Below are 288358 nucleotides of genomic sequence, written 5' to 3'. Positions count from 1 at the left end.
GCGTTGCTTTCCAATCCAAGTCAGTACTTGGTTATATAACAGTGCAGTTATCCATTAGTATTGAAAAGATAGAATATAAAGCTATTTTTTGCAGTGTGCTGAAAAAGATTTTGCAGGCACTTAATTTAATCATGTTAATGAGACTCGCTCATTATTTTATCAAAAGCAGGATGTTCTATGTGTATTTCATCAAGAAATCTGTATACTACGTAAAACTAAAACAATTTTTGTCTTTTTTAAAGAAAAATAGAGAAATGCTAACCTGACCATTTTTTAGGGGAAAAAACAAAAAAGCCAAAAGAACAGAAAAGTGAAGTAAAACTTTTTTTTCCCTCAACCTAACTCATCTGGCTATGTAATTACATAGTCTGGATTTTAAACCGTTATCTTTGCATTTCTAAATCAGGTGACTCTGTACCTACTAGCATGAGTGGGAAGACTGTGCTTATTTTTCCATGGCCAGGCTATTCATTTGTTTGCACATCTTTTCAGAGCAAAGACATCCTGCTTAAAAGCCATGGCTAGACTGAAATTAGGACTTGGTGGCAGGAGGTTGCACTTAAGTTCCTCTTTTTGCTCCATTATTGCACAGATGTCTGAAACTTGATTTTTCTCACAATCTTGGAAACTTAGGACAATTTGCAGCCAGGCAAACTCTGCATGTATTTGAACACTTTAGTAATGCATGTTTACAGATAGCCATGTGTTTATATGTGTTTGTTTATATGTGCAAATTAGGTAAGTAAAAAATGGTACCGGAGTCAGTAAGTAGGCATGCTGGCTTTTGTGTTTTTTGTAACTCTAAAATGACTGGATAGAAATAGATGGGGTAGGAAAAAAGCCAAACAAGATTTATATGATCGAGCTCCTAATTGCAGTGGTATGGAGAAGGCATGAAGTTGCTGGAATTGGCCGGTGATGAATCCTCTTGTGTTGGCTAAGGACAGTGGAGATAACATATCTGCTTCCTGCAGCCTCTGCTCACAGCCCCAGCAGCTTTCCTCCGATAGATCGATAGGCAAGCGATGCCTTTTTACCATATCTAGGCAGCATGATATCTGCCAACCTCTAGCTCCCTGTTCCTCCATTATAGCTCACTGGATAAGTAAGTCTTTCAAGTACCCTCATATCCTTCCGCTGAAGGATGAAAATGTAGTGTTCAATCGAGTCAAATAGAAGACAGTGGAGAAAGCTCTATTTGTGTGATTTAAAATGTTCTGTCTAATAAAAATTTCTGGAAATTATCTGGACGTGCATAACGAATGATGGGATGTGCTTAACGATTTGATCTTGCACTGCATGTGCACCTCTTGTATTGAGTTCATCTTGTTCTGTACATTGTCATATCCATTAGCCCACCAACCCCATGTTTGCAACCATCTCCAATTCTGTGAAAGCTTAAGGAAATATTTTGGAAGTTCATTTTATACCTGGTATGTTCCAATTTCTGGATATCACTGTTTTCACAGAACCACAGAATGGCCAGGGTTGGAAGGGACCTCAAGGATGATGAATCTCCAACCCCCTGCCACAGGCAGGGCCACCAACCTCCACATTTCATACCAGCCCAGGCTGCCAAGGGCCCCATCCAACCTGGCCTTGAACACCTCCAGGGATGGACGGGGCATCCACAGCCTCTCTGGGCAGCTGTTCCAGCATCTCACCACTCTCTCTCTGTAAAGAATTTTGATCCTTTAAATTGTGCTGGCAAATGAATATGAAGGGAGCGTTATGATTTATATTCTCCTCTGAGTGCTTACAAAATAATTGTACAAAAATGATTTCATATGAAGGGTCATCTACTCTTGCACTTACTACTGGCAGGACAGAGTCTCAGAAGCAGTAAGTAAAGTAACAGTCGACATAAACATCCTCTTTGTAACTTGCTCTGAATTCCAGAGCAGTCTGCAGTTAATGCTATAGCAGTCTTGTACTGTGATGGACTGTTACCTCAAAAGGAAGTAACACAAGCATTTTCCTCGGCTGAAGGCTTAAAAGCTTTCTTCCCCATACTCCAAAATCCATCTATGGTGTTTTAATGCAAGCATACAATATTTGTCTTTATGCAGTTTGGGACAGCCTATCAGTTCGTGCTTTCTTGCTCTCTGCTAAGCCTAACAGAGGGAACCGCAAGTGTTGAAGTCAGTGAAGCCAAAACAGAAACAGCACCCAATTATTTTCTGCCTGTGCCTCCTTGTTTTGCATGTGGTCTGTTGGAGCACTTTCTGTGCTCAAACTTAGCAGCCATTAGCAATGTGACTGAAAAAGCAGGGCTCCAGCTTGGTGCCAGTTTTTACTGTGCTGCTGCATCTCAGCTGGCTGCCTGCACTCTTCTGTCTGAGAAAATCATAAATAATTTATACAAAAGTAAATAGATGATGATGTTTTGACATACAGTTTCTACAGTAAATTTGATTTTCAAGGTGCTTTCTGGAAAAATCTGTTTAAATTGATTTCAATTCACTGATAAAATTACGTGCAGTGAGATTTTTAGAGTGGTTCCTTTTGAAAACAGTACTGAGTAAGCCAAAATGGGAAATGGTAGAAAGGTGCTTCAGAGCTTTTTGGTGAGAAAATTTTCAGTTCTGCTATGAGGAATAGCTGTATGGAGCTGATGAAATTCTTTTTTCCTCTTTGAGAACAACATTATTTTAATGTTAAATCCTTTGAAGGTGGTACCTCAGTCTTCTGTCTCTGGGATGGGTGTCCCTGGTTAAGAATACGAAATATTTATTGCTCTGATACCAGTTTGGTTAGAATCAGCCTTCAACTATGTCACTGTTTTTTGGCAGTATTGTGAGCAGCTGTTTTCCAAGTAGAAGTACAGGAGGAGTACAATTTTATCACAAATCTCTGGTGAACACCTTGAGAAGTAAAGGTTTGCAGCCACTTGTGTTGAAGCAGGCCCAGCAATAGTTTTACAAGAACAAGGTCAAACATCCTGCTAGTTTTTTGTTTCTGTAGCTCTCTTTTTTACGTTCTAATTAAAACGTTTAAAAATGAAATAAGTTTAGTTACTTATATATCGATTCTCCTTCTCAGGAGATATTCAAGACTCACTTGGATGTCTACTTGTGTGATCTGCTTTGGCAGGGGGTTTGGACTGGATGATCTCTAGAGATCCCTTCCAACACCTACAACTCTGTGATTTTGTGATGTACCTTGACTATAATACATACATTGTATGTGGCTCTCCACTCAGTGTGGCCCAGGCAAGCCAAGATGTTGGACACTCATGCTCTAGGGCAAAGCTCATTAACAGTGTCTACATGACTCAAGTCACTCTGAGATGTCCGTATGCATCTCTTCTTGTCGTTTTGGCATTTGCACTAGCGCTGTATGCCATATGCAGTACTTGTGATTACAAATAGCCAAACCAGAGTTGGTTGGGAGGGTAAAACCTGGTATTAGCTGAGCACTGACACGTGGCAATCAGCTGGAAGGGTGGCACATATTCAAGTAGCCTTTAGTCTGCAGTACATAATTTCCACTTTCATTTAGTTTAAATGTCAGGCAGTGGATACTTGGTTTTGCAGTTGTCTGTTGTCTGTTAGAGTTGGTTTTTTTTTCCCCTTGGGTTTAACCTTTGAAAGCAGAAAGTAAGAAATACTGGAAAAAATGTTCATTTGGGAACATTGAATTTCTTAATGCCCGCAGACCTTGTTGCATTTGTTTTTCTTGATCTTTACTTAGGGAATGAAATTAACATGGACAGACATGGTGTTTTCTTTTCTATATGGAAAGGTCAAAGTCATTCTGAAAGGCACATTAAGAGGAGATTTGAATGAAAAAAAATAGTTGTTGAAGAGCTCTAGCCATACTTAAGCACTCGGGAATTTTTCCAAACAAAAATGTTGTTTATAATACTTCATAAATTCAATTTGGTGTATCTTAAGAACATTATGGACAGCAGGTTCTCTTACTTCCTGACCACCTGGATTTTTAGTAGGTTTAGTATTATTCTCATAGATGTCTTATTAAAGGGAAAATACTAAAAATGTGTACGTTAACAGTCATGTCCTTGCATGTGTTTTCCTTCCCAACTTCCAGAGTTAATGTCTTGGTAATAGAACAAGTGCAAAGATCCTCAGCTTCTTATACAGTAAGCAAAACCCCTTCAATGCCTTTGGCTAACTTCTTAATAAAGCATCTGTACTCAGAGAGCAGCCATCCAGCCTGTGTTTAAGAGGGATTCCACATTCAGTACGTTATCACGAGGGGGAGCTATTGTCAATGCCGTAATCCGACGCTCTGTGTGTGGTTTTACAGAGCTACTTCAGGAATGCCAAGTTCTGTGCGCCCAGAGAAAGTTACTGGGGAGGTAGTTCTGGAAGCCTTAGTGAATAGGTGATGGGGGTGAGGACATAACCCTCACCCAGTAATAACCAAGAATAAAACTTCGAGCAAACTTGAAAAGTTTCCCAGCATCATCAGAACTACAGGAGTACTGTAGAGAGAAGATGCTCAGGGATGAAAGATGCTAACTCTTACATTCTAACTGTCTTACAGTGATAGATTTTTATGCTCTATAAAATTACATGTGTTTTATACTGCTTGCATACTTCTTCAAATATAGAATTTTGATAATCACAGACAGAAGTGGTCCCAGTAGGAAATGAAATAAAGAATGTTTCTTTCTCTGGGTGTACGTATAAGAATATTGTATTGATTTCCTGGTGTAATCACAATATTTCTATGTATATTGCCATTAATATAAATATATATTTATGATACTTCTCAGTATTTACAGATTGCTTAAGCTAATGATAATCTTTGGGGAACTCTTCCTTTTTATTATATGGGATAATAATTTAAATCTTATCTATTTGATTCCAAGTTAAAAGTACTTTTCTCAGTAGCATTTGCTATTGGATAAAATCAAAATAACCATAGTAACCTGTTTTTTTTCCATGTTGTTTCACACGTGCTGCTGTAACAAATGAATATAATGATTTTATATTTACGGACAGTATCCTGATTATTTAGCTCTACCCATTCCTAAGAGAGAACGGAATATGCAATTTCATCACTTGGTTTAATAAGCTGTGTCTTTACATAATATTTGACAGTAAAAGGGATGAACCACTGTCACTTCAGAGCTATTACTTGTCTTCCCTTATGATCCCATGCAGCATTAGCCTCGTTGCTTTTAAAACTTCTTGCTCTGTCTCCTGCAAAGTTGTGTTTTTGGGTCCGTCTTCTCCCCATCCACTTTGCTTCTTTATTCTCCACCTCCTGTTATTTTTAGCCCCTTTTTGGGACTTTCCAGAGGTTTGCTGTGATTAGGCAGAAGGACTTCCACTTCTGCTCTTTTCAAGTGACCCACTGTTTTGCTTCTGCTACTTCATTTTTGAAGGAAGAGTTTCTAAGTATGGTTTGAAGCTTGTTTCAAACTTTGTAGTTTAAAATGTAGTTTGAATGTTGGTAGCCAAGTACTTTTGTTTTGTGAAGGAGATTGTTGGAAAAAACAAACAAACAAAAAACAAAGTATACTATGTCAGTGCTCTTAAAGAAAACCAAGTTTTCTTCCAAATATTTTGGCTTGTGCAATGCTGTAAAGAATGTTTCACAGCCGATGTTTACGTTAAACCGTTCTCTATTAGCTTTTCTAAACAACACAAGTGTTTCTGAGTTAGGAGGCAGGAAAATAGGCCAATTTAATGTGGGTGATGGGAAGAGCTCAAGATATGTGCCAGACCTATAGAGAGGCTGCTATTCAAGGAGTCTGTAAGGTCTACTGCCCTTGATAACTTACCTGGAGGGTGTTTAGGACCGGATGTCTTTCCTAAGCTTTCTAAACCAGTCTGTTGACTTCAGAATCCCACCTCTTGAAAATAACGTCAGTTCTAAGCAGACTGGTCGACAGAATTTATGTCCCCTGAAAACCTGAAGAAAACAGTAATTCAAGTGGTGGGAGGGACAGCATCTCTTCTGTGTGAAAGATTATCGTAGATAGCATCTCAGCAATTACATGTAGACTTCAAAATGTAAGCGTTAGGATCTATCTATTTACAACCTAAGAGTCTTCATTTCTCCTTTTGTCTCCTTGCCTAGAATTTGACCGTCTTAGCAAAGTAATTGTGTTCATAAGAGAAATCAAATTTAGCCATCTCCACAGTTTTTCTTATGATGTCTACTTTAGACCACGTGGCCAGAAATTTTTAAGACAACAGTTTCCGTGGTGACTCAGGAGAACTCAGCTTTCTGGGCAAGAAATTGTAGCTGGCATATTGTTAGGAAAACACCATCGTTCTCTTGTGCTACTTGTGGAAATGAAATGTAAGATGTGTCCATTGACTCAAGAATGTACAGCGTAAATATGCCTATATTTATGCCTAGCTATGCCTAACTTCTGCTACATATTGCAGCAGATTTTTATGTTTGCTGTTAAAGGTCCATCTAGCAAGGTCACTCATCTTCCATTCAGATGCACTTCTCCTCCAGCCCACTTTAATGTAAAATCCCTTTTCAAGCATTCCATATAATTCAGAGAAGATAACTTTCAAACTAGAAGAGTATCCTCTGAGACAGGTTATGTGTGAACGGACTTTTCATGTCGGACAAAGCCTGAGAAGCATGGTTGAGCATTTTAAGTAGGTTTGAATCGAGCTCCTTAGATTATTTCGTTTTCTAGTAGTTACTCTTATTTTCCTGTTGTTAAGGAGATTTACTAGGAGTGCCAGCAAAGCCTTTGTACTGGAAAATCATAGTGAAAGCCTTCATAAGAGATGAAGAGCTTTCATTGTATGGTGATTACCTTTATGTCAGTAGGTAGTTAGTGATTTTTATTTTTAAAACTAAAATAAGGTCAGACATCTGTGCTGCATGGGAGCAAGCTGAAAAAGGAGATATAGTATCAAGCAGATCAGCTCATTGGCTTGCATAAACTAACTCTTCTTCATCCTGTTTATGTCTTTTATTCTTTCTGTGTACAAAATTTTAGGTAACTTCTGGATTCTACTCAGAAATCTATGTGGGGAAAGAGAATATAGTTGTGGAAGAGCCATAGGAATACCACATTGCTCCATTAATATTCTGCATTTTCTCACAACTTCTGGGAAATATGAGCCCCAGAAAACATTAAAATATGCATGTCTTCCATAATTTCTCAATGTTTAATAATTTCTTCCAGTTCTTAAAAGTGTCTCATTTATACTTGAAACTGTCAGTCCTGAGCACTGGTTTGAGAGCTGGGATTATGACCTGTGACGCTTTAGGCTTGTCCACAAGGGTCCATCTTACATCTGAAATTTACTAACTTGTAGGAGTGATACATCAAAGGGAAGAGAAGGGTAGTGTTTTACTTATTAAGCCTGTTTCGAGTTTGTATCTCACTCAAGCTCAATAAATATTCTTTGGAATCATTTTCTGTAGATCCCGTACTGGGATGCAATAAAACTCTGACAGTTGAGCTGTTTGTGAGCTAGTAAATCAAACCAGGCCTAAGCTGATAAAAGTTGAACATATGCAATTAACCCATTATGGGATGATATGTTTGAGGTTCAAAGCACGTTGTCCGGATCTTTCATCAGCAACTGTATTTTATAAATGACTTTGAAAAAAGAATCACTTACTGAGGAACAGAATTTGTACCTGGAGGGATATAAAAAAAACAACTGTATGAGCCAATTTTCTTGGTTATTTCTCAGTCCTGATAATAGAATCAGGATGAAAACCTCTCTTTTGTTTTTAATTCTCAGAAAATAGATGTATTTTGTGGCTGAAAGTACTTTCAGGTGTTTTTCTGTGTGCCAAAAGAAGATGTGCTTGACCTCAACTGAATTAGAGATTTATGAAAGATTATTTTGAAATTCTTTATGATGTTGACTGGAGAATGATCTGTAAATGCAGGCAATGAAAAAGTTGTTGTGAACTGCAGCACTGTGAAATCTTTATCACTTGGCAGTGCATCTTCGATAACACAGAATCATAGAATCCATAGAGTTGGAAAGGACCTCTGAGGGCCTCCTAGACCAACTCCCTTGCAACAAACAGGAACACCACAGCTAGAAAGCCATCATTGACCTAACCTTGTTTCTATCTCAGAGGAGGAACAAGAGTCCTAGGAATTGAGAAGCATTGTAGGTATGATGTAGAGAAGGAAGTAGACACAAGTCAGCTAGCAGTGCTGCTGGAAACACAGCAGACAGGGAGGGTTAGAAGTAAGAGGGAAGAACTGTTGCTGGGAGGCAACGGTGTTCTGCAACATCAAATTTTTCATCAGTTGTGGAAGAAAGCATTGGAGAGCTAACTTTCATCAATACTACACACAGAATCGCTCAATCTTGGTGTTGTGTTCTTTACTGGAAGAAAAAAGTAAAGTATTATGATGCCTTTTATTTCTCTTGAATTTCAATACATCATCTAGTTTTCAAATGAAGTAGAAGAGAAGATAGTATCTAGTTGTGAGATGCTTGGATATTTCACTCCATTAAAAAAAAAATAACACAACTTTTGGTCTGGAGTGAGAGTTCATGTGAGAAATCTGAAGTATGATGTACCACACAACATGTGCTGGGAAATACAGAAGAATCACAAAACCATCTGGGTTGCAGAAGACCTTCAAGATCACCAGGTTCAATGATGGTTGGACCTGCATCACCTTGTCCCTTAGTGCCACATCCACACGCTTCTTTAAATACCTCCAGAGATGAGGACTTCACCGCTTTCCTGGTCAGCCAGTTGCAATACTTTACCACACTCAACCTAAAGAAATTCTTGCTAATACAGAACCTAATCTTTCTCTAGCACAGCTTGAGACCATTTACTCCCTTTTGATCATTTGTCACCTGAGATAAGACGGACATCCTCCTCACTACAGCCTCCTTTCAGGCACTTACAGAGAGCAATAAGGTCTCTCCCTCAGCCTTCTCTTCTCCAGAGTTCAGTCACCTTTTATGTGAATGATGTAAAAATGGTGCTTTTGATTTTGAATGCTTTACTGTGATGTCAGGTTAAAAATGAACACGAGAAAGAAAAAAGTGTTCCACTAAAAAAAAATATATTTTCTTATGTCTCACATAAGGTATCTGAGGAAATGTTCTCACCTAGATGTATGTAAACATTACCCTGACACTTCTGAATTGATGGAATTGGTGCAAAAATCATCAGTAGTGGAGCATGCTTGCAGCTGATCCATCACTGATGCTACCGAGGAGACACTGTAAGGCCTTTTATTTCTATGTGAAGAAAATGGTAGGATGTTAATATGAGTAAAATTGACAATATAAAATGAAATAAATAACGCTTTTCTTTCTATATACAACAGATAATCTAGTTTTAAAATATTAATAACAAATCAGCTTCAGTTTTCTTTTCACGCTTTCACTTAACAACAAACTGAGAGCATTGGCTTCATTGTTAAATATTCTATCAAAGGCAAAGAAATTTACTGATACGATTTTTGTTACTACTTGAGGGAAGTGATGCAGTTAGCCTCTGTTCGGGTGTTATGATGAATTTACCTTTGTATTTCCAAAATTATCCTGTTTAGTAAAGAAAGGCTTAAGACTTGAATTAGTTGAATTTAGAATAGCAATGCTTTCATTCAGAGGTAAAATCCATTTGGTGGAAAAAAAAAGAAAGCTTGACATTCTCAAGGTGATACTGAAAACAAGTAAATATTATATGCCACTTTAGCTAGACTTCTTGGGATATGACTTTACGCTTCCTACTTCTTTTCTACAAAATATATACCACCTCCCTACTAGTTTTCATAAGGTAGGACTATTTGGATGTAAAATGTGATTTTTTTTTTGTGTGGAAACTTGAGATAGAACTGCAAATTAACATGCAGGTAATTTTTCAGGCAGCTTTGTGATTTGTCCCCCTACCAAATTTTATGCAATTGTCTAGAGCACAGACAGATGTGGAATAGGCAACTATGGTTAAATGGTTAACTATGGTTAAATCCGCTGTTCCTTTGACTTCTCCCCAAGTGTTTTAACCTGTAGAACTATTGCACTGAGGGTTTACATGTTTGGAACAAAAACATTTCCTAGGGGTTTATGTTCAGGAGAGCACATGCTGACTTTGAGTGGTGTTTCAACTCTCCTTACGTGGGAGGACCTGAGTGCCATAACCATTAAGCTTGCTCTTCAGTGCTGTGACTCTGAAAAAGGGACAGAGCCAAGCTGTGGCTGGAGTTCTCCATCACAAAGTGGCTCTCAGTTTTCCTAAGAAAGTTTATCTCCTGCTTGAAACCAAGACTGGGATAAGGCTTTCTCCACTTGTCCCAGGAAGGTTGAGATTCAGGAATTAAGAACTAGAAGGAAGAAAGATGAAGGAAGCAACCCTTCAGCCTCAAGATGAACTTAATATATCAGTATTTGGTCTGTGTCCTAACCTGTGTTATGAAGGTGGAGAGCTGCTTGCCTCCTAGCTCTTTGAACTTTGATCTGAAGCAAACAGGAGATGCCTGTTGCACTGGTCCCTAAGTGCAGAGCAGTGCTCTTGGGCAGAGCTTGCTATGGCTTTCTTTTGGCCGTGTCTTTCAGATTCCTTCCAGAGCATGGAGTTAGCCATTTACTCTGAAGTTTTTCTTTGTGAATGAATCAGGTACTGACACCTGATCTTTGGAGGTATGAAGAGGTGGAGATAAGCAAATGAGACTTTGAAGCTGCTTCTGCTGCTGTAGCTTTGTTTATGTTCGGTGCTTCAAATCGCCACTCTCAATAGAATCTGTAGCAAAAGGGAAAACAAAAGCCTTAAACTAAGAATTATCAATATACTTACTTGTGTCTGTTTAGCATTTTTTTATGACCTGTCCAGCCTTCTTTTTGAATGAATGCCTTTTATATTGACTTAGCACTGAAGTACACGAGAAGAGCTCACGCCATCCGTTCCATTGACTCGGCTCTGCTGGAGAAATGCACACTAAGAAATGTAATGAGTAGGTTGAGCTGATAACTGCTAAGTTTCCTAAGCTATGATTATCAGCTTAGATAGAATCTGACTTCTTAGATTCACATAATGTGACAGCATTTGCCAGAATGGAGGTATATATTGTGTATTTGGAAAGTGTCAATATTTTTCAGGAAGGATGCAGTCGTGCCATTTGTTGGGAATAACGAAGCCATAGTGTGTTATCCCACACACACAAAAAAGAAAGAATAATGGTCAAGCTACTAATAGAAATATTTTATATCTAGGCCTTTGTGGAGGAGTTTTGAGTGTGTGGGAGATGATAGAAACATAATACAGATGTTCAGCTGAAGGGCAATGACCGAAAGAAAGGAAGATCACAGAAATATAATACAAAGATTAATAGTAGCGTAAAGATGGAAAGGTCTAACTATTGTTATTATAGTCAAACATAAAGCATCTTTCTTTCAGGCTTCTCCTTTTCTGAAAGCAGAGAAAGTAAGTCATTTCCTCGCCACTGCCACACTGGATAAAAAATTCCTTTTATCAACTTCAGATCCAACTGATATATCCCTTGCAAACTTACTGCTTGTTTGTGTTCTCAGATGACAACACTGCAGAGCACAAAATTATTTTCCAAGACAATGACTTCTGGAGAGATCAAGTGGGAGATGCCTTTTGCAAGCTGAGATCAGTTCAGCTTTCTGTAAGCTCGGTCAAAATCAAGGGGTGTTTTTGTTTGACTAAAACAAAAGAGAAATATCATTGTGAAAAGGTCTCCTATTGAAAATTTATTGTTTTTCCAGTTATGAATTATTTAAAATTTAAATGTATTGGCTTGATCAAATTTAAATAGGGCTTGTCAGGAAAAAGAAGAAAACATTTTGATTTTGAACCAGATCTCCTGTTTGATTTGTTTTGGGAGGTCTGTTTATTTACCTGAAGTGAGGGGGTAAATTGGGTTTGCCCCAAAAGCTATAGATCATAACTCTTCAAAATATGTTCACGTGTCTGGACCTTGTAGGTTATGTTTTTCACATTCACTTGGAAAACGTTCTTTGAATACATATAAAAACCTTGTACATAAGGACCCAGTAAAAAAGCCTGAAAAGCATTTCAATGTTCTAGTGTAAATCAGATAGTCATGGTACAGGAACTTAAATGTTGAATTACATTTTTACTTTTTTTTTTTTTTTTTTAATAATTTCCTCTTGTTTTTGCTGATAGGTATTTTAAGTTACCTACCTCTTTCCATTACACAGAGTCAGGAGAGTTCTCCTCTGATGACGATGAATATAAGTGAAGGATTAGACATAGATAATGTAAGATTTTAATCTCTTAAGCTGTTTAGAAGACCAGTCATATTTGGTTTTATGTCTGTACTTCTGCAGTTCTATATCAATCGCATATTACTGTAATTCCACTGATCTGAATAACAGACAAAAGGGGGGTTTAATTGCAGCTGAGTCTCTGAACTTTCTGACTAGGGAACTAAAGTAAAAATTCTTAGCACCACTGTATTGAGTTGTATTTTCATTTTAGATTCCAAGAGGACAGTTTTCATCGGAGTAATGCCTGGAGATGCCTGGAGCATCTCCCCTATGAGGAAAGGCTGAGTGAACTGGGTCTGTTCAGCCTTGAGAAAAGGAGACTGAGAGGGGACCTGATCCAGGTCTATAAATATCTAAGGTGTGGGGGGCAGAATGGCGAGGCCGGACTCTTCAGTGGTGAGTGGAGACAGGACAAGGGGAAACGGCCGGAAACTGCAGCATAGGAAGTTCCGCACAAACATGCGCAAGAACTTCTTTACAGTGAGGTGACGGAGCACTGGAACAGGCTGCCCAGGGAGGTGGTGGAGTCTCCTTCTCTGGAGATGTTCAAGACCTGCCTGGATGGCGACCTGTGCAACCTGCTGTAGGGAACCTGCTTTGGCAGGGGGTTGGACTCAATGATCTCTGGAGGTCCCTTCCAACCCCTACGATTCTGTGATTCTGTAAAGAGAATGGCTGCTGATCCAGGCCAGTATGTGGTAAGATCATAAAAAGTCCTTTTAAGCTATCTGTTGGGGAAAAAAAAAAAAGTATTTATTATATAATGTTTATTTTTGTTATGTAATATATTCAGAGATTCCCAGGAGATTAGAATTTTATGAAGTAGTACCTAAGGTGCTACACTAATTCCCAGAGACAGATACGTACTGCACTGAGCTTAGGTATCAGGGGTAAGACCAGCTGAATCTTACACCCCAGAGCAAGTGGGTCTTTAAGAGATGTTTTTAATTGTCTCCTCTGGCTTCAACATACTAGAGTCAAAACTGTATATTCTTTTGTTATCAACAAAAATCCTCCGATCAATAACAAAAAAAAATGACTTGAACATGTTACTGTGCTCACCAGTTGCAAGTGCAGTATGAGATCTGCTCCAAAACTCACGCCTCCTGTTTTATTTTGTTGGCTCATGATGTCAGAAGCAGATATTAGTGGTATGGCAGTGCCAATAGCACCCACCAGTGCTCCGTTACTTTTTGTTATTGTGGGACAGATGGCAGCAGAGGGGCGGTCTGACAAAACAGCATCTGACATAGAAGCCTGTTTGAAGCAGAAATGTAGAATTGAGTTCCTCCATGTGGAAACAGTTGCATCCATTGACATTCATTGACACTTGCTGAATGTTGATGGAGACCAAACAGTGAATATGGGCACAGTGAGGCAGTGGATGATGCAAGCAGTGTAAGTTGTGTAAGCAGTGCAAATAGTGACAGTGGGTCACTAGTGCAGATTTTGAGGATGGCTTACAGGTTCTTGCTCATCATTGGAGAAAATGCATAGGTAATGGTGGTGACTGCATTGAAAAGAAGTGTTTTGTAGCTGAGATCTTGGTCTATCAAATGGTGTTATCATGCTCCTTGTACCTATTGTCATTTCCATTGAAATAAAGAAGCAGCATTGCTTTTGGAGCAACCTGCATAGTATCTTTGAAGGCATCCAAATGGAGTCATGGGGTCATTTCAGCTCCCATTTATTAAAATAAATTTATACAATCACAGCATTTCTTTCATTTGATTCTCCCAAAATCACGACTAACTGCAAAAGTCCGAACACTGGCTTTTGTTTCCTATGAGCATGCTCAAATGCTTTCAGTTTCTAAGGCGTTGTTTTGAAAACAAATGATGAAAAAAAGGAATGAAGATCTACTTTTTAAGAGAGTAAGTAAGAGAGGCTGAGATTCCTGTTTATTAAGTCCTTGTAACTTGATCAGCCTAGATCTTCAATCCGGCAGCTTTTCAATGGCTTTACAAGCTGCACAGGTCCTTTCACAGCTCTCTTTAGGTCCTACAAAAGTCTCCTTTTCCCTAAGACCAACTCCTGAGTCTTCTCCACATTGTTCTGAGGGTCTTTTTACTTCCAGGACTATCCTAGGCTCTACTTCTGTTGCAGATGTCCATTCTTTTTTACTCCACTTAACAAAAGTGTCTCCAAGTTGCATGTAATTGTTGGTTGATCTTATTGTACTGTAATCCTATTAACATACGGAGTACAACACGGAAATAAATTCCTTTGTTGTATATCATGATTTATTCTGGAGATACTAATATAAGATTTGGAGAAGATATTTAGACTTCAATTTTTCCCTGTGCTTTAATTACCTGGAAGGGAAAGTAAGCAAATGGGGCTGGTTACATTCAAATGAATGATGAAAGTACTACATCCCGTATCTGAGACAATCTCTTAGCCATAGTCTTAGGTGTGCATGGAAGGACTGACGAGTATATTTCTTTACACAGTTGACAGTGAGTTGAAAAACTCTTCATAAAGGAAGAATGCTTTTCTGATAACTGACAAAAAGCTTTTGACAGTCAAATATAGAACATAGCCCTAACTCCTTCCAACCATTTGAGGAAGAGCAAATAACAGAGTCTGTGTAAGAAAGAAACTTTTGGTGTTATGCTGCTTTTCTGCTTACTGTAAGAAGGGAGGGCTTAATTTTCTTCTCAGATCTGCCTCTGAAGTGTTTAGATAATGACTCTGGCATGAAATAGGTCAACTTTGGGGATATTTCTAACTCAAATACATACGGATGCTTACTGTTACCATGGAAGCAGACAGAACCACTGGTTGAGAATATCAACAGTTGCCAATGCATCTATTGGCACCACAACAATATGTTATTATGCAGCTGAACAACAATACTAGAAGATTCACAGTAGATAGCATCAGATTTACTCTCTCAGTTATGGCTGCTGTTACAGGTTTACAAGCAGTTCCATTACGGAACAGATAATCTCAGGAGCTATCATGGGTCATTTAAAGGTCAACCAGGGGATCAGGCCCAGTCAGCATGGGTTCATGAATGGTAGATCTTGTCTGACAAACCTCATTTCATTCTATGATAAGGTGACCCACTTAGTGGATGAAGGTAAGGCTGTTGATGCAGTCTACCTGGACTTGAGTAAAGTCTTTGACACTGTCCCCAACATTCTTGTGGCTGCCCACGGTTTGGATGGGCGTACGCTCCGCTGGGTGAAACACTGGCTGGATGGCCAGGCCCAAAAAGTTGTGGTCAGTGGAGGTAAATCCAGTTGCTGGCCGGTCACGAGTGGTGTCGCCCAGGGGTTGGTGCTGGGGCCACCTTAACATCTTAATTAATGGTCTTGATGTGGGGATTGAGTGCACCATCAGTAAGTTCATGGACAACACCAAGTTAGGGGGTAGTGTTGATCTGCCTGAGGGGAGAAAGGCACTGCAGAGGGACCTGGATAGACTGGATCGATGGGCCAAGTGTCAGGTCCTGCATTTTGATCACAACAACCCCAGGCAATCCTATGGGCTTGGGGAGGAGTGTCTGCAAAGCTGCCTGATGGAAAGGGACCTTGGTGTGCTGATGGACAGTGGGCTGAGTATGAGCCAGCAGTGTGACCAGGTGGCCAAGAAGGCCAATGGCATCCTGGCTTGGATCAGGAATGGAGTGGTGAGCAGGACCAGGGAAGTCATCCTGCCTTGTACTCGGCACTGGTGAGGCCTCACCTCGAGTGCTGTGTTCAGTTTTGGGCACCTGTGTACAGAAAGGACACGGAGGTGCTGGAGCAGGTCCAGAGAAGGGCAACAGGGCTGGTGAACAACTTGGAGAATATGGCCTGTGAGGAGAGAGTGAAGGAACTGGGGCTGTTCAGTCTGGGGAAGAGGAGGCTGAGGGGAGACATTATTGCTCTCTTCCAATACCTGAAAGGTGCCTCCAGCGAGAGCGGGGTTGGTCTCTTCTCAAAAGTGACAGAATGGGGGGAATGGCCTCAAATTGTGCCAGGGGAGGTTTAGGTTGGATATCAGGAAACACTTTTCTTACAGGAAGGGTTGTTAAGCACTGGAATAGGCTCCCCAGGGAGGTGGTTGAATCACCATCCCTGGATGTGTTAAAGAACTGTTTGGATGTGGTGTTCAGGGACATGATTTAGTGGAGGGTTGTTAGGGTAGGATGGCTAGGTTGTGGTTGTACTTGATCTTAAAGGTTCTTTCCAACCTGAGCAGTTCTATGGTTATGGTTCTATGATTCCAAAATTCAGATTTTCTTTTGTAAAGTATGTTATGGTCACTTGCTTGAAAGGAAATAAACTTTTGTCCTCCACAGTAACTCCTAAATTCCTACTGGGATCTTGTTGAATACAATCTGAAGTCAGAATAAAGGAACAGTGGATCTGTTTCTATTGATCCATTTAAATACCACCTCTATTTCTCTTGGGCTACAGAAAAAAAAACACAGCTTGCACTTTTGTCAGGATTGAGGTGCTAGACAAAACATATGTGTAAGATCTCAAGTTTGGGATGTGATGATAGGTGTGTGTGTGCCTATGTATTTCTATATACATCATAACAAAACAGTTTTAGGGTATATTGCATGTATGTACTGGCAAAAAGGAGGCAAGCCAAACAGACATCAGGTTAAGACAGTGCTTAGATGAGGATATTTAGTTAGGATTAGTGATGGTTTTCAGGACCACTTGCTGTTCTGACGTGGTACAGCAGTGTTTTGATAGGAATACACACATAGGCTGGGAGCACAGCTAGATTCAAGGAAGGCACATCTGGATTTCTGTGGAAGTCCTGTGTGAAGATAGTGACAGGACATCATTACAGTGTGCCATACTTTAGGTTTTAGTAATGCTTTTCTGTCTCGAGTGTTTAATTCAAAAATATCATTTGTCAAATCTCCACAAAAAAAAAAAAAAAAAAAAAAACAATGGGAAGAGGAAACTGAACAAAACAAGAGAAAGGAAGTTTGAGATGAAGAAAGAGCCTTATTCTTAGTTACCTTCTGAATTCTTGTTTGTAAGAGAATGAACTTAGATAATGAACTAAGATAAAGAACTTTTGCTCAAAGACTTCATGTTCTTTTTTTTTTTTTTTCTTTTGAAGATTTGAAATATCAAGAAAAATCAGAAACAGGTAAGATACTATAAGATTCACAAAATTCCTTCTGACATATTGTTATGGAGAAGAATTGTTAATTTAAGATATTTATTTCGGCTCCGACAGCACAATTTTTACTCCACATGTTATATATAGTTATTTTTGGACGGTTCCTCACACAACATCAAATAATGTTCATAGAACCTTTTATCACTGGCAGCCTTTGAAACAGGAATTCAGTGCTTGGAGAGCTTGCTATGCCAGGGCAGGTTACACAACAACAGAGCAGAGTCAAATGAGATTTCACCCCTAGCTGCAGAACAAGTCTGTAACTTATTCTCTGACAGATATGAATCCGTTGCTGTTAAACTAGCCAGTGTATACTTCCTTAACTCTTATGTTTCTCATTAGGCTAGCTTTTATTAACGGTGTCTTAGTGTGTGAGGGAGAGTCTTCTATCTGAGATTGCTTTTACTTGCTGTTAATTATGTATGGAGTGTAAATGGCACATCAGTGACATCCAGTGGCAGCATGTATTTTTCACAGACATGCTACTCTGATACACCTTGAGGGGTGAATCTCATCCATTTCCCTCCATTTTCTTACGAAAGAATCTGGGGAAAGCAGTACACGCACACTGGGTTCCTTGTCCACATGCCTACAAAAACCCTTGGGAGTGTGGTACAGCAGGGAGGGGGATCTCACGTTTCTCTGTCAGAAATGGAGAGAAAGCCTCATGAGAGCTTTGCAACTCTGACAGCATCATGGGTGGAACTGAAAGACCAGTGTCAGTCAGCTGCTGTGCAGGAAGAGGCACTGAACATTTTTTTTACACGGTTCCAATGGGTGTTGTGAAGTCATGCTGTCTTTGCCTACTGAATAGAACCAAGATGACTTTTAAGTTCTTCATGAGAAGGACTGAGAGATCGTACATACTGTATTTCATTGCACTTTGTATGTTTCGATATAAAAATTCTATCTTTGTGCGTGTAACAATTGCATCATGAAAAATATCAATGCAAGCAGTATAGGAATATTTTCTCCTTTTTTCTCCAGAATGAAATTTCAGTGGAAGAAGTACAATCTAGCCACTTCCACAGTGTCTGCTGGCTTTAACAGTAGGTGGACAACCAGTCATTACAGGATCATTTGGCAAAAAGTAAACAATGAGCAAGATTTAATCTCAATAATCTGCAACTACTAGCTCAAAGAATAAGCCACCTCTATGTATACAGTTATCTTGTGTCCTCCTATATGATATTTTCAAAATTATTTGACCAGAAGAATTTACCAGAGCATTACTGTCAAGCAAAAGAGCGACACACATTTTACAGGAGCAAGAGAAGTATGAACTATACTAGTGCTAAGAAGTTATTTAACAATATCTGTGGCAGAATTTTTTTTTTCCTTAACAGAAGCATTTCTTAAATTGACGATCTAGACTTGAATGTAGAGTCTAATAGTTCATTATTTCAACATGTGCTATTATTTTTAATATGTGACATTTTAATAGTTTCATTTGTCAGTCAGCGAGGGCTATTGTAAATGCTTGATATGGCTGTATTTCTATCAGATTTCCTTCATTGTGATACAGCAAGATTTTTATTGTAGGCTCTTCTGAGTTTGTGATTTCTTCTTGAGGGGAAATGAAGAGGAGAACAAACTAAGTTATCATACTTGAAACAGTCATTCATTTTAAATTGGCACTAATTGAAAGCAGTGGCAGGAAATATATTTAATGCAAAATATGCATTTGAATGTTTTATTGGAAAAGTTTTCTCTTGTATCACGTTCTTGTTCCACGTCGAGTTCATTCCAATCTTAGAAAGTAAACTGTGTGAAAAAATATTTAAGTGTAGTAAATTTCTGATGCAAAGCGTTGCATTGGAATGTTGACAAGTCAGCATATTTCAAGAAAGCATAGATTTTGACAAAATTTTAAAGGGGATTAAACTAAAAGAAGTTATTGTGTAGTGGAAATGCTAAGTCACTGTTTGAAGCAGTGATTGAGCACCTGGAGAGAAGGCAGAGCCAACCCAGGGGAGCTCAGCTGTGTGCAGTGTGCCTGAGCGATTGGAAGATTGGAGCCAGGATCAACTCCTGTCCAGAACTCCTCTAAGGGCTGGCAGTGGAGGTGGGGGGATCTTGCTGGAGATCTTTGCCTTCTTGAGGCCTTCCAAGGGTCAGCAGTTATTCTTCCTTTGTTTCTGTGTCCGTGGCTGCTGCACTGGGGCTTCTTTTCATTTACTGTGGCCCAGGATTGTGCTACTCCGCTACTGTCACTGTGCTTTCGGTCAAACTATAGCATTACATCTTGTAATTTAGTGTTATTCAAGTTCAAATGTGGATTTTCATTAATATATTTTCATTTGAGTAGAATTGTTTGATTTCTTTTAAATAAATTTGAACGATTTTGCTATTTAAAAACCCAACGGTTTTAGAATTCCTAGGATTTTTTTCTTCAGAAACTTGTTTTGGGGAAAAAAGTGTAGTTCATAGCTGGGGGGGGTCGGGGGGGGGAATAAAGACTGTTAACTTGTCAAGCAAATCCTTTAAATTTCAACAGCTCTCTTATGCGATTAAAATGCAGACTCCTTGTTTTCACTGTTGTAAAAGGATGCTGAAGGCTCATCTATGGGCCAAGCCCTACTTCACTACATAGGTTCAATGTAATTCAAAGGATAGCTGCAATGTGGAAGAGAAGTTGAAAGAATGAGAACAGAGAAAAGGATAGGATATTTTTACCGTATTTTATCTGTTATCCCAGTTGATACAAGGAAGGAAACAAGCTCATGAAAGTTAAGCAAACTTTCTGATTTCTCAAGGGAATTCGTGGTCAGGTTTGTTCCGTTCTTGTACTATGAAGATGGATTCTCCTGTTCTTCTGTGACACATGACTATTTCTGCCTATTTATAGGCAGGAAATATAGGAAAGCAGGTGCAGTCAGAAGAAAAATTCCATGTCGTAGCTGCATTTGACAGGTGTTTTGTTTTGCACAGATTTGTGTGGAGCAGCAAGGAAATAGAACCTGATACATCTATATGGGCAGGAAGTCATGAGAGGATCCAGGAGGAAAGAGAAAAGTAGGAAAAACCCCAAACAACAGTCAATTGTGGCAGATCCCTTTTTGTGGAAGCTTTTTTCAGGGAGTGGGAAACTCAATTAAAATATCTGTGAATGTTTATATCTATCTGCACTTATCTCCCCAGTGCAAGGCACTACTTTTGTCTGGGTCTGAGGAGATTCTTCCAATGACTGACTCACAGGTCTTACTGCAAATGCTTAGCATCTGACATTTTTACTTCTCACAGACTGTCACTAGGGTTTCTCTGCTTTTCTCCCTATACTCTTCTGAATCAATCTATATCTCAAAAAAAGTAATTAATTTTAAAGGGCTCATTAGTACAATAATTTAGTTGCGAATGCGCAAAATATAAAAATTGAACTTCAATTTGCCTCACTTCTTTTTTTATTTCCCTTTTTTCCAGATCCTGATTTAACTTTTTAAGGTGTGCTCTTTCTACTTATGCATACTTGTGAGGCTTTCTGGCCTCAAAGATAAGAGCTATTGGTCATTTCTTATTAAGAAGCAATGAACACTTTCACTCATGCAGCTGAATTCTAACATGAAAACAAGCTAACTCTTTTCAGCTGCCCCCAATAGGGGTGTTTGGCTACATTGCTTCCAGGGCAAGTTGGAACCACTTTTAACTCCTCCTTGCCATTTTTTTGAATGCTTTTTTTTCCTGTTCAGTACACTCCAACGTATTCTCTGACCATAGCCATATGGTGATCCTGTCCTTTGTCACAGAAGCTGGAATAGCATAGACATTTTTGCTTGAAGTTTGGTTTAAGCTGGATCTGCAATCCTGTAAGACTTTTAGAGACGACTTAAGTGGCTAAATGATGATGTTTTGCCTCATTGAATGCACCTGTCATGGGATTAGCTAGAAGCAGGAAAAATCATAAAACTGCTTTTGGATTTACCTATTCTGTTTCTTCAGAAAACATGTGGTACTTGGAGTGAGAGAAGGCTATTTTGCTTTCTGAAGGAATTCCTTTGGTAGGTTACTTGATACTTAATAGTACAGTGTCATACGGTTTGGTTTTTGCATTGTCTAGATTTTCTTATGATTTTTAGACATAGGCTGTGAAAGTTAAGTACTTTCTAAACTTAAGCTATAACACAAACGTGTGCTCTGACGAAATGATGACAGAAATATATTATCATGAGAATAGGTAGATCATTTATTAAAAAAATATAAAAGTCTTGATTGCAGGGAGAGTGGACTGTTTCTGTTCATTTTGAATGATGCTAGATAAAGTCCCCCTGTTGGTGAAAGGGAACATTTCTATATAAATGATGAAATGCGTCTGAAAAATAGAGGTCACAGAGAAGTGGAAGTCAAACCTACGCTATTTAAGAATCTCCTCATTTCTATTTATTTATGGCTCGTTTCTTTCCAAGTCTTAAGTAAAGAATGGATTTGAGAACTAATTTGCATTTTCCTCCATCTAATTTTCATTTGTCTGTCCATGGTTGTGGTGAAAGGTCACTTCTTTGCCTGAATTTCTAAAACAGATGTTCCACTGTACTTCATAAGCCTGAAGTTTAACAGATTATTCTGCCATTTACTTCCTCTCTTGTTCAAGTTTTTGGAAATAAATTCTTAGTCTAAAAACGATCATTTTTACATATGCTTTAGACGGATGTTTAAAATTACCTGAATCTTCATTGGTGGTGAACAGGCTTGTTCAAAAACGTAGGTGCTGAGAAGGATCTAAGATGAGTTCTGAATTCTGTAGCACACCATGCTGTTTGGCACCAGTGTAGAGAATGGGCGGATGTCTTTGCTTCTGAACCATTCCTTAAGATATGCTGGAGAGAACACCTTGTTGTTGTTGCCCCCAAAGGGGGGGGAGAGAAACAGAAATAGGGAAAACACAAATGCAGGAGGGAAGGGAAGGCTCTCGAGCTCACTAAAGTAAAAAAAGAAAATCCAGTACTTAAATGGGTTAGTATAAAACAAAATCTATCAGTAAGCATTGCTAGGAAGGGAAGAACTGTTCTCCAGAATGGAGTATTTAGCTTAGAAGGCAGAAATAGGAATAGAGCTAAATTCAATGATTTAAGAGATGAGAACAGTAGGATAAGAAATCAGCAGAAGGAAATTATGTTCAGAAAGACCAAAGTTGGGGTTAGAAGTGTCAGAAATACAGATTGTTTCATTCAGTATTCACATGGAGCATTTGAAAGTAAGATGAATTTCTAGGCTCATCCTTCTTCTGTTTGAAAAGAGTGCTATATGGAAAAGTAGTTTCTCACAGAATCACAGAATGGCCAGGGTTGGAAGGGACCTCAATGATGATTAATCTCCAACCCCCTGCCACATGCAGGGCCACAAACCTCCACATTTAATAGCAGGGCCCCATCCAACCTGGCCTTGAACACCTCCAGGGATGGACGGGGCATCCACAGCCTCTCTGGGCAGCTGTTCCAGCACCTCACCACTCTCATAGTAAAGAACTTCCCCCTGACATCCAGACTAAATCTTCCCTCCCTCAACTTCAAACCATTTCCCCTTGTCCTGCAGTTACCTAGACTTTCAAAGAGTTGATTCCTCTCCTGTTTGTTGTACTAATAATCTGAAGACAGTAAGAGTGGGAGGAAAAAGGTTTCTGATGCGGCAAGCCATATTCTTCCTTTTTTGGGACAGGCAATATTCCCAAGGTAGTGCTTAAGTCACTAATATTTATAGCAATGTCCTAAATAGTTTGCTCTCTAGTAGTAGAATTAGATTGAAGATGTAGATCTAAAATGTCTTGAGATGGCAATTTTGGTGAACCTAAGTTAGGTATCTTAAGAATAAGTCTCTGGGTAAAAAACCAAGTAGATGCTTTGAGACTTAACAACCTTGACTTGCTGACCTTGACCTATATGTTATCTGAGTGCCTTTCCTTATCTGCCTTACCTTTGGTAAAGCAGGCTTTGTAAAGGCAGATCTGTGAGTTTCGTGTTTCAAGGTATGATGTGTGTAGGCTTCCTTGTAGTTAAGATGGTTCTTTGACATGACATACTAGAATTTCAATTTAAAATAACTGTTAAACATTTAAAATCATTTTCTTCCTTGCTCACTGGGATACCCCTTCTAGTCCCACCAAAGCATGGCAAAATCCCGTTGACTTCAATGGTATCAAGAGGAAGCCCTGTGTGTGTTATAAAAAAACATTAGTAATATCTTACATTTATATGGCTTCTTTCATTCCACAATTCCCACAGAGCTTTTCTGAACGAAACGGTTCTTTTAAAAAGGCATGAACAGGGCAACGTGATGATATGTAACCTGCAGAGCTGAAAAGAATTAAACTCTGTGTGGCCATGGCAGTATAATAGTGCTCACAGCTGGTAATGTGCAATAGATTCTGCTACTGCTACCTTAATAAAAAATGATGGTCATCTCCTCAAGGACTGCAGCGTATTTGAAGGCATGTGAGCTTATGGTGAAGTGTATTTAAAAGGGGTGAAAGTTGTTAATGCTCAACAGAATTACAAGGAATATCAGTGCAGTAACACTCATTGAGAGAGAGGTTTAATATCTTGTGTAAAAAATACATTGAAAATGGTGAAAAATAACGGAAATATCTCCTAGAGAATAAACTTCTGGAAGATTTTTTGATTGCAGTAGAGAAATGAACATTTCTTAAAACTACTGGTAATTGTCATTTGTTCTTTGTTTTTATGTACATCATCACACGCAAGCATGAAATAGAGCAAGAAAACAGTCCCTTCTGAGTATTATCTTCATGCAGAAAGTTAATTAATGATTGCTTGATTACTAATATTGCTATCAGATCCATTGATAGACATTAAGTCTATCAGTGTCAAGTGTTTCTCAGACAGTGTATTAAGTTGAAGTTAGTGTGTGTGCATCAATTAAGAAGCAAAACAGAATGTAATTAGGCAAAGTGTTCATCTAGTAACTTCAGTTGTTTGTATTACTCAGAAACGTTATGCAAGGATAACATTCCTACAGCAAAATTGGGAGTTCTCTGTCTGTCCTTTCTGTTATGTAGCATCCTTACCAAATCTATCAGAAGAAGGTCTCTCTAGGCAGACCTCCTTGCTGCCTTCCATACTTAAAGGGAGCTTATAAACAGTAGGGAGACTGACTTTTTACATGTGCAGATAGTGACAGGACAAGGGAAAATAGGTTTAAACTAGAAGAGGGATGCTTTAAATTAAGCTTTAAGGGGAAAGTTTTTATTCAGCAAGTGATGTGGGCCAGGAGCAGGCTGCCCAGAGATGCTGTGGATGCCCTATCCCTGGAGGTGTTCAAGGCCACGTTGGATGGGCAGCCTAATCTTATGTGTGGCAACCTGTCCGTGGCAGGGATAAGAACTGGATGGGTTTTAAGGTCCCTTCCAACTCAATCCATTCTATGAAAACAGACACGGATGACTTTCTATATTCATCTCTTGGACTGATCCTTCTGTGAGTCACTGTAATCCCATGTGTAATTATATCAGAACATAAAACTTGTTTTATTCCCCCATTATGGACTTCATTCAGGGGCTTGAAATTACTGTGAAATATCAGATATTCTGGACAGTCTTGCCTAAACAAAGGATCAGCTATTGATCTTTAAGAACATAAGCAGCATAGTGTCATAGAATATTCCTAGTTGGAAGGACCCTATAAGGATCACTGAGTCCAGATCGTAGCTTCACGTAAGACTATCTGAAAGTTGAACTGTATAGAGCTTTAAAAAAAGTAATGTATTCATTGCCATATATAAGATTATCAATACTCCATCTCTTCTCCATCTCCATCAGTACTTGATTTCTTCAAGATCAAACCCCTGAATCTGTTTTTTGACAACTTGGATACCAAGCAGCTTAAACAGTTCGTTGCAGGGATTTCAAATAGTCTGACTATTAAGTTACAGTTCTGGAGTGTAACCTTTGGATTCATAGATCTAGCTGAATAACGAAAGTGTTTTGAATTTGAATCATATGACAGAAAAATGATGACAGTTACTCAGAGTTCTTACTGTGTTCCTCCCTGGCCCAAGTGAAATACCACCCTGCAAAAAAAAAATCTGTAGTATTGACACATGGCCAACACTTCTGTCTTTCCATCCTCCAGTCTTACAATTCCTGCTTTAGTCCTCTGCAAGCCCTGCTCCAATCTAACTGTGGCCACTGAGAACAGATCCTAACATGCTTTGACAGATAAGGGGCAGCATTATATCAAAGAGCACCTATGTTACTCTTGAGCTGTTGTGAGCAATGCTCACCATTATCTTCTGTGAGATTACCTGAAGGAAGGAGCATTGACAGCTGTGCTTATGCTGGAGGTGCTTGCTGTAAACTGCTTTCCAGGCATGTAAAGCAGTTAAAAGGAGTTCTTGCCATTATTGGTGCCATCTTTTTTCTTCGCGGCAGAAAAACTGTTGTGTTCTAAGGTTGAGAGGCCTTCAGTGGACAACCTCTAGGGAAGATGTGCTTGTGTTAGTGCTTCAGTGGATGCTTCAGGATCGGCTAAAACAAGCCATTTTCATGGCACCTGATTGACTGATGGCACTGTGGTCTAGCTTTGCAAACTGCTTCCTTTCTTTAGGAAGCTGGTTCCAGCATATGTAGTAGCATATTTCTGATCCCGAAAACAAGAGATGCACCATCTGTAAGGTAGCATTAGGGACAAATTATGTATCTTTTCTCACTGTTATTAAGTATCAGTGACTGAAGTGAGACATACTGTCCATAACTTGCCTTAAGGTCGTTTAGATAATGCAAATAATAAAGTGCATTTCTAGATGCGTTGTTTCTTGTGCGATAATCCCTGCCGTGCAGAAGCCAGAACTACTAATAGTATAGGAAAACATCTGTTATATTTTTCCTTATAAAAAGCTGCCAGAAACTTACCCCAAACCCAAATGTTGCTCTTGGCTCAAAATTGTCTCAGAGGGGCTTGATTAAAATAGCAGAACTCTTAAATTATTCTAAAATTGATTTATACACAAATCTATGCAGCTGGGAACTTTGCAGGTCTCTACACCATGACAAGAGTTGATTTGTGTGTAATTACTTTTCTAACTAGCTTTCTGAATGAATTGGGCTAATTTTTCCTCAGTCTGAAGTGGATGTTCGTGAAAATACGTTCAACATAGGAGAAAAAAATCCTGTTTTTAAAATAAAGAGTAGGAAAACAAATGATCTTCAAAATTCACATGGTAGAAGTCTCTTTTTCTGAGCAGCCTGTTGATTTCTTGTAAAAATGCTAATTTGTCATTGCAGTAGATGTTAAGCATACACTTCATTTACACACTATAAATAAAGTTTTCTGTTACATTGATGTGTAGCTTAGGAAAGGTCATAATAAGAGAGAATACCTGGAAGGACTCCATACCTGTCTGAAGTTTGTACTTTGACTTGTATTTTTTTAAAGCCTGAAGTCAAAATAGAGCTCAACATGTCATCTCCCAAGAGACGAAGCTGAATGTGTGTGATTGTCACTCAGGAAGTGTTCTTCAGAATGGTTCATATAACAATCTGTGATGCTGACATGTAGAGTGACTCTTCAGACAGGCTGGCATTTGCTGATGCAATCCAAATATCCTGAATGTTTCTAATATTCATTTCCCAGTCTTGTCTGCTGATTCATGCTGTGTGAGCAAGAGGGCTAGGAGAAACAAGCTCTTCACCAGCTACCACAAATGAAACAGCATGCTCCGTTAACGTAAGTAAGATTGTGTCCAGGCTCATCATGCTCTCTAAGTGTTGAGAATGGCCCTATGTTTTCATTGAATTGAAGCCTTTTTAAAAAATTTGACATTTGAAGAATGCAAGCTAGGGTTATGTTGACAAATTTATTTCTGGCTTATCCTCACTAGTTTCTTTTGATGTTATTTTGTCATGTATCTGTGTGGCCTTTGTATAAACATTGATTGAAACCAAATCAAAGTAGACTGGCTGTCCAGTGCTTTTACTGTATTATTATATCAAACTGAGTCTTAAGCCCTGAAGTTAAATCAGCAATATGCTTTCACCCTATTAAGAATAAACCAGGATGTTTTGACATCATGTGTAACGCAACAAAGAAAGACAAGGAGGGCACCCTGACTGTGCAGTTTTTATGACAGCGTGTAGTTCATTTTCACATTCAACTTGCTAGTGAATGGACAGCAAGAGCCCACTGACAAACTATTGCAATGTTTGTAACCAACTAAACCACGCTGAAAGCCTCATAGTTTTGCATCTTAAAACGTAAACTGCAATGACAGAGCAATTAGATAATGTATAACCACTCCAGGCACATCTTAGAACACAGATCAAAAGAGATGAGTTATTACAAATCCCATCAGCAACACCATGCTAAGTCGATTGCAGGGGGAAAATTTTAATCGAAAGTGAGGGCAATACATAGGCTGTGTTGAAAAATGAATGAACTTATGTTTTGATCTGTCTAGTTGTAATCCTTTGTTTTAACATCTCATCATTCTTCCACAGGGGACATAGAGTGTTTTTATGCTGTCATCACTTCTAATAGATAAAGCTGTGGTCATTCATTTGGAAGGGTTTTATTCCTTTGTTTTGATTGTTGCTTTCCCCAGTAGCTTCCAAATCTGACATAGGCTTCGAATATGCAGCTTTTTCATGGTGAATTCTTGTTATGTGAAAGTTACAAAATGTGAATTCTATTTAGACGATATGTCTGGCTAACCTCAGAAAGTATTAACAGAGCATTAAATGGGAAGTGTGATTTGGTGACCACAGTAGAATCTATCTTGACTCTTTTTTTTCCTTTGAAATGTAGTGAACAGCCTGTTCTCGCTAGAGCTGAAATGCCTAAATCTTGGCACGCTGCTAGAGAGAAAGAAATCAGTGTGCATTTACTAACAGCCCTTCTGTCAACTGCCATGTGAAGTACCTTATGTCCACTCTGATACAAGTACATTGGTCAAGCTACATATGCAATAGCTCGACTAGGAAAAGGAGAATGAGCAAACAGTGAGTTTAAAGAAAAGCAGCAGGAAGGTGCACACAAAATAGCAAAGTATTAAATCAAGTTTAAGATGACCCAGACTACTGTTACCATTGCCTTTTTAGTAGTCCTCTTCACATTCATTTCCTTTTCTTTTTTTTAAACTTCTTCCCTACTAAGGGTGTTCTACCCTTCTGCAGTCTTAGTATATCTAGGCTCCCCATCTTAGTTCTTGCTTCTCCTCACTTAATAATGATGGCCTGCTTGCCCTTCAAGTTCTTCTTAATCCTTCTTGTTTCTTTTTTGCCCTAATTGTTTCGTGCCTTTTTCCACTATCATTTTTCAATTGTTCCTCCATGTTTCCTCTCATTCTTCTCATTTCCCTTTCTCTGGACTCTTCACCCTCTTCCTCACTGGTTTTTCTTTCTCCAGTCTTTTATATTGGGTCTTATTTCTTTTCTGGCTACTTTGCCAAGCTTCTGCATCTTTCCCCGTCTTCTACTTAGCTGCTTTGTTCCTTTACCAGCCCATATAGATTGTTATTTCCTGGGCTTTTCTGCCATGAGAGCTGTTTGTTCTCCTCCTCTTTGCTGTATCCCCTTTCTTCAGCAGAAAATGCCACTGAAATATGGGACAGTCTTTATCAGCTCAGCAGTGGTGCAGATGCGGTCTCTGTTTAAGCAGTCATTTCCATTTCAGCGCATGCAGCTTTTTACTACTAATTCCTTTCAAGTGTGAAATCTATTGCTCTTGTAAAATGCTTGAGCATTGCATTGCAGGGGAGAAGGACTGTCTGTAGAGGAATTTCAACTTGCTAAATCACAATCACAATGTCAGACATACATAAATAATTATTTATACTAATTGTCACTCTATGTTATCCGGGAAATAATTCTTAAACAATGGTGCCTGGCATCCTTCTTGATATGTGATAACTGTAAAACATGGTAAATGTCAGGAACTGTACATGCTTGTGTCATTTTTTTATTTTAATGGAGCTGGAAGTGCTGGGAACAAAGGTCTACAGCTGATGCACATCTTCATCTGATTAACACCAAGTTGGAAGTATGTTGTGCGTGAGAGAAAATGTACAGCCTTGTTTCACACAACTCATAAGCAAACATGGAGAAATTTGTAGTTAAAAGAGTGAAAAGAAAAAAACCTGTATCTCTAATGTTTTGGAATTGACTAGGCTTGTATCCAATGGATTGCAAACATTCTTTGTATGCATTAGAACTGAGCATTCATAGAATTTTAAGTGCATTGCAGCAGTTTGCTAAATATTTGTTGTAGCAACATTTTCTTCCCTTCTATTTAAAAAAGAACTACCAGCAACCATAATCTAGGCGTTCTGACTCATCTTATATGTTTGCAGAGACTAAAAGGTTGCAGCATTCTAGGAACATATGCTGAGAATTTTATAATCTGCTCCTAGTTTTCCTCGTTCCTACGTCCATTTACTTCTAAGTGTCCTTTTATCCATATGAAGCTATGGCAAACCTCTGTTAAACAGGCTGTGGAAAATGGTAATATCCACTTTCCAACTGGTTGGAAGTGGTTACTGCCAAATGCGTACATGGGAACAGATCCTTGTGTCTGCCTGCAGAAGGAGTAGGGGGCATCTTGGCTCATCACATCTTTGCACGTGAGATGCACTGATCAGGAAAGCAATCTGTGCTGAGGAGGAACATGCCTGGATGAGTTCCATGTCCAATAGCTGCAGCGAGCAGCAGAGCTGCTTCTTATTTCCCCACTAGGCAGTGTGTTAGGGCTTTTCTTGTTTTAATGGCACCAGCAGTATCTGGGTAGGACATGAAAAGGTAAAGGGACAGGAAGAAACCTGCTAGTTTCTGTTAAATTTAATGGAAATGTGAATTCTGAGTGCAGTGACGGGAGAAGGAGAGTGCTCCTTTCCCTAGTGCCCACTTTGTCTTCAGAAATGTCCAGATGTCATATGGTAAACTCAGTGTCTCACGAATATCATGCGTTCCAGGGGATTGAGATGGAGATGTATCAATTCCAATAGTCCAAAGCAATTTTGCAAATATATATATATATATTTATAGATAGCCTACATAAGTAATTCAGTTCCTTCTCAGTATGTTTTCCAAAAGTTCTGCTCATGAAGCGAAATTAAAATGTCACAAAATGTTCCTCTGCCTTCTCTGCTGATATTTTGTGCTCTGAGATGGAGGACTACATGCCTTTTTCCTTTCATCTGTTGCAAAGATGCAGAACACCCTGAAGTTCAGGTTGTTTCCACAGATTCTCATAGGAATGAAGACTTAAAACTCCACCGAGGTCTTCTGAGAGCTCAGAAAGGGCTCTGTTTGTGAATGTATGTGTGCATGTATCTGTATCCTGTGAGAAAGGAATTCAAAGAAAATATTGAAATGGGGTTATTTGTGTTTGCACTAGGTAGAAAAGTTCTCTAAGTTCACACTACACAGTGTGTATTTGAGAGTTCCAGTGATTTCTAAGGATCAAGGTCTTGACTTTGGTCAGTTCATGTCATTAAAAACTCAGTACCTTTTGGGCATCACTTCAACTTTTATCCTCCTTTTGAAATACCTTCCATGTATTTTTCAGGTGTCTTCTGCTGTATGCTAGATAACACACAGCATTTTGAACTTAATGACTTCATCCGACCTTTTTGCCCTGCTGGAGATAGGAGACAGAATTGTTTACTTATTTTCTGACTTACGGTTGACGTATCATTTTGAGGAGGTTGCAGTTATTATAGGAAACTCAGTAAATGTGGGGAAAAAAAAGTGTTGCTACATTCTCCTTGAACTTAGCAAGTACTATAACCTAGATATGCCGAGAGCTCTGCTTTTCTTTCTAGCTTATATTTAGAATGGTGAAGAATTGGGATGATTGGTTTAAAAACCACTAGAAAATGTATGCAAAGTTCTAGCTGAAAATTGAAGTATATATATTTTTTTTCCATCTGTGCGGAATGGACTCTCTCTTCTGCTTTCCATAATGAATCATTACATTGCTTTGCATTTTTTTTCCTTATTTCACAAGATCCCACGCAAGCTTTGAAAAGTAACCATGAAGGGGGAAAAAAAAAAAAAAGAAAAAAGGCAATTTAAATGACATGCCCAGGGTATATTTTCCAATTCCATTTGCTGTGAAATCCCGGCGAGAAAAATGTGTATGAGCAGTTGTCTCTAAATCTTATGCTAAATAGCTGTTAAACAGGAGAAGGAAAATCCTAGGCAAGAGAACATACAAATATCCCAAAGAAAACGCTCGTCTCTGAGGGGCAGGCAGTCAGAATTTTTACAAGGCTCAAGGAATCTTTCTGAAGTTACGAGGTATCTACAGACAGAAGTACCTTCTCAGAGCATCCAGACGGCTGCTAGGCAGCAGATAATAAATTAAAGAATGCATTGATTTTCACTCCTCACACCATTTTTATGTCTGGCAGAACTCTATCTGTTATATCTACTTGCTACCCGTGGAGATTTATTAAGGTGAAAAGCACTGTATCTTTATTGACAGTATAGCAGAGTACACTTACTATATATATGGCCTATCTATAGCAGTTTATAGTTGCGCAGGAGGCTTACACAGTGTATTTTATCTTGACTTCTGTGATAAATTTTTGAAGTCTTCAAGAATAATGATCTGGAAAATGTGTTTTCCCCACAGGCTCTAATATTTTTTAGCTAGTGGCTTCAGTATCCCATAAATGGTACACGTTTTTAGTGGGCATAAAGCATTTTTTTTGAAACTGACTGCTAATGGCGAGTTAATTCATGATTAGATTGATCCATCCTGCATGCTTTTTTCTTGAAGTTTTAGGAATTGATTGTGATATTTTACCAGTGGCTCTGAAAATGGAACACAGCAGAATCGCAATCAATTGAATGAGTCATTAAGGGGGCAGCACCTAAATTGAAGATGCTATTCTGCAAAAAACAAGGCTGTTTTCTAGGAAAGAATTGATTATTCCTCTTGTGCTTTGTTATATGTTGTGCATAAAATCATTGGCCACAGCTGTACTCATTCTTTCCCTTTTTGTGTCTTGGTAACGACTACTGAAATAATGAATTTTGAAAGGGAATGATGCTTAGGACTGCTGTTGAAAACAGTGTAAAACATTACCAGTACAGCTTGTATGGTTGTTAATATGAGGTGGTTATTATGGTTAAAGGACAGGAATAAGATGTGATTTTTGGATATGAAGTACTTTATCTGATAAGGAGAGCAAACTTCCCCACCTTCTACAACTTTTCTTGTTGCCTTTTCATAGAGAATATATTTTGCTTGCTTAGGAGCTGATCCTATTTTGTAGCAATTATTTAGCATGAAATAAAGAAAATCAGAGAGGTGATTGAGCAGGGGGAAAAAAAAAAGAACGAATGAGAAGAAAAACGAACCAAAACATTCATTTCTCACACAGCCATTTTAACTACTAATGTAGTTAAATTCGTAGTTGATTCAAGCAAACCTTTGTGTGTTTGTCCTCTGTACACACTCCAAATATAACTCTTCTTGGGTACCACTTATTGATATTTTGTCATTTAAAGCACGGTTGTCCTGGGGGACAAAAAAATAAAATACCAACAATATCTTGAAGGAATGTAAGTTTTGCAACTAGACAAATGTGCTTCCTGTGTTTTTCCACGTACTTCTCTTATGAGAAAACGGGAACGTTAAACACTAATAACAAAAAGGCCTTATGGAACAGTTATTTCTGGAATGATGCTTGAATCCTTTAGTGAATACTAGTGAAGTATTGCAATAATATGTCTGCAAAAAGCAGCTTCTCTGAGATAATTGCTACCTGCCAAATACTGCAATCTTGGAGATCATCTTTGCTTGTTGTTTTCACCTGAGTGGTTTTAGGGATGGAATGAGAGCAGCAGACCACAGAACTCTCCAAAGTTCTTACTTACAAATTCAGTTGGTAAGAGAAGAAACTGAGTTCCAGACATATTCCAAGGTTGTTTTTTTTTTGTACCTTAACTAAGCTACACTTCACACACACTTCTCCAGCATATGTTACAGCGAGAGTAAGTCAAAGATAGATCTTTACATGGATGTTTTATTTTCAAAAGTGTTTTGGTGTGAATTTTATTTCTAGAAGTACCAGACCTGGTCTTTCCAACATTTTATTTTCAAAACATACGTTCTTATCCTTTATTATTTTGCATTCATTAATTTCCGCCTGCTATGCAACTGCACTTTTGCCTTTTCTGCAAGTTCAAACAGCGCTGATGGTCACACCAGCCTACTTCAGCCATAAACACTTTGAAACTCATGCTATTTTAGAGAATGGTTACTCTTCCATTTCTTTAACCAGACTTAATCTTGAGTGAGAATGCTCATCCTTATGGAGTTCCTACCACTCTTTAACAGTATGTCAGCAGACCAAAGCTGCAGCAAAACCCAGATAGCAAGAGAATTTCAGCAAGACACTCCAGCCCACTGACAGCTGCAACTGATTCATAACCAGTGTATACTGATTTTTTTTTTTCCCCTGTGATAACTGGCCTCATAAGGAACTGGCTTTTATGCCAGTTATATTAATAGAGACTAAATCATATTTTCTTTCAATTTTATACTTGATGAACTAAAGAAGTCCAAATTCTGCATTTTTTAGCAAGAAAGGATTTGTGCTTCTTTGATCATGCTTGCTTGCTATGCTGTCTCAGGTCTGCACTGACCTTTCCTGATCACTGATGATGGGTTTGTGGAAATGTTCCAAAATGGCATTAGAATCTTACAAAAGCCAAGGTTGCAAAAGACTTCCAAGATCATCTAGTCCAATTATCCAGCTACCACCAGTATTTCCCCAATAGCTTTGTCCCCTAATAAAACATCTAAACGCTCCTTGAACACCTCCAGGATGAGTGTACTTGTGCTATAAAGAGCCTGCAGGGGAAGGTGAGAATGAAATGAGAGCTGTAATGCAGCTAGCAGAGTCAGTGCTGCATGTAGGGGCCAAGTCTAACAGGATGCAGCTGAGGCAAGCAGGTGAGGGCAACGAGGATTATGCACAGCCCATTGATTGCTGGGTTGCCTACAGTCTCTAAAAGAAAGTAGATAGACCTTGGTGTACTGTAAACTGGCCCTGGGTCCAGGTAGCTGGACCTTCTAGGGGTCAGGTGTTCTTAGGGCCCTTACACCAAGATCAGTCTGCATTAAATTCCACTCCATGTAAAACTAATGTTGGGAGAAGCTTGCCATCTCTGTCATCCTCCATTTCCAACAGTCCTGCCTTCCCAAGGGCAGATAAGATTTCCCACGTTATCATACCAAGTACTTAATTCAGGATCAATTAGAATAGATGTTTACTCTCTTTGTTTAGCAGATGAGTTTGTCAAAGAAAGATGGCAGATCAATGTGTTTTAATACAGCAATGGAAAAAAAAACAAGGTAAAAATCTTTTTAGTTTACTTCTATACTTGTAATTAGTGTTTCTGCACGAAATGTATGTAAGACTTGTCTTTTACTAATGGCAGATTATGAGATACACAGCTGCCTTGATCACATTCCCTATTTTTTTAGCTACTTCTGCTATGTTTGCTATCCATTAATTCTGTGCCTAGCTCCTGACTTGGTGGATTTATTAGTATCCTTTACATGCAGTTTTAAATTATTTTCAGTCCTTCCAGTGTCCTGGGATGGGGATTGTGTGCTGTGGTCAGGAGATCTGAGTTTTGATCTTACAGTTGATGCCATTTCAGTTTATTTGTCCCTTTGACACCACGCTGGACACCATAATCCTTATGAAGCGCAAAGCATTCATTTAAACTCAAGTCATAAGCCTCAATTAGCTTCAAGCTCCAGGCTGTCTTTACCAAAAAAGATGTTGCAGTCTCTTTTTACAAAATTGACTAAATACTTTAACTTCTTCCATGCAGTCTAATTGAGCTTGTTTTGTAGTTACTCTTTTTCCTCACACTGATGCAACCTTTTTTCCCCCCCACAGCTTTCAGTTTGAGGTTTTTCCACCTCCATTTAACTATTTCTTGATTTTTCCATTATGCACTTCTCAAACCTAAAAGTTTGCTTAATTACACAGCTATTTTTCTTTTTCTTTTTACTAGTTTTCACAATCACATACATCTTTGGAGTACCAAAGCAAAATGCTCTTTGAATATTTGTTATCCACAATGAATTTTTTGTCTCCTCCCACATATACATCTGTTCATTTAACAAAATGCCAAGATGTTGGTAGAAGGGTAATAAAACTATAGAAACGTTTGTGTACTTTCAAATGTAGTAGAAACATAAAACAAAGCCACATAACTAAAAACTGTGCATTTTCCAGGAGCATAAGTGGACTGTCAATATTAAAAAGTACTTAGGAAATCAGTGGGTGGTCACGTGGAAAAGGTAATGATCTAGGTAAGATACCAGCTTTAGAGATGAGTGGCCTCTTTCTGAGTTCATTTTGCCCACTCGCCTCTCTTTAACCTCAGTGAGGGAAGAATTAATATTTTGCATTGCTTACAAATGTCATTTTTATTATTCTACTTCATCCTGAAAAAATTGAAAATATGTCCTTGAGGATTTAATATACCTTGACAGTGAGAATACATAATCTTGTTGGTATTTAAACCATAGCATTATCCTAGTCAATGAAACCATTTTTTTTTTAAATACCAAAATGTATTTCCTTATACTCCTTCTTAATCGATGGAAATAACAGGTTTCTGGAGAGTCACATGATGAGTATCACTAATTTTGTATGTGAAAGACAGATACCTACATGACAGAACATGTATTTTTCCTTTTTGGAAGAGTAATCTGAATCTTCCAGGTAAATTTCATTTTTTTTAATTATAATTTCCCTAATGGTGACTGTGTCAAATAAATAAAATAAAAATAAAAATAAAAATCTGGGTTTTCACCCCAGGAGTCTGAATACATATTGTTTCACATCCCTTACCTTCAGATCAACCTCTTGAATGAGTAAAACCAGTTATTTTTTGTGATGTGTTGTGGCCTGTTTGTCCAGGGTAGTCTGAGAAAATAAGGAGATATTTATAGGTTTTTTTCCTACTGCTTCACCTGGAAAGTGGTGGAGTCTCCACCCCTGGAGGTATTTCAGAGAGGTGTGAATGTGGCACTTAGGGATGGGGTTTAGTGAAGAGACTCCGTAGGTCAGGTTGATGGTAGGAGTTGATGTTCTTGGCAGCCTTTTCCAACCTAGATGATTCTGCGATTCCTATCAACTATTGCTATCGTGGTCCTCACACATTACAGCTACACCTCATTGATATCCCACGGGATGATTTTTAAATGAGTATCATGGCCATATGCAAACGGTGTTTAAAAGTTATTTTGAGTTGTTTTACAAAGGGTTATTTGTCAAAGTTCTTTTCAAGTTGTTCACATTTCTCGTGTCTAAGAAACTTGCCTACAGATCTACATGTTGAAGTTGGAATCTTTTTTTTAAAGGAAACGAAGGTCTTAGATGAACAAATGGAACATGAGCAATGTGTGCAGACCTGTGATCTGTTCTTAGATCTGATTCTAAACTTTTGTATACCGGTAATTAACAGCAGAGGCCTCTCTGAGGTCATGATTGCTTCTTGGAAGTACAAATTTATCATTTGAAACTATGGAAGTAGAACAATGGAATTAGTGAAACTCAAGGAATCTTTGCTGGCATCCAGTGCATGGTGGTATGATTATGAACGTATGCAGACTTGAACCGATCGCTCTGCAAAGTGCACGAAGCCTCAGCACAGATGAACATCCAGTTCTTTGTAGCATTGTATTAGCTGAGGTGTGAAACAAGTATAAACAAACAGGAAAATAAAAAAATAAAAATGAACAGACAGCAAGAAAACACACACACAGACATAACAGGAGCAAAAAAGTACTTTTGAGATTAGCAAGTTATTTTTTTCCATTGAAGGGCTGGTAGCTGCAGTATGTCATCTTAACATAAAAGAACACACAGGTTCTTTCACAGTCCAGTTTTACAAGCATGGTTGTTTTGCTATTTCACGTACCCCACCTACCTACATATGTATCAGTGGCATATATATGCCAAGAGATACAGAAAAAACAAGTTATCAGACCTCTTCACAGACCGGAGTTGCAACCAAAGCCAAGGAGGAGATCATATTTACTGGGTATAGATTGTTTTCTGGACATTAGTGTTTTGGAAAACGCTATTTCTTGAATTCTTGACTGACATTCTGTAGGACTACTGGGAAATGTGCTGCAAGCTCAAAACTATTTTATATAATTTATACTAATTTCTAATTTCTTCAATTTTCAGTTACACTTTTCCTTCTTTCACACATTTCGTAAGTATTAAGGTTAAAGTTTACTAGTGGCTGTTTCAAAAAAATAGGGAGAAAACCTTTAAAAGGTTGAGTAATTATTTTACAACACATTCAGTTACTTAGTTCTAGCACTTAAGGTATTATTTGCTATTTCTGTTGTTCCTCCGAATGATCGATGGTCTTATTTTCTGACTGCCATTTATCACTTCTTCATTCTGTGCTTCAAAGACTTGTAGCTAACAAAAACCCTTTTTAAGGCTTCCCAACAGAAGCGTGGACATGAATTTGCACCAAGGGGATGCAGCAGAGTGCTGTAGTGGGATGCTCAGCCCATCTGACCTGACCTGACTATCTTGAGAGGTCTGTTACTAGATAAGGCCTTGTGCCTGCAACTCTGCAGGACTTGTGTGACTCTCAGGTGGTTAATTCTCCTTCTTGCCCATGTGGACACCCATGATGTTGCCAGGAGAGAACTTGTGCTTATAATGAGGGACTGTAAACCCCTGGAGAGGGAGGAGAGGTGGAGAGAATCCATTTTGTTCAGGTGGAGAAGACCGAGGGGAAATGGGGAATGTTTAGTTGCAGCTGCTCAGTGTGTACAAGGTTAGCAAGATGGAGCCAGGCTCTTCTCAGTGGTGGACATATGTCAAAAAAGGGGTGATGCAGCCTCTGTTCTGGGAGGTTTTCAAGACCTGTGTGCATGAAGGCCTGAGCCACCTCACCTGAACCTATAGCTCACACTTTTTTGAGTGGGAGCTTGTGCTAGAGAGGTTCTTCTTACAACTTGCAGTGCTACAATTCAACTGTGATCCTATGGACCGTGTAGGAGTAAAAACTGAAATAAGATCTGTGGAATGCAGTAGGATAGAGATGATCTGGCATGTCAAGTTCTGTTAGCTTCATTTGTCTCGTGTTGTCATATCACAATGAGCCATAACAAGATACGACTAAAGCAAACCAATGCAGTAGCTACAATTCACCTCCCAATGTGACACATTTGATGAAAAACACAAAATCTGACTGGTTTGCTGAGAAGTGAGAAGCATGTTTATAACAGCTTCTATGCAAACTCCTTCGTAAAGGATTTAATGTAATAAATTGAAAGTAAGCCAAGCCTTTGTATTTGTTGCAGAATTAATGTTGCAGCCATCCCAGTGTAACAGATTTTCAATCCTAGTTTTGCTGCCATTAAACTTCTGTCAAAATTTCCACTGAACTATTAAGAATATTATAATTCATACATTGCATTCTGGCAAGAAAAAGAGACACTTCTCAACTAGTAAAAGATTCCTGTTAAATCTGTAATCAAAGAGCTAAGTAGGCTAACATTTGGGCTCCTGTAGGGAAAAAAATTACAACCAACTTCAGTTTCACAGAAATAAAGTTTGCATGTGATGTTGGACCTACTGAATCAATGTTGCTCTTGTTGCCAGAGTTGTGAATGTAGGACGCAGTACAGTTCCTAAAAGTGACCATAAAAATGTAGTGTTGAAAAATTTTAATTTGCTTTACTTAATAAAATTGCGAAGAAAACAAGAGTTGATGTTTCACATTAAATGTAAACTTGCTTTGTTTAAGGGAATTAAAATCCTAACCAATATAGTAAAGCCTTTGCTTCTTATCCGTGGGGAGAAGGAAGCACGGGATTTCAGTTCATGGCTGATTTAAGCAGATGTAATGACTTGATGCACGTAACTTTCTGCATGATAAGCTGACCAGTTGATATTTGTACACCACCTGGCTAGGCGTGCTGTGCTACCCACAGCATGAACACACTCTTCTTTGTGGCAGTAAGTGGCTGAGAGACTTTGGCATGTACAAGAGATGATGGTTCCATGTTCCTTTCTCCTTTTTGGAATCAAAATTGAATTTTTGTGCAAACTTGAAAGACTAAAAGGCTCATCTAAATACTGATAGGTGAATCTCACGCGTTTCCACTTTGACAGAATGAAATATCTGATTGTTAGGAGCTATGATAACATGGAATTTCCCTAGTAAATTTTTACTTTGCTGTGTGATAATGTATAGGCATATATAGAGGGGTGTGGTATTGAAATATAATAGATGTAATATTGGAACTATTCAGACAGGATTATGAATATAATAGTCAGAATTTTCTGTAGCTCCAAGAAGTAGTTCTGATGATTCAAAGAAACACTGCATCCTATATAAGCCTTTACATTATGACCTATGTGCATAAAGAAATTTTATATGCAGTAATTTCAGCCTTCTATGACACCTGAGTTTATAGGGAGTATGTTATCTAGAAATTCTGACTGGATTCTTACCAAAATCAAAGCATAGCATGTCATGCTTTGTGTAGGAATGATGACTGTGTGGGAAATGTGTGTTTTTCTTATTCATTACAGTTCCACCAGCCTCAAACAATTCTTTGACAATCTCAGTGCACCCACTCACACTTTCACAATACCACGTTGATACATAACATGATTAATTAGTATATGCCTAGTGTAATCACCAGAAATGCTAATGCTCACTTCTTTCCTAGGAGGGACCCTGTAATACACTAGGAAGACCATCATGTCTTGAGTGATAATATAGCTGGCTGAATCTTGGGAAGGGTTAGGACAAGGGGGAATGGTTTTAAGCTCGAGGAGGGCAGGTTTAAATTGGATGTCAGGAGGAAGTTCTTTACAGAGAGAGTAGTGAGGTGCTGGAACAGCTGCCCAGAGAGGCTGTGGATGCCCCGTCCATGCCTGGAGGTGTTCAAGGCCAGGCTGGATGGGGCCCTGGGCAGCGTGGTCTAGCACCAAATTTGGAAGCTGGTGGCCCTGCATGTGGCAGGGGTCTGGGACTTGATGATCCCTGGGATGCCTTCCAACTCAAGCCAGTCTATGATTCTATGAATCATTAATGAAATATCATGTGACTGTAGAGTGAGCTTTCATGTTGCACTTTCATTTGGACCCTTGTTGGAAAATCAAAATGTGGTGCAATTTTGGACTTATGAGTAAGCCTGGTGAAAGGAAAAGTCCACATTTCTGTAATTTACACTGAAGTGCCCCAGTCATTTACAGAAACAGCAGCAAAATGACACTTCCTGTGACAGCTGGTAAGCAGTTCTTGATGGTCTCTGGAAGCTGAAAGCCTTGTTTGCTGTCAGTGGCCAACCTGTTCCAGCAACCCAAGGCAAGAGCAGCCATCCTACGGTTGTGTCTCCCATTTTAAAGCAGAGAAAAATCAAGAAGGTGTAAAACTGCAGGGATATGGAGCAGTGAAACGCCCACAAGATAAGCAATGAAAATTTGTTAAAATCCCTATTCTCTCCTTCACTGTTTCTCAGAATGGAATACTTTTAAGCCACTGTTAATCCTGGCAAATACTGGAGTTGATCTGCTGGTGTTAATTAGCATGGAGTGGATAAGCATTTGATGCAGGTTAGCTTTTTTGTGATTAGATAATTATGAAAGATTTTTCTAGATCAGTGCATTCACACTGGAGAGCCTAAAGTGTCAACAACAAGGCTGGTGATAATTCAAGCCATCGTTCATGAAACTGAATCATACTTGTCCTCGTTCAAGGCAACTCCCCTTCCCCCCCATATTTTTCTGATTAGAGCCAGTTTAGAACAACACTGGAAAAATGTTTTTAGGAAATCTCAGGAAAGGTGAGTAATAAATGAAAACATTTCAGATATGCCGTTGTTAACGACAGTGGAAGGGAAAATACAAGTCTCCCAAATCCTTTTTTGCTCATCTAACTTTCTGAATACATGCAAAGCTTAATTCAGAACTGAAATTGCTAACAAGTCTTAAGGTCACTGTTAAAGTTGATATTTGGAAAGCGTATGGGGAGGAGACTTCTGTATACAGTCAGCTCTAGGTATGGAGTTTTTTTAGTAAATGCTGGTATATTTATTCAGAAAGACTGAGATCTTAATCACGGGGATTGCTGGACAATATAATTGAAAGCTGTGATGGGGATGGTTGGTAAGGAAAGCAAGTGTACCGTGGACATTTGTAGGATGTCATCGTTTGAAATATTTGCTGTACCCCTTCAACACTAAAAATATGTCAATTCTCATCTGTTCTACTCCTTCTGCACTTGGTTCACCACAGCTCTGTACTGACTTCAAGTTAATGAAATGCTTTTCTTTCTTGCTTGCTCATTATCTCCTTTAAGACACTGTGACTTGTATGATTTGGTTTGTTGAAAAGTTGTGTTGGTTCTTGATGACTTAACATGATAGAAGGAAACAAGTTTACACCCTCAATCTAACTGCAAAAGACCAGAATCTGTGGAGAAGATACTGCCCAGATTTTCCAGATAGAAGGCACTCAAATCTTACTTAAATGTCTGAAATGTATGTTAAGACTCAAAATCGAAAATATTTGTGAATATTTAATTGGAGGATTTCTCACGATATGAATTTCAGTATAAACAAAAAGAGTGTCAAAAGGGAAATTCACGATAGCCGAAAATTGTTGGAATGCATACAGATGTTGTCAGAGTTAAATCCCTTTTCTACCTGTTTTTAAGTAAGCAGCCTAAGAGCGAGTTTTGCATTTTTCAGGTTACAGTGTCTATCTATTTGCAAGGCGTTTGTTGCTGTTCTTTTCATACGTAACGAAGGAGCCTTTGGAAGGACATTCTTACTTTGATGTGGGACAAACTGTAAATCAAATCAACCAAGCTTATGTTTCCACGTGTAGAATAACCATTGCCAAAATTACTGTGGAGACTCTTTTACCTTTTCAGTTCTTCACACAGATGTTTCCAGGTGACTTCTTCTTGTCTGAGCCCACACCCAAGATGCTGGAGGTTCGGTGCTTTATTCTCTGCTGTTACTGCTGCAAGAGGGACTTGCACTGCTAAATCCTACGTGCTGACTGCTGGAAATTGGCCCAGGCAACAGTTGCTCACTCTGTACATGTGCACTGACCTCCCAGCTGGCTGCAGCATCCCCAGTGCCAGATGCTAGGCTTTGTCTCTTGCACTTGAACTGTTGACGGCATGCAGTTCAGCTACCAAATATTATGAAACTTATGGGAAAACAGCTTCTGAAAGACCTCCACTCTTTGTGAAATTTTATTTAAATTGACCAGTGGATTTTTGGTATTTCATGCATTTCTATGTGAAATGGTTCTGTAATGGCAAAAGTCTAAATCTTTGCTTATCATTTTTATCTCTGCCCTACGCAGTAGATCTGTTCTGAGACACTTCCCTGAGTGATGGCAACACGAGGACAATGCTGGAAGATTGTTTTCTTAATCCTACACACTCTTTTTGTTAGCAAAAAAGGTGACATAGTCACTGTTGAAAAGCTGATGAAAAAATAAGCATGATTCTGTGAACATTTGTGTGCTGAATTTGGCTTTCATGGGAAGTGTGATCTGGTGGTAGGGAAGGTTGGAGAAGGGGATTTTCCAACATGTAGGCTTGGAGCATCTGAAGAGCAAAGAGTTTCCTTTAACAGATGATCCAGTAGACCTTCGACGGAGCAGCAGTCATGGCAACTCAATTGCACAGGACTCTAAAAGCACAGAGAAGCACAGAGCTGAATGAATTTTAATGCAAGACATTTCCATACAGTTGTTAAGAATATGAAGACAAGAATTTATTGTTACGTTTCCAAATTAAGCTTCTAGTACAAGGGCTTTTCTGAAAGTATTGGCCCGTGACCTCAGAGGTGGATGTGGATGGGATGGCTGTACAGGTTGAACCTCCCAGCCAGTATCCCAGTCCATGTTGTTGCTGTGTGACAGATGGCAGCAGGAGGGCAGTCTGACATGGAAGTGTGTCTGAAGCAAGGGGGCGTCACCAAATTCCTCCTTGTGAGAAAAATTGCATACCTTAACACAATTCATCAATATTAGCTGAATGTTTACAACCAGTGGGTGTGAGACAGTGAGGTGGAAATAAATAGGAGGCATTTCTTTTGGAGGGACCTACATTGTTTTAGACATATAAAGAAAAGTTATATAATTGTATGTTGCTCTAACAATATTTAAAAATTTTCCTGGTGGCGTATATTCTGACATTTGCTCCGTCAGAACCTGATTTAGTTGAAACTGTCCTTAGACCTGTCAAGCAATGGAAAAATGAATCGTGTTTGCAAGTTACTGAACCCAACTATCTGCCTATGACTTATTGTGACACTGTCTCATGATGTGTCACTGGTAGCCACTATTCTGTATTGCCCAGAATGTCTGTGATGTAAGCCTTCTGTAACATAAACCCTTTATTTGTCCTTAAGATGCCCTTCCACATGAACTGAAAATGCCCTTGGTCTTGGCATGTGCCAAGAATCTGAATAAGAAATGTGCCTGATTCCAAGAGCTGTCATTAAAAAGGAGCTCAGAGGTAAACACACAAAGTAGTTTCATTTTTCCTGGTACTGTAAATTTATGTAGTGTGAACAGGGAAAAAGAAACTGTATGAATTTGGTAGTTCTGATAACCCTTCATGCTATCTGTCTAATATTTTCCTGATTACCTCCTTCATACAACAGGAAAACCTTTCTGTATTTTATTTAACACTGACAGTTCCCACTGATAGAAGCAAAATTGCAGTCCACTGAACAGCATCCACGTTTCTCTGTAAAGACAGTAAGTGAAATCATGAGGGAGAATTGATTTCAATGAGACACTCTACCTATCTTTAACTCGCTAAGGGTCAAAGAGTCATTGCATCTTCAGCTCTTAATTATCATCTAAAAGTAACTTACATTTAAGAAGAATATTAAATCATTTATTGCCTGAAAAAGCAAACAAAATACACAATTTTATGCCTCGTCTACCTGAAAATTTGCTTGAAGTTATTCCTTGTTATGGGCCAAAGAACACTCATTGTTTAAAATCTCTGCCTTCTATTTTTGCTTCCGTAATAGTCTTCAGAGTGCTATTAATCTAATCTTGAAGTAGAGAACAATAAGAAACAATTTATTCTTTGCACCCCTCTGGCTACGAGCAAAGGACTGGAACTTTCAGAATTCTATCATCTGTGTTAAATATACAATAAGGATGTTTATTTTCATATCACTTTTCCATACTCATCAAATATCTCTATTACATTTTCAGTTTACTTCCTCAGAACTCATTAGAAGAGGGCGAGGGGCTCACATATGCAGGCGGTGGCTGCGTGGTGTGTCTGTATTGCAAATGGAAGACCTCACTTCTCTGCATAAGTACAAGGTCATTCTCCATTTTGGAAAGTGTGATTGCTAGAGTTAAAAAAGGCTGTGGTCAGTGTGAGGCCGTGTCATCTTGTTTGTTAGAGCAGTTGTAATGTTAAATGACTCGCTTTGAATATTTTAACGTGCTGTATCCAGTGGTGCTTGTAGGATTCCAGCCATGTTATTCAGGAGAGGAAAATCTGCAGGGAGGTTTGTGAAAAACTGCTGAGTGTGCTCCTTCTCTAAAAAGAATCTGGTTTAAAAAATACACGTATATCCTGGCCAACAGAGAACAAGCTTGGAATTGGGTTCTGAGTTACAAAAAATAATTGGTGTGTGCTCATCTGCATACCAAATACAGATTCTTCAGAACTCCTCTTGAATTTATCACAGAGCCTGTGAAAATATTGGAGAACAGGAGTTTCCTTAAAGCCTTTACCTGACCTACACTGGACGTTGTTTGGTAGGCGGCAGAAATTGGCTTGTTTGTAAATATTTATATTGTAATAGCACAGAAGTCTCCCGTGTAGCAGTTTATGATAGGCGTTGAAATGTGTTTCTTGTCCCTGGTGATTCACAGGCCAAGTACCAGGCTGTGCAGTCAGGTCCATACCACCTGAACCAGACCTTGAGCACAGAGCTTTGTGCAGGGAGAGCCCGTGTGGATCTGAGTACAGGATCCATGGAAAGTGATCAAAGCCAAATCATCTTTCACGTGCCTGATGCAGGCATAGAAGTAGCCCTTTAACCATCTGCTTCAAGCTTAGAATAACTACTGTGACCATAGAAGCTACAGTTTTATTTTGAATCTTTGTTACAAGAGGCTGCAATTTATTTTAGCCTGCACTGTGCTAATGCAAGTCGTGACGTCTTAGCACTGACAATGTTTGCAGGTTCTTTTCTAACCCTACCTGATTTCATATATTTTTTTTAATCAATTGTGAATGAAATATTTTGATTTGATACAAAATGTGGCGGGGCATTGGTGAAGCTGTGCCCAAAAAAATGATTTACGTGGAGTTAAGTCCCAGCAGGGTTCAAGCTTTTATCGGTTTGCTTTTGATGAAATATAATTTTCTATGTCTGCCTTGATTTTTCTATCTCAATGAAGAATTGAGATCTCGAATTTGCTAGCTAGACACTTTGCTCAGGCTGTGCCAAGGACTTTATCCACCACAATGATTGAAAGTTCTTTCTTTCAGCCTTAGGGCTTCTATGCATAATTTCGACAGCTTGTGCTTTATCAAAGGAATTACGTCAATCGTTAAAGCTGCTGCTTTCCTTATTTACTTGCAAGTTTTGAATATCAAATTCCAAGAGGAAAAGAAAAAAAAAATGTGAAAGAAAACTTTCAAGGGAGTGTAAAACCGAAGGGAAAAGGAGGTTTGTGTTGGCTTTTTTTTTCCCCAGGTCTTCACCATCTCTGCTCTGCAATGCTGCTTTGCCTTTCTGTTATAATTTTTAAGCTTCCTTTGAGCTGTGCTGATGCAATCTTTTCAGTGCTCTTCTTCATGTTCTTCTTGTTTCCACCAAAGGAGGAGAGTAATTATTATGCTTCACATGCATGTTGGCTTAACTCTGTCAGACGCTCCATCCGTCACCAGTTTAGTGGGTCCTTCTCCCTAGTCTCCTTGCTCTCGACTCCCTCATTACAAAGTTGCTAGTGAGGCTAAAAGTAATATTTTTAATCCTAAAATAATTTCCTTGGTCTGGAATCACACACACCGTGGTGCTGTCATTGATGTGATTAATGGGCAGCCAAGAACAGCAGCAGCTGGCTTCACATTCTCTGGTCGCAATGCAGGAAAAGGCATGTTTACCTTCTTAGGTAGGTTCTTAAGCTGATATCTTTTGAGAAAGCATTGATTAAAGCACTAAATTTTCACTGATTTTATTGGAGCATTTCCTTCTGAAACAAGGATATGCTCCCAAATTAGAGTGGTTCCAATTCTCAAACGGCTTCATGATCTGGCAGCTGGCAGGGTAGTTCAGACAATGTATTATTTGCCTGTGAAAAGATAGCTTGGCTACTGCAAGTATTCTCACTAACAACAGCACAGTGTTTTGTGTGAGTCAATTTACTGTATCTTCCAGAACACTAACCTGCCACTGACTAGCTGCTTGATGCCCAAACTTAGGGTTTGTGTGTGTAGCTTATGAGCTCTTGACTTTCAAACTGTGCTTCAAAACAGCTTAATGAAGAGGGCATTTGTGGGAGAAGGCTAATATGGGTGTTAAGAGCTCTTCTTCAGTGGAACAGTTCTATTCCCTGTCTTATGAAATATCTACAATGACACTGCACGGTTGTTGTTCCTGATTTTGTAATTAGCAATGATTGTAGCAGTTGTCAGGCCACTCTTGGCCTGGAATTTTAAAAAGTTAGATCAAAACTCCCAAAAAGCTGCAATGAATTTAAGGGAGGACTGACTTACAATAGAATAACTTTTCGTCATTTATTGAAGTAAATATAAAGAGTATATAATGATTTTCATATTCAACCTGAACTGCCACCAAAGAGAGTTCTGTGTATGAACATACACTGGCAAAAACATGCATTAGCAAAAAGAATGAAGTGCAGAAGCCAGCTGCACATTTAGAGCAAGTGTTGTGCCCTCTGTCAGGTAACAGCAGATGAAATCTCTAAGGGAAGAGACAAATACTTGCAGATAGAGACTCACAAATCAAAGTCCAATTTTGAACTTGTCCCATTCTCTTAGACGTGTGTCTGCCAAATCAGAAACCTACTGAGGAATTACAATAATAACAATAAATGCCTGTGACTTTGTTTCATTTTTGCAGTTTTTTTCCCGAAAGAGAACTTTGAATACATTTATATTGGAGGAGTAGCAATGGGAAAGTAAAAGAAGGGGTCAGTGTTCCTAGATGCAATCTTATGGATGCTTGCTTTATGTATAAAGTACCATCAAGTAGACTACAGATCTTAATATTTCTTTCTTCCTTATGTGCAGCTTTGGCATATTTTGTTTTGTTTACTATTCTCCCAGGCATGTGGGAAGTTCTGATTCTAGTGACATTCAGCTGTTTAATTCCCTTTTACACTTACAGATGCCATAACAGAAACGTTTTTTGCATCATCCAAAGTCTATTAGAAAGCTGTGGAATTTTCTGCAGTCTGACTGCCCATGCAGATATATTCCTTATTTCTCTGTGTATTGGTAGCATGCAGGTACATGTATGCTCATGTACATTTCTCGATTTTTAATGCCACTGTGAGCACAAAGGAAATTTTAAGAGCTATTTCTACTAAAGAGCTCAAATTGATATTGGAAATCAATAGCATTTTTTAGGTTTTATTGTTTTATTTTCTTCTTCTTGCAGTCAATTTTAATATCCTGTTGCATTTCCAGCCTGCATGTCCTGAGTTTTCTTTTCAACATCAGATATAATTTCTGACTTATTAGAAGTAATTCAGGGTTAGTTGTTGCTAACTGCTAACTGTGCTCTTCTTGCTGATGCAGTCTGTAGTTTTTAGTGGGAGGAGAATCCCCTGATAGAATCACCTGCTCTTTGAATGACTCCTACATAGGGACAAGAGGAAGAGAGAAATTCCTCACACAAAAGAAGCAAATCTGTTGTGACAGCTGTCACTGTAGCAGCGCAAACCACACCACTTCAAAGCCGAGATGTTATTTCCCATCAGCATCACTGTCTGTGCTGCTGGGCTTTCTCTGGTCACTCCACAGGGAGGGGATAAATACCTGAATTCTTGTATTATTTAAGCTTCCTCCTGGCTTAGGTGAAGATATGGTGCAGAGCTGTTATCTGCAGTCCTCTCTCAGTGACATAGCAGGTAAATTTGCAAGGTTAGTCTGTTAGCTGGTGATAAAGGCTGTCTCTGGGCGGGCAAATGAATGACAGGTACAGGACATAAACACTAATAATGGAAAAAATTTAACTGAATAGATGGCAATAAGAACATACATTCAACCACCTAATTCAAAACACTGCTTCTGTTCTGACACAGTTGCTGTTTCCATTCTTCTTCTCTCTTGGAGGAGAAAAAGCACGTATATTTGTTAGCAATTAGTTCTTCAGATGATTCTCCCCATCTTCAAAATTGTGTAAATACAGCATCTACCATACAAGCTGTCCAATCTGTGCAGTGAGCCTGGCTCTTATTGTCTTCTTGTGTAGCAACGTTATCAAAGGAGAAGTGAAAAATGTCCTAACACCCAAACTGCAAACAGTGTAGTACGTTTCACAGCATCTTTGCACACTCTTCATCCACTGGTGACAGGTGACAGGATGAGGGGAAATGGCCTCAAGTTGTGCCAGGGGAGGTTTAGGTTGGATATGAGGAAACACTTCTTTACAGAAATGGTTGTTAAGCACTGGAATAGGCTGCCCAGGGAGGTGATTGAGTCCCCATCCCTGGATGTGTTTAAGAACCGTTTGGATGTGGTGCTCAGGGACATGATTCAGCAGAGGGCTGTTAGAGTTAGGGTAGCATGGTCAGGTTGTGGTTGGACTCGATGATCTTTAAGGTCTTTTCCAACCCGAGTGATTCTGTGATTCTATGATCCACAAGCTTCTACCTGTAAAACACAAGAAACTGGGAGAGACACTGAGAGCCTGTGCCTGTTCTCAACTAAATCAAATCTCTGAACGTTGTTGGTAGCGTGAAAATAGGTTAATTATGAAAAAGGGAAAATTGTGATTGAATCTTAGCTAGATGTGTGGCTGAGCGTTTCCCTCATGTTTGTCAGGCCTAGATCTTTTGCAGTGTAATTTTTCAGCATTTTCAGTTCTGTTATGAATAGACTAGGTATTCCAGGACACTGGAGATAGACATGGAGGGAAGAAATAGGCAAAGGAAAAACTCCAATTTGGAGTTAATTACTAAAATATAGGAAAGTAGAAGTAGGTCAAGTATGACTAACATGATTCTTAGACTACAGAGAGTGGAAAAGACTTCTGTGGCAATAGGTATGGCAATCTAAGATGATCCGAGACTGTACTTCTCACCTTCTGTGAGACATACTATTAAGTAGAACAAATATTTAAAAAACACACACCACATCATGCAGTGAAAGTCAATATGCATAATGTGAGCATCATGAAATTATCAGTTCCTGGTGTCATTTCAGTTCCTAGTGAAAAGCTCTGTAGCTTATACGTAGTGTCCAGATCTTGAAAGACTCGGGCTATCAGAGATTTGAGTTTTTAGGTGTCCGTGTAATAATCTTTGCTGTATCCAGCCTTGGATACAAGGAGCTCTATAGCTTCCTTGTGTGTGTTGGCTTGAGTATTCCTATACCCAGTTCCTTCCATTCTTTCAATTCTAGTGGAAGCATGGAGAACAACTGGTGTCTCTGTACTGACTGAATCAGCGTGCAGCTGAGCCTCCAAGAGTTTGACAGGAAAATCCAACTACACCTGTTGGAGCTGCCTGTGTTAGACTGCTCAGAGATGATACCTGGAATCTGGACCGTAGTCATTTTTTCATCAGGTTAATGACGACTGTGAAATCAGTCACCAGATGATCAATATGAATAAAAATATATATTTTCTTGTATCAAATGTTAACAATCTAACTTTCCTGGATTGTTGATGTGGGAAAAAATACTTAGGGATAAAGAGACTGACTGAAACCAAGTATCTGAGGCCAAGCTATTTCTTGATGTTGGGCACTCTGTACAGAACTGTTTGTTTCAGTTTGCCTATATTGTGGTTTAAATACATTTTGAACTTTGGCTAGAGTACATCAATTTTCAGATTATTTGTATTGAAAATATGTTGGTCTTGAATTTCGTATTTTAATGGTGAAAAAAAAAATAGCTAAGAACATAGGGATGATTTTCATCTATGCCACCCCTTCCTTCAAATCAGAAGGACTCTGCAGTTCAGAAGCGTAACATGATTGTTCGTGTTCATTGGAACGCATGCTGTGATCAAAACACAACTTGAAAACGCATGCAGGATTGGACTGCAGGGTGTGCGCCTGTAACAGAGGTGGTCTAGGCTGGAAAACATTGTTCAGTTCAAGTGAGTGTTCACTCACTTTCATTTATTAAACATAGCTGTCTGCTGTACATTTTGATCCTCCTTGTGAAGACAGCTGATGGAGTTATCTTTAGCAAATACGTCCTGCAAAAAACTCCCCTCTGGCAGTACGCTAAGTGTACATAAAGCCTGTATATTTTGAATCAAAATCACTTTGAATCAAAAGCTTCTCTTGGCTAGTGGATGAAATAGGAAATGGGCTGTGTCCCACTCCAAGCCAGGAGCAGGCCCTCCCTTTGCCCTGCCACAGGCACAGCTCCTACCAGTCCCCTATCCAGGGGACAAAGATTTCCCCCTTTGTCCCCCCTATCCAGGGACAAAGATTTCCTTCTGCTACCCAGACGGATATCTGTGCTAATCTTGAACATCTTGAAGGGAGAACACAAATCTCATCTCTGAAAACTTCATACAATACACTTTACTTCATGTTTCTGGCCCGAGTTTAATGTAATTGTTTCCACAACAACAACAAAATTCCACCACAGTATAGATCTATTCTGTGAGGAAAAGATGATAATTAATTCATTCATTTCCATACGACAGCATAGGATTCAAATCACAGTCACAGTCTCTTGCACGTCGTTTGCATTCTTGTTATTCAGACTACTTTATGGAGTGGCAGAGTGTTACTGCTGCTTAATCCAGAATTTTAATCATGGCAGTAGTACAAGTAATCAGTAGCTGGTGAGGAAAGCAAATGCATTTTTCTGGATTTGTTAGGGCGCTTTTGTCAGTAGCTGTTGTTCACTGAGCAAGAACTATGTTATTAAAAATTGATTCACTGGGGCATTTTCCAGGTACAAAGATGAGGTTTGAGTTAATTGAAGTGCATGAGAAAATGAAGAGAGGGAAGCATATGAAAGTTTCTGCTGAAAAATAAGCTTCCCTAACCTGTTAATGTGTTGCTCAGAAACAGAATCACAGAACTGTAGGGGTTGGAAGGGACCTCCAGAGATCATCGAGTCCAACCCCCCTGCCAAAGCAGGTTCCCTACAGCAGGTCGCACAGGTAGGCATCCAGGCAGGTCTTGAACATCTCCAGAGAAGGAGACTCCACCACCTCCCTGGGCAGCCTGTTCCAGTGCTCCGTCACCTCACTGTAAAGAAGTTCTTGCGCATGTTTGTGCAGAACTTCCTATGCTGCAGTTTCCAGCCGTTTCCCCTTGTCCTGTCTCCACTCACCACTGAAAAGAGTCCGGCCTCGCCATTCTGCCCCCCACACCTTAGATATTTATAGACCTGGATCAGGTCCCCTCTCAGTCTCCTTTTCTCAAGGCTGAACAGACCCAGTTCACTCAGCCTTTCCTCATAGCAGAGATGCTCCAGGCCCTTCACCATCTTCGTGGCCCTCCGCTGGACTCTTTCCAAGAGATCCCTGTCTTTTTTGTACTGGGGAGCCCAGAACTGGAGGCAGTACTCCAGATGAGGTCTTACCAGGGCAGAGTAGAGGGGAGGATCACCTCCTTTGACCTGCTGGCCATGCTCTTTTTAATGCACCCCAGGATGCCATTGGCCTTTTTGGCCACAAGGGCACACTGCTGGCTCATGGCCAACCTGTCATCCACCAGGACACCCAGGTCCCTTTCCGCAGAGCTCCCCTCCAGCAGCTCATCCCCCAACCTGTACTGGTGCATGCAATTATTCCTCCCCAGATGCAAGACTCTACACTTGCTTTTGTTAAACCTCATCCGGTTTTTTTCTGCCCAGAAAAAAACAGAGTTTCTAACAAGTTTAGCTGCAAATGTTACTTTCCCCGGGTTACTTGCTGTTCTTGTAGTATACCATATCAGCTATTTTCTGGTTATTATTTAGTGAAGAGAATTATAAGCAGAATTACACCAAAGTTAATTTTAAAATATTTATATACGCTGCTGTTTTCTGAATCAGTAGATTTTAATATGCAACATTGGAATTGAAATCACATAGAATTAATTTTATTAATTAATGTACTAACTAAAGAGTGAAAATCTCCTCTCATTTCTATAGAAATACATCTATCAGTTATCAGTATCTCTTTGCTGTTTTCCAAATCATGCAGTGCAGGGTTTTGCTGCAGTTTGTGGATCAGTGTAGCTTGCAGATATTTCTCAGCTTATACTAAGGCCTTGCCAGAAGGAACAGATTCTACAATGTGAATGTTTAGAAGCAATTCTTAGTTTAAGAATAGTATGTTACGCAGGCTTTAGTTCCTAGGTCTTAACTATGATATGAATATGTGATAAAATTAAGATGCTTAGCTTGGTATCCTTTCTTGTTTCTAAGGGACCCTAGACAAAGGATATGGTATCTATCAACACTCTGTGTTTTCTATGCACAGTTTTTTTCCTTGGATCTTATTGAACCAATCAAGATAGCTGTATGATCCTAAAAAGGAATGAGATTGTTTTCTCTGTTGTAATGAATGAGATAGAAATAAAGGAAGGAGAATGGGCTCAGGAGCTTGGAAGCATTTCTTGCTGGCAGGAGGCAGGCTGTCTGGTGCAAGCAGTCATCAGAAGGCTTTTCCCGAAAGGCTCTGGTGATCAGCGTGACTTGGGAATTCAGAGGATAGCATTTCCTCTGTTCTCCTAGATAAGAAGCTTTCTTTGTATGGATTTGTCTGCCGTATATTTCTTATGTGAGAGATGTGATCTGAATGTCTGTACAGCAAATAGTGTAGCTAGCCACATGCACTGAATTCACAACAAGTCCTGGAACAAGTTTTTAAAGAGATCTGAGACCATGTAAGGACGCTATTATAGATGGTTTATTAATAAAGTCTTCTAAAGCTTACTGTAACAGCTTTGATTCTGTTTGTGTTTGTTGTTTGGCACAATATCTGGTTTATAGCATCCTGGGCACGTGCACAACGAGAAGTTACTTATATATATATTTTTTTTACACAGATGAAACATATTTTAATCTTCATTTTCAGTTTTTGCTGGTTTATTTTTAGAGAACAATCTCGTCTCATGCTGACTCAATTGCCTGAATATACCTGACATGAATGACTGAACTTGCTTCTTTCTGTCAATCAGATCTTGTCTTTGGTAGGAAAATCAGAGAGAAAACCCAGAACAGTGAAATATCACTTAATAACAGAACTAGAAAACAAAACTCAGCCATCAAAGCAAGAGGTGCACAGTACCAAAATCTTCTGTAGATTTACCTTAAAAACTCAGAGAAGAATTTGGTCCTTCGGTCTGTGGAGAAGCAACTTCATAGTCTGACTCTAGGGGTCTTTCAGGAAAAGAAGTGATCCTTATGTATATGAATGATGGTAAGGCTCCAACTCAAGCACCTTTTTTTCTCTGAGATTCTCAAGTTTTATATAAATTACAGATAAGGAGATGCATTCCCTTGGTGTGTAGATTTACAGGTAGGGAAATATTTAAATAATACATTGCATGGCTTCTCTTGAAAGCATTATCTTTGCTTCATTTCAGAAGTACCTATATATTTTTTTAAATCTTTGCTCATTCAACACTTTTAGGTTAATGTTGTTTAGAATAACTGGAGTTAGAATGTTGGCATCTTTGCAGTACAGTCTCATGTAGCATAGATGAACGATTTCCATCTATTTCTTAGGGTTGTTTTTGTTTTTTAAACTTGCCAAATGCTCCTACTTTCGTTTCAGTTCATTTTTGGCAGACAGAGCTTATCAACCATCATCCTACCATCATCACTTTTGGCAGTAATAAAAGCCTTGCCAGTGCTTTTATACCATTAGTTCCTGTATTTCAGCATTTACTGGCTAGCAGCTGTCCTAAAGTATGTTCCAGAAACCTGCAAGTGAATTATTTTGATTTACTGTCTTGGCCCAGTGGGGATGATGCCTATTATGTCAGAACTGGCAGATGTGTAGGAGAAGGCAGTAAATGATCTTGACAGAGAGTTTAGAGCTCTCTATTGGATAGAGATATAACATTTTTTTTTTCCACATAGGGTAGGAGCCCAGCAGAAACTTAATACTCTTATGAAGAGACAAGTGAGTTTCATTCTGATAAATCTATTGTTGACTCTAACAATGAATTTTCTTTCCTGGTTTTAATTCTGATATTAATGGAATCATCATAGACTTCACAGTAGAGTGGATTTCCTGGAATTTTTTAGTTGTTTTTAAGTTAGGATGGGAAAAACTTTCCGAGTCATAGAGGAGATAAAGATTTCTCTGTGAGAATGCCAAGAATTGTTTCCAGAATCTGATGCGATGAAATTAGTTTCCAGATCGTTCAGCACTCTTGGATTAAAAGCTTTCTCATATTATGTGCAATTTCATTTGCAGTCCCTTCTGGCAAAGTACTTACAAGTTGTTCATATTAAGTACACGCTCTCCAGCAGATATAACAACTTCTGAAGCTGGTGAGCCAAGGGTAACAACCCAGAGAGCTCTTCCTTACATGCAAATGCCTAGCAGTACTGAGAACTTCATCACTATGAAAAATCAGTTTTGCTGCAGTGAGCTTATTTGCAACCCTAGGTCATAAATGGGTCAGAAAGCTCCTATGGCTTTGTAGCAGGGAGAATTTTTTTACTTACTACTGGAAGGCGTAGCTTTTACAACTGAATATACATTAATGGTTTTGCAACGGCCATGGCAGCTAGTGCTGTAATTTTATACTTCAAGTCACATAAGCCTGAAGTTGATTACCAAAATCAAATGCTATTGAGTTACTTGGATTCACATAAATAAAGTCATTTATGCAAATATACCTTCTGTAATTTCTTTAAGAGATACCAGGGCAGAAAATCTGTAACTTGCAACAATCCCTACTTCTGGAGGTTTTCAAAAATCTTTCACTACTTCTCAAAACAAGAGAATACAAAACTCAAGTCCCCAAAATGTTCCAAAAGAACTGAAAGTCAGAAACGAGTCAATGGGTATAAATTTGTTACTTTATTAAAATTGTGTAAGATTCTCATAGGAATGACTTACGTTAAATCACTGCTCCTTACGTATTGGCTGATTCATTTGTGGAGGCAGGGATGGGGAGAGAAAGTAAACCTGTGCAAACTGCAGCACAGAATTAAAATGCAAGTCTGTGTTTGTATTATTTTGAGATCAGATCGAGTAGCTGCCTCAGAACAGTTTAATTTTTGTGTGTGTGTGACATTTTTTGATGGTATACACTAATAGAAAGCAGTTATGAAAGTGTTTGAGAATCAAAGTGATTGCTGAGCTAGTCGTAAACAGTCCCACTGTCAGAATGGTTTGATGATATTTCAGTTGATGGAAGAATTGAACTCAAAAATTGATTTACAGTCTCGCTCATGAAATAAAGCCCAAAGGCCAAAAGTTTACCTCTAGAGAATCTAACATATTTGTCATCTGAAGAAGGTCTGAAATGGTTGGAGGAAGTAAATAATCCATATCTTCAGGTCAGAAAGTGGTCTTCTTCCTCTTAGATGTATGAGAGTAATTTGGCATCTCATACGACTACTGTTAGGACTCTGACCTACATATTTTCAGTCAGTGGGCCTGAGAGAACCCTGTGGAAAAGTTCATAAGCAGTCTTTATTTCACCAGCTGCAATGTGTGTTGTGTTAGAGAACTTCTAGTCTCATAAAACTAAATGACAGCAGCTATAAAAACTTGGCAGCTTTATATCAGGAAGACCACTGCATTTAACAGACAGAGGATTTGCTCTCCTTTGCCCTGGATACTAACTTTCAGCGACTGGGTTTTGCACTCTTGTATTTCTACATCTTGGGAGTGGGACTGACAAATGAAATGTCTGTTTCCCAAAAGGGTCTGTATTATCAAATTGCAGAATCCCAACTTTTGGCATAGATCGTAACGCTAATTTTTGGGCGAAAGGAATCCCTGAAAAAATGTCAACAGAATGGTGTACGTGTTGAATAACTTGGCTATATCTGACTATGTGCACCTATTTCTCTCAAGAATGTTTATTGGGAGGAAAAGATTTTCTGTCATCTGTGGTTTCTCAGCAAAATTGTCAGAAAATTACATAAATCGGTTACAGATTACTCCAAAATGATTGATACAAATGTTGTAGATCCCAATCAGTAAATGTCAAAACCTGGACCCGTTGGAAATGAGCTAAACTAAGTTAATTACCAGCCTCATTAACTGGGGTGATTTTGGGAGGATTGTGTCTTTGGCAAAGCAGTTTGTGAATAATTAGCATGATGAATGGACCTGATGGAAAACAGCGCTTTGACCACTTTGTATTGGCTGTTGTGGGAGCGGCTGATGCCACTTCGTGTGGCTTCAAATTGATCTGTGCACTAACAATCAAATGATTAATAGCTCTGGGCAAGGTGTCTGTCTTTTATTTGATTCAAGACCGTCAAATAAACACAGATGAGCAGCAGTTTTGAGGAAAATAAACCAGTACAAAGTTGTTTTGCAGTGGAATATGTTGGCTTTTCAAAACACTGGCAACACGCGACAGGAGGAGCAGAGAAGCATATTGAGGAGTGGTATAGTTGTGGTTGACTTGAAACACTAGCTGCAAAACTGGCTTTTAGTTAAGGAATCTTACCTGCTGGTTTAGGATGTTCTGGTTTGGTGGATAGCCATGGGGGGCTCTTTATTCCTCCGGCTGCTTCCTGAGCTCATAGTTTTGTGCTTGTTCAAAGCACAGGACCCTAACCTTGTACGTTTGTGATTTGGGGATAGAGTTTGATGTGCTGTAATAAGAAATCTAGTTTTGATGGTCCGTCTGTGGAGCCTGGTAGAGTGTCTGTCAGTTATTTGAGGATCTTGTGTCTTTCATCTGAATGACAGCCCATTATTCATCCTTTCTGCTAGGTTCATTCGCATGGGAAAGCACTGACACACACATCCTGGAGCAAAAGAAGCAAGAAAGAATGTGGACAGAGTGGTAGGTCTGAGTCTTGTTCCACCATGCGATTCTGTTACCAAAAAGAAGTGTTAAATGTAATTCTTTGGCCAAACTGATACTCATCCTCCTCCATACCATCTGCAACATCTCAGATTCAGGCTGCTTTGAGTAACAAAAACCTGAATTAACTATTTCATCTACTGCTTGTTTTAACCCTTTTAAATTGTGACAGATTATCTTATATCTGCAGGTTAAAATGATAAAAAGAGGCATAAAACTTGGATTTCAAGATAGGAAAGTGTATGGGATCTGCTGAGTCACGGCCTGAACCTCTGATTGATCACCTGAGGCGAGCCATGAGTCAGCCAGAGGAGCACAGGTGAAGGCAATTCAGCTGTGCTGCCCGAAGGTGTGGAGCCTGGCTGCACCCCTGCTAGACCTATTTAAGAGCTGGCTAGCAGGGGGGAAAAATCTTGTCTGGAGATCCCCTCTGCTGGTGTTTTTTGTAGGTGAGCCTGGCATGTGGGTAGCCTTCCCGTAAGCCTTCCATTATTCTCTCTTATTATCTTAGTCTACTTTGCCAAACTCTCTTGTTCTTTTTGTGATTATAACATCTTAGTATCCATTGATTATACAGAAAGAAAGGGAAAAAATAGTCTGCTGGAGATTCAGTTGATTGAATGGAATAGTAAATTCACTGTAGTTGTGAATGCTTTTGTGGGAATTTTGTCTTTCAGCCCATGTATTTAATTTACTTCTGACTTGTAGATGTGAAGTAGGGGATATTAAGTTGCGAACATGAGCCAAGCCCTAATCAACAGAGGTGATTTTTATATTGGTAGTGGAGCTGATCACTGATGATAACTTGGAATGAATTGTTGGTTTCCCAGTATTAAGAGTTTAAATGTACTGTAACGTCTTTCCATAAGCCATGATTGTCTTTAGAATTTGTTACACCTGTAGTACTGTAGCTTTAAAGATTCTGTGTGATTCTGAAGAAAAAGGACAGTAACATGAGGACATCATCACTAATATATTAAGTAGTGCTATTCGTGGCGGTTGGTAAAAGGCATGCTGATGAGTAAGTTATGCATCTTTGAAAACAATGAAATTGCATGAATTAAAAGCAGAAATACAGTAACACTTAATAACAGTTCCAAACATTTTTGAATGAGGCTGCTGGAACTTTTAAGGACAGTCCAAGAAGTGCTATACTCGTAAGGCTATGTATGTGATCTAGGTACCAAATTGGCTCTGATGTGGCAATGAAAGGCATTGCATGAAGCGACTGAAGTACAGCCTAGAAGATAGAGACAAAGATTCTATAACTCTTTACAAAGTATGCTGTAGTGGAAATGCTAAGTCATGGCCCGAAACATTGATGGAGCATTGGGAAGGCAGGGCCAACCCAGGGCAGCTCAGGTGCATGCAATGCACTTGAGTGACTGGAAGGGGAGGAGCCAGGATCCACTCCTTCCCAGACCTCATTTAAAGGCTGGCAGTGGAGGTGGCTTGCTGGAGACCTTCTGAAGGTAGGAGGTTTTTTCTCTTTGTTTCTGTGTTCACAACTGCTGCATTTGGGCTTGTTTGCTGTAGCTTAGGGTTGTGTCTCCCTGCTACTGTCACTGTACTTTCCATCGCATTACAGCATTATGTATGTGTTAATCTTTGGTACAAAACACGTGTAATGCTAGATATGTATTGCAACGGATATTGTAGGCATAGCAGGTTTCCAGTTGTAAGTGCTATGGCCAGCCTCTACAGGATTCAGCTGAAACAGAACATGTCATTGAAGGTATTCTTGCCAATGGAGGAGTTGGATCCTTATGGTCAGTTCTCTGCCTCTCTGTTTGAGTTAAATCTTTTTTTGTACTCCAGGGATTTTGGTGCTAACCACTGATCATTGTTTTGTTCAGCAGGCTCGATGCTTCATTTGTTTAGACCGAACTGAAAGTTTGCTATTTTCTTCAGGATCTTTGTATTAATTGCCGAACTGCGCGCTATCTCAGATGCTCACAGTGGAGGTGCTGCAGGAGGGTGCTGGGCAGTGATACCATGCAGAAGCATGTATGTGGAAAAGTGAAACAACTGCTTCCTCCCCAGGTGTTTTTGTTTTTTAGCCTTGGTAGAAGCTTACTTTTCTATTTCTCTCTTGCTTTCAGTTGCTGCTAGTTTTGTCTGGTTATTTAATGTAGACATTGTTGGCGCAGACCTTGTGACTGTTGTAGTCAGATCAGTAGCCATGGGCTTTGGCATCAGTGGTGTACTGCATAATACAGGATTGCATGAACTGTTTATTATGTGAGCAGCAAACTCATAAACGAGGAAGTGCCCACCCAGGCTTTCAGTTGGGTATGAGATTGGGTTACCATACATGCAATGTGGAATTATCGGCTAGCTGGAGAGAAGCAGCCAAGTAGAGAAAATGAAAGACTATTTTAATATTCATGTCTCCCATCCCACACTCGTTTAGAACATTGGGTAGAGAGCCAAAGCATTGGAAATGTAATGTTTACAGTAGCCAAGGTGCAAACCTTCACATTTAGCAGAAGTAGAACCTTGCAGTCCAACATTCTGACCTGTGGGGAAATGGTTCTGCACATATTTGTTAGAGTGCACAATGTATGTGATGATAAGAAAAAAATAATCCATGAAATTGAGAATTTAAGGACACTGGGCATCAGATATGTATGACAAAATGAAATAGCCATCTTCAGTGGCTGACTATTTTTCATACGTCTCATGTAGGTATGCATTACAGTTCATTTTGTCTGTTCAGGTATTGGCTTCTCTTATGAACCAGTTTGCATGGTCACTACTCGCTTCATTTTTTTTTTTTCAGTGGCTTTGTGCATTTTGGATTTTGATATACAGTGGCAGAGTTTTAGTATTATTTATTTTTTAAAGTGCACAGTCCTTTCTGGCAGATGACACTTAAAGTCTTAAATACAAATTGTTACATAGCCTTATAAGCAAAAATTGCTTATTTTGTGACAATGAAAGGCAAACGTTCAACATGCTTGAAGACTTCCAAAGCTTAGTTTGGAATCTTCCAACGCTTTTTCATGTACGGAGTCAACATCTACGTTCAAAGAATTGTTTAGGTTTTCCACAGCTTACTTCTTGAGAAAGTGGTATAATGTGATACATAGTTCAGAGTGAATGCTAGGTGCCTCTGTTTTTCCCTTTAAATGTTACATGTTTGAAAGAAAGAAAATGTACGTTTTATACTGAAGTAAGAAGTGAGGAATGTAAATCTGACTGTGTGCTGCATATAGAATAGCCAAGTAACACTTGCTAATTTCTCCCATGTTGGAAGATTTTTTTTTGCAGTTTCCCACTACTCTCAAGTTGCAAGTCATTTGCATCGCAAATAATAGATTGGAGCTACGTTAAGCAATAGTTACTTAGAATAAAGGCCCTGCGAAATCTCATGGTGCAAGTAAAATTAATTAGCTCTTGTCACCACTGTGTTCTACAGTATCGAGATAGAGCAGAAGATTGGACTGCAAGGGGGAATGTTTCCTTCAGAGGAAAAGCATCCCAGTCCTTACACCAGCACCAATGCTTTCTGTATTGATAAGATTTAATTCAGATATCTAGGTACTGGAAGTTCTTTAATTTAGCCTGAGACATTGTAATTTGCTTCTGACAACGTAACCGTAGTATAGTAATTACACAGATGAGTGAAAAATGAATAGCTTCTTCTGTAATTGAGTCAGTTTAGTCTTTATCTATTTCTGTGCTTCTTATCTGTCTGATTTTTAAAGATCCCGAGGAGTGAATCCCATTTTTCAAGATGGGGCCTTGAGTTATGCTTACTTTAATGTATGGATGTAGCATCTTAAGTTCTTACCTGTGGTCTCATCTCTTTGTGCGAATACATTCAGAGCAACAAGGAGTTTGCTCCTGTTGGTTTTATTTTTTTATGCTTTCAATAGATGATGTGACAAAGAAGCTTCAAAAAAATGTGCAAATGCTTCCTGGCACAATATTTTTCATATGCAGTTGCATGCCAGTTCCTTTTGAAAAGATGGCTCTAATGTGATTGTGTTAATTGTTGAGATCAATTCATTCCAAGTCCACTTAATGGTAGTATGTGTACCAATTGAAAGGTGTATGTGTAAAATAGAAAGCTTCTCTTTCACTAGAAGAGAAACAGCATGTTATTCATATTTAATGAATGAAATAATTAAAAATCAATCTAGGTGATTTTGAAAACAGCACTTGGTTGTAAATGTAGAAACCTGGTTGATAAATAGTGGGTAACGCAACCAAAAATTAAATGAGTTTAAGAGTCAAGAAAAGCATTCACCATCTCAGACAGTCCATGGCCTGAAAATACCCTGCTGAATTTGTAATGAAGTAGTTATTAAATGTCTGGTGCTTCTTTTCCTTGAAGCAGCACTATTCAATTATTTTATTAGATCTCAAATCTGATTTTGACAAAACGTAAATGCTGCAAATTAGTTAATAATATTGTCGGTTATTAACAAGTTAGTTTAGAAAGCAGAGGAAGAAATTAGCAACGATGCAGTAGTTAACACTAGCTGTTCAAAATAAAAAATATTCAGTTGGGGTTGGAATCTCACTAGAACCTGTTTTTGCACTTTCAAAAACAACTGTTTTCCATTCACCAGTTTTGTACAAAAGAAAAATAAAATCTGCTTTGAAACATGGAAAATATGCCATAATAATAATAGATTTTGATGTACACTAAAGGAAAAATGTTCTAATGGAAATCATCTTTTTGCTTTGAAGCAGTGATAAAGCTGATGCTAGAAATGGATGGTAATAAACAGTGGAAGTTTATCACTTCATCACTTAATTCATGAAAGAATTAATTTATTTTAGCAATTAGTCATCACAGGGGGCAGCTTTTACTCATATTTCTTAAGATATTTCTATTTAAATATAAATTGGTTAGAGAATGATAAGACTTCTTTTTCCTGTGCACTCATACATCCCTTATTCATAGGCAATATACAGAACAAACATAGTTGTTTTTTCTCTTTTAAACTGTTTAGGAGTTGGCTGTGGTTTTTGACCTCAGAATGTACAATTCCTGGTCAAGATGGATGTTAAAGCTGTTGTGGGTTCACCTTGGCCAGCAGTTAGCCTTCCACATGGCTGCTTGCTCACTCCTCAGAAGAAAGGGGGGGAACAAAAGCAAGGAATCTTGTGGGTTGAAATAAAAACAGTTTAATAAATGCAGGAAGGAGGTGAAAAAAACAACTTACAATAACAAGCAATGCAAAGGCATCGCTGCTTTCCCCAAGCAGACCAACTCCCAGACAGTATCCAAGCAACAGCAGCCTTGGAAGTCAAACCACTCTACTCTCCCCTCTGTACCAGGTGAAGAAGGGTATGTGAAATATGTCACTAGCCTTTGAAATAGTTGCAAGCTATTAGAACTAGTTGCTTTCAATCAGCTTAATATCTGGTTGTGGATATGTTACGTATTAGTTGAAGATCAGAAGTCAATGCTTTTGTACAAATTGCAATAGTGTATGATTGCTTGCTAGGAGTAGATTTTACATATGTGACAAGAGTGTATGTAGTTTATTAGTAATAAGATGGCAATCAGAAAAAAATCCTTTGAGACAGTTTATTCTATCATAATTTTGAAGAAAACTATCTTACAACTTCCTAAGAAGAATTTGGTACTAGTCACTAGCTGCATTCAAATGAACTGCGTTACGAGGCTTTATGGTAGTTGCTATACTAAAGCACATAACATTTTTTGGTTTGTTTTACCCATTTTGTAGTGACTGCGTGAGTATCTCCTGAATCTAGATGTAAATTAATGAAAAAAAGAATCATTAATTTTCATAGTGTATTCCAGAAAGGGACAAGAGACAACTTCTACTAGGCCTGCAAGGCAATGTACTAAGTGATGGCTGGCTATAGACTGCTTGTGTGCTAAGAAATCAGTTGTATGTTTTTTCAAGTGAAATACATGAAGTTAACTGCCACTTCTGATATTAATCTTTTTCCTTTGTCTTGCACGTTACGTTAGAGGCATGTAATTATAAACTGTATTAGTTAAGTTAATAGCAAAGATCCTAAAAAGTACACAGTTAAATCTAAGCACTGAAGACTGGAAATGCAAATCAAAACTCTTTTCTCGTTCTCTTCCACTTAAACTCTGATGTGTCTGATTCTATAAATGCTGTCCTTCTTAGCTTTTAAGGTCTTAACGTATCAAGTCCATCATCCCACTCAAAACAGCTTGCCCTACCTCCAGCAAAAATTCAGACAGCAGGAGACCCTCTTGGCTGAGCACTGATATTGCTCACTCTTCTGCTCACTGCAAAAATGATATTTGTGAGGACAGTTGGTTTAAATAGGAAGGGGTGCCTAGGGGTCAAGCCTTGCCCCGGACTGCAGCAATTCTATATTGCTTAGAGTTATATGGTAGTACGTTTTAAAATAAGTAAACTCGTTGCAGGAAAAGTAAATTAATGTTGTGTTAATTTAGCGATAGGTAAATACTGCTTTACTTGACTTCGCTTTTGATTCCTGTTCATCCACAGAAAAAGTAGCTAAATCTTCATCTTTAGGCCTACTGTCATCTCAAATAAGGAAAAAGCAGGACTTGTGTATTTTTTTCTACACGAGGTTTTTTTTCTGAGACAGCTATCTGAATTTTGTTCAGTCCCAAGTTCTGAGTTATGATGGCAGTTTTTCAAATGGAAGTATTGGCTTTGACACCAAGACTTTGTTTTACATAGCCTGAAAGAACTGAGTACCTAAAATTTTGGCTTGATTTATGCGATCCCAAAATTGAATGGGTTTGAATTAGGACTGTGAGTCACTTTTTTCCCCCCTGTACTCCATGTAATCAATAACTTCATCAAATCAATAACTTGTGAATGACTTGTGTGCTATTTTCAGAGATAGCATATCAGGATCAAAAGGCATTCATGCTGCATGGCAGAGCTGTAAAACCTTGCAAAGAATGGTGGAGCCTGGCTTTTTGTTGCTATTGGATCAAACACAAGAACTCTGTTCAATCTCACAGCTGTCTGTAAACATCAGGAAGCATTTTTGTATTGGCAGTCTGGTTTCCTCTTCCTATTTTAAAGTAGTTAACAAATGATGTTAATCGGTCTAAGAACTGGGGAAGCTGAGGGCGTTAAGCTGTGTAGGGGGTAGTGATGCAGATTGCTCATATGGATTAAATCTCATAAGCTAAGTACGAAATGGAGTGCCAGGATCATTGACGTAAATGTTGCCTGACAAGGGCCGCAATTGGTGGACAACATCATGTTTCAAGCAAGAATAGGCCTTTCATTTGTGATTGTTAGCTATCTGAAGGCATGCTTGTGATTCTGGGAGTAGACTGTGTTGCATAAATGTCACTAAAGCGTGGCCCAATGAATTAGATGTATTTAATCACACAAGAGGATGCTTTGCATTCTGCAAGAGGGCTCCCTCTCCTTTCCTTTTCTCTAGTAAAGTTCCTGGATCAAGTATTCCCTGTAGGCTCATCCTTTCAAAGAGTAGTCTGAATTACTGAAAATTTCAAGCCTTCAGATACTTATTTAGAGCATGTAAACAGAGAGGAAAAAAAATCATGCAGATTTCCATCTTTGTCTCTTCATTTTAAGTTCTTCCTCTGTGTGGAAGCTGTCATCTTCTAGAAAATTGTGTGCATTGTTTTAAATTTGTGTTTTAGTTCATAAAATCTGAGACAACAAAAATGGGGTGACTAAAAGGAGCGTGTTCATAACTTCTGCTTGTTTTTTTTTAATGTCTAAAAGGATTATGCTAGTATGAAGAGGAAATAAATATCTGAGAGAATATTTTAACATTGGAATTTAGTTCAACTGAAAAGTTCCCACACAATTTACCACAGTTCTTAATGAATGTAGAAGCCTCCCACTCTTATAAAGTGTTATGTTAATTAAGGGGTCTGTTGGACAACTAATTTCCTCTGTGAAACCTGCTAGGAGGTAATGGGTTCTTATGAGCACGGAGTGGTATGATGTGAAGAAGCACATGAATATCTCCAACTAGAGACCAAGGCTATTAGTTGTCTACGACAGAAGAGAGCTTGGCTGTTCTCTCTACTTACATACATTGTCTTGCCACCTTTCAGGTGCACCCACTGTTGGGAAGGAAATACAAGATTTCCATGATGTGTAAGTTGTACCCATTTCTATTATCATTTGAAGTGCCTGTGCAAAGTGCCAAGCCTACTGGCAACCATGCAATCAAAACAAATAATGCTGAGAACATGAGGCAGTTTCTCAAGATCGGTATCTGTGAATAGCAGTTGCCATGCAAAGTTGTGCCTTAACAAAGCCAACAAGCGTTTCAGCAATTAATGTTTGTTTCTCAAGATGTATCAAGCACATGGGCAGGCACAAGACTGGCTGCAAGTACTTAAAACCGCATGTGCTATAAAATACAAAGTAAACTTTGAAAGATCTACTTGCTTAGTGAAAGGAGAATGCTTTAATTTATGCCATGACTGTAATACCCGCTGAGTTGGTTCTGCATGGTCTTTTTCAAGACAAAAATTTGTGCTTACTTCAGCCACAAGCTCTCCCTCTTGCTGTAATGCTACTGATGACATCTTTTATTTTGTTCACGTAGTTTCAACAGTTCCGTTTTGATTCTCCAAGATGTAACTTCACATTGTGTAGGTCATCTTAGCGTAGCATTTCCTTCAAGGAAAGCTCAATTACTGTGTCTCAGGGCAGCGAGGCGATGGATCTGGACCCTTACTGCTCTGCTCTGAGGAAGAGTTCTGCTTAATCACACTGAATTTATGATGCATCTTCTGAGCATCCTACATGGACTCGTATTGTGCAACCAGGCCTTAGTATGATGTGAGCTGCAGTTAATATCTTTTGAAACAGATTTTCTAATTGGATCACGTTGAGCTGTTGTAATGCTCAACATGAAATAAATAGAACTGCAGTATAAATACAATATGAAAGTTAGTTCCTGAGATCTAAAACACTAGCTTTTCTCTCTAGAGAAAAGAGGTACTACGAACTTGCACAGTGACCAAAGCTCATTGAAACTATGCACGTATAACTGCAGTTACTTAAAACCCTTCTGCAGGATTTCTTTTGTCAATTTTTGGCTTTCTACTGAGCAGCCCCGGCTATGATGTGACTGAACTAGATCTCTAAGTACTGCAACAATGGAAGGAATACATGGAACAGTTTGGCTGCAGTGATGGTTCTTGGAATTAAAACACACATGTGCTAGTTCATTTTGAATTAACATGAAAAATAAGAATTTGTTTCCAAGAAGCTTGCATAAATTATGCATCTCCATCTTTTGAATTCTGGCTGATTGCTCTTACTTCCTAAAATGTATCTTTTAATGACTTTCTGAAGTGCATTAAGAAAAACTGTAGAACTTAAGATTGGGTAAACTTTGGATCCCATTAAAAACCACATCTTTCTGCTTGAGCCCTCATTCTTGGAAAATGTAAAAGCTCTTCCTACAAGTCTGCAAAATAGGAAATAGCTTTGCTGTTATATCACTTGTTGTGCACAATACTTGCTACACCATTGATCTCAACAGCTCTTTGGGATATGGATTTCTTATCAGGTCACCTGCTAACGAGTCTTCCTATGGAAGTAAGTAAAAAATCTCAGTTTATTCAAACATTTTGTTTACTCTGGGAGGAAGGGAAGGCTGGAAGAGCATGTTTAACCAAAAGCCATAAAACGCATTCCTTACTAACTTTCAGTTATTGGAATGAAGTGGAAAATAGACACTGTATGCAGTGAAGGTCAACTTGTGCTCTCTGCACAAATTACTAAACTGTGATGATGATGTTCTCAGCAATACTAAGAATATTGCCACAGTCACAGTATGCATGTTCTAGTGATGAAGCTACAGAATCAGGCACTGAAACATGTAGTTGAGGAGAGTTGCTTTAGGCTTCTGAAACTTGAACAAACCTCTTTCTGCTGACAATATCTTCTGTTTTGCATGTGAACTTGTGAAGAGAAAAGAATGTGAGCATCTGAGAACTGTTGTATTCAGCTGAACGAGTGTTTTTTCTTTTGTTGTTGCTACAAGCTGTATACATTTGCAAAGCTGGATACTACTGAGTACTGGTTTGTTGGTTGGTTTTTTTTTTTCCCAAAAGGTTTTGACTTATTTTGTTTCACTGTTACGTATTGAAATAATATGAATTAATAGGGGCTAACTGGATGAAGCAGAAAGCGTACTCCTTTTTTCTTTAACTTAGATGTGCTGTTCACATTAACTAAAAGGGAAGCATTTTAACTAATTCAAATTACATCAGATGTCTCAGTCTTGAAAATTTACAGTTTAGGACAATGGAAAGTATGGAGGCATAAGCAGTGCCAGCAGCCAACCCTAACCAAGTAATTTTTAATCTGTACTGCAACAAAATTGGTAGTAAATGTGAGTCTGTATTTAACTAGGTAATGCATTTTAGTAGATGCGTATCCCTGTGAGCAAAGCATGATACATGAATGTCTTTCTGTGGATATCTGAAGGCACAGTTGTCATCTTTCTGCTTTGAGGAATAACAGTTGGCTCATTCTGTGAAAATGAATCATACGTTTCTTTTGTTTTAACAACCAGCTTAGTTGGGGCTTTTGCCGTGATTCTCAAGGTGAGATCATTGTGTTGGCTCTTTAGTAGGTGCACTTTTAGCCTGCTGGGTTTACTTATGTGAGCGATATTACTGCTATCAGGCAGCAAGTGTGGGTCAGGCTGACTTTTCAGTTATTTTTGTGTGTGTTGTGTTTTGAAAATGATTGTCTCCCACAAACAGTGGGTAAGTCTTGTTGGGTATAAGTGTGTGTGTGTATATATATATATAAACTGATCTTTAGACATTACTGGTAGCTAGAGATAGAATTCAATGAGGAAACACATCTGAGCACGCTTATTTAAATAGGTTACTGACTGAACTTTTTTTTTGTATCCTGCAAGTTTTAGCCATGTTTTTCTTTTAATGTAGTCTTGTGTTCTTAGGCTTGACTAAATTGTCATCAGCAGGTAAAGATGACATACCTTTTTAATTAAGCGAAACCTCAATTATTTTTAATTCACTTCTTGTGCTTGGAAAAGAGCCAGTGCAGTTTGTATGCATGTACACATGTGTAAGCTCACACATCCCAAAATTGTTATCTACCTCAAAGTGCATTTCTGCTAGCAGTTGTGCATTCACAGCCGTCACTGATTAATTCAGTATCTTAATAATTATATTTAAGTGGTTGTCATAGTGTGGAACAAGAAGTGATTCCTGTTATCTTTATGAAATTTAGAGTTGGTAGTAAGCCACAGCATGAATTCTGGATGGTAGTTTATAAGCTTTGATTATTACTTTCTTAAAAAGTAAGAATGAGGCATGAGGGAACAAATGACAGTTATGTCATCAGCCAGGTATGTTGAGACTGATGATTTTTCTGTTGCTAGAAAGAAAGACCCCTGTTAATAAAGAACAACAAACTGAATGAGAACCTAGCAATTCCAGGTTATGTATCGAAATGAAAAGCAGTGTAGGAGAGCAGTGTATTCATGTATCTCTTCCAGCATGCTGACTGGGAGAGAAAATCTGGGAAGATGGCATACTGGAAATGAAGTAGCAGCATTTGACAGTTTACATTGAGAACGGCCCATTGCCAGTATAGGTAAAATATCCACTTCATGGGATATTTGAGCATCTTCAACTCAAGTGGAAACATGGAAACTAGAAATCAACAAAGTGAACAAGATCAGAAGTACTTTGCCCATCTGTGCACAGTGCAGCAGTTCTAATTCAAATAAAGTTCACTGGGCCAGACTTAGATACTGGAATCTGTCTTCTATGCCTGAATGAGTGGGAAGCTGGAGCATCCCAATAGAGAGTTAATTTTGACAGTGTGAGCTCTTGAGAGAACAATGCAGATGAAGCAATTGCAGTTGAAATTTGGGTATGCAGTTGTTTAGCATCTCTAGCATAATGCCAGCCTATAAAGAGCTACGAAGGTTCCTGTACAGCCACTAATTCATTGTTTCAAGAAAACAAAATAAGCCCTGTTGATGAGGTTTGAGTAGGATGTGGTTGTAAAACACATTTTTTTAGAATGATTGAAAGTGCTTGAACTGCTTTAATAATAAGGATGAAGTTTATATAGCTGCTGTTAAGCATCTGGAGAACGTGTACAACAGGCCACATCCTTGATACTTAGAGAAACAAAATACGAAGCTTGGAAGTTGCTGAAAGAATAGCACAGAGTATGAGATAACGTTGGTTTTGATCTAAGCACTGTTTGGATGGTGTGGGGTGGATTTGGATTATTATTGCCAGAGTCTGAACTGCTAATCAAGAGAAGCACAAGGAATAAACAGAAGCACTTTGTTTGTTGAATTACTATTTAAAAAGCTAAGAGAAGAGAAAAACTTGATGCATGTGTACATACTGTTCGTGGGGGAGCATAACAGGTTAAAATAAGGTGCCAAAGAAAATACGGACCTCCTTATCTTTTCAGATGATGAAGAAATCCTGATACGGGGACAAAGTTGTCAGAATTAGGGATGAGAATGCAGTGTTGCAGTTGTCATTTGAGAAGGAGGGAACACCATGACAATGGCAGTAGTGTGAATACAGAATGCTTCCTGGATAGCCCCATTGGTCTTTTTTTGGAAAACATAGCAATTCTTTGTATCAATCAAAACTTAAGCCTATCTTAATTATAGTATGGTAGAGTTTTAAACTATTTATGAATATGCCCTTGTCTGTTCTGTAGCTTCTAAATCCCCTGCTCCGCAATGTATGGCAGTTAGTTTCGCAAGTAGAGAAGCTGCAGATTACAGACCTATTTTGACCTTGTGTGCAGGGGTATTGATAATTAACTACTCAGCTTACACAAAGAACACTGCAGTATGGAGCAGGCAGTACGTTTCAGTCCATTGTGTTCTGTTCTATTCCCATGATGTCCTGTTCTGATACACTATGACTCCCTAAGTTGCTGAACACTCTGTAGAAGACAAAACACGCTTACTGCCATCACTTAGTATGGCACACGTGATATCTACCTTACCAGAAACCTAGCATGTGGAGAACCCTGACTAATAGGTTTGGCAATACATAAATTACCTTATTTGTTGGATCACAAATGGTACTCAGAGCAGGATATTCATTCTAAATTGTCATAACGATTTCTTTTTGCAGTTTTTTTCCCCCCTATGTTTGAATTGGGAATGGCGTGAGAAGGAAACGCAGAGTAGGAGCTGCAGGTAGCCTGGAGTATGATATAAAAAGATAAAAAATGACAAAACTATCAAAGTGTTCTCGAAATGAAAATATTTTTCTTCTCACAGCGTTGTTTTGCCCATTCTCTTTGTTTTATGGGTTTGGGGCTGTCTACCTGCAGGGTTGTGGGTTTTTTTTGTGCTTATTTGTTTTGTTGTTTGCAGCTTTTTATATAACCAGTTACTGCAAATAGGCACGCTGGCTACCAAAACACTGCAGTGTATACAATCCACTAGTAAAATTTCTGAGAAGATATTTCACTTAGTGAAATATTTGCAATGCAAGTTCTGCTATGAGCAGAGTACTAACTGATAGGAGGAATTGCTTAAAGGATGAGGAAGGGTAGCAGCATACTCTCTGACAGTGAGTAATTACTATTTAAAACACTCAGTACAGGGAGCCATAGGTAAAATTGTCACATCATAGGTAAACATGAAGATTTGTAGGACTGAGTTAAAATTATACGAGAGGTAAGTTGAAGTGCAGCACTTGTAGGCATGATAATAAAAGGATAAAATAGGAGGAAGGTTGGCAGGAGAGCTGATATTTCTCGTTCACGATTCTAAATTGACAACACTCGGTTTTACTGTTACAAATATGTGTGCAGATTTCTTCGTGCTGTGTCTTGGTGGCACATTAATCCTCGTTCTGAATCTGTGTATCTTTTTATTCAAATGCTCTTCACATTATTAATGAGGATACTTCAACAGGCTAGTATTTTCACCTTTAGAACTAAATATGACGCAGATTTGATGTTAGAGTAACAAAGTAACTCAGTTTCAGAACAGAACTTGTGTTTTAGCACGTGGCAAATATTCCCTGTACACGATATCCCTTAGTTCTCAATGTGAAGTGCTTTCATTTACAACAGATCCAAGTTTTTGGCTCTCAGCAGACATTTGCAGAATGAAGAAAAACAAATGTCTGCATTTTTACAGAGTTAATAAAACCTGATGCTACTAACAGCTTAATATATCAGTATTCTGTGGACCAGCATATTGCTCTTCTGTGTTGCTTGAAGATGAGGGAATGAGGGAAAGGAAGAAGTTTGTCTTAGGATGAAATGGCAAAAATGTGTAACTGGAAATAAAATGTAGAGGGTTAACTTAAGAAAAGGACAGTAAACATATAATTTGTGTTGGAAATACTCTGAGTAGATATCACTCCGTTCCAAGGAAAATGGTGAGGAAAGCCATCAATCCTTAGCAGGCATAACGTTATGGTGTTGGTTGCATATATGAAGGGATCACTTGCATAATTTGTCAGACTGGCCTGTTGGTGAATAGTCACCAAGTGAGAAAAATGAGTTATGGCACTTCTTTTTAACTTGGTTCGTTCAGACAATGGAAGATACGAATTGCTGTTGCTGAATGTATGGTAGGAAACATAACTTGAATTCTCCTAATTTGGCTGAGATTTTTACACAGAGGGAAAACAACAAGGAAAATAACTTCTGTCCTTTCTCTGTTGTATGTGAACGGTCATTCTTGAAATAGCTCTATCCTTCTGTCTTCTCTGTTACCACCTCCTTATTCTGAGTGTGTATGAGCTCATTTTTAATATATCTAGGACCAAGGCAAACAGCAGGCTAGTAAAACAAGAATAAATGGCTGGCTTCAGTGTTGTGTTTGTGTCTAAGGTATATCTTTTATCAAGACTTAAAGATGCATATTTCTACCACTGTTGCACCATGATTATCTTTTATCCAGATTCTAATGTTAGTTCAGACATGAAAAATGAAACATCTTGAAATGAAGAAAATGCTCGATGAAGAAGTAATTACAGTGGAAATGTAATTATCACATTTTAGCTGCTGCTACAACAATTGTTAATAAGAAAGAAGTAACAGAGAAGACAGAAAGGTAGGACTATTTCAAGAATGACCATCCAAATATAATTGCTATACCAGTTGTTAAAATGCCAGCAATACATATTGCAGCCAAGCTGTAATGAACGTGGAGGGATTACTGACTTAATCCTTATTTTGAGCTTTTCTGCTGCAAAGTACGGGTAGTTAGCAAGACACCTGTTTCTGACTTAGTGAAACTATGTCAGCAGAAGGAAGGGAAAGCAGTGCATTCAGTAATACCATCAGTCTTTGTCCGGGCAGATAATTGTTTCCACTTGTGTGTTTCACAGATGGCTTGAGTCAGTGTAACCACGTTTCTGCTGGAGGCTTTCTCTCTGCTTTTTGTTGCCCAGACCCACAGGCTGAGTTGCTGCCTTGAGGTGAGTTCTGGGCACCAGTCTGAGCACTAGTGATTGGCAGCAGTTGGACAAAGGGGAAGGAGAAGTGTAATTTTCTAAACATCCAGATTTGTTGGCAGCCTGGTAGGTAGACTTACCTTGCTTAGTTCGTCAGCCATCTATTCATTAATATGGACACCAGGAGGCTTGTGAATACCTGAAAGGAACAGTTCCTTCTTTTGGTGGGAGTGCTTGACTTGGGCTTGAACTGGTAGAGTAACCTCATCCTGACAGCATGGTGAAGTCTCAAGTCATTAAGTTACTGACTGCTGAATAGGAAAATGGTTTTGTTTCTTTCATTTCATGGTTTGAGTCTGCATATCCTGATTTAAATTTGGTAATAGCATTGGGAAATCTAACTAGCTCTCAAAAGTCAGTTTGAATCTCGTTACAGAAATGATCATGAGTTACTCACGATAATTCCTACCTTAATTCCTTTTGATAGTTATAGATTATATGTTGCCTTGAATGATGTGCATAGCACAGTTCTTTTTTTCCCTGCCTTTCGCTTGCCAACGTTCTCCACGTTAAAGGTGTTGTGCTTTTGTTTTTTAACCTGGAACTTGAAGTACATTTGCACATGAATTTTGTGACGTGTAGCTGTAGCAAAGTTCACTGTCCTGTTGCTCACAGGCTTATGATAACTTTGTAAATGCAATGTTCATCTTTGAAATATGGGAGGAGAACTTGTAAGAGTTTAGCTGTGCATCTAAATGCTGTGATCTTGAACCCATGAAGCTACTGTTCAAGAGCTTGGTCAACACAAAGTACCGTAATTTTGCTATCTCCTTAAAAGCCCACCTGTGCCAGTCTGCAAGAATGCTGAACCTTGGTGTCTGAAGCAAAAATGTTCAGGTATGCTAAGTGACAAATGCAGACACCTTTTGGTTTTAGTAAATCGCTCAATTGTGGAGTTTTTGGTCTTTTTCATAAGGAAGCAGAGTAGCTGCAGTTGGAGTTGTTAATTTGTTGAGAGTTCAGCTGTGGCTCACTTAAACTAATTCACAGAAATCCAAATGTGTTTGCAGCTCTCTCTAAACTAGTGTTTTCCCAGTGCTAGCTGATCCAGTGTAGCAATCACAGTGAGCCTTTTCCACTGCAGACTGATGTTCAGCTGAGAAATCCACTGTGAGGAAATCACTCTGCCATGTGAAATTGAGGCAGTTCTTTATGTGAACTTATCTCAATGAATTATTTAGTACACATCTTTTTTTTTTTTTTTTTTTTTTTCAGTTAAACATTATTGTCCAAACATTGCCTTGTCTTATGGTCATGGCTGCCTCACTGTTCACTTAATAGCAGTTGTCTTTGTGGATTCAGGGTATATTTTGGTGTCTTTTAAATGTTGTGCTCCATTTAATGAAGTTGTGCAAGTGTCATATTGAGCCAAAACAGCACTGGACCCATGAGGTCAGTAGCCATTTCCAAAACCAGGTGATTAGTCCACTTATCTGATGCAACCAGCGTAGGTTTCAGGCTGGCTTTGCCCAGGGCTTCTGGTTCCCAAATGAGAGGGATTTTTAGTGCTTGGCTTTTTTTACATGATCCAGCACTTGTGAAAATCATTTAGAGAGATAACAGCATACAGTGCCCAAACAATTCCTGTGGAAGGGAGGAAATGATGGGTAGGTTTTGATGTTGTGAATGATAAGGCCGAGCAGCAATAGTTAAGGTGATGTGACTTTGTTTTCAAGGTATGAATTGTCTGTTATAAACGTGATTATGTGAAGTCTACAATAAGGTAAACAAGATATGAAATTGAATACAAGTAAAAATGTATGCCCCATATAGCTGAAAAGTAAAAGAATTTTAAACTAATGCCAGAAGGCGTTGAGAATTTTGAACGTTTTATTTTCTTTTCACCGCTCATCAGAAAGGAGATGCATGTCAAGCAGATGTGACTTTGGAGAACCTGTCACATTTTGATCTTTGGATGAGATCCCAGGTCCCAGAAAAAAAGCACCAGAATGAGTTGGGGCTGCTTGAAGGAGCTCTGTGGGCGCGGGTGTCCTCGGAGTGCTTCTGTCGTGTGAAGGCAGCTCTCAGGCCTGCCTGCCTGTGTCTTTGCCCAGATGTGTGTGCCCAAGGCCGGGCTGGATGGGGCTGGGCAGCCTAAGCTGGTGGGGGCAGGGGACAAGGGGCAGGGCACAGTCCTGTACACGGCAGGCGGTAGGCTTTGCGGTGCGTTCCAACCTAAGCCATTCTGTTGTTTTGCGTGGACTTCTTGCAGGCAGCCTGCGCCTTGCACCGCTGTTTTCCGCGCCGCGGCTCAGCCTGAGGCTGTCTTTGTAGGCAGCCCCGTTGCTCTAGAAGCAAACCATCCGTGTGTCCTCTCTCTGCCCCCGCCACCACAGACGCATTTCCATCGTCCTTTTGAGGAAGAAGTCGTTACGTGCCGCACGTGTCGTGGCTCTCCTGCGCTGACAGCAGATTCGGTATTTTTTTCCGGCTTTCTCAGCGGGAGATTCTTTCCCGGCTCGGAGCCGCTCCCCCTGGGCTTGCTGCAGGTCTGTCCCCCGAGCACGCCCCGTTCCGAGGGTCGAGCGGCGGGCGGGGCCGCGGCAGGTGCGGGGCGGGCGGATGACGTCAAGGGGCGGGGCGGGCCGGCGGCCGCTCGGCGGCGGGCCGGGGCGGACGGCGGAGCGCGGGAGGTGGTGGAGGCCGCCGGTGAGTGGGCGTCCGCTGAGTTCCGGGCTCCGCCGGGCGGCGCGTCCCTATAGCCTGCGCCCCGTCGGGCGGAACGGGCGCGGGTGCGGGGTTGGGGGTCCCGCTGCGAGCGCGGGGAGATGCGGTCCGGGCGCCGTCCTTTGTTCGCCGTCGGCTCGCCGGCGTGTGGGGAGGGCAGCGGCAGCAGCGCGGTGAGACGAGAGCGTGAAACCGGCGAGGAAGGGAAGGCGCTCGGAGTCGCGCTGCCGTCAGCGTGCCGTGCCGCAGCTCGCCCGGGTTTCTCGTCATCCCAAATCCGTCGTCGCTTTCCGTGCGCTCTGCCCGCACTTCGGGTCCCGTCGCCGTACCTCGCGCCGGCAGCCCCAGCGAAGGAGGGGCGGAACGGGCGCGATGCGGTCGGCGGTGTCCGTGCGGCGCGTCGCCTCGCATTTCCCCTTCTCTGCTTGCGGTGCTGCGAAGTTCGATCGCCCCGAGGTGCGGATAACTGTTGCGGTGTGTTTTCTCAAACCCGTCTGATAATTACGGGAATGGATGTACGCGAGTGCTGTACTGCCTGAGAGAAAGCTTATCTTGCTTTTTAATACGGAGCAGCTAATGTGGACGCAGCCACGGTGCTTCATTAAAAAGTTGGGAGCTAATTAGCTGTTTCTTGCAGCCGGAGTTCCAGATTTTAATTAGAGTTCCTGTTTCCAAGTTTAAACTGATTAAAGCTAAGCCAAAGCCACTTCGGTTATTTCTCAGTGTTTGTTTAAAAACGAATGAAAAGGGAAGAAGTAATTTTCAGCTCTTTGAACTTGGTGTTGGAAAAACAAACCCTTCTGTTTGAGGCCCGTCCCCGGCTGTGCCGGTCATGGGGCTGGCAGCCTGCATGCTGTGTGCGTTCGGTGTTAAAGAGAGAAAGGGAACTAATTAAAGGTGGCCAAGCGTGTAGCCTTGTGGCTTGCAAGGCACTGCTTTCAGTTGGAAAACCATCCTTTGGAAAAGAAAACTACCAAAGGTAGCGCTGGGTGCTTTGGAGTCACTTGGGTGCGTTTCCCAGCGCACAAACAAGGAGTGTTTGGAGATGCTATGATGATGCTTCTATTAGTGCTAAAAACTCTCCTGCCAACTAATTCCTGACCAAAAAGTTCACCCGCGTATGCACAAAGCTGTCATGATGATTAAATATTGCTCTCTATTACTTCCTGCATTCGTCTGATGTGCGTACTTCTCCTGAAGAGCTGTTAGTTGCTCTGAAGAAAACATCACCATACAGCTCATTCACAAGTACCCTGCTATGTTTTTAACAACTTTCCTACCCGTTTGAGGTGTTTGAGAGACTTGCACACTGATAATTCCTGAGGGAGCTGTGTGTGTAAGCTATGAAGCTTACATAGCTGGTTTATTCTGCATATTTCACAGTTCTGTTGCTGTCTTTGTGGGAAGAGCTTAGTATGTCTTTTTCAAGCTATCTCCTGTGACGATACTTAGCAGAGGATGCTTTAAAACATTTAAATATGTATATATGTTTCTGGAAATAGCACACGAAGTAATTCAGACCTTTCTGAGGTGCATGGATGGGTTGAGATGGGTTGAGACCTTTCTGAGGGTCAAGCTATAAGTTCTATAAGCTCTACTCTGTGGGACTGATGGCTGAGCTGAGCTCTGTGTGCTTGCTCACGCTTTTGTGTTCAACCCAGTCAGCAAAGTAATTTTCATCTGGTGATAGAAACCGCTCCTCACTTCTAGCATTTAAATTATTATTGTTATTTAGTAGTAACCAACTTCTGTGCTTTCTTTTGAACATCTATGCAGAACCTCCTACAAGGACAGACAGAGACAGCTGGGGCTCTTCAGCCTGGAGGAGGGAAGGCTGTGGGGGGCCTTATAGCTGCCTTCCAGGACCTGAAGGGGCCTACAGGAAAGCTGGGGAGGGACTTGTTAGATAGGCAGGTGTATGGGAACTGCTGAGTCACGGCCTGAACGTCTGATTGATCACTTGAGGTGAGCTGTGAGTCAGCCAGAGGAGCACAGGTGAAGGCAATTCAGCTGTGCTGCAGGAAGAGGTGGAGCCAGGCTGCACCCCTCCTAGACCTGTTGAAGAGCTGGCTACCAGTGGGGAAGGATCTCTTCTGGAGATTTGCTTTGCTGGAGTTTTGTAGGTGAGCCCAGGATAGGGGTAAGCCTTCTATTTATTCTTTCTGTTATCGTTAGGTGCTTTGCCAAACTCTCTTGTTTATTTTGTAGTTACAACATCTTAATATTCACTGATTATACAGCAGGTAGCAACAGGATGAGGGGCAATGGTTTTAGACTGGAAGAGGGTAGATTTAGGCTAGATATCAGAAAGAAATTCCTTCCTGTGAGGGCGGTGACGCACTGCAACAAGTTGCCCAGTGAGGTTGTTGATGCCCCCTCCCTGGAAGCATTCAAGGCCAGGCTGGATGAGGCTGTGAGCAACCTGGTCTGGAGGAAGGTGTCCCTGCCTATAGCAGAGAGTTGGGATTAGGTGATCTTAAAGGGCCCTTCCAACCCAAACCATTCTCTAATTCTAATTTGGCGCTGCTAGGTATTAACGTGCAAGGTTTGGATGCTGTGATATAGACTTCATTAGCTGGTAAGTCCAGGTATGTGACATAGGAATAAAATTGAGAACTACTACAGTTCCACTGTGTGGAGCAGGGAACTGGAAGTTTCTGTAGCATGGCCAGTCTTATAAGATTGGTCAAGCCAGGTGCTGCTTCATGTGCTTTCGTTTTTGCAAGCTGTGGATATCTGCTTGCATTTGGTTGTTTTATCCTTTCTTAGCTATTGCTAGCTGCTGCTGCAATGGCTGTGTTGCTACCAGGTGCCCCTTTTCTGTTGCCTTTTGGTTTACTACCTTACTACTTAATGGTTTTCAAGTTGTATTTTTTTGTTTGGTGTCTGTATGTATGTTTTTCATTCTTTAATCCAGTAGATTCATTGTCATGTAGTGTATGCGACGATGAAATTATGTGCCTTTTGTAATAATATCCCTAAAGAGAAACACCTCATGTGAAATTAAATCCAGAATAAGCTCGTTTTCTAATAGCAGTGCAAATTCAAATAATGAGTTAATAGAGGAACTTAAGCCTTTTATGTGATGATAATAACCTGGTTAATTACCAGAGTTAATGAGGTGTGTTCCTTGGAAATGAGGAGAGTGATCACAGGCCAAAAAAAAAAAATCTCTTCAACTGGAGAGTATTTTTCCAAATCATTGGCAATTGAAAAATTGATTTTCTTCTGGGCAGATGTGTGGTGTTACAGCAGTTCTCATCACATTCTTTGTAAAAGAATAAACACCTGTTGAAGAGCAGACTGCGTGATACAAACAATCGAACCAATGTGGAATGGTCAAAATAAATAACTGGTTTTTGTGTAGCTGTCCTGTTGGCTCAATGACTTGTATTCCAAAGTCGTTGGCAACCAGATAGTCACTGAAATGTGGATCTCTGTTGGAGTGCTGTTATTTGCAAGAAGGGAATTTGGTAATTCTATGCACTCCTTATTGTTTCATACCTTTCCAAAGTATTTCTGTGCTACTCATAACTTCATCCAGGTTGTCCAGTTACTGAATGACCAAGGCATGCAAGAGAATTTGAGGTGCTTTGGTGATTGCTCTGTACTGTGATTCTGTACTGGATACAAGTGCACAAGTTACACCCTGCGCTGACAGTGTGAGGCTGAGGGGTTTGGCAATGTTAAGCAGTGGAAGCATGTAAGGTTAACTTAAGAGGAGGTGATTAGTGAACATCAAATTTCTGATTTCACAGTGGAGATGATGCTGTATTTATAGCTGTTTTATAGTCTTAGAAATGCATGCGGTTTTTCTTCTTCTATTCCTTTTTTTTTTCCCCACGAGGAGTACTGCATTTAAGGTGTTGAGCATATTTCTGGTAGCTGATCATAGAATCATAGAGTGGCCTGGGTTGAAAAGGACCACAATGCTCATCCAGTTCCAACCCCCTGCTGTGTGCAGGTCACCAACCAGCAGACCAGGCTGCCCAGAGCCACATCCAGCCTGGCCTTGAATGCCTCCAGGGATGGGGCATCCACAGCCTCCTTGGGCAACCTGTTCCAGCGCCTCACCACCCTCTGAGTGAAAAACTTCAGCCTCATGTCCAACCTGCTGGAGCTGTCCTTTGGCAGAATGATGGTGTGGACGTGTTTTATGGTTAGTTTTAAGGCAGGGAGTGAGCTCAATGTAAGGCACTGCAGGACTTGATAACTGATAAAAGGAGTCTTGGAAAATCATCTTGCTCTTGGAGCGCAGCGTGGATCCTGGTGTGCTGCTAGAAGAGATTGGCTAGAGGCCTTTTGCATAGCAGATGAATGTGAGGAGAACTCCAGCTCACTAGCTATCAGGCCCAGCTGAGTGCAGTGAGCTCTGTTGCTCAGCTGTTTGAGGACCTTGATGCCGTCACCTGGAATAAGAACAAGTCTTGTGCAGGTGTAGGCTGTGGAGTGAGTCCTCTGTGTTGGCAGGAAATGGTGTGTAGCAGAAGTGAATGTGATAATGTCCTTATTTTGGGCTCTCTGGGGGAAGAGGTGGTTATGGTCCCCAAGGGAAGACCTGTCGTGCATGCTTCAGCAACCTCAATGTGTCAAACTCGCATCAGGCTGTGTGACCAGGTGTCTGTTGTTGCAGTGTGATCCATGAACACAGGCACAGTCCTGTCCTAGCTGCTGGCAGGCAGTGTGCTGTTTCATTTCCTTACTGTGTCAGGGCAGAGAGAGTCTTAATGTTTTTCATTTTGGAGAGAAACCCTGAGTGGCAAACCCTTTGAAGGATCTGTGTTGTCTCCTTGCAGTGCTGTGGTCTCTTCTTTAATGCCCTCCCACTAGATGCAGCCAAACGCAGATGGGATAATGTGAGTAAATGGTTTCTCTGGGGAGTGATGATAATTTCAGTGGAATGCACAAAATTCCTCTACATAATGAAAGGATCAAATTGTCCTCCTCTGTACTAGCTCTACATATGGCTAAACAGTAGTAAAAAGGGTCAGCTGTTGGTTATGAGTTTTCCTGGGCACGTGTTTTACTAGAAGGCTGGTAATGATATTCAGTCCTCTAATGTTATCTTGAAAATGCATCTGCCTTGTTGTGTAGTACTCTTCTAAGATCAGATGGGCTAGGACATGTCCTAACAGAAAATGGGTGATAGTGGATTTGCTAAAAAGCCAGTTTTATCTCCGCATAGCCCTCAAATGCTGGTCTTCACAGTCGGACGGATGCAGTATTCTGGGGAGCTGAAAGAGAGAGGCTGTCTGTTCATATAAGGCAAAATGCTTCAAAAAGTTAAAAGCTCTCGGATGAACTCCTGCTAAAGAACTTAGCTCTGCAACCACATGGAGATTTACTAAAGCTGTATCTTGAGGTAGAACAAAGCCTGGGAATTCGATTTGTGGAAGGAGAAGTGTGTGAAAGTGGCTTCCTTTTTGCAGCTGCACACAGGGAAAGAGCGAATAGAGAAGTAGTTAAATGTAGGGTATTTTCTTGGTGGGTTTGTTACATGTGTGGTCTCTCTCTGTTCATGAGAAACTCTGTTTTGTGAATTTTTTGACTCTTGAACTACATTTGCAGTAATAGCCTGTAGATTTTATTCTGTCATCCTGTGAAAAAAATTGACTACAAACCCTGTTCACTCAGTAAGTGTTTGAAAATAACCATGTTTTATTTAAGTGCAGAGAAGAGTGCCTCAATTGTATGTGTTTCTCTTTGAAGAAGAGTGAGAAGCTGCAGAGAATGAATTTTGGCTAGCAGGAAGATAGCTGAAGAGAAATGTATAAGGGGCAGTTTTTATCCCTGCTGAAAGGGGTGTTGAAGAATTTAGGGGAGATGATCAAAAGAATTTCATGAAGAGGAAGATGAGTGTAAGATTATAGAAAATGGAGAAAGGCCTAAGCAAGAGGAAGGAAAACAAACCTGCAAAAAGTGAGGTAGGGGAGGGTGGAAGTGAAAAGGAGGGGAGGAAATAGCTGTGATAAGAGAGGATTGATATGAAGTGGGTGAAATGATCTGAGTAGATAATAGTGGGAAAAGAACAGAATTGAGTTACAGAATGAAAGATGATGGTCATTGTATTGAACGGGAGAAGAAAATCGCATTTTAAGTATGCGTTATGTTCAACTTCTTGAAAGCCTTTTCTTCTTTTGTGCTGGGTGTAAATGCCAACTTAGAGCCAGGAGCTGGAAAGAGATGAGGAAGCCACAGCTGTGGGCATGCATGTCCCTGTTCTATTTTCTTACAATTACTCCTCCCCAAATCATGTGAAACCACCCCTCTTTTGCCTTTAATTCTTTCTGTATTCCACTGTAACCCCTGTACAAACCCCAGGTGCTCTTCCCTTTCATGTAATAACATGTCCGAAAGTTGTCCCTTAGTCCAAAAGTTGCTCTGACACTGGTTTATCCTACTCGGTTTTGCTTCTGTGAGGGGTCCAGGTAGGATGTCCCCCACTCTTTTCTCCCCTCAGCTTTTTCTTTGGGTTCCTTCCCATTCTTGCACTCCGCTGGCCTTGTGGAGGTGGGCCTTTGGTTGGCCTGGGAGGAGCTGGCAGGGTCTTGTTTGCACTCCCCTCCTGCCAGTGTCTCTCTGTGCTCCTTTGCCAGGCTGCAGATGAGCTTCTTTGAACATAACCTTATGCTGTAACAACCACCTTCGTGTTCATTTTCTATGGGTGTTTCGAAGAACAAGCTTGTGATGAAAATACTTTGTTAAATAATATATGGCAGAGAAATTTTGAAGCGATATAGCAGGTGCCTGCTGCCTCTTCAGGATTTATGCTGTGGCATGCAATATGCATTGTACGACCTGCTGAGCCTAATGAAATTAGATTTATATTTCAAATTTGAAAGGTGTTATTTCTCAGCTCAAAGTCTAATCAGTAGCAATAAGCTGCAGTGCATGTTAAGATCTACTTAAAACATCTGTGAGGAGTCCAGGTAATGATGATAGATACAAAACAAAACCTGAAGGATTGCTTATGGCTGCCTGCGGCAAAGCTGTAGCTAATGGAATGACATGCAATTTTTCTTCTTCAGAACTGCTCTAAATATGTCTTTATGCATATTTAAGAATTTAGTCTACTTTTAAAAGCTATAACCATTATAATCCTTTTTCAACTGTGTTCAAATGGTATATGTGCTCTGCAGAGCTGTCATTAAGATACGCTTGAAGCATGGACGAATGCTCACGTTCAACATCACAGTTGGGTTTTCCAGCCTTAGGACTGAAGATAGCCTGCACAGTTCAACTGTTGAGCTGGAGTAATGAGTACAAAGTCCACCTGATATGTTTCCAAGAAATGAACAAACTATTGAAAGACTGCAGTGGAGATGAGGAAGCATTAAAAGATGGTTCCTCTAAAAACTCATGTGCTGTATCTTTTTTTCACCAGATGATTACAGTTCCAAGAGTATGGTGCTAAGTATAGATATAGTCAAGGTGGAATCTGACTACAGACCTGCAGGAAAGTCAAGGTCTGGCTATTTAGAAGGTAACAAAGCAGTCGTATAACCTCTAAGAAAGAGGGAAAATTCATCTAGTCAACTGCAGGATTATGAGTTTGACCTTAGTGTTGTTCAGGTTCTTAAACTGCCTTAAGGAGAAGTAGTTGTTCTGTATGTAATGGTAAAGGGAAAATAGGAAAAAGTACTGTGGATTTACCAAGAAGTTGTGATAAACTAAGAGGATGTGACTGATCGAAGGCCCCTTTGTGTCAGCTGTGATTATACAGCGGTTTGTGTAGGTGAAGGTCAAATAAGATAAGTTTGGATTAAATAAAACAATCAAGATATGCTCTCAACCTTTTTGATGCATCAGTGGGAGCTCTGCTTCTTGGGGAAGAAGGGAAAGTTGAGGGGAGGTTAGTATACTCTGTAAATGTGTGGAGATGAACACAAGGAAAGAGTTAAGTGAGACATTACTGATGGGAGAGAGTGAAGGAGCGTATAGACTGTGAATAAGTTTATGTGAGCAGTCAGAATAGGGTTTCTAATTAACCAAACAGTGTTTTAGTTCTAGCAGTGGATTTCCAAACATCACTTACTGCATTGAAGTAGAGCCCAAGAAATTGAAGAGATTTCCTTTGCAAAGGTGATGAAATGCCTGCCAAAGCAAGGAGCTAAATCTGTGGAGCAAGGCAACTCTTTTCTGTAGTATTTTTCTAAAATGAAATTCACTTCAGGGGACTGTATCAATATAAAGAAAGCAAAATTGAAGTATATGGTCCAAAGTTAAGTATGTTTGACAGCACATGTGGCTCTTTCTCTCTGGTATAGAGAGAATTGAAACGATATGGAGAGAATTTCCACAACGACAAAGCAAAAGCAATTTGGAGGTAACAGGATTTTCCACAGAAAGGCAATGGAGATTAAACCTATGGAAATATGAAATAGATATCAAAAGCTAGAAACTAGCTAAACGTTCTGAAACATATTGTGTGAAACTTCTGCAAGAGTTGGAAAAAAAGCCTTGGGTAGTCTAATGTGATGAATCATGTATGCTCTGCTTTTACCCTAATAACTGGTTAACAGTTAGGTTTCCTTGATCTAAGACACTGTTCAATGTTACCTGTGCCTTTTGCTAGGTACTAGAGATCCAGTGTGATCCCTATCAGTCTTTTGAGCAGAAATTGTTGCTGTTTTCAGCAAGGTTAGAGAACTGAGCTGGGAGAAGAAGATAAATGTCAGATGTTGTTGGGAAGTTACATGCACCAGTGCTTTAAGATGGGGCCTTGAAACAAAATAGATTTGTTCCTGTGCAAAGGATGTGCTTCTCCCCTTCCTAGGAAGATTTATCCATTTGTGGAAGACAGTAGACCTTGAAAACACCTGTTCTTGTACTGTGGAGGCTTAGACTTTATTAGCTAAAACCATTCTAATATTCAATGACTGAGGCAAAGCAGGACTCTGAAACCATGGATGTGAGTCACTGAAGCTGTGGGAGACAGAGGTGTGCACAGCCTTGCTGGGGTGGGATCCAGACTCGCAGCTAGAAAAGTGAGATGTACCTGAAAAGAAAGGGGAAAAAAAAAATGATGTGGCTGGGCATGATTCAGATGAGGCCTCTGAAGATGGGAGGTGACAAGGAGGTGGTTCAGCAGGACGTAGGCTCAGCACCACCTGTACCATTGGAGCGGGAGAGGCAAGCGGACCTGTTTGCTGTTGGCATGGACAAACTGTCCCGTTGATTTGGGTGGTTGATGGCACGAGTAGTGGCACCTTGGCACTTGGAATAGCACAGCAAACCCCTGCTGCTCTGCAGGCTTTTTGTATGCCTTTGAGTATGTAGTGCGACTGCGCCAGGCTTTCTTCCCCTTCTCTCCATAGAAGTATTGCATGAAGTTCTGATGTGCTGGGGATAAATCGGTGTTCTGGACATTTTTATCAGTAGAGCTCTAGCCGTATTTTATTGTGCATGGTGAAAGAGGCAGGGATTACTAGGGGAGAAATGGAGTTGGTAGGTAGCTAGATGTTGCTCAGGAGACAGAGCTTATATCCCTTCTGCTCAGGTAGGTCCTGTTTAATGTTGCCCAGAGTTGATGCAGATGTCTGTTCACTGTATATTCTTCTCATTTTTTGGATGTCCAACATAAAAGTCAAGATTTAATCTGCAGAAGGTAAAGAGTTAGATGCTTGCAACTGAAGTTGAAGGAATTTTAGTGCTTGTTTGCTGTAGGCACAACACAAGCTCTGCCTATTAGTATCTGGTGATTTTGTGAGCCAGGTGTCATGTCTGTGTATTAAAGTAACCCTCAGTATTCTTCAGGAGATTGTGTTACGATGGATGGCTTTCGGTTCAGGGAAGGTAATGTGAAGGAGAATTCTGCTCTTAGTTTTAATAATTTAGCCCTGGATCTATCTTCTCATGCGAACATTGAGTAGTATGGAACTGATTCCAGTTCCCCTTCTCACAGAATCACAGAATTGTAGGGGTTGGAAGGGACCTCCAGAGATCATCGAGTCCAACCCCCCTGCCAAAGCAGGTGTGTATATATATATATATATATATATATACTGCTTTACTTTGTAGTAGCTGTGGTCTTTGGAGGACCTTTGCAGCTGTGTGAGTTTCATTTTTATTCTCTTGATACAGTTAATAGAAAGCTCGAAAGTTCTCCATACCTCAGTGCTGTGTTGGTTATGCAGTTTCGTAGTAGTGCTTCACATGTTCTGTTGCCTGATTTCTTGTGCAACCATTGCAGGTCCTGCTGCATTACATAAAAATGCAGAGCAAGAATGTAATGCATTACTAGAAATAGGCAACAAAGTAGCCTTTTTTTTTTTTTTTTAAATAGATTATTTTCCAATTCTCCTGTAATTGAGTAAGAATTGAAGCCTGTTTTTGGATCTCTAAATTACAGTGATTCTCCTGCTCCCGAAGCGTCAAAAACTTTGTTATTGCAAGGCCAATAAATTACACTCTTCTGTGTGAACAAACTAGCTGGAATTGCAACAGGCAATTTTGCTTTTTGAATAATAGGGGAGTTTCTTTATTTTGCCAAATAATACAGCAGACATCTCACAGCATGGTAATTAATAATCTCAGAGGGACAGGTTTCCTTTCCTCGATGTTATAAACACAAAGGAAAAAATAGTAGTAGAGATTCTCTTCAGTGTAGAATGGATATCCTATTTATTATTTGCACCCTAGATCCCTTTAAGTCACTTGCAAAGGTGAGAGATGCCAAGAAGTTAAACAGAAAATGGCTTGCAACATTGGTAGAGACACTATGTAGTGTTTAATTGACTGCAAGGGTTAAACTGTTAATCTGGTCCCTCAGCTTTATAGGAATAAAAAATGGCATAAAATAAATAATTCGATGAGATTACAGGAATGAGGATAAGAAGATAATATATAGTTCTTTGCCTAGGCTGTAAACTGATAAGATGAAAGAAGATGCATCTTCCCCAAACGAGTGCGTTTGACTTAAAATTCACAATCTTATTTTCCCTTTCATATTAAGACAAATAATTGCAGAACAAATAATACTACTGTCGTGTATCCTTTTATTATTCCTTGGTAAGGTCATTTCTGTAGGCTATGTTGAATAAGATAGTGCTCAGCAGTGCTTACTACAGGCTGGGCAGTTTAATGCATTATTTACACCAACATTTAACTACTGGATGTAACTTCTAAGATTTAATGGACCACCTGCTCAGCAACCATGATAGAGCAATGCTGTTTTCAAAAATCAGTGTTGTTATTCATGTCCAATCAAGCGCCCTGGGTAGAGCTCCCAAAAACCTGTGTTCTTGTCCTGTTAATCCTGGCTTTAAAGAAGAGTTCCTTGAGAAATCCTCAGGCTTCCATAGGAAAAAGAAGCATGGGGGTGTGGGGGTAAAAGGGGAATGAGGAGAAAGCGTTCAAGAGAAGCACCTCAGCTTAGAATCCTAGAACATTTGTTCTTAACGCAGTCGACTCAAGGTCAAATCTGTGACATCTCTGCCTTATTCTGATCACTGGGTAGTTTAACACAGGCATTTTTCTCCTGGATTTCAGAGCTGTCTGTGCTTAGCTGTTATATGAAAAGCAACATGATGCTCAGTTGGTGTGACTGAATCCAGCCTGCTGGCGCTGTTTCATGAGCCTTATTAGTGGCAACACAGCCAGTGCTCATCCTGGAGTTTCATGTTTTTGTGTGCTGAGGTGGCGTGTGTTAAACTGAAGGGGAAAACAGAGAAAGTTAGCAGTTATGTGTCATCGGCCCACATAATTCTCTCTGAGTCTGCAAAGATTAGTTTTTTTGCTGTTAGGGGGACGTGCAGATGCTTAAATGTTGAACACGGAGGCTCTTTAGGCTTCAGTCTCTGCTTTCCATAACAGGGGATTTGTGTGTGTATATGTATCTTGTTTGTGCACTGTGGGACATTGATGGGCACCAGGAAGCTGAGTTTGTTGTGCTACTGTGATTTAAATTACACACAGTCTTATCTAATTAATCCTGGAACTTAATCTCCTGCTAGCGTGCAGTTATTGAAAAGTAAATGCTTCAGTATTTGGTCTCTGTTTGGAACTGGAAAAGGGAACTGGAACTGCCTTCTCCAGTTTTCTCTCTCCCCTGAACCTTGAGCGAAGTTGCAGGTTGGTTAAATCTGTTTGATTCATCTTTTTTTTTTCCCCCCAGGATTGAAATAGCACTCATGCTGTTGTAAGTAACTTAATAAAAGATGCGTGGAATACCATTTGTAGGCATCTGACAGTGGCTGTATAGGTGTACGCTGTTGTTTATCTTTACTGGAGAATAACAAAAGGCAAAGAGGCAGTGAGGGGAGCTTTCAGGTTCTGCAAATCTCCATGTCAGCGAAATAACCAATCTGCATAGCAGGTTCTGGTGAAGTTCTTTTGAGGTTGCTTTTGTTCCTTCTTGTAGCCAGGGAATATTCTGTAGAGAGAAAAGCTGTTTTCAGAGAGACCATTAATTAGCTACCGTGCTTCTGATATGCTTGTGAATTCCAGCAGTGTTTTAGCCACGACTCTTTGCAAACCTGTGATAATATTCAGACTTTTTTTTTCTTTTTTGTCATATGCCATTCCCTGAAACATTATAGTTATGATTGCAGATACTGTTAAATCTCAGAGCTGGAAGTATTGCTAGAAACAGTGGGCAGCAGTTCTTTACTTCCAGGCTCTGAGAGCTGGTATGACTGTTCTAAGAGTACATGAAATAAATGTCACCTGTTGTTGTGACAAGAAATATCACTGCCTTGACTGCTGGAATTTTTCTTCCAACTGTAGGAATCCAGGAGCAGACAAGCATATCAAAATAATTTTTACTATATCTGTTCGAGTAACTACTCAGTCTGAAATAAATAGGTAGATACATCTTTCAAGTATAACATCAGATAGTGATTAAGTGCAGCATTTTGTTTTGCAGGGGTTTGAGATTGTTGTTAGACACGGTTGTTGCTCTTCCATTTTTGCATTTTAAAATTGTTCTCATCTTTCTTCAGCCTGTGACAGTGGCATGGCCTGTCCTCCATAATTGTGTCTTGAGAGATGAGATCCTCCTGGTTACACAGTGAGTGCTGTTTCACACAACGCATACTTAACTGTAGGTTCTTCTGCCCAAACAAGCGATGAGGAGAGGACTGTAGAGGAGTTCCACAGTTGGAATGGTCATGTGAGTTGGAAGGAGTCTGAAGAGTTAAATTGCCAAATACGCACCGTTGACAAATTAACAAACTGTAGATGTGAAATCAGGAGCCTAGAATTTGCCAATTTTCATATGAAGTGGTGAATTTTTATCTAAAGTCCACTTGTGTTGTGAATCTGGAGAAAATAATGGTTTGTTTTCCTGTAAAATGAAAGGAGTTGTTTTCAAGCGGATCTTAAAAGCTTGATCTTTTTTCACAGATAAGGAGTGTGACGTTATCCCCCTTCTAGGTGCTCTGTATGCTGATGCAACCAAGAGCATGATTTCCACTTTGTCAGTATGCTGCTAGTTGTCACTGCATAGTTACCCCTAACTGTTATATAGCTACTTTGTTAGTACCACATACAGTAGTAACTATATGATAGTAGCTACTGCTGGGGAAAGACATCTGTCATACTCTGCAGGAGGGTGCAAATCTTGGTTAGTACTAGAAATTTGCTTCTCTGTGTGAACAACTGTAGCATCCTCACTAGACAGATATACCAAGTTTTACTCAGCTTTGGGAGTGCACAAGCAGGCGTGAGCTCCCACAGCTTGCAGGACATGAACTGAATATTCGTTGCTGTGAACTTGCTACTGAACAAGTGAATGCGCTGCCACAGCTCTCATTACCACAGTGTCATGATCTCAAGTTGAAACAACTTGCTGCTCTTTTTTGGCACAGCATCCTAAATGTTGGAAATCAAGCTATTTTCTCCAGCTTTCACTCAGCATTTTAAGCTTAGAGCTTGTGTTTTTCCTGTTACAAATGTTATAGGATTGCAGAATTGGCAGGTACTGTAAGTACTCTAGAATTACAAATGGAGGCCTTTTCAGCTGGCAAAAGGTTTGACAATTGTATGACTTTCTGCCAGGAATCATTGCTGGCATCCAATTAAGGAAGTTTCTGTGACAAGAATGCCCTGTGTAGTTTTGTATCTGGGTTGGAAATCGCTTCATTGACACGATACCTTGTAAAGAAAGCAGAAACTGCTGGTTAGTTCAGAGCTTTATTGGAAGGCCTGATTGGAACTGTTGGTCTAGTTGCCTTTCTCAGTATCAGTGCTTGTTTATTTAAGGGCCATCTGAAAATGGATTTGCAATTCAGTGCGACTTGCCGATTTGTATTGCTAACTTGGTTCTCTGTTTCAAAAGTTTTCATAATTAATAATAATAAAACAATTTTGGCCCAGGAGGAATCCACCTCCTTCAATCGTAAGTTCGTTTTTCCATTTTTGTTTATGTACTGAATCATCAGTATTTTTTTTTTTTTGAGAACTTGAGTTTTCAGACAAGAGGTGCTAAACATGAGGCTTGTTAGATGTTGGAAGGATGTGTAGCTGATAAATTGTACCATGTATGCACACAGCTGAGTGTACGCCTGTATGGAACCTTGGAGCACAAGAGACTCAGACCCCAGCTCAGAGAAGGTAGGGACAATGATGTGAAAATGACTGTATGGGACCTCTTAACATTCTTACTCATTTCTTTTGGCAAATAGAGTTTTTTAGCAAGTTTGGTGGTAGAGGTGCGTTCCTCTTTGTTAAGTCAAACGTCAGATTGGGTTTGTTGTGCTATTTTGACGTTCCCAACAAAATACTTTTTAAGCCGATAGCTTTGTAACACTGAAGTTCTGAAATGTGTCTTCAAATAATATTTACTGATATTGTTCACACATTTAGTAACAACTTAAAAATGCCCTGAAACGCTTTTATTCTCTTGTCAGTTTCTGTTGGGTAGTGCATTTTACAGTTCATGCGAAATTTCTGCTGCCAATTGATTCAACCCACACTTAGCTTTAAAAACTGAATTCATTTCTTGAGGAAGAGGCCAGATACTCAGAGTTGGAAACCAGACTCTTTCATTACCCATGGGACATAGCAGCACAACTACAAGCTCCTTCAAGCAGCTCCAACACCTCAGTTCTCTGGGGATTGAGCTTGGGATCTTAATTTTTTGATGGTCAGCACATGTTGGGTCCTTTAACGAGACTTCTAAGGGATGCTAATTTGTGCTATTTGTGATGGCTGGACTTCACTTTGTAAACCCTTTTTAGAGATTTGTTTTTGGGTTGACATGAATAATGTAGTAATGGAGGATGTGTTTGAATAGCAGCGGCAGCAGAAGGGTAAAGTGAAAGACCTGTGTCACTGATGAAGAACAGTGCTCCAGGACATCATTCCCGGAGGTGAAATAGAGAAATGTGTTAGTTATGCCAAGACAAGAAGAATTGTGCTCTGATTAGACTGTTGGGCAGATGACTTGCCAGGGGAAGCTTGTTTTCCTTTTCCTGCTAACCCAAGATTAGGATAGACTACATGCAGCGCATTTTCACAATGAGGAAAAACAGAGGGGTAATGGCTTGGCTTAAGGTTTGTGGAGATTGAAGTAAGTAGGACTGTGAGGAAGATGACTAACCTATAACAGCTGCTTGTTCTTAATCACGACTAAACAGCTGTCTATAAACCAGTTTGGTATTGCCAGTGGAGAAGGGCAGAGACATGGTGAAGACTTGAGAGCTGAGCCTCTTGACCTCTGTCGCATACAGGTGATGATGGTCAGAGCACCTGAACATGTACACAAGCGGCACATGTGAGGCTGTGAGCAAGTAAGTAGGATATTTGTAAACGCGTGTCCTCCCCCTTCAATAAGAGACCCTTATGCCAGCTCTTACAGTAACTTCCCCTGCACTAATGCTTTCTTGTTTCACGCTGTAATTAAGGCATTGATGGTCCCCAGATGGGAGCAGCTTGCAGTTTCCATGCCAACCTGACAACTGTCAGTAGGGTTAGGTGTTGTCAGAGGGAGAAATGGGCTGAACTGGTTTAGAGTTTTGGAAAGTCTTGTGGGACTACAGATACCTAAATTGTAACCAGCAGCTGAAAAACAAGTCGGAGGGGAAGGAAAAAGACAGGATAGAACACTTGTTACTGAGTCTCTTATTAGGCATTTTGTGTTTAGTATCACCATAAATTTTTACTTTTATTTTATACATCACTTTTAGTATCTTTTTCTAAATTGAGAATCTTAATATGTATGAACACAAGTACTACTGTGTTGCTTTTTACTATTTGTTTTTAGTGTAAGTGCTTTTAAAAAGGATGTACAGGATCCCTAAAGGCATCAGCATGCTTAGCTTTGATGAAGAAACCCTGCAAAACCTTTGTCCGTGGCCATTTCTGCACTGAATATGTGATGCTGTCATCATCAGGGTTGCCTCTGGTTGCAAGAGGTGTGTTATCACTGGTAGTAACTTGAGGCTAGAGAGTAAGGAGCAAAACCAGAAGTATAGATACTTCTAGATAGAGGGAGAGAATAAGCAAGAAGGATCTGTTCTGTAGAGTTGAGCCAGGAAAAGGCCAGGTGAGCACGAGGCATTTTGTAAGCCTGTAGAACAGCCATGTGGCACACTCTGTATTTTGTGAAATGTCTTTTCAGACTGAAAACAAGCATCAAGATAATGTTCTATGTCTGAAGGTGAGTTGTGTTCAATGCACATTCAAATGGGCGCAACGGGATAGTGGGAAAGAGTGCATAAGGGATGATTTGATTTACTGTCTAGGAGAGATTTCGGGTTGTTTTCCATATTGATTGCAGTGTTTTATATGCTCATTTGATGTTTAGTAGAATATAACATGGAAGTTCTTGTGCCTGGAACCTATTGTTTCTTAGAGCCTTGTATGAAGACAAGGAACAGCAGAGTTTGGGGGGGGGAAATTTTGGGACTGAGCTTCTTTAGAGAGCTGTGTGGAACATTAAGAGCAGTAGAAGTAGCAGTAAACCTGGTAGCTTTTATATGTTCCTTTAGTTTCATTGAAAAAGAGCCGATGTGGTTAAATTGAGGAGCACTTCTAAAGCAAAATCAAATACTGTCCTTAAAATCTTTTTTTTTTTTTTAAATTGGAAGCCCACAGAGAAATTCTGAGCTTCTTTTTTGTGTTGGCTTAAAAAATAAAATAAAAAAATTGTAGTTCATTACATCTCCTTGATAATATCCTGATTCTTTCAGGCTCACTTAATTACTTCTCTGGCATCTTTTCCTCATTGCTTAAGTGACAAGTGTGTTTTGTTCTGTTTTGTGCTCTTTCTGAAGTTCAGTGTCTGGAAGACAGTGTGGTAATTTAACTGCGTCGATGCTTTATTGGAATTTTATTTTGTTTAGAGTATAGAGATGCTCTGGATTTCTTAATTGCTCAGGGAGAGCGCAGTTGAATCCATTTGCTGAGCATAATGAGAAATTCATGCGTTATTTCATGCTGGCAAGGTGAAGCAGTTGTTTTGAGCTTTCCTGTTGAGCAAATGGTGCTGTGAGCATCTACCTTTGACTTAAACCTGGATGAACAACGTGACTTAAATGGTGAGTGTGATTCCGTGTGAAATAGATTAAACTGGATCAAAAATTTCGTCATCCTGAATCTATTCAGTGCAAGTTGACCTTGCAACCATTATTTTCCTTCCCGTTCCTAAGCAACAGGAAACTTTTCTGCATGATGACTATTTAATATCCTAATTTGTTCTTGAAGTTTTTATACCTAAAGGGGAACAGATGGTTTAAGGAAATTTTGTTGGTAGCAGTTGAAATAGGAAATAGCTGTAGGTTTTTTTTCCCCCCTAATTTTGTACCCTATTGTCCTGTGCGTACCATTATAGAATATCTTGTTGATAGCATCTAAGAACCTCTGTTAGGAACAGAGGGAAAAAATTAGCAGTCTTGAGATGCTGCAAGTTTCTTTTCTCTATATAGTGCAAAACAGTTGTTATATTTGTACAGTTGTGATTGCATCCCTTATACAGAGTGCTAGAAGATGTGTAATTGTATTCTCTAAGTGTTGAGCTGCACCTTATTAAATGAAAAAAACCATTATCTACTATGTAATACCTGGGAATTTTTATTTGGCTTTGCTTACTCTCAGAATCGTGTGGGTTTTTTTCCTCCTCCTTCATTGTGGATTCCCAAGTCTCCTTATATTTCAGCAAGGATGATGTTTGAAAGGTTATTTTTATGTGACACGGTGTTCATGGAAAATATCAGTTAAGTTATTATATATACTGAAACGAGAAGCTCTGAAATGCTATGTTGTGATTATTTTATTATGGGCTTAGTGAAGAACTAATTCTGTTTATTTTTCTAGTGGCATGAACCTTAATTCCAAAGAAGCAGGCTGAATATTTGTGGAGATTGGATATTCTTGGGCTTTCCCTCTGTGAATTTAAAACAAGCACATGAACCTTAATTCTTGTTAGTGCTGCAGTCTGCAAGGGATGCATCAGGAAGACCTGTTTCCTTCTGATTCTTTCTCTAAGCACTGAATGGCGTGCTGCTTTTGTGGCTCTTGAAGAGCTTTGTGCAAGGCAAGTTAGGTGCCCCATCACAGTGTTGCTGTCCTAAGAATAGGCCTGGAGGTGCTTGTGAACACCTGACAATAAATGCAGCTTGCTGGCTGTGCCTGCTGCTTTATCATTGAGGTGCTTCGTTCTCTGTAAGGCCTGGTTAACAGGTTAACATGACATGAGTTAGCTAGAATGCTACCATGAGGTATGTTGAAACAAATGACATACTCAGCATTATGGCACGGTTCTTTTTAGCAAGTCATATGATATGATTTCTTTTTTAACTTTGCTTACTCTCAGTGTGTTCGAAGAACTGCAGGATCTTGTTCTTGATCCCCTAACAGGGGATCAGTCCCTGTTGCATGCTGTTCACAACCTTATTTTAGGAGCCAGCATAGAAATTCGTTTTGTGCGACTGAAGATGCCATCTTTATTTAATTCCACTGAAATGACATCTTTCTACCTTGATTTTTTTTTTTTTTTAGGTGTATTTTTTTCCATGTATTTTCAAATGGAAGTGAACTGTGGGAAGTTTACAATCTCTTTTTCATCCCCAGGGAGAAGCTCTTCCATTTTGTTGTGCCTCTCTTTCTTGAATTTTAATTAAAGGTGCTGTGAATGAAATTGCAGATTTGATATAGGAACGTTAAGTGTCTGCCTGTGAATGCTTCCTAGCACAGAGTTTGTTCTAAGGGATGGAGTATCTGATCCAGAGGCAAGTGAGATATATCTTAGAAAACTGTCAAGGTGGCTATAAAACGTCTCCTGAAAGAAGGAAAGAAGATGAGGAAAGGTTGAAGTAGAAAATGTTTTCTTCTTTCGCCTTTATTGTAATTTTTAAAGAGGAATGACAGGAGAAGCCTCCCCTAAAATTCTTGCTGAGTACCGGATCTTTATGCATTCTTTAATGCATGGTACTCAGCAGATCGGGATAGCACAAGTGGCAGGGTACGTCTGCTCATCTGTTATGTTGCCATTCACTCACGATCAGCAAGTTTGAGCTGCTTTTTGACAATGTATTTGACAAAATATTTGAGTGTTGAGAAGGTGCTTAAGTTTTGGAGTGTGCAGGCAAGCAAACCCTGATCGCTTAACTGTTCTTCACGGCCTAGTACTTAGTGTTGTATCTGATTTTAACTGTGCTTCTAATACGCAAGGTAAGTTTTCTGTTGCACAGAGCCCTTCTGTCCATATGCCAAGCGTTGCTGCTCTCCAGTAGTATGATAAATTCGACATTAAGAGATATCATCTGCATTGGTTTGACAGCTGAATATCGATCAGCTAACCTTACCAAAATGATCAGGAAAGGGGGAATGTGGGTTGATAGGACTGTGATACCTGGAGTCCATTGATTTACTTCTTGTGCGTAATATAGCTCTTTGCAAGTTTAATGCATTAAGTAGCACTTTCTTACTTTGCTTATTTTAGATTTCTTAATCAGGAATATAACCTACTCCCACTGTGCTCAATAAAAATAACCTTATGGCGTCACAGTTCTCTTCTTGAAAGCTGTTTGCTGTATGTAATCCATTGTCATATAACTCATCTGCCCCATTCTTTTACTAACATACGTCAGCATCTGTTAACTGGTTCTCAGTGGACATCATTGTATCAGACTTCAGGTTCTTTAGTTCACAGTTGATCCTTCTGCTTCAGCTGGCAAGGATTATTGTGGTCTTGGTGAGCTTTTTGTTCAAGAAGAGCCAATGTAACACCAGTGAATAATTTAAAAAAAAAAATATGGAAAAAAAGGTATTTCTTGGATGCAAATCTATTTCTGCTGTTGGAGGCATGTTTGAGTATATCCTGAAACACTTGAACTCTGTGTATGCAAATCTTGTTTTAGCAAGCTGTTTGTTATGCCAATTATTTCGTAATTTGGTTTTGAAACTACCTTCGGGTTTCTCTTTTCATTCTTATGTCATTGCAGTACTTGAAGAGAGTAGGAAAATAAGCTGGTGTAGCTTTTTGGTCTTATAAACATTCATGATTTTGATCTCAAATTTAGCAAATCATGAATTATTCACATGTCTCCAGTTCTTGCTCGGCTATATTTTCATGGAAAATGGAAAATTATATTCCAGACAAATGCAGTTTGCCTATAAAGTTAGATGTGGCAAGCATTTGTTTTTGTACAAATGCATATGAGTGGGCCATTGAGTATGGATAAGCAGCATTTTCCTGCTGTAAAATTTGATCACACTGTTAAGAGTATGTAATGCTCTGTTGGAAAGAAGTTGTTATTATTCAAAAGCCTCCACAAAGCTCCAAGTCTGGAGAAGTGTACCTGTGTTACCCACTGCTGTCTATATGCCCAAAACTTCTTTATATTGCAGATGTAAATGCAACGTGTCTGCGAGGCTTTATGAAGTAGAGCTGATTTCCTTAGATTTCAAGCATTCTATTTCAGCTATGAGAAAATTGAGGTATTTATAGCAGCTTAGCAGAGTTCTGTAACCAATGCAAAAACCTCTAGTCACACCTTTGCTTTTCTCACTGAATAAATAGATTGTGGTGTACAGAAAAGTTCATTTTCCTAATCAGAAAAAGAACAAACACCAAAACCTGAACACCAAACAAAAAAGCCAAAAGTCCCTAAACCTAATTCATCACACTTTCCAATTTGCCTTATTTCTCACTCTTGACTGCGTTGTCTCCATTTTCTTTTTCCTTCTGGGGAGGACAGCAAATCCAATGCCTCTGGCAGTTTTTTTTTTGGTTTTGTTTGGCTGTCATTTTGCAGCAGTTGCTCAGCTATCTTCTGTGAACACCCACAACAGTTTAAATTTTTTCAATGTGTCAGAATTCACGCAGACCCACACAGAAACTTAAGGTACGATGTGTCATCTAATCCTTCTTCTCGGTTTAGCTCCAGCTTCCTTGAGATTGTTCCTCTCTCTTCTCAGTGAATATTGATGGCAGGGATAATAAGATAGATTCTTGGCTTGTGGTAGCAATTGATTGATTGCCCTCCTGGGATATTGGCCCGTACATAATTTGTCAATTTTTCTGCGATTAAAAAAAACTTGAGAAAGTTTGGAATGTTTAATAATGTTTGTAATGATCACCTGCTTCCTCGTAGCCTTGTGATGTGCTTTGTGAAGCCTACAGAATACATGAGAAATGTGTTAAGAAACATTTACACATGATAACAAAGCACAGAATGATTCTAGTTGAGGGGCATCTGTGGTGGGTTGACCTTAGCCAACAGCCAGATACCAACCCAGTGTCTTGATCATTCCCCTCTCACATGGGATGAAGATGAAATAGAAGGAAGGTAACAACACTTATTGCTTGAGATAATGATTGTTTAATAGGGAGAGTAAAAGCCTCGTGTTCAAGTAAAGCTTAAAAATAAATGAATTCTCTGCTTCCCAAAGGCAGACTGATGTCCAGGCACTTCTTGGAAAACAGGGGCACAGCTTGCTGCTACTTTGAAGAGAAACACCGTATCCACAAATGTCTCCTTTCTTATTCCTCTTCCCCCTGAGCTTTCACTGCTGAGCATCATCTCGTGGTCAGTGGTGTGTTGGCTGTGGCGCCCTCTCATCCACAGCCTTGGTGCTGTGCTGGGTCACTTTTGCCATAGCTGAAGTGCAGTTGTGCTGCCAGTGCTGTGTTGGCCGTAACCTGGCACCAGAAGGGCTGCTGTGAACAACTTTTACAGCCTGGCCAGCCCCATACGGCCTTCAGCTAGCATGATTCCAGGCTGTTTCTGGACCATCTGGAACTGATCTGCTGCAATTGCCTTCCCAGAGCAGAGCCAAAGGTATATGGGCTGTTACAGGCTGTGTCCACTTGTTCTGAGTGTTTCCAAGGGTATAGAGTACTCAGGTTTTCAGGGCGACTTGTTCCAGTTTCGATGATGCTTACATTTGAGATTTCGTTTCCTTATATCTAACCTGAATTTTTTTTGCTGCAGATAACATCTGTTGTCTTCTTTCCAGTTGGACTTAATGATCCTGAACTTGGACCATTGCGATTTTCACAGTAATTTCCTTTCACTGAACTTTTCCCAGCAAGTCTGTTTGTTTTTATATAGTAGAATACAGTGAGAAGGATTGAACAGACTGTTCTCTCAGCCTCTGCTTATGTATCCTGGATGCACATAGCCTCAAACAGTTTTGTTGTCTCTGCACTATAGGAGTTTTTTGACCACTAGTATAAAACATGACATCCAGCGCTGAAGATGCAGCCTTACAGATGAGGAGAAGGATGATAAAATCCTTCTTGCTTTACTTGCTACTTTCACTGTGGCTGGTGCAGTCTGGTAAGCCTTCAGCATTCAGTCCTGTGAGGGTGCAGTTTGGATTCAGTTTCAATTTACCTGCCTGACCCTGCCTGTTGTTGTCAGGAGTTGATTTGTGATCAGTTAGCCCCAAAGGTAGCCCATTACACTGGGCTGTTTAATTTTTTTTTTTCTTTTATATATTTCCAGTATTCTCTGTTCACCTACTGTTAGTCTTGGTGAGGTTTCTGTCAGCCCATTTCTTTACCCAGCTGAGTTGCCTCTGAACCAGAGCCGTATCTTCTAGTACGAGCCCCTCACGTGTACTAGTGGCAAACTGGCCAAAGTATGTGCATGCCACTATCTCCACATCAGTAATAACAATGTAAATTACCATTGGTTTAGTGATGCTGCTCATCCTGTGCTCTCACAACAAGCTGGAGGAGGTGTAAGGAAAGGGGCTGTTGAGGTTTGCAGGCTGCAGTTTGTATTGCTCTTTGAATGCAGCCTGTTTCAACATAAATGGCTGCTTAAAGGTTTCGGTGTCATTTGGGTTCGATTTGTGATCAAATGGCTGAAATAAATCTGCAGTACTCGTTCTGTTGGGAGATATTTAATGCCTGGGGAAAGGGCAGTTGGTTGCAGCAGGGTTCCTAGTGAGAGGTGGAAGGGGGATGTGAAAGTCTGTTGGCAAAGGAACATCTTCCTGAGACAAGTGAGCGTTCTGGTTAAGGCTGTACTCTTCACCTGTTAGCTTTAGCAAGTTCCTGTGCTCCTAGTGACTGTGTTGCATATATTTTGCTCAGTTTCAGCAGACATATAAAAACACAGGTAAAATACTTAGGTTCATCCTGAACTTATTCAAATTCTACCTAGTGAAGTTAGCCAGTGACAGCAGTGGATTTTGACAATGGGCTCAATTAAGGGCAAGGTTGGAATTGTGGTAGTTCATAGCTTAGTGTTTCCTGTATCCTGACTCTCTACAGTCACTTTGTGTAATATGTTGAGATAGTTACCTACTCATGTTAGAAAGCCCCAGATAACCTACAACAAGTCAGAGCATATTGGATATTAAGTTGTAAGATTTATTGTTTTTCAAAGTAGTTTAAATTTTGCCTTTGCTCTGTATTTTATTCCTTAAAATTGGTCAGCTCTTAAAGATTTCAGACTGAGGCACTCCAAATCACCCCCAAGCTGTGAAAGATGCTGCATGACTGGTAGATCATCTTTCAAATATGAACTCGGTGCTGTCAGAAATTCCATTTTTAACTGTGTGCAATATAAAAATAGTTGCTGTTTTTCACCTCTACTTGGCACAGTTTAACGCGCGGCTAAAACAGTTTGTTTGGGGCTCCTAGCTATTGTTAGAGGTAGAACTGCAGGAATGCAGTGGTTGCTCTGATTACTGTTACCATTTAATATGGAGAAAAATACTGGGAATTAGTCCCTGGATTTCTTAAAACCAGTGACAAATGAGAATACTGCAACAAAACCATTTTGTAAATGAAAGACAACACGAGCTGATTCACACTTAGACATTTTTGTTCCAGAAGTCATTGCAGTGCACACACTAACGCAGTCGTGATCTTTTCTAAGATGGGATCTTCGCAGCCTGTTAGGAGGCTGCTTTTCTCCTAATGAGAGCACTGGATGGTTGGCCTAAGCTTGAGTGAGAGAATTCGGTAAGAAGGAGTGGACTCAGTTATGCTTTGAGGTCTGCTTAGTGTGTTGGTGTGTTTTCCTACTTAGTGTTAGTGATGTACTTACAGTACAAGAGCACAATACTTCCAGAATAAGAAAGTAGGCCTCCGGTGAATTAATGGGTTTGTGACTGTTGCACTAGCAGGAAGTCTAATTAGTTTCTCATTTTCCTTGTCCAACGGTGTTTTGATATCTTTCCTAAATTGTTAAAGGCTCTGATCTGTTTTCAAAAGCCTTTCTTAAAGCAGGGGTTCTCTGTTTTGATGGTAGGGGAGTTTTGCTGATTCCCAGTAGAGTGTAACAGTAGAGTAGGATAAAACACTTAGAATAAAACTTTTGTAAAATTTAATTGCCTTACTGTTGATTAAATCAAATTTGATGCACTAGAGAAGTCAGCTGAGTTTTAATGAAGTCCTTTTAAACATTTTTTTTTGTTTTGCATGCTCCTTTTGGCCAGTTTTAATATGTAGAATAAATACAGTAGTTGACAATGTTTTCTTAGTTTCTTTGTCACTCTCTGTGTTTATTGCACTCAATCCTGTAAGTTCTGTGTGGCTTATCAAGCACTTTGCAGTTGTTTTGGTGAGTTTGATGGCTCAGGTGGTCTTCAAAGTTGAAGAAATTATTTAACAAGCAAGAAGATGCCGTTTCTTCATACAGACAATTTTATTAGCGCATCTTTCAACGCTTCATTTATGTATTTGCAATCAGAAAGCAGAGAAGTCTTAATGTCAGTAGTTCAAAAAGTTTTTCAGTGGTTTTTACAGTCTAAGCTAATTTGAGCACCTAAAAACAAAGGCGTAACAGAACTTTGCTGAAGTACTCAGGTTCCTTAAAAGCACACAACCTGTTGAGAATTGACAAGCTCTATTTTTCCTAAATCAACATAAAGTTGTCTTTCATCTTGAATGCTGAAGATAGAGCTGAAAATTCTAAAATGATTGACATAATGAGTGGAATTAAAGAGCAGAATGAGTTTTTGGTAGAGTATTTCAGGAAGTTCACAAGTATTTTTTGTGGAGATCCTGTACTGATTGTCAAGCATTGGCAAATACTTTCTCTGCAGTCCCGTATCTGCGAGTACCTCAGAGTCTCACTGTTAGTTGTTAACTGTACTTAACTGGGTGTCTGATAAATACAGTATTGGTGTTTTCAACTAACTTGCATATTTGCACTCTGAAACACATTTTGAGTCACACAGCTCAGTAATGCTGACTGACCCCAGGTTTTGTTTTTCTTCCTAATGATGTGATCTGCATAACTGGCCTAGTAAGTTGTTCCATTGCTACCATGGCACAAACGAGTGGAAGCAGCGTATGGCAGCTTTGACACCTCCTCACTGGATGCAAGCATCTGGAACACTGTTGTTACAGCTACTGATTGCTGTGATGCTTTGTAAGAAGGTTGAGGACAGTTTTCCTTAGCCGTATTTCTAAACCGTTAATGTCTTCCTGAAGATAACATTTCTTTCAAGTCATAGCAATTGTATTAAGTTGCCGTGCACGCAGCAATTTAAGTCATCATTTGATTGTTGGGCAGTGAATGCTGTGATCTTGTTGACAAAGTGGTGTGAAGCTTTCACGCTTCTCTTGCAGATGCTTTCTGAATTACAGAATAAATCTCTTCTTGATCCATCCGTTTGTTGAAGGACCACTGAATGAGTCTGGAATTTAGTGAAATCCCAGCTAATATGTGTTTTAGTTTGTGTATGTACAGCCTCTTACTTGACTTTGACTCAAAATTCTGGCCGCTTTTCCACAATCTTGTAGAGTGAAATCAAGCTTGGTTTCTAGAAGTCTACCAGGTAAACCTCCCGTTGTTGCCCCATGTTGTGTTTGTCCATCCTTAGTACAAAATTGGTGTGGGGGAATCTGCAACCCCACGCAAACAGGAAGACAGAACTTGTGAACGATACCCGTCATGTTTAGCTTGTTTGTTTGTGTGCTTTCTCTTCCCTCTTCCCTGCTCATTTTTTTAAGTCGTGTTTTCAGCAGTGCAAACTATTGTATCTGATGTTTCTCTTTCCTTTCTGTTCTCGCTGCCCGTGAAGCTTGTTTCCCTGCAGTGTTAACTCCATCCCCAGACAATTTGTTGGCTTTTCCCTCGTGAGTTCTGACATCCTTCACTCTATCCAGTGTTTTCTCTATAGCATTAATTTTGAGTGATCTTTTTGTTTGAAAGATAGTTGCTGGCTTTAGTTACAAGTTGCAGGTCTACTTGTAAATGTGCCACAGATGCAATTTTTGGGGCATTTATGTTATTTTTCTGCACAGAAGGTTTTTTTTCTTGCTTGTTTTCAGTCTGTTGAGAACTGTTGCAACTATTCTGTTGCACTTGGTAGCTCTCAAGCACTTGTGCCAATGCCTGCTGTAATTTTCTGTGAATATTACAATTTGAATATGCAGAGTTGTCAAACATATGACTAATCTTTCCTTGCAGCATATCTGTTTTGTTTTGGCATTCAGATAGGCCTATTTTTCATCTGCGTGTAATGTGATATAGCTAAGTTCATAGTATTTACTTTAATTTTACAGCAATGCAGTGAGGGTAGTTTAGATTTTCTTATTATAGTTTAGAATTTCTTATTATTCGTTTGTTAACAGTTGTCTGCTGGGAGGATGTGAGGGATTGACTTGGAGGCAGAGGTAGGCTTTGCTGCTGTATATATTGACCATGAAACAGAGAGCTCTTCAGTGCAAGCAATTGAAATTAAGGCAAAAGCTTGTTGATTTATAACGGAAGATGTGTGAAATGAAAAACTTTTGATCTGCTATTATGGAGCTAGTGGATTTATTTTGGAGAAGAACAGAAGTTGCATTTGAGTCTGCTGTCGTTCCATGCATGTTGTTGGACTTGATGGACTTCGGGGTCTTTTCTAACCCAAATGATTCTGTTATTATTGTTGTTTTTTTTTCCTTGTGGCTTCATTTTTATTTGATTTTATGAGTGAATGGTATTGTTCAGTGTTGCAGTGTAGTTTTACAACTGGAAAATAGACTACTTTTTGGCTTAGGCTGAAAGGTATTTAAGATGCAAATCTGGGCTGTATACTTGGAAAGCGCTTGACAGACAAATAATCTAGCTTGTGTCTCTTTCCTTGTCTTCGTTGAATGGATTATTTAATGTTTCTTTTTTAGTCACTGCTGACTTTAACTTGTTCCTGTCACTTCAAAGGAATATGGAAAGTGATCTGGAATGTTGCTTCAAGTTGCTGTTCAAAAGTTGTTGATGTTATGATAAGAGTCAAATGATAATCTTCTGCCTTCCTTTGTTTGTGAAACAGAAAATACTATCTGAGATATTTAAATACATAAAAAATTAGCTATATTTTAGAGAAGGTCAAAGTTCAAAATTGACTCTGTAACATCCTATCTGTTTGTTACACTTATAGTCCTGTTTCTGTAAAGCTTTCTGGTAAATAGGGTATTGGTTTTATATTATGGGAATAAAATGCCCCTATGTGAGCAGCTGTATCACAGAATCACAGAATGGCCAGGGTTGGAAGGGACCTCAAGGATCATGCAGCTCCAACCCTCTGCCACACTCAGGGCCACCAACCTCCCCATTTCATACCAGCCCAGGCTGCCCAGGGCCCCATCCAACCTGGCCTTGAACACCTCCAGGGATGGACGGGGCATCCACAGCCTCTCTGGGCAGCTGTTCCAGCACCTCACCACTCTCATAGTAAAGAACTTCCCCCTGATATCCAACCTAAGTCTGCCTTCCCTCAGCTTCAAATCATTTCCCCTTGTCCTGTTGTTATCTCCCCTTTGAAGAGTTGATTCCCCTCCTGTTTGTAGGCTACCTTAAGGTACTGAAAGGCTGTAATGAGGTCATCCAGCAGCATTCTTTTCTCCATGCTGAACAAGCTCCCTCAGCCTGTCTTCGTAAGAGTAGAGTGCTTTAGTCGTGTACCATTTGCATTTCACAAACTTTGTAAGAGAAAATGAAGTTACTGTAGAATTTTTAGTTATAGCCAATCCCTTATACATCACCTATGGCAAAGGTCAAAACCTACTTCATAGACTTTCTTTTCATGCTGCAGCACATTGATATAATAAGTTTATTTTAAAAAGTTGTTTCCTTTACCTTTTTCCTCTCCTTTTTCCTCCCTCTTTTCCTTTCCAATCCAGCTTCCCTACCAGTGTTTATATCCATGGAGATGAATATGACAGTATTTGGGAGGGTGGTGATGGGAAAGCCAAGTCATAAGGCTAAGTGAGAAGGATGTACCATTAACAAAAAGTTAGCTATACTTTTCTAAAGTTTGCTAAGTATTAGTTGTGAGGTATTTGTCTATTTCTGCTGTCTTGAAAACTGTACTTCCAAGTCATCAGGTCTCTAATTTGCATGGAAATGGTCTTGCAGGTTGTGTTTGTGGAGACATGCTGTCTGCATCTCAGTTGTGCTTAACCAAAAAAACCCCAAACCAACCACTGATCTTTTCGATTACTTTGTTATTGGGAGCAGGCTTGCAGTTGAAGATGAAACAAGCACTGCTTTCTGCTGGAGAGTAATTTTATGTTTTCTCTTGCAGACAGTGATTCTCCTAGAGTTTAGACAGGCTCTTTAAAGCTGTTCTGTGGATAGAGCAAACTGAGGAGATGCAATAAAGCATTGTTACCCTTTGATGTAATGTAACAAAGAAAGTGTCTGCTGGCAATACATTTTATACAAAAATCAATGCATAGAGCTGTGGAAGAATAAATTGATGTGTAATTACCTAATGCCACAGATGGAGAACAGAAAGAGCTTGTTGTTTAATTCACCTTTTTTGATACTAGAAGGCTGCAGTACTTGTTACTGATACGTGGTAGTTCAGAACAGAACAATATTTGCTTGCTGTAATGACTGTGTGTTTCCTCTTAGTTCAAGTTGTGAAACTTTCGGAAGTAAATGAAATGTTAGGCCAGGGAAAATATCTTTGAGGGTTTCTCTGTGTTGACTAATTACCAGCTGTCAGTTATCCATGCTTAGCATTTTTATTGTTTATTGTCTTCCAATTTACTTTGTTTTGCTTGTACTGTTTTTGGAAAAGAAACTTTGTTTTTCCTTGGTGATGGAATGGATAATAAGTAGAACAAAATGTGTGCTGCTGAAGGGTCCTACAGAGCAGAAGTCAAACCCTGTGTCTTAGGCTCTTCTCCAGTGCAAGTGGTTAACACAAGACATTTTTTATTGATTTGCTCCAGTAAACGGCAGCTCTGAAATGTTATTGTAGGCTAAAGAAGTTGACAACTGAGTGCTGAAAATTCCTGGAAAAATAAGGGTCAGGACTCTTAGGAGTAATTTTAAATTAGATTTCGGTTTGGTAAATAGTTTTCAAAATAATGGGTACAGCACTTGTTTTAGAAATAAATCTAAGTATCAGTGGATTAGGAGAATATTTGGATATCTAACTTAGGAGGAGCTGTGGGCCAGAGCGCCCTTTCCTGGGGATGCTGCACCCCTCCCTGTGCAGCTTCTTCAGGAACTCTGGGCTGCCCAATTACAGTCAGCTGTGCAACAAAAGGCAGTGTGGTTCGCTTCCTTATTTTCATCCTTGAAGGTCTGCTCAAATTAATAGTTGTTATATTTCCTTTCTGGCAACTATCATGTAAGTTTTCTGGAGCAGGACTTGCCAATTACTTGTAAGAATAAAATCATCTTGAAGTTTCTCTGGGCACAGTGAACTAGCAGTTCTGCTTTGCTGCTTTCTTTTTTTTGAGTCTGTTTCTTTCTCTGTTTTCTGGTCAGCATTCTTAGCTTGGAGTGATGTTGCCTGCCCTATTCCCAATTACATTCAGTAGTTAAACTGCTGACTGGAAAGATGACCATCTCCGTACAGTTGCCTTATTCTGCCTTAATCGAGTCACACATACTTAGGCATTAAGTTCAGCCATGACTAGTGTGCTGATTACTCCTTGGCATGATAAAATAGTTTAGAATTTGCTGGCAGCAGTCTCTGCTCTGCGACAAGTCGGGAATTTTCATTTAAATGAAGTTTCGGAGCAGTGAGCTGCTGCGTGTGCATGCTGGTGAGCTGGTGCTCCTTCTGTGTTCAGCAAAGGAGGAGCAGGAGTCATCTTCAGGTCTTTGCATGGAGCACCCAAGGTGCAGTCGTGTACCCAAAACACGGTTGTGTATGGACATACAACTTCACACAGTGGTCTCAAAGCCAGGTAGCCCCACAGCTCTGGATGGGTTGGAGGCTTCTGTGGGCCAGGGTAATGCTTGCTTCAGTTCAGGTCTTCGTACTTACTTAGAAGCATTTCTGTCATTTGGGAAACATTCATGTCTGGTTTCCATTTACCTGATGGTAAATAAATTCTCTAGGATAGTAAATTGTAAGTGCTTCAAGATAGCATGTAGTAATGTAGCAGAGGCCAAAAGTGTTCTCCTATTATGCATGGAGAAGTGTTAGATTTGTTGATCTACATCTCGTACTGAGTTGTTTTCTGATTTCCTGGAATCTGTCATATGCTGTTTGAAATGTGTGAGTTAATCAAGCTCTCAACGGGGTTTTCACAGTCTAATTATGGCATGTTTTGTATTAATAAACTGGCTTGTTGTAGCGCTTTAAGCAGCTGATTTCTGTTAGACAAACTGGCTGAAAAGTTCACAGGAGTTGGCCGGTTTGTTTTTCTTTGCTCACTGTTTGGCTTTCCTCTTAAATGAAAATGTAGAAGAGATCATACTGGAAGTTGCTGCTCACTGGGTAGCCGCTAGCTGGCTTTATATTAGTAAAACATTTCTTAAAATATCAGTAAAAATACAGTAGGGAAGGACTGTGGAACACTTAGGTTTTACTTTTTGGGTGGCTATATGTAAAATACTATTTAAATAAATAAATATATATATATAAGGAAGCTTTATTCCATCGCTCCATCTTCATGTTTTTGCATTGCTTTTTAACAACTGAAAGAATTGTATTTCTTGCCAGGGAAGGACCAATACTGAAGGCCTGTAGGCCTGTCTATTCAGTAGCGTCTAATTCATTTTGGGTTTCAATTTCCTTTCTTCTCCACTGGTCAAGCTTCTTCAAAGGATTTATTCTCAGCCAACAAAGATGCTGTCATGTGGGTACTTGCACTCTTGACCATTCCATCATCCCTGTTGTTTATCTCTGGAACATTACACAGGTAAGATGGATTCTGTAGCTGCTTCCAGGTTCAGCTGCAAAACTCTTTACTGCTCCGCATCCCACTCTGTTCTTCCCAGGCACTGTTACTGTGACAAAATGTCACAAAGCTTCTGTAGTAGCCAGCAGGGAGAAGAAAGTTCTGATGGAAAATTCCAGTGAAGTCTCAGAAGCTTCACATTTGTGTTCTCATAATCAATGTTAGACCCTCCTGGTAACTGCAAGTGCTGATTTTTTTGAAAGCTACCACTAGTGTTAATCAAACATTAAGTAATTTAATGTTTGTAAAACTTCTAGTTACTGTGTGATTTGGATTAATGGCCCAGTGAAACAATTGAAACTGACTATAGTGTGCATCATCATAATCTAATTTGCTATGTTAGAAATTGAGGGTGTGTGTCTGCGTGTGCCTGTGGGAAGGGGGATGGGTGGAGGGGGGAGGCTACAGTTTTAAAATTAATTAAAATTTGGAAGTCTTTTTTTCTTTTCAATCAAACTGTTCCCGTTAATTTGATAGCACTTTACTCCAGAGGAAAGTAATTTGCTTTGAAATGACATGGAAAGAAGACAGAGAGGGGTAGTAAGGTTGTTGGAGTCACTGGCTGCGGTGTGTGCGTATGCAGTTGGCCTGGGGTCTCCAAGTGTGAGAGGAGGTGGCTGTGCAAGTCTTGGGAACCTCATTTCACACTGTGCTTAGGATGATAAGGGGAGAGGAAGTATAATACAATTATACTGCAGAGGAAGGAAGAGAAGTGGTGAAAGCTGAGCCTAAGCCTGATAATTGGGTAGTGCTGTCCAGTGTGGTTGTCTATCGAGAATGCGTAGACGGAGATATTTAAGGACTCAAATCAATACTACATGGTTAGACAGCCGAGAGAAAGCCTTGATTTTCATTTTTGGCGCTATTGCCTGCGGGAGAAACTGTTGAGATGTTCACGCTGTGCATTTTGAAGATGAATAGTGCTAGAAGGCTGATAGAAGTTGCTCAAGCTTCTAATTTGGTGGAGTACAACTGCTGCAAGTTTCAGAGCATTCAGCCAGTGGGGGGAATTAGTTCTGCCATGGTCTTAACTGCATCTGTAAAACTATTAACTCCACTGCTGTATGGTTCAGTAGCTACTATCCCAGCAATCAAGGCGCTGAACTGAAACACGAGGGAAGTGTGCTTTGTGGAGGTTGGTGGCCCTGCCTGTGGCAGGACGTTGAAGATTCATGATCCTTGAGATCCCTTCCAACCCAGGCCATTCCATGATTCTGTGACATGGACCTGCAGAATTATCTGAGTAGTGTCTAATTGCTACGTGGCATCCCTTAGATACCTGAATACTTCTGCTTTTTGTAAATGGCGTTTCTTTATAGCTCGTTTCTCTTGGCTGTTGTGTGTGGATATTTTAGCTTTGTGTTGTTCTTTGTAGACTTAAATGAAAGTTTACAGTGTGAGAGAAAAGAAGGGTATTAATCACTCCACAGTCTGTTTTGTTCCTCCTTTTGTTAGATATGAAACCCAATTAGTTTTTCAGAAGCGTTACGAAAGTTTCCAAGCTAGATGCTTAGCTTAGTTACTACTGTTTTTTAAACTGTGAGAATAACATGCAGAAAGCAAAGGGGTCTGAATATCAGCAAAACAACGAGCAAATAATGCTACAGCAATTCAATCAAAGCGCATTATGAATGTTATGAAAAGGAAAAATGCTGATTTTCAGAGAAAACTGTCCCAAAAGGTGCTGATACAGAACTTTGTGAAAATATGCATAATAAATAGCAGTCAGGCAATAAATGGGTTAGAAATACTTGACTCAGGACGTACAGCTACTACTATTAATAAAATTAGCGCCTCAAGAAGGGAACCTGCATCTCAATCTTGGATTTTGCTATTTTTGAATTTCCTGCAATTAGTAATGCCTTTTCTTTTCAGGTTGCCTTAGTGTGGTACTTGAATTTCAGGCATTAGATACATTTTGTTTGTGTGTTTTCTATTGCGTATCTGTAGTCATCTAATAAGGACTCTATTTGTTTAAAACTTAATAGAGTTAGCAATTGGAAGCTCTAATGAAAATCAAGTAAGTAGAAAACTCTGAGCTGTTCAGGATAAGTTTTAATTCAAATAAAATTGCTTAATATGAATGAATGTTGTGTTTATGTAAGAATTCCCAGGAAATCCCTGGTTACAAATCAGAAGCATAGGCCATTATTGATTTATTGTCCAGTTAATGGAGCGAACTGACGTACATACTAACAACCAGAGCTCAGTATTTAAAATGTATGTGTAAACTCATCTGGAGAGTGGTAATGCTCCAACCAGATAGATGTTTCTTCTCCAGTTATGCCATTTATAACCTTTATTTTCTACTTTCTGAATGTTTTTATGATTGCTTCTTTTAAAACATAGCGCATCTTCAAAGGTGTGAATTGCATTCTGATTAGGAAAGAGAACTGGATATTTACCTGGCTTTCTAACATCTAAGTTAGTCGTGACAGAAACACTTAGAACAGTAGTGGTGGTGATAAAATAGTGTGTTGTTACAAACTGAAGAATGAAGTTTGTTTCAGGAAGCAATAATAATATTCTTCTGCATATCTGAAGATCCTGGAGAGTTCTGGGGCAAGCTAATGCAGTTCAACTTGGAAGAATATTTTTCTTTTCATTTCTAGTTTTTGTTTTTGTCTGCTCATCAAGCCGTGAGCTAAATGGAAAATGTCAGTTGGCAGAATTGCTTCAAGAGTTGTGGTACAGAGACATTTATTCCAGAAAACTGATCTGTCTTTTACAGATATTTAAGTGTGAGTTGAACGCTGACTACAATAAAACACAATCTGTAAATGTGTTTGAAGGAGTACATTGATTTCCAAGTGAAGTTTCACACATAAAATGTAAAAATTTCTACTTTTCCAAGTAAACACTAATTTTTTTTTTTTTTGGTAGTGTTCAAAAAATACAAGCTGCTAATTGTTTGGCTTCTTAGGAAAGCCTGAAATTTACTGCATTTAGTAATGAGTGAAACTGAATTCCTGCTCCGTCTTCCTTGCACGTAGATCTTTTAAATCTGCTCAGCGGTGTAAGTAGACACTGATGGAAGCTATTCATGGCTTAACCAAGAATAAGTGATGGTTTTCTTAAAACTATTGGAGACTGAATAGGAGCATGCTTGCAAACTAATCAGAATAACTGATTGGCTGCTTTTCCTGTACTGAATTTGGTGGGTTTGTTTGACCAGTCATTTCACATCACAGTAACCTTTGATATGTGTAGTCTCCTAAATCTACGTGGTAAACTGGAGCTGTTTTGGAGGTAATTAAGTTAGTCTGTAGTCTTGGCCTTATTGGTACTATCGTGAGAAGCTATATACATTCACAGAAGGAAATCAGTGTTCGTGTGCATGTTTACACCTACGCTATCAGTTTCAGTTTTCTAGTTTCCAGTTCCGATTTGTAACTGCTGTGTTTAATTTATGTGCTTTCAATACATTCCATAAGAACATGTCTGGGCACTTAGGACTATATTTTAATTTCAACGACTATCAAAATGAGGATAGCTTTCAGCATCTGTGGAGCAAACGTTATCTGAAAACAAATACCTTAGGCTTTAAATGTTGTTTTGATGATATATCACAGAGAGATGTGCCACAACAATACTAGGTATGCTGATAACATTGCCGGCCCAAATCTGACCCCAGAAAGTTCATCAAAGGTTCAGTGAACTTCTGATCAGGTCCCAGGGGATGATAACTGCCTTCTAGTTTGTCTTGTACAAAGGCTTTGTAGACAATTCCTTTGAAAGAAAATCAGAACACAGAAGATCTGTCATGTGATTTCAGAGTAGCTACGAGTCTTTGAATGAGTTCTTGAAGGGCTTCCAAGTGTTCTGACTCAGTTTATACATGAAACACATTTCTTCCGGGCAGTTAATGTTGTGCCTTTAGTGCAAGATGACTGCACTGTACATCTTCTGAGCACTGGAGAAATGAGTGGCAGATATGCACTGTCAGCCTAGAGTACCAGCAGGCGAAATCTTCTGGCCTCCATACTAGAATGCAGTGGCTTTTCTCAAATACATAGGGGTGCATGTATATTTCAAATAGAATTGAATGCCTATAATGCTATGACAAATTTTACCTTAAGGCTTATGCCACATAACTGAGAAATCACTGTGTGTTTAAGATGTGTAGAAATCCCTAACTGCTGATATTTGAGAAGAAGGATGAATCAAAGGAGGAAAGTTGGGGGGAATGTAGGTAGCAGAAGGCTAATTCTTGCAGTGCAACTTTAAATGTCAAGTATTTTATTTAGCTGTCAGAAAGTTTTTCTTCAGTGTAGAGTCAATATTGAATTTTGACAAGTTGTTGGATCAGGGACTGGGAAGAAAACAAAAAGGATGAATCAGAAACTTACTGTGCTCAAGAAATCACCAGTAGTCTACTTTGTCATGTTGGTTAACTTCATTTCTGAAAATCATAACATGAATCTGAAATAAGTGAGTCTGCATCATTAGTTTTTGCAGGCACTTATATTTCTCAAAGTAGCTGTTTTCTTACAGTAGAATTGTTAACGTGTTCTCCATATGTGCATGGCTTCTGTTCAAACCAATAAACATGAATGGATTTTAAATCCTTACGAAGAAGATGAAAAAAGGAGGCATCATGAATAATAACATATTATTGATATATACACTCTTATGTTTATTCAGTTGTTACAAAACCATGTTTTCCCGATCCGGTATAGCAGTTCTGAGTTTTAGTTTGAAATATGTTGTCTTTGTACAAAGTCTGTGTGTTGGCTTCTTGTGTTTAATATTGTTAGGCAAATAGCAGTCGTTATAGAAGCACCTTCCAACCTGTAAAGTGTGCTTCCCCAAGAGATGAGAGGTTAGGTTACTTAGCAGGTCTGGATTTGATTTGCTTTTGTGATACTCACTTGATTCCATTTGCTTGGCTTAATAGAGATGAATGTTAGTGGTTCAGTTTCCTGTAGCAGTGATTTTAGAGAGGTGCAGTAAGGATCAGCAAGCCTTTTTTTTTTTAATATGAAATAGTTGAAGGTGAAAGTATTGAGTATTATTACTTATTGAGGGTTGAACTTCTTGCGCTCCAACATTGCTGTGCCCCAAATAGGAATTTTTAGTCTTTGAGTACATAGATTTAGGCTAGCTATATCTAAAGAACACTGAAAGACAGTAGGTAGCAGTAGGTGTATGTGCTTCATTTGTCATTCGGTCCCAGGAGGGCTGACATATGTAGTGTTCACAGCAGGATTGTGAATGGAAGTTTCTGGCCACCCGTTCTCCATCACTTTTATCTCTGTGTGATTCTCAAGATGTGCACTGAATGAAACAACTCGAGCAAGAAACCAAAATAAGCTTTTGGGTTATGGAATTTCAACATAACAGGGAGCTTTTCTTAATTTTCTTAAGATCCTTCTAACTATAACAAATTATAGTTAAAGCTGAAAAGCTGTGCACCCAAAATGTAATTATTCACTTCAAGCATTCCAACTTGTTTTATACACATTGGACATTATGTACCCAACAAGTTGAACATTTAAAGACAATGGAAATTAAAGGTACCTTTCTTTTACCAGTACCCTACATATAAAACTGTTAAAATTTGAAGTTTACTTTCCAAAGGAAAACTGGTATTTTAGAAAGTAATTTGAGTTGGTTATAAAGGCATTTTTTCAGCCTAACTGCTAATATTTGATATTAATTAACAAAGGATATATTCTAGGGTTAGAACATAAGGATTTTTGTGCTGTAGTTTTTTTCATTGATGTCTCTACTTAGAGCGTAAAGAGCAGCGTACCCTCAAGGGCGTTTTCAGTATTGCTATAAATGCTTTCATTCTGGATTATCAGGACCACGGTAACTTCTCTTTGGGAATGTGTATGTGAAGCTACGGCTGTTTGATGGTAGGTAGTACTTATGAAGTGAGGTCATTCTCTTGGGACGGTAAGTGTTGTTTCAGTTTCATTTAAAAATTGTAATGGGCAATTTTTTGTCTCTCCAGTCATCCAAATGAATGCCTAAAATTTTGTCTAATATGTCAAAATGTGTTTTTGACCAGAATTCTGCAGTGACTATGAAAACGTGCCTGATTAAAGCCTTACAATTGGTATTCCGGCTTGAAGCAACTGTGTTTTGAGTTAACCCAGCAGGCAGCTCAACACCACACAGCCACTTGCTTTCTGCCCCTGCGGTGGGATAAGGGAGAGAATCAAAGGTAAAAGTGTGAGAACCCATGGGACTGAGACTTAAGACTGCTCTCCATGTAGAGCAAAAGCTGCTCATGCAAGCAAATCAAAACCAGGAATTCACGAGCTTCTTCCCATCAGGACACAGATGTTCTGCCACCCCAAGGAAAGCAGAGCTTGTCATGTACGATGGTTTCTTTGGAAGGCATGCCATCGCTCTGTCTTTTCTCATCCTTCTTTCCTTCAATTTTGATCGCTGAATGTGGCACCATACAGTATGGGATGTCCCTATGGTCAGTCTGGATCAGCTGTTCTGGTTCTTTTTCCTCCCAGCAGCTTGTGAATCCCTAGCACCTCGTAGGCAGGGCGATACGAGCTGAAATGACCTTGCCTCTGTGCAAGGACTGTTCTGCAGCAGCTGAACATCAGTGTGCCGTCACCATTATTTTTATCTTAAACCCACAGCATCATACCAGCTACTAGGAAGAAAATTCATTATATCCCAGCCAAAACCAGGACAAACTGGTATTTTCCAGTGCGACTTAATTGTAGTGGGGAATTCTCGCTTAAGTGTCTTGGAATTTGAAGTGTAATTAATATCGCTGACTAGAATTGGTATGGAGAGAACACATGCGTGAATCATAAACGTGTATTTTAAAGCAGAAAAATATAATTTCCCCATCTGTTCCAATTGTTTGGTTTCGTATTTTTCTAATGCACGTGTCAAAATAGGATCCCATAGGATGTCTTTACATGAGCAAGTCAATGCTTCTTACAAAATATGTTGCGATCATTTTGATTATTGAACTCTTTAGACAAGAAGACCATCTTGCCCAATTTCTACCAGTGACTGGGGTGGATGCCTACTGGGAAGACTGTCTATAGCAATATAGTCAAATGTAATCATTTTCCAGTACAGCTTGTCAGTAAGTTTTTAGCATCCATTACTTCTACAACCCCCACTGAGAGACTTGCATTCAAGTCACTGTGTCTAGTAACGATCAGCTTATTTATCCTTCATGTGTTATGATTTATCCATGCTTTTGAGCTCTTGGAGGCATTGGGCATGTTGTTTTTTTCATGGTAGCAACACAGTGTGATTATGTGATCTGTGAAGTTAAAACCTAACAGAATTCTTCAGTCTGTTAACTAGTAATTCCTGGGAAGCTCACTTGCTGTTGTGCTTGGAAGGCAGTCTTACAGGTGGCTGCCATCGAGCTTTCCAGTGAAGACAGCTGTGTGATGGCTGGCCCTGTGACCAGGCTAGAGGAGCAGAGCAGGCCTAGTGGTTATCAGTGGGTATGGAGTGAAAGTGCTATTGAAGAGAATTGGGGAGAAGGAGGGTTAAAGGCTTGTCAAGTCATCAGGAGCCTGTGGGCCATCCTGCTGATGTGTTCCTGAAGGCGAGGGAAGCAACCATGGGACAGGCAAAGGTTACCCTAGGGAAATTTTTTGGTCTAGGTGGACTTATGTAATGGGACATGCGATTGCTTTAATGGATCAGGATCGGGATCCACATGAAGTATACAGGGAGGCTCCTGAGCTGCTTCTCTGGCAAGTACCAGAAGCTGTGATACTAGCCCGAAAGAGTGGAGGAATTAGTAACGCTGTTTATGTTATAACATGGGGAAAAAATCCTGTTCCTGCAAAGAACACGTGGGATAGGAGAAAGAAAGAAGCCTGTGAAACTTAAAAACATGAGCTGAAGGGGAAACTGCTCAAGAAAATGGGATTAGTGGTTTGAAAAACTGGGTGTAATATGGATATTCTACATAATGGCAGAGAGGGGACTGCAGCAACATCGGAACGTGCTGTGGTTGCATTTCATCTGACTGCAGTGCAGTCTCTTTCAGGAAAATACTTGGGCAGAGGGAATTTTGTCATTGCAGTGATGCCTCCTTTGCTGGCATCACCAAGAGAGCTGAACTGCTGTAGTCAGTGAAGCAAGAAAATTGTAAAGCACATCGCATTTAAGAAGGTAATCTTAAACGCAAGGAAATCAGCTTGTAGTTGCTGCTACATCCTGTGGATTGTCTTTATTTGAAGTAGTTATATTTTCACATTTATAAAAGCTTACGGAGTTGGGGACTTGCACAGATCTTTGTGATGAGTGATGTATTTTGGAAGGAGGAAGAAACTACATGGAAGAAATACTTTCCCCCACAAAGGAAGTTGTGAAATTGGTAGATTGTTCAAATTGTACTCAAGTTTCTGAAATGCTGGTTCCCAGAAGCCTCACTACTGCTGAAATTTCTAATATTTTTTTATGTCACATAATTATCCCTGCCTACAGTTTTGAGAAGATGGCAGTCCTTGGCTGACAGTACCAGTGCCTTCTCACCCCTCTTTAATCACACTTTCTGTTTGTTTTTTTCCCTTCAAGAATGTGTCTTGATTCATATTCGCAGGCTGCTTGTTATGTTTCAAGCATGAAAATTGTTTGTGGGTGGCATATTTTCTTTTATTGTGTGCGTGTATCAGAAATCATCTGTCATCTGATTTCAACTTCAATTTAGTCAGCACAGGGTCTGAATTTACAGAAAATTGGACTCCATTATAAAATACAGTCCAATAAGATTATGGTTTTATGGTAATGTATAAAATTCATCATTCTTATTATTATGCAACAGATTGTGGAGTAATGTTTTGACTTACTCCTTTAAAACTGCTTTGGAAGTTTAGAATGATGATGCTGCCTTAATATGCTTTTCTTTTTTTTTTTTCATTTTTTCTTTTCCTCCAAAATTTGAAGGAGAGATGCAGTGGCTTGAATTTCCTGGATAACATTATGAGGAATTCTCTAAATAGTTTTGTTACTGTGAGACAGATAAACAAGGGATACGGTATTTGAGCAAGGAATTAAGATGGAGCGTTTATTCAGTGAAGATCTTTGAATTAAGTTGTATTTGATCTATTTTTATTCAGCAAAATCTGGTACTTTGCAGTATAGTCTTCAGAGATTCCTTGTCTTGGAGCAGATTAAATGGTATAGTTAGGAATTCGCAAACGATGTAAAACAAGGCAGTTTTGCAGATGTAGCTACAATAGCAGTTCTGAGCTGATAAGAGCTTGGAACTGGACCTTATGGACCTGCAGATATGCAACCCCTCAAGGATGACACGACCTGGGGTTATAATTCATCAGTATAATGTTGTCAGTTGTTGAAGTGAATTTTGAAAACAGTGATGTCCATAAAAAAAACCTGTAAGGATTGGGATTGCGGTTCATGTCATCCTTGAGAAGCTGCATTCTGGACCCAGTAGGTCCAGGTAGAAATTGTTACCAACTGCAGACCCAGTTTGCGTAGTCCCTGAGAGGCTGAATTCTGTCATTTGGGGTTTGCACTTTGCCCTGGAAGCACCATATTTGCACTAGCACCAGCATGTTCCTGTGCTGGAAGGGTGAGGGCTGAATGTCTCGTGGCTCTTGGTTAACTGAAAACCTCCCTGTGGAACAGGCAGCTCCCTTCCATTTTAGAAACATGGTTTGCAATGGATGTCAGTCTTAAAGTCTCTCTGCTGTCTTTTGATGGTCAGTTTTATTTCATATATCTGCTTTATTACTAGAATACATCGATGCGTTTAGTTATTCAATTGCATTTAGCTTATGGTTTTTTTTCTTAAAGGGCTGTAAACAATATGTGATAATCTGAGGTTAGATTGAAGCTAATTATTTCTATCACTGTCAATTCGATTTTTTTCTTCTTTAAGGAAGTGGAGGGAAAACCCCAGAAATTCTGTATGGGCAAAATTAAATGTGACTTAGGAGAACATTCTTGAAGTGCCACGTTAGTTGTTTTCAGGTATCAACAGTCTTGACCTCCTCAGAAATAGTTGCTGATAATCATGCGCTGTGCAGTGTCCTGAAGCTGTGTATGAACAAATGAATTAGATGAAAAGTGGTGGTCTTTGAATCCTCATCCAGCAAACTCTGTGATGCTGGTGAGAAAGCTATTAATTTCTTTGGAGGAGCTGTTTTCATCATAGGCACAAGCAAGGATTTGCAGGTGAGCTCTGCCTTGTGAAGGCAGGAGGCCAGGCAGTGGGATATTCACTGGTGAGATGTGCGTTCTGATGTCAGCACTGCAGAGAAGGACAACAGCAGTGGGAGTGAATGGTTGTCAGATCTCTTCAGTACATCAGCAAGAATAGTTTGACAGGGTTAAAAGTGAAGATATTGCTGAAGGTTTCTGGAAAAAAAAAATTTTCCTGTTTGAAAAACGAAACAAGCAGAATTCAGTCTTAATCTCTTTCTGATTGTTTTCAATTTTTGCTTTAATACCTGTATTTCAGAACATCATCCCATGACCTGCTTCTGCAATAATGGTCTTCCTTTGCTCTAAGCACATTCATTCCCTGAAAATATGTTTTGTTCTGTTGCTTACTTGTTCCAAATGCTGTCCCTGCCAGGCTGGAGAGCAAATGGACAGAAATGAAGATGTTTACTCAGATAGGTGGAATTCATTTTCCAGTAACAGAGGTAAGCTATGTAATATGTGCAATGCATGCTCATGTACTGTAGCCAAGCATTTGGCTAATTAACGTTGGAGCTGTTCCCTTGATCAGTAATTAACCTTATTCCTGAGTCTATGCTCCTTGAATAAAAGGAAGCTGAAATTTTCTTGGCCAATCTTTTTTTGTCTTAACTGTCAATTAATTAAATTTATACAGATTGTTTTGTTCATATCCTCTGTCTTTTTTGTATGGCAAATTCTTTATCAGTCCATTGCTTTGCCAGTTTTTTCAGCAATAGGCTTTTTTTTTTTTTAAACAGAAGATGTAACTACAGCTTTAATGGTGTCTTTCAGTGTAATGGATTAAAAAAAAAAATGATTCAGGGGAAATTGTACAAGCAAAGTTATAATTCTTTGTGCTATTTTTCTTTGCTTATCTAATGACAGCTGCTTCTGCGGAATAGACAAGCTTTTATGTCTGTCTCTCCACAGCTGTATCATGTGGTTGCTACTTTGGGCATGTTTCTTGATAAGTTCTCAATATTAGGGAATAGCATTTGGTCTAGAAGAAAGGGCTAAGGAATCTGTAAATGCCAAGCCAATTTACTGAGCATTTTTCTTTTTCTACAACCTGCTTTTTTAACCCAGGAGGGTGATTTTGGCATAGCTATTCCATTCTGAGGTTTTGAGATGGATGTATTCTGAAGGTTGTTAGGTTTTTGTAGTGGGCCAAGACCTCAAGAAACTGAAAGGTATAAAAACAAAACCAAGACAAAATGTCATCAGAAAGCCCTCAAATCGCATCTCCACCCCTCCTCCAAGAAAAACAAAATACTCAACCAAAGCAAAAAAAAAAAAAAAAAAAAAAAAAAGAGAAGGACTTTCTGTGCCTGGAAGGCTTGCAGTAGAGACCCAACTTGATTGATACAGATGGGAAAGAAAGAACACAGCGACAAGATGATGTTATTGATCTGGTTTTTTTTTTTTAGTAAAAAGCAAAGAACTGTTGAGTGATTTGGCTGCTGCAACCTTGTAGGTTCTGATACCTTTGCTGTGGTTTCCTGACTTGTTGGCAGAGTGTGTGGTACCTGATTGAATCCCTTCTTCACTTACACAGGGAAACCAAGGGGGACTTGGACATTAGAGGAAGAAATTTATCTCCTGGTCGAAAACTGTACCTTTTGCTTGCCTCTGTGAGTTCATTCCCGGTTGGCTCGTATTCAGTCATTCTAGTGCCAATTTTTCTGCTCTTCTTTACCTTCAGGGCTTATAATTGCCTGTTGTCCTGCCTCCTCTTAAATTGTTTAATTAGCTTCAAAAGTATACTTTACTATCTCAAAAAAAAAAATCTCCTGTTGAAAAACTGGTTACAACCAATATAGTATATTATTATATATGTACATTCTCTCAATCTCTCTCTTTCTCTCTCCATACATATAAATATTCAAATAAGCCTCAGCGTATTCCTGTTCCAGTGAAGTTCTTGGTTTCTGAAAGTGGTTGCTCAGAAAAGTGTGTAACATTTCTTGTTATTTGCGTTGCTTATTATGCTGTGTCTGATATTGAATTCCTTTTCTGCCAAGCTAAAAACACCTCAGTATTGTGGCCTTTTCATACAATCACAGAATGGCTCGGTTGCAAGGGACCTCAAGGATCATCAAGTTCCAACCCATTGCTGCAGGCAGGATAGCTGATCAAGCATTAGGTCAGATTGCCCAAAGCACCATGCAGTCTGCCCTTGAACATCTCCAGGGCCAGGGCATCCACAGCCTCACTGGGCAGCCTGTTCCAGCACCTCACCACTGTCTCATTGAAAAGCTTGTCTGTGGCTGCTTATGTGTTGAAAATAAGTAACTGAAGGCTCAGCTTGGCCTTCCGTTATACAGGATTATCATGTTTCTCCTAAAATATGTTTTGGGCTTTTTCTCCCTTCTTTAGAAAGGCAATCAACAGCGTTCATAGACTTGAGCAGGGATTTCCCAACTAACTTTGGAGGAAAAGAAAACAACTGCAGAAGGAAGTGTGTTAAACGCTGCTGATGGCCCTCAGCTCTGCAGGCAGCTGCTTCCATTTATTTGAGATATCTTAGGATCTATGACAGAACTCTTCAGCTACAGCCATTTGAATTGTAAATTACTCGTCGGCATGCTCAGAATTAGCTACATCATCAGACAGACTTTTAGTGGAATGTATGAATGCTACCATGCAGATATTTTTTGTGCATAGCACTGCACGGCGTGTAGGTTCCCAAACTGGAATCTCCTTATGATGGTGATATAATTTTAGCTGTGATGGTGCTGCTGAAGAAGTCTCACTAAGGATTGATTTGTTAAAGCTACGTAATGATGATCCTCCTTTTATTGGAAGGGGCTGCTTAGTTCCCAGCTGTGTACACACCCATGTTTACCTACTCTTCTGGGCAAGAAGGTACTGTAGGTTCTCATAGGAATATTTCTATTTGCAAAAGACTGGAATTCTAGCATAAGCTAATCTGAAGACTGTTGTAATTTTCCTCTTTCTAGGCTTAGTTGCTTACAGGTATCTTCCAGTGAGGTACAGACTCTTATTCTATTGTTCTGCCCTGATAAAGGGCTTGTGTGCCTCTGTGGTTCATTTGCTACCCATTGATTTAATCAAAATAATATTTTTCCCCTGCAAATTTTGTTTCTTCACAAAACACATGAGTTGTTTTGGTAGGGTAGTGATTTAGTGGTGCTGCTCTGGAACTCATTGTATGGTATCACAGACGGTGGGAAAATGTAAGCTTTGGGTGTTCAGTTAATTAGGTGAAAAGTTTTTTGACAGGCACGTAGTAATTACAATCATACATGGTTTTTTTTTATTGCATTTTAGTTATGTTTTATTTCAGTTATTTGCTGAGAAGCAAGTCATAAGCTGTTGTCATCACTGACATTTACTTTACATTTCATAAAGGAACGTACATCCTGGCATCGTGGGCTTTCATGTGTAGAGCTTTTTGGGTGTGTTCTACTGATACTGGCTCTAAGCTCTGGGTGCTGTGTATCTATAGGGTAAATAGTTTCTAAAATCAATTTAGGCAGAGAATTAGCTCATTGTATGCAGATCATCCTATTACAATTTCTAGTGCTGTTGAGTTACGTGAATACAGTAACTGTGTTAATTCTGTCTGTGGTTAGAATGAAACCTACTAAAGCGTTGTATTTCTGTTTATCTCCTCAGTCCCTGAGTTGTTCTTAGGTAGGACAGATGGGCAACCTTTTGTTGCTGTTGCTCCTTTCCCTTGGATCACTTGGTGAGAACATACCACTGATTCTGGCACTGATTAGAAGCTTGTTTCTATCTAAAGCTCTGATTTGCCTTTTTTAAAAGGCAAACACAGATCTAAACAAAGGAATGAAAACTAAAAAAAAAACAACCAAAAAGAAATCCACAGTGTGTAGGACTTGTTTCTCTGACGTGCTTTTCTTAAGCCTTGACTTGAGCAATAAATAGATGCGAAGGTCATTTTTGTCCTGAAGGAATTGAGCGGTGAGATTGCTGTTGCATACGTGTATCCTTCTATCTTGTTCCCAAAGGCAGTATTAAGGTATTTATCTTTCTATTAACCTCCTCTGTCGAGTTATGGCATGGCTTTTGCAAATGTTTTTTCTCTTTTTCTTTTTTGAGTTGCGCGTGCAGCACGCCCCGATGCTCAGAGATGCGCAATACAACACATGTAGCAGTGCTCTTACCCTGAGTCAGTTTGTCTGTATGGTGTACACAGAAGCGTGTAGCTCACAGTATATGCTTCTGTGAGCACTACATGTGAATGAAAACCATGAATTGTTGGTGAATATCACTCATATGAAAGTCATATTGAAAGAGAGGTAAGGAGCCACGCGCCTGTGAGCTGTGAGCAGGCCTCTGTTCTAATCTCTGGTTTGGTGCAAAGTGCAGAAGGTGAAGTGATCTCAAAGACCTGTCTCTCACACCTCAGGCTGTTCAGATCTTTTAATGAACTCTTGCAGTGTTGTCGTTTCTTGTGTTCATTCATTTTGCTGTTCAGAAGTCGTGGCAGTGAGAGCATGCGGCGAGTTTACAGTGTAAAACGTCAAGGAGCCTCTCTGCTTTAGCTGTCCTTAGAACAAAAAGGGAGCGGATGTACCCAGAAATCCAGCCTTTACTTTGAGTCACTGTAGGAGCTGAGTGTAAGAAGTTATGGAGAACAAGGAAACAGCTCTTCTGAAGTGTAGAAAGTAATTCAAGCCTGTTCTTAAGGAGATCTCCCCTAAGATTCAGAGATTTGTGCGTAGAATCTGACCTGAAGGTGAGTCAATGGAGTTCCTGCAGAACTCCTTACTCTGGAGTAAAAGACTGGCTCTCATATACAACTGCAATAATCCTTTTCTTCTTCTTTTTTTTTATTTCCTGGTATCCCAAGTTATTTGTTTGACTGAAGTCCTCAAGGTATTTCATTTCATTTTATTCTGTACTTTTTTCCCCTCTGACTAACTCATATCTAGATGTGAAAGCAGTGGCATTAAGAGATGTTCCTTTGGGTATGTGTGCTAATAGCTTCACATCTGTTTCTTCATTGTCTTTCAGCATTCTTTAGTTTGTCGCTAACTTACAGGGGGGAGCCTGAACCTGAATTCAAATACAGCCATTAAAATGTGGAGGAACACGTTGTCATCACAGACAATACATATTTGCAGCATTATTCAGAAAGCACTCAGTTTTTACTAACCTACATGATTATTTTTATTTAAGAATGCAAATAAGAAAAAATGTGACTGTATAAAAATGAAACTGTAACTGAGTCGGTTGACTGCAGAGTGTGTAATGCTGCCTGAGAGCAAATATCCACGTGTTCACGGGGCTGAGGCAGGTGTCTAATTTAAGTTGTGTTTTTGGATGTGAAATTCTATCGCTTTTCTTACAACAGAAGTAAAAAGGCATGATAAAATTTCTGGAAAGCTGACAATCACAGGAGGTTGACAGGAATGTTCTCACTGGAGCATCACTTGTCAAAAGGAGGACTTTTGTAGCGTTGTCCTTTGACTCTGCACTAGTTTCTTCTTAAACCAAAATCCAACCCTGCCGAATCGAAATGGTTTTACATTGTTTTTTTAACTCCTGCAAAAATGCACTTTTAAAACTAGCTGTGATTTTCAACAAATTATAACAGCTCTTTGCCACCTATTCTTTGTTTTCGTAATACGTCCTTTGGCAAAGAAGGTACTGTCTGCACTTCAGTCTTCATGGTCAAGCTGACAAAATAAGATTATCAGGTACTATTGAAGTTTTGCTTAAAAAAAAAAAGAAACCAAACATTTAACAATGTGATAAAATTCCGACCAACATTTTTACAAGATCTTCACATGCGTGCATTTGTTTTAGGTAAGTGTGAAATTTAAGTGTTATTAAGGAGTTACCCAGCGATCACAGTGGTTCATGTTGCATCTCTTCTCCTTACTGCTGGCTCACTTCTATGCTGAGCTGTATCAGTTTGTCACTAAGTCACCTGATCTGCACAGTTCATTGGTAGCTGTGTGGCAGAAGTAAAATGTTTTAGGCTCTCAGGATGCTCTTTGTTTGCATTGTAGATTTCGAGTGACAGCCCTTAGCTGTTCTTCCATCAAGACTGATACATTTATCCATACTAAATAGAAAGTGAAAGTGAATAATAGAACAGAAGGCCAATTACTGAACATGAGCATTATTGTGCTGTCAAATGCAGCATCTTCTGGAAGTTGACTCCATCTCCTGAAATATTTGGAAGCTGAAACTAGTTAATGGCAGAAGATGTCAAAACTGGATGAGGGATCAGATGGCTGCTTCCAGGGGCTTTCTATCTGCTTTCCATGCTGTATGCCAACACAAGTGTTTGTTTTCGTGTCACTGAAATGTTATGATCCTCTGTGGTTTTTTTTTTTTCCTTTTGGTCATTAACTAATTCTGCATCTGTTCTGGCCGATATCCATCTCTGGTTGAGGTTGGATTTAGTATTTATTTAGTGTTTAGTGTTTGATTTATGAGTTACTCTTCAAACTTTTCTTCATCTGTTAATTTTTTTTTGGTTGTTCAGTTCATTGAGGTGTGTGATTTTTTTTTTTTTTTTTATCATCATCTGAATATAACCTAAACTTCTTAATGGTATTTCTATTTTTTTAAATTTACACTTCAATTTTCTTGTTCCTGGAAGCTTCCCTTTGGCCTGTTTGTCCATGTCAGTTTGCTTTTAAACCTTCATCAAGCCTTTCTTGATAAGTGATATGCACTTATTACTGTTTTCCATACAGCACCTTTTGGTGATGTCCGTGAGGTCTGTAGGGATTCAATTCTTTTAGCAGTTCTTAATATCTTCATTTTAATCAGCTCATTTCATGTTTCTCTTGGAAGCTGTAGATAAGACCGGTGGATGTTTGGGCTGTTGTAAATCCTGTAGGGTTACTGTATCCATGTGTGTTATTAGAGTGTCTTTTTAACAGACAAATTTTGAGCAAGACCCTCCATGCTATTGGGTACTGAGTTAGGAGTTTATTTCTAATAGTTTCTGCTGTCCATGAAGTGGTTTTGTGTCCCAGTGCAGCACTTGCTCATCATTTATGGGTCTCTCGCATTGCAATAGTCTTTCAGTCCATTGTTGCCTCTTGCCTCTGTTACTATGCCATAATTGGTCAGTGCCAGCATTCTACTAAGGAAACTGATAACACAAACCTCCTTATGTTTAGTCCAAAACCACAGATTTACTGAAACCCTCAGTGTCACCAGAATTCAGAGACCAAGTACCGCGCTGGAACTTGACAGCTGAGGCCGTCTACTTACAAAACTTGGCTCCACTTAATACTCTGTTGTCATCTAACTGAAATAGCAGTTCACCATGTCCCAGGTCTTTTATTGTGGGTCTGACAAGTGTGGAATTTCACAGGAAAAGGGCAATACAAGGGACTTCAACTTTATTACTGTTCCATTACCCTGTATTTTCAGTTTCCTTTCTGAACCCAAACTGTTACTATTTCAGGGCTCTTTATTGTAATCACACACGTACAGATTCTTGTATGATGGGAATTGCACAGATGCCTGCAGAATGTCAAATGATAATTGAAATTAACAGGACTCCCTGTCTATTTTATTGAGATATCTGCTGGCTTTCACACGCTAGTTAATTGCTTTTATTTGTTCAGAGTGCTGTCTGCTCAGAATGTTGTATTAAATCTAGTAATAATTGACTGATATTTCAATGCTAATCCATACTATTCAGCTCCTGGGCCCAATTTCTTATTGTTGAAGGTTTAGAGAATCAATGCTGATTTTATTTTTTCCATCTTCTGCATTGGAATAGATATACTATGTTATAGCTATTTAAAACTAAAACAAATGTTTGATTCCAAGAATGGAATGCTATTACTGTACTGCAGGCTACTTATTTTCAATATATATATATATATATATAATATATATATATATATATATATATGAAAGTTAGGTGTGTTTTTCCCACCTTTTTGGTGGGATCAGTGTGAAGTGATAATATTGATGCTAATGATGAAAACATTTGAATAAGCTATTATGGTTCAAAACGTTGAGGTCTTATGTATTATTCCCTGAAAGAGTATCAGCTCAACTAAAATTAGCTCCGTGGCAGCAGTTTATTTTTTCATTTTATTTTTTTCCTACACGTCTGGTGAAATTTTTAGGGCTTACCCATGAAAATGTTTTTCATATCAGGCTTTGTAAGTGACTTGTATGGAAATCCCACTCACTAAATAATTCTGAAAGAGATCGGCTGAATTAATTTGATTTGAAATTAGACAGCTAATTCCACTCACTGCAGAGACAATTTTTGCATTAAATGTGGGGTTACTGTTCTGCCTTACGTGAGGGAAAAATGTAACCTTAAAGCAAGACAGAGAAGCATCGATCCTAATTTTAATCACAAGCTATGAGAATATTTCACAGCATAGAAATTATTACTTTTTTTTTTTCTTACTGCAGACATGTAAGTAAAGTTGTAGTTGCTCTTAGAAAGCAAATTTAAAAAAGAAAAAACATCGTGCAAGTCTTTTTCTGATGTGAAGACTGTAACAGCCTGATGCAACTGGGAAGTGTCACAGTTTCCTGAAATCGTACACAAGATTTGAGATTGTTCTGAGAACTCTTAAAGTTTGAGAGTGTCTGTAATCACATAGCAATTGGACTTCTTAATTAGACTGGTCCCTTGAGTTCCATAGTCAGTGTTTATGAATGTAATCAACCAGACAGCAAAAAAAAAAAAGAAAAAGGAAACCCCAAACCGAAACTATTATAGATACTGTCTTTATTATTATTATTTTAATTAATGAAGGAATAAAAAGTGACATAGGAGGTCTTGCTTCTGTGATAATTAAAACATGCATCTGAGGAACAAAAGAAAAAGTGCCCTGAGCATATATGGATATTAGAGAATGAGACCCTGAAGAAACAAACTGAAGTGAGAGGACAAAAGAAACCCTTTGGCTATGGCTAAGATCAAACACCAGCTGACTGTTGCACTGGTATGCAATGACTTTGATTTTGTTGGGGATTTATCAACTCCCAGTAAACCATATGTGAGGTTTTGGTTTTGTCATGGCTTTGTTAGTCTGTTGTTAAAAAGAAATAAACACCAAAGCCTGTGCTGCCTGTTACTAATCAGATGGATTCTTGTTTCTTACTGATATAAGTGTTGGTAATTTGAGTTTGTCATTAGTTGTCCTTTGAGTAGGAAATAATTTGTAGTGAAAGTATCTTGAAACCACAGTTAGATTAATCAGTGTACTCAGTCTAACTTTGCTATTTCTTGGAGAAGAGCTCCGTCACGTCCTCAGTTCTGTACGTTGGTTGATCGTTCAGCATCCATTCAGTGATGTTGAGCTGTGTATTTGGTACTGAAGCCACGCTCTCAACTGCAGATATTTAAACCATGAATTGTGCTCTGGTTGTTATGCAGACACACTGCCATAGGAGATCAGGAACTAACATTTGTCTGAGGCTTATTTGTGCATTTTATTTCTTTAGGGATGAAGTTTATGTGGTGGCCTTCTTGTCATAGATACAGAAAGTGTCGTTTGTGGTTGTGCTGTGCTTGTACTGAAAAGTTGAGTTCATAAACGCTCTAAGAGTGTTGTGATGATTTCTCTGCTAGGTCAGGAGTCCTTTACAGCTAGAGAACTCTGGTCTTACACAGATAGGCTTTTCCCAGTGGCAGGCAATTCTGTTTTGCTTCTGGAAAGAAGTTGTTCTGTTAATTTATTCCCGAGTTCTTTTACAGGCCTGTCTCTGTATTTAAGCTCAACCAGTGGCCACTTGAGGTAGTGCACTGAACCGTAATGCTTGATACTATGTCAGATAAAGAGCAGAATGCAAAATACAAAATGATCGTCTCATAAAAGTCATTAAGTCTGTTGTAAGTAGTCGGAACTCCAGCTGTGAGTGGCTTTTAATTTTTACATATATATTTTTTCTTTGAATTATTAGACAAAAGATAAACTGGGATATCTGAAGGGTAATGTCTTCAATTACTTTTCTCCTTGTTTATGTCTTCAGGTTTCCTTTTCTGTATTTGTTAGCGATTCATACATAATTCCCTATTTAATAGATGGTCAGTAGTGGTGGTAGTGATATCATTTTTATTTTGTGAGCATACGAAAGGAATTTGAATTAAACAAGGATGTTTCTGCAGGTAGTTGCAGGGAGACATACGACATTACTTGTTTGTACCTCTGGGAAAGGATGGTGCTTTGGAGACTGCAGTGTGAGCTATGAGTTCTTCTTTAATAAGGCACCTGATGGCAGCTGTAAGAACTAGAGGTATTTCATTAACCTGGTGAGATGTACCTTTCTGTGATGCCAGTTACAGATCAGGATTTAGCTCCACCATCATGAAAGGCAGTACTCGTACATGCATGGATGTACTCTTATTCTGTACACCTCTAGCACACTGAGTGGACTCTGTTAGAAGCCAGAAGCATACTTTTGCATGTTGATCCATTATAGGTTTTTTCTATTAGCATTCCTGGTAAGCTTGCCTGGGTGTTAACTGTTAGTGCTGGGTTTCAATTTTTTTTCTCTTCCCCTTAAGGTCCAGCTTTCAGCTAGGGCCAATAACAAGGTGGTTATTTCCTTTTTCAATTTAGTTCAATTTCAAAGGAACTGTAATAGGAAGACAATCTTCAGCATCTGCAGATGATGTGGAAAATACACTTGATAATGGGGATATTTATTTAAGTGCTACACAGTGATGGAGATTTTAGATAATGAGCTTTAAGATGCTGAGCTTGGTATCTGAAGTAATTAATAACAAAAGCCTGCCAGCTTCTGCTGTGGGGTCCTTAAGAGCATGCTAGCCATCATGTAATGCTTCATTGGGACAGAGCTTATTGGAAGAAAGTCACGAAGTAGCAAAGAACAAATGCTACTGAGATACAAGGAAGGGACCTTTAGCAATTGGATGTTTCTCATGAGAATTTATTCAAGCCCTTCCAAAATTGCCTGCCTTTTTTTCCCTAGTCAGTGAAGGGTCAGCATGTACGAAGGACAGCTGGTGCTGTTTGCAGCTTTCTGTAGGTTCTGTATCCTGCCCTGCTGGAAGGGAGAGCAGCTGGAGCTGTGTGGAATAGGGCTGCTTTCCTCTGGGTGCTGTAAGTTGGTTGAGTATGGATCTTGGGAAGGATGGGGACACAGTAACCACCTTGTAGATGTTGCTGAGGAGATGCCTTCCTAGTGCTGGATGGTGCAGGAAGCGGGAGGCCGTCACCTGGCTTTTAGAAGCCTGAATGCAGGAGGTAAGAGGGGATTTTGAGTAACACAGCAAAGTGTATTTCTGCAGGACGTTGTTTTAAAGGTGAGTAGGAATGTACTTATATGGGAGGTTAACAAGGAACTGCATGGAGTTGGTTAGGAGCCAGAGGGTTGCTGGAAGTTGAGGCTTGATCTGGAAGCAGAGAAAAGCAACGTGCTGTGCAGAGATGGGAGTGGGAAGCCATGTCTGTGTGCAACTCGGTGTGTTTATACTGCTTACCCTTTAGAAAGAGGAAATCTTAGGATTTCGTTGTTCTAGTTAATTTTAAAGTAGGACATCCTGTGTAAATTTGAATGCCCTTCTAGTATTCTTGATTACTTCAATTTAAAGTGGTAGCATGGGCAAATCCATCTGAAGCTTTAGTCCATTTAATGTTTTTTTAGTATATGGTGGCACACAAGAAGCATTTAGACAAGTGCTGGGTGTAGCTGAAATAACAGAACTCAACTTTATTCCTTCTGCACTTTGAACACACTTTCAATTTTGTTCCAGTATTACTAGCCTGCATAAATCAGCACCAGGAAAAGCTTTTAAGAGAGGCAAATGATGATTTTGTTACATTTTCATTGGTTAAATAGTATCTTAGCCTGAGTTTATGAAATATAGTATGTATACAATGTTGCAGTGGTTTGAAACGCTGTTATTCTATGAGTGTTTACTAAAAATCTGAGATCTTGCTTTTATGTGAGTAGAATGAAGCTGAACTGTGGTGTTTCTTAAGAATGTTACGATAAAAGTGCTTTTGATTTCACGTTGAACTTGAAGATTTTTCTTGACACTAGCCATCCACTAGAGAAATGGAAGACACACATATAGTCCACTGCACTCAGCGTGGGTGAGGCTGCACCTGAACTTCTGTGCCCAGTGCTGGGCCCCTCAGTTACGAGAGGTATGGATGTACCAGAGAGAGTCCAACCATGGGCTGCCAAGGAGAGAAAGGGCTGCTTGGGGCTCTTCTCCTGTGAGAGGAGGCTGAGAGAGCTGGGATTGTTCAGCACGGAGACAAGGAGGCTCAGGGGGATGGGGTTGTCTCATTAATGTGTACAAAAACCTAAAGGAATGATGAAAAGAAGATGGAGCCCAGCTCTTCTAGCGATGCTCAGTGATGGGAAAAGAGGCCATGCGCACAAACTGGAGCAAACAGGAGGTTCCTTCTGAACAACAGGCAGCACTTCTGTGCCCTGCAGGTGCCAGAGCCCTGGTGCAGGCTGCCCAGAGAGGCTGTGAGTTCTCCTCCTTGGAGATCTCCCAGAGCTGCCCAGACATGGGCCTGGCCTGCTGCTGTGAAAGGCCTGGCTGGGGCTGCTCCTGATGGGAGCCCTTCAGCCCCAGAAGCGGGTCTGTGCTTCTATGATTGTCCTGCAAATGCATTTCAGAAGCTTTTTAGAGGAATTACAGTTTCAGGATTTGGTTTAATTGATGTGAAGGTGTAACAGCGCATCTTCTGCAGTAAAGAAAGTAGAAGATTCATGCAGTTAAAGTTTTAGGAATGTAGTATACTGAATTTTAGACTGAAAAGAACTGTTAGAGAGGCTAGCACTGGTAAGAGACTGTTCTGCATGTTTCTGTTGTTACCATGGGTTACCTTGGGCACCAATTTAAATTTCTTTTTAATCTAAACTTTGAGATAACATTTTCTTTATGTGTGAATTAAATGTGAAAGAATTAAAATGTGCATTCCTTAAGTTATTAAGTAAGACTTGATTGGTTTAGCTGTGAGGGATGCTGGTCATCTGTATGTGTGACTCAGCAAAGTGTATCTATCTTATCTTACACTTAGTTTTGGATTCTGAAGATGCAGATTCATAGACGCTAGGTCAGTAATATCTCAAGGGCCCTCTTTTTATTATTGTTATTATTATTATTGTTGTTTTTTCCCTAGTGTCACTTTATTCCTTGTGCCTAGAAGAATCATTGGAGAGGCCTTCTGATGTCCAAAAGTGTTTGAACAGGCATAGGTTAAAATGACTACAACAGATTGGAAAGAAACTGGTTGTGATTTTCAGTGAGAAAAGAAAATCTAGCTGGATTCAGAGATAGGAGGAAAATGTTTCAGGAAGAGGCAGAACGTCTCCCTGCAACTGTATGAGGAATGAGGTTCTGAAATGGGGGATAGTATTTTGGTGTACGTAGTGTGTGATTATTCCCCCCGTGGTGCTTCCATGTGACAGCTTGCTGAATATCCCCTGACAGCAAGGTACTGAGTACTGTCAAATTCATGAGCTATGCCGAATTGAATTTTCTTCAATTAAGTATTAGTTTAAGTGCTAGATGAATATTCTGTTCACAAAGCATCAAAACTGAACATAGAAGGAGGTTACGGATGTGTAACATAGTGTTTAAATGTTAAAAGTCTTCTCATAAATATGAAATACAAAAGAAGAGGTACTGTTAACTTCACAGAGGATTACAAATGCCGAGAAAACCTTCTCAAACCTGGAGTGAAATGCAAGATCTACTTTGTGTAGTAATGAGGGTGGCTGGAACTTAACTGTGGGAGATGTCAAGGACAGAACTTAGGAGTGGGGAAACAGCTGATACTTGGAAAAATTCACTCACTAAAATCCAGGAGATTGCAGTATGAAACTGCAGAATACTTGCTCCTATAAATGCTTCTCTTTATTTTTAATCTAAGGTATGTTTATGTGCCTCAGCGCTCTTGTTCATGAATGCCAGGGAGGGACTTAAGTTTCGTTTGGAAATCGGCTGGGCATCAGTGGTAGTGATGAATATAAGAATTGTCCCTTTTAAATAGCTAATAATGAGAATGTGTGAGCTTAGTCGCTCATAAAATCTGACACTGTGCAACAGCAAAGTGGATCGTAACAAAGTATTGAATAGCACAGCAATTGTCACTGTGGGAGAGGAACCTCAAGCGGGTTCTGTTTTAAGCTAGAGCTGTTAGTTCTTAGCAGAATCACAGAAGACTTGAGGCTGGGAGCAGACTCTGCAGATCCTGGACAGACAAAGAAACAAATGCATGTATTGCGAAGGGCTGGGTTCTCACAGATGGCTTTTTGTCTTTTTACTCTGAGGTTAAAACCAGTATAAAATTCTCAAGTACATTCACATAAGAACAGAGTTTTAAGAGAGCAAGTGCAGGCTGATCTTGCTCCACGTATAGAAGATCACAGAACCTCACAAGGTGAATATGAAAATAACCTTCTCACATTGTTCTCCTTAATACTGTTGAGCAACTGATATTCTGACTATGATTTACAAATTGTTTATATGCTAATAAGTGGATGGATGTGACATTTGTATAACTCTGTTAGATACCTTTGCCTCAGCATCATATCAGTGTAACCTGGATGGCTTCTAAATTCAGTGACTTACCTGTGTTGGGCCTAACACCTGCCTTTTAGATGGTCATCACTGTGACTGTTGTCATCTCTAAAACTTAGGAGGATGGTTGCTGTTGGTGTGTTTTGTGCTCCTGATTGAAGTTCTCATTCACCTGGATTTGTAGGAACTCTCTGGGGATCCTGAATCTGTAAGAGCTGTATGTTCTGCTTTCTCTTGTGTGACTTAGGAAACAGTTGAAGGTTTTTCTTTTGTTTGTTTGTTTGTTTTTTAATTCAGAACGAAAAGCCTGGTTACATTTGGTTCCAATTAATTCTTTAAATCCACTTGAACTTTGTTAAAATAACTTAACTAAATGATCAGGATATGATCAGTGAGTCACACCATGGTTTCAGGTCTTGTACCTTCATTGTGACAGAACTGCAAATGAAATATTCCTTCTTCAAAACAAGCTTTTGTCTGAATGCTCGTTGACTCCTGCCAATCTTTCAGTGAAATCTCATGGCACAATTTCTTTGCAAATCCTGAAATATTCTACAAGCTCAGAGCATTTGGGGTTTCATTGAATGTGAGATCATTACTCAGTCTATGGCCGTGTAAAATGGTAGCTATGACAACTGCAGCATGTTGGAATGGAGGTGAGCAGGGAGGCTGCTGTGAAAACAGTTGTATCCTCTCACACAGAAAACAACTTTTCCAGGCATCCTCTGGTAAAGATATCATCAGGCTGTTTTATTTGTAGGGTCTTCTGTTGTTTTCTAATGTCGTGGAGAATTGAACTTCCCAAGACAAGTCCTCTTCCAATTTTAACCAGTACCACAGGTTTTAGGGAAGCCTATTGGAAATTTAAACATGGTAGGGTATTCTTAGGGCTCTAAAGGCATTAATCTCTTAGAATTTAATGCAGCAAAACACAGAGCTATGAAAATACTTGGCTTTGCGTGTTGGGATTTCTTCAGCTTTATTAAGTAAACTGGAAGATCAATTAAAAAAAAAAAAAAGGGGAGGAATAATTGCTTTTAAATTTTGAAAAAGGAAGTATGGAATAAATGTAGGTGGATGCTAAGATAACAAAAATAAGCATGTTCAAAGGAAATGGTATATTCTTATGTGAAGCTTGCGGGAGTCAAAAAGGTCTTCTGTTTTTCAAGACATCCAAAGTCAGACAGTTTGCTTTGCCTCATAGCATTCTGTTAACAACATACAAGTCTTCTGAGAAGATCTACACCTATTTGTGTTGTATCAAATTTCCAGATTTTCTGAGTTCTGTTTTAAACTCTCCACCCGTAGGTAATTTCTATTCCCAGAGCTTGATTTAATTTCTTGCGAGTTGTCCCGTCACTGCTGCTTCCATGTACAAGCCTTTGGCAACAGGAATTCTGGGTGGAGAAAGGGCTGATATACAGAATCATAGACTCAACAAGGTTGGCAAAGACTTCCAAGGTCATCCAGTCCAATCCAGTCCAACCATATCTTGCTCTCCAGATGTTGTTCGCAGGTTGTACCGCCAGTGTATGTGGAAAGTACTTTGTTCTGTAGCCTGATAGATGGAACGATGCCATCATCATAGTGAAGAAGTAGTTTTGGTTTTTTAGTAGTATGGTTTCTGACGTTGAATTTCATAGTGCTCGGGAATGCTTAATTCAGTGTGGATTTCTAATGTCTTGTCCAAATGTTCTAACCATTAAGAGCTTCCCTGAGAAATCAACATACTCACAAGATTTTAACGTGAATTTACCTCTGCTGTTGTTTGAAAGGCAGCACGAAGAAGGTTTGGAAAGATGAATTTTCTACCTCTTTGTTTGTGCTGAACTCAGGGCTGCTATTGGGCTGCTGTTGGGCTTCACACTGTGGCTGCTGAAAAATGCTGCTGTTCTGTTTCAGATCAGGGACCAGCTGGAGGTGACGGGCTCATTGGCTGAGTTGGGTTCAGAAACTATGGTGGCATGACTGTTTTCTACCATAGTGACAGGCAGCATGGCCTTGAATTCCAACATCTTTCATAAAGATACAGAGATGAAGTCTTTGCCTAGCGAAATCTGTGGGAGCTCTGCTATTAACTTTAATGAATTGCGCATTGTATGGGAGGGGAGTGGAGTTTTTTAATTGGGGAAATCTCATGAAATTCTGGTTTTATTCTTCAGCTGAAAGCAGTGTTTTTGCTTGCAGTAAAAAGCACAAGAGACAGCAGAAGGAGCAGCTAGGAAGTGGAAATAAAATGGTGCTATTTCTTAGGTTGTTAGCAGGAATTCTGCTTTCTTTCTGTTGGAACAGGCACTGTTCAGCTTCTGTAGGGGCAGCACACAGGGACGCTGTCACTCGTGTTTCTAACATGCTGCTTTTTTATAAAATATAATTTTTTGCTGGTAGTATAGGATAAAAGATTTGATCCTATTTTATGCCTACGTTTTCTTCCAGTTGTGTTCTTGTGCTTCATGCCAACACTCATTATTTGTGCCAGGTTGTACAGGAGTGTACCTTCATAGATTGCAATGGAAGCAACAACATTGTGTAATGCTGTGTGAATTTAGAAGCTTTTTCAATATTCAAGAATTGCATCATAAATGGAATATACTTGGTAGCGATTAGAACTACTAATAAGGCTTTCTTGGCAGACGTTTCACTTTTGTCTGAGTCATGCTCGATTCTACTTAATGCAGATGTGAATGGAAGTGTAAAATGAACATAGCAGGATTTGAACTTGACAGCTCAACAGCTGAGGTAGCAAGGAAAATTTTCAGTTAAAGGAGTGCGTTATCTAACACAACAAAGACTTGAGGAGTCCTTAATTATTAAAGTTAGTGACCTGCACAGTGTATTCCAATGCTGCTGATTCACAGAATCACAGAATGGCCAGGGTTGGAAGGGACCTCAAGGATCATGAATCTCTGACCCTCCTGCCACACGCAGGGCCACCAACCTCCCCATTTCATAGCAGCCCAGGCTGCCCAGGGCCCCATCCAACCTGGCCTTGAACACCTCCAGGGATGGACGGGGCATCCTCAGCCTCTCTGGGCAGCTGTTCCAGCACCTCACCGCTCTCATAGCAAAGAACCTAGATTGCCAAATCCTTACTGGGGGATGTAGCTCCTGTTAGATCCCAGGTGTAACTGCTGGCCTGGAGGGTTCAAGCAAACAGTGGCAATGCCACTAGGGCCAGTTGGTGCGTAACTGGTGTCAGGACTAAGCTGGTGCTGAAGCGTCCCACGACAAAACCCACCATGCTCAAATATGATCTGATAAAGCTTAGCCTAGTCTTCTGCAACACTTAGCTTCTTTCGAAGTTGTCCACATGGCAGAGGAATCCCATATTTTGCAGTGCAAATCCTGGTCTTAGGATAGCTTCAACTTAGCCTGCTGCTGGAAGGGAAACGCAGTTGTGAGGGGCAAGCTCATGCGTTGTCCTTCGTCACTGGTGGCCAGCCAGCCAGTTGCACTGACTGGCTTAATGTGGAAAACAGCTAGTTATGCTGTGAGGTCTGGTTTGAGATGGAAACGCATGATTCCTGATGCTGACCAAGCTTTAGAAGACAATTTGAATTTATCTTTTGATGTCCTTTTAAACTGTTGGTTTCCTTTGCTGTTGTGGATGAGGAATAAAGATGCGGAGGCTGCTTCTAAAATAAATGCTTGTCACAATAATCTTGTTTTATGCTATATTTTTTTTAATCTTTGGCTTTGATTTTATGGTAGCATTGAATTCCAGATTGAAACCAGCTAATGGATTTCACAGAGAAAAGGCATAGTTACTATGGCTACACGGCACCCTGAAAGCTTAAAAGGACAAAGGATAAATGAATACGGTAGGGGCTGCTTAGCCATTTCTGGAATAGATTCTAATAATGTAAAGGCTTTTATAGTCTTTCAGACACGGTCAGAAAAAGCAAGACGTTAGTCCTTAAGGATTTCACTTTTTATTCTTAGTTTGGATCATTACTTTTGAAGTAGCATATTTGAAAACTGTTTTTCAGAACGTTCTCATCTCCTAGCCAGTTATATAGTTCACATATATCTGTTGCATATAATGAAGCTTGCTACTCCTTATAGTTTTATCATTGATATTCTTTACTATGGTACATGAAAACTCTTAGAAATCCAATCATCCCGTGGAAAATCAAAAGAGAATAACCGAGGCTTGATGAAAACGTGAAGCAATGTACTTACGATGTGCGCTTTAATTTTGGCTAAAATGCTTGTCTTAAAGATCAATTTATCAGAAAACAAGAGTAAAAGTTAGTTGTATGTAGTACAGGATAATAAAACACATGTTAACTCTATGCAATTGAGGAATTAAATTACTTTATTTTAGCGTTTCCTTGGTGGCTGATGACAAGTCATTTGGTTTTGCTCAAGAAATAAACTGTGGGTAGAAGTTGTCAATAGTTGTCAGTGCAGGCAGTGTTCTTTGGCTGATTTGGTAGTACAGAATCATTGGAAGGGTGGCAGGTAACCTTACCTAAGTAATATTTTGCTTTTGTAGAGAGAGATTTCATATGGTGCTTCTCTTGCAGGTAGAGAGCTTTTGGATTTCTTTTGCATTTATCTGCCCAGCAATGTTTGCAGGCATTGATAAAGCCAGTGGGACATAGAGTGTGTGCAGCAGGCAAGTGGAGTGGTCCTCCTGTTGCAGATCTCTTCTGTGCTCTGTAGAAATGCCAGATTTGCTATGTAGTGCATAGTATTATTTATGTTCAAGACAGGCAATCAGCCTTTCTGTGAAAGGACATCAGAACTCCAGTACAGAAGAACTTCTCTGGAAAGACCACGTTACCTTTGGTGGTTGAGTCATCATCCCTGGATGTGTTTAAGAACCGTTTGGATGTGGTGCTCAGGGACGTGATTTAGCGGAGAGCTGTTAGAGTTAGGGTAAGATGGTTGGGTTATGGTTGGACTCAATGATCTTTAAGGTCTTTTCCAACCCGAGCAATTCTATGATTAATCTGTAAAGTCTGTTTGACTCAAACTCAAAGATGAGCAAACGAGAATGTCTGGGGAAAACTGAGAATAATGCCAGTGAATGTATAGGTGAAAAGAATGCATACTTTAAAATGTGAGAGTTTGATCCTGTTGGTTACTTTGGTTTTGAGACTGCGTAAACATACGTGGGGTATTTTTCAAGTAGCTCCAAGTTACAAAATACGGAACAGTGGTGTGGAAATGACCCAGAATCTATGATTACAGTTCCTGTCACCAGAGGGCCTGCTCCTTGCTGCTTCTGATCTTGTTGAGATGACAAAAAATGCAAACATTAGACCTTAGGAAAACTGTCCTATTGTGCAAGATGTAAATTAATGAATTCAACGCTTCTGTTACAGTTTCACTATAAATGCACAGAACCCTCGTAGTCAAAACTAATTTATGATATTTACTATTTTTTTGCGTTTTTCAAAAGGTCTTCACTTAAAAATCAATCTTGTATATGCTTACTGCTACTTAAAATTGAGCAGGGTTTCTCTAGATAGCTTCTCCGTTGAAATTTCAGGTACTTATGGGTAACTACTGTTAATTGTATTTAATTTACGTGAAAACGTATTGCAGAAATTTCATCTCTATTCCTTTGATTGTTAGCGTGAAGATGAAAAAATGTGGGTCACTGATAGTTTTGTTGTAGATAATGTTTGTTGTCCCAGAGTAGGCAGACTTTGTGGGCCTTTCATTCTAAAACTTACATCCAGCACACTGTATTTTTATTGTTTAAATCTATGAACCTTACGCATCATCTGCTTTTCTATGCATAAGATAAAGATTTAGAGATTTTAATCGAGGAAAAAAACTAACAACAGGTCATCAGTCATTTTATCTTCTGCCCCTGCCAAATATGGCTGAAATTTCTTTCTGTTCAAAACTGGCAGTGCAGAACAGAACCCCTAACTGCAGGGTTATGATCATGGGTGTTTCTTTCATTCATGTGTGCTTTTTCTTAGGTGAAAGACTCAATTTATTTCTTGTTTAGTTAAGTACTGCAGAAAAAAAGATGGTGCTTGAAATACAGACGTGGATCAGTTAGAGTGCTTCAGCGGAAGACTGGGACTGTGATATTTGATGTTGCTATGGGAAACTGCTTTGTGAGAACATTTGCAGAGCAGATGGACCAAGATAGATAAAACAGATACAGGTATTGAATAGAGATTGTGTAATGTTCTGTGAAACAACAGAAAAACATGAGCTGAAATCTGTGTAACATACTTCCTCGATTCATCTTCCTTTTAATGGATATACTGCAAGCTACAATTTGAAAACACAGCTCTTTGTAGCCAACTCACTGTGTTTTCTTTTAAATGGTATAGTATGTTTTCATGGTGTTTCACTTCCATTGAATTGAAACAGCTGCCTGATTGGAATAGTTCAGCAGTGAAGGTTTCTCAAAGTTTTGGGCTTTATAACACGTGGAAGGAAATGGCAGTATTTATCCGCCCCATCTTCTGTTATATGCAAAAACAATTGCACCCTAACTTAATGCTGTTGCACTTCTGTTTGAACAAACCTCTGAAGTTACATGAGTACACAAACACTACGGAATGGACACGCTTTGTGTTTCAGATGTGAAGATTTTTGTAGCCTAACATAGTCTTGGCTATTGAGAGCTCTTCTGCATCCGAGCTTTATTTCCTTGTTAATAAATAAGTAAAATGAATACCCATCCTGCTTAAAAGTAAAATGTGTTTGAAATTGCTGGGTGCAGCGTTGGTTTCCCTAGGGACGTGATACCTGTGGTACCCAAAGATACCCATGTGTTGGCATACACACAGTGTGCTTTTGTAGGGGTGCGTATGTGCAGGAATGCTCTGTTGACCTAACATAAATTTTGTGTTCTCTCTGGCAGTGAATGAAATAGTCACGTGCTATTTAATTCTGCTCTCAGAAAAATAGCTAGAGAATTTGGAATATATTTAGTAGCTATATCTTCCTGAAAGCCAAAAGGCAGACCTGTGAAAGAAAAAAAAAAATCTGAAAAAATAAAACCTGTTCTCCTGAGAATTGATGATTTCAATTGCTAAAGGATTTTTTTTTTGTAAGTAATTCAAAATTATATGTAAATACATGTACTTTTAAGCTTTAGTGTATCTCTCCTTCTATTCTTGATGAGTTATAAAACTTACTCCATGGGTTGATTTCTGCATACTGTTGAAGCTGTTCTTTGGGTTATGCAAATAGAAACCTGTGACTACACAGCCATCAGTGTTTTTCATCAGAGATTTCATTAGGAAATACCACGCCACTGCATGCTGTATAGATGATTTGTTTTCTAGAGCGTATCTTAAAGAAATCTTTTGAGTATGAGGAAGGAAACAGCCTCAAGTTGCGCCACGGTAAATTTAGGTTGGTTATGAGGAAACACTTGTTTACAGAAAGGGTTGTGAAGCACTGGATTGGGCTGCCCAGGGAGGTGGTTGAGTCACCGTGCCTGGATGTGTTGAAGAACTGTTTGGATGTGGTGCTTGGGGTCTTGATATAGAGGAGAGTTCTTAGAATTAGGGTAGGATGGTTGGGTTGTGGTTGGACTTGATGATCTTAAAGGTCTTTTGCAACCTGAGTGATTCTATGACTCTGTTTCTTATAATTTAAAAAAAAAAAAAAATTCATCTGCTATGTTTGTTGTTAATCCTACTGCTGTCATTGGTGACAGTTGTTCTAACACAGGGCAGATTGCTGTGGGCTGGCTTCATGGTAATGGCATGGTGGCTCTTGCTCAGCTGTGCCAGTGCATTCCAGTTATTCCAGGATTGCTTATACCTTGCTGTGTTGCCCTCCAGCAGATGCTGGGTAATTCAAGTTCCCTATGAGCTCCAGAGACTGCAAAAGTGGGGCTTCTTGCTGTAACGTGGTAAAAGCCTCATCTTTTTATCGTGCTTGCTGACCCACTGATCCTTAGCTGTCAACTCTGAGGTAGCTCATGTCTATCTTGAAGCGGGGCTGCATGCATTTCCCGTGTCCTGTCATGGAAAGGAAAACGCCTCCTCTTTGTTTTGCTGGCAAAGAGCTGGTATCCTCCAAAGCTGTGCTCAGCCGTGCAGTCTGTCCTGCCTCTGTTTCTGTGAGCCCAGTGTGTTTATAGTTATGCTACTGCACGTAAACTTTTTGAAGTACTTACTTAGATTTCTGTGCAATGAACATCAGTGGACAGGCCCTTCGGCCCTTTGGACATGCTGGTTTTCCAGAAGAGAGGTTGGAGAGCTTTCCCAACGTTTCTACCTGGTAGGCATTTCCCTAAGTACATGGGTGCTGCCCTGCTTGTCTGGGAAGTACTGAGAAGGGACCACAGCCGTGTAGTCAGCGTTTGCTGCTTTACTGGTTTCTCCTGACATCACTGTCTCACCTTTAAGCAGCCTTTCTGTGACACCAAACTCCCAGAAAGAAGCCATCTTCTCCAGGCCGCAAGTTGGAGGCCAGCTGGGGGTCTCAGCATGGAGTTGCCTGCTCCTGAATGACTTGTGTTTGGTTGGTTGGTTTGGGTGCTTCCCTAGACCGAGCTTGTATTTGTTCCCCTTTCAAGACAGCTAGCTCAATTAAATCTTTTATTATATTTCACTTTTCGGCAAGCAAATATGTAAAAAAAAATTACTAGTGAACTAATTATGTATTTTGGTCTTTTTGTTGTATTAAGCTTTATTTATCCTTTATAAATTTATTTATCCTTTATTTATCCTATATATAAATGTCTGCAAAAAGGCTTTTTCCACCATCGTGGTTAATAAATGGAAGCTCATGTGTAGTTTTCCTATGAGATCCTAGGAGATCAAGATCTCCTGTGGGATCAGTTTGAGAGTCCACAGAAATACGAGTGGGAACCAGTATCTAGCATAGGAAATGATAAATATTATTTAAGACTGCTGTTCAAGCCCTGTGCTAGAACTATTTGTATGTAGGTTGCTTGGAAGGTAATGCTGCCTATTGATTTCCTTGAAACTACAGAAGATACAAAGAGCACAGTATGACAGAGCAAATTCTCAGCTACAGAATACTATTGTTGAACATAGTCACCACCAGCAATGGACAAGAGCCTGCATGCCACATTCTTGCAGAAGCACACCACGCACCCTCTGCTTTACTGTGCTCACATTTACTGTTTGGTGTTCAGCAAGTGTCTCTGGGTGCCATTTTTTCCTCATGGAGGAATTCAGTGATGCTCATTTGCTTCGTGCTCCCGTATCAGAATCCATTTTGTCGGACGGTCCCTCTGCTGTCATCTGTCACAACAACATGTAGTGAAGGGAAGGTTCAACCTCTGCTGCTGTACCACCACCATCTGCCTCTGGCATCGTGGGCCAACGTAATAAAATTGGAGGCATTACTGCCAGGTCAGCCCTTATGTGATCTGAAAGACACTGGTATTAATATTTTTTCCAAAGTTTCACTGAATGGTTTAAGGCTCTTTATATACATTATATGATATTTCAATTTAATACAGTTAGTTTCATATGACTTGTTTCTGTTTGTTCTAGGAAATGAAACCAGGAAGTCATGTGAAGGGCCATGTGAAGCTCCTGCATACCAGAAATTTGCTAAGAGATTGCTTCACCTGTAAGTTCTACTTTTCTGTTGTTAAACGCCAAGTTATATTGACATTTCTGAAAAAAAAAAACAGATTTATTTTGGCATTTTGACTTGACTTGTGAAGAAAACCCAGCCCAAATGCCTTGCGTTGAATCTGTGCCATTATTAATTGACTGCATTTCATAGGGCAAATAGGCACATTTTTCTGCTAGGATTTTGAATGGAATGATTGATTTCCTTCATGTTTTATCATTACAGATTATGCTTGCAGTATAATATATGCTAGGCTGCAGTAGCTTAGTTTTCAGAAACTCCAAATGAAGGATAGAAAATAGCCAAATTTGTATGAAAGCATGGAAAGATTGCCTGTGCAGACAGGTGCCTGCGGTGGCTCGAGCCCCTTCTGAAATGGTCTTATTTTCAGAGTTATTAAATGATATGATAGCACCACTTCCAGTCTTGCTATTTGTAGAAAACAGTTTTCTTTGAGCTATGGAGAAATCATTTAATTTTATATACTCTGCTTAACAAAATCCACTTAAGAATATAAACTTTTGTTTTCAACTTGAGTTTAGTTGTCCGTGTGAAAGTATTTATTATGTGTGAGAGAAGTGAACTTGGCCTCTCAACACTGCTGCAAGGAAAACATTAGAAATCCCATTTTACCCAAAAAAAACAAAAGCATTTGACTGACTGGGTTTTTGCAGATTGATGCATCTTTGGGCAGAGCTGAATTCAGAAGCTCTTAGTCTCAATCAGGAGTTATTCTGCAAGAATAAATTATGCCATTGGGAAGTGTGACGTTTCATCTTGAAGGAAATGGAGAGTTCACAGGACAATTTGGCAATCTGGAATTGAAATAGTATGTTAATTATCACCATTGTTTATGTAATTATTATTATGTAACTGAGCATAATCTCATTAACAAGTTCCTAAGAACTGTGGGAGGGAAAATATTAACTGATAGTGCTTCAGAATTGGCTATGTCTGTTTTGTACTTGAAAAATAACTGTCTTAATTCTGTATTTTTAATCTAGCACTCCCTTTGAAAGCAGTGGCAGCTCCTACAGCTGGGGGCAATGTGTAGGGAGTTCAGTTTAACATAAGCTGCAACTAAACTAAAACTTGCTAAGTGTAGTCTTCCACAAGTCAAATATTTTTATGAAGTATCAGAAATGTTTTGATATTTGCATATAATTTTCTTGAAATAATTCCTTCGTGTGTCTTCATGGTTCTGATATAACTGTTGAAACAACCACAAATTCAGTGCAGATGCAAAGATTTCTGTTACAAATTTGAAACTGAGTTCTACTTTTTTCTGTGTTGCAAAGTAAAAATGGAACATTATTTTCTTCATTCTGTTACTGTTCTCACAGTGCTGGGAAACTTCAGCAATTAGTCCTCTGCTATCTGAAGTATATTGACATTGAAGGATGTCCCTTGGTTTCATTAGGGAATCTGGAGGGGATATTCCAAGACATTTCTAGGAAGCTTTTCATTAAGTCAGTGAAGAGAGAAGGGAAACTGCTGCTCTGATCATGCTGCCTTAATAACTGAATTTGTCTAATTTTCAGTACTGTTCACTAGATTGAATTGCTTTGCACTTCTTGGGCAAGTGGATTTCCTGCATCTTAACTGTAGCCTTACAAGCAAGCAAACTGAAAGGAGATGAAATAGAGTTAAAACTTACTTTAATAAAGCTTACTTCAGCCTTTCTTTGAAATTTCTTTATTCATCTCTTCACATCTAAGAAATGCAGGTATTTCATACGTGTATATATGTAGGTGGGCATCAATTATTTGATAGAAATATGTGTTCTCTGGGGTACCGAAAAAGGTATTGAATTGGATTGGAAGAGTCTTAGGTGAGAACATGGAGGAAGACTGCTGGCAGGGTGCTGAAGCTGAGAGCTGTGGTGTATGTTGAGGACTATAAAGCAAACATGTAGCCTCCCAGCCAAAAAGTGCATTTTTTGAAGTCCTGGGAATACCCTGATGAAACACAAAAGCGTAGAGCTGATGTATTATTCTACAGTTCAATAGTAATAGGAAATGCAAATGCATTTCAATGGCTTTTTTAATATGGAATTCTTTGACAAGATAGCTGTTGGAAGATACTAAATGCAGAAACAACCTTTTTCTCTAGCAGTATATTATTTTTCATTACAGTGTATTCCAGTTGCTTAAAAGCGAGACTGTTCCATTACTTTCTAGTTGGAGTCACGAAAAAGAGATGTTAGAGCTGAACCACCGATGGGCTGTGTGTGCTGATTTATTAGCTGAGCAGTTCTTCTCATTCTGCTTTCCTTAGCTTTGCATACGTGGAAGTAACATCAGCTGCTTATTCATGCTTTAGGTTTTGTATTGAGCTTTATGTACTGACAGCCTCACTTTTCAGAGTAGCCTGTGTGTGTTACATGTTAAACTGTTCAAGTTAGGTGATGTGAATCTGAGGTGTTAGAATTTTAGGAACTTGCCATGGAAGGGAAAACAGAATCTGGCTACCTAGTAAACAGAATTACAGTCTTGCCTTTTTTTATTTGAAATATTAGTTGTTACTGTCTAGTGATTGACGGCTCTGAGGTCTGGATAGAGAGCCAGCAATATGCAAGCAGACTTTCCTTTTCTGAAAGCAGTGTTTCTTCTCTGCCTCAAGAACTGAACTCATCTACTCCTACCAAATGCTGTGAACTGGTGTGTGTCATGATCGCATCATCTCATGCACAAAATTGTAACAGTATGACCGTTCCTAAATTAGAACAGAAGTCCTGTAGTCCTAAACTTCATTACCGTTGCTTTTGCCGTTACACAAACCTTTCTCCTTTGGGTGTAACTTCACTTCAGCAGGAGTGTTGAAGGTATTTGTACACTTAATGTAAAAATCCTTCGTGTGGTGCTGTTCTTATGTGGAGTTGCAGGTTTCTTTGAAGACCAGGCATTTGAGAATTACAGTGGGCTGCAGTGAGGTGAAGGATGGCAACAAACAAGCCCGGATTCCTTACTCACGTGGGCAAAGAAACTGTATTTTGTAGGAAGTGCTGCTACAGCTTGTGCTTCTGAAACCTGCTGTACTGGTCATTAGTCCTTGGCACCAGTGGCTGTTTCTCCATCTCTAACCTGAATCTTTAGTGCTTGTGCTGTCTGATGCCCTGGGAAGACCAAGCAAAGGCTGCACTCCATCTCCTTGCCAGCGCTGATGTACTCTGCTGTGTGGCTGGATTTTATTCAGGCATTACAGAAAGGAGGATCTGCTTCTGGTATATTTAGAATCATAGAATCACTCAGATTGAGAAAGACCTTAAAGATCATCGAGTTCAATCACAACCTAGCCATCCTACCCTAACTCTAACAACCCTCTGCTGAATCATGTCCCTGAGCACCACATCCAAACGGTTCTTAAACACATCCAGGGGTGGGGACTCAACCACCTCCCTGGGCAGCCCAATCCAGTGCTTAACAGCCCTTCCTATAAAGAAGCATTTCCTTATATCCAACCTAAACCTCCCCTGGCGTAACTTGAGGCCGTTTCCCCTTGTCACTATCGAAAAGAGAGCAACCCTGCTCTCACTGTAAGCACCTTTCAGGTATTTGAAGACAGCAATAATGCCTCCCCTCAGCCTCCATTCCCCCAGACTGAACAGCCCCAGTTCCTTCAGTCTCTCCTCACAGGCCATATTCTCCAAGCCCTTCCCCAGCCTTGTTGCCCTTCTCTGGACCTGCTCCAGCACCTCCATGTCCTTTCTGTGCTTTTGTATTGAAATGCTGCCAGGAACTTGATGACTTCAGAAATTGTCTATTTGTGCAATTCTGACCGTGGGCATTTAAAATGCTAAAGATGTTGCTGAGAATTTCTGCAGACAATTGGTACTGAATAACCCGAACAGGAAGAAGCTTGTAAGCAGTGATTAGATAAATGCACTAGCAGTTTTCTAAGATTGACATCAGTCAATACAGAGTTTTTGTTAAGCTTTTGACATAACGTTTTCATTAAGTCTGCCTGCTTCGACAGCACAGTTCATAGAGAAAGGCTGGGAAGAAGAGGAAGATGTTTGTAGAGACTGTTGATTTAATAAAGGCCAAATAAAAAAAGTAATAATATAGTTTCTGTTTGGAATAACTTCTGACTGGTACTATCAGCAGACCAGAAGGAATAGCGTTCCCTATTTAATCAATTAAATCTTGCTTGGATTGCTGTAGATAAGCAACTCCGGTTCTGTTTTCTTTGAATTCTCTTTTGAATTGGTTGTCAATAAGTTAATGAAGCTATGGCTGCACGCTGTATTTTCACAGATGGCTGGACTGGTTTATTTCAAGGCCTATACATCTCTGTCTCAGTGCTGAATCTGTTCCCTTCTTGTTAAATTGTGAACCATCTCACACAGGCATGTCTCAAAGCAGCATCTATGCGGCTTTGTGCTCAAGGCTGCAGCTGATCCTGGAATTCACGTATGCAACCATCATATTGATATAAACAGAGAAAAGTCAACATGGGGGAAAGGAAAAAAGGGTATTATGTATTCTGAGCACAAGATGCTGGAAGAGAGAGAAATCAAACATTACGAAACGTGAGGTAGTTCCAAGTTCTTTGTCTTAAGTCTTTTTACCAGGAATAATGCCATAATAACTGTTAATTGTGATACTGATTAAAGTATTTATCATACATCTATTGTATCTGGTAGTAACGCAAATGAGTTAATCAGTATTGTAGAACTGCCTTTCATTAAATACAGATGAGTAACAATCTAACTTACTTGATACTGTGGATCGTAGTGGTAATTATTTCATTATGATCACTTCTGTAGCTGTTATATTTTAATTGCAGAGGAAGTTTGCATAATTCCTGTTAATGCTAGTTGATGAACAAATAAGAAAAAAATCTTTTTCTATCTTGCATAACCCTCAGCTGGGTCTTCTGTGTTTAGCCAGCGATTATTAACTGGCTGTCCTTTGAAATACTAAATCTTTCAGTATCTTAACAAGCTATATGTAAAATAAATAGTAGCACGGAGTGTGCTTGTATTTGCTTGTAGAAACATGGCAATTTCTGAATATGACAGCCATTCATTTCGGTAGAAGTTTTAAGAGCCCAAATGTTCTGATTACGTAGTTGACATCATAAATCATTGCTGTCCTTGAAAGGCCCTTTTGCTGATGCAGGATCAGGTCCTCAATTTCTCTATAGACCTCTCTTCCTGCTTCTCTGGAGCACATGGATTTTGCCCCCTATTCTTCTCACGCCTTTTGAAAAAAGGTTTGAAACACCTCTTCTTGTTTCCTCTGAGAATGCAGGATTGGCTCGCTTATTTGGAGATCTTGGGGAGAGTCTGGTGCATGCTGCACCAAAGATGAAACTAACCACGTGAAAAATCAAAAACACGGCATCAAAATGAGTAGGAGGAACTTAAATTGTATATGGCAGTAGTGAAGAGTTGAGTAGAAGATTGTAGTAGATATTTACTGTGGAAGATTGTGAGTCCCTGAGAGTATATTAATTTCAAGGAGAGTCTGCACAGCTCTGATGAAGGTTTCAGTGGTTGCTAGAGATGAATCTTCCTCTGCTCTCCCCATGCTTTCCTTTTGTTTTTCTCAACTAAACTCGGGTTTGAACTTCAATCTCATATGCTACCTGACTTATGCTTTTATGTCAGCCACTGTCAATGTATTCTGGGTGATAGCAGTTGTAATTATAGCATTTTTGTATACTGTAATCATCTTCCTGATCGTCAGCTAGTACAAGGGTATCTTCCAGAATAGGGAGAACAAAAGAACTGCAGAGTTCTTCCAGTCTTTGCTTAACTGCTTAAGTATATATATATATTTTTAAATAAAGGGTATATACTGAAGTAAATAAGTTGGTATTTCTAATGATGACGATACTATGAAATACTACACCTGTTCCTGGTGTTGCTTGTTAAATTACTCTGCTGAGGTATAATTTCATGCCTTGTTAGAATCAGACGGACACCACTATAATTTGCTGAAGGTGACATAATGGCACAGGCTTAGAAAAAAAAAAAACTTGTGTTATTTAAGATGTTTGATACCAAATTTCCACCAGTTGAATTGAAGACAGCAGTCAAGAGAAACGTCCTGCACTTTCAGTGGGATGATGTGAGACAAAAGTGTCAGCGTGACTGAGTAAGAATATTTTGGTCTTTGGGTCAGCATGCAGCTTTGCTTGTGATGTAAACTTCCTGCACCTCATGCAGTGTGAAAATGCACGTACAGTTATTAAAACAGTGCTGGTGAGTTTATAAACAGCATTTGTGAGCCACTAGCCGTGGCTTCCTTAGCTTCTGAACATGAGGAAAGCTGGAGATTTCTGCAGCCTGCCTAGCCAGTTGGTGATTACCAGGCATGTGCTTTCCTCCTGCTTTGCTTTTCTGCTGCGAAGTGGAAAGAACTCAGGTTGAGCTTTTATTGTTTTTGGATTCAGACGTGTACTAGAATAGCATGCATCAGCCGGGGTTCTTGATGCAGATGCATCTGCTTGTGGTGCTAAATACATACAGCGCTTCGCAGATGTGCCCTCGTTCCTCGTGCACATTGTGAGATGCTGGAGTTGGGGCAGTGGATGTGAGGGGAGGAGAAGAAAGTTTATCTCGGATTTAAGTAATACAATGCTGAAGGGAGGTTTTTCTAAGTTTCTAGACTACAAATGCAGGGATAGAAATGACATATGTCCCTCTTAGCTTTTAGCTGAGGTTCATATGTGGGAGGTTCCCTGATTTTCCAGCATCGTAGCAGCTGTTTTCCTCCTGTATGTTGATGTGGCACAAAAGCATTGCGTCTTTATTCTGAAGGCAGTTTTGCGGATGTCAGTCTTAGCAAGTAGGTTTCTACCTGGAGACCACAGTGCCGTTGACTTTCCTTGGCTTCCACAAAGCCCACAGGGATAATTATGAGCATTTCCTTAATGTAATGGGCCAAGAACTCCACAGTTCTTTTGGGTTGATTGATGAAAGAATGATCTAAAGAGTATTTCTGCTGCCACTAATGTAGTTTACTGGAGAAAGTATGATTTCTTGGCTCTGACTTGAATGGGAGAAGGAAATCTTTGCTCTGTAACTATTTTTGTTGTAGTCTATTAAAAAAAAAAAAAAGAAAAAAACTGCTCTGCAGTGAGTCATAAGAATTTACTAGCTTGAAATCAGAATGTTCAGAGGTGCTTTTGCTCCACAAATAACGAGTTCTCCATGAATATTGGGTCTGTGTGGCTGGAATCTTTTCTGACTCTTGTGTGTGCGCGTTGTAAAAACACTGCTTTTCAGTTGTGCAGTAATCTCTGGTGGGTGGCTGGTGCTTTCAGGTTCTGTATGACTTCTGTACTTGTCAGACTTGAATGTAGCGTGGTTGTTTGTTTTGTTTTGTTTTTTTTTGGCCAGGTCTTTGTAATATTTCAAAGTGACCATGACATGAAGAGAAGGCTTATTTAAGCAGAAAATAAGCTAAAAAAGGGCATGTGAAATAAGTGTTCAGCTGACGGGATGGCAGTGTAAATACCAGTGTTTCTTGTATATGTTTTTAATTTTGTGATCAATCACTGTAAGCAGTCAATCTAGAAGTAAATTGGCACAACTACTCTCTTCTGTTGCCCACAGCTTTCTTTGAACCATGAAATATTTACTGTTAGCATCCTTTTTTCCCCTCGAGTAGCCCAGCAACACGTATAATACATATTATAAAGAGCTAGGCAGAAGACGTTGAGAAAACAAGGGTTTGTGCAATATTGACATCTGAGTCTGACATAGCATAGTTCCAGGCCGCCTTTTCCAAGTCCTATACATGTACAAATGCAGCTGAAAATCTGAACTTAGAGGGAGTAGTGCTTGTGATAGAGGATTAAATTCAGACGGAGCTTTCCTGTGGTGATGATTGCTTTATAACATTAAGGTTTTGTGTCATTTAAAACAGGAGACTATTGGAAATTACAGAATGAAAAAGTGACATCTTGGGAGGCGGGGAAGAGGGCAGATGAGAAATGCCTTGAGGAAATGTCAGGTAAAGTCTTGCTCAAGCAGGTTACTGAGAGGACAGAGTGTCAGGCAAACCTGCCAGCTCTGTTTAACTGGAGCTGAGTATCTGAAATAGAGAAGACTTAACACAGAAGCAGAATTTGAAAGAAAGAAACAAACTAAAAGGAAGTCACCTTTTTCTTCTGTGAAAACCTTCTTATTTTCATTTTATTTAACAACTGACATAAAACAGTTTTCTAAGTTGTGTCACCATGAGCAGTAGTTCTGTTGTATTTTAGATGTTTCAGCACGTCTGTAGTAATATTTTATGATTATTAATTGGACTGGTACTATGTTAAAATCTTGGAGACATGCAGACATGAAACCATACGGATGAATGTATTCATAACCAGTAATAATTAAAAATTGTTTTATTATCTCTCAGAAGTCTGTCTAGGACCCAAACTTGGACTTGGCTAGTATTGCCTAGAAACTCTGCTTTTAACTGTGTGTGTAGTCGTCTGCCGAGTCATAATGTCATTGTGGCCTTAACTGCAGCCTGCAACTGAATTCTTTCCTGTTTTATGTTTTAAAATTTATGATTTTTTTGTCTTTGCAGTTTCATTTAATAGGCTTTTGCTTTCCTGTCTTTCATCCTGACAAATTTCATCTTCTTTTCTCTGTGCCGTTCATAGGTTTGCTTGTTTTTAATTCTTTATTCTTCTCCAATTAAATGATCTGTCCTTCTCATCTGTATTTCTACAGATGAAAGTTTTGTAGCTTCTGGCTGTGTGAGCCTAACAGGTTGGGAGAGTTCACAGAGGGTCTTTATGACTGTGACAGCTGTCTCTGTGAAACAGGGACAGTTTGCTTAAAAAATGCAGGGAGTGGGAGCATGACAAATTTTCTGTTTCGTTTGAGATTGTAGCATAATTTTTGCCCATTCATCTTCTCTAGTCTCCCTTCCTTCTGTTCGTTATGCAGAGCTTTGATGTGATCCTGTTAGGTTGTATCTACAATACGCTCCAGCGTGATTCATAGCTGTGGTCTGCCTTGGTTGTGGCAATAAAAATACCCCAATACCTGTGGTTAATTGTGGTCTCTGAATGGAACAAGACTGCTGTTTGCAGACGTAAGTTAATATTGTTGTTATTGCAAGAAGTGGGAGGTGGAAAGGGCTGTAAATATTCTGATTTGCTAAATATGACATGCTTACAAAGAAATAGTCTTTTCCTGTGGGAGTGCCTGCTGTCTAAATGTGCAAAACATGCATGGGCTGAAAGTCGAGTTTTACTAGTGTGGCATTTCTTTTGAACATATAAATTTATTTCTTCCATCCATTTATCTCTTGTGTCACGACTGAAAGAATGTTTCTTGAAAACAGGCTTGTAAAGAAAATTGCAATGGAGTGGTGATTCACTGCAAAGAAATAACAGGTGGCTCTTGAAAGCAGACAGTCGTACATGTGTGCTATGCAGTAATCCAGCTTGTTGGGTAAACTGGCCTATGTAATTCAAAGGAGAATCCTTACAGCTTTTTGTTTCCCATCATTTACCCCGAAAGACTTGTGCTCAGGGGGTGGTGGGGAATTTCAGCACTTCTCTAAAGGAAACAGTTCCCAGAATTGCAGCTGTAGGGCACCTGTGGGTCTTCTCTAAAAACTGATTTGTACCTGTTTTCAGCTGAATCTGAGAGTGGGCTTCACAGCCTGCAGCAAGAAAGGGAATATTTTGTCTTTGCAATATGAATGTAATGAAAGTTTTGACCCAGTGCCATGAATAGCTGAGCCTTTGGTATCGCTAGTAGCTACACCTTGCGTGACCCAATCTGTTGGCACTGCACTTTGAAGTTAGTAGCTCAGCCCCGTCTCCAGGCTGTGAATAAGATTTCATTCTTTGCTGAGTAATAGCAGAGAACAAAACTGCCTCGTTCGTTTCCTTGTGTCGCAAAGGCATCTGGTTTCTAGTATTTCTGGTGAATGCATGTTACTGTATTGTTGTTATAGGTCTTATTCTCTGTGGTGTTGCTTCAGGTTTCCTTAGTACCAGTAAGGACTTCTTTTTTTCCTTGGGTGTCTGAAGTGAGAATTTCAGTGGGATAAGAGTAATGGCTTTTCATTTTAGTTGGTTGGAACTCATTGGTTACATTGGAAAAAGCCAGTATGATGAGATGTGGGTTATAAAGTATCGTGATGGGCAGCTGAGGGTTATTGGAGGAGGTGAGCAAGAGATGACTAGGATAAAATTCTATTAATGAAATTGATTTTTTTGAAGTAAATGATTATTTAAATATTGTATGTACGAAGTTTATCAATGGATGATTAGAGAAAGTAACTATAAGAACAAGGTGTGCCTTGTTAGCTTTTGTGAATACTTACAGGATACAGTCTTTGTTGAGGATGCTTTGAGATGCATCCCTCTGGGAAATACTGAAGTGTTGTGCCTGCGTCCTTGCCTGATGGACTTCAGAAATGGCCCCACTCCACTCCAGGCTATCGTTTGACTGAAATGGAGATTTGGCTAATGTTAGGAATCATTTGGTTTCAAAAGTATGGTTTCAGATTTGTTACTTTGAACGAATTGGTTTGTTGATGTCATGAAGCATGTTTGATATCTAATGTATCGTTGTTTTTTTTTTTTTTATGGTAAGACCAAAATTGAACTTAATAATGAGGAAAGCTCAATTAAAGAGGAGTCAAGAAAACCTTTCAAAGGTATTTCGAAAGTTATAATGCTTTTCTTTTTCTTTCTTTTCTTTTTTAATACTACAGCTGGCATTTGCTTCTCATTTGCTGCTTATTAAATGAACGCAGTATCTTCTAATATTGTCCAAAGCCTTTGTTCATTTCAGTCATTGGATTTACCTTGGCAGTTACAGATATTTTCCACTGGTATATTCAAGGCTTTAAAATGATCACTTATGCGTATGCCTCATTAGACAAAGCACCACATGTTGAAGAAACAGGTTTTTCACACATTAGCAGGAGTTCCCTGTGATGTGGTCTGTATGTAGTGTCTTCTGTGAGAGAGAAGACGTTCCTGTGTGTTTGCCATACCGAGTACCATATTGATAACTATGCTAACCTGCTTGCTGAATTTATTAACAGAAAATGGCTCCAAGTTCATAGTGTAAATGGTTTTGAAATGGTCAGCCTTCATTAGTTTCCCACTGATTTAAAAAATATATATATATATATTAAGGGAAAAAGGGAGAAACAGTGAAAATGGGGAAAAAGGTTGTGAAAAGTCCTATAAAAATGGCTATTTCCTGTGATTTTGTTTTTCAGTCCACGTTTCCTAGTGGCAGCTGTTTATGAGTGCATCCTCTCTGTCTAAGAGGCGTGTGATGCTTCTTTCTAGTCAGTGGTCTTGTTTATATCTTCAGTAGCAACTTCTAAATCTGTGTGATCTAAATCTGTGTGTAAATCTGGGCTGTGATCAATGGTTCTGTGTCAGGCGGAGGCCGGTCACAAGCGATGTCCCTCAGGGGTCGGTCTTGGGACCGGTGCTCTTCAGCATCTTCATCAGTTGACAGATGATGGCATCGAGTGCAGCCTCAGCAAGTTTGCAGATGGCACCAAGCTGAGTGGTGCAATCGATGCATTGGAGGGAAGGGAAGCATCCAGAGGGACCTGGGCAGGATGGAGAAGTGGGCCTGTGTGAACCTAATGAGGTTCAATGAGGCCCTCTCTGCAGCACTGTGCCCAGGCCTGGGGCCCCCAGCACAGGAAGGACGTGGAGCTCTTGGAGCCGGTCCAGAGCAGGACACTGAGATGGGCAGAGGGCTGGAGCAGCTCTGCTGTGAGGAAAGGCTGAGGGAACTGGGTTTGTTTAGCTTGGAAAAGAAAAGGCTCCAGGGAGACCTCACTTTGGCCTTCTAGTACTTGAAGGGAGAGTATAATCAGGCTGTTTACGAGGGTGGATAGTGATAAGACAAAGAGGAATGATTTTAAACTGAGATGGGAGGTTTGGGTTAGATATGAGGAGGAAGTTTTTCACACAGAGGGTGGTGAGGCACTGGAACAGGTTGCCCAAGGAGGCTGTGGATGCCTCATCCCTGGAGTCATTCAAGGCCAGGCTGGATGTGGCTCTGGGCAGCCTGGGCTGCTGGCTGCTGTCCCTGCACACAGCAGGGGGGTGTAAATGATCATTGTGCTCCTTTTCAACCCAGGCTGTTCTGTGATTCTGTGATTGCTGGCTCATGTTGAATCTTTCAACAGCTGAACCCCCAAATCCTTCTACTCAGGGCTACTCTCAAAGCATTCTCCACCCTATCTGTATCTGTGCTTGGGGTTGCCCCTACCCAAGTACAAGAAGGCCTTGTACATGGCCTTCTTGAACTTCATGAGGTTGGCATGGCCCCACCACTCCAGCCTGTCCTCTTCTGTCTGGATAGCATCCCTTCCCTTCAGCTGCACCACTCAGCTTGTTGTATTCTGCAAACCTGCTGAGTGTGCACTCGATCCAACTGTCAGTTTCCCCTGTCCAGCTTCAGATTTCTACTCAGCCCTGATACTGTTATTGTGAGCTACTGGGAAACGACCTTATTTTCTTGGAGGTGGGTTTTCCTTTGTGTAGTGTAAGTGGTGTCACAGCCATTGCTACTGTGTGGAAATCACTCTTCTACTGTAATTTGAAGGATTGTTAAATTCAAGCTACTCTTTAGGGATGTTGTTATCTTAAGCTGACTTGTGAACAAGGACAAATTTTAGCCTGCAATGAACATAAAATGTTCATGTGAAGAAAACAATCTCAAGCATTTTGTTTTCTACTGTCTTGTTCTATCAACTAATTGCTTCCTGACCAGAGACTTCAGAGGTTTTTCTAAGAGTTATTTTGTACCCTAGATTCCTAGTGAGTCTTAGAACTGTTCTGCTGTGTGATAATGACTAAGGTGGTAAGTCATTTGACATTACAAAATAGCCTATTTAAAGGATGCTGTGAAGAAACTTGGAAAGGGGGCAAGCTAGTCAATCTCGCTTACTTTAATACAATCTTGAAAATGAATTTCAATAGCTGTTTTCATGCCAGAGATTGACAGATCTGACCTTCCTTAAATTAAATTTCTCAATGACCACTTCTAACTGCCTTAAAAAAAAAAAAAAGCAGTTTTTCACTGAGGCGCTCTGCTTGCTTTGTCTAAAAGTGTTCTTTGGTAGGATGGCTTCAGAAAGTGTAGTGGATAGCAGCTTTTTTCCTGATTGATGTAGGCAAGTGATGAAAAATCCTGCTCAGCAAAGACGAAGCAGATGAGCGGGAAAGCTTGCCTCTCTGAAGTGCTTAGTGAAACTTAAAGAATGTGACTTCTCAGGTTGGTTTTTGTCCTAGTGCTGAAGTATTGGTGTAATCATAGAGCAAAGTAGTTTTCTTGTTGTGTCCTCATGCGGGAGTTCACAATAAAAACAATATTTTCCTATGTTATTGAAGAGTATTCAGCTTGTCATTGAATCTTGAAAGAAAATTAAATGTAGTAGTTTAACTTTGTGAAAGCAAATGTCCAGGTAGATGTAAGATGAAAGTGTAATTAAATCACTCTTGCAGTGTTTAGGAGGCCGATAATGGGTATGTGAACAAATAATGCAACTAAGTCTGTTTTAGGTTGTGTATGAGGAAAAAATGTTTTTCTCAGAGCGGTGAGGCAGTGGCACAGGCTGCCCAAGGGGACGGTGGAGTCACCATCTCTGGAGGTGTTCAGGCACCGTGGAGATGTGGTACTTAGTGACATGGTTTAGTGGGTGGCGGATTGGTGGTTGGACTGGATGATCAGAGAGATCTTCTCCATGCTTAACGGTTCTGTGATGTGTGGGGGTGAGTGTTTAAGGCATGCAATCTGCAGAAATATCCAGGCAGAGTTACAGGGAGTTGTCTGACTATTTATGTTAAAAGGTACTTTTACTCTAGCAAGTAATCTTCTCCATCTCCCTGCCCAAATCACCATTGTGATCTCTGACTCCATAGGAAAGTAACAGACAGACTCTTGCAAGCAAAACTCTTGGTTACTTGACAGTAAACACCATAGGATAACCTGAGTAGTTCCTACTTCAGTGTGCCCCTTCGGAAAATGCTAACAGATCTGATAATAACATCACACCAGACCTGTCAGAAAAAGCTTGAGGAATGTGTTTTCTGAATCTGGGTCCCCTAAAATTTAAAATGAAACAACTCTGTTATGGCAGTAAACTCATGTGGTCTTGCAGTGGTCATCTAAAAGTAACCAATAATTTCAATTATGTAAATACCAATAAAAACTAGATTGTATTAGAACTAAATATCCTTTTATTGATTGGGTGGCTTAGCTTTTGGTGTATATTTATAACGTTGGTGTAATATTAACCTTCCTGTCTTTGGCTTGTCATTTATAGCACTTTGGAATTTTGTTTTTCTGGAGAAAATAAAGAGAAACGGAGAGAAAAAGGCTTGCGTATGTCAGCATGTGCAGTAGAATGCCTCCAGTGCGTGTTTCTATTTGTAATTACTTTATTTAATAAGAAACGTTTTGCATTTGTTAAAGAAACAACCTTTTCTGTTTTCATTAGACTTCCCAGGCATGTAGAGTTTCAGCCGGGGAATGTGCTTTGTTTTGAACTCAGTCAGCAGCCCTTAGAAAAGCTGTTTAATTAACTTTTTGCCAATGTCAATATAATTCTATTATCCTCCGAAGGCCGGATGAGCTCCCTCTGGTGGCTCATTTGCATTGAAGTTCTTGGCTTTACTTACGGATCTGTTTACTCAGGCGAACAGGGCTGCTGACCCTATGTATCAGTCAGGCATCAGTTCCTTGTGGGCTTACTTTTTAATTGAAAAACATCAGTAATTTCCTTACATAATGAAACACCAGCATTTAAATTCGCAGCAGTTTCAATTTGTTAGCAAAGGAAATGAAGAGATACTGGGTAAGAAAGTAAGCAAATAATACTGAATTTAACTTCTTCCAAGTATAAATAGCGTAGTAGGCAGCAATCATTTAGGAGTGGTACTGACTTATAATTTGTCTGTTCAGTCTTAAATTTATGAACTATTTGGATATTAAAGACAGTTTTTCAAGAATATGAAGTCCATGTTTTAAAAACTATTTAATCCTGTACCTGAACTACAATTAGATGTGAACTCAATCTGTTTTAGAACTTGTTTAATCTGTTTCGTAGCATTAAGGAGAAGCATAACCCATCTCACTTGCGTGCAGTTGTTTTAAGATGATGAAGCTAGGAGGTTTTGTGGGTCAGAAACACCAGTGAGTTCAAAGTGAATTTTCCACCTCTGTAATGTAAATTTCCACAGGTCTTTTTGAACTCCGTGCTGTTCTAATTTAATGGTGTCCTTATCATAATGGAATGAGCTATCCTCTCTCAGAAGCAGCAGGAGAAGCCTCAAAGCCAGACAACATGCAGGCTGGACATAAGGGTGAAAACTTCCTCGTATAGAAGATTTCTTTTATTGAACTATTTTCAATAAAAGCTGATTATGGAATAGAATACCAAAAACAGAAAGAGAAATGAGGCTTTTGCAATATGAATATTTAGTCAGAGTTAAAACTCTATCCAGGCATTTCTGAAGGAGGACTGGAGGAAGGGGCCGTTGCAAAGTGGGAACAGGAGGGAAATGACAATATTTTTTAGTTTATAACAAGTAACTATAAAATAAAGGAAGAAATGCAGAATAATAAGCAGTAAGCAACTGTGAGAAGTTGACAAAATATAAAAGGTGTTCTCAATGAATATTCTTTTGAATTTTATTATCTTCTTGCATTTTCTTCAAGTCCTTTGAGCATTCCAGTATCTGAAGTTGACAAAGCAGCTAACGCTCAGCAAACGTGACAGATGGTATCTAAAAGTAAGCTTTTAATATTCACATAGTTGTCGCATCTAGATTTTCAAGGTCTTCCCACAGTGCGCTGGCCCTGTGTCAAGTGATAGCTTTGAATCTTGGCCAAGAACTTAAGTCCAGTCTTTCTGAGTAACGCCATTACTTTTGAGGTTGCTGGAGTCAGTTTTGCAGCTTTTCACCTAAGACTGAGCAAATGGATTCCACTGATTGCTTATTTCAGTGTTTTTGTCCTAACCATTGTTGACTGCTTTCTGAGAGCTGAATTACCTTTCACAAGAGTGTCATTAAGAAGTTACCTAATAAAGAACAAAAACCAGTGCTAAGTGGCTAATAGTGTAAGTGGCAATGTCTGTATTTAGCCTCTCCTCTTTAGTACCTCCAGGTTATTTTTTCTGTTATAAGCATAAGCCAACAACTCAGTAGGCACTTGCCAGACAGCTAGGCTCACGTGTGCAGCTACACAGCATGACATGCAGAGTTCTACATGTTCACCGTGGCAAAACCAGGAATGGTTTTGGTAATGGTTGTGTAATGTCATCCACTGAGATTTTATGAAATAACATCGTCTTTACTTTTATACTGCTAAGGCTCACTATCGTTCCTAGGGAGAGCTGTGGTTGTGAGGGCAGTGTTGATCGTGAAGGTGAAGCTACCAGCACTGGAGCATCTATGGGCATAGAGTTTGCTCCTACAAGTTAGGTCTGTCTGTAGTGAGTTACCTGTGGTAACTGCACATCACTGCTTTATAAGTAGCTTCTTGAGTGCTTCTTATTTTATGATGGACGTTGATTAAAGAAGTAGCCTGCCATTCAGACTACAGGTTTGTCATTTAACTTATTCTGTTTGTTTTCATGAGGTGTGGTTACGTATAGACAGATATCTCAAGTTGTCACTGTACTCTGTGAAAGTTAAGCTGTTTAGACAGCTGGCACTTTGGAGAACTTCTGTGCAAGTCTTCTGCTGTTTCATTGGGGTCACTGTGGAGTGATGAGGGAATAGTGTGCTTTGTTTTAGTTACATAAGATAAACTTAGTGCTAACACTGTATTGGAGGCATCCACTTGAAAGATTTTTCTGTTTGACGGTACAAATCAGTTGTTTTTAATTCTACTATCAAGCAGACACAAAAACAATTGATTTTAAGAGCCAGGGGCAGCATCTGATTCAATTTACCATTGTTCTGTCGTTTCATACCTCACTTTCATTAAATCTAACCCGCGGTTCTAGCCCAGGTAAACTTTTTGATACTTCAGTTACAGTGTGCTTATGGAGCATTTTGGAATCAGAGGCATCCCAGAAACTTACCAAGACTGCTGAATACAGTGTCTTTTGAGGAGGCTCAAAATTGATGTGCATATTGCTTTTAGTACGTTTTTGGTGTATTGCTATTAACTGGAAAGATTTCTGCAGCGAGTGCTGTCAGTTTGTTGAATGGTGTTCCTGTACCGTGTTGCCTTACGTTTTACATTATTTTCCATAACTACTGTACGTGCTTAAAGAAAAAATGTAAATGATGAATATATTTGCAGACACGAGCCTGACAAATAGAAATGTAGGAATCTCTGAAAGATGAACATCCAGAACTTGTTCCCTGCAAAGCAGTAGAGATGGGACAGTCTCAGCTGTTCCTTTTGATATTAACATTTGGAGTCATGTATTTTCTGTGCTGGTGTGTGAGAGCAATTGGTAGGCAGTACCTGTGGTAGTCTGTGACTTGAGGGAGGTTGATATGCTATGATATGTTACTGAAGATGTGTTGCTTGAAGTGAATGTCATTTGAAGGCGTCTGCTTAGTAGTGGTAGAAGGCAAAGACAAGTGTGAATCTCAGTGCAGCTTTAGTTCCTAATTCCACTCATTTATGGCCCCTCTCTCTTGATACTGCTTACTGCCATATACATTTTTATTTCCCTTAGTGTAATCTACAGTGTAATTTGAACGGTTCCTGGTCGTAATTACCAAAGTAGAATAAATGAATGCGTGCACCTCTTAAAATCCGAAGCCATCTGCAGCCCTTCAGGACCAAAGGCATGTAAATCTTTATGAAAGTCACGGGGTACTGCCAGTGCTTTGGTGCAGGCACATATGAACGTCTAATGTAAGTTTTCTAAGTGCATTTATACTCTTGTTCTCAAACTTGTTTACAGGAAACTGCACTGATAGAGTAACTTTTGTTTAATTGCTGGAAGTCTAACATCAGATTTCACCCTGGTAGCAGTCGGCTGTTTGCTTCAACAGACGTTTGTTAATGATGCAGTCTCTTCTCAGCTATTCTTTCTTGATTTGCTTTTTGTGATTTGTGTCCATTTTTGCTGTGTTCTTCTTTGTTGAAGAAAAAGATGCTTAGTAATGCTGGTAGTGAAATTGATTGATGTATAGTTATGTGTAGTACCATACGTACTAACATAGAAAAAATACCCAATCTCATTGATCTGTTTCAAAGAATTGCTTCTTTAATACTTCCAGTACGTGCATATTTATACTGCATCAAGTGTTCCTTGCCAGCACTTAATTCAGTTGTGAGCCCAAAGGTGGACTGGAGGGGGAGCTGCGTAGGGGTCTGGTAACATGATGGCTATGTTCAAGTCTAGGCGTATCAGCTCAATATGGTGATTCTGATAAGACATCTCGCAACCATTTGATGTTTAACTTGCAAAGAAGACAATTTCTATTCACCTCGTTTAAACAACTTCGAAATTGTGCTTTTTATGAGGCTTCACTTGAATAAGAGTTCTGCTTGAAGCTGTTATTCCTGAGGCATCTCTGCTGGAAGCCTGCGCACAGTGTGATGGTTAAGGCATACTGGTCAGAAGGCAGAGAAGAACAAGTCTTCCCGCTCAGGAAAATCAGAATAATGAAAAGTAATCTCCTCAGTTATATTTCACTAAAGATATCTTTCATGTTTGCCCTAATTCCAGGATTAACTTTGCACTGCAGTAGGTTTTAACTTCTGTTTTCATTCTTCTTTACTCTGAGAGATGGGAGAAGATCTAAGGCAATTTCTCATTGATCTAAAAATTTCATTTGGTTCTGATGGGATGTAATTTGAAGATGCTGTGAAGCCCAAGGGGTTGGTTTACACTGGTGTAGTTTTGTCTGTTGTAGATACCTGCTGCCTGCATTCTTAATCTAGGTGATAGAAACTCTTGCTCATGACAGAACTTCGTTTTGGATGATCATTATCTAGTGTGGGTATCCACTTCCATAGTACTGTGATGGTCAGACTTGCTCCTCTAGGGTGCACATGTGGGACAGACTGAAAGGTACAACAGGTACCCTGCATAAAATATTCTAATAAAAGTGAGATTCTTTTCTTTCTCCTCTTAAAATGTAATGTGAGAGAAATTGCTGTTTTGAGGGAGGGGGAACCACACTAATTATTTGTGAGTGAAAGTGGTCTCCTTTCTGTCTTTTTCTTTCCAGTATAACAGTAAATTTTAAACTGATCATGCACATAGAGATTACAGAATTCTGAGTTTTCTATAGAACAGAAAAGAAAAATATTCTGTTTAGAGAATGCTACTGGAAATACTTAGATTTCTGTGGGTTTAGTAATGAATGCATGTGAATGATCACATTCTGGTATGCAAGCTTTATTTGTAGCTGTGTGCTGATAGAGCGCTGTTACGTGTAAGACTGTAGACAAGGTTCTTTTTGGTAGGATCTATCTACAGATCTTTTCTCAATGTGCTTCTTCTGCCAGACTGTCATTTGCTGGTTGGACTGCATGATGGTGGTGGGCTTTTCCAGCCATAATAATTCGATGTTAGTGGACACTGATGGCACTGGAGGTAGAGACTAGCAGTCAGATGGGGTGTGTGAAGAACTCTGTGACATGCTTGGAAGCCTTTGAGGGAGCGTGATCTCCCCAGTGAGGTATTAAAGGGAGTGCACTGTACATGGTGTGATTTTTCTGCACTGTTTCTGAGGACATTGCATCTCATTACAGTAGTCTGTAAGTTTCAGTCTTCTCTCGCATCTTGCGTTCATAGCCAGTGTTTATTTTTGATTAATTATATGGAGTCTACCATACCAACATGTAAGGACTACAATGTCTACAATTTTTTCTCTAATTCAGCATAAATTTTCGCTGAAAGGCCGTATGGAGACTTAGTGATTACAGATTCCTTTTTTCCTTGTTGCTTGTGTCACCGAGATTTGACCGTGAGTCACAACTGATCAGATTCTCTTCTTAATGCACTGTAGCACCGTTGTGTGAATGAGTACGGTGAGAAGATTCTGATTTAATTAGAAATAAATAGCCTGTGTAGGACTTGCGTTGTAGTCTGGTTCTGTCTGATTCTTACAGAATTGAGGGTTGTTGTGTTGTTTCTTTTTTTTTGTGCAAGTTAAATCAGTTACTAACGGTAGTCACACAGTCCTTTGAGTGAGGCAGAGCTCCAGCACTCTGACTCGTTGGGCACTGTATTTGCTGAAAATTGTGTTGTTTAGATAGAGTAACCAGATGGTCATCATAGGAAATGAGTACAAGTTGCCATCTTTTTTCGGAAGGCAAGATGTGTGAGGAGCAGCTCTGAGTTTACTTGGATTTGCTCAGCCCAGAGCAGAGGAGCTCTGGTGGCTGCACAGGGAGTAGATGGGCAGCACTGGGCTCTGCTCTCTGGTGACATTGACAGCACCTGAGGGAATGGCATGGAGCTGCATCAGGGGACTGTCAGGCTGGGTGATAGGAAAATCATACCTGTATTAACATCTGATGCAAAGGCTTTGGGTTTTCTGATTCTTTGTGGCACACAAAGAAGCAGAGTTAACACAAAACTGGAGTGTTGAACGGAAAAAATGATCCTGGCCTCAGCTCTGCCACTGACTTTTATGATATGCTTTTGGGTATGTCCCATGTCTTCCAACAGCTTTCTTCATCTGGAAGCAGTGGTGATCTTCACATTTATACATAAAGCGGTTGGCAGCCTGGTTGTTTTGGGCTTGTTTTAACACTCTGGATGATAGTCTTCTGGGTGGCAAGTAGAATATTTGGCATATGAACAGCATGGACAGTGTCACGTTAACTTCTTGAGGTCTTGGCATGGTGAGCAAAGGTAACTAATGAAGCAGTTAAGCAGAATGCAAGCATGGATTTGCTCAATAAAAAGGCCTATTCCTGCCTCTAGGTCAGATGTATTTTTTCTATAGCTGTTAATGGCTTAGTTAGGTTCACTGGGAGGGAAAGGGGCCACGAGACTTAATAATTTTAAAAAGGACTAAGCACATCACACCCTTTAAGGTCTTTATTCTGACTAACTCAGAAAGACATAGATGAGATTACAGAGATTACTGGTTAACCTACAAATCTGATTTGAACCTCACGTTTAGATGATTTAAAATGGAGAATTATTGGCAGAGTATTAAAAGGCACGTTGACTTTGTAAAACTTTGCTAGATGTGGAAATACACTGACAGAAAGCTCGTTTTGATACCTCAAGGTGCTTCGTTTTCTACCAGTCATTTTATCACAGAGGTAGGTGATCAGCGTGACAAAGCAGAGCCAGGTTCGAGGATTCTTAATCCGCTTGTTCCTCTGGAGGAAAGAAAGGAGTTTGTAGCTTTAAAACTTCTTGTTACGCTAAGGAGAAGTTTCATTTACATTATAGTGCAGTCTCAGATTAATAGTTAAACATTATCAGTCTGGAGTATGACATTTGTTGTTTTGGTATGCTTTCAAAGGTACAGTTGCTTTGAGAAGTGGGTACTTCTATTTTCTTCCACCCTGATGTATATTTAAAATTCAGGAAAATCTCCCTGTGCTAGCATGCATTCAGACTAACTTGGATGTTAACTGCAGATCAGTGTCATTAATATGAATATATACATCAGCCGTGCTTGAAATTCTCCCTGTGTTGTTCCGTAAGAAAAAACGAAGCTGTATATCTGCAGTAATTACTTGTGAGAATTAAAAATCATAGAATCATAGAATCGCTCAGGTTGAAAAAGACCTTAAAGATCATCGAGTCCAACCACAACCCAACCATCCAACAGCCCTCTGCTAAATCATGTCCCCGAGCACCACATCCAAATGGCTTTTAAATACATCCAGGGATGGTGACTCAACTGTGCAAATGCAACTGTGTAAAGCTGGATATGAAGATGATTTATTCCAAGGCAGAGTCATACTTTTTTCTTAATTGACAACGTATTAAAACGTTGCTGGTGTTTACTCTGTTTTATTTTTTCTTGCTTTCATTCCTGTATTGTTTATACAGTGCCATGGATTGGATTTCTGATCTCAAATAGATCTTTGCTTTTTCTAAAATTAAAACCAGTTTTGTGTGAATTTGTAGTTTTTATCAAGACTAATTGATATTTTAAGAGGTCCAAATGTTATATATTTTCCTTTCCTATTATCTGTTTTTGTAATGCTGCACCTTGGATATTCTTTTCTGGTGTATTTTGAGGGCAAGGGAGGTGATGAATTGGTTTTTCAAGGGTTTTGCTTTTTATAGGAGAGAGCTGAAACTGTTGGATGGGTGAAGTTCATGTAAACTAAGTGTTCAATGCAGGTCACTGCTGTAAAGATGCAGGTCTGCCTTCGGCTTGCTCCTGGGGATGTCTCAGGAAAACAAGAGCCCAGCGAAGGGTTAACATTTTACTATCAGCTTCAGAAAGGCACATTTGCAATTGCTCCCAGTCTTGTCTTCATTTTTACACCTCATTCACTCACCGCTGCTCTTCACTTGAAGGCAGATCCTTTGACCTAAGCAGATTATTGTAGACGCATGAAGGACACAGCAAGCTCCCCGTGCTTTTGAAGGAGGAGATTTTGGCTCCAAAATAGGGCACTAAGCTTTTCAGCCTTATGCTGCTTTACCCAGTCAGCACAACTGCGTTGCCTCTGGGTGCGTAGTGGACTCCTGTGGAATCAGATGGGAAACAAAAGCAGAAGTGGCGGCTGCTGCAAATGTGGGAGCCTGTGCCATTAAAAGGAAGCGATCGCTAATAAGGGCCTGCGAGACCTAGGTTTCCTTGGTTTCCATGACAGTTATTAGGTAACACAGAAATTGAATTGTCTCCCACAATGCTTTTGAGGGCTAGGGGGGAAAAGGGTGCTCTGGGGACATGGCAGAGGAGTTACGACTTGCAGCAGCTCATCACTCTGAGAATGTGGAACTCTGGATTATTGCACCTTGCTACTCAGCTTGCTGTTTCTCATTTGTCTTTTCAGTTTGCTTTGCTTCACAATTTTTGAAGGAAGACCCTGGCATATGCTACACAGTTTCTCAAATAATATTTTCCCGTTTTTATTTAGAGCTGAGCTTGGCAAAGCAAGGATATGAACAATTATACAGGTGGGCTACTCAGGGGGAGTGAAGATATAAGGCATCCAATCAGGTATTGGCAACCTGCAGCACTGTAGAAATGCCTCTCCAACAGATTTCTGTAGTTCCGGCGCGGGAGACTGCCAGCAATGGGAGAAGTTCAATGGGCAGAAACAAAGAGAAGAGCAAGGAAGTCGAGGTAAGAAGGAGGCTTTGCTTTGGTACGGTACAACTGGTCTGCCTTTTGTAGCCAGTGTTTGTGGCTGCTCAGCAGGATGCTCTGTGCTGTAGCTTTACCCAGTGCAAATGATTGCAGCCTGCTTTAGCACGCTGAAGCAAACTCCTCTAAGAGCATCGCAGCTTTATGAGGAAAAAAAAAGCACGCTGGAAGAAAAATAAAAGTAGTTACAAACTGCGTTGGGGAGTGGGGAGTTTTAACATTTTCATTTCTGAGCATGCAGTCCACTGCTGCTGACAGACATTGTTCCTTAAAGGTTTCAAGTAGCAGTAGCTTTATTGTGGTTTAGATGAAAATAGTAAGATTCCTATCTCCATTTAAAAACAGCAAAGTGCCATGTTAAAGCCTGCCTTTCTGATGTGCAGGTGTTATTCATAGCGAACGTAGGCATGAGCTCAGCAACTTATCTTTATTATTGTTTAAAAAGCGTCAGTGTTTTTTGATTCCATAAACATACGAGTGTTCCTTCAGTAAGCGTTTTATGCTGTTGTTCCAATTAAGAAGAAATTGTACCCTCATATTACACTACTGGTGCCATTTTCTAATGGTGCTTTCATAGATAGGAATCTTTTTTCTCTGCATAGATAGACCAAAAAGATTTCCCAACTAAACCAGACATCCCTCCCCACCCCCAAAAAAACAAGCAGCCTGTTACTATATGTAGCAGTAGATGTACATAGCAGACATCTGCTGTTACTTCTCTGGTTTTTTTTCGTTGTTTTTTTTTTTTCCCTGTTGCTGTATGGGAAATAAAGAAGTTGGAAAAAAGAAAAGTCATGTCTTTTCAGTATTATCTGTGTGGTAAAGTAGTAAGCTGTATCCCTGTGTTTTCGCTTGTTTTGTGGTGTGTTTGACTTATTTTTCAGGAAATTAAGTTCAACACATGATTGATACTCCTTGCATGTTTGATTGCAGAAAAATATTGGTAAGCTTGCAGACTTGTCATGTAGCATGCCTTTTTTTGCTCAGTATTTGACTCCTACAAGTTCATGGATTGTAGTTATGCTGTCTTTGAACACCTATACGCATCGTCCTTCTGTGGAAGTAGCCCCAGTTACTTATTGGTAGTACTGATATCAGAGCAAATCATGTCTAGAGATCTCTGTTCTGAAACAGAAAGCTTGTGCTTTGGTATTTTTGTTTTTTGTTTTTTTTTTTTCTTCTTCTAGTGATTGGTTGAGGGTCAGGGTTCAGGTGGAAACTGTGCTTTGTAGTAAGACTTGACATTTGAAAAACAGAAGCATAAAACAGCCTTAAAAATGTATGTAAAAATGTAAAACATGCCTGTGGCTATAAATTGTTTAATTGCATTATGGTTTTGGCTTTGTCATTAGACTCATCAGAGGAATACTTGGAACATGTGTACAGATCAGATAAGTGTGGTAGTTAAAGGGGGAATTACAGAGCTTCTGAATGAGAAGAGTAATTTCATATGCTTTTATTCTTTTTTTTCACTCGAGGGCTGGGTTGCAAGATTTCATTAGTACTTAAATATCTGAGAAAAACAAGAGACTTTTCTTGAATTTTTGTAACTCATACAGCAAAAAATAGCAAAATGACCTGGTTGGTTAAGCTCCTGAAAGTTTTCTTACTTGCAGAAGAAAAATATTAAACAGCAAAAAAAAAAAAAATCCAGCTTGCAGTTTGCCAAACTGCCCTCTGCTGGCAGAGCTGGATCCTACTGCACAGATCCGTGCTTCTCCCTTATGGCTGTCATTTACACGGAGTGATGGACGTGGTAACTCGAGTACTGTACTGTTTTTCATATCACAGCTACATCTCAAGTAAATCATGAAGATCAAGTTTGTTTTGTGGATGTGCTTTGGGAGCTTCAAGCCTGTTGAAATAGTCTTCTATCCCTGCCTTTCCTGCACAGAGTGGTTCTCACAAAGGGGAACTTTGTTGCTTATACACAGTGTTTCTTTGTGTTGCTGGGTTTACTGCTTTTCAGTTGCTCTGTGTTCATGGGAATCACTGATACTGTTTGTGTGAGTACCTGCTTCCTCTGCCTTTCCACTAGTAGGGATCTTGAAGTGAAAAAGCTAGAGGAAGAAGTTAAACGATCATCCTGCGGTGATGAGGGCATCAACATGTGGAAAACTGAAGTATTTTCCAGTTGCTAGGATAGCAGTTCGTAGGATTGTGTGCCAACATCTGTTCTTGCTTGGGAATTTTACATGAGATGTCCTTACAACAGTGTTCACTGTGAAGAAGTGTTCATCTTCTGCCTCCTTGCAAAGCTCTGTGGAGAGAATGCTTCACCAGGTTCTCAGTGAATTACATAGATTTGGCTGACTTAAGAACTTTTGCTGCATACGATTCACGATGCAGCTCATTTTATAGTGCTCTTCTGTGCTTTCAGTTGCTTGCAGACATGCTTTATCTGAAAGATTTTGTAAGGCGCCTCGCTCACTTAACAAGGACTGCCAAAGTTGTAGGATGCTAAGTGCAGTATCTGCTATGGGCCTCTTCATTATTAATTATGAGCCATAGGTGCCTATAATGGAAAAATGACAAAAGTTAGGAGTACCAACATGATAACGATGGCTAGGGGGAGCTTTTAAAAGAAATCTTTCTATACTACATCCCTTGCTTGAGAAAAAACTTCTCTGCAGTCAATTCCTGTGATTTTTAGGTGACTTGCCTCCTCAGTAATTACTGAAGTTGTAGTTAACAAGAGTTTGTGCAACAGATGCAACTAGGAAGCTGCAAGTGTAATCTAATGACAGGTAGCACTGCAAATGGCAAAGTGTTTTTTGACTTGTGACAGCAGCACTGCGCTGTAAATCCATATGCAGATGCAGTATGTTTGTTTCGATGGCTCTAGGAAGGCTTACCACTCATTAATGCTGGTAGACTTGGCCACAGCATGTAACTGAACAAGTTGTCTTGTTCTTTATTAATCTTACTCTTTATTAATGCTGTTGGAAAAGATTGTTGCAGTAAGGAAGACTGAAGTGTAGAATATTGGATTCACACCGTGATGTGGACTTCTCTGGGATTTAGCAGCTAATTCAACTTTATTCAGTATTTGAGAAAAGTCATAGATGTACATCGAAACTTGTGGTTATGTTTCTGTGATGGAAAAGTGCCCGCTTTGGTTTCTGTTTTCAGAAGAGTTTGTTACTAAAACTTTTAATCAAAGTGAATTAAGTCTGTGACCTAGAAATCAGGACTCCAAATCTTGTAGTTTTTGAAGATATTGACTCGATTGCATTGGGACTACACCAATGAGTGTTCCCCATTTTGTATTTGTATAACGTTTAAATAGTTTTTCTGGACCTGATTTTCTTTATTCTGGTAACAAAGAAGAAAGGCAGTGCCTACGTTTCTTGAACAAACCAGATTTGATTTGTTGGTGGTGTACACTGCTTCATAGAACAGCCTGTTTACGTTGTCTCATGTACACAGATGGATTATTATTTGAAGGCAAGGTCAAGCACACAGAAAGTTGTCATACATAAAAAATTGGACAGGATAGCTGAGTGAAGTTGAGTGAGCTCAAGAAACACTAACTTAAAAACCTACTGTGACCACTGTGCAAAAAACAAATGTGTGCTCAGACTGGTAGTACTACCTTTATACAAGCACAGTTACACAACCTTTTTACAAAGGATTAACATAATTGTGATTAATTAACATAATTATGATTGTGATCATATGATATGATAACATCATTAACATGATTTTTTTTCTTCTCGTGCCTACTACATTCTTCTATTCTTAATATATTGTTGTTCTGACAGATTATTTTCCTTCATAGAACCTCATAGCATGTAATAAAATACAAGGAGGAATTTTCTCCAATTTATATAAAAACTGAGTGCTGCTGCATTCGTTTGTGAATGTGTCTGCTCTTCTCTTTCCCTTCAGACCCCCAACCAAATGTTTATCATACTTTAAATTTAATTCTGCAGACTGCACTGCTTTGTGATATGGAAGAGACACGGGACTATACTTTTGCAGCAAGGATTCCACATTCTGCCATTTGCAAGGCAGAAAGGCTGCAACTTCTAAGGCCATAAATATTGTCCAAGTAATACTTCGTATTGGTATCTCAAGTAATACTTGAGACAGTACAGTGCATTAGATTTGAATCTGCTATTTTTACTGTGATGTTTGTGCCTTTAAAAAAAAAACAAAAAACAATTTGTTTCTGAATGTGATGTATGTCTATTTATTGTGGAGGTTGCTTTGTTTTTGGAAACATCTTCTTTTCAAGTCAGAAATCAAGCTGAAACCTAATGGTGATTTCAAATGCCATATTATGTAGCTGCTAACATTTACTTCAAATGCCAGACTAGAGTTAAAGCTAATATTTTCCTTAGAGCTTACAAATAGGTTAAGAGATATTGCCATGATTTTGAGGGACAGGTGGTAGCCTAGTGTTCTTAATGGGAATATATTTTTTTAGTATGTACCCTCATGTGATGCTTGCTTAACTTCAAGCAGATGTAATGATGGTAGCTTTTTTAAAGGCATTTTCCTGTGTGTTACAAGAAAATACTTACATATCCCTGTGAAATTATTTTCATGGCAGTTGTGAAGCACAGAGGCTTTTGATTCTTGAAACCTGTCAGTAATTGGAGAAAAATATTATAGTTTTACATGTCTGCCTTTTGTTTTATTGCCTTATAACCTGAAGTCCAGCAACACGTTGGATTGTTTTAGGTAGGGAGGCACAGTATTTAGTGTAGTTAAATTTGTAAATGGCTTTGATCACTTTATCAGAATGTGAAATCTAAGTGATTTACCAAAATTTCACTGATAGCAGTGCTATTCAGAGATATTTTGGCTCATTTTCTTTTATGCATGTCCTGAGGACACAGGATAAATGTCTTGTAATTCCAGGAAATTAATGCGATAATTTTTGTTACAGATAACAGATGTTTGTGGTTTTGGTGACAATTGTCTTGCATTCTGCTCTTTAATTTTCATAATTACAATTTAGCAGTTGAATAGCTACGGCCATCTATTACCTAACACACAGAAATGCTGTTACAGGAGGTGTAAGGAGGTTTGTTTCCAAGTATAGCTGTGTCTAAAGCACCGTGGAATTCCCTTCTTCAGGAGGTTTAATTATCATACAACTAGAGATTTTGAGGTAAATGGGGAGGCAGAGGTTGAACTCCAGCATATGAATTTGCTTATTGACACGTGCTTTGACACATGTTGCTTTTTCTTCAGTGTATATAATGCAGTTACTGCTTGTGATGTTGTTAAATACACATGGTCAGAGATATTGTCATATAGTGCATGTCAGTATTTAGTGGTATTCTCAAAAGACATAGGATGTTATTCTTCTTTTCTTGATGTGTCCACTGTTTGGACAGCCATACTCTGCTTGCATGGAAATCCACCTGTATCTGCAGCTATAAGGCACTTAATGCTTGCTGGTGATGTGTTTCTGTAATGCTGTGATGATAAATCATTGCTGGCTTTGATAGATTGAAATGTTTCCAGAAGGTATAGCTGTAAGTCTATCTGTGAGGTCCTTAAGATGCTTTAAAAAAGAAATTAGCTAAGTCTTCTGACTCCTGTTCAGGATCTGTTACTGCTTTGAACTGGCAGTTTCAAGACAGTGACAGAAAAGGGAGGTGTTACTTAACACAGGCTAGGTTTGTTCTACTAATTTGGGATCCTTCTATCTATTTTAAATTTCTTGTGAGTAAAACCCATTTCTTCTGTTATCAGTAAGAACTAAGGAGTTTTCTTGGTGTGCTTATATTAGCTTCCTGTAAGACACTGCCTGTTCTTTACAGGCTGCTCTTCCTGATAAGATTACATAAATGATACTGATTGCATAGCATGATTGTCAGGCATCTTATGAAAAGAAGATGGTAAAAGCCTATTTCAGCAACTAGAGTTGCTGTGTATTGACAGTGTGTCAAATGGCAGCATTGATTGTAAAATTGGTCTTCTCACTGATAAAGGATTTGAAGCTTAAGATTTCCTATCTCCGTAACTTGCTTCCTGTACGTTTATAGACAGTGCTTAGGATCTGCTGACACATGTGTTCTGGTGCTGATGAATTCTGTCTGTAAGCAAGTTTGATGTTCACAACTCTTTTTATCTTGGAAATTCCTAGTTCCAATAAATAGAAAATTGCAGGCAGTGAGTGCACTTTCCGTCTCCTACTCAAAAATAGTTTTTACTTCAAAATAGTAGGCTTCACTTTTCATTTCAGTTGGATTTCCTTCTAACGTTAGTTGGAGATTTTATGAAGGGAGCGTTTGCCGTATTAAAAAGTTAATGTAACTTTTTCTCTCCTAAATAGTTGTTGGTGGTGGTTTTTAAAGAAATAAATACAAAACCTTAACAAAGCAACCAGATTAAAAAAAATGGACAACATTTCCAATTAGCTGTTGTTGTCCTGTCTTCAGATATGACTTCCATTCACTTGAATTTCATGACTGGCTTAGATGCTGAATTATGTTCAAGTAGTGATTGTGATTGAGACAGTTTACTGAATTGATTCTAGTTCCTACATCTGGTAGCTGGATGGAGTTATCTGTAACTGGAAACAAATCAGGAAGCAAAAACGCTGATAATTTGCTCCAGGTACCATTCATACTGACTTGTATCATGAGCTGTTGCGTATGATGCAGTTCATCAAGTTATCTGGGATAGGGCTTAATCATCAATAAAGTGTGTTGTAATCATCAATAAAAGAGCGTTTTAGCAGCTCTTGTGCTCACGTATAGCCACAAAAACTTGTTCTCATTAAAGGCAACTCACTGATGGGGAGGTTCAGATGACTTCATTTACTTAAGGAACATCAGGCAGGCTGAGAGACTGTGGGTGTACTCACACCTTAGCAAAACTTGTGATGCCAGTTCTACAGGTATATCCATTTTGTCTAAGTCTTGCTATCTGAACAAAGTTGACCAGCTATACAGACTAGAACTTAAGTATAGAAAGATGACACTTAAAGCAATACAGTTACAACAATAATTAGAAAAATGTCTCTTAGAACAAATAGATGAATTGTCTGGATCTATATTTTACAGCATTGGCATGCTGAAACATTTCAAAGCAGTTGTAGTGTAATACCTCCTTGATTTTGAAGTTATGTTTCTGTTCTGTGGTTTGTTTACTTGTCGCATCCTGGATTTTAAAAACAAACAAACAAAAAACAACCCATACATGCTATTTATGGTCATTTTTCTCAGAAACTCTGTGGTTCTGCAGAACCTTGAAAGGAGGCTTCTCCAGTCTATTCTGTAACATTTCTGAAGCAACCTGTTGCACTGCCTTCACTGGTTTATAGGACATGAAGAAGATACGTATAACATTTTGCCATCTTGTTACCTGTTCCAATTCTCAGCAAGAAATCTTCGTATTAGTGCAGGTCTTACATTTCAAGAACCTGCACCAGGTGAGGTTCAGGTTGAACGTTAGGAAAAATTTCTTCTCAGAAGGAATGGTATGTTACAGGCTGCCTAGAGAAGTGGTGCAGTTGCTGTCCCTGGGGATTGTTAAGAAAATAGGTAGGTAGATAGATAGGAGGCCAGATAGGAGCAAACACAGAGATGGTATTGCTGTGAGCTCAGCCTAGTGGCATGCCTTGCCTAAAATGTACTTGGAATCTTATCAGTGAGTAATCCCTGTAAGCCAGTGTCTGCAGGTAGCACTGTCTGGTCCTCCTAAGCTGCAGTGGATTATTTGAGTCATTCCTGGCTCTTTGCTGGGCCTCGTTAAAAAGTCTGCTCCAATTTAATAAAAATACATATACAAAAACTTTTATATACACGCATATGTTCACAGATTGCATTATCAAGCTAATTGCAAGACGGTAGATTTTCAGAGAAATTTGACATTGTTTCTTAGTAACCCTGCGCCAAGAATGAGCTTAATGTTCTTTACTCTGAGATTTCATAATCTAAGCATCTGTTACCAGCAAGGCTGGATGGAGAATCTTGAATTCATTTGAGATTTTAACATAAAATTTGCTATTCTTCTGAGTCATCGCGGGAGAAATACTTCAGAATTGATTTTTATTTCTGAAGATGATTTTATCCTTATTGTCAAATAGTCTTATGGGGAGTGACTGAGGGAGCTGGGATTGTTTAGTCTGGAAATGAGAAGGCTCGGGGGAGACCTTATCATCTGCTACAACAACCTGAATGGAAGTTGTGGCTAGGTGGGGGTTGGCCTTTTCTTTCAGCTAGTGATTGGACAAGAGGAAATGGCCTTAAGTTGTGCTAGGGGAGGCTCAGGTTGGGTTTTAGGAGGAATTTCTACTCAGAAAGAGTGGTGATGCATTGGAACAAGCCATACAGGGGAGCAGTGGAGCCACCATCCTTGGAGCTGTTTAAAGAAAGGGTAGATGAAGTCATAGTTTAGTGGGCAGTATTCGTGGTAGGTGAATGGTTGGACTGGATGATTCTAGATGTCTTTTCACTTCAGTGATTGTGTTTCACTTACCTTTCACTTTCTGGCATAATACCACTTGCAACTGGGTAGAATTGGAGAAATGAGTGTTAAACGCAGTCTTGAAAAACAACAAAACAACTTGTTGATGTTCTAACTGCTCTATGAAGCAATTAGTCAATGTATGTACCTTTGAAATCAAATATTGAGGTAGTAAGAGGGATTGTATGTATCGTTACATTGCTAATAAAGAACATTCTGGTGACACTAAAGGCTAATACTGTAACAACTCATGGAAATACAAGTGATATTATGTGGCATAATAGGGTGACAAGTTTCTCAACTGTAGTGCAAATACTTATTCCTGCTTTTAAGCTACTTTAGCTTAATGAGGAAGAACTCAAAGTATTGTCTCAGTATTGCTCTGAATTGCTGCAAAGATGCTTAATGCTGAGTTCTGCTTCAGATGTCATTTAATGAGGTAGATTTACTTACTGACCTTCCTTGTAAGAAGTAAGAAAGGTAAACCTCTATGGTGGTTGGGCTCTTTATTCTTATTTTGGCATTTTGTTCTGTGTACCGAGGGCTTTTTACTCAGCCCATAGCTGTGCTTTTCCCTTATAATCTAAAAAGCATTTTTGAAACCATAAACAGTTATTTGGAAAAAAAAAAAAACCCAAAACAATAAAACCAAAACACACCACAAACCTCAACAACAAAAAGTTGTTGTTAATCTGCAGCAGACTAACCTTCTGAAAGCTTGAGTTCCCTTTGGAGGAAGTTACCATGAGGGAAAAATACATTTTCTATGGCCTGCAGGGAAGTTACAGGGCAAAGTTTCTTTTCCTGTTTTTCCTGTGATCTTGCAAATTGCTCCACCCTCCAAATTACTGGTTAGGGATGCTGGAAGCTAGCATACTTTAAGGGAGAAAATGCAACAGAAAAGAAATACGGATTTTTTTGGAGGTTTCCTAGCTCAGCTTACTTTGGCAGGCTTCAGTGAATTCTCTAACTGTGGAAGTGTTCACTACTCCATTCACTGTCTCTCCTGAGGGCACGGTAGCTTGATCTAGGGAGGAATGTGCCATGGAATAGACTTGGGACTCTCTGAACTGATCTAACTGCAGTGCTTATCATTTGTGTGCTGTAGAAGAGGTGGAGAAAATAAACATTTAAATGCTAGCAGGTGTTTCTGGTGGCTTTCAACTATCTTTTTTGGGATAGGTACAAAAAGAAAATGGAAGTGCAAATCCCTCAGCAGGAAAGAATCATAAGCGTTCAATTGGCATATTTAGGTTAAAGGTACGTGAATATAAATACAAAAATACATTTAAAAGATAGATGAGCGTGCCTAATATTGAATGTTAATGCTTGTGTTGCTGGTTTTCTGATCTATCATGTGTTTGGCTGGGTGCTAGTTAATTTCAGATGAGAGAATTTAAGAAATTAACGAGGCGTCGAGCATTTTTTATCTTTCTGGATTTGAATCCTAGTTGATATTTTACCTAAACTCATCTTAGCTGAAGGTAGACTGAGATGTTCATTCTGAGTATGAAGGCGAAGGAGTTGTGCTGGGTTGTAAGAGACAGGTCTGTGTAGTACTTGAGCTTCTGACCTGCAGATACTGAGATACCCAAATTTCCTAAGGTAATCTTTTGACTTCTCATTCTATTTGAACTTTTTTTTTAATGTTTTGGCTGCTTTATACGGTTGGTATCTTAACTTCATCTAACATGACTAATTATTTCAGGTTATTGAGCAACGTGTAAAGGAAGTGCATGGGCTGTAAAATGTGTTCTGTAAAAAATGTTAAGTCTGTTCTCTGCTAAGAAATTTCTTTTTGGCTTGGCATATATAGATTGCTTTTCTATCTATTTGAGCTTCTTGCAGCGTCTTGTCCTTTATAGTAATCCAAAAGGTTTTATTTTATGCCTCCATGCAGCTACCTAGTGATGAAACTCTAAAATGTTAACAAGTTGAGGCTGTAAGAGATGAAATAAAAGCACCTATAATCGTTGGTCTGTACAAATACTCTTGTGGGTGACAGAGAGGATGAGAAATTCTGAACAATCTGAACCAGTCCTGCTCAAGTTTACTACAACTTTTGATTTAAAAAGCAAAAAACAAAAAGGTTTTGGGAAAACTGGGGGACAGTGACTGTTTCAGGGCTAAAGGACGTGTTCTGCTTTGGATAGAAAGGACGTTTCTGCACGAAACAATATTGTACTTTCACCAGATGTCCTCGTAAAGTTAGTCGTCATTCATATGGTGTTAAGGCCACCAAAAAACACATTATGAAACATTGGCCTTCACTTCTGCACCTGAAAATAACATGTCTAACGAGCTATTATTTGTCATGCGTGTAAAATTGTGGGTATAAAAACAGCCGAGCGTGTCATAATGAAAATCAATTCTAAACACTTGGTGCGCTCGAAAAATGTGCCATAAAATTCATCTTACACAAAAGGAGGTAAATGCGTAGGCAATAAAGAAGTGTGCAGCCAGAGTGCCTGTGATTTTAAATGTGGGTTTTTTTTCTACAAAATAACAAAAGGTGTAAAGTAAAAAGCTTTCCAGAACTTCCCCCTCTGGTGTGCTAAGCAGCTGATAGAAGGTACCCCTTGACATCAGTGGCCATAATCATCCTGTATTACTGTGAGTTTGTACAACTTTTATGACATTTGGGAGTAAAAATTTGTAGCTTGAAGGTACCAGACCAGTGAAATGTGTGTGTGTGTGCCTGCAAGTCCCAAGTCTGACTCGAGTACCCTCAAGTCTCTGCCATGTTTAGTAATCATCTAACATAATTACTTTTTCACGCTATCGGGGACATTTGAACGTATTTCTGCAACTGCAATAATTTATTTTTTTTTAAATATAAAACTGCAGTTTCAACTAAGTGTGAATTTGTGTGTAACAAACAATAACTCATCAACTAATTAAGAACAGATCAAAAACCCTATTTCAAACAAAGAACGTTGAAGTTTGCGATCAAACATTTTAGGATACCTGCCGTATTTTTACCTCGGGCATTTGGAACTGATGTGTGGGAACTTAATTTGAAAGATTTGAGTCCAATTATTACGTTTTGCTCATTCTGCTTATGTGTTCCTCCCAGCTGCTTAAAGCCTGTACCTTATTTCCTATTTAGCTTTTAGAAATGAAACTTGCTAATACCTAATGTGCTCCTACTTTTCAGTTCTGAAGTAAGAGATTCGGGGAGAAAAAGAGCATATATTAAAGCTGAAATATTATGTGGCTGTTAAATGCAGAGATGGAATACGGCATGCAGTGTTAGATTTGCAGGGCACCAAATAGTACTTATGATCAAATGATGTTTTCTGACTGCACAACTCTAATTGAGAAACCTATAGACTTGAAATGGGAATAAAGTTCTCTGGATCATTGATCATCGCCCTTGATGGTCCAGTCCGGCTCCCTTTCCTCAGGAGGTTAGTTTGAAATGAGATGATGGGAATGGACTCTTTTCAGCACTTTTTATTGCTGCTGAATGTAGGTGGTAATGTAGGGTTATGGGGTTACCCATTACCTGGGTAACTATTATTTCCTGGCCGTCGGTCACAAATTCGTTACAAGGACATAAAGCCACAGAACAGGATAAGCCTTCTAATTTAGTGATTTGGTAAGCTTCCCAACTGTTAGCTATGTTATCTGTGGCTGTTATGCTTGTTTTTTGGGCACGTTGGCTTCTTGGCAGACAAGTATAGTTCAGACCCTGTGTTTTCTGAGAAGTGCCTTCAGATGAGCGTTACCCTGTGTATGGGAATGTATTTATTCCTTTTAAAGAAGATTAGCAACAGGAACAAATCCATTTCAACAATATCTACTATTACTGATGCTCAACACTTCCCCTTTTGAAGGCTTTTTTCGCTGCTCATGATTTTGTTGATCATTAAATGTTTGCCCTAAGTACTCCGTGCTTTCTGTAATACCTTCAGAATACACCCTGAAAACTTTCATCCTGCTCTCTAGAGTTTGTTATTCAAAAGCTTTAAACTTGTTTTGCTTCCAAGATGCAAAATGTCATGCTGTTTAGCAGTAAACAATAAAAATATATTTGGATAGGTACACAAGCAAAATTTACAGCCACAGTAAACTCAGGAGAACACCTTTGGCAGTCTGCTACGAGTTTCATTATATTGCACTGGGAATGTAATACTGTAATCCTTGCATCAGTTCCTTTTCATGAGTCAAAATCACAATAAGTAAAAAGAGAGAACGCAGTATCGTGTGAGATGCTAGTAGAAGGCTTTTAATGTTTGAGTTAGATATGATGAAACTTTCTAACCAGATTAGGCTTCTATACAAAAAGCACATTTTCTTAAATCCCCTCACTCCTTTTTCAGTGTATCTAATGACAATATAATGTTGATACTGCAAACGTTTTCTCCATGCTCCTCTGTTCGTAATTGTCATAAACTGGACGTAGCTAGAATGACACTAAGAAGTACAAGCAGTTCTTGCTGAGAGACATAGTGGAAACAGGTGAATGATGAAAAAGATGATAGAACAAAACAAGCAATTTATGGAAAGTGGATCTGTCATGGCGGTCCATACAGTGTTATATATCTTCGTTTTAATAAAATCCATTTTTTTTCTGCTTACTACTGAATGTGCATTTGTGAAGAGGTGAAGTCAGCAAGATCGAGTGCTGGGCCCTGTACTTTGGTCTCAACAATCCCATGTTGGACGTTAGGAAATACTTCTTCTCTGGGAGAGTGGTCGGGTGCTGGAATGGGCTGCCCAGGGAGGTGGTGGAGTCGCTGACCCTGGAGGTGTTCAGTTAAGGTTTAGGTGTTGTTCCTCAGGGACGTGGTGTAGTGGGAAACGTTGATAGGTAGACAGTTGCGCTGGATGTTCTTGTAGGTCTCTTCCAACCCTGTTGGTTCTTTGATTCTACATTCAAGAATGTCACTTTCCCTCATGAAAGATTGAAGTGCCTGCTGGAACTTACAAAAGTAGAATCGTAATTAGTTTGTTTAAAAAATAATTAATCTTAACACAATTTACAAGATTTCCTTCTTTCTCCATACACAAAAAGCAGTAAATGTTTTAAGATCAACATCCCTGGGAGTCACTGGCAGCAGCAACTTTTTCATTCCCCCACAGATGAGCAGCGTGGTGTTACTGAACATGTTGACTGAAATGAGGTGTTTTCAGTAGATCCTAGAGCATCAGAGTAAGCAATAAATAGAAATAGGAAACAAACATTTAATTTTTTTTGGTATGTTTTCTAGGTAATTTCAATTTGAATTGCTATTTGTAATCCACAGTACTTATTTTCTCAATAATATCACAGTTTGTATTTTTAATACGCTACCATTGCTGTATTATTATTAACAGCTTTTTGTTAACTTTTTAGTTGTTCCTGAAGCTTTGCTGCTTGTTAATTATGATTGCACACATTCCACCTGCTATAGGACCATATTCCCTATGTCCCTGTTGCTTGTAACATAGCAGTTCAGTTTTTTGCTCCAAATGAGGTAAATGGAGCCTTGGCTCTTTATGATTCATGTGCAGTAAATGTGGTATGAAGTAAGAGAGCAAAAAAATCCATGTAAAGCCACTGCAGAGTTCTGCTTCTGCAACCTGACCAGGATCACCATAGCCTAGACTTTGAAAGTTTTGAAGTTTGAGTCATAGCTGGTTTCTGGACTGCAGTCAGCACGGCTGCTTTACTGCCTTATGTTCAGAATGTGATGTGACCCCATAACCTGTACGTGGATTAAGATGACAGAATAGCTAGCTATTAGCAGTAATAAACTGGGCCTGCAGTATTGAAGATTACAAAGGTATGGTTTAACTCAGTATTGCTAAGTTATTGTACCCCATTTTCAGGACCCGGCTGTAGTTAGACTCCGACTGACCAAAATATCTTGGTGCTCAAACTGATTGATGGAGGTTTAGGTACCGAATCTCTTCAAAAGTCTTGAATTTGAGGCACAGCTGTAGAAATTTAGAACCGTTTTCTACAGTGGTTAAAGGAGCTGATCTTATTTCTGTTTTCCTTTTTAGAAAGCAGTGAAGTGCATTTGACAGAGATGTTCTACAAGCTTACCATTGCTCTTCACGTTTGCAAGAATTTTGCAACCAGAGAGCAGGAATAGAGTTGTTATTTCAAGAAAGACTAATGTTTATCAGGACTTAGTTCTTAATTTTAAGGTTACTCTAAAATACTTTTTTTTTTATTTGCTAAAAAAGTAATTTGGAATGTAGACTTTGTGTTGGAGGAGCATACTGTGAGGGGATTTTATAAGCAGGAAAAACACTAAGAACCTATTTTAATTGGCCTGTGGTAGCATATTTCCAAGAAACTAGATTAGGTGTAATTGTCTTGGGAGGTTAAGCAACCCTCTTATCCCCATTAGTGTACTTATATAATACACATTTTAATACCTTCTCACAGTAAGACTACTGCTAAACCGTATGAGATGTGCAGGTTCCTGGCATTGTCCTTTCTTGATAAAAGTCTCAGAAGAGTTATCACATTTCCTGGAAATACGGGTTATTTCCTTGCCCTCTTTTTGATGTAGCCTATTACCAACAGTTGTAATTTTCCCACTGGCTTTGCCTCACGTGTTTGGTTATTCTAAATGAAGGAGAAAGGTACTGTGATTGTATGCGTTTTGTTGGTCTCTTGGAAAGAGGGTTCCTCAGCTAATTAATATAAGTTCAATCTGCTGGCAGAAATCAGAAGTAGGAAAAGAAGGAACGTGATTTCAGGAATGTTTCTGCAGGGAGGAAAAGTGAGATTTGGGGCAAATATATAAGAGAATTAATTGTCTCTAACTTTGCTAATAAGGAACGTTTATAGTTATAGAGGGTCTTAAAAGAATTGAACAGGTAACACGAGTTAACAAAAGTATTTATTGAATAAGCATTAGTTTAAATGCAGTGTAACTACATGCTTGGCTAAACACTTGTATTTAATTCTAGGTTATGACTTCTAAGAAAACTACCATGTGGTTTTTCCTTTTTTTGGTTCTTTTTTCCCCAAAAGAAGGGTTCAGACATGACAGTGGGTCAGTGTTTTCTCTGTTTGGACGTACTGCGTTTATTGCTTCAGAATGCCATGCTTTTGTGTGTGTTTGAAGCTCTCAGAATATATATTAAATAAACCTTTTGGGACACCACTGCAAGGAATTTGTTTGAAAGCTTCTTGCTTTGATTTCTTTACTTTGTTTTTACAACATATGATTCAGGAGGAAAAGTTCTGTTTTGGTTAGTAGTTCACCTCTCCCTTAGGGGAGAAAGATATTCTCTAACCACGTTTAGATAAGGAAAAATGTAAAACATGAGGGTTTGGGTTTTTTTGAAGGATGAGAGTAACGTATCAAAGATGCAAGGCAGTCTGTTTTTGATGCTTTTGTCTAATAAGATGAATTATTTCTGGAGGACTGCGTTTTTAAAGAAGAGGGATGTACTGAATGAATACTAAATGGAAGTGCTGTGTGAGGTCTTACCAAAGACTTCTTACCAGAGACTTTTTGAATGACAAATGTGTGTTTTTGAGTAGTTGATTTGTAGCCATTTGCTTTGCTTTGAGTGAATAAAGTATACAGTGATCATAGCAATAATAACTTTATTTCTTTTGTCAATATTCATGTCTGTGAAAACAACATAGAATTCTTATATTTGTTTGTTCTACACAGTAATTTATTGCTATTTCACTCATCTCTTACTCTGTCACCAAGTTTTGTATTTTCCCAGACTGTAAGCTCATGTAGAGTGACACCAGGTTTTTTACTTGGGGAAGTTCCTTGTTTTTTATTCCTGTTTATTACTTTCATTTGCAGCGTTAAAACAGAAGATGATGCAAAGCGATAGTTTTGATTCTATTCTTTGTGTGCAATTAGTATTGCTTCACAACATTCCAGGCACTTTCATCTGTGTGAGAAGCAGCGGAATTGCAAAGCTATGGAGAGAGAATACTGTGTAGGTTGTGGATTTTTTGGATGATCCGTGAGTAGACAGGAGCTGATGCTCAAATCCTGGGCAGATTTGGCAGCTTTTGGTTTACTTTTGGTAAATTTGTAGTATTCAACATTTCACAGCAAACACTGCAAAAGAAATTCTGAGATCACACCACCATTTTTACTGTTGCTGATTAGAAACAAATTGCAATACAACTGAATTCTGTGCTATTTAACTGTTTAATTCATGATGCTAAGCTGGGCAGCTGAATGGTTCCAGTAACGGAATATGACAAGACGAGAAAGTAAGAGTATTTTAAAATACCACTTTCACTGTAGAATTTGCTTGCTGCTGTCAGTGCACCAAATTCAAAACCAGACTGCAAGTTGCAGGGTGCGTTGCAGATCCTATTTTCAGCAGTGTTCATCTACTGCTGTGAAAGTTTAAATAAGTCCTGTAATGGAGAGTGATAAACACACAGTGGAAGGCATCCGCATGAGGACCACGAGCTGAAAAATGACGTGCTTTTTCATTGTTGGATTAGCCATTTTTTTTGTATCTCCCCTCCTCTCCATGCCTTACAGAATGTTAGGTAACACATCTTCACACAGAACTTGCTGTAATTTTTACCAGTCTATTGAAGTACTCTTGTTTTTACAAGGATTTTCCTTACAAAAGTGTTTATACCGGTGTTAAAGCTGCCAGAAAAAAAAAACAAAACAGGTTTCCCTTAAGCTCTGATAGTTTTTCCTGCTCCCACCTCTTATCAGGCTGCATATTGATAGAAGTATTGTACTTGCATCTCATAACTCTTTGCCACTGTCTTGTGTCCACCTCAGTGCTTTATGTTTCTTTACTCCCAGAGCATATGGAGCATAATCACAAGCAGAACATAGCATATGCAGTAAGGAGGGAGATGTGATCATACATACTGCTCTCGATTCCTTTAAAGCTGGGCCTCTTGGCAAAGTATTTGTTTGCCAGGCCAGATTTCAACTTGTTCTTTGTTTCAAATGGAAGTTTCTCTTCTGTGAAGAACTGCTTTCCTGCTGAATCGCACCCTCCTTCTGTTGGCTTGGAATTTGTCAAAAAATATGCCGCAAGAAACTGTACTTCATTCTTTAATGTTTTTAAAACCAGAAGGATTTCATGAGAAAGAGCAACCTGCAGACATTTAGTATCAGCTGAGAAGTTAAACGTTTCAAATATTCAAGACTGCCTTCAAAAACAAGGCAATTAAGTATGTTCTAAATTCTAGCTTCTGCTAATAGTCTTGTCATGAAGCTGCTCAAATCATCACACAAGAGGTGTTACACGTTAATTTGTTTAAATTAGCGTAGGTGGATGAGTTGTTGATTTCAGATTATAACACTTGAGGTTGTTTCTTTTAAAATTTAGAATGCTCTGCCATCTACTATGTGTTTAGTTCTCCTTAATAAGGAGAGATTTATCATTCTTCAGGCTTGCTAAGCAGAGAGAATATGGAAGTCCTGATACAGAATAATGTTCATGCAATGGTAGTTTTGTCCCATTTTCACACAAGTTTCTTGGACTGTTTTGACCTGAGTTACTCAAACACAATTCTGTACTTGGTTAGAAATCTTTAACTCTTCAAATGCCATTCAAACGAGGCAATGAACAGTGATTTATTAATTACCTTACATGCAGGAAAAGTAAATTTTCTATGAAAATCAGTGATCCATTTTCATTATTTGATCAAATCTCTAGCAGAAAAATGAGGTAAGGAAGGTGTGTCAAGTGAGAGGCCATCAACATGTCATATTCTTTAAGGGAAGGTACATTATATGGGCATATCAGTCCATTTGAGAGACACGATCTGATCCTCAGAAGACTGTGATATATGGTACTGTTTGATTACTTAAAAGAAAAAAAAACAATTGTAACATTGGGAACTCTTTCAGAAATCAGTGGTATTTTCCCAATACAAAAGTCTAAACTTGCTGGGAAAAAAAAAATCCTTATATTAAAAATTTCTTTAAATGTTACTGATGCTAGAGACTAATCAGCTTAGTTATTGACTTCATTTTTTTCCACTAAGCTGAGAAATTTCTTGACAAACTGTTGATTGTTGAAATTTATTTCATTTATTTCTGGAGCAGATGTTTATTTTCTGTGTGAGACGTAAATTGCAGGATGTGGTAGAGGTGATGAAGTTTCCACAGCCTTCAAAAGTTGTTGTAAAATAGCACCAGCTGCGTTCCCATGGGCTTATCACTAAAATGCCCTGCTCCCGTGTACATGATCCTTGAAATTCTGGGAGTGACAGATTTCATTGAGTCGGTTCTGAAACCAAATAATACGGATCTGCTTAATTAGGCGAAACATCATCTTGAAATACGAGATTTCTACTTCTTTTCAAACTCTCAGAAATCCTTCTTAAGTGCCTGAGCCCATATGTTCTTCATGCTGTGCGAAACTGTTCAGAGGGAACAAAGCCAATTAAAACTTCAGCTATCAAGTGAAACTAGTTAGCTGAGCAAGATGCATGGTTCCATGGGTGTGCATGAAGGATTTCAGTCTGTCGCCGAGGACAAGTGGGTGTTGAAACCCAGCACACTTCTGTTTTCTGTTGGCTACTGGAGAATTCCTGGCGGTTCAGGTAGGATTGTGGCAGTGCTGCAATGCAGGATGGGCAGAGCTGTGGTGAAGATGCTTCTGTGGGGATGTGGCAGAATGAACCTTGTGCAAAGTCATCAACTGGAAGTCTGGCAGCCCCTTCCAGGCTTTGTGACTGATGGCCAGGACTGCTTTTACCTCCTGAATGTGTTAGGAATGGAAAGGTAGGAATGTTACTGTGCGGCAGATTTCTTTCTACTCTGTTATAGTATGGAATAATGTGTGTTGCAGAGGAGAAAAACAGAATGACGCTGTGTATCTGTGAAAGACTCCACAAATGATGCTTGTGGATGTCACAGGTTTAAAATGAATGCTCTAATAACAATGAAAATCTTGCTAGAAGGTAAATATATATAAATATTTTTTCTAGTAAAAGAGGAAGAGTGAGAGAATCGTTGAGGGAAGAATTTTTCCTTCCTAATTCTGGCTGCGTGCATTGCAGTGAGGATTGCTCATTGCATAAATCCTGCAGGAGTACCTTGTAGAAGCATCTTCTCTTGAAAGGGGCCGTGGTAGTGAGAAGAGGTGGAAACCTGTATTTCACAAGAATCAAAGCTGGGAAAAAAAAAAAAAAAAAAGAAAAACACCCCTTAATTGTGAGATGATGCATGCACAGAGCATGAAGGGGGCTGATGGACGGAGAATTTTCCTGTTCACTCGACCTGATTCATACAGGAATGCTTGAATGTTTTTTCACAAAATTTGCCTGTGCTTTTGGTGGGGAATTGTTTTTGCTCAAGTGTGATGTGGCTCCAGCTGGCTTTCTTAGCAGACCTTTACAGGCTGTGGGTCCAGACTTTTTGCAAGGTCCTTTGATGCAGATTTGCTTACCATCCATTTTACTTCTCACCTGCTTCTTGCCTTGTAACCTACGCAGCTGCAACCATCCTATACATCAACAAAAGGAGAATCAGGCTGCTGTGAGGATGGCTCTGTGACATATCTGACATGCAGGTGGTTCCACACCTCTGTGATCAGCGACGTGTGGATGATGAAGGCCTTTCTGTGCATTTATTAATGCTGTAGTCAAAGCTATGATGAAATAGGCCGATTTTGTTTTGCTATGTTTTGTGGGTTTTTTAGTATTTGCTTTTTTTTTTTCCAGTTTTTTGTTGGATTTGTCAACTTCAGTGACTGCCTTCAAGCAACGCTAAGTAATTTGCAGAATTGAGTGATCACAGTGGAAAACCTTGGGGCTGTACTCTTTCCACAGCAGAAATAGTTCCTTTATTTCTGTGCACTGTTGCACACTTATGATATCTTTGCAACACAAAGCTTTGCGTGTTGGTTGTTAATAGTTACTTAGATAACTCTTTCAGAAAGCAATGATCTAAAGAATGTATCTCCAACATTTTGGCTTACTGGGGCCTCAGTCAGTGAAGAGGAATTGTCATGGGCTGTGTGTATGTGTTCTCTAAAAGTAATGCCTCCTGTTTATTTCCACGAAACAACAGCAGGTACAAAGAGCACAACAACTCCATTTGACAGAGCACGTTCTCAGCTACAAAACACCTTTTTTTTCAGCGTATTCGCCGCCATGAGCTGTGCATTTTCACCAGTGATGAACAAGAGCCTGCATTCTGCACTTGTAAAAACCTGTATGGCCATCCCGAACACGGCTTGTCTTTTGTACTGCTGTCTCCACTGCTGAAATGCACCTTCCACCACCTCGGTGTGCTCACATCCGCTGTTTGTTCTCCATCAGTCGTCAGCAAATGTCCGTGAATGTCAGTAGGTGCCATTTTTTCTGCATGGAGGAGCTCAGTTACACACCTTTCCTTAAAAGTACTTCCATGTCAGACAGCACTTTGCTGCCATTTGTCTTATGGCAGCAAAATGTAACAGAACATTGTTGGGAAGGTTCAACTCCTGCTGCCATACCACCACCATCTGCCTCTGACATTGCGGGCTAACAAATCAAGATAGGAGACATTACTTCAGACCAGCCCTTGTAAGATATATGGTGTTGTTAACATATAAGAAAGAAAGCATTTTAATTTTTAATATTTTTTCCTTAAAATATTTAAAAAAAAAAAAAGAGGAAAGAAAGGAAACAATGAAATTAGTGGGATATCTAACCTTGTTCTTGTGAAACTAAAATATCTCTCTGGTTCAGTGGCAGCGACTGGAATTCTCAGTGAGTTCTGAAGGTCTTCATCAGAGATTATTGATGAAATTTTAGTGTTTCTGTCTTCGAAGTCCTTGAAAATAGTCCTTGAAAACAGTTTTTCACAAATATACATATTGCCAAAAAGTGGTGATACGAATGAGGTTTAACTGTGAAGAGAGGGGTTTTTCTCTCTGGTAGGAGAAGGATTATGAAAGTTTGGATAAGAGACATAATCAGATTTTTTAGTTGAATATCTGATTGGATCTCTAAACATTCTTCTTAAAAATTTGCAAGTCATGTATTTATACCAACTGAGAATAGTGTCACAAACATAAACTGATGATTTTCTTGCAATCTTGAAAGCTATCCTCAAGCCCCTTCATCAAGAGAGAAAGCCCAGCTCCATATTCTTCACTGTTCAGAGGACTATGTTAAGCCAACATACCAAAATGCATACAGTTATTTGCCATCACTTGAGTCAGCACAGCACAGCATTGCCCCCCCCTGTGCCCTGCTTTCAGTTGACGCTGATGGCTGGGATGTTGTCAAGTTGTTGGATACTCTCAAGTGAGCCTATCTCAAATGTTAAAAGCGAATCAGTGTAAGCTGCTGTTAACCTGAGATTCGGCCTTGTAAAACACAGTAATCATAGTTTGCAGTCTTAATGTATGCTTGTTCAAAACTAAGCTTTGTAGTTTAAATATTTAGATACATGGGATCTTCAGAGTTGCAATACGCATATGCGTGAAATTTAGGTTTGTAACAACAATAGCTCTGTTATGACTTATTGTAAAATGCTTTTAGCATAATGATTCCCTTAGCAACATGTCATTCATCAGTTCTGAATATATGATAAGTTCAAAATGTGCTGGAGAGGTGTCTGGAGATAACTGGGGGGTGTTTCTGTAAGTAGCTTAAAAAATTTGAGAAGATTCTATTAGAGTTCCTTCCAAGGACAATTGTTCTTAACCTAATAATCTCAAAACAGAAATAAATAGAAAATAAATAAAAAAAACTCCTTGGGGCACTGTTACTGGGAATAAAAATCTTCCTATTTCACCTGTTACCTATCAAGCAATCTTGATTTGGTTTCAGCTTCTTGACACAAATTAGAAGATTGAGCAGCTGCTTCCTTTTCAGAATATTTCACATATTAATCTTCTATTTGATGAGTGGAGAGATGAGTTATTCTGTAAAGCAGAGTCTGAACGATGAGCCTAAAGTGTTAGCAGGGAATTTTAATTGATGCCATGCTGAGAATGCTGCGGGTTGTTTACTGGTAGTTCTGAACTTGAGAGAAAAAGGTTTTCATTTTGGGGGCACATAATTCCTACTCCTGATTGCAATTTGTTTCTAAAGGGAGGGACAAAAACCAGTGAGTGTGAGATATCTCCTGTTTTGGTGAGTGTATTTAGTTCTACTGCCATATGGTTTTTATTGTAAGCCTGTGATAGCTTTCTGCTGATATGATAAATTGCCTAGACTGATTAGTGGTTGTCAGTAAAGAGCGTCTATATAGTGTTGTCTTGGCATCTAATTAGATGTATATAACCAGCATCCTCTGACATTGCTGTGTTAACTGTAATGTAGAAGACTAATTAGTAAACTCCCATAGTGTTTAAAGGGTGTGCCTGACATTCTTGTCAGTACATTTTGATTATTTTGCCAGTTTTTGAATATGGAAAGCACACGTTCTAGTATGCTGAGAAGATTCCATCCCTATTCATATTGCAGGACTAGTTCTCCAGTATTATTTTTTTTCTTGTTTAAATGAGGCAGCAGTTAGGAGTAAAGGAAATGTGTAATTTTCACACTCCTGATACCATGCCACTTCATACATGATTCTTGGTGTTGTTTCTATTTTGGGCTACTTTTATAACTTATTATAACTTAAAGGACTGTATGATGCCTTCTGTAACAGAGCTTCTGCGCCACTCAAAAACAAATGTGAGTTGGCACCCTCATTCTATGCTGTTCCTTTAGTGGGTGGAAAAGCAGCTTTCTGGAATAAGATTTTGCATGTATGCTAACAACTCAGATGTGTTTCTTTTTGTTCTCTTGTGGAACTTGCATCTAAGTGTCACTTGAAAACAAAACAAAACCAAAGCAAAAATAAAAGCTGTACCTGCATTGTTTGATGAAGTGATCGTAGGTATCAGATAGAATTATATTCTGAGTGCAAATACGTTTTCTATTTTTGCATGTTCCAGTTTGTTTCAGTGCAGGAAACTCAGAGGAGAGCGATCTTCATTTTTTTTCTTGGAGCCTTCTAAAATGAGTGCTTCAGTTGCAATAACAAGCAAGCCCGTGTGTAATTATTTTTACCTTTGCTTTTCCCTTCAAGACTTCTTCAGATGCTCCTTACTTTTGCAGGTGCCTGGCCTGCAGTTAAATACAACCCTCACTTTCCAAATTAGTTTCTCCCTGTTTGGATTTCTGAATAAGCATTAGAGCTGAATGTAGGCCACCTACCTACATGTGCTTTCACTTTTCTCTCTTTTCCATTATTTTTTGTTTCCTGGGGCAAACTTGATTTCTGTGGAACTCTATACATAGAAGGGGTCTTAAGTCAAGCCAATTTGTGGAGCCTGTGCTTAGCAAGTATGTTCTCCTGCATTTGAGAAAGGGAGAGTGGAATGACACTGGCAAGCGTATTCATTCCCATTATTTAGTTTAGACTTAGAGCATGACGTGTTTTGAAATTGTGGACAAGTATCCTGGTCACATAGTAAAAAGTGGTTTGTTCAAATGATGGTGGTTTGTAGATTAGCTTTTTTGAATGTTTAGTAAATTTGTGATGTGTTGGTTATAACAGGTTGCCAGAATTTTGTTCTTGAAATTCATGCTTACGAACTCTTTGAACAAGAATTCCTAGTTAAATATGTTTTTCTGGAGAGAATGAAAACATTAGTGCCATTAGTAAGGAAGGATGCTCACTTAAAGTAGCAGCAAGCCTTGGTGATCAGAGATTCCTAAGTAAACAGTTTTAAAGAGAAGAAATATCTAAGTACTACAAACACTATTAAACATTAAAGCAATAAAAATGTGTGAATTCAGTGTAAAATGTGTAAACGTCCCAATGAGTAAAACTAGCCTTCAAATAACTGTACGTCTTAATAAAGGAGACATAGCCTATGGGTCAGCTCAATAAGCCGCTTAATACAGAAGTGTTTCACTGATCAGGAGTACACTGATATGTGATGAATGGTGTAAGGCACCTGTGGAAAGCTAATATTTACCTCTGTTGCATCCCCTCTTATAGGGACCATGGGAAAACAAATAATTCCAAATGATAGAGTGCTCAGGTGTTAGGGGGTAAGGGCCCATTACATACAGATAGCTTATTATTAAATGACACTGCAGGGCTTACTCAGGCCGGCAGTGAGCTGATTTGGGATCCCACGTGACTGCTTAGGGAAGTCTGCCACTGCTGAGCAGTGGTTCCTGTCAGGGCAAGGCTTATGGCTTAGCCATGGGGTTAAACAGCTTTTAGAGCAGTCTGTGTTGTAGGATGGCTCTGCGTTACGTAGCTGGACCAGGTCACATCCAAAGCTGCCAGCAGCATCTCTGGCACCATGCTAAGCTACATACTTTTGTCTCAGCCTCTGCATTCAGCACAGTGCGATCATCACGTTTGGAAGAAGTAGTAACTGCAAGGTGGTATACATCAGTGAGTTGTCAAAGTTACAGATCAGAGCTGTAGAGTGGTGAGGTGCTGGAACAGCTGCCCAGAGAGGCTGTGGATGCCCCGTCTTTAGAGGTGTTAGGCCAGGTTGGATGGGGCCCTGGGCAGCCTGGTCCTGGTATTAAGTGGGGAGGTTGGTGGCCCTGCATGTGGCAGGGGGTTGGAGTTTCATGATCCTTGAGGTCCCTTCCAACCTGGTCCATTTTGGGATTCTGATTCTGTGACCTTTTGGGTGGCACAGGATGGGACACTGCAGCACAGTGCCTTGTTTGCATTTTATGAGGGCCTCCTGTTTTATTCTGTTAGCTCTCCATATCAGAGGTGGCTGCTGGTTGTGCGGCTGAACCTTGTGTTAACATTTTGTCACTGTGTGACAGGAGGCAGCAAAGAGAGTCTGACAAAAGGGTGTCCGACGTGGAAGTGCTTTTCAGGAAAGGTGTGTAACTGAGTTCCTCCATGCAGAAAAAATGGCACCTGCTGACATTCATGGACATTTGCTGACGACTGATGGAGAACAAACAGCGGATATGAGCACACCGAGGTGGTGGAAGGTGCATTTCAGCAGCGGTGACAGCAGTACAAAAGACAAGCTGTGTTCTGGATGGCCATGCAGGTTTTTACAAGTGCAGAATGCAGGCTCTTGTTCATCACTGGTGAAAATGCACAGCTCGTGGTGGCGAATACACTGAAAAAAATGGTGTTTTGTAGCTGAGAACGTGCTCCGTCAAATGGAGTTGTTGTGCTCTTTGTACCTGCTGTTGTTTGGTGGAAATAAACAGGAGGCATTACTTTCAGACTGACCTACATATAAAGAAGCAAAATAAATATTCTGTATGGAAAATAATTAGTAAGTCATGATGGTCTTGCATTATAACGTCTTCGGTTTTGTTCTGCTGTCAGTTCATTAGTCATTTCTCTTCATAGTCCGTGAGTTAATTCTATAAAAACTTTATTGCTGTATTGGTTTCTGGTTGCATTTAACTTAATATTTTTAATACCTTGGGCTTGCATGGAATTTACTCCTGCTTATCTACCAATACAAATTTTTAGCTGTTTTGTGACTAATGAATAGTCATGAAATGGTTACTTTGAATGCTAGTTGACAGCAAATTCAGACACCTCTGGAAACTGAGATAAAGATATTTTCTAAAAACTACAGGATTTTCTGAAGTTAAAAGGTGCAGTTTGGTACTCTTTTGGAAGTTAAGTCCATAGAATCATTGAATGGCTTGGGTCATCTGGTTTCACCCCCCCCCGCCATGAGCAGGATCACCTACCACTAGACCACGCTGCCCAGAGTTGTACTGTTGTAAGCTGTATTGTTTATAATAAAGAAAATCCTGCAAATTATTTTGAGGAAGGCTTATGTTCTTGTCAAGGGTCAACTGGTTATACTGACCAAAATAAGAACCAAATTATATTTGAAGAAAACTTGCAAACAGAGCTATTGAAGGCAGAAAACTTGGCTTCCTTCTCAACAAAGACAAAACCATTAAATGTTCGTTACCACTAAACTGAATGAAGTGTACTGTTGCAAGTAATTCTTTTTCATACTATTAGGCTTGTTCTTCTAACACCTCCCACCACTTCTGATTTATGTTATGAAGATTATCGCTTAGGATCTGATCTCTCCTAGATGAAACCATGGCAGATGGCCTCTTCAGGGTTTTTCAGGATAAACGGATTCCAGTTAAGTTACAAATAATTACTGGCCTAATGCTGCGGTTACTGCCAACAGCTTGAATAACTATTCCCTCACATAGATACATTATCCTAAAAATGAATTGTTTTATGAATTTCCATGAACTAAACAGAAAGGTGGGCACTAGACTGAAGGCCTACATTAAAATTAGGACTCAAAGAGCAATAACAATACTTTATTGTTGTAGTTTTTATGTTTGTGGTTAGCTTAGTGAAATAAATGTGTTCTGATGAATAAATGAATAAATCCAAAGAGAGGCCAGAAGATTGGAGAAGTGTCAGCATAGTTCTCTAAACTGAAATTAGTGGAATTCTCAAGGGTGCCCCCAAATAGTTCCAAACTAAGCATGAACTTAATGTATTATAAGCTTTATAAACAATGGAGGAAAACTTAAAAGCTTATTTTATGTGACAGAAACACCATTTTGAAGTGTTTTCTTACTGTGTAACTATTAATGAGTAAATATTTAGCGGTCATGTTTTTATGCTGTGGTTGTTTGATAAATAATGCATGAAAAAGTAAAAAGAAAATTGGATCTTTAAATAAAATACTTATTGGAGTGCTTTTAATTAAAAGTTATCGACAAGGATGTCTAACCACCTTCTCTGTCCTTAAAGAATCAGCAGAGTATACACTCAGGGAGTAGGCTGACTGTAGTGGGTTTAATTATTCTCAGTTTTTGATTTAAATATATAGAATGTGAACCAACTAGACCAGCACTGAATTTCTCACAAGTATTTCTGTCAGTTTAATTGGGGTGCTATGATTGCCGTCCTGTCATTCCTGTGTCACTCACCTTAAAAGAGATTCTGAAAATGAAAATTACCTGAAATTAGGTAAGAATGATATTGAGACCCAGTGTTGATAAAGTAACATTGGCCTTCTGATATAGCCAATTGTAAGGGCAATAGTATCTAAACAATCAGTGTCTTCAATTTCAGCACTGATGACCTTCATCTGCTACAGGTGCAGTGTGACAGGCCTGTCACAGCAACAATAACCAAACTTCTCCTGGTGATGCTTCTCCTTTTGCACCAGCTGTGGTCCAAAGTAGCATGTGTAGTTGGACACTTGATGAAGTATGATTTTCCCTTTCTTTAAAAATCCATTTTAATTCGTTACCCATTGGCTGTCATTTGAAACAGGGCTGTTTAGTGGTTTAATTATGCTTTTCAGCCATCTAACCTTTATTGGATTGAAAAACCTTCTGCTTCTGTCTTATATTTGAAGTCAATCACGGTCTGCCTTATTCAAGGTGGTTTTTATCTCGTGTGATAAGCACACTTCTCTAAATAAACTGTGTGGAACAGCTTTGGGGTATAGACTTGTCCTTCTGTGTATGTAGAAAACAAGAAGTCCTTTAAAGACCTATGTTAGCCTCCTATGCCTAGTATGTTTGCATAACTGCTCACACAACTTTGTTATTTTGTGGAATCATAGAAAATCCCCCTCTGGAAGGGACCCGTAAGGATCATTGCTCCACACAGCATGGCCCAAAAATCAGACCCTGTGATTGAGAGTTGTCCAGATGTTTCAGCAGGCTCAAGGCCATGAAGCTGCCCTGAGGAGCCTGTTCCAAGGCCTGGCCACCCTCTGATGAAGAACCATTTCCTGATATACGACCAGGCCCTCCCAACACAGCTCCATGCTGTTTCCTTGTGCTCTGTGGCTCTCCAGCACTGCTTCTCCATGCCCTTCAGAAAGACCTGCAGGCCACCATGAGGCCTCCTTTCAACCTACTCTTTTCTGGGCTGAAAGAACTAAGGGACCTCAGCTGCTCCATGTACTTTGTCCTCTCTTTGCAGCCCTTCTTTGGGGTTATTACGCTCAGTAATAGTTTTATGTCTTTTTGAACACGCAGTGTTCAAGGTGAGGCCACATCAGCTCAGAGCAGAGCAGAACAATCCCTTCCCTTGCCCGCCTGGCAGTGCTATGTTTTATGCATCCCAGGGTATGGTTGGCATTCCTGTCTCCTTGAGCACACTGTTGACTCACATTCTACTTGTTGTCAGCTAAATCCCCCCCAATCCCTTTCAGCGGGACTGCTTCTCCAGCACCTCATTGCTGGGTCTGTATGCATAGCCAGGATCACTCCTTCCCAAGAGCAGGATCTGGCACTTGTTATTGTTCAGCTTTGCATGGCTGGTGGTTGCACAGCTCTCTAGTCTAGTTCACTCTGCAAGGTCTCTTCACCCTTGACAGAGTCAAATGACTTTTCCCAATTTAGCATCAACAGCAAACTTTCTCTAAACACCTTCTAGTTCTACATCCAAGTTATTTATGAAAACATAGAAGAATAATAGCCCTAAAATGGAGCTATGGAGATCCCCACTAGTGACCAACCATGTAACCCCATTTACTATAAGCCTTTGGGCCCAATTTGTCAGCCAGTTATTCTCTCATCACACTATAATTTTGTAGAGCTGTATGCTGGATGTTTTATCCAGAAGGATATTTTGTGGCACGGCCTTGAAAGCTTTACTGAAATCCAAAAACAGTTGATGCGTTGCTTTCTGGATTTTTTGAACGCTGTGCTTACTGCTGGTCCTATGACTCCCCTGAAGAATGTCCATCTGCCAAGCACTCAGTATGGTTTATACACATGTACTTCCCAGTCGTGCCTTGAGGGTTGATTTGAAGCTTTGGCTTAAGCAGCTTGGCAATTGCACGTAGTTAAATGTATGCAAACTCACAAAGCGAAAACATGTTATTTGTTCTTGTGGTTTTTTTTTCGAGGCTCTGTTTTTTTTCTTTCTGCTTGGGAGTCAGATGCATCTTGAATTTCATGCAGGGTCTTGTGGAAGGATTAGGCAGCCTTTTGTCGTTCACCTGTAGACAAAAACATGCAAGGAGTGCATACTGTTGCTTTCATTTTGAAATCTCTGAAGAGAATGGTGACACCTAACTTCTGTTGAACAAAACATTCCTTAGAGTTATTGTGAGCAAGAACCTGTAGAAAAACGATGTTGTATTAAATTATGGTACAGAGGTTGCCTATTAAAATGGTTTCAAACGACAAATAAAATCGAACTCTGCATAGCAAAATACAAACTTGGCAACGTATGAACATATATAAAGGTATTTTACATAGTATACGTAGGCATAAATACTATCTGCTTCTTCTAACACATTGACATTCTCTTGCAATCTTCACAGTACAAAGAGGTAGAATTATAATGCTGAGAACAGACCAAGGAGAAAGAAAAACGCTGTTGTGGTTTCTCTGAAGAGATTTGAGTGATTTAAAAATGCTTTCAGCTACATTCAGAAGGTGTTTTTTTTTTCTGCCAGAAAGAGTATGTGGACTGTGGAGACAATCATTCCAACATTTTTAGATCTTTAGAAAACCAAAAGCTTCCTTTGAAAGCCTTTAAAGATTTCTTGTCACCGCTTGGATGCAGTGGTTGTATAGTGGATAGTCGAAGGAATTTTACCTGCAATAATATTTACAGGTGTATTTGCATATTGCATTGATTTTATTTTTAATGATCAACTGTTTTGAGTAATGCATGAAGTTTGAAACCTTTATTATGACAGATTCAGGACCTTGGAAGGCTAAGGAAGACCAAAATTGTGGCAGAACATAACAAAAAGTGGTAAGCTTTGGATTACTCTAAGTTAGAAATGATATTGTCAGTTGTGGTAAGGAGAAATTAAAATAGTCTTTCTCAAGCCCCTGAGAATTGATTGGACAACACATTTGAAAATTTAAGAAAATTCTAGTTGATTAATTGACCGCAGGCTTAAATAAACATGTAATTTAGGCTAGTTCTGGAAAACTGAATAATCTTAGAATATGGCATCTACCCTAGAGATGAGAGTTGATTCTGTGGTTCTGTTTTTGAAGAACTGCCGAAGTGAAGCGCTTCTAAGCATGGCTAAGTTACGCCAAAGCTTTGTTTTGCTGTTACAGATAGGAATACAGGTGGGTATAATTGTGTCCTTTACTCTTCATGTAGTGCTGAAATCTGTCATTAAGAAAAATGAGAACGTTTGAATTCAGAGTCTTGCATCTGCTTGGTTCAGAAGAGTTTGACTGTGTGTATGCAGTAGGTGTAGAGGAACACTGGTACCGGTAGACTTTAATTGGTACCATCTTTCTGGGTGTCACTTGAATTATTGCTGGGCTTGTGTGCTAGTTTTTGGTTTCTTTTTTTGCTTCTGCTGAATTATATTGAACTGGAATGCAGCACTGGGATGGCTATATGTATTCTAATATGATTTATTAAAAAAAAGTAATTTTTAAGCTTGAATTTGAGCTTCTTATGTCTAAAAACACAGAGTTAGTCATTATGCTGTTAAACTGGTTATACTGAATTGTTCTTGCTATACACAGCAGTTGTAGGATAATATTGACTAGTTGGTTAAGTAGAGCCTATGGCTCCCTTGTGATACAAAAGCAGTACAAGCTCCTGGGGCTTTCCAATGCCTCCAGACCATGAATTTGCATTTCCATTCAAATCAGAATAATTGATTGGAAGTCACAGCTTGATAAGACTCAAACAAGCAATACACAGCAAACAACAGGGACTGTATTTCTCTTGCCAGAGCTCCGCAATTGAAGGCTATTTGCATTTAAATATTCCTGCAGATCTGCTCCTGGAATATTTTGCTGATATGCCAAGTCATGCAGTGTGTTAAGGCACGGGACAAATACCATTACTTTGTCGCTCTTTGGACTCTTCAAACACAGAGAACAAAACAGTTTAGCTTAGGTAAAGAATATAATGTTTTGTGCTTGATTAAATTCTGGTTTATGAAAATTGCTAGATCCTGGTAAACAGTGGAAAAAGCATGAACATCTTATGTACTTCATCTTAATTCCGCCTGTGGTGAGGCCTTTGTTACCCGAATCTAATTGTGTTCATGCTAAGTTTACCATTTCTTTTCCCTTGTAAGATTAATGAACTGTTTTATTGCATATATCCAGTTAGCTTCTAGTAAATCATCCTTAACTAAACCTCTATTGAATCTCTAATTCTCTTTGTCCTTTTCCTTGCCAGGATTCTAAGTAAAAATTGTTTCCTTGAGGAAATACGTATAAAGTAATTTATAGGAACTAAATTAAGATTTTTTTTTTTCCAGGCAATTTATTTGTGATAGTTATTCTTCAGTTGAATAAGGAAATGCGAAATCCTTTCAATTACAGTCTTTATGGTTGTAGGCATCAGTTTGACTCGTCAAGGCAAAAGCAAGATTTGCAACTGTTTTGAGTAATTCTTTGTTCTAAGAGGAATTGGGATAGGACTGTGTGGATTTAGTGAGAAGACTCCCTATCTTCACAACTGAAGGCAACAAATGAAGGATTTAATGATCTTTTACTGAGGGAGGATGTTGGTGGTAGTTTTTAGAATGGTCTCCTTGCAGATCCTTGCAATGAGGCTTCGCTGCAGTGCGTTGCTGCCAGACATCCACTTCTCGCTACAGCTGTGGCTCACGTCGACACTGTGAGCTCTAAACTAACATCTGTTTTAAACAGGTTGTAAAATTTCCTAGAGCCTAGACTTCTTGCCAGCTGACATCATAGAGGAGCAAATTGCTAAAATGTGGTAGACTTGTCTCAGCTGTGTGGAAACTCGTAACGGCTTCAAGTAGTTGCCTTTGTCATACTGAATTACAGATGTTGTTTAGGGTTTATGCTGCTTTGTCGGTTTTAAGTACTAGGCATATCCAGCTGTGCAGAAAATCATTTTGTAGAACATTCCCTATACCAGGTTCATCTGTGATCAAATCAAAACTGCAGTACAAAACATATGTGGTATGTGGAATAGTGTTTTCAGGTTACATTGGCTCATACTCACCCAAGTATGAGGATTAGATGGCTCCAGAGGTGGTGGATTTTGACTCTACACTGACACGTCTCTGGAAGAATTCACTATACACTGAAACATGCAGTAGTATGGGTTTGTTTTTGCTCATAATTTACTTGAGATTTAGTAGACAACAGAGGTTTGGAAGCAAAGAAATAGGCTGATGCATAAAACTACTTTGAAATGCAAGCCTTAAATAAATATAAGGTAATAACTGATAAGAAATAATAGAATATCGGTAAGGTTCTTCAGTGAAGACCTGAACCTTTTGCTCTTTACGTTGTACTCTTCTGGAGCAGACCTAAAGTAAATTAATACATTTATTTAAAATGTATTTTTTGAAGTAGGTGGGTTTTGTTTTGTTTTGCTTTTCCTCCAGCCAAAATTAATCCCTAGTTTCTGTGCATCTGCACCGAAAAACCTACCACCCATGTTTATAGTGAAAAGTTCTTTTAACGAGTTACAGGTAGATGTTACCGAAATGGAGAACCGCTTCCCCAAAGCTGTTGTTCTTCATTCAAGCGGAATGTAAGTTTGACTCAGTATCCCTTCTACAGATTTCACTTGCTGATTGTATGTTAAGTAATAGCTCTTTGCTTAGCCCCAAGTGCAGGCATAAACAGAGCAGCAGCAGCTCTTCTCTTTTCATCCAGGTTGAACTGAGCAGTGTCACACCTCTAACAGTATTATAAATCCTCTCCATCACTTGAAAACCTCACTTATGGGACTGTATGTGAGGAAATGCCATGGCAGGTTCCGTAGCAGCAGAACCAAATGTCTTTTCTCATTTTGAAAACTCTAAACAATACTGAAATAGTTTCTACTTGGAATTCCAGAGGCATAAAGATGCTACAGAAGCAGAAATCGGACTGCGTTGTTCCAGCCCTGCTCAGTTGATAAATTGTATTTCAGCCCAAACAATGTAGTAATGAGCTAGGGTATGTAGCAGAAGCTTGAAAAAATAATATTGGATGCTTCTTATTTACTGCTTGTTTTTCCAAGTTGCACAGTAGGACATGTGCAGATGTTTTCCCTTCTGTTGCTTCTTCTGATTCTCTGGATTTATTTCATGATATGTTGGCTATACAATGAAGAGTATTTAAAGCACTTGGTATGCAATGTTCTGCTAGCTGTGTTCACAGAATCAATGAAAATAAACAGCTTCCTTAAAGTTTGCAAGACAATGGATGCCCTGATCCAATGGAAGTGGAAGCTACTGCTAAATTGGTGGCAATGACTTTAGTCGGTGCTTCATTAGATTTCTTGTTTTGAAGTCTTGGCTGGTCTGTACTCCAGTCCTGAAGGAAGCAAATGACTGAAATATTTTGTAATTGAAAAATGGATTAGAAAGTTCAATTGCATAACACTAATCACATTACATAGATGCTACTTTGCCATGTAGGGTCTTTAGCATTGTTTTATGTACGTTCCAGATCTATTCAGTCTAGTGTTGAAGTACTGGTCAGTCAACCTGGTAGGTTGATCGTTTTCTTTACAGTATTTCATGATGTTACAGAGTAAAACACATTCAAAATGTTATAAACAACCAGATTACAAGTGCTTCAGAAATAGTGGATTAAAAAGAAAACAACGTCAGGTTACGTTAATTAATTAAGAATGTTTTGCTCTGAAGACCTGCATTATACAGTATAACTGGAAAAAGACATCATTGCTTATGGAAGTTTCTTATATTTAAACAAACATTAAACTTAGTAGTGTAGTTCTGGAATGTTTTAGTATTACTTAAAAGGCATTTTATTACCGTTACAAACAGTTGGCATGTAGCATTTATTGCTAATGTGCATACATGACTTTTGGCTCTTTTCAGTAATATATCCTAGTTTACCATTTCAAGCAAAGGCAGGTATTGTGCTTTGTGTGGGGATGAGTATGCACATATGTGTTTTCACACTGTTGATTTATGTTTAATATCTTCCACAGTGCTATTTGTAGTGGTTTCAGATAACGTGAGGTTATGTGCTATATGGATTTAAGAGTGATGTGATTCTAAGTTACTTTGAAACAAACATCGTTGAAAATAGCACTTTAATAGAAAAAATGACAACTTAAGGAAGATTTAATTTGGGGAGAAGGCACTGAACTTGCTGACACTAAAACAGTATTAATATGTGTAACCTGCGCTGAAAGTGCATAGCCATCTTCTATCCTGCATGGCATAACCCTTCAGAGTACTTTAAATAAACACGTTCTAAAAATGTGCTTATTGGCTTGTTTAGATACAACTTTAAAAGCTGTTGTTTTTAAAGGCATGCATCCAGAGACAAGCACACAAGAAATTCCAAGTGTCAATGTTTCAGGGACTCTAAATTGTTTTCAGAATTTCAGAAATTGAGAAGGGATAAGTGGAAGGAGAAAATGCTGGGCTGGTGCCAAGCGATAGCTCGTAACCCTCACAGACTACCAAACAGCACAAGAACACCCGAGGTCTCAGGTGATGCGTCGCATAACTCTACTCTGGTGAGTGAAAAGTTGCATTTTATGATGGTTGCATGCACAAATGAATTTCAGAGGTGTTAAGCTCTTTTTTTTTTTTTTTTGAATGCAGTGTTTGCCTCTGACTGCATTGCCTCAATGCATGAAGCTTTTGAGTTTATGTCTACGTACTCTTTCCACTTGCTGTTTCTTCCTTTTTTCTGTTACGTATGGTCCATTCTGACTTGCATGCTATTAGTCAGTATTGATGTTTTTTGAATGATAAAAGTCTTTACACAGGAAATGAACTGCTTTGGATTGCTTAGATTCTTTGCGATCCTAATCAATGCAATGACATTTGGTCCCTGGTGATTACAGCTGGACGTTATCTGCAGGTTTGCTCTTTGCTCCTGCCTGTAACAGGAGCAAAGTATGATATGTCTACAGTTGTGCTAGAGAGATGGAGTTTTAATTGATCTTAAAATATTCCACATGATTCTAAAGTAGATGGCGAGTGATCTGCATTCAAAACTCTCGATAGAAGATGTTCAGACCATATTTTGACAATACTAAAGTCACCTTGAATTGTATCAAGATACAGTAAATTCTGAATAAATAGCCTCACCGATGATAACTTAAATCGTGCAGTTTTCACTCATTCAAATAAATCCCTTTACATCAGTAGACCTTCACAGGTGAGTAAGCACAGTTATTTGTAAAGACTTCAAAGTGACCCGCATGTAGGAGCAAAAATTGAACATGTGTTCGCTTGTCTTAAACTGTATTGAAATTGTCATCTGTACCAAAACCATGTCTGAAACATTCCAGTTCAATCTGCCTCATCCAGTTCATTACTGACTTTAACATGGGCACAATGTATTTCTGTCCAGAGAAGCACAAGGAGGAGCTGCTCTTCTGTTGTTGGAGCTTGTACACAGTAACGTCTAAATAGAAAAGTGACTGATTCCTTACAGTCACTGATGAATGTGGTATTCTGAAGAGAATTAGGAAGCAGTGGTTTGTTTGAAATTTGTTAGCATTTTGTTAAGAGAAGACCCTACTTAATATGGCAAAATTCTCTAGTTCAGTAGTAGATTATACAAATAAGTTTCTCCTAAGGAAGAAAACAACAAAAAAATGGCAGCACTAAAAATTCTAAATTTTAGTTTCCTTAATATAGAAGTCTATTATTATTATAACTCATTTTTATCTGGAATTATTTAAGATAAAAAGGAAATGAAAAAAAACGATTCGCAAAGTGAGAAATTTAATGTATGTTATCCCCCTATTTAATTGTTCTTTTTAATTTTTGTCTTGCTTTTATTTAATTAATAATAATGTCTAGTAAAAGGAGACAACTATCAATGAATTTAAATATGTGAAAATTTGCATATTTTGATTTCTAATCGATTGCTAGTCACTTAGCTTCGTTTGACATTCCAGAGGTAAGCATGCAAATCATCCAAGTGGGATTTAGCAATGCTGAACTGGGAATACAGTTCATAACAGTTGAATCAGCAGAGTTAGCATGTTTTAAAGTTAGTAGTATGAGGGTAATTCAAAAACTAACCTGTGTGAAAATCTAGATTGCTGCATAGGTGATGAAGCGCCTAAAAAAACATGGGGATATAGACAGTTGAGGATGATAACAAGTCCTGTAATGTCACGATTGGCTGTAGAATAACAATTTTCATAACAGACAATAGTATATCTTGAGGCTTATCAGGCTTTCCTCTGCGTTTGTCTTCACTTCCTGCTTTCTCAGCCATTACTCTTTCTATAGAACACTTTGTCATTAGGTAGATGACTTGTATCATAATCTTTTTCTGGCAGTATCTTTCTAACTTGTGGACTGTAGGCTGAAAATCCCCATTTTACTCGTGAGGAAGTATAAAATCTCTTTTCAAGGAAGTTTTTAAGTTTTTATTTTGGTTTGTTGTAGACTTCCATTGTTGAAAATTGTTTTCTATGGTCGTATGTGCAGATAGATTGTAGGTGGCAAGTCTGTTTTTGCTGGGAAGCAAACTTTGGTATCTTTATTTGACCTCTACCATATTCCTTTGGTGGATACTTCTGATTAATCAGAATGTCTTCTCCAGGGCACATCTAAAAATATTGCATCTTTGCCAAAATTCATCCTTTTAGCCTCACTGCCTTTGTTACCTGGTAAAATGTTGCTTCAGGAACTGGACTGGTTGCAATTCTTGCATTTCCATCCAGTTCCTCAGATTTGCTCTGCTGCTGTAAGGATTGTATATTTTTTGAATCCTGCAGGAGATCGAATGTAGTAGTATAAAAATAGACTGCAAAAATGCCACAGTTTGCATGTAGTATGAAGTGTTGATAGCGAGGGTAATTACTCTTCACCATGACAACAGGCTCATGCAGTTAAATGGAGATGTAGCCAAGTGTGAGTGATTCTGAAAGCATGATTCTGATGTATGGGTTTTTAATAGCTGTTTCATAGTAAAACTTTCCCCTCCAGTTAATAAATACACTGTTTGGAAAAAAAAATAACAAAAAAGCAAAACCGTTTCCGTTCTGCGTTTTAATACAGAAGTTGTCTTTAAAGCTCCTTTTTAGAACTTCTGAGAAGGCTTTTCAGAACAAATGTTTGTTTCCCTTTAACCCTAGAGCCCCAATGCCACTTTCCCAAAGGGTAATGATCCGAGAACTGCCCACACATTTTATTAAGCGTTATGAAAAGAAGTATTTTCTGTACTTGTGAAAGTAGGGAGTCTCATAGAGAAGAAAGCAGGTTATGATCATTAACAAATTGCTCACTGACATAAGCTATTTTTTTCATTAAGCAAGTAACAGAGGTGCAGAAAGGCAGCGCAGAAGGGGAAGAGAAAAGGAAGTCGTCCCATGACGTTACTGAAATAACATGGAGTTAAATAAAATCAGTTACCCCATCTCAATTTAACTGATGTTAAAATGTTCTGTCTTAAATCGGATACATTCTCAAGTATTTCAGAAGTCAGTTAAATACTGTTGGAAACATTTTCCATAATTATTCAATTACTCTCTTCAAAATGAACATGATATTATCCCCAGACTTTACAACTTCAGTCTAATTTATTTGCAGATTGGAGTCTTTGTGTTCAATTCTAGATGGAACTCTGTATTCAGTAGAGAGCAACGCACTGATTCTGAGCTACTTCTTCCTGCATGTGCTTCTTCTAAATTTTAAAAGTTCATCTTTCCTAATGTCCATAATGAGATTTACTGAGGAGCTATGTTGTAGCACTTCATCTTACAATAGTTTCCATGTTCGTATGAATATCTTAAAAGGTCTTGTATGTTCCTGCTCATGTCAAGTCCTGACTGCTGTGATACTAATTATTCCGCATCCATTAACATACTTATCATACTGAGTGGGTTTAGAATCACTTTTTAAATATATTTATATAAAGAAATATTAATTTAAAACCAAACTTAGGCTATGTTAAGTCTTGATCAGTGCACAAAGGCCGTCTCAGTTCTCAGTGTATTTGCCCCTCTAATCTTTCTCAATCATTAGTTTTTACTTTAAGTTTGCAAGAAGACCCTTTTCTATTTAATTTTGTTTTAAAAGATTAGTTTTTGTGTGTTTCTCTAGTTTTTTCGTTAGTTTATTTGGATGATCGGTTTTGTTTTCCTGGTAATTACTACTTTGGATAATACTTCTTAGTATGTTTTTTTTTTCATCTATTTTTGGGATTTTATCTACTATATTTATCTTTTCTGAAATATATGTTCGTTTGCGCAGACATAAAGTTGCTGCAGATTTTTTTTTTCCTTGTCTTAAATGCAGATTCATGTTTTTCATCTTTCCTTTTCTCTGACTTTTGCTGGATTGAGAAAAAAGTAATGTTTTCTTCCATAATTGAAAAGATTATGGATCTTCAAAGCTCGTAATTCTGTGCAGTAGTATTTGCATTCTTTTTTGTCTTCTGAAAGATTAATGGGTATGATTGAAAAATTTCAATTTTAAACTCTTTATACATGACTCACTTATCTCCATACTGCATGTATCTTTTCATACAGTGATCCTGTACGCTTATGTGTTTATTGTTAGTTCAAATGATTTGATGGAGATAGATAAATATTTTTTAACCTTGGTTAAACAATTTCACTAGAAGCAGAGCTGGATCTTTGCATACCTTTGCCCAGTGTCTAGGGTCTATTCATGTCCTAATTCAGACCATGGGTATTATCAGAATATATGCTCTTAATAGTTATGTAAAGCCTGAATAGGGTATGTATTGGTCCTTGGTTTGGTAAATTTTGTTAAACACATGAAACTAATGGGACGTGAACATATACGTAATGCTTTACTGTAGTCGTTAGTACATATCATACTCCCCTCTTAAATTGTGGGTGAGTGTTTATGGATGGATAGTCGTGTGAATAAATAGGTAACTTATGGTAGAACATGGAACTGTGTGAAAGTATTTAATATGATGCCATCTGCTTCTCCAAGAGAAGGTAAAATGCACATTTCATTTGAAATAGGCACAGGGATCCCAAGTCGCTGGGTTTGGTCTCCTGAGGGTAAGTGAGCACGGTTGTAGTAAAGTCAGTGATCATTCCAAAATATAATTAATGAAACAATGGAAGAGGCCAACCGTGAGGATTAGTCTCTTTTCCCAGGTAACTAGTGATAGGATGAGGTGATGGCTTTAAGTTGTGCAGGGAGAGGTTAAGTTTGGATATTAAGAAAAAAAACGTTCTCGGAAGGAGTGGTGAGGCGTTGGAACAGGCTGCCTGTGGTGTTGGTGGAGTTATTGACCCTTGGAGGTGTTCAGGAACCGTGTCGATATGGTACTTGGAGTCATGGTTTAGTTGGCATGGTGGTGATGGGTTGGTGGTTGGGCTAGATGATCTTGAAGGTCTTTTCCAACCTTAATGATTCCATGATTCCGGTGATGATGTACTGGGAAGGTAATTGTTGGAACCATTTGGGGTTTAATTTTAAGTTCTACTAACTATATGAAGAATAAGAGTAACAACAGTTTATCTAAACGGCAAAATTTAACACAGAACACAGAAGGTCTTCATCTGAGCTTGAAGTGTTTGCCTGAGTTTTACCAAGGTAGTATAATTCCTTCCTGAAAATCCTGTGAAATGGGATCCCTGTAGGTTTCTACTAACACTGTGAAACTGTTATTGTTCATCTCATGGGTTAAAAGGATGTTTAAGACCAGCGTTTTAATTTGTTGTAAGGAAATTGTGTAGTTTAATAACCTAAAACTAGATGTAAGTGATGAAAAAAGTAATTACCTAAGATAGAGTTGGCTTCACCTGAATTGCTTTCATATTTGTATAACTATTAAGTATACATTACATTAATTAGGCTGAACAACCAGCTTGTAATTCAGCAACCCTATACTTAGAGAATTCTGTAGAGACACTGCTTTTGGAAATCCACTTCTACTTTTATGTAGTAGCCAGTGTGCATATGTGGATAAAACTGTGTAAAAGAAAGAAATGTAATTTCAAAAGAGCCAGAATTATTCAGTCTGACTAATCAATTATATGCTGTTTAGATTTTCAGTTAGGCTTTACAAGAATGCTGCTGGATGCAGCATACAGCATGTTTAATTACAGAAAAAAGAAACCGTTAAAAATATTACTGTCTGTGGTTCAGATGAGTCACTGATAAATTCTGTATTAGATTGCTTGTGGAATAATGCATGAGATCTGAATAAATTTTTGGGGTGTGGGGAATTCTAAATATCTCATATCAGATATCATTAGAGGTTTGTATCGCAGCTGGACCGATCCGTTCTGTTCTTCTGTGCTGAGAAGCTGTTAGAGTCACTTACGGTGACTCTAGATTTACCTCTCATAGGGTTATTAAACTTCTGCAGCATTTCAGTAAAAGCCAGCATTTATTCTGGTATTCTTAGACTAAAGATTCCCGTTGCCATTTTTCACTTTGTTTTTTATTTGCTTCACTTTTTATTTCCTTTCCTTGGATGGTCTTGAACAGAGCTTTCCCGAATGCTGGCTTCAATTTCAGAGTACATTGCTGTTATTTATTCAAGTAAGACTTTGTTTAGCTTTACACTTAAGCATAATATTTCTTTTTTCTTGGCATTAAGTATTCATTTTTACAAACATTTTTGTTTGTGGATTTGGCAAGAAATTACTTTTTCTAGATCAAATTACTATAAGAAGGCATTTGCAGTGCATATTTCTTAAGTATCTGTATAGCTGGTTGAATAGAGTGCATTCGGTTCCTTTACTCTTTCCCCAGAACATTCAGTGCCCTTTATTTCTCATAGCAACATGCATCCACAAGGTTGATTCAGATGTCTTTCATATCAATTATTCATAACCTGTTACTTTTTTACAGTTGAAGCTGTCTAGTTAGTCTCTCTCACTTAGGAGAAAGGCTCATCTTTTAAGTGTGGAATTTTAAATGTGCTAACTTGTAGTTTTGCAGAGTAGAGCTGTGTCTCAGTACAGCAGAGCTGTTTACATAACTTTTGACTGAAATCTCAGAAATGATTTTTCTAGTGATTTTTTAATATGGCCATAAAAATTTTAGATGTGGTCAAAAGTGCAAAAGAGCCCCAGAGTGTACAACAAACAGTCTTACGGGTACTGAAACAAAAAGACCAGTACCAGATCACCATTGCAGTTTTTATCTGGAAATGAAGTTCTAGAAAATGAGAAAAGCAGGCAGGGCCAAATAATTAACCTAAATTCTTGGTAAGGTGAAATGGGTTAATCTCAGTTGAGCTCTGTAAAGCCTTCAGGGCTGTTATTCTCTGAGTACCTACCTTGTAATGAGGAAGCCACGTTTACGGGAAGCATCAAATAAATGTTTCTCCTTATTCATTTGTTGAAAGAGTAACGCATGCGAGGAAAGCTAAGGTTTGTACTTAGGTTAAAAGAAGTTGGTGTGAAATGGTCCTGCAACTTCTAAAATTTCATGCTGATAATATTAGATGCTTAATTTAAATGACACATTTGCACAGTACTGCCACTCCCGAGGACCCATATTTTTTTCCATGGTATTTTGCAGTACAGTATCACTCAAATTACCAGATGTAGAGATAGTTATGGGATAAGCTCTGTACTGCGCTGACCGCCACTGTCTGTGCAACTCTGTCCTGTAGGCAGAAATGTGTATATGTAATTTGCTTTGGAGACTGTGTACTTACACTGGCGCCTGCTTGAAGTACGTACAGGAGCTGTTTAGAGAAGGTAGAGAAGGGTAGGAATCAGAATTCCCCTCATATACCTCATTTTCTTTGAACTTCTCATTAGTTTAAATTGCACCTAATCATGTAAGTTTTTGAAGTTTCTGCAACTGGATTCATTCTGTTCTTTACAAATGCTTCCAAAAACATTTAATATAAAATGGGCCTGTATGACTAAGTAGGCAAGCCTTTTCATGCATTCCTAGTAGCGTGTGAGTTCTGCTACAGACAGAAGTGGGAGAGAAAGTATACTGCAGAGCTGTATGTCCCCTAAATACAACCCTAATACATTCTTCTGCTATGGTATCCTCTGTAAGAGTCTTTACAGCACTATGACTTACATGTGTTAGTTTAGTGCAGTAGATTAATATAAAGCACATCCTCTCTGCAGCTCGCCATTTTTCTGATGCAGTGTTACGTCCAAGTGTCCTGGAGCCATTTCAGCCTATGTGCTGCTATGTATTCCACCCAGCCTGCCGTGGGCTCTCCTGCAGCATGATGAATCTGCACGTATGAGGACTATCTTGGAAACAGTGGCAGAGATTTAAATTAGTTTTTTAATCAGTAATTTAAATACAGTGCTCTGTAGTTGCCAGAGGAGATTAATAACACTGAATGTATATAAAAATATATTAGTTTCTAGAGGTATGGACGATATCAATCTCTCGTTTTGTTTAGCTCGGTTGCAGCTGAAATTATGGCCTCCTTTTTATAGCAAAGAACAGCAACAAGAAGTGCTGGAGTAATGAACTGAAAAGGAAGAGTGATTATGACTCTTATGCAGGTTAAAATGCTGACTTTCACTGTAGGTAACTTCCATGTGAGTTTCTGAAAGTCACTTCTACTTTATTACTTCAGCCTCTGTAATGTGATCCCAGTATCATCCCAAATGATAGCATTTGGGATAAAATTTCGCTTACGATTGTGAGGTACTTAACCCCTGCAGATACAAAGACATTAGTCTTATCTTGGTTGACAGTGGAAAAATAGAGTAAGTTTGGAAAACCAGTACAGTGGTGGAGAAGATAGCACAGTAGTCAGAGCGGTTTTCTAGAGATGAAGCTTCAGACAGGCTGAGGAATTAACAACATGAAGTAGGTTCTACAATGCATATTCTCATTATTGACTCAAATCTTGATCTGGATTTGTAGGAAAAGCCCAAGGCTATCAATTAAATTATAAATGGATAATGGATATGTGTGAATGTTACGTTGCATCTGTTGACCTAAACATAGGACAACTTGAACATAGGAATTTCTGTACTAAGATGCAGAAGAACTTCTTTACAGTCAGAGTAACGGAGCCCAGGAACAGGTTGCCCAAAGATGTTGTGGAGTCGTCTTCTATGGAGAAATTCAAGACCTACCTGTGCAAACTAATGTAGGGAAGCTGCTTTAGCAGCAGGCTTGGACTGGCTGATCTCTTGAGGTCCCTTCCAATCCCTGCAATTCTGTGATTCTGTAACTGCTGGATGTGGAAGAAATCTGCCTGACCTCATTAGGCTAATTACATCTGAGGTCAATCCGCATATCCTTTCATAAAGTATGAAACGAGAGGAGTAATAGGATGAGATTAAGAGGGGAAAAATTAGGCTAAATTTGAAATCAGGAACGAAAACATTTGTGTGTGAATGTCTGTGATAGTGTTAGACTATTCCTGATTTTCTGTCCACATGTTTAGTTGTGGTTTTTTTTTCCAACCCTCTATCTCTGACTGAAATACTGCCTGGTTTTTCTTTCCTCTATAATTATTTCACTGGATTTTTTTTTTATTGCACTTCTTTGACTTTTTGCTTCTGTGAGACAGAAGGTATTCCATGTTGCACAGATTTTCTTTTCTCTCCCTTCCTCCCATTTGAAGAATATAGGAGATTGTACACTTTCAATATAATTCCACTTTACTCTTCTAGAGTATGGCTTCACAGTGCTTTGAAGTTCCAGTCAAGAATCAGTACTGTGTTGTGAGGCTGTCTTCACTATCCAACAGTTCGTAAATATTGTTCTCATTGTTAACTACTGGAAGAAGGGACCTTGAGGTCCCTTCCAATGCTGGCCATTCTGTGTTAACTTAATAAAGTGAACGCTGAACTAGGAGACACGTAGATCCAATGGACTTCAGATGACTTTGGATGAAGAAAGATCAGGCATTACAGGTGCTTCTGAGAGCTCTCAAATGTTTCTGTTTACAGTCTGGGCATGTGGTGCATTAAAATGACGTGCTCAGACTTCATGGGGAAATAGAATTGTAGTTATTTAGATTTAAGCATATATAATTTAGACTACAGTGTTTCCTTATGCTGAATTAATTGAATTTATTTTTTTATTAGGAAAACCTGAGTTTACTTAATCATAGTTGATGATTGTTTTCCGTGGGTAATATTATTTCAGAACGTGCTAATTGCTTCTTGTAATCGTTGTAATCTATAAATATTAATGTTCATGAAATGTTAATAACAGCTGATAAAAACAAAATGTGAAAAAATGAGCAATTGAATTAATCAATTTATACTGATTTTATAACTGCTTAGATAGTTACTAGATTGTCAAAACATCAATAATGTTTCGTGTTGAACTGCAGTAGTGTTAGGGTAGTTTGAATATTTTATAGAGAATAACTATGATTTTCCTTCAGTTTCTTTGCGTATGTGGTTTAAGGCCATTTTAATTAAAACTGAGATGATAAATTCCTGAGGATTGAAAATCATATGCTTAGGATATCTGAAATGATGTCTGAGTTTGGTCACTTGGCCAAGTGCGATTTTTAGGTGCAAAGTCCAAATCAGAATTCTACAGTGTCAGAAATAACACGATTCACTTGGAAGGTTATTTTTTGTTGTGTTTCGTTTTCTTCCCAGTTAGAAAAAAAACTGATCCTTTTTTTCCATGCTTTTTTTTTCAATCATTACATATTCACAGTTCAGCTCATGCATTGAGCGGCAGGGTTGGGCAGTACCATCTCAAGGCTGAGTATTCAATATGCTGATACCCAAATCTGAACAGATTTTGGAAGTGTTTCATGAGTGCCTACGCTCTCGTGGTAATATAAGTTTACCTATGCAAATATGCTTGAAACACACTGTAAAAATGTAAACTATCATCATTAATTAATTTGCAGTTTCTGAAGATATTCTGAAGATCTGTTGAGGAATTTTTGAGGACAGGCAGTCATCTTGTTTCTGATTCCTATACTTTAATCGTAAGATCACTCTTCTCTTGCTTCGCATGAATGTTCGTTGTGTTCTCTTTCTAGCCATGGATGTAATAACCATACAATATAACCATTAATGTGAATGTGTTTCTCAGATAACCTTTTTATCCATGGCTCTGAAGAAGTGATTAAAAAGTAAATAATTCAGCCAAGTGTAAGAGCAAAACTTGGTTTCAACAATGCGAGTAATCTGGAAGCTTTTTGTTTATGTACAAAAAGCATGCAAGTAATGCATGTCTACACACAGGAGTGGCTCAAAATCCACTTAATTACTACTAATCTTCAAAGCAAAATCTACAGAGGAGCTTTCTTACCTAATTCAGATAGGACAGAATGTCATACATATTTTAAAAATCTAACTCACGCCAGCAGCACTCTGCCATTGCACAGAGCCTTGTCTGTCACTGACAGTACCGTGACTTCACATTGTGTAGAGCTGTGGGGAAGACTGCTGCATGGCTCTTGCTGCATTCTGTCACGAATGCACTGCCCTGCATTTAAGCTGGCACAAAGATCTCATCCACCCACCGCAATTTCTTTGGAATTACTTAATGAGGAAGAAATTAGGGTGTAGGTGCTGTTTTTTTCTGGCATTTGTAGACCCATTAGCAGAGATTTTTGTTTTAAATAATAATGTAAATGGCAGTCACATGAGCTAATACTTCGGTCAGTCAATGCCTGTCATTAAAAATGTATTGCTTAACAACTTCCCAGATGTACGAGATATGCAATTAGCCTGGTAACTTTGTATATTTAGTCTCAATTCAAAGCATTCAGTAAAGCAATTGGTTTCTTGCAGATAAAAAAAATAGAAAGCAATTTATGTTCATACATGAGAAAATTCAGTATGCTTTGGATATCTATGCACTTAGTTTATTTAGGGTTAACTCATAAAGGAACAGCGTCTGCTCCTTTCTCTCCCTTTATCAGTGTTCAGAAGTGACTATCAAATTGTCCATCTCAGATAGCATACTTAGGTCCAGATTCTGCTTTAATTATAAAAAAACACAAATCCCTACAAGCAAATATACACTAGTTTTTAAAGCATTTTAGTCATCTGGAGATCTCATATTAATGTGAATTTTCTTTGTAGGGGCCATTTTCTGAGTTTTTTCTTGTTTTATTTCTCATTTTCTAATTGTGTGGTATAGGTGAGCTGTTTCTTTACCAAAATATGCACATAGATTACTTTCTGTTTCTGAAAATGTTACTTTCTGATAGAGTAGATGGGATCAGAATAACTTTGCTAGTCTCTTTACATTCGGAGCAGAATAATGGGATAAACACCACGTGTGTTGCTTGTTCTGACATGAGAGACTGAAAACCCAGTATTTGTATTTTCCTTATTATGACTTTGTATTTTGCTCAGACAATACAAATTGTCTTCTTCAGAAAAGAAAACAAAAAAGCTTTCCATCCAGCTTGCAGATTCATAACATGACTATCTCAGGGGGATAACATAGAATTTCTCATTTAGATATGTTAGAACTTGAAAAAGCTAATATATTTACTGTTTTCTACCTCTACCGAATTAAAGCAATGCTCATTTGAACATATTAGACGTGAGAATTAAGCTGCTGTTTCATGTGCTAGGGTAAAGAATGAAGAGAGAAATAAAGCTATTTTTATAATGGGAGATGTGGGAGGAATCAAATGTGTGAAACAGAAACAGATTTACTCCTTTCTTTTTCAACCCCAGTGCTCAATGAAGTCCAATACTAAGAAAGCCAGCTTTTAAAAGCATTGCTTAGAAAGCTGAGAGTGAAGATTTAATATGTTTACTTGAATGCATTTGACCTATGGGTTATCTTGGAAACAGAATATTAAAGAAAAAAACTGATTCATAAGTGTGTCTGTGAATAATGCCTGTTCTAGAAAGTTTTTACTGTTCTCTAATAGTCCTCCAGCTGCTGCCTTTAGCTTTGGATGGTCTGAGGATGGTTACAGTCATGAAGATACTGAAACTTTTATATTTCTCAGTACATCCTACGCTCCAAGAAATTGCTGTGATGAAAGCGCCACAGTCTTGAAGTTGTTTTTGCCTCCTTCTTGGTAACTTCCATTTTTGTACTATAAATCTTACCTTCCACAAGTAGACAAAGTGAATTTTGCTTTGTCTTGTAAAAAAATACTGTATTTTCCATAAATGAAAGGCCAGTGATTGAGGAGTTCATTTGCTTGGAAAAGGTTTTTTCAAAGGTGATTTCAAAGGTTTTTGTTTATTTTTTTCTTATTTCAAATGATTAAAACTTTTCAATGCTTTTTTAACTCGCATGTTACATTCAGAGTATACATAGAAATATATATATGTTGTTTGCTTTCATTTCCTATCGTGTAATACATTCACAGATGTGTATATCTATCATCCCCATTTCTAAAGGTCTTTCAGTTGGGAGGGATGTATTGTAGAATTTCATTTCAAAGTCTTAATAATGTTCAGTATGGATGTTGTACAGAGATTCACCTTCCTTTTACAGAGAAGGATGATCAAAACTAATTTGTACTATTCTACTTAGTACAAATTTTAAATATACTGTAACTCAAATCATATTGCAAGTATGCTGTTTTTAAGAGGAATGCGTTTTTTGAAATGAGCTTTTCTTTGTCATCAAAGCTTAAAAACTACACTGTAATCTGTATTGATTTGCAAAATCTTTTCTAACTTCCAGATTGGAATAGATCTGGGCAAAAGCAGGGCGTACAGAAATCAACCGCAGAAGATTTAGCCATTGGTGTTAAAGATTTATGCCTGATTTGATGGTGCATCAACTCTCCTTTCTTATCTGAGTAGTCCTCTTGGCTGTGAGAGGATTAATTGTGCAGGCATCATAGTAGTGCGCAGGGAGCTAAGATGGGAGACCTAACAGAAGAGATTTCTTTATTACGACTTGACCAAGGGCCATCTTTTTCAATTGCTGAGACAACTGAACACGTTCACACATTAACACATTCCTTAGCCATAGGCAGTGCGTCCCAAAAATACTTACACAAGCTGAAGATTGGAAAGCATGAAAATATTTTGGGCCCACCTGGTGTACGTGCGTTCATTTATTTTTTCTCCTCGTATTCCTTCTCTCTATTCCTTTCATCTCACTGTGGAGGAGCAAGTCAGTACAGTAAAGAAAATCAATCCTTTCTAGCTGTAATGTCAGGAGCTGTTATCTTGTGGAGATAATCAAGCTTGGGCCTGGTAAGAGATCAGCAGTATAAAAAAAACAAAAGAATAGATCTAAAAAACAGGTAGCTCACTTCTTGACAAGTTTTCATTAGTTTTTTTTTCAGCACATGCTGGTTTTGTGTGAGTTTTAAATTTATCTTTGAAAGGAGCATTGTTTGGAAAGTAAAAATCAAGAAAATGCCATTCGCTGCTGCATGCTTGAACACACAGCAATTACAACATTAATTTTCTGGTTTTCATGTTGCACAGTGGATACAGCCTTTCTGTAAGCACTTACACAGGTAAGATACTACTTAGTATGCAGTAATGATGTCATTCACAATAAGCTTACTTCTCGCTGTAGTTGCAAATACAGTGTTTTTGTATGAGGCTGAGTAACTAAAGCAAGCAATACACTGCATTTTTGGTTTGCTGCAGTATGGCTGAGGTTGGTATCATTCATTGAACTTAAATGTTGAAATATTATGCTGCTCTTAGAGTTGTTTTCCTGTTTTGTCAAACAGTGTTGAACAGTGAGAAAGCTATAATGAAATTCAAAACTGAAGAGCTCTTTTATCTACATAGAAAAGGTGGGCATAAACATGGTTATCGAAGCCAGATTGATCCAGAATCAAATGATTTGGGTGGTTACCAGTAGATTCATCTCGCCCACTGTCAGATCTCCTCCTACAGCTGCCTATAGAAGGATGTACAGATCACTCCTCTGTGATATGCTCCTCGAGTTTAGAGAGATTTGCAGTCACAAGTCCACCTCCTGGAATAGCACAGGATACTTTGCAGCCCTTGTTAAATGTTCTTGTTTTCATTGGTTCCTCCAGTTGCTTACCTTTCAATATCCATCAAACGTTAGCTTTTAACATTGCTCAAATTCTCTGGCAGAGTTCCAATGTTTAATTACTGCGTGAAGAATTACTGCCTGTTATTACCGTTAACCAAATCCCTGGGCTCCTGCTTTGGTGTGTATTGAAATAAGTTATCAAAACTGATATAGGTTCTTTAGAAAGATTGCTCTTAATGCCTCCTTCATAGCCCATATTTAAAAAAATTGGAGGAGTCCCTGAGGGCCTGACACACGTTTGCTGTTTCTGAACAGTTTTGAGACTGTTGTGTGAATTTTGCAAAAACCAACAATCTTATAAGTACTCTGTGTTTCGTTTTCACTGATTGATACGGTTTCCAAAGTACCATTATCACTTATCAACCTTTGGATGAATTGCAATTAAAGAAATTGAACTAGGCAATTTTTTTTTTCTTTTTTCCTGTGAGAAATGTAAAGAATGTGAATTACATTCAAAAGCACAGTAAGAGGAGAGCTACTCCTGACTTCTCGTGTATCCCCAAATAACCTGATCAGGAGGAAATTTGCCAGCATGTGCACAGGTGCTGCAAATTCAATAAAAGGAGAGAGGGGAAGGTGATGTTTGCTGTTCCGTTCTGGCAGATCCTGCTGTTCTCTGATCTTTGCCATGTGCCTGGTCACTGAGGGAATGAGTGGCATGGAGATGGTGCTGAGCAGAGGGAAAGCTAATCTGAGATCTCCATCAAGGTGTGCGCATGCTCTGCCTTCAGCTTCGTTGACTTTGCTCTTTTGTTATTTCATAGAATCATAAAATGGCTTTGGTTGGAAGGGATCTCAAGGATCATCAAGCTCCAACCCCCTTGCCACAGGCAGGGCCACTTCCCAGAGGTATTAAAGGGTTTGTGGAGTACAAGTTCAGTGTAAATAAAAACTGCTGGCTTTATGATTGATACAAGGATAGAAGCTGATACAAGAAGGTGTGTTGTAACAGCAGTTGTGAAAGTTCTCAGAGTAGATGTGAGGGAGGAGAGGAATGGTTTGCCAAGATTTCTTCTACAGGCAGCACCTGGGAAGAAAGGCTGTTGGAACCCAGTCAAAGTCCCCGGAGAAGTGGGTTAGTCTGGCATGAAGAGGCCTCCTCTGAATAAATGTGGAAAGGATTTTGGGTCCTAATCTAGTACCCAAGGTAGTTCTTTTATACAGTTGGCACTAGAGTTACTGTTATCAGGCAGAAGTGCCTGGAGTTAAATCAGAATGGAAAGCTTTTTGTTTCTACGTGAAAACTGATCATCTGAAATCAGCAAATGTGAGTTAGGTTTTTATGAAGAGTGTTCATGAGATGGATCCCATGTTGTTTCTGTAAATTCAGCAATGTGAAATGATCATACATGTTTCAAGAGCGATTTGGCGTGCCTTGGAATTACGTATCTTTCACAGTGCACTGGATTCTTTGGCATTGCATAGTATGGTTGGCTAAACAGCAAATGTTGGTGAAGGTGTGAGGCTGAATTTGGTCTGTAACGCGTGCAGACCTGCAATACATAAGTGCTGTATCACTTGCTAGACATTTGGCTTTCTACTTCAACTCCCAAAGTCTGATCTAAATCTTTCCCTCAATTTCATTTCATAGTTATTTTTCTGCCTGACGTATTTACATGGGAAGAAGGCTTTCATCTGTTTTCATGAATTATGCAGACAACTGAGTTATCATGCAAACGTGGAAAAGGCTTTATGTTCAAAGACTTTACTGGAATCATATGCTATCACTAGAAGCTCTCTCAATGGAAAATAATAATTAAATTTTTGATGTGATTTTATTGTGATGAAAAGCCAAAAAGGGGGGATGAAGACAATCAGTGCTAAAATGGGGAAGGGCTCTGCAGGCTGTTGTCAGACTGGTTCTGGGGCTAGGATTGCAGGTGACCTGTTGAGTTTTGCACTCCGTAACATTTTTAGCCCACACTGGAGAGACAGGATGTATTCTTTAGCTAAAAGTGCACAGGCAATGAACTTCACGGTTGCATGGAGAGTTTCTATATGGTTCCATATTATATATTATCTTTTGTGCCTGTTATCAGTTGTGCAGTCCTTCAAATTGTGCACTTATATTTAGAAGTAGATACTTTTTATTTATGCCTTCCGTTAGTTGAGTGTATGGTTAATTTCATCTTTTTGTTATCCTATACCAATTGGCTCAGAGTATTTTAAATTGAGATTTCTAAGTGTTACATCCTTAGAAATGAGATAGTTAGCTTTTGTAAGAGAATCTTGCAGCATTTATGAAGCAGTCTGTTTTAGAAATAGCTCAGGGCTTTATAGGTTGGGATGAATGTTAAATGTGCTTTTTGTTGTTCTGTGTCACAGAGACGTTAGGATGTGTAAATGCAGCATGTTGAAGCAGCTGCCCAGCTAATGTTTTAAACTTGGCAGCAAACTGAATTGTCATGATTTTAGGAATTTTAAAATTATTTAATAATTACACATTCTGTTCTACGCATGCTGTGCTGAAGTATATGTTAAGGTGTGTCAGTTAAAATTGTCAGCCATTATTAAATTGTTAACCATAGTTCATCATATCATACTTATCATAGTTTATCAGAATAAGGTATTCGTTTATAAAGAAATCATTTATTCCAGTTACTTAGTGAGTGAAAAAAGGGCATTGGGTTCCTGCTGCACTGATAAATGTCAACATATATTAGGTAGTTTGTGTAAATGGAAGTGTCCACACTGTGATACGGGTACTACTTCAGCTGTATGATCAAGTACATTTAATTTAAGGTCGTCTACTATTTCCGTAATTTAAAAATACCACCATACATGGATAAACTATTTGAGTTTATATTACTTTTTTTTCTTCTTTTCTAATGCTAAAGTATTTGAGAATAAGCTGAGGTACAAATTCTACCTTGCTTACAAATAATGGGAAATGTACCAGTCTCCCACGATGCCAGCAAGAGCATCTGCGTTCCCAAATTTACCCACGAAAATAACATATAACTTTATTGTATTATACCCCACTTCCCTTAACCACAGGAATTTCCAAAGTGGTTCAAGTAAATGGACTTTCTGAAGGAGGAAAATAGCTTTTGTTAAAAAAGGTAAACTAGTGTTAAAGGTCAACTTTTTTTTCTTTTTTAATTCTTATTTCAGTGGCTATAAACATACCCAGGCAATTTAGTGAGGTGCTGGGGGATGTGCAGGGTAGCTTCTGTTTTATCTTAAAACAGACTTGAACTTCAAAATAAATCTGGTTTTCAGAAAAACTCCATCTGTAGTGCTGTGTCCAGGTCTGGAACCAGCAGCACAGGAAAGACAGAGAGCTGTAGGAGAGGGTGCAGAGCAGAGCCTCAAAGATGATCAGGGGATTGGAGCACCTCCCCTATGAAGACAGGCTGAGGGAGCTGGGCTTGTTCAGCATGGAGAAAAGAAGGCTGCTGGGTGACCTCATTGCAGCCTTTCAGTACCTAAAGGGAGCCTGCAAACAGGAGGGGAATCAACTCTTTGAAAGGGTTGATAACTGCAGGACAAGGGGAAATGGTTTGAAGTTGACGGAGGGCAGATTGAGGTTGGATGTCAGGGGGAAGTTCTTTGCAGAGAGAGTGGTGAGGTGCTGGAACAGCTGCCCAGAGAGGCTGTGATGCCCCGTCCATCCCTGGAGGTGTTCAAGGCCAGGTTGGATGGGGCCCTGGGCAGCCTGGGCTCCTATGAAATGTGGAGGTTGGTGGCCCTGCGTGTGGCAGGGGGTTGGAGCTTCATGATCCTTGAGGTCCCTTCCAACCCTGGCCATTCTGTGATTCTGTGGAAAAGGTGATGTAGGAAAAGGTTTCTAATAAACAGGTAGTGCAGGACTTGTAATGCTGGTGGTAGCATTCACTGGGAACATGAGCAGGCACATTCTATTAATTCTTGTGTTTTCTGTGTTACAGTGACTTCATTACAATTATGCAGCCATGTAGCCATGCTCACATAGCAGGTTTCAATTTATGAGTGAATGGAATAAACAAAAGCAAAATAAGCATCAGTTCTAATCATTCAAACTGAAGCTTTGCATGCAGTGTGCAGGTTTGTGTTAAAGCTTTTTTGATTGATACCCAGCTGAATGGGATTTTTGTGCTGTAAATAAAGTCTGAATGAAAAAAACAGGGGCAGGATTGCATTTGGTTGATAATGGTAAGCAGCATGCTGAGCACAGATTAGAGATAACACACAGGTATACTGATCTGCATGTGTCCTGTTCTGGAGTCAGTGGCACAACAGTCAGTTCGTATCATAGCCAGTCCCAGTCTTGCACATGTGTTAACAAGGTTTTCATGGAAAATATGAAGACATATTTTCTCACTGCCTGTTCATTTGTAACCAGAGGAAGACATATGATCAAAACACAATGTGCTCCTTTCAGGTGCTACAGCTGTCATGGAGTTTGTCCGTTTAAGGAAGATTAAAACATGGTTTTCTTCAGCTTTTCCCCTCCCTATTTTGTTCTGCAAACTTGTGATGGTCTTACATCAGATATGGGTTGTCCAAACCATGCCATTAGACAAATGCAATTGCTCTTCAGAAACTTTTTAAATAGACTGATTTTAGTGTTCTGTGAGATTAAAGCAGTAACATGATGCATATGCAGCTGGGTATGATGTGATCTGGAAAGTAAAATTTACTTCTCTGCTTACAGTTCTGCCCTGCTGTCACAGGTACTCATTTTGTTTCTGTTTTAGGTTGTGTAAATCTGAGTTCTGTAACAGTTTTATTTGCTTTTCAATTGAATGTTTATTACTATCATACTCAAACAGTGAAATCTAATGCTGCATCTCACTGCCAAAACTGAATTGAATAAACTGAGAATAGCTATTTAAATATTTGCTGGTATACTTAGATAATCTTCCATCCAGCTTGTAACTTAGTTATATTGTAGCATACTAGTGAAATGTGTGGTGTTACAGAGTCATAGGAGATGGATATTGGTATGTGAAATGCTTTAGAATTTTGAATTCAACAAATCCTAGGCAATAAAATTGTGAAAGTTGTATAGATTTTGGAGTAGTTTTGTTGTCTATAACTTCATGTCGACTGAACTGGCAGTTACTGGATCAGCCGTGCAGTGCGGGTGGAAGGGGAGAAGAAGAAACTTCTTCCCATGAATAAAACATCTCATTAATGGATAAGTGTTGTCTAGTGGAGTTTCCCTTACAAGCATTTTACTGTCTAGTTTCTCCCACAGGCACATTTGCAATAGCGCTCCTTCAAAGTTTTATAGTAATCTTACTATGTAGAATTCACTGCAAACCATTCGTTGTGTTGGCATTGATAATTTGGAATTTCAAAAATCACAGCGGACTCAAGCTGCTCAAGGAAAAATATTTTCCTAAGCAACAGTTTAGGTGAAAATAGGCAACTGTCTCTAATGAAAACTAAAAAACTTTCTTTCCATCCTTGATTCCAGTCACTTGCTGCTATAGTTTTCACATTATTCTCTAACTTGCTGTCAAACAGTGGTACTTTTTTCTCCTTCTAGTGGGACATTGTTTGTCTAACAACTAAGAATCCCGTGTCTTGCATGAATTTACTCTGCATATACTTTGGGCTCCCATATTTTATGCAAACTTTGGCATATCTCAATTTTTCCCATCCCTGGTAATGTACTGCAAAAGTATTTATACATCGTAGATATCCCATCTCAGCCTTCATTTCTGATAATCTAAAGCAGTCAAACTCTTCAAGCCACCCTTGGAAAGCAGACTTTCCATTTCTCTAATGATTCTGCTGGCCTTTCTGCCCCCATTCCAGATTCAATTAATCTTCCTTACGTGACTGTCCTTGACCGTGCCATTCTGTGATCTCATCAGGGCACAGTGCAGCAAGGATAACATTTTCCTGATACTTTCCAGAAAGCATTCATCTTTCTTTTACTGTCGTTTAAGAAAATGAGTATATGGAAAACTGTCATTGAAGATTTTGGATTGACAGTTGCTTATACGAACGACTGCGCAAGAGTGAACGTATCATTTAGTAAGAGAGGAATTGCAGTTCTGATCTTGAGCAGAAGGAAGGGTGCAGGAAAGTAAAGAAGCAAAGTTTTCTGCTAGATATCCATTATTTGGCATAGTAGAGATGGAAGCTGAATATTCAGTAAGAGGTTTCTACCTTACATGATAAAAAAGTAGTAAGGCTGGTATGAAGCCGGGTTGTTTATTTACCACTGAAAAATACTGAAAGTTAAACGTGGCGATTTAGAATAGGCTACACTTAGAGTATAACTATCTCTTCTGAAAAAATGGCCAGTATGATCTCGTTGGGGGAATCAGAAGTCTCTAAAATCTAGTTCAGAACTACACTGGAGTGGAAAGTAGATTTTGGAAGCTTACTGCGGTGAAAAAGCCTAACCATGTTTAGCAACAACGGTGTTTCCCTGTTCAGTGTTCAGAGTGGGATAAAGCCAGGACTCTTATTTTTTTTCTCTCTTGCTCCCCACTCTCTTCCTCACTGCTGTTCCTTGACTGGCCTGCAGAATAAGATCTGCTGCTTTTATCTGCTGTAGCAATCTGCGCACATAAAAAATGGGGATTTAGTTTCTGGGGTGTGTATCTCAATGTTAATTCACTTCTTGCCTGCTACTTTACACGCCTAAGTATTTTTAGATGGCACTATACAGAGCAAGAACATGATCTGTAAAGTGATATCTTGAGCAGAATGTGCAGAGATACTAGCTTTGAAACTTGGTGAAAGCTTTAAGTGTCAAGGGGATGCTCAGGTGCTATCACAGTTTGACTGTTACTGGTCCAATACTTGTAAATTGGCAGGGTGTTATTCCATTTTTTATTGTTCTAAACAACATTTAAAGTATCCTGTCTGCAGTCTTGAACACCTGTATGACTCTGTTTTGTTTTATAGAAAAGGTAAATTTGAATTTTACCCAGTTTCTCATGGCTTAATGTGCGTTCTCCACTTGGTAAATGAAATGCCTCTAAATATCGAAGTGCTAAGTAATGAGGTCATGCTGTCAGAGGTGAAGCATCCTGTGTAAACATATGTTTGATAACTGAGAAGGAAAAACATGAACTTCCCTTAGATTTGTTTATAATAAGTGAAAGGCTAATCTAAATGACAGAAAGATGAGCTAATCTGGTACTAAAGCAGATCTCCAGATTCCTGTAAAGGACAAATTGGTCAATTAAATTCATACTAAAAATATAGGCAAAGATCAAATGCCTCAGAGTTATGTTCTCTGGTGTGTTTACCCCCTTTTAACAGTCATTGCATCTTTTTGTACAGCTTTTCTGACTCACTGAGTTTGGTTTGTTTATAAAAAGTAATAATATTTTTATTTTGAAAAATTATTAATATTTATAAACAAACCCAAGAGTTTTTCTTAACTTGTTCTGCGAGGAATAGAATCTGGATAAAGCAGTGGACGATGGACTAAATTACAGGCCTTTTTCAAGTGTTTTTGTGTACAGGTTCTGTTTGCTCAGTGGGAATTTTCCCAAATGTTGATGAACTAGCAATTTATGGTTCAGATCACGTTGGTTTCTTCTGTCTGATTTCATCTAACCTTCAAGCAGTCTGAATTCATGAGAAGTTCTGACATTTACGTAAAAAATGATCTCACAGTTTTCAGTGCTGTTGAGTTTCCAGGAACTATTATGCATGTTAGTGGGAGCAGTAAGTGCTGAGTCCATCCCAAAACCCTTGTTTTATATTTGTCAAGATGTCTTCCAGCACTGAATGAGTGAAATATTGTTAGATGTAATGCTTGTATAACAGCTCTGTTGAGTGATGCAAAATGTTCTCACGTATCCCTGTCTTGGTCATCAAAATGACAAATACCAGTTTTATCATTGCCCATTTTACGTCTATTAAAGGCAAGCCAACTGATGGCAAATTGAAAGGATGGTGCTGACTGAGGCAGTGCTTATTAACAGCCACTTACAGCATGGAGCTAAGTCCTTTCACTTGTTCAGACTTTGAAACTATTGCCAACTAATTCGATTTGATGTTCTCTTGTTCTTCTACTGATTGCTTGGAGAATCATTTGCTATCTGCCTTACCTCTCATGGCTTTTTGTCCCTCTACTGCATTTGCCTCTGCTGTCCCGCTTCCCGTTTGAACAGCTGTAGTTTGTTTCTTGTGTGGGCACCCTTCCATCTATTGATGGTACAGATTTTCTAGTAGGATCTTGATCTTCATGTGCTGGAAGGAAGAAAGGAATTATTGCGAATGCTAATTCATTTTGCAAGTTGCTGCTTTTTACTGTCCCTATCTTTTTACATAAACTCATCCAGAGAGTGTATTTCTTTATATTTTCAACATATAGACCTACCTTAGGCCTTTTTTTTTTTTTTGTCTTTGCCCAACACAGAGGTGTTGGATGCAATATAAAAAAATGTGGTGGAAAACTCTGAGATTCTCAATTTCTGAAGTCTGGAATAAATACCTAAGTGTTAAGGCAAAGAAAAAGCTCCTGTCCAACAGCTCCATGAGCCAAGATGCAGAATTTCATTCTGACAAATTTCATCTCCAAAGAGATACAGGTGAACCTCAGCTATCTTCATAGGCATTAATATTATTATTAATTTCTCTTCAGTTTTGAATATGTTTATATATAGCTCAGAATGATAATGCTTTTTCTAATATTGGGTTTGACTGTGTATACCAATATGAGGAACTGCAGAGGTGCAGTCGTGTCACCAACAGTTCTAAAGCAAAATACAGAGAAAGAAAGAAAAAAAGAACGGCTTGCCTGTGCTAACTTAATTGACAAACTGTCTCACAATTGACTTAATCATAAGAGGAAAAGAGCACAGATGGTCTGATAAGAAAATGCATTCCTCTGTGGTGCCCACAGATGAATTTGAAAAGATTATGGCAAGGAACCTTAGGAAGGAAAGTGATTTTCTTTTCTTTCAGCTCCACTAAGGAAACAGAATACAATACAGTGCATTTTCTAGAAAGTCTTTGTTATGGCAAAGATGGCTGTTTGTAATGCATTGCAAATGCATAATTAATAAACTGGTGATACAGTGAATGTTTATGTGGCAGGTAAGATTCTTGTCCGACTGAATTTACTGAAACAAGTAATTATATAAAGCCTTTTACTGATAATTCTTTACTGTATGTACCTACAGAGGTATATATAACTTTCACCCTAAAAATATCACAAGCTGTTTATTATATTTCTCTTTATTTCCTTTTTCTGCTGTTTAAAGTGCGTGAGAGTAAAAGAAGAGAGGAGATTTAGTTTACCAGTATTTAATTGCCAAATATACAGCCTTGTTTCCGTGGAGATCAGCACACAACTGACTCACTGCTGCTGCTGCAGAGCCTGTGAAGGGAGCACCTGAATGGATTATCGGGTCAACATTTGACTGTACTAAATAGTTAAATAAAGCATGGGGATCATTTATTTTTGGCTGCAGCAGCGGTTACTGATATCCCAGTATCTACTCTGAGGTTGCAGTAAGGATCTGTGAAAGACATGCAACTTTTCGTCCTCTGCTCGTGTTTCATGTCATGTTTTCTCAGCACTGTAACAGCACATGTATGAATTACAGCCCCTGGAGAAGTGCATTGAAAAACTAAACTGAAAAAGCTGATGTAAATACGAACTCAAAGCTTCATGCTCTGTGGCACTGGAGTTTAGCTTGGAATACAGTGCAGATTTGATCTGTGAGAAGGTGTTGCTTCTTTATGATTGAAGTGGAAGAGTAGATCCTTGCTGCTGACAAGCTATCTCAGCTGTGGCATGGGGAGATCTTCCTTTCACCTTGTAGATCCTGCAGCTGGCTCAGCGCTCCTAGTACTGATTTTTGCAGTGAAGGAACTGCAGCTAGTTGCAGACAACCAATTACTTACACATGAGGAAATAGAGTGTGAGAGAGTGACTGTAGGGTTATGAATATGAATATCTCCTTCTCTGGAGACAGTCGAGATCTGTCTGGACATCTATCTGTATGACCTGCTGTAGGGAACCTGTTTTCAGTGATCGCTGGAGGTCCCTTCCAACCCCAACACTTCTGTGATATTGTCCATTGCATGGAGGGAGAGCTGAGACATTTGTATGGTTTTTCTCTCTCAGTTGCTTTGTATAAAGAGTATTTTGCCTTATAGGTATTTTACCCCATGCAGGCCTGACCTATTTTATCTGTGTAATACTTGATGTTCTGTCTTTTATCTAGATCTGCTGAGCATATTTTAATTCGATTTGTCTAGGAGGCATAATCCAGGGAAGGAAAGAATCTCACCAAGAGTAGTGTAGGCTGAGATAACGAGTGGCTAAGATATCCATGTTCTGCAGGAGTGTGATTGTGGCTGCCTTTGTATGCTCTATGGAGAGAAGGCTTCCATTATCCATTCCAGCTAGATGATGTGTAAAGAGTAGTCACAGTTTTGTACTTCCCATTTGTTACAGTCCCATAAAACTAGCAATAAAAAGGCAGAAAACAGTAAAAGGATTTTATTAGATTAAAACAAAAAAAAAAGATTCCAAGTTAGTAAGCATCCAGTGGTTTTAAAAGAGAAGTCATCAGGTAACTGCTGCTATTGGGAATTAGATTTTCCTCTTTTACTGTCATTAAAATTTCTTGTGCTAATCACAATATAAGGTTACGTTCCTCATCATGCTAGTTGGCATCACATTGAGAAGTTCTGTCTGTTTGTCCTTGTCTTCCCTTCTCAGTTAGTCTCTAATGTAGCTGAGTTCAGTTCAGTTTCTGTAGCTCAGTTTACTTGCTTTGAATGCAAAAGGTTGATTTTGTTTCAGTGCAGATTAAATCTGGATGCTGACCTTTATAACTGTGGGAAAACAGATAGAAGCATAGTTTAAAGAACCTTCCAACTGGGATGCATATTTGAAACATACTCAAGAAAGTGAAGATTTTTTGCCCTAATGGGAGCCGCGTAGGAATAGTGGATCACTGACATCCAGAAATATTGGAATTATTCAGAATTAGACAAAAGAAAAAGTGTATTATTGAAGCGATGAACCATACAGATGAGCTTGGAAAGGGGGAAGTTTAACTTAAATTGTGATATTGAAATTATGTCCTCATAGTTTGTTGTGAAATGGGAACAATGAAGAAGATACTGAAGTTCCTTGTATTTTTCTGTGATCTTTCCTGCTTTCTAGCTCTGTAAGACAGCGTTAAAACTAAGTAAGTTCATTGGAATTAAGGTGTATGCATCTCTCAGAAGATCTTAGAAGAAACTCAACTTCGGAAACAAGTTAAAAAAAATCGGTTTGATACCTTTATGCCTGAAATTGAATGTCTAGTCCTTTATCTGAGGCTCTTCTACTTCTTTCTTCCCTAGTGTCTCAGCTTGTGAAAGTGCCATTTTGCTTGTTAATAACAGATAAGAATGCTCTTTTGTCAGATGTGAAGAAAGTAAATTGGAACTGAAGATGTTTTTTAGATCTGAAAGAGTCACTTGGACGCCATCTGCATTTTTATGGCTGTGTAAGTCAATGTAGAACTGGTTCTCAAATATGTGAAAGATCGTGTTGTTGAGGATGCTCTGCATGCATCATACTGCAAACTGTGGATCGCTGTTAGAGATGAGTGAGCCAGATCTTCAGTGGATCTGGTTCGTGGTTGACATTGCCTAAGTTAGCAGATAAATGTCTGCTTCAGGTATAAGTGACAAAGTGTCACTTGTTTTTTGCAATAGTAAGACTGCACTGGAAGTCATAGAATCATAGAATCGCAAGGTTGGAAATGACCTGCAAGATCATCTAGTCCAACCACCCTCCCATTCCCAGTGCCACAAGCTACTAAACCATATCTCGTAGCTCCTCATCCAGGCGCCAAGTCCTTTCCAGCACAGCCTGCTACGAATCCAAAAGTGCACTGCAGACTACCAATCTAGAGCATTTATGATGTTGAAGACCTACCACTGTGAAAAGAAGATATGGTACCTGGTTCGAAACCAACAGTAGTAATTTGTATGTAATTTTGTTTCTTATTATGTGTTCTGACTAAGAGAAGCGGCGTTCCTTGGTGAGAAAATGCCTAAGAGAATAAAATGGGATCAAACGTGCTTCATTGTTGCCTGCAGTAATGGAAAAAGAAAAAAAAAAAAGGCAAAGCAGAAGGTATTAACTGATATTTAAGATGGTAATTAAAATGTTTCCTGAATGAGGGGCTAAATTTCAGTGTTTCTGACAGCTAGAGCCTATGCATACATACAAACATAAATGCATAGACTGTTGTGTGCACATACCGGTGCCAATTACAATGTCAGGATGTTGCTCCCTACTCATTAGTTTAAATTCTATGCAGTAATTAACAGATATGAATAAAATAAATATAGTCTATTCTATATTCTGGTAAGTAGCTATTTATAGCCACTCTGGGAAAATTTGAATTATTGTCTGTCCTAATTATGCCAAGGACTTTTTTATTATGCCGGGTTTGAAGGTCTGACTGGGACTAATTAACAACTGCTTACGGTGTCTCTACATTACAGCTAATCAGATAATTGGGCAGAGCCTCTTTTTATATTTCAGCTTTATTTTTCTGTTCTTTCATTTATTAGTCAGATCTGGATTATGAAATTGTGCTATCAACAGTAGAATCTTCCCTTGTCTTAAGTAAGGCTTTTTCTCTCTGTAGAGCAGTCTTCTCATGATCTCTTTCCCCCAGACCTCCTCCTTCTCTTCCCCTTGGTGTTTCTCTTTCCATCAGACATATTTCTCTTACAACACAAAATGTGCCAGGGAGGAATAGTCAGGAAGAGGTGTGGTGTGGTGTTGTGTCTCTCAGCCCACCTTGGAGATGAATATGTAGGTCTCATCTGTCTGGGAGGAAAAGCTCCATAAAAAGCCCCAGAGATGTTGTGAACATCTCTGACTTGCTGTTCAATCCTGCTTAGAAATATGTATTCTAAGTAACATAGCTTCCACGCTTGTTTTTACTTACATTATTGTAAGTAGAAACTAAGGTTAAAACTTAGCCTTTTAATTAAACATTAATGTAGCTATAAAGCAAAAAAAAAAAAAAAGCAAAAAACACCTTTGTATAATGGTTTACCTCTACCCTCTGGCTGAATAAATGAGTATATATTAATAGGCAGGCTAAGAATAAGCCCAATTCAGCTGTAAATTCTCCAGCTCCCTTTCACTACTGAATATATGGGATGTTTAAGGAAGATTAAAAATGGGAGAAAAGGAAAAAAAAAAAGACAAAATGAAATAACTATGGCCTCGATCCTGAGCCTTGCTGACATAAAGTACTCCTGACATAACTGAAATAAAAATCCAGCCATTGCCACAGCAGCTCTGCTAAGTAGAGTGTGAGTAAAGGGCGCATTTCTGAGTTTTTGCAGTAGCAACCCTGTATTAATTTCTGTTGCTATATTCTTTATGAGAAGGTTCAGCAACTTTACAGATGCCAATCAGACAGGGGTCACGTGTAGCAAAATAATTGTCTCTGTAACGGAGCTCTGTGGTGATGTATGTGGAAAATTCCTGGTCTGATAGTTTGTCTGCCTTGATGGGTGACCTGTCATTTATGAAGGATGCTGAGCACTGGATCGAGTAATGTAGAAATAAAAAGTTGGAACCAATTTTAGAATTAGTTCTGAAGCAGAGGGAAATTCATTGCCTTTTTTAAATACCTGTTATTTTTTACCTGAAGCTGTCTGATTCCTCCACATTTTTTGCAGGTAAATATGAATAAATGTATCCCTCAGTGAGCTTTCATGAGGAGCTTTGTTGAAAATAAATGTTTGACGGATCTTTGTCATTGAAGCACTACACTTTATACTTTGCTTTGACATTAGGGAAGGAGTTACAACATTCAAATTTAATGTGAAGATCACAGACTAATTGACTGACTTAATGAGTGTGTAATTAAACAGTGAGCCCCAAATTATCTCTGATAATTTAACTAATAACCTCAGTTAATCTAAAGTTAAGATGTACTTTGGGATTTACAGAAGAGAGGAAAGATGCTGATAAGTCAGTCTGTGGAATCTGTGTGCATTTTGGATTCATCTGGTATGACATTCCTTCATGTTCTTGTGTTTATTGTTTTCAGTTTGTGATTGTAGGGTTTCAGACGTGCTAAGGCAGTAGTGCTGAGTGTTTGAATCCTTTGAATGTAGGCCTACAGGTACACAAATTACTCAGCTGGTAATATTTCTGATTTTGTGGCTGCCTCTGGCTTTAGCAATCACCAGGGTTGAAGCCAAGTTCTCTTAATCCCACTTTTATTTTAATATCAGCATTTTATGTGATCTCTTCTTACAAGTCCATCTACATTATGCACATGGAGATCCTTGAGATGCGGGTTTGCTGCATGGACAATGTGTCAGAAGTGACATCTGTAATAATGAGTTGTTTGTTGTTCTGTTTCTGTTGATTTTTTTGTTAGCACTTAGATTAACAGAGTGCTACTTCTCACTTAATGAATCTACATGCTATCTTACTGCTTTTGCCATGGGCTCCTTTTAAGGTGGTGTAATATGAGGAGTGGAAGTGCACCGGAGTGCTTGTTGTTATGTATCTCTTGGGCTTCTTTATTCCATCACATTATTTTCTGAGAGGATGGAGAAAGTTCTGTTATAATTTATATAAGTGTAAATGTAGTGACCCAAAAAGTAAACCTATTTTCTAATTTTGTTTTGAAAACTGTTTTATGCAAGCTTCTGATAGTTTATTCCTGCAAAGCAATAATGTCTACTTTGCCATGAGAACTAGATTTCCATCACTGATATAGGTGTAACCAAATTCTTCTTGCCATTTATAGAATTAGGACTGCGTTTTTTACATTAGTGCGACTGAAAGAAGAACTTGGCCAAGATCTTGCATATTAACATTAATAATTATAGTTTGAGTTAGCTTGGGGGTAGCAATGTATCATATATAACTGAAAGCATTCTACAAAGTAGCTGGAGAATAATTTAAAAATTACAACTTCTTGAAATCGTGGGCTTAAGAACACCAAAGTGCAGCAGCAGCTTTTTCTAATGTATGTATCATGGTCTTACATCAAGAACTTAATTTTATCCATAGTTTTTTTTTCTGTTCTTGTTGAAGTTTTTTGCCCGAATACTGAGCTAGAATAGCCAGTGATTATAATGACATGAGGCTACGAAAGAGAAAATACTTTGACAGGATGGAAAGGGAATGGGAGCTGAAAAACAGATTGTTATGGAAATGGTATTTGTAATGCAGTGTGTTAAGATTCTGGCTTAATTGTTGTGATATGTAAGTACCATATATTGATGTACTCTGCTCTGGAATTAATTTCCATGTTGTTTAGCTCATGTTCATTCTTTTTTTTATTTTGCTGGGCCACCTGTATCTATCAGATGCCTAGACAGCCTTTAGAGGAGTGGGAAAAATGCTATTTCCTTTCATTTTCCCTTCTACCTGGGGGAGCTTGAGTTTACAGTTTATAGAGACTGTGATGACCTAAAACCTGTAATCAGATAAAAGATGGATATAAAAATGGTGACGGATGAACATACAGCATGTAATCAAGGCATTTTTAACAGCTCTGTTTTAACTGGGATACTTTGACTTTGTATATTTAGTTAGTCTTTTGTACTTTGATAAATATTTGGCTGTTAGACAAGTGCTTGGCCAGTCGGAGCCTTTCATCTCTGGTATTAAATGGCTGCAATCCAGCAGGTCACAGTAACTGGCAGACAGGATAGTGACCTTTGAAATCTGGCCTCAGGAAGAAATTAGTTTGTCTTTTCATTAAAGGATTTGAATATATTGCTACTTAACAAATAACAAATGGAATGCATACCATACTGTGAATTAGAGTTTTGGGTGACGTGGTCCACAGACAGTTGTCTGTATCTTCTTTAAAAAAAGGCAAAGAACAAAATAAAACAAAAAAAACTGTGTTCTGACCACCGAAAGTGTTTGTACAAGAAAGGATCATTGCATGGACCAGGTGTTTGGGGAAACATTTCAACAGATGAGGAAAGGATGCCTTACGTGAAAGAAAGAAGTATTCAGCTTGATAATCAAGTTACCTTTGATTAGAGTTCAACATGGCAATGAAAAGATTAAGTCATCTTCACCTTAATGAGGGACCCATGAGTGAGCTCCCTCAGAGTCTTACAGAAAAGCAAAGTTTTATGATGTACTGTGAGCTTTGGAAAATAGAGATAATGTCTATAAATCAGTACCTGGTAGCAATGAAAAAAAAAATCACCAACTTATTGATCAGGGATGAAAATGATAAAATATGTTATCTGGACATGGTAGTAATGTGTGTAAATAATAGTACTGCTTGATTCAAGAGTGCTGCAGTGAAGTTTGTGTTGCATTTTTGTTCATGGCACAAGAGAGATAAAATGATAATTTGATGTCATAGTGAAAAGGATTCTGTTTCACTGTCTTTTTCCGTAGGTCAGACCTATTTAAAAGTAATTTCATGGTGTGAATACAAGTGATAATTAAAAATTTGCTTTATTTCACTGGACAGTGATGTTTAGTAACACGTATGTCGCACTTATGTAGCAGTAATAAAACAACGTTGAACTGATAGTCACAGAAAACAGAGTGACAAATTAAAACCTCCAGACCATTTGTTATGTTTGTATGCAGAGAGAGAAAAAAATTGGTGATTGTCTTCATTTTCTGTAGCTGAGTAATGCCAAGGAAAAATGATTTTAAAATAGCATTTGCCATTTCCAAAGGTAAGGTATCTTTACCAAGAACAGCCAAACACGTTTCTCATAACATGTCTGTGCTAATAAATGAATGTGTATCAAGCATTAGTGCAATCATGCAGGCTGTATATCACTGCCAGGTGATTTAGATATTAGCAACCAAGAGGGTGGTTTTGACATATAGAAATCTTTCATAAATCCTATCTGTTATAACTGAAGCACTCTGATTAATGTAGTGAAATGACAGACATTAAATAGGCTGTAGTTAGACACTGATATTATAATAACAAAACTCTGTTTTTGCTGAAGTATCAGCAAATAACAGTGAAGCACAAAAATGTTAGGAAGGTGTCTGTAGGACAAGATATGATTGTAAATGTGACAAATAAATCTTCTATAGAAACTGGCAATAATGAATTGATGCAATTACTCTCCATCCCTGTAGATTACTCTTCTGACTCTAAAGAACATGGTCTTTTAAATGCTTGTATGCATAGGGAAAAATTTACTTTCTGTGTCTTTTTATGTTGTTCCATATTGTGACATGACGGGTAAAAATAGTGGTATTTTTGTACATTTATTTTTTATTATATCTCTTCACTTTTCCTTTTAATTTGCTTTTCACTTTTTTTTTTAATTGTCATTTTTTATTAATAGTTTCTTCAGATTTAGTTAGCTACCCGATCCCTCACTGCATTTCTCATTCAATTTTATCTGTAAGTAGTATTCCATTCATCTTTTTTCTACTTGGTCACTCAATATTGACTGGTTTTTAAATTCATAGAATCACCAAGATTTGAAAAGATGCTTGTGACCCAGAAGGCCACCCATATCCTGGGTTGCATCAAGAGAATTGTGACCAGCGGGTTGTGGGAAGTGATTCTGCCCCTCTACTCTTCTCTCCTGAGACCCCACTTGGAGTACTGCGTCCAGTTCTGGAACCAACAACACAAGAGCTGTTGGAGTGGGTCCAGAGGAGGGCCACAAAGATGATCAGAGGGCTGGAGCATCTCTTCTATGGGGACAGGCTGAGAGAGCTGGGGGTCTTCAGTCTGGAGAAGAAAAGGCTTTGGGGGCCGTATAGCGGCCTTCCAGGACCTGGAGGGGGCTACAGGACAGCAGGGGAGGGGCTCTTTAGATGGGCAGGTAGCAATGGGATGAGGGGAAATGGTTTTAAACTAGAAGAGGGTAGATTTAGGCTAGATATCACCCTTCCTGTGAGGGCGGTGACACACTGGAACAAGTTGCCCAGTGAGGTTGTTGATGCCCCCTCCCTGGAAGCATTCAAGGCCAGGCTGGATGAGGCTGTGAGCAACCTGGTCTGGAGGAAGGTGTCCCTGCCTATAGCAGGGAATTGGAATTAGGTGATCTTAAAGGGCCCTTCCAACCCAAACCATTCTGTGGTTTAATCCAGCCATCCACCTACCACCACTATTTCCCCAGTAAACCATGCTTCTTCATTTCATCATCTGCTTTTTCTCAGTGTCTTTTTAAGAAGTAAGTATTGTCAAGTTTCACTTGTCCTTCATCCCACACTTCATAATTTTTATCTCTGTGGTCAGCCCTGGATAAAGACAGGAATAATTTCAATGCTGTTAGAGGGAAAAATGCCACTAGGAACTATCACCTTGTCAGCTTTCTCCTAGTGTACAAACTGAAGGGTAATGGCAGCTAATTACAGCAGGTTTTTCATGCAGTGTAATGCTTGTAGCTTGGTCTTCTCCAAGTTCTGACTGAATCAACAGGAAGCAGTGCTATTTTAGATGTAAATTGTTTTTCATTCTGAGAGTGACTCAGAACACCTAATCATAGAGGACACCCTGTGAGTAAATGCTCGTAGTTTCTCAGAGTGTTAATACAAGTAAAAGAGGAAATGAAGTCTGTGTAGTTTGGAAAAAACTGTAATTATAAGATGACCTTGCTGGTCTGCTCATGAGATCAGATGGTAAGGATATGTGGACATTTTGTGTCAAGTCCTCTGCAATTGGAATCTTCCCTGTATCCACAAGGGGAAGATTTATTGATATGGGCAGAAGGTGAAAAATTATTATCTGAATATATATATATATATTAATAACAACAACAGAAATAAAAATGCCAAGATCACTGAGAGTATATGCAAAATGTAGGAGAAGTAAGCTAACGAGCAAGATGATTTGTGAATGTGGGTGAATGTAGAAGTAGAATGAAATTCCAAGACATTTGACTTACATAATGTGAATGTAGACTCAGTAATGTCAAGCCTTATTTTGTTGCTGCATTTTTGTAGGGAAAAAATGATAGAGCAAACATGAATGTTTACAACAAAATACATCCCTGCATCAAAGGAGGCAGAAGGACCCCCTGGCACCAGGCTGTGTGTTGTTTTCTGCCTAAATTTATGCTGAGCACCTTGCAGCTTCACCTCCTTGAATGGATGTAAATGGAGAGAGTTTCAAAACTGGATGCGTTCTGTTGAAAGTCCCAGATGCTGGCACTTCTTATTCACATGTCTTTCTGCAAATCCCTTCAGTTCTCTTCAGTAGTTTAATAATTAGATACTTTGAACATAAAAACGTATCGTGAATTTGAGATAAGGTGTTTTAGCATCTTGTTTGCTTTGGATATTCTTTCTGAAAGATGTTCTGTTGCTGAGGGATATGTATATTACTTAGGAAGTTCTGGTATGTCAAAAGCATCACAGAATAGCTTATACTGGAAACTTCCCCTGTGGTAACTTGTTCAACTTGAACCTGAGTCACACGGGGTTCAGGGTGAGTTTCTGCACAGCATTTTATTGACTCAGCTAAAGAAGTAAATAACCTGTAGCAGCTGGGCAGCAACAGCATGGAAGACTGTTGTTAGATCAGTTTAAGATTTGTTCACGCAACCATTTGCTCAGTGAGTGGAAGGTGTGATCTCCTTCAGGCTCTGAACTGAATCACATGGCTTCTCTTTGGGGTCTAAAAGGGCAGAGGGATATGCTGGCTCCCAGTTCCTGGGTATCCTAATTGCTGTATGAACAAATATACTTGGCTTTCAGTAAGCAGGAGGTACTGATGAGCCAAAGGAGTTAAAGATCCTTTGCCTCCTGCGCGTGCTTCCTCTGTTGTAAGATTCTTGCTCATCCACGTATGCTGTTTTCTGAAATCCCAGCCTTTTGTGGTTTTTGTTTTGTTCCTTTCACCTTAACCTCATTAGTATAAGGCAATGCCAGAAATCATTTTCCAGAGAAGCCTCTAACTAGCTTCTTATCAGTCAGGGGGAGGTATGTGACACGCACTGTAAGTTTATCAAACTGTGATGAATTTCTTTCCAACCTTATGAATCTTTTATTTGAAATTTTGGCAAGGATTTCCAGGGACTTCTTGCTTTTCCTGAGTATGGTGCAGCAAAGTCAAAAAGTGGCTCTTGATGTGAGCCGCTGAAGGAAGTGAGGTTTTGTCAGGTGATGTCTTTCCACTTCAGAACAGTTTCCAGTGTTCAGCATGTGACATTTTCTGGCAGCGTTCTCTCAACACCTGTACTGTGTTTCAGCATTGATTCACTGTGAGATTTATTTTAAATATAACTCTGTACTTATTTTGTGTACTTAAACCAGTTTTGACCTCGACATCTGAGGAAATACAGAGAAAGTAGCTAGTTTCTGTAATGTGGAAATTACCCATGTGATTGCAGGTGGAAGTATAATTGTGAAACCCTTGTATTGTAACAGAAAACCTGCTAATGGCTCATCTTGGCCTGTGAGAAAAATGGTTCTGAGCCTCGTTAAACTGCAGTTAGCATTTTCAAATTAAGAGCATACTGTATCAGTTTCCAGGATGTGTCTGATGCTTGTTATCAGCTTGTGCTACAAGCAAGCTGCTACGTTGTGTCCAGTGAGACTGATGTGATGTGAGGTAAGAGAGAAAAGGACCCAACCGCTCTAGAAATACCTGTACAAGAAGCACGTGTGATAACACTATCATACGCTGTGTAGTGCTCTTGAAATTACAGGTTTCTCTTTAAAGAAAAAAATGCTGAAGAAGAAAATAATTTCATAAGATGTTCTATAAACTGCATCCAGAGGAGGCCTACAAGGATGATGCAAGGGCTGGAGAACCTCTCCTGTGTGAAGGCAGGCTGATGGAACTGGGCTCGTTCAGACTGGGAAAGAGAAGGCTGTGGGGAGGCCTCATTACTGCCTTCCAGTATTGAAAGAGAGATTATAAAGAGGTGGAAATCAACTTTTTACACGGGTAGATAGTGATAGGACAAGGGGGAATGGTTTAAAACTAAAGGGAGGGAGGTTTAGATTAGATGTCAGGGGGAAGTTCTTTACAGAGAGAGCGGTGCGGTGCTGGAACAGGATGGCCAAAGGCTGAGGATGTCCTGCCCCTGGAGGTGTTTAATGCCAGGTTGGATGGAGCCCTGGGCAGCCTGGTTTGGTACTTGATCTAGTAGCTGGCAGCCCTGCCTGTGCCAGGAGGATGGAACTCGATGATCCTTAGGGTCCCTTCCAACCCAAGCAGTTCTGTGATTCTAAGATTGTTATTGCAGCCAAAGTACCAACATGAGGTTTGTATGGTCTTGTGTGTTGCGAGTATAGCCAGAGAGATCTTATTTGCAAAAGGAGTCACAGGGGATATGGCAACTAACCTCTGTGTGCACCTCTGTGTGATTCTTCTGAAGGGCATCCCAACAGCCCACTAATAGGGAAGTTGCCATAGATGGCTAGCTACTCTTCTACCCATATGTATGTTATATATTGTGCAGATAGTATGGAAAGTAAGCAACGTATAGGATAATACTTCTAGGTAACTGCTTTATGTCATGTTGGATTAATTTGTTCTCACAGAATGGCATGTCTGAAGTGCTTTTGGCTTTTCTGTGATGATCAACTGTTTCTGTACAGCAGTGGTGTATGGTACAGACCCTCAGTCTGCTAATATTAACCTTCCGCGTGGGCTTTTTGCCTAGTGACCTTGTTGGTGGTCTGTCGTTACTGGTGAACTTCTTAGTGAATAAACCCCTTAAAATGTATCAAAATTGTGATTTGCTTAAAAAGAGATCAATTATTTCTTACGTTTAGAAAAGAAAATAAATATTCTTTTTTCTCTTACTCGCTTGGATATAACCTCTCAAACGTAAAATAATACTGAATGAGTGGGAAAACAATCTTCATTATCACTGTTTAGCAAGCCTGCAAGAAAAACATTCTTCAGTACAGAAAGTTCCTCTTCACTGATGGTAAGGAAATGAATCAGTTGTTCTTAATGATATATTTCTTAAAGATAAGTCATTATAATAGAAGCGCACAGGCATTCTTTAAGGACAAAATTTCAAGAGATCTTTCCATAACTGTTCTATTCTGTGCTTTCTTTGTTCGAGCAATCATGAGACTTCAACATGAACATGAGTGAGGAATTCTGTCTTCAATTTATGTTTATTTCGTGCAATTTGGAGTATCTGGAGCTTGTTGTAACTAAAGTAGAGGAGATAAATGCCATAGTGAAGAATGCATCGTGTGAAAATCCTGGAGAGCTGCAGCCAGGGGACGGAATTTAGAAATGAATCTTAGAAGACAGACAATTAAAAGAGAGGAAGTTAGACTTCCAGAGTTCACTACGCTGTCAGAAAGTGCAAAATATTTCTTTAGTCTTAGTGATGGGGGATAAAGGTTGCATACTTCCAGCAGGGAGGTTCTCAACTATGAACCCCGTTCATATTTCCTAATGGTGAAAGGAGAATTAATTTCATGGGTCTGTAACTTTGATTATTTTGAGGTCAGATCTGAGCTTCTCTGAACATTAACCAAGAAATATGAAGTATATTTTTCATGGATATAAATGAAGACGTTCAAAAGTGTATATACTGAATGTTGGCTAAAAAGTATAAGAAAATGGTAATTTATTAAGCATATATACTAAAGCTACGGTGCATAATATATCACAGAAGTAACAATAAAATCAAAGAATATGTCAGGTCAGGAGGAGTCATCTGGTTCAGTTCCCTGCTCAAAGCAAGGCCAACCTCAAGGACAAGACAGAATGAACGCCTGATAAATTGAATTTTTCTTTTCCAGAAAGAATTAATAAAGAACAACAAGAAGATATTCTGAAAGTTTCACCTGAAAGTGTTTAAATCCTGAGAAGAAGCCTGTATATGAGAATAAAATGAGGAATGATGCATGGTCAAGTAGTTCAGTGATGCTGGTTTTTTGAGAGCAGGAGAACGTAGTGCTGCTTACTGCTAGCGAAGATAAAGCAAAAAGAGTGCAGCATATTAATATTTCCTGTATAAAAGATCGATGATGCTAAGGGAAGGAACAAAAACATGAGCTGCCTGTGGTCTGGAGGAAGAGAAACATAGAAGATAAATATGAAACAGCAAATAGGTTTGAAATTTTCTGTAGGGACTAATAAATTAGTGTGCAACCGTGTTTGGTTTTCATTTGGGTTTGCTTGCTGGGGTTGAGGTTGAAGTAACTGTTCTAATAGAAAAACAGTTGTTTGCTGATAAATTGCCTAATTCCTTTTTTTCTTATTTCTCGTTTTTCTATTTTTGCCGTTGCATAACTGTTCTCTGCTACAAATTAACAGGGAAATGCCTATTTGTAGAGCAGAAATGTGCATGAGAAGTGTAGGAAATTCAGACGTTTTAATGGGCAGCTCCTGTATTTTTCTTTCACTCTTTCAATGAAAGATGAGGAGAGATGGAAGGCTTTTCTTGACATATACATAGGGAATTACTGTCTTATTTGTCTGCCTGCTACAGGGATGCATGCATTGCAGATTAAACTGCAAAGGTGAACACTCTGCTTTGGTTTGTGTGCCCCTCTCCCAGTACGTAATCTAACAGTCTTGGATGAGTGATACCCGATTCAACTCTTGCTAGGTAACAATACATTTTGTTTGTATAAATATTTCTCTTCAGTGCTTGAACCTATATTTTCAGTGCTGAGAAAAGTAGTTCTATAATTACCATGAGATAACATGAACTTACCATGGGAATGAACATTCTTTCCAAAATATTTTTTACCTGAAGTAGCAATATATTCAGCTGAAATGCTGAATTGATTGCTGGAGAAGCATAAATATCGATCATGTAATTGTACCATTGCTCCACTTCTTCATTTGAATTACCAGAGGAAAAACAAGCCAGCAGACAAAAAGGTCGTGCTGTAGAAATGTAGCTGTTGAATGTATGCATCATTAGTGGATTTCAGACTCTTGCAAGGTGTTTTCTGTGGAGGTGAGAGGATAGAGGAGTGAATGTTAAATTGAACCACGTGTACCAGTAGCTATACTTTATTGTTCTTTGAATGTGTCTGGCCAGAAAGTCATATCCTGCTGTTTGATCTTCCTGAATGGTAAGTTGAACTGTTTGAGTAGGTCTGTGTCCAGTGTAAGCAGGTGGATTTCATTATTTGTCACACTGTGTTTCTGTTCATACAAGAGCAGCTGTTTTCATGAGAGGCCTCGATGATGCATTAATCAAAATGCTGTGTAAAAAAATCACCTCCACCAACAAAAGAGGACAACAGTAATTAGTTGCTAACGTGCATTTCTTGCAGAGCATCTTTCCACTGTCTTGATGTAAGTCATCTGAGTGCTGTAATGGTTTGGGTGTTGAACTGTCTTCCACTGTGTACAGTCAGTGACCAAACTGAAAAGTAGAGAAACTGCATATTTGCAATCACAAACAGAGTATTTCTTCTTAGGTAGAATTTGCAGGAGATAATTTTTTTTCATCTCCTAATTATGTTTTCCAGAATGACAAATCCCCAGGGCGTTCCACGAGTCGATCAAGTAATATTTCAAAGGTATGTGAAATCTATTGCCTTTAGGAGATAATCAAAGCATGTGAAAAGTGGATTAAGTACAAGATAGTACTCTATCCAACTATATATACGTATTTTCATTTATTCTTTATAGACATGAAGTTTTTTTGGGTTTTTTTTGCTGCATATTAGTATGATTACCAAGTAAAATCCATCTTGAAGTATAAATATACAATTAGTCCTTACTGTAATACATAGGAATAGTAAGTAAATAACAAGTGCACACTTTCTGCCTTCTTTCTACAGTTGCTCAATTTTACATTAACGCTTGTCTTAAGGTAGAATTACCTGTTGATGTTTCTCCCTCTGCTCCATCCACTCAAATAATAACAGTTGTTATGTATGAACCCCTTTGGTTAAATATGGCTTAAATCTATTCCAAAAAGCCAAGATTTAGGGGAGGTAAAAGCTCAAAACTCACTGTTTTGGAATCCCAGTCTCTTTATCTGCCATGTTTTATGTTTGCATCTGAAGATGAAATATTTTGCCTCCAGTGCAATATTTTGCCTTCCCTACAACATTGTCAGCAGGGTGCACAGGAAAATGTTTACTTCACAGAACCTTAAAAAGCAAAGATTTGTTACTTAAGGAAACGAAGTGTATGTTAGATTCTGCTCATTTACATTGAGGAGAAGAATTTAAAAAGAAAAACAAAAAGGAAGGATAAATGTGATTATATCTAGTCTGTTGTAGGATGTGGCTGAATCTCCTCCTGGCTTGCCTTTTTAGAAGAAGTATGTATACTTTCAAACTTGATCTCAGTCAATTCTATGTGTTATTTTCAGTGAGAATTTTAAATGCATGTCTGTAGTTGTAGTTGGTGTAAAATGATGTGGATTTGATATTTTTTTCAACTTCTGTAAATTTCAGTGGCCCGTGTTACACCATAGCAAATCATGTGTATATATTCACTAATATGAGACACAACGGTGTCATTTATTTTGAAGTATTTTCTACAGAAATCAGTATAGATGCTTATTTGGAAGTGTTTGCAGCTTTTTAAGTGGCATTTTAATGAGCTGGATTTTCATGCATGCAGTTAACTCAGTCTGCTTCTGTTGTATGCGAAGATACCTACAAGTGAAGCTTGATTGGAAATCTAGTTTGTTGTGTATTGCTTGATTCAAAATGCCTTTTTTGTATGATAAGAGAATATGCGTGTATTTATCCTGGAAACATTTGCCCTTTCAGGTTATTCATTAAATCATAGAATCACAGAATGGCCTGGGTTGAAAAGGACCACAATTCTCGTCCAGTTTCAACCCCCTGCTATGTGCAGGATCACCAACCAGCAGACCAGGCTGCCCAGAGCCACATCCAGCCTGGCCTTGAATGCCTGCAGGGATGGGGCATCCACAGCCTCCTTGGCAACCTGTTCCAGTGCCTCACCACCCTCTGTGTGAAAAACTTCCTCCTAATATCCAACCTAAACCTCCCCTGTCCCAGTGTAAGACCATTCCCCCTTGTCCTGTCACTGTCCACCTTCTTAAACAGCCATTCCTCCTCCTGTTCATATGCTCCCCTCAACTACTGGAAAGGTGCCTTACCAGCACCGTTTTATTCAGTGGGAGGGAGAGCATTTCTCCAGATGGATTTGCTCATCCATCTCTGTGTTCTTCTCCAGCACATTACTGTGGCCACTTATGTGGTAACCACTGAGTTGATTGCAGGTTTTTAAAAGTAATCTCACATGATTTTGTACTCTATACTCTGCCTCTGTTGTCGTGCTTCTAACTGACAGGCAGCTATGGCTCTCCTCAGTGAACATCCATCTGGGATATTCACTCATTATCTTCAGCCTGCACCTCATTGAAACTGCCCTGGGATTCCAAAAGCAAATACTTTAGTTAGCTTTCCAAGCAGAGATGGTTAGGAAAGTGTATAGGAAAGTGCAGCTTGTTCTGCACTTCTGGTAATAACCTACACTTCTTCTATAGAACTCAATATATCAATAAACAGGTCATCTGGCATTCTTCCTGGCTAGCACTGGGATTGATGGATTGTATTTGGAACTGATCTCTATTTCGTACTACCTTTCAGTGATGAGATGGAGCCCGAATTATTGATTGTGGCTTTGAAAGCTTACCTATTATAAAAGAAACACAAGTACTGGATGTGTGTTATGAACCACCTTTCCTGTTTTAATTTATTTTTTTTTTTACTTTCTCTCCCACCAATCTCCCAAAGTTACTCTTAAGAACCGCTCTGGATTTCAGAATTAGAATTATTTTCTCTAGGTGTGTTTAAACTCTTAAGTAAATGAATAGAAACAAACAAACCCCACATTCGTTCATTATCTATTTGCCATTGGTTAGTTCTGTGTATTGTAGCTTTTCTCAGTAAATTGTTTATGTGCAAGTGACTTAAGAGGAAATCTAGTCTGATGAGGATCTGTGGGTTCATTTTTCTGTTTGGGAGTAGCTAGTGGAAAAATTGTTGTGTTTGAATTGCAGCCCATAGAAGTTATGCTCGTATGTGTTGGTGAGGCTGCCTGGTTGTGTTAAAATCATGGAAAAAACATTTCTAGCACGTTGTAATTATCTTTCTGCATGTTAAGTACAAATCAAGAGCTCCTTAGAGGAGAATTTCATATTTCAAATTCTCTGTTGGTAGCTTTGGGCTTATTTTTCAGTGAAACTCAGACTTGGAGCAAATTTTTGTTTAAGCTCAAGTGCTTCTCAAAAGCAGGTGTCAGTACACTTCTTGTTTACCAGTCTCTGAAGCAGCTATGTAATAAAATGCAGTTAATTTACATCAGTGAGACGACTGTTCTGGAATAGTCATTGTCATGACATTCATTAGTCTGATTTAATATATGAAAACCAACAGAGAAAGTAAAGATGGTAAGGATTGGTTCCACTGTATGTTTGTCTCCACTGTGTGCAGTGATTTCTTATGTCAGGTCCAGCTCCTCTCAATGATATCAAGTTTGAGATGAAGTATGTACTGCAGCCAGTTTTCTGTTTTGAGCTGCTCAGATTTTGGGAGAGGATTACTCCAGGATAACTGTGGCATGATTGAATCCTGAAGAGTAATTGTGTGGCCCTTTGCATTTTAATACAGGATACTGTACAGCTAGAATCACATCAGCTTACACCATTCTTCCTATTCTTTGCCACTCTGACACCGCTCACAGATGGCAGTTCTCTTCAGATTGCCATGGATTCCTTTTCTTCAGCCCTTTCAAAGCGTAACTCCTAGTTTACTCTAATGAACTTTATTTTAAAATAACCCAGTAAGTTGATACAAGGTTGATGTAATGTTCAGTCTTAACAGAACCGAAAGCACAGAGCTTTTAAAAAAGAAAATAAGCCGAGAGCAAACAAGTCCTTGCTCTTGTAAAGTGCAAAATGTCAGCCTTTAAAAGCACTGTTACAATGAATAATACAATGTATACAAAACTGGCATTAAAATTTGAGTGTAAATGTTATCTTAGTCATCTAAATGATTCTTCTTGCTCATAAACAAAATCATTATTTTCAAAGGTGGAGACTCGCTTAGCTCTTAGCTCTCATTATGATTCTACTACTGTTGAAAATAACAATAAAGAGCAAGCAAGTAAGTGAAAAGTATTTTGTTCATCAAAACATAGAGCAGAAAAGGCAAAAATGAGAATGAGCTGCAACAACTTAAAATCATTGCTGATTTTTTTTCCTATTATATGCAAATGTGTGATTCCTTTGACACCACAATGCTTTGTGTCTTGTCCATGGAATTCATTCTCTAGTTGCAGTAAGCTTAATGAAAGGAATGACTGCAGAATTACCTACGGCTGCCTGACATATGAACTTCTAAATAAAATTACATCAAGCGTGTCTCAGTTTCAGGGCCCAACCAGCAGAAGATAATACATGTTCAGTTTGTTCTGGGATATGGTTGGCCCTGTTTTAAATTAGTGCTCTATTGAAAAGGAACGCATGCAGAAAAACAGTGTGATATGTCGTACAGATTCTGTTTTCTTAAGTCATAATTCTTACCAAACTGAGTTTTCCTAAATGTATACCACCAATCCAATTAAGCAAACTTTACATCTGCACTGATATAAAATTGCCCAAGGAGGCTGTGGATGCCCCATCCCTGCAGGCATTCAAGGCCAGGCTGGATGTGGCTCTGGGCAGCCTGGTCTGGGGGTTGGTGACCCTGCACACAGCAGGGGGTTGGATCTGGATGAGCACTGTGCTCCTTTTCAACCCAGGCCATTCTATGATTCTATGAAAATTACTCTTTTGCTTAAAGTTGAGGCTTTTTGTATTTCAAAAAATATGGTGTCTTCTGTTCTTTAAAATGGTGTGTTAGGATTTCACCATCTTTTGGCTTAGTCATATAAATATTCTCTATTCAGCTCTTTTGCTCTGGGACATTTAGATTTCTTTCTTCTGTAGGGCCAGAATAAATAAATATTACATAGGCACACCAGGCTGTTTGAATATAATGATCATATCCTCACATGTGCACACATGGGAGAATTGCAGGAATGCCATATGATTGAAAGCTGTTTAGTTAGTATACTGCAATATTTTAGAATCATAGAATCATAGAATCACCAAGGTTGGAAAAGACCTTCAAGATCATCCAGTCCAACCGTTCACCTGTTCCCAATAGCTCCCACTAAACCATGTCCCTCAACACAACATCCAGTCTTTCCTTGAACACCCCCAGGCTCGGTGATTCCACCACCTCCCTGGGCAGTCCATTGCAGTGCCTGACCACCCTTTCTGAAAAGTAATACTTCCTCATGTCCAGCCTGAATCTCCCCTGCCGTAGCTTGAAGCCATTCCCTCTGGTCCTATCACTAATGACACGAGAAAAGAGGCCGACCCCCAGCTCACTACAACCCCATTTTGAGGCTTTATGTCCTGGAGGTGGAGGGATATGTAGAAATGCGTACTGTCTTTGGAAGAAAAAAAGCACAAACAGTGAATACTGATATTGGCTGCTTTGGAAGTAAACTCTGCAGTCCAGTAGTGAGGAGGTGCATGTTTTCTGCTTCACCTTTCCTTGGGCAACATTTGTTCTGAGCTCCTTGCACACAGTCAAAAGCTGCTGGCTTCAGGGCTCTGCACCTTTTGCAAAAAGAGCAGCTCCCTCTGGGGTTTCAGTTGCATAATTCGGTGAATCAATGAATAGTGTAAGTTTTTCTAGGAACTGTACAATATTTTTTGCTAACAAAGCAATAATGCCTAAAAAGAATGAAGAGAAATATGAATCAAAACTATTGCGGAGCTGCAGTGTTTATTCCTTGCCTTCAAAGACTGGTGGAAGGAGGGGAAAGAAGATAGGAGAGAAATAAAACACCTGGGGAAGAAGCGTGCCAAAAAGAACACAAAACCAAACCTCGCTGTGAAAGTAAACGTAACAAATTGAGTTACCAGTTCCTTTAATGGTTGCTGGAAAGCCATCAGTCAGACAGTAAAGATGTCTAGGTCTGAATGCAGGAGCTCCATCCTGAATTACCAAAGAGAGGGGGAAAAAAAAGAGCGTAAGTTTCAATTCCAAATGGAAATGGAATCCCTGAAGACGTGTTATAGGATACACCTGGCTGTAGGTTAGGATTTGAGCCTGAGTTATTTCAACTGTGTTTTTGATCTTTTTAGACCTGAGAAATTACCTTATTGTCTTATAAACTCGTAAAAGTTCATAAACTTACAAAAGTTTATGAAGACTGATGTGTTCTATAAAAAGCTACACTGTTCACCAAGTGGGGTTTCCGAGTGTAAATATGCAGACTGGATCTCCTGCTGAGCCTTATTGCTGTGCAAACTGCTCTAATCTTCTAAGGTATCTGTTCCTTGGGGTACCATTATTTTAATAGGATAAAGCTTCAGCTTTTTAACTGTATTAGCAGGTGGGATCTGGAGGATTCTGTGATGCATTGCTGCCATAAAGCACGCTTAGTGTGAGCATAAAAGCATTAGTCATATTCCCTGCCTGCCCTGCCTCCGCCAATTTTCTGTGACTTTCTACCCAAGCTGTAGGCTGAGCAGCTTTTTGAAATGCCTCTGGCCTTCCTTATTCAGAACAGAGGCATTAGAAGATTCGTTAACCTTTCGGGGGGTATCTGTGAGGCCATTTGATGTCAGCTGGGTTGTTATTTTGAAGCCTAACTCCGTTCAGATATGAACGCTTTGCACTTGTGAAACGTGCCTTTACTGAGCTCTTCTGTTAGTTGCAAATAGAGCCCTTGGCTCTTTAGGAGAATCCATCCCTGTTCTGGACTAGGTTCAACATGCAGTGCTACGCAGTAGTTGGTCAGTGAGGAGGACTCTCATTGTCTGTTATCAACTGGGAACTTCTGTCAGATTCTGAACATCATTACAAGGCAACGTGGGTTTTCAATTCTGCCTTTTTTGTCAGTTGCACATCATTCTGTCCCCCCCTTTTCTGTCTTTGCTGCAGTCCTTTAACATGGAGACACAAGGGTGACATTCGATTCCCACTGTGTGACACAATGATTATCTTGCTTGCCTTGGAAATGCCACATCTTACCAGTACTGTGTTTGAAAAACATATGACCAACTTCTGTTGAACATATCAAAAATAATTATGAATAAGCTCCATGTCATGCTTATTAATTGGATTGCATATCCCTGATGCATCTCAACTGGCCAAGACAGCAGAAGGTGGTGACTGGGAATCTCTGCTAACAGTATTTTTGAATTGCCAAACCCAATCAGCTGGAGTTGGTGCTACCCTCAGGTATCTTTCTTGTGTTGATGTCGTAGAGAGATGAGATGCCTTGCTTATAGGATTGTCAGACAACTTTCTTTGGAATTATCACCCTTAATTATGTTGCTGGTATAATTTGCTTATGATAAAATCAGCACAGTGCTAGTTTAGTGTTGCCATTCTGATGAGCTGCACAGTATTGCTGTCTGAACTAGACGTCAGCTCAAGGAATACTATTTTTAAAGGAATTCATTGTTCAGCCTGCCAAGTGGAATTGCAGTCCACTGCATCAGTCTGATCCTTCTATGCAGTGAATGCAGTATCTGAAAATGTTCACTGTGCTAAATAGCCATATAGCAGTGTGACAGCAGTACTGACAATAAGATCTGCGTGCCTGAGACTGCTTCCATCATCTGTTCTATATACATTCCCATAAGAGCTCATTAGCAGGATGGATACATATGAGCAGAACGTATACAAATGATCGTGGTCTGACCAATAGACCTGTAAAATAAACTTGATGCCACATATGGAATTTTGCATTTTGTTACCGAGACCAGCACTAAAGATGATTGCAAAACAGAAAGTGTATATTTTGAGTGGGGGTGATGAACTTGTTCAGTGCTGCTTTCTGTGGAAGCACGGTGTATCAGGCAGTCCAAGGTGGCAGCAAGTTAATGATGTGTGCAGTGCTTTGCTGTGTCAGCGCGGGTCGTGCTGTCAGATTGTGGGTGGGGTGGAAGTGCAAAGAGATTTGGGGTAAAGTTCTGGAGTGGTCTTCCAGCCGAGCTGAAATTCACGTGTTATTCAAAACAAGTCCTTAAGTGTGATTACGTTCATGTGGCAAACTTGACTTTAACAGGTCCTTCCACTTCTGTTGAGTTTAGAGAGAGAAATCTGGAATTATTTGTAAAATAAGACCCCCCAGTGCCTGCAAGGCACAAAGGGTCTGCTGTTATCCTAAGTATACATCAGAAAATGGTTGTGAGAAACACTAACATTTTCAGTTTTGGATATCACTGCATAGCTCACCTGACCATTAGAAGCTATTGTAAAGTAGATAAAACCAACACTTGTGTTTAGAAGTTGTAGAAGCCTGTTGAACAGAGCATTCAGGTCTGAGAACCTGAGTTATCTCATACATAAGTCAGCACGTTGGAGTTCTCTTGCTTTGTTTTTGAGTATTCAATCTGCACATAACCCTTCTGCCTGCTCAGATGTCAGGTTTGCTCCAGGAGGGATTAAACAAGCAAAAAGCATTCGTTTTTCAGGAATGTGTTGAAAATTGTTTTAGAAGAAAAGAAACCGTGCTCTGAGTTATGTGCAGCTGAACAAAACGTAATGATGCCAGTGCAGGGGAACTAGAAAGTAAATGTGACTGAGCAGGGCTGAAACTGGCCAGACCTCTGTGCAGCCGAGAGCGAAACCTAAGAGTTAAGCAATCAATTCATAAAATAATTAGATTTCCACCTGTCTCCAAGAATTGCTAGGCTGACTTCCTGCCTTAATAGCTGCTGGAACGGTCTTGAACTTGTGCAGAACTACAGTACAGTTATTGTGCTGTTTTGATGTTCTCCGTGTCCATTCCAAGGGCAAAGCTTGCCTTGGTGGTGTGGGCATAACCTGACCACTACTGAAGATCAAGCTTGAGCTGTATGTAACACAGATCCAGGGAGAAGCACTGATAAAGTCCTGCAGCTGCAAAGAAAAAAAAATAAAGTAACAACCCAAAAAAGGGGAAGTAGGGATGAATTCAGTACTGTACCCTCGACAGGGGCTGGATTTCTTCAGCTGTCTTTCACCTGCTGTTTATCTGGAGGGGCATTTTTTCAAACTGTATCAGCATGTAGTCCAACGAGGGAGCTCTGGTGTCTGTGTCAGCTTTCCTCTTTAAGTAGCTGTGCAAACAGATTAAGGTCTGCCCAGTCACTTCAAACAGAGTCTAACAGGTCACAGAGACTAAAGGGGGAAAAGATTACATACCCAGCTATGCATATACCACTTGTTCATAGTGTATGTAATCATATCCCTTCAGGGAACGTGTAATGATACTTTGCTTTTGCAGAAAAGGAGATTTGATGTATGAACTTTTTGTTTTCCCTCATTGATACTCGTTCTGCGGACGTTCTGGTGTTCCTCCATTGCCTGGTGGTCCAAAGCATTGAAATACCTTTTGAATATTGTGCCTGAATGCTCTACCGATTTGATTTCTCATGTTAGTTTCATTTTCATAGCTCCTTTGGTCTTGTGATAGCACATGACGAGGTAAATAGGAGTGCCTGAATTCTTAAAGCTAGATTATTTGAATGCAAAAGCACTGCTGTCTAGTCTCTGATGCTATCCTGATAAGAGCATTATTTTGTCTCCATTTGGTGGTGGAACTCACAGGGGCTCAGAGTTCCATACAGAAAGTTAACGTCCTTATGAATTACAGGAATGGTACAGCCTTAAGAATGCTATACATTTCCTCACAATACTGTACCAGGTGAGTGAAGAATCACAAAGCCGTGGATTAGAACTTGGATTCCATATAGCCGTGCTGCTGAAAGAATGTGAGACAGATTGAAAGGGTTTTCTGTTAACACCCTCAAAATAAGTTTGCAGCAGAAGTATTGAGCCACGGAGTTTGCAATTTGTAGCAACAGTCTTAAGAGCAAAATGTTACATACTAAACCTGCTCTCTCTCTCTCCCCCACTGTTTGCAGTTGTGATCAGTTGTGTAGAGCTGCAACCCTCACACTGGTCTTTCCAGGCTCATCAGTTTGATATTTTTCTGCTCTTCTTGAAGATGGAATTGCCTTAAAAACCTTTTAGAACATACTTTAATTTCCTTGATGTTTCATCAGTCTGCTCAGCATAGGTTTACTTTGTGCTCTTCATCACTCAGCATTATGTAAATGCCCTTTATTTTGTTTTGAAAGGAATCGTTGTGATTCCATGAGTTGACTGCGTGAAATAAAAACAACATCCCTTCCCATCAGACATTTACGGTAGGTAGCAACCAAATTGAAATCTCAGATGTTGAAAGCTGCTTCCTCAAACAGTGGCAAGAAGTAGTCATGAGCAAATGACAGCTGAAACACTTCAGTCATATTTAGTTCCACAAACAGGTTTTGCTTTTGGTCAGGCTTCCTGTATTTTTGAACTTGCATTTGTTCAGCAGTACGCTATGAACAGCAGCAGCAGCAGCAGTTACTTTAATTTTGTCATCATGTGGCAAAGCAGTAAAATATCTGCAATGTATTTCATGGACAAAGATTCCAAACTGTCTAACTTATTTCAACAGGCAAGCAGCCCTACAACAGGAACAGCTCCCAGGAGTCAGTCACGATTGTCTGTCTGCCCTTCCACTCAGGACATTTGTAGGTATGTGCTGAGAAAAATGTATCACATCAGACTGATGTTTGTTATTGCCTTTATTAAGTAATATGTAGTGTATGTAGTTCTTGCTTCTGCGTAACACTGTCCATAATTTCACAGACTTCAGTTTTTTTCTTGTGATCTGTTTTGTTTCTGTTTTGGCTTTTCAGTTTCATACCACAATTCACGTTCTCCTTTTCATCCTTTTTTTTTTCTCTTTCCACCCATCCATACCATTTCCACCCCTTTCCTTTGCTTACCGCTTTGTCTAGATCTACTACTTTGCATGATCTGTCAGAAGATGAACTTGAACATGCAACCCCAGTCATGGTGCTGACCCCTTCTAATAGGGAGTCTGGTAAGAAACAAGTGAAACGAAGGTTTAGGCGGAAAAGAGAGACTGGAGACAATGGTGAGCATGCAGAAAAGCAAGGAAAGGGGAAAGACTGCAAATTACATCCCGAGGCTGCAAAATCCAGCTGGAATGCATCTGATTCATCATCGTCCTCAGATGAAGGTCAGTGGGCTCAGGCTAGGAGGAGAGCAAGGGAAAAAGCCAGAATGACCAGGAGAGGGAGAAGGAATAAGGGATCATGCAGTAACCAGGATGGGTCTTCAAATGCTGTTGAACTTGTCACTCTGGAGACAGCGGGGAAAAAGAAGCAGGACATATCTGACCCCGAGAATCCTACTTTAAATCATCGCAGAAGAAGGATTCCAAGGCTTAAGGAATCACAGTCTTCAGCATCGTCTCAGGAAGCAAGGATTTCCTCACGAAAATGTGGAAAAAGCAAAGGGAAAAGCTATTGCAGAGATGGGCAACCTGCATCTTCGTGCCTCGGGCGCAGTAAAGGCATCGAGGACTGCTTTGCGGAGGCAGGCTCTGGCAGTGATGCTCTGGCTGCCCCAGACAGTGGAGCACCTTTTGGGGCAGGGCCCGCAGTGACTGACACTGGTCAGAAGCCTCCAGTGTTGTATGATGACTGGTCTGATGATTTAGAAGTATGCAGGTTAGTCCTTGATAAGAAAGATTTTACGTTTGTAGAAGGGATTTCTTACCACCGTGGACCTGTTGATTGCCTTCTGTCATGGTTTCTCTGTCATAAACTGCTAGACAGGCTGTAAGAAGTAAAACAAAACCTCTGCTACAGAGAAGTTAGCAGATATCAGTCTGAAGGTGTACTTCCCTTATTAGAAAAGCAATAATTCTGCAAGGGAATCAAATGTTTTCACGTGCTAGGTTTCTCCTCGGGAGGATGGACACACTGTGTGCTCTGATGGAGTATTGCTGTTTCACATCTCCAGCCAGAGAATGAGGAAGGTGCCAGGTAGCTCAGTGCAATGGGATATAGAGTTTTTCACTGTGAGATGATTGGTTTGAATCCCACTTTGCTCCGTGTCATTTTTCACTGACCTATGCGGAACAAATATCTGGTCTTGACTCAGTGCCATTACCACAACAATCTGATGGATGGTGCCTGCAAAATAGTCAGGCCTAAGACGTGCAGTATGCTGCACTGCTCAACACCTCTGCACTGTGAACATGTAGAGGCTCTCAGTTCAGTAGCCACCACAAAGACTGGAATGGCACAAAGGATGTTTGGGCAGAGTGGGTGTTAGAACAAGCTTTGAGAAAGAAAAAGCAACACCAATAGTTCTTCTTAGAGAAGAATTGGTTTTGGACAGTTTCATATCCTTACGGTGAAACATGCAATCAGAAGGTGTGTGCTTTCCCTGGAAACGAAGTCAAGCTGCCCAGTTCTGAGCTAATATCTGAATTTGGGTTACAAAACTGGGTGGATGTGAGTTAAGCAATCATGGTAAATGAAAATGTGCTGTCCCCTAAGTTCGACAGAATTGAAACAAGATTGTGTTCTCTTTTAAAACTTGCATGCTTGCGTTGGCTCTCCTCTACAGAGTGTAAATCAGGATGAGGCTTAGTTTGTTGATGTGATGACCAGAAACGTCTTATTTTCTTTGCTGTGAAGAAATTTGTGTGAAAATGTGAGCAGTCAGAATGAGAATGTTCATATAGCAGGCGTGCAGTTTCAGGGTGTACTTCAACCTGGTAACACATTTCAAAGATCCAAGTGTTGAAAAGAAAGCTAGACAACAGGCAGGCATTGTGCTTTTTCGTAGCAAGAGATAGAAGCCCTTACTCACACAGCTAGTTCTGTGCTCCCTGTTACACTTACCAAGAATGGGCCTTTCAGCTGTCTGACTGTTGTCTCCTGCGGTAATTTAAGAGTGTTCTGAGTGAAGTCCACCTGTGTCTGTACATGAGCTTGCACAATTGTACCACGCCATGGGCTTGGCACCTTTTCACCCTGCCACCACTGCTGTGTCTTTGTGTTTCTGTAACTGTGTTATAGATTTTTGAAGCACTTGAAATAAGTCTGCCTGGAGTGATGCAGAAATGTGCAGAGGTAACTACAACTGCAGAGTTGTCTTAGATTTCTGAATCACCAAGTATTATCCATATATCCATATCCATATATATATATATATATATATATATATATCACCAAGTCGAGCAAGTATTGAAGATAAGATTCTATCATCCAGTGTCATTGGTACAGTACATATATAACAGGACCACTTAGTCGTTAGTAATAGAAATATTCAACAAATGAAATATTTGGGTCTTTCTACAGGCTTGCCTGCAACGCTAAAGATAAGGTCACAGCTTTCTAACTTTGTCGTCTGTAGATCAGTTCTGCCACCTAAGTCTCCAAACTTAGACTTTGCTTTCAGATGGAAAGTGAACTTGAGAGTTTGTATCTGTCTTCTCAACTCATTCAATTTCATTATAATTATTCAGGCCCTTTTTTGCAATAGGGATGAAATTTTGAGGTGTGCTTGCAAACTTTCCAGCTAGGTTCTTGGCTAGTAGAGGAAGATTGAGAACTTTTGATGGAGGCATGTTCCTGTGCTCGCCGTCAGTCGAGGTGCTCTCTGGACAACCGGAGCTAAACCCAACACAGGGGATAACTTGACCTGCGGTGCAAAATTTGTCAGGAGTCATAATTGCTCTTTTCTTCATTGTCAGGGATAATGATTTATTATTTGCTGTCACTGCCTGGCGTATTGTAGTGATGAATACGCACTGAGGAAGAACACTACAGAATCAGCAGCGTGTTTATTTTTCATAGCTGCTAAGTTATGTTAATAGGAAGAAAAAGAAAGGTATGTTTTTACTGCTGTGGTTTCTGTTTTTCAGGTCAGGTCCATGCACTTGGTTAACTGAGCTGTGGCATTTCTTTTCTTCAGATTCACAATCTCTCTGCTTCTGAAACAAAGAAAAAAAAAATCATTTCAATAGAGATGTGCATATGTACAGTAATTATTTTTTTCTACATGAGAAATACAAAAGGCTTTTTTGTTACAATTGTTCCAAGACTGGAATTAACGCAGCTGGTTGTGATGTGGAAATCTTCTTTTCTTGAAGTGTTTCTGAAGGTTTTCATCAAAGATATTCCTGTCTTGTAACTGATGCGACAAAAGTGGCTGAGAGGAATGTATCTCACCTAGATGGGGTGAGTGTGTGAAGATAGAGGATTCTTAAGCCTATCCTGGTGCCAGTTGTTTTTTCTTCATATGTTTTGCTTTACTTCCTCATCCATTACTGGCAGTGGGAATACATTTATACATGCAGGAAAGAGTATAAGCAGTTTCCTCTATTTGCATTTAGCTGCATTTGTGGGAATGTGACAAGAAGACAGAAGTGTGGTGCCGTGGTGCAATATTTAGCTGGACTGACTCAAGCCTCTTGGTCACCTCAAGAGAGCCATTTCCCCTTCTGTATTGCTCTCTCTCTGTTTCCAAAATGATGAAACAATGACATTAATGACAATAATTCTTTACAACCTCTTCCCTGAACGTATTTCTTTCTTCTTGAGTCCCTTAGAAGGAAGGCTTCCGCCCCTGTGATTACAGACAACTACACAAGTTCTGTCAATTCTGAGTTGCTGTAGCACCTATCTGTTTATTTATGAGATTCACGGAGTGGGTTTTCTGCTGCCTTCTGCCTTTCCTAATCTGCCCTGTTTCTGAGATTCTCCTTGTGTATGCAGTTTGCCGTGTGGCTTAAGGAGCAGGCTCACAAGTATCTTTCTCTGGTTTGCAGGAGGGTTATTTCCCTGAAGGAAGAAGCTGTGTGTGGGACTTGATAAAGAATGGATTGTGAGGATTTAGTCCTGTGGCTTTTCAGATAGGACCTACTAAGCAAAGAAAAAGGATTAGTTGATAACACACTAACAGTTAGTGTATTGTAAGTGCTTTATGTATCAACTCCGAGTTAATTATGTGGTATATTTCTTATTTATGTTGGAAGAATTGAAAGTTACTTTGTTTGACTTATGTTTTCAGTGTAAGATCTTTCTGTAGCACTGATGCAGTCATGTCAGCAATAACACTAAACTATAATTAGCTGTAAGAAACCACACACATTTAGATAAGATGGGATTCCTCACTTTAAAAAAAAAAAGCATACTGGAAGTAGAATGCTGATCACTTTGAACTCCATAATGACTCTGTATGAGTCAGGTAGAGGAATGCCCTTATTAGAGGAGTAAATAGCACAGCAGAGCATACAAGAAGACTGTTCAGAATTGCCAGAAGTAGAAAGTGGGTTTATGAAGTTGGATAATGAAATCTGCAGAATCTACTTGAGGTATCACTTTTGAAAATCATCTTTAAGTTCCAGGACATGAATTAAACAATAGTGGATATTTCTGTGTGTTAACGCAATCCTAGATAGGAAGAAATGGTACACGCTGCTCTATACAGGAGGCCGTATGACTGAGCAGTTTATCTTTGTGAAATCAAGTCTTTTAACACTTTTTTTTCATAATATTATTTAGCAGAACCTGAAAAAGTAGTGTACTGCATTAAAAACCCTTAAATCCTCCATTCTTTGTATGGTACGGTGCTCTCAAACTCAACAGACAAGAAGCCTTTTGGGAAGGAACAGGTCTTCAGAGATTGGCCTTGAGGAAAGAAGATAAACAGAGAAAGATACGTAGACTCAAATACTACCACTGAAATTGCACACTCATGTGAAATATTTATAGTGAAACTGAAGTTGGATCCAGAGAATAATTTAAACTGTGGTGCCAAATGTATAGACATGAAATACCATCCAGAGTCCTCCAGAATCGCCAGCAACTGGAGGATGCTGAACTACCAGCTCGTAGTGCTTGGCTGAAGGGGCTGTTTAAGCCATCTTCCTTATGTTCATAAGCTGCTACATTCCCTATTATGAGCCAAATCTCTGAATATTTTCCCACCTGTTGGCTCCTCATAAGAATTGCTGTTGCTGTTTCCTTTCCTGTTTAAAGCTTTCTTGTTACAAGTGACATTTTGATGGGAATCTCCTCATCTAGATAATGGTAGTTCATCAACCTCTGAAGCCGTATCAAATCCTGGTTAGTTTTCTTCTCTGCCTGATGGTTTGGAGCCCCATCTGTCACCTGCTTACCATCTGGTTTTGCAGTATCCTTTGGAAGCTCTCTATGGTTCAGTACAATGCAAGATTATCTGAAAGAAGGCAAGCATGTTTTTGTTGTGGTTAGGGTCACATACAGAGGAAGAAGTGAGTCCTGTTTCTGCTTCTTTCTCTCAAAACCTGTTATTTTCTTTATCCAACATTCAGTTAATGAAACAACACAATTTCCTGCCAGAAAGTTTGGGTGAGAGGAGGTTTGAAGGGTCCTATTAGTAAGTACTGAAAGATTGCAGTGTTCCACAGGTAATTTTGTTATTTAACTTCAAATAGGTAAGTAGAAAGAAATCTAAATCCTCTCATAGGATGCAGTCCTTAGTTTCTTTGCCTTGTATCAGTGCAGTAAATCTTGTCTGACATGTATGTTGAATTGTATTGACAGTGCATCTGAGGGAGAGATTACTTGTAACTTTAGATGGTTAGATATCCTATTTATCACCTATAATGGAAGATTAATGGAGGGACAAGAAACGCTGACAAAATAAATGATGGAGTGTACTTTTGCTAATGTGATTTGCTCTTGGGTCTCTTGCAAATTTTGATCACGTTTACAGAAATCAAGAGAAAGCTTTGCCTACACTGATATGAAATTACACTGGTGTGGTGCAACATTTTGAAAATGTGTTTTTCTCTAGTCACATAAAGGCAGCTGCCTGTATAATATAATGGAAGGGCAGGAGTGACAGGGAAGAGGTATACAAATTGATTACATTTGGTATGCAGAATTAATGTGCTTCATTCAGACTGTGTTTAAATGGAGAAGACCGGTTTACATTTCGATCACCGTAAGATTTAACAGTGGGAAAAAAATGGAAATGAAATTGGGAACTAAAAAAAAAACAAACCAAAAAACAAACAAAAACAAAAAAAACACAAAAACCCAGCCTGCAAAATAAAAGCAAGCAAAACATGGCTTGCTGTAGTTAGCAGGTTGATAGGTGAACATATTTAGTGATTTTTTTTTAGTGATAAACTCAAGATTGATATTTTAAAATATATAGTTTATATAAAGTTTAAAACATAAAGTTTAGTGATAAACTAGAGTGATATTTTTCCAGTTTCTTTAATCATGAATAATTTACTCATTTTCTGTGAGTTGTTCATAAAGTATTGCCTTGTCAGCGTTAGGTTCAAACTATCTACAAGCACACTATATAAGCTGGGGAAAGGGGAGAACATTCTTTTTCTTGGACAGGAGAACAGATTGGGCTTTTTAAATTTATCAGGTAGTAATAAGCAATTCTGGGGAGCCTTTTGCAAACCTGTGGAGTTTGTTCCTTTTGGTCCAAAGAAGATAGCCTAGGAGCACGTGGTAATTCATGCTGGTGAATCACCTGCACGGCTCTGATCAAAGCCAGGGATCCACTTGGCCCAACATTTTACAGCTGTGTTGCTTCCCCCTGCCTCAGCTGTCTTCAGTGACAGTTAGGTATTGCTATGAGATGTACTCACCAAACCAGGTAGCAGTCTGTCAGTGCATAATCGTTACCAGCCCAGCCATGCTTGCCTGCGATGGGAAACATTTTGACTGATTTTTCAGTCTTTTCTCACCAAAAATAACGTTTTTTAGAATGGACACATTTTGGAGAAAGTTTAGGAAAGCTCTCTGTGCTTCTTTGCTGTAGCAAAACCCTTTGTCTATATGCAGTGGCCAAAAATCCGTGATCATTTTATTAGCCGCTTGGATGGCTTCTTAATTCCCTAATACAGAATCCACTGAAGGAGTTCTGGGGATGCAAAATTGCTGCCAACTCTTTTCCAGCTGCTAATTATGACATTCTTACATAGCTTGAAGCTCTAGCAGGGACATGCTGATAGATTCTTATCCTTAACCAGCCCTCTTTGACAACAGTCTACAGAATGAGCTGTGTAGATAATGTTCTAGGGGAGTGCTTGCCAAATAATTGTCATACTGCACATAAGATGAAAAATACATGCGTTTTCTACTTGGCTACAGCAGCACAGAAATTGGCCTATTTTCTTAATTACTAAAGAGTAAAGTGGATTAGTGAAAGACAGGTGAGGATAACTGCTGTTTTTCCAATGAGAGTAGAGATTAGCAGCTGTGCTCTTAAATAACACTGTCACCTTGCATGTGATGAAAAAGCTCCGCACGTGTTTGAATCTATTTGTGTCTCTTGTAATAAGCATCTCAGGTAATGAGCAACCATGTAAGGTTACCCAGTATTTCTAGATCCTAATTTTGGTTACTGTGATTTTGCCAAACTGAACCACTGTCAGGAAGAACTGAACATTTTCCATCCGAGCTCTTTGCTTAATACTTATTTTAGCTGACCTTTGAAACTGAGATTGTATGAGAGGTGTTTGAATGAAAAAAACCCCACAACTTACTTTGATGAGATGTGAAGGTCAATCATTGGAGATGTTTCTTGCTTTATTTTTCTGTACATGAGCCTAAATCCAATTAGCATGTGAATGTCTGCACAGGGCTGCCATCTCCTTTCATACTCTTCTTTCTGCCTCTCAACTTTTGGGAGAAAACAGGACCAGGGGAAAGAAGGGAAAATAGTTCACTGACATGGATTGAAAGATAGTACCAAATTCTCAAGATGCCTCACTTCTGGTTTCCTAGTTTAGCAGCACCTTACAATTTGAATAAAACAAATGTTTATATATGCACTATCAAAATGCCCTTCAGTGAGGAGATAGGCCTTAAATTACCAGCAACTCCTTTGGCGTCGTCATTAAGGTACAAAGTTTAGTATGTCACACACAATCAAGCACTGCATTGTCAGTGAAGTTTTCAGCATCATTTGGATGATTATTTGATTGGATTAATCTGAACAGAAAAGGGATGCTGAGAAAACATATTTTATATTGTTTCTTCGCAGTTAAACTTCAATTTCTCATTTTCATCTCCCTCTAAAAAATTGCTAACTTGAACTGTTCTATGTTTTTGTTTAGGAATTGAGTTCTGTGTAGTGAACATACAAAAAAATCTCCAATAGCTTTTATATGAATTATGCAAAATCCTTCACAAGAACAAATTTTGTTTTCAGTAGACCGATTTTGATTTATTTTTTTACTTAAATCTTCTGGCTTTCTCTCTGCTAACTTAAGGCATTATAACTGAACCTGTTATTTTAAAGTATTTTTAGCAGGTATGTGGAGTGTTGGCATAAATTCCTCCACTTTCTACACCTGTGCTGAAGTTGTGGAAGCAAACCAGAGCTAGAGAATCACTGTCGCATAAAAACTCAAGCAAAAGCAAGAGAGGAGACACTAGGAGAGTATTATCTACTAAAATTTCATAGCTTTCTTAAACAAAAACTAAACACAACGTACGTATGTCTGACTCAGGTGGTTGTCTGATAGCTCACATATGCTGTGTTGTCATGTGTACCCATGATTTTTGGAGCCTGGCCTCAGCGCAGCCATAGCACTCATCTTTTTTCCCTAGACAGTGCAGGCAGGAATCTCAGAAGTGCTAAGCTGCCAAACCTGCAAAACAGAAATAACAAAAAAAATTGCAGGCTCGGTAAAGGGATTCTAACACCAGGGTCTCAGTCAGACAGCTGTCTTCCTTCCCTCCCTGCCGCTGCCAGGGAGTCAAAAGCATTGCTGTATAATGAAGGCCATTTTTCTAGCTAAGGACTCGAAAGTTGAGGAAAGCTGAATGCACAAATCCTGTAGGTCTGCCTGAGCCATGAACCACAGCCAGTGCTGCACTGCAGTTCGTGCATAAATGTCCATCAACTCGCTTCTGAAGTATGTAAGCCAAAGTTATCCCCAGGCCTTTCAAGTCTCAGAGGTGGAAATTTTGAACAGTTGTGATGATGTAAAGATAGATGACTAGAATGGAAGGCCTGTGCTGGCCACCTGCTTTAGCTACACTTCAGATGAGTCTGTGCTTTGTATCCCCACCTCAGTTTGCACCGCATGTTTTTCAAAGCCGCTGTTTATAATTTATTTCCTATGCTCTGTGATAATAGTAAGTAAATACAGGAAAGAGCAAAACCATGGGAAATTCTGTTTTAGTGCTCATTCTAAGGGAGATGTTAAAAGTTAGTAAAAGCCTTATTGAGCAGCTAGCAGGGATTTCATTCACCGTCAGCTGTCAGTAGCCAGCTATCTTTGAAGACTGTTCTTCTGAGTTGGGGTAGCACAGGTTTCTTCTGAGCTCAATTCCTTCTGGATAAACAAATAATGAAGACCTAAAGTGCACCAGAGAGCATTCAAGCTAATGAAAACCATGCCTTTGGTTATGTTCTCTAGACTTCAATTCCATTTGAAGTTTATTTTTCTTCTCATTACGTATTTCTTGGCTGGAAAGCTAGAAGAGATCATTAGATTATTTAGCTGGGACTTCTTATTGTACATACTTAATGTCACCGTGTTATTTATATATTTAGCTTGTAACTTATGTACAACAGAAGCACAAGTAGAATGTATAATTCGTATGCTGTTTTTTGTGTAACTATTCCTACTGAAGAATACTTTTATTCATTTCAAATTTGCACTGTCACTTTATCTGAAGATCCCAGTGGAGTTTTAGGATTGTATTTTAACGCTTGCAATAATTTAAAACAATTCTGGCAATAGTAGAAAAAACACTCTTGGGTACCTAGTTCAGCTGTATAATTTCTAAATGGTTTAAATGCTAAGCCTGTAAAATAAATTATGTATAGGTTGAATTTAAATGAACAAAGAATACTAGCTTTCCTTTGGGAAATAGCTTTAATTTAAAAAGAAAATGATGTTTTTTTGTGTAACTCTCAGCCGGGAATAGGAATTTGTTAGAGAAATGACTATTCCCTGTTCTGACAAATTCACTTCTACTTCTGCTGCAGGTTCAATCAGAAGACAGCATACAGCATGTTTCTGTATAAGAACTAAGCCACTGCTGCAGTTAGCTTGAGACAAAGACAAGATTGCCAATAGAGTTCTTGTGAAGTGTCTGTCTCTAAACTAGAATGTGTCCATGACTCAGGTGGCAGGTCTTTTCCTCTCCTTCTGCTCCCATGTGTAGAAGATGCTTATGGGCACCAAGTTGGACACTGAAAATCTCACTTTTATGTGTCATGTTTCCCAGAGCTTCATTTTTTTCCTAGCTTTTTTCTTTCCTGCTACACATCTAGCAAAGCAAGCTTTGTTCTGCTTTCTCTTGATTGTAGATTTGTTTTCTCCTGCCTTCAGGCTATGCCATGAAATAACAGTGAAGCTGCTGTTCTCGATCCATAAAGCTTTCCTTTAGACCTTGAGCTCTCATCCTCATGCCTGTAGATGTGGCAGCCTGTGTGTGCTGCACACAGTCCTTCATGGGATCTTTGCTGGGGTGCCTACTCCTTGGGTGAGGCAATTACCCTGCCTCCTATGCCCAGCTCTAGGAAGGCTTATTCCCTCTGCAGGGCTCTCCTCAGCCCTTTTTCTACCCCAGGAGAAATATGGCCACCTTTCCACAGCTGTTCCTCAGACCAGACTTGCTCAGATTTGTGCATGTATCTGAGCCTGCCTTTCCTGAGGGCTGGGCTGAAAGTTTTGTTTGCGTGACACAAGGATCTGTGCTGTTGCTTTACTTCCCTATTCTGAAGTAACAGTTTTCAGACTTCCCCCCCCATCCCCCTTTCCGTGCCAGTCTGTCTCTTCAGACATTCATTTAGCCTTGAGTGTTTGGTTGTGTTTTATCTGAGATGTAGATGGGAGTTACTCTTCCTGAGGTAGACCCTCCTTCCCTTCAGATGCTTGATTAGCCCTCATGCTTACTGCAGAGCTTGCTCTGCCCTAACAGGGATGCTTACAAATAAAGCTGACGTTGTTTTCAACGAGTGACTGTTCTGCTGTGATCAGAAGTCTGTTTGGAATAGAGGAAGATCATCCAGACGTTTGGGCATAAGTCACAGGAAAAAGACATCAGATTGTAATGTGATGACGCTTATTGCATGTGAAACTGCATGTGGAAAGCTCTGTATCCCATTACAAGGTCATGACACCTCTGAGACCGCAGTCTGTCCTAGGGTCTGCTTGCAGCTGCAGTTTTTGTTTTCCCAGATAATGAAGATACCTACTTCAAAGGGATGGTGAAGAGTGAAAAAGAGAAAGGATCATGGCTTTCTGACACCTGCCTCCTAGAAAACACATGGATGTGTGTACACGTTGCTCCAGAGAGAGCTCAGATTCTCTAATTCTTTTAACTGTGTAACTACTAATATGTATCCCAGGAACTTACTGTACTTTTCATACTGGATATTGTCAGTTTGGCATTAGATTACGCTGACTTTGGGTGTTTTCTTTCATTAATTACAGACCAAGAGCTACTCAACTCTAACTGTAAGAAAGAGCACAGATACTTGTCTTAAAGGCTTTGCTATGCATAAACAGGAAGACGGTGTTCTTCCTATTGATTCACCTTCTGCTCACGTAGCCAATTCAAAGGGAAATAGCTAAATGAAGCGAAGTGACAGAAGGGAACAAGGAGTATGGTCACAGGCCTTAATCTGAAAGGTCGTCCACCTCGTGTCTTACAAACGTCAGGTCTGAAAATGAGAGTAAACCAGTGCCTTTGCTATGCTGATTGGAAAGTTTCCTCACTTGCTCTTGCTGTCTTCCTTGTCAGGATCTGTCACTGTGAGGGAGACGATGAAAGTCCCCTCATCACGCCGTGCCGCTGCACGGGGACCTTGCGCTTTGTGCACCAGGCCTGCCTGCACCAGTGGATTAAGAGCTCAGACACGCGCTGCTGTGAACTCTGCAAGTACGACTTCATAATGGAGACCAAGCTCAAACCTCTTCGGAAGGTATGCTGCTTTTGTATTAATTACACTGTAGTGCCAGCTGGCTGGAATGGCTGCACAAAGTACCAGCACATTTAAAGAAATGTCCAAAATGTCTTTATATTCCCTATTATTAAATCCATCCCGGAGATTTTGTTGTTGTTGTCGTTGTTGGCTTATAAGTTAATTATTTTACAAAGTGAATAAAGACTCTCTTTCCACATACATGCAATATAAATGTGCAAATAATTGTTTTTTGCATTTAGAATATTTATCTTCTGCATTTTGCTATAGTTTGATCTGCCTATTTTTAAGCCAGAAAGAAATCTTGCTTATCACGTTTTACTCCTGAATTACACAGCTCTCTTCAGCCATTAGTTCTTACATTGAGTGCATAACTTCTGCTTGAGAATCATGCTTATACTAACGTGGAGATGGCAGTTATGAAATAACACAGTCAATTTAGCTGCATCTGTTCTAACTCTTACACTTGTGGGCAAATTAATCACTTGTTTAGTTAATGGCCCCTAAACTACAGGGCAGTCTTGCATCTTGAAAGTCAAATCTGTGTTATCTGTACACATCTACTTTCCAGGATAAATCAACTTAATGGTACCAGGGTTGTCAGTGTGGGGAAAGTGAAGGGTTTGATAAGCATACGTGGCTTTTGTTCTCTTTGGAGTGAATTTCTCCTGTAGGTTTTCTATAAAAACGCGTTCATCCATTTTGGATTTTGCCACATCCAATTTGAAGCCTGAGTCAATCTAGTACATGGCAGCTTTTGACTTAAATTTCAGTGAAAACCATATAGATGCTATCTGCTTATAGCTAGTATATGCATATGTGGTGGTGGTTTGAAGGCAGAAGACATTTTGTCATGTCAGCCTTGCATTGGTAGTACTCAAGAGAAAGTAAAGTTAATAAAATCCCTGCTCATTTTTCATCCAGAGATATTGTCCATTAAGTCCCCGATGATAACTGTTGCAGAGAGTGCTGGAGTTGATTTGACAAGCACAGCCTGTGATAGGAAGGAATGCAGATCTTGCCAGATAGACTGGCAGTTGAAACAGATGTAAATCAAAAGATGATGGCTTAAAACTTAATTACATTGATTCAATTTTTAGTAATAGCAGACAAATTTTAGATAATGTGACGGGGAGGAGATAATGGTATGAAATCCCCTGTCTGCAGCATACCTTTTTTGCAGCCAGCAGTGTTTTAAGCGTTATGTTAGATAATTAGTGTCCTGAAAATCAGGAAGATGTATAGCATCCTACATGAAAAGGAGAGAGAAATGTGCATAACTGTTGATATCACAAGTGCCGCTGATATCAGAAGTAGTCACTTCTAACTGTGTGTGCTATCACTGCCACTCACCCCCATTTTTGTTTTATATTTTTTGCATGTGGCTGAATTAGTGCAGGACTGGCTGATTTAAAATGTCAGCGCCATTCCTACAAGTCTGTATTTTCTTAATTGAATGATTAGCACATTATTAATCTCTTCAGCCACATCTCATTGCTTCTCAGGTATGGTTTTGATTTCCACAGTAGCAAAATTGAGGCTCCTCTTTCAGAGGGAATATTTTTGTTTTGGCTCAAGACAGTGCTGTAGTTTATCTCACCTGACAGTCAAAGGATGTCAAAATACCTCCTTCAAATGCATTGCTAAAAAATATTTTTCAGCATGATGTGGAACCAACATCTAATTGCAGAGCCTGCCTTATAACTGGAATTTGGAAACTTTTTTCACTGTTGGAAGTTAGAATTGATGATGTTATTTACATTTATCGCTTTCCAAGCATGACAGTTTTCATGTGTTGAACTAAATGTATGATCCTTAGTAAGTGTATGCACTATCATCACCATCTTTCACAGATTTATGAAATGCTATCCAGGTTATGAGAGGCTGTTTGATAAAGGATGCGTTTTGACAGCTATAGCAAAAACAGGGTAAGGGGGAAAAGAATTTTTGTAAGGAGATTTACCATGAAAGCACAGCTGCCTGGTAGCTTTCCAACAGAACATCTTTTTTAAAAATCATTAAAGCTCTGTTTTGTTAAAAGCTTCATGCTTTGCAAAAAAAGAAGACAATCCTGGTGAAACAACATGAAGTTTCTTGCTTGTTCATCGTGCAAGCTCTTTTGGAGCCTAGGAGTCCAGAATGTCGTCTGTGGGGCGTTCCCAATACTGCCTGAAGACTGCCAGAGACCACAGAGCTGTGGGACAGGCAGCTCATAAAGCTGAAGCTCTCCACAGACTTTATTGGAGGACCTGAAAGTCACTGAGGTGACTCTAGGACTTCCAGACTTTCCTGAGACGTAGGTTTTGCTAAGGCCTGGCTTTGTACTTTGTGACATTCTGAAAAGACATTTCATTTCAGTGTTTCTCTGACAAATGACCACAGTTCCAAAAGGAGACTTCTTATTCAGTTCCCTAAGTAACTCATTTTATTTGGGGGAAAAAAAAAAAAAAAAAGAAGTTTGCCCTAAATTGAAACTTTCTGGCCAGCTCCAGAAGAAGCTTTTTCCATGGCCAACAGACCTGGGTTTGAGGTGGCATTTTACTAAGGGTCATGTTTCCCAACCAATTTTGATTTTTAATTCGTACCTTACTTATAGTGTGAGACTGTGGAGTTAGGTTCTTGACTGCACATTGCTTCATTCTGATGATCTTCATCACAGAATCACAGAATGGCCGGGGTTGGAAGGGACCTCAAGGACAATGAATCTCCAACCCCCTGCCACACGCAGGGCCACCAGCTTCCACATTTCATAGCAGCCCAGGGCCCCATCCAACCTGGCCTTGAACACCTCCAGGGATGGACGGGGCATCACAGCCTCTCTGGGCAGCTGTTCCAGCACCTCACCACTCTCTCTGTGGAACTTCCCCCTGACATCCAGTCTAGCCTTCCCTCCTCGAGCTTCATCATAATGCCTCTGCAGTGCTCCGAATACTTAAAGGAAAACTCACAGGCCACAGAACTAAATTCCAGATACCTACACGTTTTGGTAGCATCACAAAAGCAGGACTTAACTATAACACAAAACTGTTTCAACTCAACCGGTGAATTACCATCTTTATGGCTGTTAGCACCCAAAGGCGACAATGAGCAGTGTATTAGGTTAATATAATTCAATATATCTCCATTAAAATCAAAACCCCTGTCCCTATATGGACTAGTAATCTAATTACAGAGTCCCCGAAAGTATCAGATGCCAAATACAGCTTAGGTTCATCATTTTACTGAATTTTTGCATCGATGTAATCTTTTTAAGTAATGATCAACAGGCAGTACACGTGTCTCGTGTATTTTGGGAGGTCTAATTACTTGTCTAAATATAAATTTAGGGATTAAATATTAAGCATTGCTTACCGTGTCTGTTCTTATTTCTCCTGGTCTCGGTTGTGACTGTCTGTGGCTGTATAAATAATATGGTTGCTGTACTTTTTACAATTTGCAGTGCATAGCACAGAAATTCTTGTCTATAATAACCTTATTTATCAAGCAGGGAATTACAAAGTGACAATAAGCTTGTGTCAGTTTCTTATTGAGCTTCCTCAGGTAATAGCTTCATCCTGAGCAAATCACTTTTTCATTAAAAAGGATGAGATCCTGATAAAGTAGCACCTGCCTTTTGTATCACTTGAATTTGGTATCAAAAGCAGAGTAGAAACAGGAACTGTTTCAAAATATTTGAGTATGAAATGGATTAAAGCACTTAGAATCCAGAAATACCTTCATATGGAGATTTCTCCACCGTGTCTGTCATTCTTCGGAGTATTTTTTGTATTTAAATTTGGCAGTCTGCTTAAGACTTCTGGTATCTGATCTTTTCCTTTGATGGCTTATCCCAACAGATTATTCTGGGGTGTCAGATATGTCTGTTTTCTCTCTTGATTTTGTTTTCCCTTTGAAATGCTTTACAAATAGTGCCTTTCTTATGTGTAGCATCAGTAATATGCCATTGCTGCCTTGTAGTACCTGCTGATCATTAAGAAAGAACAAGTCATTGTTTTTGCTTAGGGAAGCACTACACACCAGTTAATGTACATTGTATTTCTGATTTGGAAGAGGATTGGAGGTGTTCTTTTAGAATTAAATGTAAGTTTCTGTTAAATTAAACAGAAGAAAAAACAGTGTAAGTCTACTGATAATGCAAGAAACTTATTTTGAACATATATGTTCCAGGCTGGATGTGGCTGTGGGCAGCCTGATCCAGTGGTTGGTGACCCTGCCCATGGCATGAGGTTGAAACTAGATGATCTTTGAGGTCCTTTTCAGTCCAAGCCATTATATGATTCTGTGTATCTTCTAAGTATTTACTCCCCTTGCATTCTGTATTCTTATTTTATTGTGTATTGATGAATAGCAGTTCTAAATCTGATAAAAGATGCATTTCTGTGGGTCTTGCCCCCTGAACTCTGTGGAACTTCTTGTGTCCCCACCCGCTGTCATTGAAGAGAAGGAAGGAATGCTCTTTCTCCCCTTGGTACCATTTATTTTAAAAATCAGCAGCTTGTCATACAAGTGATCAAGATTCCATTCCAGCTCTGACTGCCATGCAGAATTCAAGAGCTTAAGTCTCAGTTGCAGATATTTGCTTCACTGCTGCCCAGAGCAGTGGTGTTTAAGTCCTGGAGAGAAGTCTTGCGACAGACTGACTGAAATTTCACACTGCATATGGAAAACCCCAGGTCAGTCATATCAGTCCCTGGATTAGTGGTGATCCAGTTAAATCACCTTGATTAAGGAAGATGTCAGCGGAGGGGTATGGCAGTGATTTACCTGCTGGATCAAAAGCAAATGCTATGTTTTAACAGAAGAGATCAGAGATATTCTGGCTGCCCCAAGGCCATCGGATCAGGAGGAGCTGTGTAACCAATGAGGGTTTGAGCCAACAGGCAATGCGTGGTGCAGGGTAATGCTCAAATTTAAAAATCAGTAAATCTGAAGGCTCCTCAATAAAAGGTTGATTACCTATGGAAGCAGCAGAAGAAAGTCAGAATTGTGCTTTGAGTGCTGAGGTGGACAAAAGGAAAGTCCCAAAGTCCTGTTTCTCACCCAGACATTATGTGCAGGGGCACATCTGCTTCTGTTCCCTCTGTCTGAGTTAAGAGAGTACAGGGTGCCTTTTTCACAAAACAATTGTCACCAACACTACTCTAAATCTAGTTTGTAGAGCTCTTAGCTAGTGTTAGCTGATTGAGCTCCCTTCCAGGTGCTCAGTGCAATCCCATATGAAGAGTAAATCTTAAGAAATATGTCTGCCTGCAGGGACTCATTCAGAACTGTGTGGATAAATCTTTATTTGAAGAAATCTGGTGGCATGCGTGATAAATTCAGGGAGGGCAAAATATGTTAAGGGAATTGATTTATTTTCGGCTAAAAACTTGGAGAGTTTGTGTTTACGCTTTTTAGTTAGGAATATGATGCTGACTGCTGGAAGGGAAGCAACCTGCAGGGATGTCGTTGTGAAATCAAGCCTGGGCACCATTAGAAACCTCTCCTGCCCCCAGAGCAGACCCTCAGAGCCAGACGTGACCGGCGGTCTCCTAGGAACAAATGAAACTCGGAGCAGTCATTACCGGATAGCAAGTTGTTTACTTCTTCCTGCTCTCAGCTCTGAAGCATGTACCATCTGGCTTTGTCATCACTTTTCTAATAAGGCTTATGATAAGAAGTGATAGCTAATATTGCAGGTAGGTCAGGTAGCGTTGACTCGCCGTGGGATTAGTTGGCTTTTAACTCAATTTGGTGAATGCTTTGCAATCATTAACATAACAGAAGATCCTACATTTCCTTTTGATTTCTGGTGTAGCTGCAGAGCGTCGTCAAGGCAACCTGCTTCAGTGTTTTCTTTTCTCAGAGTAAACCATCTCAAAACATTGCTAGCCTCAAATAATTTCTTGTAATATGCAGGGTCAGACACTTCACCAATATGCACAAAGGCACAGAGCTATTACTTCCTTATTGGCTATCACATTATTGTAGTGAATAACTCTGTGCTCGGGGGAAAAGTGTATTTGAAAGCTTTGAAAGTTTAAATAATTCTGTAGCATTTGTATCCCACTGTGATGCTTTGAGGATGCAAGAAATACTGTGTTCAGACAACTGTATGTGTGGTATTTGAGAGAGTAGTAGAGCGTTGCTGCTAATTTATCTGTCTGTGGGTAACATGCTGTGGTTCCTGGTGTTGTCTTGTGTCCCGTGCCCTAAGAAAAGTAAGGTATCTTACCATGCTTGCGATGGTAGAATTTGGTTAGGCTTGCATCTCTTTATTTCTTTCCCTTTCATGCAGCACAGCTTTTATTTACACAGCTGTTCCAGATCCCAAAGGCAGGAGATGCTGACTTGTGCCTCATGCTTTGAAACCATCATGGCATACCCTTGGCTTGCAAAAAGGCACTTTGTTGGGATGCCGGCCAACAAAAAAAATCTTACACCAGAGAATGAAATGAAAACTGTTTCCTTTTTTAATTAACTGCTCTTATCTAAGTTTGCTACTTCTGCTGCTCAGTAGCATTTACAAATGCAAAGAGAATTCAGGAGATTGTCCCACTCAAGTTATTACTGCTGTTACCCACTTTTGCACACAGACACGAACGTGAGCTCTGGGATGTACAAGTTCTTCTGTGCTTTCTGAAGCTGCAATAGTTTTGGTCTGAGCTCTTTTGGAGATGTAGCTTGCATCAGAAGATTTCATGTCCATTTCATGTAGAAGATTCTGCTCTATTCTGCAGTTCACATCAGTTTCTCAGTTATTTTTTAAGTAATTGGAATCCTCTTTTTCTTTCTAAATTTCATTCATTTCAGTGTTTCATTTTTGGAGCCTGCTTTTTATTGCTCATAACAGAGGAGGGTTGGATTAGGTCTGGCTCTGACAGTCCCTTAAAACTGGCTTTACATTAAGAAGGTAAATGGCACAGAGTCCTTAAACATAATGTGTAGTTAGTAATATGAAGTTTAAATAACAGGATGATCCCAGGTGTTGACTTAAACAGCCATTGCTATTCATGCTCTAATGGGAGCAGGCTACTATTCATGATCTGGTGAATGTGTCTGTTAGTCTCTCACTTAAGTAACACACCCAATTTTACAGTGCTTGTTTGCATCAAAGTGATTCTGTGTGAGAACTGATGATGTGAGTATGATCTGAACTGAGTTTTAGTTCACAAGCTGATGCTTGCTTACTGCTGGAATGCATGCTAAAAATGGATTCTCTTGAGTGTAGCAGTTGTATGCATGGTACTTGATCAAAATTCTGATCATTTGGGAAAACTGTCATTGTTTATTCCCCAAACTTTTGATTTTTGCTGTTAATTGAGTTTTATTCCTGTGGCATTTTATTAAAATTACTTGAAGTGAGAGCCTTCTCCTCCAGGAGTGTAGGTCTTTTATCATCTGTTCTAGTTTGTATGTGACAAAATTGGAATGTAGGGTGTTTGTTGGTGTTCTCTCACATTGAATAGGTTCCCTCAGCTCAGCATGCCAGAGCACTGGGCTGTAGTTTTATGTTAATTACTGTAGCTTTTCCTCAGCACGAATTTCCTGTATTTCATTTTTATTTAATTGGATGAAAAGAGTGTCTCCTGTGGAAACACTGAAGTAGAGAAAGTAACTGTAGTTATTCATTTGGAAATCAGCAGTATTCAGACCATACTTACAGATTATGGAGCATGTCAGCTCCTTTTTGTAATCTTGGGAAGCGGCACATCAGCCATGTATGTATGTAGCATATTCCAAGTTACAAAAACAAAGTACATCTAGATGTATTTAAACAGAAATATATTTAACAATGCATGGGTTTTGGTACTCAGGGGTATAGAAGGCATATTTTTGTAATGGTTCAGGCTGATTTAGTCAAATAAAGAGGTTAAGTTACATGTTACTTGCAGTGTAGGTCAGTTGCTCTCAACTTTGGGAAATGACAATGATATGACATGCTTAAAGCAACAAGGAAAAAAAAACAAGACCTCCTTGTTCAGGACCATTTGTGCTATTTAGTGGGTGGTAGGAGAGGAGAGGAAGGATTGTGCCAAGTTGGTTTGATCTGAATGAGAGAAGGGCAGAAACACCTCAAAAGACTCCTTCGTATGCAAACTCACCTCTGTGCCCTTCCCTCCCCTGCTTACTGCTGTATTTCTCTCTGTTCATCTTACAACAGGTGATGCTGAAGGGACGTGGACTGTAGAGCTTCAGTACATGGTTCTGTAGCTCAAGTCACGTGTAAGCTCTCCTGGCAAATGACTTTAGGCTTCTGTTCTGTAAGATACAAATTAGAACTCCAGTGAATTTTTACATACTGGTAAGAGTGCTTAAATTATGAGAATCGAGGACATGCTTGCAAACAAAAAAGGCCAAGCACTTGTTGTACAAGGCAGTAATGTGAATTTTCATGCTTGCACTAAGAGAAGGCAAACAAGTGAAAATAGGTGGACTATTCTGTTGTAACTTCTGGAGAAGACGTTGTGCACCGTTTACAACCACAGCTAAAGAAAAAGGGCATTGATTTAGCTTTTCAGTTGTCATCAGTTTCATTTCATCAGCTCTGATTTTGAAATGCACGTTTCAAGATATTTCTCAGCAGGCTAGACAATTAGATACCGAGGAAATTAAGCAGTGTAATGAGTGTTGAATAGAAAATGATTCAGGTAAAGACTTCTCATTAACAAACTTAAGGTCATAAATTGTAAGTGTGTGCCTAAGGGAACACAATGAAGATTCATTCTTCTGGGAATTTGGTAGTAATTGGAAAAGACTGAAGAAGGTGCAGAGGCATACGATAGCGTCTGGTGGGATGCTGACCTTCGGCACGCTGCCATCCACCTCTCTGATTTCTTTTCCTATTTCTCTTTTGCTCTGTTAGCTTTCTTCTGCTTTTTTAAGACCCAAATACTCTCAGATATGTGAAGGCAGCCCATGTGATTTGGTGTTCAGAGACAGAGACCCTAGCATGAGCTGCTGAGAGGTGGTTTGCTACGGCTGCTCTACTGGAAGAAGGACTTGGGGCTCCTTTGGCCACATCACATGGCGTTTTGAGTCCAGCACTGGACATGTCACAGCTGTTCTTCAGTCATCATAGAGCACAAACCACAAAATGCAGCACCCTCAACTGCTTTGGCTGGAAAAAGTAATCTCATTTTAAATGGCCTCGAAGCAAAATTATAATCGAAAAATTAATTAAAATGCTTTTTAGCATGGTAGTTAGGTTGATCTTTATTTTGGTCTAAGTTAGTTCAAGTTTTTTTTTGAGGCCTGGACTGTGATTGCAGTACCTATGCTATGGAATGACAGTGGAAGGAACAGAAGCAATTTTAAAATAAAAGCTTATGATAGTATCAGAGGCTGGTCATGTACACCTCTATTAAGGAAAGAAAGTTATGTTGTTTCAGCATTCAGAGGAACCCTGGATAGTAAACACTTCAGATAATACATTTACATTCTATGTGATAATGTAAATTACTTCCTTGTGGATAGGAGCTAGGAAGAATCTTGCAGTATGGAGAGTTTGTGGTATAACTATTTGCCACGGGGTTTCTTACACATTTCTCTGAAGTATCTGGTGTTGGCCACTGTCACAGACAGAATATGTATGACGAGGACATAAGATCTGGCAACTCCTATATTGCCAAAATGTGGTATTTCTTCATCTAGTTTGTGTTGGAATGATTGGGATGCAGGTACTGAAGTTCTTCTGGTTGGTAAATGACAAGTATTCTCAATGGTACTTCCAGATTGCAGAAACAGCTACTTCATTTTAGAAATGATCTTTTCAAATTGCTTAATATCCCTACTTTGCACTTTTTAAGGGTCTGCTAATTGACGACGTACATAGTCAGAGATCCCGTAAGTTTGTGAAGTGTGCTCAACTGATTATGTCACTCAAGTCCAGCCTTTTTAGCTGTTGCATTGAAAAGAAATACAGGGATGTCTTCATTATGATAAAGCTGGTCCTATGCAGGTGATAATCTCAGAGTATGCATCCAAGTGAGATTTTTCATTAAGTAGCTCATGCGTATTGCACGTGAAAGGGAATTAAGGTGTTTGTCTTTAGAGGTGCACCTGAGGTTTAAACTTTTAAAATAGTTGTTTAAAACACAACACAGGCGTTAATTTGCACTCCAGCTGGGTTTGTGTAGTGTCACGTGGGGGACAGAAATAGATCTTATGTAAACTTGAGGCACGTTTGCCAGAGGAGGATTTGTAGCAGTTAATCTAATGAGCTAACTAGGTCAAGGTAGGGCTGTGCATGGATATGGCCATACAATACACCAGATGACATTGGGTGGGGGGGGGTTAACATTTTTATTTCTGTTATTTTTGTGCTTAGTGGCAGGGTTCTTACTCTGGTTCTTTCAGGAGTTCTTTCTCTGGGATGCATCTTTTGACATAGCCGATCGCAAAAGTGTTTTCTGTGTCTCAGTGAACTCACTGAGTTCTTTCTGAACGCACTCTGGAAATGTTTGGGGAACAGAACAAGGAGGTTTCATGGCCCATTCCTTTCAGTTTCAGCCAGGAGACTTGCTACGTGCTGTTTGCATGACAGGTGCTCCACTTGGAGCAGGATGCAGCGAGGCATGCTTTTTCCTTCTTTAAGATGCAGTCCCTCGGGTACAGACTGTAACCACACGTTGTTTAAATAGCACAGTGTGCTCCAAAATGCTTTTCCTTAAATTACAACGATTAAAGTCTCATCTCTGATCGATACTTCAGATCTGCGTGAGGCTGGCTCGTTCCTCTGATGCGGGGAACCCCGTTGTCTTTCATTACTGTTATTTCTTCCTCTTCCACCCATTGCACAAATCCCATTCCTGCAAACTACCGTTGAGCTGCTTTCCTCCAGCTGTCGTTTGATAGCAGTGAGCCTGAGCCAATTAGGACTGCAACAGGCCACCAAAGAGCCCTCCCTTCCCCACAGACAATAAATAACTCTAAGCTGCAGACATGTGCCCACTGCTGACATTTCTTCCCTGCTCAGCTCACCGCTCTGTACGCTGCTCCAGACCGTGGGAGCTTTTTTAAAAACACAGCCTGGATCCTTCAGCCTATTTTGAGAAAAGAAAGGTGCTTTTCTGAGTACTCCTAACCTGTGTGCAAAATGCAGTTTCTATGACAGCCCCTAACGAAATTAGCCTATATTTTGCATGATCATTTCAAGATTGAGGTTGGTCCGAAGACTTTCTTTAGAAAATGTTGCATGACTTCGGCTGTGAGAACAGAAGGAAATCTGTATGCATTGTATCCATTGTCATTTCTTTGCTAAATAATGGCTGTAGAGAAATATGTCAGAACAGGAAGAATATTTGATATTAAGAATGCCATGCCTGCTCTAGATTTCTCTATGAAGCCTCCTCACGTGTAATTTAAAAATAAGGTTCCTGCAAATGCCTGGGAGTCAAAAGTCCAGGCACTCATTCTCTGGCTAAGCAGCTCATTAACTTCACGTTCACTTTGGCATCTTTGGTCATGAGCCTCTGCAGAAAAAAAGGACCTTTTGTTTTGAAACATGAATCTGCAAACCTGGAGTAGATTGAGAATTGCCCCAGGAAGTCTGTGCAGACAAAATTTGGTGCCCAAGGATTGTTACCCCGAGCAGGAGCTGACACGAGGACACAGAATTGTAAATCTGCAGTCTGATAGTGGGCAAAGGAATACAGGCAGCAAAGCTTGCAGAGGGCAGTTCTGTGGAACAGGAACAGCGTTGTGTGAACTGTGCAAAGCTGTTGTTCCTGCACTGGGGGCATCCTGACACTGCTTTGTGTCACACAAAGCTCCGTGTGCAGGAGAGAACTAAAACTGTGCATGTGCTTCTCTCTGTAAGTCAAAAGGCTGTACTGGTATTTCTCGGATACGAAGCAGCATCTTCAGACCCTCGGGCTGAAGAGGATATTAAAAAATATCCCAATCTGTTTGTTGCATATTGATTAACGGAGGTTTTATTAATGTCACGTGGGGTGGCAAATTGGGTCCTTCAGAACAAACATCAGGGATTTTCTCAGGCTGTGTGACAGGAAGGGGAAGTGGTTTGACAGAGCCTGATTTAGACGTTCCTTGGGTACGAGGCTGTTCACATCTTTTCTCTCTCTCCCCCAGAGGACTCGTTTTTAATTGCAAGAGTGAGTTATGAAGCCAGCAACTGCTTCCTCTAAATTTCTGATTAAGATGGTTGGTAAGGAGCAAAACACAACGTAGAAATGTACAGCAGGGCACAAGCTTGTTACAGACCTCTTGACAGTGAAGCACAGAACTCGGGCTCGATTGCATGGCGTGTTTTAGAAGCAGCTGTAAGTGCTGATCGGGCTGGGAAGAGCGGTTTGGTTTTCAGACAGCCAAAGCAATCCAGTTTGTTTCCCTTGACACTTGTTTTGCCCTGGCTTGGTAGGAACTTCTGCAGCACGTATGTTGTCTCCCACCGCCCTCCAGTGGTTCGCAGAGCACGGTGCAAGTTTCCCTGGGATACATGCTTCCGAGGAAATTGCACTGGCACTCTTATTTCAGTCATTAGCAAAAATGTGATGCAGCTTCATGTAGCTGTGGGAATTGAGGAAGCTGGGAAGTACCACAGAACTTTAATCTAATGGGAGTTAAGGAGGCATACCTACGATGTGGCAGCAGCTGCCAAATGCACCCATCCAGCTTTAGCGTATGTGGAGCCTTGGACAACAGAGCACAAGTAAAAGGACTTGATGCTTTTCCTGTCCAGTATATTGTTGTTTCAAAGCCTTTGCTATGGACTTGCAAGCAGTTTTTACTTCATCTGTTTTTGCTTTTGTCCAAACAAGTCTGTGCTAACATTAACATTTAAATGTTAGATTTAAGCCTACTGCAAAAGTCCTAAAATAGCACACTGCTCATTTAAATTGCTAGCAGATCACACATCTAGCAGAGAATGACGGCAGTCACAACGCTCACTGTTCATCCAAGCTACAGTATGTGTTTAGGACAACAAAATTACCTCATCTACCACAGGGATCACCAGGACTACTGGATGAATGTTATAATTTGACTTCCCTGTCTAAGCTCAGACCACGGTGACTCGAGTAGAAGGACAACTGGGACTACAGCTGGAGCTGAGGCAGCAGCATTGCCTTGAGTGCCACTGAGCAGCTGTAAACTGCTCCCAAGAGCTCAGATTCCCCTTGCATCCATTCCAGTGAGCAAGATCCTCCCTGTGCCCTTCTTTTTTATTGCAGTTGTTTGGGTGTGATGTTCCAGCTCTGTAACCACCCGGTGGCCTCTACTGTTCTGTTCTCAGCCACCTTATTTCTGGTGTGGTAACATGGCTATAACAGACGCACATACACTTTCTGGTGGGAGAAGGGGCCAGAGAAGAAGCAAGACTTGCTGTGCAGCCACATGTCGAGTGTTGCATTCAGTTTTGTGTCTCTCACTACAAGAGAGACATTGAGGCCCTGGAGCACATCCAGAGAAGGACAGCAAAGCTGCAGAGGGTCTGGAACACAAGTCTCATGAGGAGTGGCTGAGGGAGCTAGGATTGTTTTATCCAGAGGAGGCTCAGGTGAGGCACTATCACTGTCTACAACTCCCTGAAAAGAGGATGTAGCAAGGTGGGGGTGGTCTCTTTCCCATGTAACAGCAATCAGACAGGAGGTGATGGCCTGAAGTTGTGCCAGGGGAGTTTCAGGTTAGTTATTAAGAAACATTTCTTCTCAGTAAGATTGGTGAGGCACTGGAATGGGCTGCACGGGGAGGTGTCACTGTCACTGTTAGTGTTGAAGAAAAGGGAAGATGTGGCACTGAGTGACATGGTCTAGAGTGGTCACAGGCATGGATTGATGGTTGAACTGGATTATCTTATCGGTCTTTTCAACCTTAATGATTCTGTGATCACGGGATGTTAGCAAGAAAGGCCTGCTTTAGCCCATTTCTGCTGTATTGCTCTCCCCTTTTTGTAAATCTCAGCACAAGCTTGACAAAACTGTCTTTTTTTTTATTTAAACTATTTGGCCTGTTGTAAATTTTTCCACCTACAAAATGTTTACATTTATATTATTGAGATCAACATTCTTCTTTTTAAATTTTCAAAGTCTGCATGGAAAAGATTTGACTTTGCATTCAGATGAACTCCCAAAGGCTTTTGAGTGTATTACAGAGAACAGAAAGGCTATCATGAGCTGCTGATACGCACGGCAATAGAAATTTCAGCATAGAATTTCCCCTCCAGTAGAACAGAAGCTTAGTATAAGAGATGACTGAAAGAATCTGTTTAATTACCAGTTCATTTGTCTTTGTATTCTTCACTGAACTTCCACAAAGCATCTAAAGCTACACGAAGTGTTGAAGTAGAATCCTTTCTTCCTTAAGGACGAAGACAATTATTTCTGTGGCAAAGAAAGCGTCTTGCAAGGCTTGAGTTGAATTTTTCATTGCAACAATGGTCAAAGTCTGCAGGTCAAACACTGTGTAACCTGGACTCTGTTAAGACACGATATGACTGTAGTGATAAAGTCCTTTCTAACCACTGTATGCTACTAACACAAATTACATGAACCTGAGGTTCTGTGTTTTATTGCCTTTTTTAATGCCTCCAGTTTTTCCAGACTTATCTTTAAAAATCAGCAGCCAACTTGGTTCAGCTTAAAGATCTACTTAGCATAGGATGCCATTTCCAACAGCGGCCATAAGCAATTTGGGAAGTTTGTTACTTCCTCAAACCAAAGCTTCTTGTGCTGCTTGCCAGCTGCAGCCCAGGTGAGTGTTTGCATGGCTGGGAGATGGGTGGCACTGTTGTATCACACTTTGCACTTGCTGTGTTCCAGCTATGGGCTGCAAGATCGTTCATCAGAATCAAGGCATTTTGCTAGTAAATGTCATATTCTTCTGTCTGGTTTAGAAGGCAAGCATTTACTCCTCAGTGGAGCTGCACTTCTTAAGTTTGTATTTTATGGGAAGGCTGCTTCACCACTGCGTTCCTCTAATTGTAAGCAACTGAGACTATTTCAGAATGGTTTGAATATTACAAACTAACGTTTATGTTTTGTTCTCAGCTGTGGATCAGGTAAAGTCAAAATAAACATTCAGCTTTTGACTTGTCTGTTAGCAACATGTTGTGGCTGTACTGCAACAAAACGGCTTGAGGTGTCATTCACAAATAGCTAAAGAACAGAACTCTTCTTCCTCATTCTTCATTCCCAGGAATCTGTGAAAATGAGATCATTATGAATTTTATGGTGACAGAGCACACATCACTGTTCTGTATTTTACTGTGTTAAGTCTATAGAGGCAGCATGGCCTAATTAGTTTCTTGTCATATATTTCACAAGTCTAATTTTCTTTCTTTCTATCTTTTTTTTTTTTTAATTGTAGTGGGAAAAACTACAGATGACGACAAGTGAGAGGAGGAAAATAGTTTGTTCAGTCACATTCCATGTAATTGCAATTACCTGTGTTGTCTGGTCATTGTATGTCTTAATTGATAGAACTGCAGAGGAAATTAAACAAGGCAATGATAATGGTAAGTGTCTTTCATCTTCTATCTTGTTGATAATGCAGTGGTTGGATTTGAAATGTGGCTACGTAACCAGTCACATTCTGTTCTCAAGGAACATCTCACTGATACGTGGCTACATCAGGCACTTTAATGCAGAAGTAATGAACACATCTGTGTTAAAAGCTTGTGTTATGCCCCTGCACAGAGATCTCAGCTGAGTGTAACCATTAGAGACGGCTTAACTAGCCTACTGCTTCTTCTTAAGTTAATCTCCCTTCATGAGAAAAGCTTACACAAAAAGATGAGTCAAAATCAAACCTCTGAGTGCAAGCTCAGTTCATAAAATAAGAATATATTACCCACCTGAACCTCAGTATCCTGTAAAAACATAATAATCATCACCATTATTATTATTATCATCATCCAGCCCCCTGCAATAGGCAGGGACACCTCCCTTTAGACCAGGTTGCTCACAGCCCCATGCAGCCTGGGATTAATCTAGTTGTGTTTGCTGTGGTGGCCAAAGACACTGGAACAGTTTAACAGGAGAAGTTGTGGTGTCTCCGTCAACGGAGATACTGAAAACCCAACTGGACATGTTCAGGACAACCTTCTCTAGGTGACCCTGCTTGAGCAGGGAGGTTGGACCAGATGATCTGAAGAGGTCCCTGCCAACCCAAGTTTCTGTGATTCTGTTTCAAAAATAAAAATAAAAAACCTCAGAAATTGAAAAAAGTCTGGGAGAGAAGAGAGCGGGGAGGTAAATTATTGGAAGTGCTTTAGAAACAAATTATTCTTAATTATCAGTAATTTCCAGTAATCCTTTGGGTGCTACATACAGGACTTCAGCCTGATTGTGCCTACTGTGCACCGGGGAGTTAGTTAATGTAGAACTAATAGATTATTCAGCTGGTGTGTTTTGTAGCAGATTAACTATGCAGAAACAAAGTGCTCCTTTCATTAGCTTTAGCTTACAGGTTTTATAACAGTTTGAATTCTGAAATTCAGAACTCGGAACACTGATTTATTGCCCCGAAACATTCAGGTAAGTTGATAGAATTGAACATGTCAAGGGGAAAAAAGAAAAAAAAGAGAATTAGCTACCTGATTTAATTTCTGAGAAGCATTTACTATGAGGCCTGCAAGGTCTGACAGGAGTCACGATGCTAGCCTGTACTCTTCTTCCTCTAGTTGGAAGATTCCAATTGAAGACATTTACAAAACACAGCCCTTTGCCTGAGCAGCAGTAACTTACCCTTGTGAAGACACGTTCCCAGTTCAGCACTCCTGCCTTTCTGGGATGTCCCATGCAGTGCTACCCCTGCTAGTGACACTCAAATACTCTTCTGCCTGCCACGCTGAGATGGCAGAACTCTCCTGTTCCTCAGTCTGAAGTTTGGTCACATGGCAGTCAGTCGCGTTCTAATTCACTGTGTACAAATTCAGAGAAGTTAAAATAAAAGATATATCACGTATTTAGAAAGGAAATAGGCTGGTTGTAGAATTTACACTTAAAAGTGCATGTTTAACATAAATAGGTTACAGTTTGGACTGCACTTCCTTGTGTGTGGAGATTATATTGTGATCTACTGCTTTCTATTTCTAGTCCACACTTGATTTAAGTCTTAGTCTGTTCAATCTCAGATTCAGTCTTAAATATGAGGAGGTTGATTAAAAACTTCTCTTTTTTTTTTTGTTCTGAATTGACTTTAAGAATTAGACAGTAGAGGGACAAAGATCTGTGCTGCACTCTCTAGTTACAGGGAAAGTAAAACAGGCAGAGTTTTTTGCCTGCCTTGTTAGGTAAATATTTGATACTCCTGATGATATGCAAGAAAAATAAGTAACAAGTAGCAGATAAATACATGATTCAAAGTCTTGGTTCGTCATTTTTCTAATGCCCTGAGGACAGGACTAGGAATGGCTTTGTAGTTCTTACTAGTAGAACTCAACCATCCCATTTGTTCAAAAGGAGGGAAGTACGGGCTTTGGATGAGCTGAATTTACACAACTGATCAGCCAGTATGAATTAAAATGTGTGAGAATTGCAGTAATGAATCTTGGTAGGCTCAGAAAGTATTCACAACATGGATGGAACTCGGTGTTTGCCAGATGTTTATGGATGATTCTCCACACTAAAAAATGAACAAAGAGATGCCTGAGAGCTAGTTACAGCACACAAAAACAAGTGTTGGTGAAGAGAGCTCTCCTGCCCATGAACTTGCTTGCTGGGAGGGAAAAAAGAATTTCTACAGACCCAAATGTGTGTAATGAGCGGGGAGAGAGATGTGCAGTTTGCTTTTCTCTCCTTTCATCATCTCTGCTTCTGTGGAAATGCTGGGGAAAAGACACAACACTGGAGGAAAAGAATTTTAACTGTGTTGAGGAGGGGAAAAACTTACAGCCCCGACCAGCAGTAGTATTGCTAATATTGCATAAGTCTAAAATTCCTTGTTCAAGTGTTCATCTCAAATAATATTTAAGCTTTACTTTCCTCTTTACAAATGCAAATAAATAAAAGTATAAGCCTCTGAATTGGCAAACCTGTCACTGGTCTGTGGAATGGCAATTTTAAGTATATATCTTAAGTATTCTAGAACTAATAAGGCACCAATGCTAGGGAATCGAGTTTCAGATAAATTTGCTCTGCTTGAAGAAACTGGCTTGGGCTTAGCTGAGCTTTGTCTCTTCTAATAAAGCTCAAATCTTTGAAAATGTGGCAATCTTGGAATGCAGAGGTGTGCAATTCACTATGCCATGCTCTGGCTTAAGCAAAAGACGATGCATCCTGTGCTAGCACGTAAGAAGCAGCCAGCAAGCACATCCTTACTGCTGCAGCGTGGAACAGGCTCTACAGGAAAGCTGAGCTGTTTATTCATCTTCTGCATTTTGTGTTCAACACTGCAGCAATGGCTTGCTGGTTCCAAATGTCATAAGCCACTGACAGGTCTTAGATGCAGACCGTGCTGTTTTCATTGTTATGAGAACAGGAAGGAGATGGTGTTTTTTAAAAGCATTTATTAAAGATGTTTTTCCCAAAAGGAAAAAACTGACAGTTGGATATGCTACCTTAGCAAATAGCGCTTTGGTCATTCTATTTTTCCCAGAAACAGATTTAATTAGCAAATTCAACAAACCTCAATAGATTTTTCCATGTCAAGTTGAACTAAAGAGAGTGTGTGATTAGCGAGACACAGTGATTTACATTGGCTTTGCATGCTTCCATTTTGCTGCAAATTTCAAAAATTAATTGGCCAACGCCATCAGTTAATACACTAATTAAGTAGAGGTATTACATGAAGGCTGATCCAAAAGTATTACCTCCTGATTTATTATGCTGGCCCACAACGTCAGAGGAGGATGTTGGCGATATGGCAGTAGAGGCTGAATCCTCCCTCCAGTATTCCATAGCATTTTGTTGCTGTGTGGCAGGCTGCTCAAAGACTGACAGCTGAAGCACTGATACAGAAGTCTTAACCCTCATGTATAGTGTGCTGAGCACATCTTTAATGTGATGAGGCAGTGTGCAATGGAAGGAAAGTAGCTGTTCCTTTACATTATGCTACGGAATGTCTGACAAAAGCAGATGCAGTGATATGAATTAATGAGTGGAAGGCTGTTCTTAAGGCAACAGGAGTTCATTCTGTTAAAATCATAAGATCACATTTAGGTCAGTGCAGATCCTGTTAACATTTTTCGTATCAGATCCAAAGACAAATGCTTTTGTCTCTAGCTCTTTAGTGTCAGCATCCTTCAATTTTTTTTTTTCTGCAAGTGTCAGTGTGATTCCCGTTTATTCAGTGTAATTGATCTGATAAAGATTAAGGCAAAAATAATAACAGATAAAACCAAAACTGTAAAGTTTTACTGCACAGGAACAGAAATTCCTTTTGACAGTGGTGAATTCTGGGGGTTGTACAAACAGAATAGTAAGAAAGAAAGGTAGGCAAAAACATTGGATCAAGAAATTGAGTTCTTTCCACTGTGTTTTTTTTACTATACTCTGGCTTCAGACTAAAGCTAGAATTGGGACATTGTAAATGTTGGCTTTCCAGATACTGTAACACTGCCATGTTTCTAGGATTATATGCAAATAACAGTTGGTGAAGATGTGCATAGTATTTCTGGGGGTACAGTGGGTTCGGTTGTGGTACTTTTATTTTTGGTTAAGGAAACATATGGGGCTAAAATGGTTGGGGTTTGTTTGGTATGGCTGTATCAAGCATTAGAACCTCTCTTGTGATCATGATTTGGTCTTATTTGGCCAAATTGTAGAGATCAGAAGCGGGTGTAGGTTCTTGTCTGTCCCTGTACCTATGGAGAACAGGAGCATGTTTGTATTTGGGAGTGCTTACAACTGGCTTCTTTTAACACATGTCACTGACATTGAGTACTTGATGTGCACTAAAGGTGGTAATACATGTTTTGTTTCCGAGGTGTCCTCGAATGGCCGTTTTGGACAAAACTCGTGGTGGTGGCCATCGGATTCACAGGAGGCCTCGTCTTCATGTACGTGCAGTGTAAGGTTTATGTTCAGCTGTGGCGCAGGCTGAAAGCCTACAACAGAGTGATCTTTGTTCAGAACTGCCCAGACACGGCCAAAAAACTGGAGGAGAAGAACTCTTCGTGCACTCACAGCTCGGATGTCAAGGATGCCGTGGTGGTGCCAGTAGCACAGACAGGTACAAACTCTCAGCTGGCAGCTGAAGAAATGACATCTGAGGTCATGCCAGTTTGACAGAGACAGCACTGTTTCTTCCTTGCAGAATAAGGCATAGTGTTTTCTACACTACAAATGCTGAAAGAGAGTAGAAAGGACTGTGCATTTTTTGAGTAAAAACACAAAACACAAATCCCCATGAGGAAAATGGATCCAGCAAAGCAACTTGTTACTGTATGGAATGTGACCATTTGTGAAGTAGTTTCTCAACTAGTCAGCGAGTGTAGTGACAGTGGAAGTGTAGAAAGTGCAATAGAGAACAGGTTTAACAGACAATGCCAAACTCATGTGATGAGATTATTATTATTTTTTTTAACAAAAGAAGATTGGATGGCTGGGCTAGTAGACACAGATCTGCTATAACCATTTTGTTTACAGGAAACAAAACCAAACCTTTCACCTGTTTACTACTGAAAGTTGTATTTGCTATTTACCTTCCTAAAGATGCACTTCAAAAGTGTACCAGACAAGAGATATGCATTAGGAGAGCTGAAGAGCTGTACTGCAGTGTGCACTCCCTATGAAGTAACAGATGTTTGTGTGACTCCATTGGAGCCTGCGTGTTTGGGCAGCTGTGTCAACTGAGGATATGTGAAACATTTGAAGGGCAGCACTGTTTCTGAATATGCCTGAATTTTTGACAAGTAGGCAGTTCCAGCCAGTATGAACTCATGTCTCCATAGGCTACAGATATGTAACTGCAGCTGTCAGCAAAGCAGCAAAACAGGAAGGAGAAAAATAGTAGATCATGCATTTAGAGCGGCAGCTCAGCTGTTTATTTTATTTTGTAAGAGTGAATTTATTTTTTTTTTTTTCCTAAATAGGATATATGAAGTTTTGAGGCAAAACTATAAATTAAAAATGCATGCAAAACCATAGAAATTGCTATTGGCAGAGGTCTGAGAAAGGATTACACCGGGAAGATGGAAAGTATTTTTCATCTCAAGCTTGTAAGATTCGTGATACAGAGAGCTACACAGGAAAGGGTATAAGCAGGTGTCTTAAAGGAATGTTAGCTCTTATTCCCCTGTTCTGAAAAGTTAGTTTTTATCTTCCTGACTGCAGAAATAAACCACTGGTTTCTCTCTGTACAGGTAAACTTGAAATGTTAGATATTCAACAGTTCAGTTGTTAATTTCATGTTTTGAGCATTCTCATGTAAGAATGAAGTGCAGATAGCATTAAATGGTGCAGTAGGTAAAATGAATGTAGATGTAATATTGTGTCTAACAGGCTGAACTGCATAAAGAACACATTTTGTGATTTGCTTCTCATATCAGTGATGTTTGCCATCAGGACAGGACAGCAAGGACTGACTTGGAGTAGTTATGTGTTGGCTTAGACAAGCCTACAGTTTGAACTTACATATATTTAAAAAGTAATGTTTAAAGGTTTGAGTTCTTTTGGTATTTAGCTAAGCAAGAAAAGCAAACGGGCAAATAAAGAAGCAGAATAAAGAAAGTAAGAAAGCACAGGTTCATTCACAAGAGGAATTAGCTGTATTTGCCATGCACTAGTCTGCTACAGAAGCCTTGCAGTTTCTAATAGTAAATTTCCTCTTTACAAGTTCAAACATCTCCAGTTAAATAACAGAATCATCACATTCTCCCAAATAGGAAGGGTGCTGGGCCTAAACTGTACTGAAATTCATTGTTAGGTGTTCCTTTGTGACTGTGTTTAATGGCTTACATCTCAGGGACCACAGGAAATGGCAGTATTAGTGAGAATTTATTCTTCTCAGAGCATTGTATTCCTCTTTTAGAATCACTTGTGTAGTCTGGCTGTGACTAAGTGCCATCTGGCTAGACAGGGCACAAACTCTAACAGCTGCCACTTGAAATCAGATAAGTGAGTACCCAAATAATTTCTGTTTACAACTGCAGAGAAAACTTTACAAGGTCTGTAGGAAACCATGACAAGTACCAAGGACTGCCTCATAACTGCACATGCTTAAGGTGGTTTTCTAATAGCGCGTATCTACGTGCTAAAATGTAAATCTCATGATACCTGAAGCAAGTCAGACACTTAAAATCAGTAGATGCATCTGCACATTTGGAATTATGTCTACAATTAAACGCGATGAATCACAGCAAAGTTGGTTGACAAGAAAAAAAAGCATTGTTATGTAAGTACTGGATGATGTGCTGCTGTCATCTAACAGGCAGTGACCTCGCTATTTCAGGCAGCTTGTTCCTTAACCTGCTGAACTGTCATCACCCCATTGAAAGTACCCCATATTTTGACAGCTTACCAGAGACTCATTCATTGTTCTGTTCTTGAACAAGCATAACATTCAAATTAAAGACAAATAAATACTTGAGGCTTCTGCAAGCAGATCTCTTCCATCCAATGAGATTACTGCTCCTTTTAATTAATTTATTTTAAACATGCTGTAGAGTCAGCAACAGAACAGCTTGCAAAGCCATTTTATACTGACAGCTTCGAAACACCATTTGGCACTCAAGTATTTGTGCAAATGAGCTTACAGTTAAGTGTAAGAATGGAGGAAGGCTTTGGTTGAAATTCCTCCTCTCCCTTTGAAATATTTATTGGCCAGCAGGAATAGCAGCAGAAAAAGACACTGGCTGCTGCAGTGTGCAGCAGCAAGAGAGATTACAGCAGCTTTGATGCAGTGTTTAAACTCTGTTAAGCATTACAGTATTAGCCCATGCATTTCCTTTTCCTTCTGCTTTCAGGGATTTCATGCTGGGTTGGAATTTGTTTCTGTAGCAGGGTGAGACCTCTTTTGAGAGGGCAAGGAGCTGCCCACAGCAACATGCCTTAGATGCAGGTCTGCATGAGTCATGGTGGTGCATGAATTCAGATGCTAGCCAGCTGCTTACCAACCAGTGAGCTTTCTGTCTCGCAAAAAGGGCAGCTTTCTAAGCTGCAAAAACAGCATCCTGGTTTTTTTGTTGTTTTGCTTTTAATCAAATGAAATACCAAATACAGATCAGTATCAAGCTACCTGTGTAGCCACTGTACGTCTCAGGCAAACAAACACCCCAGCAGTGGAATTTAGCTTGGCTACAATCCTCCAAGGGCTGAACCTTGCTCCAAGCTGCCATTACTGAGAAGAGCCTAATCTGCATTCTGTTTAAGTGAAGCTGCAATGAAGGTAGGTGGAAGTAATCTGGTGTGAGAGCTCAAATTTAAACAAGATACTTTTAATCTGTGGACATGCACGTTTCTTCTCTTGGCTTAAGATACAAGCATTATGAAGTTTATTTCAACCTGGCATAGATATACCATTTTTGACTGTCACTAGCATTACGAAGATGATCAACGAGTCCAACTGTGCCATTCACACACTGCTTTATTGAAAGCAGTGCTTATTTTTATTGTGTAGGAAGAAATAGTAAGTTCCCCATCACCAAGACAAACCACTTCTAATTTCTAATAATGTGATGAGACTTTATGATGAAAGTATTTTACTGTGTATAATATTTGGAACTACAAGTTTGTGTTACTTGTTCGACTCCCTCTCTTTTGCAAAAGAAAAAAAATGTGTGTTTTTTGTGGGGGAATGTGTACTGAAAGACAGAAAGTAAGGGAAACAAAAGTAATGTATCTGCTTATTGTTGTGAAAAAAAAAATGTATTTGTATTAAACAAATGATCCAAATTTCTGCAGTATTCTACGTTTGTCAGTTTGTTTTAGAGGGCAGCGCATGTGGGACAGGACACGAATTTGGCAGCACGACACCCTGGCAAGAAAGGTGAGCAATATAATCAGCTGCACACAGTACTGATGAATCTGCTGGATGCCCAGTTATGGGTATCACAGTTGGGCAGAACGCTCAGAAAAACACCGTGCTGTACAAAGCCATTTGAAAAGAATGATGGTTTAACTTGCAAAGGGGAAGGAAGACTGCGAAGGGATAAGATATATAAGAGCAGGCTTCAACAACGTAGTCAGTTGTTTCTAGAGCTGTAGCAAATGGACAGAGCAAGCAAGGGTAGGAGGATGAATATCTTCCTAGGAGCACAGTGCTTTGGAATGAACAGAGGTATGTGATTCTGTAATGTCCATCGCAATAAACTCTTACAAACAGGTGGGACAAACATTAGAAACTTAAATTATTTATACCTCTGTAACTCAGTAAACAGTTCTAGCCAAGCTAAATGATCTGTATGCTGAAGAGGACTGCATCCACCTGCCACAGATCATTGTTAGGAAGGAGGTGGGCTAAGCTTTGAATCTTCAGTGTTTTTGCTGGAATAGGTCATCGTATGGCTGCTACAGATGCAGTCAAAACACAGGAGAAGTGTTCTAACTAATTATATTCCCCACATCCAAGGCCAACAGATTGGTCATTTTGTTAAAGGTGCCCTGACACTAAATCAAGTGTGGGTTCGTGACTCTCTATAAGATATAAAATTGAAGGACAAGCATAACCAAAAATATACTAGTAATAAAAATATACTTCTATGTCAACGTATACAAAAATACAACCATGTTTATTATTAGAATCTATGGGTATAAGCCTGCCACAACTTTTTGCTTTGCACACAAGAGTTAGAATCTCTGGCTCAGGAACACCTTACTTTTCTGTTCAGTTTGCTCTCTTTACACACGAAGAAGGATGCTAGATGGTACTTACTCCCCCAATAAAATATCGAGGCTATTCTTATGAAATTGATCCAAAAGCACTGAAAAAGCAGCTCACTTTGTACCACACAACCACTACGTGTGATACTGTGCTCAGAAAATAACCTCAGATCAATTTTAACACCGTGGCTGAGAACAGAAAAGGTTACAGATCTGCTGGAGGGGGCCCTAGGAGAAACCCATCTTCACAACCTACATTAATGGAATTACAGAACATTCTGTCGTTTGTCAACAGCTATAAGATTATTATATGTATATATATATACACACACATATACACACACACATAAACATACATACATATGCTTGTTGTGTTTTCATGTTGTTTATATATAAATAACAATGAACACTATTCCAAACAAAGAAGACAGAAGATTATCATCATCATTAAGTAAGTGTGTTAGCTAAATCAAGTCTTATTTTAGCAATGGATAGCCTGCCTTGAGAGGTGTGTGGGAAACTGTCCCACCTGATTGACACGAGGATTAACTGTTCTGATTTCTTTAGAGGCTTCTAGTTTAATGCTATTTTATCAAGCAGAATTGTTGCATTGCTAATATAGCCATTAGATCCTATGCAATGTATTATTTGAGGAAATAAGGTTAGAATGAATCAAAGGCCATTTTATCTATATATGTCCATGACTGGGAGGCAATGAGTGTGCTGTGCAAAACTTGATGATAGTTCACAAACAACACATGTGAAAAGTGAAGTAACAACATTTTCAATGGTTTTATTAAAAATAAACAAAAAAAACCTTACTAGGATTCAGAAGCAGGACTGCTGCTTGCAGGAGACCCAAAAGAAAGCAGCGGTCAAAAGAGAAAAATCACTTGAAGTTCTGGCAAAAAGCTTTAGTGACTGTTCCTCAAGTGCTACTTTGCCTCTTGGGTCGCTAGCACATTTCTAGAGCTGCAGGGTTGGGGAAAAGAATACTTCATTAAAAATCTGTGGGTAAGAACTAATGACCATTTTGTGACCCAGGAAGAGGTACTGCTGCTTGGTAAATATTTAAATCCGCATGTTGCTGTCTTGGTTGACTACATGTGAATGTAGTTAGACCAATAGAATGCTGCTGCCTTCCTCTAATCTGTCTAGAAAATGACTTTTTAAAGCAATAACAGCATTTTGGTCTACTAAATTTATTTTTCATTTGTAACAGGTAACTTGTTGCACACTGAACTGTTACTTTTAAGACAACAGGTCTGTATTTGCCATTTGAGCAGTTAAGCTTTAGGGAATTCGATTGCTGGACTACTGCAGGAAGTCTCCATAGTCAGCTGGGTTTTAGAGTTTCATTATTAGGAAAGTTGCACTAAGTCTTTCCAGCTGCACTTAAGACAACAGCTTGAATTGCAGAACAACTCATCAGCAAAGGAAAAGAGAAAGGTGATGCATGCTGGTACTGATACATCACTTAAGATCAAACCAGCTGATCTGATATTAAGAAGTGCAGCTCTTTGCCCTTAACTAGAAAACTGCGCTAGGAACTTCTTTTCTGCTGAGAAAAATGAATAAATCCTTTTTTATTACTCTTCTACATCTGTTAGGCTTTTTCTTTCGTTGGTCTCGATGATCTCTAGAGGTCCCTTCCAACCCCTACAGTTCTGTGATTGTGTGATTCTTTTTTAAGTTGGAGTTCACCACTTTTGGATTCCAGATTCTGTCTTCCCATATGGCATTGTCATTACAGAGATGCATGGAAGTGCTACCCCACTAAAGTAAAAAACAAAACTAAAAGATTCATGCATCACGTAATTCTCAAGTATATTTCTTGAACTACCAAGGAATGGCTTAGAAAATGGTTTGTATCTATTGCCTTTGTTGCCTTCTTGGCTTGTAGCATCCCACTGCACATACTGACATGCCACAAAGGATCAGCATGTGCTTTGGTAGAGGGGAAAAAAGTGAAAATACAGTAACAAGCCAGGCTAACTGCTTAACTGCAGGCTTGTTTTTCCACAGCTGAAATGTTTGTAGTCTCATCCCTTCAGAAATGTCAGTGTACATCAGACTGAAAAAGCCATGGTGAGCACTTCCATCAAATCAATTGTGTGTTTCTGACACTAAAGAGCTTTCAGTCCACCACTAGAAACCATCCCTGAGAAGGGTATTATTTTCTCTTTCATTTCTTAAATCAACAGCTGATGGCTATTTGCTTAGTGTATGTGAACCAAAATCCAATTGCTACTGGAACCAAAGCCAGCTAGTTTTTTCCAGCCAAGACCATCAATATGTTCAGCTCTAGAATCAGAACCCAACAGCTCTGCTGCTACTGAAAAGATGTGAATGGAATTCATCCAGTTCCTCAGAGAAATCTTAGCTCCCCAAGGCTGTCAGGAATGAAAGCATACCTAAGGAAGGATGCTGCAAATTTCAGTGTAACAAATTAAAAAGTACAATTCCTTTGAAGAAAAAAAAATGAGTTCTTACATACAAGCTAGCTTCTGTGTTAACGTACTACTCTTTGTATGAATTTGTTTATGTTGAATTTGAGCCCTGATATTTAAAGAAATTTGAGTTTTAACAATTACAGCTTTGCAGGTCACAGTTAAGAAAGAGAAAAGTGGTAAAGCAGTACCTGACTGAATTAAGAAAGAAGTCTTCCATAAAATAACCTAACCAGAAAAAAACCCTGCCAACTATTTTAAGCATTATAACTGAGGATTTTAGCATTACAATTTATAAACCCTACAAGTTAAACAGCATTTCAAGGTATTCCCTACAGCAAATTCATAAGAACAAAGAACTTCACAGGAATGTTTCTCAATCCAGCTGTTAGCAGCAACTGCTTTCTTTTTTAAGAAACAGCATAAGAACACAGAACTCCTGAGGGCATTCATCCTATTTTCAACCTAAGAGAAGAAACTCATCCCTATACAAAACCCTAATAGGCACCTTTAAGAGCACAGGCATGGGAGGATTATGAAACTGAGAGGAAAGATTCAACTATCTCATCTGTGTAACATGAGGCAAGACTCTCTTATTCCCCTTCTCCAGGCTTCTCAAGTACAGAAACTAAACCATATAGACAAAAAGGGGTTCTTTTTTCTTTGGTTGTTTTTTTTTACCTTTCTGTGGTTTCTTACAGCTACACTGAAATACTTGGTATCACCCAAAGGCACCCCAACCACTTCCACAAGAGATGAATAAAAGCTGTCACCAGCTGGGCCCACTGC

General features: G+C 39.3%; 1 protein-coding gene across 2 annotated transcripts; it reads left to right on the top strand.

Annotated features, from left to right (window-relative positions):
- Nucleotides 1-75559: 75559 nt before the first annotated feature.
- On the top strand, nt 75560-284192 carry MARCHF1 (membrane associated ring-CH-type finger 1). Of its 2 annotated transcripts, none has more exons than XM_042870385.1 (8): nt 75560-75618; nt 141305-141383; nt 199230-199369; nt 238066-238116; nt 248087-248166; nt 260238-260418; nt 275725-275872; nt 280285-284192. In XM_042870385.1, the coding sequence occupies exons 3-8, from the start codon at nt 199268-199270 to the stop codon at nt 280584-280586; spliced, it is 864 nt and encodes a 287-aa protein (XP_042726319.1). In that variant the 5' UTR covers nt 75560-75618; nt 141305-141383; nt 199230-199267; the 3' UTR covers nt 280587-284192. The 2 variants fall into 2 exon arrangements, with proteins under 2 accessions (XP_042726319.1, XP_042726320.1); XM_042870386.1 differs by lacking the exons at nt 75560-75618; nt 199230-199369 and adding exons at nt 88582-88645; nt 149270-149356.
- Nucleotides 284193-288358: the final 4166 nt, after the last annotated feature.

This window comes from Lagopus leucura, unplaced genomic scaffold, assembly GCF_019238085.1.
Source record: "Lagopus leucura isolate 7727_CA_CO unplaced genomic scaffold, USGS_WTPT01 Super-Scaffold_100004, whole genome shotgun sequence".
Classification (NCBI taxonomy): domain Eukaryota; kingdom Metazoa; phylum Chordata; class Aves; order Galliformes; family Phasianidae; genus Lagopus; species Lagopus leucura.
This window is presented reverse-complemented; position numbering and strand designations above follow the sequence as displayed.

Excerpts from the sequence above, each read along its gene's own strand:
- MARCHF1 (XM_042870385.1), top strand. The coding sequence starts at position 199,268 with ATGCTGGGCTGGTGCCAAGCGATAGCTCGTAACCCTCACAGACTACCA. Across the intron at positions 238,117-248,086 it reads GATCAAGTAATATTTCAAAG|GCAAGCAGCCCTACAACAGG; the intron begins GTATGTGAAATC and ends TTATTTCAACAG. Across the intron at positions 260,419-275,724 it reads AGCTCAAACCTCTTCGGAAG|TGGGAAAAACTACAGATGAC; the intron begins GTATGCTGCTTT and ends TTTTAATTGTAG.